Source organism: Sphaerodactylus townsendi, linkage group LG03 (assembly GCF_021028975.2).
Source record: "Sphaerodactylus townsendi isolate TG3544 linkage group LG03, MPM_Stown_v2.3, whole genome shotgun sequence".
Taxonomy (NCBI): Eukaryota; Metazoa; Chordata; class Lepidosauria; order Squamata; family Sphaerodactylidae; genus Sphaerodactylus; species Sphaerodactylus townsendi.
The window spans coordinates 80,213,604-80,442,829 of NC_059427.1; the positions used below are offsets into that span (position 1 = coordinate 80,213,604).

The 229,226-nt window shown below is 42.0% G+C and overlaps 4 protein-coding genes across 5 annotated transcripts; 2 read left to right on the plus strand and 2 right to left on the minus strand.

The window, feature by feature from the left end:
- The first annotated feature begins 46,629 nt into the window (after positions 1 to 46,629).
- On the plus strand, positions 46,630 to 152,565 carry FAT2 (FAT atypical cadherin 2). The gene is made up of 24 exons (XM_048491112.1): positions 46,630 to 46,752; positions 74,283 to 77,552; positions 78,174 to 78,488; positions 93,413 to 93,474; positions 94,832 to 95,143; positions 96,083 to 96,293; positions 100,764 to 100,903; positions 110,277 to 110,552; positions 111,249 to 111,459; positions 113,122 to 117,177; positions 117,708 to 117,904; positions 119,205 to 119,358; positions 119,683 to 119,916; positions 120,826 to 121,215; positions 122,757 to 122,971; positions 123,830 to 123,967; positions 124,803 to 124,946; positions 125,414 to 125,611; positions 127,787 to 128,597; positions 129,703 to 129,848; positions 141,670 to 142,111; positions 145,538 to 145,694; positions 147,508 to 148,097; positions 149,941 to 152,565. Exons 2-24 carry the CDS (start codon positions 74,291 to 74,293, stop codon positions 150,459 to 150,461), a joined length of 13,182 nt encoding a protein of 4,393 aa, XP_048347069.1. The 5' UTR covers positions 46,630 to 46,752; positions 74,283 to 74,290; the 3' UTR covers positions 150,462 to 152,565.
- Positions 152,566 to 155,151: 2,586 nt separating this feature from the next.
- LOC125429153 (melatonin receptor type 1A-like) lies at positions 155,152 to 159,180 on the plus strand. 2 transcript variants are annotated; one of them, XM_048489995.1, is made up of 3 exons: positions 155,152 to 155,400; positions 155,594 to 155,904; positions 158,211 to 159,180. In XM_048489995.1, the coding sequence occupies exons 2-3, from the start codon at positions 155,721 to 155,723 to the stop codon at positions 158,990 to 158,992; spliced, it is 966 nt and encodes a 321-aa protein (XP_048345952.1). In that variant the 5' UTR covers positions 155,152 to 155,400; positions 155,594 to 155,720; the 3' UTR covers positions 158,993 to 159,180. The 2 variants fall into 2 exon arrangements, with proteins under 2 accessions (XP_048345952.1, XP_048345953.1); XM_048489996.1 differs by lacking the exon at positions 155,152 to 155,400 and having other exon boundaries at positions 155,583 to 155,904.
- A 7,582-nt stretch (positions 159,181 to 166,762) lies between these two features.
- LOC125427810 (proton-coupled amino acid transporter 1-like) lies at positions 166,763 to 185,421 on the minus strand. The gene is made up of 8 exons (XM_048487364.1): positions 185,332 to 185,421; positions 179,506 to 179,653; positions 178,267 to 178,357; positions 175,522 to 175,610; positions 174,249 to 174,344; positions 173,277 to 173,361; positions 169,169 to 169,328; positions 166,763 to 168,142 (listed from the first exon to the last, which is right to left on the minus strand). The coding sequence occupies exons 2-8, from the start codon at positions 179,646 to 179,648 to the stop codon at positions 167,883 to 167,885; spliced, it is 924 nt and encodes a 307-aa protein (XP_048343321.1). The 5' UTR covers positions 179,649 to 179,653; positions 185,332 to 185,421; the 3' UTR covers positions 166,763 to 167,882.
- Positions 185,422 to 192,654: 7,233 nt separating this feature from the next.
- Positions 192,655 to 210,230, minus strand: GM2A (ganglioside GM2 activator). The gene is made up of 4 exons (XM_048490842.1): positions 209,814 to 210,230; positions 203,731 to 203,880; positions 197,906 to 198,088; positions 192,655 to 194,918 (listed from the first exon to the last, which is right to left on the minus strand). Exons 1-4 carry the CDS (start codon positions 209,934 to 209,936, stop codon positions 194,745 to 194,747), a joined length of 630 nt encoding a protein of 209 aa, XP_048346799.1. The 5' UTR covers positions 209,937 to 210,230; the 3' UTR covers positions 192,655 to 194,744.
- Positions 210,231 to 229,226: the final 18,996 nt, after the last annotated feature.

The window sequence follows — 229,226 nt, forward strand, 5'->3', positions numbered from 1 at the left end:
TGCCTCTTACTTACACTAAAATTCCCCAAAATGATTTACTTGGTTGCAAACCACCTATTCGGGTAACAACACTCTCAGCATAGCCTACCTCAAAGGTTGGTGTGAGGACAGACATGAGGAGAGAAGAATGATATCAGCCACTTTGGAACCGGTTGAGCAAAAAGGTGGGATATAAATGATGTAAATATGTGGTGTGCCTCTGTATGTGTGTGCCCAAAAGAAGCAGGCTGCAACTGCTAGCCACAGTTTGGGTTGTGGGACAGTTTCCAAGGCTGCAAGAACTTTTCCTTTTCCAATTTGTGGGTTCTTCCTGCAGGGCTGGCTGATGCTCCATACAGGAAATCATAAACCAACAGATAAACTGACATATGTTTGTTTATTACATTTTTTATCCTCTCCATCTTTCAAGGAGCTCAGAGTAACAGAAGGGTTTCCTTCCATTCCTCATAAGAATGACCATGTGGTTTATCACCTACTTCAACTGAGTATTTGGAGTCTGTTGGATTACATTTTTCAAGGTAAAGTGTGTTTTCTTATGCATATGTCATTTTCCAAGTTGCTTTTAGTCCCCAAAAGAGGGAGAAAAGCAAGCCAAAACATTTTAAAAACTCCTAGAATGCTTCGTATAAGGTTTTCCCGCACAACATAAGGATCAGAAAAACTTGTGAGGAGGAGCAGGGAATGGCAGCAAGTTAGAGAAATCTGTCAATATCCAGTTATTCTGTAGTATCAGTGCCTGGGCAAATAGACAAGGCTGGCAGAAGGTGCTATTGCAACAATTTACACCAGAGGGAGGAGGGGGTTGAGTCAAATTGGGCTAAACGTCCTCCAGAAGGGGTTTTTTTTAGGCCCACAAAAATAATGGAAGCCTTTATAGATCTCATCTTCAAAAGGGCAGCTGCTAGTTTGCCAGGGGTACCTATCAAGTAGTTAATACCTGTCTTTCAGCAGTATTAACCTCTAAACTCTTATTTAAGGGTGCAAGAGATCCTTTTCTGTTTGCTTGGGCAAGCTAGAACTGGGGCTGCATTTCCCTGTATATTGCTCCTGGCTACACCTTTAACATGTGTGGGCATAGCCCAAAAGCCTGTGCCGAACTCAGTGGAGTTGCTTGGAGAAAGAGGTGGTGTGGCGCACATGATCTTATGGGACTGAAGTTGCAGTCCTATCCCCACTGATTTTCTTGGGAGCAAATTCCACTGAATACAGTAAGACAGAACTAGGCTGCACAGGGGGGGAAGGACCAGTGTGTGCCTCCTATCTGATCCACTTCTAAAAACAGTATGGAACGAAGCAAAAAAAAATTATATCTTTCTGGAAACTAAGCAAAAGATAAATCAGATGGAGGAAGAGGAGGAGGTGGAAAGATAACAGAGAGCCAGCAGGACAAAATGATTAGAGTGTCGAACCACCAAGGAGACCCCAGTTCAGATCTCTGCTTGGGATGAAACTCCGGATAGATCAGCCTAATCTATCTCTTGGGGCTGTCGTATGGACAAAAATGTAGGAGGGAAAGACCACGTATATTACCCTGAACTTCTTGGAGGAAAGGTAAGATTTAAAAAAATGTGCGAATAAGCAAAACATAGCAAAGAAAAAAATCCTACATTAATATCTAAGCAGCAGCTTGGCATTCATGAGTCAACATCAAATGTCATAAAGTTCTGAGACTGCATTTTCAAAATGTTTGTTCTTTTTTACTTCCTTTGAATATTACAGCAAACAGTTCTTCTCACTCCATAGTGACCCATCCCATCACAACAGCTTGCATCAGATATAGGTATTCATTCTTCCATGTTTGCTAACATGTTGCCTCTTGTTGATTTATTTCTTAAGCCTGCTGAAAATTTTCCCAGTTCTCCTGCCTTCTGATCTTCCAAGTTTCTGCTCCAGATTTCTCTCGGGTCCATTCCTGTGTCCCACAGCAGAGGTGTGCCACGTTCCCATGGTTGGACAGCTCTTATAGATATGACTCTTCGGCTGCAGATCTTTACTATTCCAGATGCTCCCGTGGTTAGAGACTGAAATCAAATAACATGTCTTCCTCCTCTACTACCCTCCCCCTAACAGGAGGCTGCAAGGAACGTCTATTGTGTATTCAACTTTCTAGGCATCTGACGAAAGAAGCTTTGACTCTCTAGAGCTCATGCCCTGAAAATCTTGTTTGTCTCTAAGGTGCTACTGTCCTCAAATCTAGCTGCTCTGTTTTGTAAAAACAGTGGGCAACCCCTCAATTCTAGTTATAAATGTACAGGAAGCTTTTGCTTGAATGTAAGATAACAAGACATAGTTCAATGCTTTGTGCTGTCTACCAACCCTAGAGGGAGCTCTTCACAAACAGCCACTCTAGCAACTGAATTTTTCAAACAAGCTTCTGTTACACATCTGCAGCCATGAGATTTCAAAGGTCGTTTCCCCACTTACCATCGACCACCCTTTGCTGCGCTACAATTTCTGGTGTGCTCCCGGCTTCGACCCAGCTAGCTCTGGCGAGAGTCATGGCGAAAAGCATACGTTTTGAAGAAGCGCCAGGAATGGCGTTATGCGCCGCCCTTGCTTGAGCAGGTGAAGGGATTGCGCGGAGACCCCACGCTACTTGGCGAGAGTAGTGCGCAGCAGATGGTAAGTGGGGAAACGACCAAAAATAAATGGAGGTGGGGAGGTGTTTATATTCTTCAGACACTTCAATCCAAATGGCCCATTGGAAGGAAGGTTCCCTGAAATCAAGAGGGTTTTCTTCCATACAAATGTACCCGGCCATGCGTTGCTGTGGCGTGTTTCCCGGCAGCGGGCAGGTCGGTTCCTCATCGCATCCCTTCACGTGCGGGTTCCTCAGGGGGTAGACGGCCGAGCTGTTAGTGCCCCCCGCCCCCCCGACCTGGCCCCAGTGTGCTTGGGGCCGGGATGGGTTGCAATCGGTTGGTTCCTGGCTTCTTCTGACGGCTGCCGGGCTGGCTCCCTCCTTCCGGGCCGTCGTGCGTGCGGAAGGGTTCTGTTTCTCCCCATCCTGGCCCCAGTGTGCTGAATGGGGTGTAATCGGCTGGTCCCGGCCTGGTTTCCTCTGTCCGAGCCATCGCTGGCGGCTAAGCTTTCAGTCCCCCCCGGCCCCAGTGTGCTCGGGGGTGGGATGAGGCGCAATCAGCTGGTTCAAGGCTTCTTTCGACGGCTGCTGGCCTGGCTTCCTCCTTCCGGGCCATCATTTGCGCCTGGTTCCGGTGCCGGCGTGCTGGCTGTCTTCAAGACTTTTGAGATGAGGCGCATGCGCACAGATCCAAACCCCTGGTGAGCATGTTTACCTGGCTCAGGTGTGTTACCTGAGCCGTTGGAGTAGTGGAAAACACACTCGCACGGATGAGCAGCGGTCCCTGAAAATTTCAGGGCGTTTGCTCCAGCGGTTCCTGAGTTAGAGCGTGAGTAACAAACTCACAGTTAGCTTTTTATATATAGGTTGGGGCAAACAATCTTATTCTTGGTGACTTTAAGAAGTACACGGGGAATAACTTGGAGTGGAAACTGTAGCAGAATATCAGCTGGCTATGCTTCTCCAATCCAAATTCTTTCCTCCCTAAATGACTTTTCTGCTTTTAAAATAAATTACTTTTCTGTTTTAAAACAAGGAAAACCATGCCTGTAAAATGTAGATGCAAACTAATTCCAGTTATAAATTCCAGCTTATTACTTTGAAGTGCTCATTTTTATGTTGCTTTATTCACACTTGTCCTTGTATCAGAAGCCTTGTGTACAACCTGTGGCCCTCATTTCTGGCTCCATAGGGGATGTTGTACTGCAGCCAGTTCACAAAATAGAGAGGTCCTGCACTGTCCCACCCCCCAGCTACACCATGCAACACCAACCTGGACAGGGGCACAGAGCAGAGGGGAGAATTGATTGAAGCTGAATCCTGACAAGACAGAGGTGCTGTTTGTGCCATGTTCTAAGGTCCAGTCATAGAGGGTCACCTTCGCCTGGACAGGAGGATGTTGCCCCAAAAGAATCAGGTGAAAGATTTGGGGGTCCTCCTAAATATGCAGCTGTCTATGGAGGTGCAGGTAGCAGCTGTGGCTGGGGAAGGGGGAGGCCTACCAATATATCTCGCTGGTTTGCCAACTCTGCCCATTTCTGGACCAAAATTACCTGGCCACAGTTGTCTAAGCTCTAGTAACCTCCAAGTTGGACTACTGCAATGTGCTTTACATGGGGCTACCCTTAAAGACAGTCTGGAAGCTGGAGTTGGTGTAACAGACTGCAGCTCAGCTTCTGGCTAACACCCCAGGCCGGACACATATTACGCCAGTACTGAAGGATCTATTCTGGCTCCCAGTTCACTCAATTTAAGGTGTTGGTTATGACCTGTAAAGCGCTAAATGATCTGGGACTAGACTATTTGCAAGAGCACCTTCTGCCATACAGAAAGGCCAGGTGCTGAGGTCACAGGAAGGGCCCTGCTGGTGGTTACACACACACACACACAGCTGAGAGGGTGGGGCTGCATGGAGGGCTTTCTCTGCAATAACCTCCGCTTTATAGGATGCCTTCCCATTAGAAGTCTGACAGGTGTTGATTATACACCTTTCAGTACCTGGTTAAGACCGTCATTTTCACCTTGGCATTTGACTGATTGATGCCACTTACCCTCAGACCATTGATACACTCCACCTGCACCTGGGGGAGGGCTTAGGGAGGGGATGGGTTTTTGGGTACTGGGCAATTGTTTTTAGGTATGTTTTGAGGTGTTTTTATCTGGTATATGATGTTTTTATTGTAATATGTATGTATTTTAGACTGTGTAGTCTGCCCTGAGATGTATTTGATTTAAGAGAGCAACATCACCAGCACATTTAGTAATAAAGAATAGGCACAAAATTTTGCAGACTAGGTAGCTTTTGTGAGTGTGAATGGAGCAAGACTGAGCTTGTGCTTCTTTGCATATTTACTCAGAAGTAAATCCACTGTGTTCTCTGGAACACACTGTCTCCCTTTGGAAAGAGTCCTTTGTGGCTTGGGGGAGGGCTGGGATTGATGTTCCTTTCTAAGTTCGCCCACTCCAACTTAATCAGCATCACTAGCAGCGATAAGTGAGCTCCTCCAGGCTTGATTTGGAATGGAACAGCCAGTCAGAGCAGTAGCAAGGGGGAACTGTGCCCAGGGCACATGTGTGCCCTGCGCTCCTGCCATGCCCCCGCCCGCCCGCCCCCAGAATGCCCTGGAACGCCCCCACACCGCCCCCGCACCAGCACGTGCGCAGGGCAAGATGCCCTGGGAGCTACACCACTGCTGCCAGTTACTACACCGAATACTTTCCAAACACTGAACAATGCTCAAAAAAGATCATTTCCCCTCTTCTAGAAAGCAGGGAGGGGACTTGTTTTCTGATTAAAAACCAAGCAGACAAGAATGTATAGGGTTTCCATGCTTAGCTCTACCTGAAGGAAAGCCTCTCGAATCTCCAAGATTCATAGCCAAGGCACTGTAAACTTCAGTGACATCACTAATTCTGGGTTATACCCCCCCCACTTTCCTCCCTGCTGCCAATTTTTGGGTGGAGCAGGTATGTCAGGAGGAGTAAATGAAGTTCGAAAGATTTCCATTGATCTGGATTACGTCTATGCATACCAAGTCTCTGTCTGTATGCCAAGTTAAAGAGTAGTGACAGAATTTAATCTTTCATCCAGGTAGATTAATTTTGATGCTGATTTGCTGGTCTCAGCTTTTCATTAACGTGTTCGATCCAAACATTTGAGGTCAACTGGATGCATTTTTGATGCTGTCTCTTTTTTCAACTGAAGAGTAGAACAGAGGCATTTGGCTCCTGGGCTTTTTCCACAGCTCCAGCCTATTTCTCTTCAGCTTTCACAGAAAACAAACAGTATGACATTTGATCCCTGTTACCTTACTGCTGTTGCTTGAGACAATTCACCCACTTTGAGCAATAAGCACAAAACAGGCAACCTTTTTTTTAAAAAAATAGCCTTGCTCTCATTCCTCTACAGCAGCCTGCCAGGTGAGTCCTTTATAACGGGGCTCTTATATTCCGGGCTAGGGAGAGATATTATCCCAACACTAGCCACCAATTGTAATGGGACGGGTGGCCTACAATCAAGGTTCCCACTAAACTGACCAGTGGAGTTTCCTTTGCCACCCAAAATATCCCAAGCTAGTGTTCAGGGATCTTCTTTTTACTCTGCTGCCACCATAAAAGAGAAGGAACTAGGAGTCCCAAAACTGGCCTCTGGCTGCCAAATATAATAAAGGACCCACCTCACATTTGCTCTTGGTTTGAGGGGAATGTCCTTCAGAGTCCCATATACAAAAATGGAGAGGGAACTCCAAAAGTTGGCTGGGATTCCCCTAGTCTCTCATACAGGCACTCTTCAACCTCTCACACACAAGCAAAGCGCCAGAGCTGTACGAGGGTAACTTAGCGAACACAGCAGAATGGAAATTTATTTTTAAAAACAAAGAAGGAAAAGGCTTCTTAAACTGGCTCAGAGAGGTACTAACGCTTGATGGTTTCAGAGAGGTTCTTTTCACTTAAAAGTTACAGAGCTTCAGTTGTTATTTAGGTTTCACACACATACACAGACGTCTCTTCAGAAACGACTTGGCTTTAATACACTTTGCTTTTCCTCACAGACAGACACCAGTCCTTTCTGATCCACAACCCACTAAATACACACAATCTATGCCCTGTGAGATTCTGGCTTACAAAGCCTCCCTCTCTCACACTACTCCCAAACTGGCCTCACTGCCACTGGATCGGGCCTTCCCAAGACTGGTGTTGTACAGGGTGGTTATGGATAGACTCCTAGGTCTGGTCAGTGTCTACTGACAAACCTCTGGCTGGCGCTTCACTTTGCACCAAAAAGCCAGTGACTTCCTTCCTCTCACAAGCTTCCTTCGCCTGAGGAGAGTCACTAGAATCCTAACAGCTATCTGAGCTGGACCAGAATTCCTTTGCACCAGAGACAGAGCGGAGAGACTTCACTCCACAGACTCTGCTCTCAACTGAACACAAGCTGTTCTCTTCAGAACTCCCAACGAAGAGAACTGACTGGCAGGCTCTCTCTGTCTTTCTGTTTATCTAGCAGCGTTTTAGCGCCCCCTTACATTGGCCAGGGGCAACAGTGCCTTCCATCGACCAATCACCTTGCTTTTATTTAAATTAGGGCCTTACCTTTTACTGTCACCCAGGCCTCTTTAAGCAGGCCTGCTTCACACCAGCCCTTAAGGGTGGGGCAAGTCCGTTACATCCTTCTTTGGCATGAAGATAAAGTGGCTGGAAGGACTTCACCCACTTGTTACATTGCTGAGAATATGTTCTGACCAAGCATTTAGAGAAAGGAACATGGTGTGTTTCCTTTTACTTCAGAAGAATACCACACTTATTTATGGCACATGCAAAGTTCCTGCTCCTGAAAAAATTGTGAAATATAGTAGATCTGAGCAGTGATGGGATTCAAATAATGCCCATCCCGCCAGCACGAGGGCCAAATGTGCTGGTGGAAGGGCCTGATACATGGGTTCACGGAAGCCACTGTAGCTCCGTGGTGTCCAATTATGGAAGTGGCTGACATGTCCCAGGCCCATTGGCTCAGGATGCTGTGCCGGCATGGCTAGAGGCATTCCAGGATGGTCCCAAGGGTAGGGCCTACTTAGGCCAGTTTTCACCTGGGGTTCGGGGCCAGGACTGTGGTGCCCCAACCTGACTGAGCCCAATGGAACGTTTCTGGAGGCAAGGGGGTATTTTTTCTCTTCCTTCCCATGCTTCCAGAAAGCCCTCTGGAGGCAATGGGGTGGAGCCACAGTGTGCTGTTCCTAGGGCTCTGGATTGGGCTGGCCATCTGAACAGGAGGCTCTTTAAAGTGACAAAAACGGATGGTTAAATTTCTGGAAGCTCTAAACCGGCATCATTCTACAAGACTTCGGCACTTTATGCCTGCAGTACTAACTCCAAGGCTGTTTGCTATGCAGTGAGGTCTCTCCACATTTTTTTAGTTTACACATGAGGAAGTGCCCTGCTGATTCCTCTGAGCCTAGCTGCCATTTTTCTTGCCCCCTGCTTCAGGTCAGGACATTGTTTGCCACCTTCCCCAGAAGACCCATGCCACTCCACCTGCGCTTGGCCTTCCAGGCCATTATGATGCTGTGCGGGGTGAAACCTGCCCTCCATCGGAGGGTTACTTTTCCTACCCCACCTGGCAGACTCACAAACAGGGCCCAGGTAAATCTGGGGGCTCTTCTGCCAGTCTACAGTTTGCTGCTATTATTGTCTTTTATCAGCAGGTGAAGACTTGTGTTTCATTTGGTATGCTGTTATTGACCTTTCTTCTTATTTATGTTTAATTGCTATTTTATATCTATATATTTTGAAAGTTGATTTTTAATGTCTTTTTGACCCCTTCCGCACATGCAGAATAATGCACTTTCAATTCACTTTCAATGCACTTTAATGCTGGATTTTACTGTGCAGAATAGCAAAATCCACTTTCAAACAATTGTGAAAGTGGATTGAAAGTGCATTATTCTGCATGTGCTGAAGGGTCCTTTGACTGTTCACTGCCTTCATGGGGAAAGGTGGGATAGAAATAAACACTGTAGGGGAAATAAAGAACAAATTCAGATTAAAATGAACAAACATAATTACCCTTAATCTTAGTTTTACTTAGTTCAACATAGTTTTACTGTATCAGCTCTGCATATTTCTGGTATACTGCAGGGTACTGTCACTGGATTTATGTATTTGCAGTGGAATCACTCTCACATATTTTTAAGTATAAGCAAAGATGTCATCAAGCTTTTCTTATCACCTCAGGTAGCTCATGATACAATTTCATACATGGAGATATGTAAAGTGGACAACCATGGGGCAAGTGTCAGTGTTGTAGTATGTGTGATGAAGAAATTTTTAGCTGGATGACAAAGGATATTTAGATGAGTGATGGAGGAAAAAGGAAAAAGGCTGATCTCAATGAAAAAGGTCATACATATACTCCAGGCCATTTTTGTACTGATTTCGCTGTGAGCAAAAAAGGCCTATGCCTCTTAACAGTGATGCTGAAGTATGGCAAATTAGGAATTTTCAGTGTAAAAAAACCCTGTAGAATTTTCAAGGCAAGAGCGTAGCTGAATTGGTTTGGCATTATCTTCCTCTCTGACACTGGAATTCCTTGGTGGTCTCCCATGCAACCATTAACCAGACCCAACCCTGTTTAGCTTTCGACTGGGCTAGTCTGGGCCACCCAGATTAGGGCACTGCATAATTAGTTCTGGTGTAATCAGTTTTTCAATAGAACTGCCAGTTTACTATTCCTGACTCAAGACGAGTTCTCTGTCTCACAAGGTGTTTATCCTTTCTGTCCTAGCAAGAAGCATCGCAGCTGCATCAAGTTGCAGCTCTACCTCTATTACGACTCTTCAGTTATCTGTTATTGCACAGAACTAAGCCTTCAGATTCGAATCTTTCCAATGTTAGCGTTTAACCTAAGTTGCTAATTTGAGTCACAATCTCAAGTTCAGCTATCCAGTATTTTTGCTGGGAATTCACATGTAAAAGCCTGTTTCAAGATAAAGATGCTCATATTTTCTTTTTCTGTGAAGGTTAGCCAAGGATGTGTTGTTGCAAACTGCTGAGGTTCCTCAGAATAGTTTGAATTAAACCCTACCCTGTGCCTACCTGTTATAGTATTCAAGTAGCTTCAGTAACTGTTGTGATGTTCATTCAAACCAGTCACATTCCCGCTGCATCATAAAAATGCATTTGGTCATAATCCTATTATAATATAGCTCATTAATGTATTGTTTTGTAATTCGAAAAGAAAATCCTTAGAACTGCTGACTCTGAAAAATAAAACCACATAATTTGCTGTTAATTCTGAGGTAACAGCATTCATGCTGCTGAATGAAAAGCCTGTAACTTCTTAAATGGATTTTTTTTAACCCCTTGCTACTTGGCATAATATTAGCACACAGATTACTTAATATTGTTGTGCTTCACTGTTTAGACTTCAGAAAATACATTACAAAATATAATACTTTAAACATACTCCATATTTTAGCAAGAAACAAGAAGTTTAAAGTCATATATTGATTAACTAAGGAATTTAATGAGTATTTAACTGTGATTAGTTTAAGGAAGATGTGCTGTCAAAGATGGTAACAGAAATATTGTGTAAGTTGCTTTTATAGTGCAATTCTTAATGGGGTTGTGCTATTAGTGTGGTATGTCTGACATCGAATCAAGCAATGTTCAGTGCTAGAAGCTATGTTCACATGTTACAGTGAATGCACATACATCCTGTAGTACATGTGTACATCTCGGTCAAAAAAACCCAAGCTGTGTTCAGTTTGCAATTGAAACCAAGGAGCAGTTCATGGATAACTGTGGGGTTTGTATCATGCATTCAGCTGTACCTCCTCTGAATGTACTATATGAATTACTTCAAACATATTTTTAGAAAAAATTAAGTGTACACTGCACAGATTATATTTGTATTCAATGTAATTCATGAACAGAACTAGACTTTTTTAGTTATTGGGAAATACAGACTTCTTCACTTCATCCCATTGTACCCTGTCTAAAAATTGCACTTCTACATTGCCAGAGTTGGTGTTTGCATTGGTAATTTGTGCATGGGACAAGCATATGCATTGTACTGATCTCCAGGTTTCTTCCATGGCCATGATGGAGGTTTAACACTGGCTGACTTCCATTATTGCTGTTTGTAACATGATGGAATTCGTTCCACTGTGTGGAAATGTCAATATAACAATAACCCTGCCACAGCATTTCTAACCTGGGTCTAAGTCAGAGCTGCATTACAACTTCCCATTTTGAAATCTGAATAAATATAAACTATGTTCCCCTGCTGCATCGCTACTCCCATATTTCATAGTACGATGCAAGAAAAAACCCTACAGGCCATTCTACCAGAGAGAGAATCCTACTGTATAGCATGGTTCAATTTTATATTCTTAAGTTCACCCTCCATACATATAGATATAAGAACACTTACAAACAGTTTAATGTTGCCCTCATCTTTTCCCTACCGCAACATATGTGACACAGGATCTGATTCATCATTTTTGAGGCCAATAAAATAAAGTTGTGAGCTATATGTGAGCTCCCAAAGGCATCTGGTGAGCCACTACGAGTAGCAGAGTGCTGGACTAGATGGGTTGTGGTCTGATCCAGCAAGGCTCTTTCTTATGTTCTTAAGGTTAGCGTACCTTAGAACCACGAAAACATTTTTCAAGGTTGGCACACTGTGATTAACTCTTCAAGCTAAGATGAATAGTCTAACACAGGGGTCCCCAAACTTTTTAAACAGGGGGCCAGTTCACTGTCCCTCAGACTGTTGGAGGGCCGGACTAAAAAAAACTATGAACAAATTCCTATGCACAAATGATTGTAAAATGTTTGATTTCACCTTTCAGCCTTTCTGTCATGGTCTATTTAGAACAGTGACCAAAGTATGTCAAGTACAGGGTGGGCTCCAAATATTGTTGGGGAGGCTGTGGAATACCTTCCCCTGTAAAAAAAAGCAGAACTTTCCCAATGAAGCATTCCATCTAACCCACGATCAGGTATCTTCCTGGGTTCTTTCCTCCCTAGCAGCCAGCGAGCAATTCGCCAGCCTGGCTGATGCCAATGGGAGTGGGGCGGAACAGAAAGCCTGAGAGCAACACATGGAGCAGCTGAGAGGGAAGGGTGGAGCAGGCGTTGCCACGTGTTAGGTTTCCAACTCTGGGTCAGAAAATTCGTGGAGATTTGGGGATGCCATCATGTAACTGCAATCAACAGCCGTTGGGGCCGGTTCCTCCTCTCCCTCGAGCCCACACTGCACATGAATGGAGCCATGGCCGCCATACCTGGCGGGCCGGATAAATGCCTTCAGGGGGCCACATTTGGCCCCCGGGCCGTAGTTTGGGGACCCCTGGTCTAACAGCATTTGAAAGGTAACAGTTATAACCTTTGGCTATGCAGTTCTTTTCATATTCTCACATACAAAACATTTGAATAACACTTGCCAGTTCTTAAGAACATAAGAACATAAGAAAGAGCCTGCTGGATCAGACCAGAGTCCATCTAGTTCAGCACTCTGCTACTCGCAGTGGCCCACGAGATGCTTTTGGGAGCTCACATGCAGGATGAGAAAGCAATGGCCTTCTGCTGCTGCTTCTCCTGAGCACCTGGTCTCCTAAGGCATTTGCACTTTCAGATCAAGGAGGATCAACATTGGTAGCCATAGATCGACTATCCAAGCCCCTTTAAAGATTGGTAGCCATAGATCGACTGTCCAAGCTCCTTTTAAAGCTATCCAGGGTTCAGGTGAAAGCCATCCCACCCACCTCCTGTGGCAGCATATTCCCAAGAAAAAAAGAAAAAAAAAAAAAAAAACACCAATCCGCGGCGTTGCATGAAGAAATGTTTCACTTTTATTTAGTCCTAATTCTTCCCCCAACATTTTCAATGCTTATGCCCCCTGGTTCCTAGTATAGCAGTGAGAAAGAGAGAAGAAATTTCTCTCTGTCAACATTTCTGTCCCATGCATAATTTTATAGACTTCCAATCATATCCCCTCTTAGACGTCTCCTCTCCAAACTAAAGAGTCCCAAACGCTGCAGCCTCTCCTCATAAGGAAGGTGCTCCAATCCCTCAATCATCCTCATTGTCCTTCTCTGCACTTTTTCTCTCTTCGATATCCTTTTTGAGATGTGGTGACCAGAACTGAACCACAGTTACTCCAAAGTGTGAAATTACGCACCACTGCTTTATAAAAGGGCATGACAATCTTTGCAGTTTTATTCTCAATTCCTTTCCTAACTATCCCCAGCATAGAGTTTGCCTTTTTCACAGCTGCCATGCATTGAGTTGACATTCCCATGGAACTATCAACTAAGACGCCCAAATCCCTTTCCTGGTCTGTGACAGATAGCACTGACCCCTGTAGCGTACATGTGAAGTTTGGATTTTTTGCCCCTATGTGCATCACTTTACATTTTGCTACATTGAACTGCATTTGCCATTTCTTAGCCCACTCACCTAATTTATCAAGGTCCGCTTGGAGCTCCTCGCAATCCTCTGTGGTTCTCACCACCCTACATAATTTCTTGCAGTACTGTCACCCTCCAGTATGAGAATTGTTGTCTGACAGCTTAGACTACATATTTCTATTTGATAGAGCCTTATTACCATCTACCCTGGGATGGACAAAACATGTTACTCTAACCCAGGGGTAGGGAACCTGCGGCTCTCCAGACGTTCAGGAACTACAATTCCCAGCAGGGGCTGCTGGGAATTGTAGTTCCTGAACATCTGGAGAGCCGCAGGTTCCCTACCCCTGCTCTAACCCTAGGTGACCTCAGTAATTAACAGGAAGTGAGAGCACTCTCACCTATCTAAATAGCCTTTTCAAATGTACATTTCCTCATCGTCCACAATGAAATATATATTTCTTTCTAGATGCCATAAACCTTTTCTCTTAAAGTTCAATAAAAATGTTTACAATCCCAAATATTTGCAGGCTGTTGTGCTGTTTGTTCCTGACAAAGAAGGACACCATGGTTCTGGAGTACAGTAAGTTTAAATACAGGGGACAAAAACAGTACCATGTATGTGGTGGAACTATCCAGCGAATACTGTTTCTTCACTGACAGTATGCAAGTGACACCTGCCTTCACCACCAGGAATATAGGTGTGATCCTGGATGCCACACTTTCCTTGGAGGCACAAGACACAAACATAGCCAAGATGGTGTTTCTCCACCTTTGCCAGGCCAGGTGTCCTGCCCTGACCTAGCCATAACAATTCATGCAACAGTCCTCTAGAAGCTGGACTACTGTAATTTGCTGCACACAGAGCAATCCTTGAAACTGTTTCAGAAATTTCAATTGGTCCAGAATGCTGTGGCGCAGGCCCTTACAGGGACCCCATGGGGAGCGGACACATGACCAGCACTCCACCCAGCTGCACTGGCTGCCAGTTGAGCACCAGATTCAGTTCAAGGTTTTGATATTAATCTTTAAAGCCGTAAAGCGACTGGGGCCATCCAACCTGCAGGTCCCACTCTCTCTTTGCTCAGCTGACAACAACTTATTGGTGGTCCCTTGCCCCAAAATTGTCCGACTGTCTCCAGCCTGGTGGAACTCCCTATCTAATGAGACCCAGGCTGTTTAGGCATTGGCTCAATTCTACAGGGCCTATAAGACTGAGACGTTCTACCAAGCCTATGGTTGAGGACAACAACAGTTCTATCCTTGTTGGCCTCCCTCTGCTGCCTTTCCCCCTTTCCTTTCCTTTCGTGTCATCCCTGATTGTTCTCCAGTGAAATTGTTTTGTGAGGGTGCTGTCTTTTATATTTGGTAAGATTTTAAATATTAGAGTATCTATAATTATGTATATTTTAACTTTGTTAGCCAGACCCCAGTCAAGAAAGCGAGGAATTGAAGATAGATTGTACAGAAGATAAAGGTTAGATCCAGGCTAAATTTTCCCTCAGAAGATAGAAACTTTACTGCCACGCTCCTCATCTCCCACTGATCTTCATTCTGTTCCTGGGGAAATATGGGACCTTGATGAATAGCATGAAGGGAGGGGTCTGCAACAGGAAGGGGGAATTGTTGGAAATAGCCAATTTAGGCTGGAGCAATCCCATTCTGTAATTGTCTGTTATCAAAGGGCCATGTTAGCATGACAACAGCAAACAAACAACAGCCTTGTATTAAAGTAAATTATAGCACAGTCATGCTGAACAATTTAGTAGTAAAACTATTTGGGCCAAAGTCCGTTAATGCATCATTTGGCCACTAGAACAGGCACACTTAATTGATGCAAAGATATTGTGCAACTGTAATCTGACTTGTGGAGGGCCACCTGTCCTCTTTACTCAGTACATGGCATAATTTCAGATAGGATGTTCATAAGGAATGTAATATTGCTGGCTTGGGAATCATACAGTCCAGTGGATCACTTGTTCACTCTGAACATCAGAACAGAAAAAGAACTTTGTGTATCTTTAGTTTATCTCCCCCGCCCCCCGCTATTCTTTCCCAATGTTAATTAAAAAATATATGGCAAATGCATAGGAGTGATTACTTGGGTTTGTAGGATGTGACCCTTAATCAGTTCATATGGGGAAAAGGTAAATCAGGGGTCTATATAAGAGACTTTTCAGCTTTGGGAGAGGGTCGGGGGAGGGGAAGCCAGCCAAAGCCACATGCTAGATGGCATAATCTATGTAGGTAATTATTATAAATTATGTAGGTAATTATTATAAATTAAAAATTATTATAAATTCCTGAGGCATATAAACCAAGATCTGAGTGTGTCTTCCACAGTCCCCTAAACTCCTCCTGAATTATGGCTGGAAATGTATTCCTCACATACTTTTTTATGGGCATGCTCACACAAACTATTAATGCATTTCTGGTTTTGTTAACTTCAGACAGAGAGGGTTAAATTTTTTGTGACATGCCCACCCTTCCAGTGCCATGTACCCATCACTCGCTCAAAAGAACCCCACTGAAATCATGTTTCTTGCTTCTTCCCACCTCTTAAACAAGTCCTGGTTTGTCTTGAGGTTTCTGCTGCTTGTCTTGTTGTGAGTATTAATTTTGAATATGATAAGGGCAGAGCATTGTAGCAACATGCCCAGGCTAATAGCACATTAAAAACACCTAATAGCACGCCATTTAATACTGAGGGCTTTAAAAATTATTTCTCAGTCTTTCAAGTGATCATGATGATGGAGGATGAAATCAAGCAAAGGAACAAAGCATTCTAATGTGGCATTGGGGTTGCCACCCAGCCAGATTTTTACAAACCTGACTAGCATTTTATTCCTTTGGCCTGTTGCCTAAACTTGGAGGATACAACCTGGAATAAATTAGAAGGTACCTGAATGGATGTAGCACAGACATGTACATAAAATCACCATTTAGGAACGGAGGCAAGGACGTAGATAAGGGGGGATTCTCGGGTTCAAAGCCCCCCCCCCATTGCATGTCCGAAGCTCCACACCCCCCCACACACCCCTGTTTGTGGGTTTTTGTATTTTAAAGTTTTTTTTGGTTTTCGACCTGCAGGGGGCACATTTTTAGACTAGTGCAGTGATGGTGAACCTTTTCGAGACCGAGTGCCCAAACTGCAACCCAAAACCCACTTATTTATCGCAAAGTGCCAACACAGCAATTTAACCTGAACACTGAGGTTTCAGTTTAGAAAAAATGGTTGACTCCAAGGCGTGCATTACTCGGGAGTAAGCTTGGTGGTAGTCGGTGGCTTTGCTTTGAAGCAACCATGCAACTTTTCCAATGGGTGAATCACAACCCTAGGAGAGTTTATTCAGAAGCAAACCCCATTGCCAGCAACCGAGCTTACTCCCAGGTAAAGGATCACACTTTAGTTCTTCACAAGACAATCAGTGGGGTTTAACAGCGCTTAACATGGTTACCTACACTGCTTCCCCAAAACTAGGTCTTAGGTTTAATGCTAATAATCGAGCCCAGAGGCCCAGGCCAACCTAGATGTGTGGGGGGGCGATCCCCCCCCCCACATGACAAACTCTATTTGCGAGTGCCCACAGAGAGGGCTCTGAGTGCCACTTCTGGCACCCGTGCCATAGGTTTGCCACCACTGGACTAGTGGCACCAAAATTTCAGGATATCGTCGGGTGACACTCCTGATGATACCAGCCAAGTTTGGTGAAGGTTGGCTCAGGGGGTCCAAAGTTATGAACTCCCAAAAGGGGTTCCCCATCCCCCATTATTTCCAATGAGAGCTAATAGAAGATGGGGGCTATACCTTTGAAGGTCCATAACTTTGGACCCCCTGAACCAAACTTCACCAAACCTGGGTGGTATCATCAGGAGAGTCTCCTAAAGATACCCTGAAAGTTTGGTGCTGCTAGCTTAACAATTGACCCCTGACAGCAGGCACCCCCCCAAATTTCCCCAGATTCTCCTTTTGAATCCCACCCCTTCGGCATAGATTTAAAGGGAGAATCTGAGGTCCCCAGTTTAAACATTGAAAGTGTTGCTGTTTCAGGGTGGGGGATAATCCACCCCAAAAGAGCATCACTTTCAATGTTGTTTTAACTGGGCACCCCAGACTCTCCCTTTAAGATTAATTTAAAAGGGGGATCTGGGTTCCCTAATTTAAACACCATTGAAAGTGATGCTGTTTGGGGGTGGATTTCAGCATCACATCAGCTGCCCATGGGGGGGTGCAAACCTCAGATTTTGCACTGGACTCCATTTTCCCTAGCTACCCCTCTGCCTGGAGGGGAGGGAGAAGGGACTGTCAGCTATCAGCTGACAGCCCAGCCGGTGGGGGTTGGGGTGGGGGCAGGGCAGGGCAGGGCAGGGCAGGGCAGGGCAGGGCAGGGCAGGGCAGGGCAGTCTGCCATCTCTGGCCTTGGAGAGCTGCTTTCATAAGCACTGAGGCCAGGGGCGTGGTCCTGAACTGCTGCCTGGTTGTTGTAGTAAACTGACTAAGAATCAATTCAACAAATTGAAACTAATCCCTGAAAAGACAGAAGTAATTCTGGTTGGGAAGAGGTCTTGCAGGACATTCTTCTCCCTATCTTGATGAGTTTGGCCAATCCCTGCTGACTCAAAAATCTTGAGGTTATAATCAGCCCAGCAATGTCACTGGAGAAGCAAGTTAATGAAGTTACAAAAAAGACTTTCTCTCAACTCACTTTTAACTAGAAAAATGCCCCCTTGCCTTGATATGGCTGATTTGGTCACCTGGATCCACATCACAGTAATATTGAGACTAGACTACTGTAATGCAATATACATTGGCCTCGCATCAAAATCAATTTGGAAACTCCAACTGGTCCAGAATGGCATGCTCCACCTAATATCAGGAGGTAGATGGAAGGTGCATGTTGCTCCCATTGTTACCGAAATGGTGTGAGTCTTTTTACACGGAAATCACTAGTGGATGATCTGCAAGCAGAGGAAATCTCTGTGAAAACCTTCACCGAATGGCAGAAGCACGGAGAATCTCTGCAGCAGCACAGAAAAGGGCAGACTCAACTTTGAAACTGACAAGAGCTCTGGAAAAAAGGTGGAAAAAAAGATCCATTTTGGCTGGCAACACTTGTGTTCTCTGCACTGTGGGAACACAAAATGCCAAAACAGATGTTTTTAAAACATCTACAGGACATTTTATTTCTGCTGGAGGAAATCATCTCTCTGAGAGGGAAGAGATTGAGAACCTTTTGGATTTGTGCATGTTAACATCATGTATCTTAGCTGTGTATGAAAATCTACCCTGAGAGAATTTCAGCCAGAGAGTGAATCTGATCCTGAATATGATGTGTAGTAGTGTATGCTGAGAGCAAAAATACACAGATAAAAGAACTGAAAGGTTTTTATTGGTCAAGACAGAGAGAGACTTTCCACAGTGACCATAAATAAAGGGTGAGGAGAATATATCTTCTGGAAGATAGAAGAATTCCTAAGCCAGTTAGGAAGAGAATTATACTCAAGGGAGGATTCCCTATCTGGTGTATTAGTGATCTGTTTAAGATACCTCAGGATAGAAATTTCTGTAGAGTGGGGTGTTTTAGTGAAGAGGCTGTGTGTACCAGCCCATCAGAACCCACAGACTTTTTGAATCTATAAGTTAGTAACAAATAAGACTAACTCGAGTCAAAACTGCCACCTTCATTAGAAATATAATATCTAAGAAATCTAGAAAGCTTGATAAAATTCTGTGCCTGTGACAGAAACCTAACATGGTACATAGTTTACCCCTGCCTGATTTTTATCTGATTATTTTCTTCATAATTCCAACTTTGTTGGATGCATTTTCCTTTTAATTTATTTGAACCTGCCTCAGGTTTCCAGTGCCATTTTTAAGGGAATTTGTTTGAAAAGAAAAATACATTCTACACCTTAGGGTGGGAAATAGTAGAACTGTAGCCTGAAACCATTGCATGCTACCAGAAAGGCTACTGACTCCCAAGGAACCCCAAAAGGCAAAAGGCTGGAAAAATCTGCCTTACAGTGACAAACAGGTATAGAGTGGGGGGCGCGGGGAGGGGTTACATTACAGTTTCTGTTCTTAGGTTTGTCATATTGGTTGTCCTGTACCATCTTCATACATATCCCTTCTTTAATTCCCAAGTACTTATTTTATTTTTTCCTCCTCCTTAACACACGTAACATTTGTACAATTTTACCCCTGAACCTCCTGGGCACAACAACAGGTTCAGGCACATTGGTGCAAAATGTAGCTGCCCGCCTGCTGGCAAGAATTCAGTGCTGTATCTGGCCAATTTTTAAATAGCTTCACTGACATCCAATTTTTTTCCCGACTTAATTCAAGTTTCTAGCTCTTACCAGCATGATCTGAGACCACATGCCTGAAGGACCGTCTCTCCTTGTGTGAGCCCACATTCCAGCTGAGGTCTTACTGCACCTTCCACCTAACAGAGTTTACAACTACTGTCTGGGCTCATCATGCTTTATCCATTGAGGCTCCTATCTTATGGAATGCTGTGCTGGAGAAACAGCTGAAGCTCCCATATAGGTGTCTTTTGTCAGTCTTTTGCCTGCAGAGTTTTTCAGTAAACTTGACATTAGATACCTCTGTTTTCAATTCTTGCCTCATTTTTAATTGAATGTTCATGCAGTTTTATTGTAATGTTTATTATTCACAGGGCCAGTTCAAGGTATTTTGTCACTCCCAAAAGTCACCATTTTACTGCTCCCTCCTTGATTATTTTCTGATTGGTGTAACAAGTTGGGGGTAGGATTTAGAAAGGCTTCTTCATCCTGGATGTTCCCCTTACCTCTATTTAATCACACCCAACAATGGGTTTGGCTGAAGAGATCTGAGTGTTGTCCAATTTAACATACAAGGAACAGGAAGGGGAGAGGAAGGAACAGGAACAACTAAGCAGGACCAGAAAAAGCTTTCAAAACTGTTAAAGGTGGGTTGGAATTTACCGAGGAGATCTTCTAATTATGACCCAAAAGGGGAGGGGGGGGAGCAGGACAGAAAGCAGGTTTGTATAAAGGTAGGTACAAATCACTAACAGAATATGGGAGATCAAACTGGTAATTCCTAACGGGAGGAGTAAGGCAGTCCAAGGACTTATTGCTGCCAATGCCGGCAGTGCTGCCTTCCTTGTTTTGGTCAAGAGTCCACTTATGGGTATAACATAATGAGAGCCTGATGAACCAGGCCAGTGGTCCATTTATTTCAGCACCTTGTCCCACACAATGGTCAACCAGTTCCTATGGTGGGCCATAGAGGCCAAGGCTTCCCCAGTGTTGGCTCCTAGCACTGGAATTCAGAGGTTTTCTGCCTCTGATTATGGAGATTCCCTTTAGTCACCATGGACTTGTCCTCCATGAGCATGTGTTACATGTTCAAAGAACCAGTCCTGATGATGAAAACTAGGGTGTGTTGCTTTGAGGTTTGGAAAGATGGGATACATGTTGTTAAATAAATAAAAACTTACCCTTGGTGTGTTTGGAAATAACTTGGAACTTTACCAGCGGATGGGAGCTTTGGACAGGCTGAAACTATTTTCTGAGGGTACTGTTGTTTCCTGGCTGCAGACACAGCCCTGCTACACTACACTTTCATGTTCTCCAGCCTAGTAGGTGGCAGAAATGGGGGAGATGCCCTAGACCAGCAAATCAGTCAGGTTTACTTTCAGGCAACTTTTCCTCCACCACTACCAAAGATCACTTTCAAAAAAAGTTGCTAGCTTAGATAAACTGCCCATGTGTACCATTTCAGAAGGCACAAAAGGGGGAAAAAGACTTAGTTTTCTCTCAGAAATTTTCTACTACACTATAGGAGCTGGTGCTCTGGCTTAACACATAGCAAGTTGCTGACAGCAGGGTGGTATAAGCGATTGTTTCTTCACTCAGAAGCCCCGATAGCTGATGCATGAGAGCTTTTCTTCTTTGGCCCTTCCCCTCCCATTCTCATATCCTTTTGCATTCGCAGTAGAGTTGATCTGCATGCAGAAATTCAGTTTTGCCTGCAGACTGGCGCCTCTGAATGGGGGAAATTATCTGGTCCACTGAATAAACATTAAGGAAATTTGTTGAATGAGTCAAACATGAATCCTAAATTCAGTTTCAGAACCTCTGAGCACCTCTGCAGGAGTTTTGTTTCCATGCCTAGAGCTCAGTTCTTGAGGTTCTCACCCAAGGAGGCCATTCAAATGATTAGGCTTGTATGTAACAAGAAAAAAGGTTCATCTAAGGTTGTGAAGTTTGAAACTAAACTGATGCCGCTGCTTTATGCAACAGCCAACATCTGGAGGCTATGTAATGTGTGGAACTTGTGCACAGAGTGTTCTTAATGAAGAAAGCTGCCAGTGCAGACAGCTGAACTTCTAAAGGGCCTTCCAAGATATGTAGATAACTGATAAACAAAACCAAACTGGTGAACAAATACTACTGAACAATGTCCAGGTGTTCTAGTAAGCCTCTGCCCTTTCTCTAGGAAGACCTCCTCCTCCTGACTCTCATGCCCCACAGCTGCACGTGGGATTTTCCAATCCAGCATAAATTCTTATTCTGTATCCGATTTCATTCCTTCTCTTCCCCAGTCCTTCACCTGATCATATCAGACAGGAACAGTTGCACCACTCCTGCATGATTCATTGCCTACTGGGCAGGATTTCTTTCTTAAATAAAAGCATCCAGGCATTGGAAGGTCTGAGATGTGGGATGATTCACTGAACCCTAGAAGAGTTTCTGCATGTTGGGACGAGGCTCAGGAAGAGATTGTAATGAAGTTTAGACTGCAACCTAGAGAATATAAAACAGAGGCAAGCAAACACTGAGAACATAGTTGTAATTATATTCTGGGAATTAAGAAGGGCACAAAACAAATTAACCAGTGACTGGCACTGTATACAAGAAATCTGTGCGAGCAAGTATTCCATACAGAACTGAAGGAGAACAAAAAGTAAACTGTGTTTGCAGATACTGTTATTACAAAAGAATGAGCTAGTGTCTTTTACACTTGACATCTGATCGTACATTATCTGATAATGTATTAGTATAAAATTTCTAAAATAAAACCTATTTCCTCAAAACTATAAAGTCCTCAAAACTATTTCCTCAAAACTATAAGGTCCTTCATTGTTTATGGCCCTTTCTGCATGGGAGAGCAAGTGGAGGTGCACTGACATAGTTCCAGTTGGTGCACCCCCCAGGGCCATTCGCATGCTGTTCTGCGAACAGCCCCGGTACCCCAGTGACCCACTTCACATGGGGCCCACTGCTTTTTTTCCTGTTCTTTGTTCCTCTCAGCTGCCATTGCTGTAGAGAGGCCAGGGGACATGCCCCTGTGGCCATGGCAACACCTCCAGGGATGGAGGCCAGGAGGCATGCCCCCTTGCCTCTCTACAGCAACGGCAGCCAAGAGGAGGTAAGAGCAGGAAAAAAGCGGCGTGGAGAAAACAGCACCTTCCACCTGCTGCTGTTCGCTCAGCAGCAGGTGGAAGACGCTGCTTTTCAAAAACTTCACTCATTGAGCGAGTTTTGAAAGCAATGTTTTCATGCCACTTGAGGGGGGTGAGCACAGTGCTGCTGCGATACAGCAGTGCTAGCTCTGCGAACAGCGCCCCAGGGACGGTGTTTTTACCATCCCTAGGGCATTGTTTTCCACCCGTGCGGAAACAGCCTATGTTGTACTGATTCAGTAATTAGTGAGGTAAGCCTAAGCCCCCTTGAACTTGACCATATGTAGTTATGTGCCCATTCCAGCTTTTATTGACTTTAACCATCTTTCAGTGTGACTTATGCAACCTTTAGGGTTAAAGAACACCAAAAATATTTTTTATTTTTTAAAAATTAAATCAAAATGACATCAAGTAATTTAGAGGTTGACACTTGGAACTTTTGTTCTGATGTATCGCCACATGTGTTATCCTGAGAACATAAAGACTGTGCACATACCACAGATATTGTGTAAGTAAATTGCAACAAATATACTCTCAGAAAAAAACAGGACTGCAACAGGAATGTAACAGGACATGTCAAATGGATGGCAATGTTACTGGAACCCCAGTTATAACTGTAGGCAAATGCCAGTATCTGTGCTACATGTGACTAATGTGGAACCACCCTTGGTAAACAGAAAATATCTTCAGTGGGACAACTGTGAAGCACCTAGCAGCCATAACTATAAAACTGCTGTCAGATTGCTTAAATACTATTTGCCCCAGTCCAGATAAGAGTCAAATGAATATGAAGCAAGTTGCATACATTTTCCTTATCCAGACAATGAGCCAAACATATAAACAGGCATTACATGTGTGGTTTCCCTTTCCTTTCCCTCAATTAACTGCTGGGGTTGCATAGATAGACAGCCCATGTGGAGTAGTATGCTTGGATCTGGGAGACTGTTCTGCTGAGCAAGCTGGCTGGGTGATCTTGTTGAGCCAATCTCTCTCTCTCTCTCTCAGCCTAATATACCTCACTTGTGGGGACACAAAGGAGAAGAGAAGAATAAAGTTAGCTGCTTAGGTGATGAGAAAGTTGGGACAATAATACAAAAATAATAAAATACATGGATTCTTATTTTAAAAAATCAGCTATTCTCAAGGGATAGTGGGAGAGTCAGATATTTGCTGAATGATGTGACTGCTACCAAGTCTCTCCTGGAAGATCCAACAATTTGAGACCAATTCCTTCCATGAAAATTAAGCAGTCTAGCAGGGGATTGCAATGTGACCCATTTGAAGAGGGCAGAGAAGTGTCTGAAGATATAATTGGTGCAACTCACTGTCAGCATGTAGTTCAGGTAAGTTTGCACTGAAACAGTTACAAAGTTGGGCAGTTCCTCTCTTTTCTTTTGAGATCTCAAACAGAAATTCTACCTGCTGTCAATTCCAGATGAGATGCCGGGTTAGATTCAGACAGCAAACACAAAAAAGAATCTTGTGGCACCTTAAAGACCAACATATTTATTATGTTGTGAAGTTTTGTGGGCTGGAGCCCAATTCATTAGACACATGATGAGAAAGGAGATATACATAGAGAGAGAGAGGACAAAATATGAATAGTTATGATAAAAAGCCCATGAAATGGGTACTCGAAGCTGCCTTATATGGACTCAGACCATCAATCCATCAAGGTTAGCATCATCTATCCACACTGGTGGCTCTCCAGGCTGAGGTCTTTCATATCTCCTATTTCCTGATCCTCCTAACTGGAGATGCTGGGGATTGAACTTGGGATCCTCAACATGCCGAATACATGTTCTACCACTGAACTGCAGCCTGTCCCCTAAATCCAGAAACATAGCCTGACATAGTCATACGAAAGACTCAAAAGGTGACGTGGCAACTTAAAAACCAGCAAGTTTTATTCTAGCATAAACTTTTGTGAAGTAGAATGCACTTTCTCAGGGGCATGAACTGTGACAGTTTGTAACAGCTGTGGTTGCTGATAACTCAGTTTCCCTGGTTGTGTAAATGCTGAAGTGGACGAGAAGAGTCTTCTCTATTAAAGGCCTGGTTAGTTAAACTGAGTATTTGACAGTGCTAGACTAAGCAGAGTGAGTGCCTTCATAACTCCAGGGAAGTTGGTGGGCTTAGAAGGGCGTAATTCTTCTTAGGATGGCACTGTGAATTCCATAAAATGCCAGCTCCGCATTTCTTTTTAACAAGCTGTCTCTCTAGGCCACAGCTGGAATACTTTTCTTTTACTCTGGTTTCCAACCCCTGGCGCTTAAACTCTATTTTATCATCTCTGGATGTAGCAAGAGACAATTAAGACAATTCTTGTTGTTGCTGAAAATGTAACTGTTATTAAGGAATTAATCTCAGTTGACCAGCAAAGGCTCTTGGAGCGCCGGCTGTCAGCTGTTGAACTAGGGATCTTAAAGTAACCTGTGGCAAACAAGCTGACTTTTCACAAACTGTGCACCAGTGAGCTATGTGTGAAGGAGCTGTAAATGAAATTTGGGTCACATTGCTTTTTAGTGTTTTCCGAAATGCTTGTGGTTGTATTTAAACAAAAACTAGCACGCAGAAGAAGTTTGGGGCCAGCAAGGAATCAGGGGACAGGAAATACTGTAGAAAGTCCATGCCACTGCCTAAATCCTTCCTTGCACTACTATCAGAGGCTCAAAACAGTCTGATTTCATCTCTTTTCTTTTTTCCTCTCATTAACTGAGGTCCCTTCTGCACAGCACATGTACAGCAGGTTGCAGTCAGGATAAAGTCACCCGCTTCCCTGTTTTTGCGTTCACCTGCCTCCATGCAGGCAGCGACCAGAGCCCGCGGAATCAATGTGGGTGGCTGTCGCACCTTTGCATGGAGACGTGTCTTAAATTTTTTTGTTTACCTCCCACCAATGTGTAGCTATGCAGGCATGCACAAGTGAACCCCCACAGCCGTGATGTCTCACAGTACGACCCTTTGCACCTGCGTGGCTACGCAGATGTCATCCAGAATTTTTTTTAAAAAAAGGAAAGCGCAGCCACATAAAGCACCTCCTGTCCGGCTGTTTGCTCACAAGCAGTTGCAATCTGGGTTTTTAAAACAAGACTCACAGATAGTGCAATTCTTGGAAAAACTGATTTGGGCGGGATCACGTGGGACTGTAGGGGCAGGATCCGTGCAAAGTCCCCCCCCCAATGTTTTTTTTCCACCATTAACCCATGTTTATTGGCCTATGCCAGTGATGGTGAACCTTTTTGAGACCGAGTGCCCAAACTGCAGCCCCAAACCCACTTATTTATCGCAAAGTGCCAACATGGCAATTTAACCTGAATACTGAGGTTTTAATTTAGAAAAAAACAGTTGACTCCAAGGCGCGCATTGCTCAGGAGTAAGTTTGGTGGTAGTTGGTGGCTTTGCTTTGAAGCAACCATGCAATGCTTCGAATGGGTGAATCACAACCCTAGGAGAGTTTAGAAGCAAGCCCCATTGCCAGCAACCAAGCTTACTTCCAAGTAAAGGATTGTGCTTTAGTTATTCCCATGAAAATCAGTGGGGTTTAACAGCACTTAACAGCATTACCTACACATCATGCCCAGCAATCCAGGCCAGCCTAGATGTGTGTGTGTGTGGGGGGCGATTTTAAGCCCCCCCCCCCACATGATGAACTCTGTGCACGTGTGCCCATAGAGAGGGCTCTGAGTGCCACCTCTGGCACCCGTGCCATAGGTTCGCCACCACTGGCCTATGCAGAAGGGCCCTGACTCTCACTTGCTCCCAAAGTTCTGTATTCCTGGAGCATATTCAGTCTTCATCATGGTAGTGTTTGGGGGGATCATTCTACCCTTTTGGTTAATTGCAAAATCATGTTTTTCTGCATATTTGGGAAATCCTCTAATGTTGTTGAAGCCTCCACCTTGTTTATGCATGTCTTGATTTTCCAGCTTTCATGACTGGCAGCTTTCATGACAAGACACTTTATTAGACATTCTACCTAATGTAGGCAGGTTTTTAAAGCTTGTTTTACCTTCCCTTTGTTCTATCCATGGCTGAGATTGACAGGCTCTGAGACTGAAAGCCCTTTTTCCCTGTTGCCAGAAGATGCTTATGTTCAATTTGTGCTTTCTGCTTTTTAGGCTTTAACTGGCTTTATTTATTTATTTAAAACATTTACTGGCTGCCATTATACCTTAGGGAGTTCAAGGTGGCTGATAAAACTGCCCAAATGTTTTTAAAAATCCCAATTTGATCTCTTTAAAATATAAAAAAGAGCTGTATTTTTATCACCCCCTTTTCAAATGCTGAGAGCAACAGAAAAACAAACCAATTTTTATATTTCAAAGTTGGGAAATAATTTTAAAGGGTGTGGTCAAAGTGAGCCAAGTTGGGGGTATTTCTGGTTGATGGAGGTAATGTAATTAGTCCAGTCTTTTTCAGGTACTCTAGTCTTTGAAAGTTGTGGAAATTGGAGGGAATTTGACATAGCTAAAAATCTAAATGGAAGCAATTGTCTTGAAATTATTTTCTTCATACAAAGACGAGGGGGGGGGGGGGTTTGACCAGAATGCCCTGAATGATTAATGTTGAGGTTCATATTAATTTTCCTGCACAGAGGTGTCTTTTGCTTCTAACTACAAATTAAAGAATGTGATTTCTAGTACTTGATGAACTTCCATATATATCTTCAATATATGGTTTTAAGAACATAAGAACATAAGAACTAGCCTTCTGGATCCATCTAGTCCAGCATTCTGCTACTCGCAGTGGCCCACCAGGTGCCTTTGGGAGCTCACATGCAGGAGGTGAAAGCAATGGCCTGCTGCTGCTGCTGCTCCTGAGCACTTGGTCTGCTAAGGCATTTGCAATCTGAGATCAAGGAGGATCAAGATTGGCAGCCATAGATTGACTTCTCCTCCATAAATCTGTCCAAGCCCCTTTTAAAGCTATCCAGGTTAGTGGCCATCACCACCTCCTGTGGCAGCATATTCCAAACACCAATCACACGTTGCGTGAAGAAGTGTTTCCTTTTATTAGTCCTAATTCTTCCCCCCAGCATTTTCAATGAATGCCCCCTGGTTCTAGTATAGTGAGAAAGAGAGAAAAATTTCTCTCTGTCAACATTTTCTGTCCCATGCATAATTTTATAGACTTCAATCATATCCCCCCTCAGACGTCTCCTCTCCAAACTAAAGAGTCCCAAACGCTGCAGCCTCTCCTCATAAGGAAGGTGCTCCAATCCTCCTTCAATCATCCTCGTTGCCCTTCTCTGCACTTTTTCTTTAATCTCTCTTCAATATCGCTTTTGAGATGTATTGCGACCAGAACTGGACACAGTTACTCCAAGTGCGATTACGCACCACTGTTTTATATATAAGGGCAAGACAATCCTTGCAGCTCTTTATTATCAACTCCTTTCCTAATGATCCCCGTGCTATAGAGTTTGCCTTTTCTCACAGCTGCCATGCATTGAGTTGACATTCCCATGGAACCCGCATCCACTAAGACTGCCCAAATCCCTTTCCTGGTCTCTGTGGACTGATAGCACTGACCCTGTAGCGTGTTAATGTGAAGTTTGGATTTTGCCCCTATGTGCATCACTTTACCTATTATCAGCTACATTGAACTGCATTTGCCATTTCTTAGCCCACTCACCCTGAATTTATCAAGGTCCGCTTGGAGCTCTTCTTAATCCTTTGTGGTTCTTACCACTCCCTACATAATTTGGTATCATCTGCAAACTTGGCCACCACACTCACCCACCCTCTACTTCCAGGTCATTTATGAATAAGTTTAAAGAGCACTGGTCCCAAACAGATCCTTGGGGGACGCCACTTACCCTGCATCTCTCCATTGTGAGAACTTCCCATTTATACCCACCTTTTGTTTCCCTCTGTTCCCTCAACCAGTTTTTAATCCATAGGAGGACTTCCTGCTTATTCCTTCACATTGCTGAGTTTTCTCAACAGTCTCTGGTGAAGAACTTTGTCAAAAGCAACTTTTGGAAATCCAAGTAGACCAAGGTCCACTGGTTCCCCTTATCCACATGTCTGTTTACACCCTCAAAGAACTCTAGTAAGTTTGTAAGACAGGACTTGCCTCTACAAAAGCCATGCTGACTCTTCCTCAGCAGGTCTTGCTTTTCTACATGTTTAATAATTTTATCTTTAATGATAGATTCTACTAATTTACCAGGAACAGATGTCAAACTGACTGGCCTGTAATTTCCTGGGTCCCCCCTAGACCCTTTCTTAAAGATTGGTGTGACATTGGCCATCTTCCAGTCTTCAGGGATGGAGCCTGATTTCAGGGATAAGTTGCACATTAATGTGAGAAGATCAGCAATTTCATGCTTGAGCTCTTTAAGAACTCTTGGATGAATGCAATCTGGGCCAGGGGATTTGGTAGCATTTAGTTTTATTAGATATGCCAATAAAAAGCATATTCAGAATTTGATAACTAGGGGGTAGAGCAGCACTATATCTGTTGATAAGGAATCTGACCACATCTTGGGCGCCTTTTAAATGGCTGAAATTATGGACTAGTATAAATCTTGAGTTTTGCAGTCAGAAACTAGGCTTAATATTGATGTATGATGTCTCCTGCAGAAAGTAACACCTTCCAGTTATAACTGGGTATCCCCCATTCCCATTTTAATAATGTTATGGTATTTTGGCAGTTTGGACTGCAAGGCTTGTATAGTACAATAGACATTTTGTACTGTTATTAGAAAAAATTCTTCTTAGAAAGCTGATATGAAAAACTTGGTTGAAATTGGAAGCTTACAATTAGAGCATGTGGACAATGGAATTGCCTGGCATATGGCAAACAAATCTGCATTCCAGAGGAAATTGAACAAAGGGTAAAAAGTAAGTAGGAGTTTGTTTATTCGTCCACACTATTAGGAATGTAGAATATGACTACACTAAGATTGCCGCCCTATGTGTGCCTTGGGGAAGGGCCATGGCTGAGTGTCAGTCAGAGCATCTGTTTGGTAGGTGGAAGTTCAATTGGGGGAATCTCCACCCCCAAATTTCCTAAGCAAGGATTAGCAACCTTAAGGGGCACCCACACTGTAGAATGCCCTCCCCAAAAGAAACTATTAGTAAAATTAAGCTTTTATTTTAAAAGTTTGGTGAAAAGCTTTTGATTTCAGCAGGACTTTGGTTTCATGGCCTTGTAGACTAATGAGCTGGTACATATCCTGAGGTGGTTTGTGTGTGTGTGTGTGTGTGTGTGTTCTGTTGGGCAGACTTTATAGTTTTAACTGCAGTTTAGACAGAGAATCTTTGTAATTTAAGTTTATTTTGCTTTTATTGGGATTTATTCTTAGTATTTTTCTAGTATCATCACTGGCCTTGAGTATTCTGTGGAGCCAGTTTGGTAAAGTAATTTAAAATGTATTTTTGCAAGAGTTTACTTCATCATGTGCTCAAAGGGGACACAACTTCTTTATGAATTCCACTGTGTCTGATTAATGGTTTGAAGGAACAGTGTCAAGAGTTTCCAAAAAAAAAGTTAGAACCACCCATATTACTTCGTTTTTCCCTTAGTCTTAGTTGTAATCCTTTAATGAATTAAACGGAGCAATTAAAGAGGATTTGTGAAATCCAAATTGGCATAAAAATCTAGTCTTTTTTTGTCATTCAAAAACCTAATGTGATAATTAATAGGAAGCCCCTCAGATTTGGAGATTCTACACTCCCCACCTCCTTTACCCTTCTTTTTATTGTTCTGACAGCATAACTACTGTTTCTTTTAGAAGGATTGAGCCATCTGTTTTAGTGAGTATCTAAATCTTAGTCTAGATACCATGTGAGGTGCTGTAGGCTGAATGATTCCTCTGTACAAGATGGCTCATTGAAGATGGCTGTTAATGACTTCTTAGGTGCATGCCTGAGTGTTTTGTCTTTTTTGCTGCAATGGGCTATTACTGTCTGCAACTTTGTTCTTCAAAAGGCAGCAGCCCCACCACAGGAACTGCACAGATGGCATCACCATACACTGAAATCATGTGAAGCATTTGATATTTAGAAACCACACTATAAACATTGCAGACCTCTACCGCTGTGCATATTCACTACTGGATTCTGCAGCGGATTGGATGTTTTTGTCCTCTTCCCCTTGCCCAGGCTAGGCCAATCTTGTCAGATCTCAGAAGCTAAGCAGGGTCAGCCTCACTAGGCTGGTTAGTATTTAGACAGGAGATCACCAAGGAATATAAGAGTCACTCCTTCCTTCTTTTAAAGGAAAGGAAAGATGTTTAAAACATTTGCAGTGCAGTTCAAAACTGGACTTGGCCTGCCTTTAAACTGCAGGCTCCACCTCCAAAAAGGATTTAAAACCCATCATTTATAGAATGTTCACATTTATATAGTTACATTGCAAGAAAGGATTTTGTGGCATTCAATTGTCACAAATAAATGAAAAGGCTTTAGCTTTATTGCTGAATTCAGCAAAGAAGAACCGCTTTGCCCTTTGGGTGGTTTTTCAAGAATCTGCACAATGTTCAGCAAAGTTGAGAAATTTCTCAGCCACTCCATCCACCTGTGCAAAGAGAATGCAGCGAAACAATAGCAAGGATGCTCTGCCATGTCTATACATGCCCAGAAAACCTGCTTATTACAGCTGGTGTAAACAAAGGATGTTTCTTTGTAAATGTTATGCGTGTATTAGATATTGCCTATAGTTTAATTTGCTAAGATCAGATATTTATGCATACTTGTGATTATCAGTAAGGTAATTTGTTTTCTCTGCATTGACCTTCTTAAAATAACACACACACACACACATATATATAGTACTTAGTTAATATGCATAATTATATGAGCACACTTATATCATGTACATATTGCATAATTAATAGCATTTATTAACAGTTCTTCTCAGAATGTGTTTGAGTACATTCTGTGTGTAGCATAATGACTAACTGGTGGAGAGTTGAGTAATCAAAATGACAACACATGACTAAACAACAGATGATAAACATCCCCAAATAGTAAGAAAAAAGAAATTCATATGTGGTGCCTTCAAATATGTTTGCCTGTGAAAAAGTGTTACTTTACCCCATAAAATTCCACTGATGTCAACCCTAGAACCATGTCCTCGAATACATTTCCATACTCAAATGAATCATAAGGTGATGTGCCGAACTGCTTTTGAGACCATGAAAAAGAGACCAGAAGCAGGTTTGTTTTTCTGCGAGTTCACGGAATATAAAAAAGGCCCCCTATATTGTAAACAAAGCAGGATCTTTGTTCCACCATTTTAGTTATATTAGGAATGTTAGCAAAAAGACCTGGAATAAGTTTCCAAAATATGTCTTATTTTGTAATTTCATTTGGAGCACGTTGAGTCCTAGTATGGTAATTTGTTCCAAATTTTATTCTGGTAGTATTTTCAACCTCCTCACAATAGACTCAGGTTCACTGAAATTGATTTATTGCTTCAGAATAATAAACAGGTACACTCTTAAAAGTTTTTCGCTGAATCTAACAGTTTCATACTAAGCAACAGCCTATATTTCCCCCATGCACCCCCCTCCCTCTAGCTGGTTTTCCTCAAAGCGAAAGCGTTCTCAGGCCGTGCAGTTCATCCAAGATCAGGATTCTGATAAGGGTCCAGGTGCTGTCTGGCTAGGAAAAGAAATGGTTACTATCAATCTCTAATCAAGGCAAGTACTGATTGGTGCCACAGTCTCCTGAACTCCCCTGGGTGCCCATGGCAAGACCAAGAGGATGGAGTCTTGGCAGACACCAGGCAGAACACTCATGTCACTTCCATTCTGATTATCAGCTTGTTACCAGGATCAGTTCAAGGTGCTAGTTATCACCTATAAAGGCTTTCATGGCCTTGGAGTTATGTACCTGCAGGACCACCTCTCTTGCTCTGCCCCTCTGCAATAGGTTCATTCATCTCGACAAAGCCTTCTGAAGGTGTCACCTGACAAAAAGGGCAAGATTGGCAACTGCCCTTTGGCATGCGTTCTCTGTGGTTGCTCCCACTTTTGGAACACTCTTCAGAGTCAGGAAAATCCCCAAGTTTCTATCATTCCACTAAATGTGCAAAACAGGAATGTTCAGGAGGGTGCCTTCATGAAGGGATTAGAATGGAAAAGTCCAAGAGGGTGCCATCATAAAAGAATAGGACTGTAGTCTACTGTAATGATTATTCTAGGCATTTTACTTCATTGCTCTCTACCTATGTAACTCAGCCTTAGGGAAAAAAATTGTTCATTCTGTACTATAACACTGGCCGATTCCCCACGGTCAATTAATCGTGTGATACTCATGCAAAATATCAAGGATTCAACTACCCACTGCCTGATCGATGAACAAGGATTCGTCCCAGTTCTGGTGCTCATTCTCCCCCTTATCCCACATCTTTGCTGAACCTGCTTGAAAGTACTTTTTAAAAACACATCTTTGATGCAGTTTGGAAGGGAGGATCAGGGGTCTAATGACTTACAACCAATCAGTGCACGCAGTGGTATTCTCACGAGAGCACGTGAGAATGTGAACCAACCAGAAACTTGGGTGGGGGAGAAGTGATGATGTGATGACATTCTGACGTCATAACATCAGCACGTTTTTGCAGGAGAACAAAAAAAGGTCCAGCCCCAACACGGCACAACAATCAATCAGAAGAGACCCACCAAGCCGATTGTGTGGTAGTGGGGATTTTTACATTTCTTGATTCCAAGATAGGCCTAGATGTCTTCACTGGAAACATGCTGCGGTGGGGAGGTTGAAACCTCGATGAAAAGGTGCAGTTTATTTTCAAACTTGGTTTGATCTAGATTAAATTTCTCTGTGGGGATTCGGCCACTATTCACTTAATGCCATTCCCTAAATGAGGACTTGTTTTCATTCTGTAACCTGCCTTGATTCTCAGTGGGAAAGGTAGGCAGTAAATAAATAAACATTTCATTTTTGTGTAGTCCACAAGTCCTTTTGTGTAGTCCACAAGACCTTTTCTTCATGCACAGCTTACTACAAATTTTCCCAGTGGTCAATACTTCTGTCTTGGAAACGTTTTCTGTGAAATCATTCTGCATACCTCCTTTCTCTCTATTGTTTTGGGTGTCCTGTCCTGCTGCCCCCCCCCGCCCCCCCCGGTCTCTTCAGTTGCATTTATTCCACACAACTACCGAAAACATATTATTTCTAATGGTCATGTGATTTCATCTGTGGCCGAGAAGAACAATCCTCCCCCTTTCCCCCCTCTTTTCTGCAGGCATTCTGACGTTTCTGCAGAGTTACATTTTGAAGCAGCAATTCAAAAATATCTCAGCCTCCATTTCTACTATTGAGAACTACCAACCAAAATGTAAGCCAAAACAACTCCTGGAACAGTCACAATTACCTGAAGGAATAGAATCATGTAGCCCGCCCACGCACACACACACAAAGAACCACATTTTCAGCTAAATTTGATCTTCAGTAATGCACAACACTTTCTGCAGCAATCTACAATTATCTTCTCATGAGAAAGGGAATAGTATTTTCAATCACCGCAGTGTTTCACCATTATGTCATTGGTGCAATTGTCCCCAACTTCAAAATCGATCTCTGCCCTAAAGTTACGTTGGTAGTGTGAAATGAAATTGACAAAGCTGATTCAATTGCCCTTGCTTCTTTGTCTCTTTGTCTGAACATTAACATGGCAAGTTCTATGTGAAATTGACAAGTATGACTACTTTTAATGCCTTCCAGCCAATGCACAGCTTATTTAGTGTTAGCAGTTTCAACATTTCAGGCCAGACTTTGAGTGCTATTGGATAACCAGAACTAGATCACAACATTTGTTTGAGGCTGAAATGAATGATGGTGATTGTTCACAAACTTAGAATTACAGATATGTCAGTAATCAGGGCTGAAAAGGAATGTCGTCACTTTTGAGCTGCCATGCAGTTTCTATCATCCTTGAAACATACAGGTGATAATGATCTCATTCTCAGGATGCTGACAAAAGGACATTTGTGAAACATCATCTTTCCCTGTTTCCGTCTCTGTTGATCCTTTGGCACCCCTCACATAGACTGCGGGGATGAAATACAGCTTCTAGTGCCAAAAGAGAGAAATGACATAAGAGTTTCAAGAACAGATGGAGACTGATTGGCTGCAGGTGAAGTAACGGTTTAGAAATAAAGGCTGAGAGTGGGTAATATACAAACTGGTAGCCAAGTCATCTCTCAATGACATCTATGGTTGGGTTGTGTCCCACCTACCCCATTCTGAGAGAACAGCAGTTGTGGTCCGTCATGCTGTCACATCTCAGTTTTAAATAGAAGACAAACTATGATTCACCTTGTTGTTCAGTGCCAGCACATTCACTATGTGCATGACTTCATCCCCCAATCAAGCCCATTGTTCCACCAGGCTGTGGTAGTATCTCTTTTTCTCTCATCAGGACCCCATCTGTTTAGAGGAGTGACGATATCCCCCTCTCAGCATGACGTTGGCATCCCACTTTGCACTAAACCTTCTGTTGCACCAGGTTCCTGAAGTAATCAGGGTGGCAGATGGCCTTGTATACAGCTGACTTCATCTCCTTTAAACACAAACTATTTTTGCAGTGCTTTTGGGGAATCTAGGGCAACATTCATGAGGCAACTGCACACAAATACCAGTTGCCGGATCAAGTGCTCCCATGAAGGCCTTTTGAAAGACAGTATTTCAATTTCCAAAGGGGTCAAACAGGGCTGTGTCCTGGCCCCCACTCTTTTCAATATTTTTTAAAGTGACCTCCCTCTGCTCTTTCAGCAGTGAACAGCCATGCCCCAAAACTGGGTACATCCCATGTATCAATTCTGCTCTACGCAGATGTCGCTGTCGTTCTTCGATCCAGAGTTGGCCTCAGATGCTTAATGAAGCGCTGTGTGGACTACTGTGAATCCAATAGACTGACAATTGATTATGAAAAAATCAAGATTTGGGTCTTCTCTAGGCACTTTAAGAAGCTCACATGGGCAATGAATAGCACCCAAATTGAACAGGTTAAGTGCTATAAGTACCTCGGCCTTTCATTCTCCTATAACCTTTCATTGGCAACCCATAGGAAGGCCGCCCTCCTAGCCACATTCAACAGTATTTCAACATTACTATGCTTCTTCTACAGCTGTGGCCATTCGTTTATTCCTCCTGCCCTCAAATTTTTCAATGCCAAAGTCACCTCAAGATTGCTTTACGGAGTCCCAATTTGGATTCAAGCTGTTAACTTCTCTTTGAATTCCCTTCAACCTATTTTTTTTTTCATAACATAACTGGACTCCAAAATTGCATGCCTTATGCAGCCCTTTGCCTGGAGTTATGTCAAAACTCCTTGGAATCAGCCGCTTTGCTGAGGGCTTTTAGACTCTGGCTGCAAATTCGTTTTCTTTTGGACTGTAATTCCCTGGTCCACCGCCTGCTCTCCGACACCCATTCCAACCCCCGGTTTTCCATAATCGAAGGAAAAAATGGCTTCTATTGGACTGTCAGTGGATTCACTCTGCCTTTTGTCCTATTCAGAAGCTTATACAAAATTAAAATGTCAACTATTGGATAGAGAGTTCTCTACCCTAATCACTGCAGCCAAGGAAACTTGCTCCCCCCTGTATTTTTCTCTCCCATTTGAACAGGGCAACTTGGCACACCACCTGTATTGCTTAAGAAACCCTGTTCAAAGGAGAGTCACAAAGCTCACCAGGTTTAATGTTGTGCCTTCTGCCTTGTTACATGGCAGATTTAACAAGCAAGAAAAGTCTAAAAGATTGTGCCCGTGTAATGCTGGCTCAGTTGAATTTCTGGCCCACCAATTATTACACTGTTTCAGATTTAAGGAAATCAGATCCAAGTAGGTGAATCTTACTCCTTCACACTTACCCGATCTCCCCAATTTATTTAGGTTACACTACTTGCTGTACATTCCTGATCCTTCTCTCTGTATGATAGTGGCAGACATTCTCCTGGAAATTACTAAATGCCAGTAGATTTCCTTTCACTTAACATTTATTTCCTGTATTGTATATTTATGTTTTTTAATCAGTTTTTACTATTGTTGTATTGTTGTCTATGCCAGTAAAGGCTTGCTGAATTTATTTATTTAAGGCAGCATTTATGCAGAACTCATTATAAAGCTATGACCAATAAAGGAAGGATCAATATTTAGAACTATTTCACAAGATATATTTGCAAATGGAAATTCCTTGAGTGTAATTGGTACATTACCGCAATGTATCAAACATCAATCTATTTTTGATGTGGGAATGCATGGTTCCTTACTGTGTGTACATATGGCAGGATGGGCATGTGCTTGCTGTCCTCACACATGAAAGTGCACATGTGGCTAATACCCTATTTCGTACATAGAAGTGATATATAAATGAGGAAATTGTCTTCCTTAGTGCAGTTTACATTTTCGAAAATTGAGAAAAAAGAAAAAAATTAATATGGGTAACTAAGAGCAACTACCTTTCCATTTTCAAAATATTGGCTGGTTTATATTTCCTATAAATAAGAAAACATCTGGACAGATTTTCCTGTCATTAAGCAGTGTCATTAGCATACATTGAAATTAATTGGATCCATTCATATACATTGGTGATTTAATTTATTTGGAAAGCTGTTCAAGTTAGAGGTCAATGGTCCAATCTTTGGACAAGAGATTGAGACTAATGACCTTTGATTCCTTCAGCTCTTGAATTTTATTATTCTGTTGTCAGATATTCTTGAAAAAATGTTTCTTTACCCCAGTGGCGTAGTGCCAATGGGGAAAGGTGGGGCGTGAACCCCCAGGCAGAGCAGTGAAGGGGGCATGGCGGAGGTGTTCCAGGGCATTCCAGGGTGGGGGCGGAATGGCGCAGCAGCAGGGGGCAGGACATGTGCACGCCCCGGATGCAGTTCCCCCTTGCTCCGCCTCTACTTTACTCCTTGGTTGAGTGGATACAGGTGCTAAACTGAATTGGGACACATTTCAAGAAAATTTTTGCTTCCCATCAAACACGTACCTGTTTTTAGCAATTTCATTCATAACTTTTCATAAAGTGGTATGAAACTGTTCAAAAGGAGCCAATTGTCAGAAGGAAGAAGAATGTCCCCAGTGCCCAGGCAGCCAGGAAAATGTTTTCCTTCCTCTGATTGTCATACATAGTTGATTAGTTCAGTAAGATATGGATAACGTGCATCTAAATGTGGAATACAGATGACATGCATCCCAGGACGCCAATGTGTCCAATTGTGTGGGATCCCTTCAGCTTGTCTAATGTGGACCAGTGGCATAGCACCAATGCGGCTGGGTGGGGCATGATGCTCTGGGTGGATCAGTGGAGGGGGCATGGCCAAGCTGTGGAGGGGTGGGGCATTCTGGGGTGGGGCAGGGGCAGACGGTGCCGCAGCATGACTTTTGCCCTTCCTGGCTTCTAAAACCTGCCAGTGGGGGGAGCAGTGGGGGCTGGCAGACTGGGCCAGAGAGACAGTAATTACTTTCCTGAGAGAAGAGATGGTCACTTGTGCCTTGAAGCAGGCAGTGGTGCATTCACTCCTAAAAAAACTTACTCTGGACTCAGGAGAGTTGAGTAACTACCATCCAGTTCCAAATGTGCCATTCATGAACAAGGTAAATGGACAAGTGGTAACTGGGCAGCTGTAAACACCAGGTCATGCTCTGGCCCAGCAAGGGCAGGGGAAGCATCTAGAGTGGGTTTTTTTTTAACAAATTGGAAAGGGGATAACCTCCCCAGATGTCACATTCAATTCAGTAAGTCTTCGAATATTGTATTATTTCCTTGAGAAGGCTCTGCCAAAGGCTTCCTGGCAGGGGAGTTCCTTCACTCCCTGCAGCCAGCCACCTGGTTCCCTCACCTAGCTTCATGCCACTGAGTTAGAAGAATCCTTCAGTTCTCTAGTTCATCTTACTGCTCCTTCCAGCTTCTAACTGTGGCCATCCTTTAATCCACTCCTAAGAGCTGCTCCCCACCCGGAAGCTGGTGGATGGCTTTAACTCACTGCCTGTCCACCAACCCAAGGGATCATCTTCCTTAGATAGAGCTATCTCTGAGCCTAACAGCCAAGCCCCACTGAGTCAGTGGCTTTAAAGCCAGACTCGTACAACTGGCTTGGCCCAGCCTTCTGCAGTAACTAACCACACCCTCCCGGGGTTGAGCCACTCTAGCTGACTCCCTGTGCTGCAGCAACTTTAGGGTTTCCTGAATGAAGCAGATCATTTGAATCCATTCCAGTTTGGTTTCAGGCCTGGCTATAGGACCGGAATGGCCTTGATCAACCTGGTCGATGATGTGCACTGTGGGATGGACAAGGGGAGTGTGACCCTGTGAATTCTCCTGGGCCTCTTAGTAGCTTTTGATATAATCAATTGTGGTAGTCTTCTGAACTGCCTTCAGGGGCATACTTTATAAAACGGTCCCTGGAGCAAGCCTTGGGTGTCACATCCCACCCCCAGAGAGGCAAGCAGGCAGCTGGGGGGTGAGTTGGCAGGAGAATAGCTGGTCCAGAGGCATAGCAAGGGGGGAAAGCGCCTGGTGCACCGGTGCGTCCTCTGCCCCCATCCAGCCCCAGAACACCCCCACCCTACCCCGGAACATCCCCGCCCCACGCACAGAACGCCCCCACCCCGCCCTCACCACAACCCCACAGAGGAGCACCCCCCGGTGCATTCCCCCCATCCCCTTGGCGCTACACCTCTGTGGCCACTCATTCTCACTCACTAGCTGTAGATCCAAGGTGCAGACGATTAGGACCAGCCGTAGCCCTGCAAATCTCCGCTGAAGCTCTACAGCTTGCAAACACACACACTTTACCAGACTACGACCACACAGCCTGGAAAACCCACAACAACTAGTTGAATGCAGCCGTGAAAGCCTTCAACAATACAACAGACTCTTTTGTTTTGTTTGATATACTTACAGTAACTGTTTTTGGTCCTTTTCTCTGGTTGTGTTGTATGTGTATATGTGTCTATATATTTTTATGGTATAATCTATCTATATATATAAAAAGCAAACAGTGACTTTGTTAGTCACTCCCTAACGCCGAAACGGCTGGACAGATCGCCCCCAAATTTTCACATGATGTTCCTCCCTGTTGCAGGCAGGTAATGGGACCTTCAAATCGCTGAAAGTCCATACCTGAGCCAGGTAAAACATCTTTTTCCTGGCGCACCAGGCCCTGAAGCTGGCAGTGTTTAACTGTCACCCTTAGAATGTCCGTGCAGCCTGTCTGTCTGTGGCCTGAGGGCTTAGAATGTTCGTGCAGATGGGCAGAGATGAGCAGTGAAAACAGTAAATAGGTAATACTGTTAGGTAATACGAGTGGAAGTGAAACACATACACACTTTGCCGTGTGAGACGTCAGGTGGGGTCCCCCCCTCACACGCAGGTAACTTTCACTCTCTGTGCCTCACCCACTGCTACCACACAATACACATCCAGCTCATCCTCACACACCTCACTCTGCCCTCCCTCACATCCAAACACCACTTACCCACTTCCTCACCCATATTCACCACAGCTCTCTTTTACTAAACGCGAGCTGGAGTTTGCCTTTTTCTTCTAAGAAAATCCACGGGGTGGGGGCAAACCAACACTTCTGGCTCCGCTTCTTTTGCACATGGCCATTTGAGAACCCAGGTAGCTGGCCTCGATCTGAGCGCCTCACCACCCTGCCTCTGCTGCCTGACTGGAATAGCCTCCTTGCCCCAGTTCTGCCTTACCCAAGCCAGGACTGTGCGTGTCAACCAGCCTCATGGACAGCAGGATTCACACTCTGGACAGTTCCATTGTGGAATGGAAGGGGTTACATTATACTAAAAAAAAAACAGGACACCACCATATAACAATGTGAATTGAAAAGGGAAAGAGGGATTCCATTTGACCACCCCAAAAGGCTATGCTTGGACCTGCATGGACATCTGTGTGGGTTGCGGACTGTGATGAGAAGGACAATTGCCACAGCAACGGGTGGCTGGGCCCCACTAGTTTTAAATATACTTCATTTTAAATACTATTTAAATGGTGAAATGCTTCAATGTTTTGATGTTCACTGGAAAGCCTTTCCTCAGGTGGAAAGGCTGCATAGAAATGTTTTGAGTAAATAGATCAAATATAATAGAACATAATGAGATGGGTGACATCCACATCCAGATGTGCATCCAAAGTTTCAATAGTATGTAGGCTTGACTTTACATTTGAATATGCATTTTTGACCCACATTCTACCCAATGATCAAAAGTTAACTGTGCAAGACTAGAGATTGGAAGGAAAGTTTTGCTATTTAATAGTGGCAAGCAATACATCTGTTTGCGTAATGCAATAAGGCAAGAATAATCTGATTACTGTTTTCCTTATCTGTATTCACCAGTATGGTATACCAGTGTGAATTCCCATACTTCGATGAAAGAGTTCTGGGAGACCTTGAGCCAGTTACTCTTAGCCTAATTTACCTCAAAAGGATGCTGTGAGGATAAAACAGAGCAAGAAAAGAATGATGTAAACCATTTTGGGTCCCCATTATAAAGAAAAACAAATTATCAATTAAGTTAATCTATTATAGGGGCTCACTGTACCGTACATCTGAAGCTACCAGCCATAGATGTGGGTGAAATGTTAGAAGCAGAAACTTCCAGACCATAGCCACGCAGCCTGGAAAACCCACAATAGTCAGGGTTAGCTTCATTTGTTCTCAGTGAGGTCATCACATAGCCAAATCTGATTGGTTGTATTACATTAGCCATTTATTTTATTTAAAATATATCATCCTACTTTCCCACCAAATTAGGCTCTCCAGGTAAGGAACAGTTAAAAGACATTATATTAAATTTTAAAATAAATAAATACATACACACACACATATACATTTACACAAGTTAAAACATAAACAGAAAGGAGAGTCAGCAAATGAAACAAATTGTCTTCACCCACTAGCAAAACAATGGGGATGATGAATCTCCTTAAAGAAGGAATTCCACAGCTTTGGTGCCATGATCAAGAAATCAAGTTACCACCTATAACAAGGCACCCCCTAGTCTCCTCAGCAAGAGAGAGAGAGGGTGTCTTTCTCACACACACATGTGTCTGCCAACTGCCTGTGCCCTGAGGGAAATTTTTGCTCCAAAATCTCTGACAGAACAGCTCTGACTGAGCAACTTTTTATTGTCAGAACAATAATTTTTAGTAATGTGGAGAGTTCATATTTTAGAGCTCATATTTCTCTTTCAGTTTTCCCACATATATTTTTTCTAAGAAGCTGCCTAAATAGTGTTTAGCTGCTCTTCCAGGGCAGGGCAGTATCTCTTAATGAAAGCTAAAATAACCTGTTGTCTTTCTGTCACAAACTAAAAGAAATGGCACTAGAGGCTTATAAAGTTCAAACAAGAAATTGAAATATTTTATCTACAGGAATGAGATTAAAAAAGCTAAGCTAGCAAAGGATTAAGGAGAAAAATATAGGTACAAAGGAAGCTGGTTTTAGAGAGACTATTATGTACAGAATTTTGTTTATTAACTTTTTCTGTTGATACAAATTACGGACAGGAATCTTTGTGCCTTCTTGATGATACTTTGACACTTGACAAAATAAATCTGTTACTTCAATATAGTTGTTACAGAGTTCTGTTTGGCTATCTAGCCCTTTCCCCAAGAATTTTACTTTTTACCCTCAGGTAAGTACTACACACAGTTCTTTGGACACTAACGCTAAGACAAACTCTTCCTTAGAGTGTCTCTCTCACATGGTACTTAACTTAGAAGGATGGGTGCTCTCCTTGAGGAAGCTCCAATTCTCTTTATATAACTTCCCTACTATCAGAAGCTTCACTGCCTCATATCTGCCTGGGGTTCTTCTTAGAGAAAAAAAATAATCAAGCCACCAATGTGATTAATCAGTGTAACTGTGGCCCTTTTCGCACAGACCAATAAATGTGGGTGAAAGGTGGGTTACATGAACCCGTCCTCATCCTGACCCATTTGCATGGTGGCACATCTTTTGTTGGGGTTCTTACCTCCCCCTGACACATAGCTTCACAGGCAGCCACGACTGACCCCCAGGGCCATGATACAACCCTTTGTCCCTGCGTGGATCCACAGATGTGAGCCAGGGACTAAGATCCAACTAGAGAATGACACCCACTTAACATGCCTCCTGCCCGGCCATTCAGTTGGCCATGGCTGTGAGGCGAGTTAAAACAAAAGATGCACAAAAATGGCAATTCTTGAAAAAACTGGGTTGAGAGGAGGGAATACAGAGTGGATCCATGTTAGAAGCAGGATCCATTAGAAGTTCCCCCCAACCCTGGTTTTATCCCACATTTAACATGCATTTATTGGCCCTTGCAGAAAGGGCCTGTGTTATGTTTAACTCCAGGAACTCTGGTACAGATTGCTTTATTGAACTCTGCTCTTCCTGGCACTTTATTCAGAGAAGGCCAGCCTACTCTGAACTGGCCCTCTGCTTCCAGAGAATTGAGCTAGTCCTGTGGAGTTGTAAATTAACCATCAGACTCTGAACAATCCATTGACTGTAAAAGTCCAAATGCTTGTATACGTTACACCACCTATCTCACCTGACTTATGGGGGGCACCCAAAGCAGGGCCTCAGAAGATGATGATAAGGATTGGGTAAGTTCATATGAAAGTAGTCTTCAAGGCATGCTGGTCCCAAGTTGTATGGGGTTTGAAGATCAATACTAGCATTTTGAATTGGGTCTGGAAGCTAATTAGAGGCCAGTATAAATTGAAAAGGTGAAAAGACTGGAGTGATATCGTCATGATCAGCATTCTTACCACAGCATTCTGTACCAACTTTATTTACTGGACACTCTGCAAGAGCAGTCGCACTTACAGATCACTGTAGTGATCTAATCTAGATATCACCAGGTCATGCACAACAGTGGTAAAATCAGAAAAGGCTGCAGCAGCTCCACCAACCAAAGATGGTGAAAAGCACACCAGGATACTGCTGCTACCTCCTTACCCAACAGGTGGCCCAGGTTCAGAAGCACACCAAAACTATAAACCTACAACACCATCCAGAACAAATTGCACCTCTGTTTCCCTCCCCTGGCTGTCTCTCCCTGGGAAAACTCCTCATGATTCCAGCTGGTGGACTGCACTGGGATTAGCTGCACGGGGCCAAGCAACAAAGTGGACACAGTTATGCAGTGAAAGTCTGCAAATACTCTCAGCAAGACCCAAAGCAGCTTATATAATTCTCCTTTTCTCCATTTTATCTTCACAACAACCCTGTGAGGTAGGTTAGGCTAAGAGTGTGTGACTGACCCAAGCAAGCTTTCATGGAAGAGTTGGGGTTCAAGCTCGGGTCTCTCAACCACAGGTCACCCACCAGGACTATGTATGATTCTTGTTCACTAATTGATTGCCAATAGCTGTGTTATAACAAAAATCTTTTGACTTTTTTAAAGGTGCTGAAGTAACATCAGATGGGGAACTGATGGTTGAGAATAAGCACAAAAAAAGTACAAAGTGTGGAAAATAATGTCTTTTCACTGTCATTTTCCCTTCTCCCTAACGACAATTAGCACCAAAAATAAAGTCTCAGAAAAATATGATGCAGTACTAGAGAATACTCTTTGTCAGATATTATCATACTCATGAACATCAGAATCTTATGCCTTGAAAATTGTGAAATACACATACTGCACTTGGCCAAATATGCAATGGTTTAGAGGTTGTGGGAACTTTTTCCCTGACTCCTGTGTCAGTCTGCTAATGCCCTGCAGTAAAAGATTTGATCCTTCTTGCCTTAACATGTCTAAACATAATGCCATTGTTGTTTGAAGTCAACCATGTAGTCTTCATTGTATGATTCCCTTCCACTTAGTTGGGAGTGTGACAGCTGTATTAAGACAGTTCCTTTTCATTTAAATAATCTTCATCTCTTCTCTAGAGAAAATATTTTTAAAAGAAAACAACAAAAGAATGAGAAAGGGAGAGAGAATACATTTCTGAAATAAATTTCCGTGCAGATTTAAAATCAGTTCTACTGAAAGTTTTCATGTGAACCTTACTGAAATACCAATTAAAAGCCACAATGCCTCCTTTGGATATGTTATTAAAAAAAGTTTTGAATTTGCAGCAATGGGCCTGGTTGGTTGGTAGAGACCTCTCTGTGTTTGCCATATTGCAGCTTCTGTGGCACACATCAGGTCCTCCCTGACATTCTAGTGAGAACAAGATTGGAGGCAGTAGGAAGGGTTTATGTGTGTTTTTTTTGCTTGGGGTCACCTGGGCAAAGTTCTGCCCAGAGTTCTAATACTGGGTTTGGGGTAAGAAGATCTCTAATTCCTAAACAAACTTGGAGAGAGTTTGAGTTTAGGTATATCAGCTTCTTTCTCTATTTATTTATTTATTTTATTGTTGTATTTATAAACCGCCCTCCCCCGAAGGGCTCAGGGCGGTGTACAGATAAATAGGTAGAGCACATTAAAATCGGTAAAACCAGATTCAAATAAACATTAAATAATGGCTCTATGTTATTAAAACCAACCCCATTAAAATGCAGCATTCTGACAACAAAATATATCAATGGCGTCCATCTACTAAATCCCCTTGGAGGAAGAAGAAAGGGGAAGGGACGGCATGGTCCATAGATGACATAGAAAGGAAGGGGAGGGGGAACCATCAGCGGCCGGCCTCCCCGAAAGCCCGGCAGAACAGCTCTGTCTTGCAGGCCCTGCGGAAATCATTAACATCCCGCAGGGCCCGCGTAGCTGGAGGTAGAGCGTTCCACCAGGCAGGGGCCAGAGCTGTAAAGGCTCTGGCCCGGGTGGAGGCCAACCGCATCATAGAGGGGCCAGGGATCACCAGTAAGTTGGCCTCTGCTGAACGCAGAGGCCGATTTGGGACGTATGGGACAAGGCGGTCCCGCAGGTACGGAGGTCCCAGACCGCGCAAGGCCTTAAAGGTCAATACCTTTAAGTTAAAGTGACCCCTAGAATACAATACTTGGTAGAATGGTTTCTTGCTATGGAAACTCAGAATTCTGAATAGTTGGTCATTCATTTTGGAGATAGGTCTCAAAATGCATACTCTCGTATGCTGTGTCATCTTTTCTCTTACCTGGGAATCTTTTGATTAAATTATACCCATAAAAGTCACCATGGAATGTCCTTTTAAAGATAAACCGGTGGACAATGAGGAACCCTGACAGTGTCATGGATGGATGTAAATGATGTTCTGGTGCAGAACAGAGGGGTTCAAATATGTACACAGGCATGAAGCTACTTGAGTGGTCTTAGAAAAGTTTCTACCATGAAGTTCATTAGCTTGACTTTAGGCAAGTCGCTTTCTCTCATCCAGAGTCCTCATAAGGATAAAACAGAATGTGTGTAAGTAAAATTGTCTGTTTTTATTTATACTCTGGTTGTATATTTTATATTCATCGCCCGGAGCCCTTTGGGGGAGGGCGGTATATAAACGCAATAAATAAATAAATAAATAAAAATAAATAAATAAAAGCGGCCCTATAGCATTACAAACTGATTGGGTGGAAATGTACTTTGGGAGAGCCCCCTACCAGTGACCAGCTCCCTATTCTAGTCTTCCCCCATTCAAGCACACTTGCCTTTTTTAGTTAGGACCCGCCATTATCTTAGTGATAAACCCGCTGTTAGGCTAAGCTCTCAGCCAAGCTCAAGCCCAGCCATGAAGCTCCCCTTGGGCCAGACACTCTCGCTCCTCACAACGTACGTCGCAAGGTCATTGCGAGGACAGAATAAACGCGGGGAGGACCACCAAAGTTGCCTTGAGATCCTCACAGGAAGGCCGGAAATCATGTAGATAGATGTGATTGATAATATTTGCATGTCCATACACACAGTGCATTTTTCAGTCCCTAGAAAGATCTTTCCCAGAGATGCAGCAGGCGCAGTTCGTTCCTCCAAGTCCCTGTTCGCCTCTTTTTCGCGCCCACACCCGAACACGAATATCTCCCACCCGCCAATTTATCTGCCCGCACATCACACACGCATAAACACAACCACACACTGACAGCACCAGGCAAGCCGTTCTCTCGAGTGCCCTGCGTGTTCAGCCACACACCTACACCTGCCTGCCTCCACCAGCCGGGGGAGGGCTCGGAGCGGGACTGCCCGCCGCCTCGGCTCCTCCTGCCACTTTCGGGTTGCCTGCAAGCGAGCAAGCGTGCTCCGTCTTCCTTGAACTTCTGGGAAGCCGCCTCGCCGGTGAAGGGGCAAGAGCAGCCATGCATCCCCCCCAGCCGGGCCGGCGCTGCGCACTGGCGGAAAGCAAAGCAGCCGGACAAAGGGAATGCCGATAAACGCCACGCGAGAGACTCTCCCGCAGCACCAGGTAAAGGTAGGCAAGGCGGCTTCGTCTTTGTACGGCGGATTGTAAGAAGCAGGCGTGGAGGATATGTTGGAAGGAACTTGGAGAAGGACTGCAGGGAAGCCGATGGGCCAAACCCAAATGCAAGACTGTTGTTGAGGGCGGGTCATGATTGCTACTGAACTTTTTTATGCATTGAAAAGGCAATGGGTGCAGGGACACGAGTCAGTTCTCCGCTTCAAACTTTAGGGAGTCTCCAGGACAGGCATTCTTGCTTCTTCCTGTCTCTCTGTGCGTATGCGCTGTCTAATTTGAACCAAGAGGTGAAACAAGTTTGTTTTTCCTTTTTTTAAAATGTTGTGGATCACACTTTCAAAGTATCTGGATTGGGTCCTTGAAACCCCCCCCCCCCCCCCCCCCCGCTTCCCTTTTAAAAATGGATTCTGGGCTTGTTGGTAAAGGTAAATGTTTACCTTTTTTAAAAAAAATGTTTACATTTTTTAAAAATCCAATGTAAATTTCCTATTGGGAAATGACAAAAGGATAACAAAATAATGGCCTTTATATTCCTGATTTTTTTTTTATGGTCTGCCTGAATCAAACTGGGATAAAGGGCCGAAGTCAGTCTTGGTGGCTTTGTGTTGTAAAGTCTTCTTTATTTGCAGTAAATTAGCTGGTTGCTTACTTATTCAGTCATTAAATAAGAAGCAGGTAGAGAAGGAGTACAGAACAGGGAGTGGGGGGGAGTAACAGTAGTGCATCACTGGGGCCAAGGCTGCAATTTGATGCATGTTCATTTGAGCGAAAACACCTTCAACTTCTAGGCACCTGAATTCTGAGTAAAAATATTTTGGGTCATATTGCAAGACTGTGAATGGTGAAATGCTGTGAGAATAGGCAATTTATATTTTCTTTCAGCCTTCTGCCTGCAATATTGAAATAGCAACACTGGCCTACTTTACAGGACAGTTATTAGGATTATGCATAGATGTATGGCTCAAGCTAGCCTGATCCTATGAGATCCCAGAAACTAAGCTGGTTAGTATTTGAATGAAAGACCACCAAGGAATACCAGGTTCATTGTGTCAAGGAAGGCAATGGCAAATCACCTCTGAACATTTGTCGCCTGGAAAATCCTAAGGGTTACCATAAGTGAATTGTGACTTGACAACACATTATTTATTTATTTATTTGTTGTTTCAATTTTTATATTGTTTCAATTTTTATACCGCCCGATCCCCGAAGGGATCACATTATGCACAGAGAGGTGTACTGATAAAGCTACCTGGAGTATATCAGTGCAAAGTACTAATATCAGCATTGGCTCTTCAGAATGCTATTCTGTATTGTTATTCTTCAGATTTTCCCTGCTTGAAAATTTCAGTTATCCAGAAAAATATGTCATGTGGTCAAAGGATGTGAGTTCTAGTCACAGTGTGTTTAAGGTTATAAACTGTAGCCCAAATCGAGTCACTTGGATTTAAGCCATCAGCCTGTATCCTACCATTCCACTAAGCCTACTCTTCCTCCTGCCTAAGGTGCCTCTCTCCAACTTAAGTGTCTCTTCCTCCAGTGGAAGAGTGATTAAAATTAGTGGCAAACTTTTTAAATTGGAGGAACTTCCTGCAGGCCAAGATAGAATACCGCCCATTGATTCTGACAGTGTAAAACCTGATTAATTCAGCTGCTTACTGAATTAAGTAACAAGGGTGTACCTGCCTAAATGCATATTCTTTTGAGAGGGAAAAGTTCAAGACATCTACAGAAATCTATTAATGATGGTGAACATAGTTTTTCACTGGAGCAGATCGAACTGTAGCGAAGACGAATAGTTGAATGTGGTAATTAAATCTTGCATGAAGTATGTAAAACAGTTTGTGACTGTATTTGTCTTTTAGTACACAGTTGCTAATAATATTCCATGATACAAGAATGAGATGGCAGGAGAAGTTGCATTACAGATTGTCTCTTTTTCAGATACGGATGTCTGTATTGACAAAGAGTGTGTATGTTTGTTAAAATATATGTTTATCCATCTTTGTGTAGCTTCAGATGCAGGATAGATTTTCATCTCTAAGTAAACTAGCCCTGTGTGGTTTAGATGTTGTTTGTCTTAGCACCCACAAGCAAGAAGAGGGAGGGGAAACGTGGAGGGTGGGGAGAGGTGGACAGTCATTTACTGCACAAAGGTAATAAACCTGAATCCACAGCAGCAGGACTTATCAGATAATCAACCTCCTCAGGGAATTTAAAGTGGATTTAGTGAAATGCAAGAGTCCATAAGGACAAAGATCAATTGCTCAATAGCATCTGCTGCCTTTTGGACAATGGCTATTTCAGAAGGGAACAGTGGTGCATACTGGACTTAACTTTGGTGGAGGGCAAACATGTTTAAACCCAGATATTCTGGTTTATTCTGTATGGTAATGACATTAAGGTTTTGATAATATAGTGAACTGTAGGAGTGTTAAATGAAAGCATGAATTCTGAATGACACCAGTTGTTTCTGCTGAAGGGTTGCTTCTTTGTAAGGGTGTTCCTTATTTTGAAAGATTATCTCCTGCTTTTGAAAATTACAATCCGCTATAGCATAATGGATATTTTTACACCACTTGCTGTCTTTAATAGTTTATTATCCACCCTTCCTCTAGCACAGGATTTCTCAACCTGTGGGTCGGGACCCCTTTGGGGGTCGAACAACCATTTCACATGGGTCACCTAAGACTCTCTGCATCAGTGTTCTCCATCTGTAAAATGGATAAATGTTAGGGTTGGGGGTCACCACAACATGAGGAACTGTATTAAAGGATCGCGGCATTAGGAAGGTTGAGAACCACTGCTCTAGCAGTTTAGAGTCCAGCATATTTAGCCTCACTGAAGCCAGTATGATAATTTGGGCTGAGAGAACAAGAGTTTGAGGTTTGCCCAAGGTTCTCCAGTGGGTTTCATAGCTGAGCAGGGATTTGAACAGGGCTTCCTACTTATAAATTCTCTAGCTTCTTTAACTATTGTACTGTATGGACTCACACTTGTTGCAATGTGCTCGTAAAACTTAGATCAAGTTTTGTTGCAAGTGTTTAATGTACACTTTGCACGTGATGGATTTTTTCATGTATACGTTTACAAATATAGGCCATAATCCATATTACCAGACCTAAACACATTGATTTCCTTGGGTTTAAGTACATTTAGCTCTCTCCTGAATGCCTGTGACATATTTACATACTGTAACATGCACTAAGGATCTGGGACTGTCTTGCGGCTTCCCACTATATGTGCATACATTTGCAAGCACATCACTGTCATAGAGAATGAAAAACTGGAGAAAGATAACAATATAGATTATTCAGATACTCATAAGGAACATAATATGCCATGCTGCCTTTTTAACGTGCTAAAAAACCCAATCACTTTAGTTTTAGTCATGTTGAAATCATTTGGCTAGCTTTCAGCACCATCGGTCTCCTCTTATTTGCGGGGCATTAGATAAAAGTGTTGAAATTGGGAGCTGTTTGGAAAGATGTTCATGAACCAACTGAGACCTGCTTTTGCACACATCCCTCAGGTTTATGCACAACAAGGGGAGGGGGTGAGATCCAAAGAGCAACTTGAGCATGTGCAGTGAGATTTCTGTTTTGTATTTCCCCTTTTGAAATCATTTCTTGTTACAAACTTGTTTTCATGTGCCGTGTGACATCTGAAAGGGTCCCTGTCTTGGAAATACATATACTGTGCCTTCTTGGGCAGGCAGAACTAGTGGCACTTTTCTTTGGATTTCATTCACCGAATATGCTTTAGTCACAGAGGAGTAGCTATGGCTCATTCCGCACACGCAAAATAATGCACTTTCAAGCTGCTTTCACAACTGTTTTTGCCATTCCGCACAGCTTCAAAGAGCCCTGAAAGCAGCTTGAAAGTGCATTATTCTGCGTGTGTGGAATGAGCCTATGTTAAAGCAAAAACACTAAACAGGACCAGATCCGTCATCTGATGCATGGTCTTTAGTTGGAAGATATATGTTAGGTAGGCCGACAGGAAAAAAAAAATTTAATCAGTAGGTCCAAAAGGTTCTGGAATCTGGACTGAACATAATGCATTTCATGGCCATTCAGTTCCATGGTTTACATATTTTAATATATAGCTGCGTGTATAATGCCAGCAAAGTTGCAGGTTAATGCATGGGTCCAAAGCAAAATCCCAAATCAAAAGCTACTTAGGCTCGATTTAAATAACAAAAAATAGTGTACAAGTTTTTGAGTTCTCTGGAACTTTCTTAAGACTGGTTGTTAAAAAGTAGAACAAGAAAGATGATGAGAATCTCTGATATTAATGCCTCGTTTCTAAAGCTTTGTTCACAAGTTATGGTGAGTATATGTAATCTTTGTATGGTGTATGCTTGGTTTAAAACAATAAGCAGCTTGAGTAATTTCCACGTTACACTCAACACAAGCACAGCATTGGCTCTTTCTTACAAACAGATGTACACAAATATTAGCTGTTTCAGATCAGATCCTCTGAAGATGCCAGCCACAGATGCAGGCGAAACGTCAGGAGAGAATGCTGCTAGAACACGGCCATACAGCCCGGAAACCACACAGCACCCAAATTAGCTGTTTGTGCCTGCATTCACACTAACACACGAACAGGGCTTTACAATATTCTCTTCCCCAGATAGACTTCACACATGTGGCAAAAACAGATCTCTTTGTCCACAAAAGTTTATGCAATAATACATGTTTTAGTAATCAAATTCTCATAAGACATTGTTATTGCTCATCCAGTAGTGTGTTTGGACACACAAAATGGCTGATGTGTACAGTATTTGGAAGTTTTCTATGAGAGCGGTTGTGTTTTCCTTACTTTAAAACTTTTCCTACAAACTGATACTTTTGTTCTGATAAGAGATTTATGCAGAAGCTGATTGGATGAGTCAGCCAAGTAAATAAATAAACATTGCCCTTATAAAGGGGGAATAAGGAATAATTAAGACACACCTTGAATTCAACAACTGCTGCAGGCAATGCATACATTTTACATTACACTCTATTGCCAACAGCTGTTGGCTGTAATACAAACAATACAGGACCATTCATGTCAGACCTTGGCTATAGACATGGCAATTGTTTTTTGTTTACTTGTATCTCTTTATGTGCATATAAATTGTATGTGTGTGAACACATGATATGTGCTTGTATGCACAGCAGCAGGTACACTTTAGCCTCCACTGAAACATGAATGTAACAAGATTATGAAGTAACCAACCTTTCTTGAAAGACTGGTGCTATTGTGTTATTAGAAAGAAACCCAATTTGGCTGAATAAGCAGACTTTGTTTTGGTCCCCTCCCCTCCTATACTCTTGTGGTTTTTCATAAGAGTAGGAGGGTAAATTACATGCAACAAAGAAGCTTCCCTCTTCTTGTTACTACAAGCTGTATGAATATAGAATGTTTCTGCTTATGTTTATTGAATTTTTAGACCGCTCTTTGCTGTTATACAGGCACAGGGCGGTTTAATACAATAAAAACAATATAATCGTCGAAGGCTTTCACGGCTGGATTCAACTGGTTGTGGTGGGCGTTCTGGGCTATGTGGCCGTGGTCTGGTAGATCTTGTTCCTAACGTTTCGCCTGCATCTGTGGCTGGCATCTTCAGAGGTATATCACAGAGAAAAATCTGAAGATGCCAGCCACAGATGCAGGCGAAACGTTAGGAACAAGATCTACCAGACCACGCCCACACAGCTCGGAAAACCCACCACAACCAACATAATATCAATCATGGCGCCCAAAAATATAAACCCAGTGAAGGATGGAATTAATAACATCTTAATAACAATACAAAAAAAGAAAAGGGAAAAAAAGAGGGGGAAAGAGGAAGGAAAGGAAAAAGGAATAAGATAAAGGGAAAGGGCGAAAGGGAGGTCAATTAAGATGGACAATTAGCATTGTGGACCTTAACCATAGGCCTAGTGGAACAACTCCATTTTTGCAGGCCCTGATAGATCCCCCAGGACCCTGTTCTCTTTAGATACAGTGTTCCACCAGGCCAGGGCCAGAATTGAAAAGGCTGTGGCTCTAGTTGAGGAAAATCAGACACTCTTTAGGTCAGGGACCACCAGTAAGTTATTATTTGCAGTATGTAATGCTCTTGGGGGGAGTGTATTGGGAGAGGTGGCCATGTGTGTACAGTGGTTCCAGACTTTGAATGTTAGTACCAAAACCTTGAACCTAATCTGGTACTCCCCCTGGAGCCAGCGCAGAAAGTATGGGGATAGGGAACAAAAAAGGGGTGAGAGAGAGGGGGCAGAGGCTGCCAGGGAGAGAAACGAAAAATGGTAATGGGGAGGAGAAAATATAGTAATCAGGAACAGCCAGGGGAAGACAAAGAGAAACAAAGAATGAGAGAGGGAATGGGGAAATGAAATTCTCCTAACAAGTCTTCACAGGTCCGCCACATGTAACATACTAATATTTTAAAATAGGCAAATTTTGTGATTCATTCCTATAGGTTCAATCAAATTAAATGCATTGTCAGTTATATTTAATATGCTTATTTGTGGCACTCAGAAAAGGCTTACTATGCCGTTAATAAAAGCTTTAATAAAGGCTTTAAAAGCTTCTAATGCTTTTCTTCAAAGTTGTTCTGAAATATCTGGAGAGGCTTTCTTCAACAATAGCAAAATAAATGAAACAGTTTGCATTATAAATCTTGCTTGTAGTTTTGTGGGAGGGGGGTTCTTTGTACCGGGTCACCAGACGGACTTAGATCAGGATGCCTTCAATCCCCTTATCATTCCAGAAGTGTGATTTTCAAATAACTTCACTGGTGTACAAGACTGTATCTCTAGAAGATTGTTTCCCCCCATCCATGCAATCATTTGGATAACCCACCACAATTTTGTTTGCAACGCTTCCTCCCCCACCTTTCCTCTTCCCCAGCAAATCTTCCTCATCAAAAACTTTTATCACTTCCCCCAAAATTTTGGTGAATTTAACACTGCCATCTTTTCCAAGTCAGTAGCCCCAATATTTATGCCTGGGATAAAAGTAATAGAAATTAGCAGAAAGGACTCATTAATTAAAGAACAGTGTGAGAGAAGACTGTGACTGAACGTCAGGATTTTCTCAATCTCCTAGAGCAGTGGTGGCGAACCTATGGCACGGGTGCCAGAGGTGGCACTCAGAGCCCTTTCTGTAAGCACATGTGCACAGAGTTCGTCATGTGGGGGGGTGGAAAATCACCCCCCCCCCCACATACACACACATCTAGGCTGGCCTGGGCATGATCCTTTATCTGGGAGTAAGCTTGGCTGCTGGCAATGGGGCTTGCTGCTGAGTAAACCTTCCTAGGGTTTGCCCATTCAAAGCATTGCACGGCTGCTTCACCAAGCTTACTCCTGAGTAACGTGCGCCTCGGAGCCAACCATTTTTTCTAAACTAAAACCTCAGTATTCAAGTTAAATGGCACTTTGCGATAAATAAGTGGGTTTTGGGTTGCAATTTGGGCACTCGGTCACAAAAAGGTTCGCCATCACTGTCCTAGAGGGCCAAGAACAACAAAGCCTCTGGAAGCCAAAGGCAGCATTCAGTTTCTACTTTGTGCTTTGCTTGCCATGTTTTCACATGTTTGTGCCTACAATTTTCAATTTGTTCATTTAAAAACATGTCATGAATATGACCAACATATGCTTGTAAACATACATATCATATAAACACATGCCACTTTAAAGATCTAAGTGCATTTCCTGAAAGCATATGGGACAAGTATCACCCCTCATCAGTGTGCATTCAACAGAAGATCATAGTCTACATGCATGCAGATGAATGCACACAGGGTTTCTCTCTCTGCAGCTGAGAACCCTGACAACCCCTGAACCCTGACATACCTGAGCCCTACATGCACATAGCTGAATGTACATGGGCTGATCTTATCAACCATGAGATATGGACAGGTCAGAGATGGGGCCAGAGACTGCTGCCATAGGCCAACTTTAAGGACTATACTTGCCAGGGAGATAGGCTGAACACACTTGGTGGCAACCCTGAGTTATCTAATGTGTAAAACATGCCTTTAGCCTAGTTATGAAAAATGTAAGGTTAGTTTTCCTAGCTTGTTCTTCATCTGTACATTTCCATAATGAATTAGGAAATCAAGGGTGGGTCAAAATGCATAGTCAGGAAGTTGTAATAGTTTTCATTCCATATCCCTGTGTTAATTTGTTATGTGAATCAAATTGAGAAAATATTATGTGGGTCATAAGTGGAAAAGGAAATGTAAAATAGTCCAGTCTTCCCTACTGATTTTCAGTGGAACACAGTGCAGAGTTAAACAGAAGGAATAAAACCGAAATTAACATGGGTACTAATCCAGCCAAAGTTAAGTACCTGTAATCACACAGTTAAATTGGAGTGGGGGAGAGAGAGTTCCAATCTATTTTTTAAAAACACAAATGGTTGTTGTAGGGAGAGGATCAATTTTTGATAGGAGTCAAAGTGCTGAACAAGAATTGAGCATGGGATTGACTCGTTCATTGAAATTAGTGGAAACGTAAAAAGTGCTTACCGGTAACTTGTCTGAATTGTGGCCACAATCTTAGTTTTAAAAGCCACCAAATCAAATGCAAATCCTTTTGATGGATGTTTAGGAGAATGTTGACCAAAACTGAGTTAGCCATAATAATGTGAATAGATGTAAATAATATGAACAATGTTATTGTAAATCACTATTTTTGCCTTAGCATTTTGCAATATTTATAATTTTATTTTATTATTTATAGTTCGCCTTTCTCACTATGTAAGGTAGATTATACAGTGTAGATCAAAACAATAAACAGAGTGGACATCAAACAAACTGCAATAAAGTTTGAATTGCAGAAATCTGAAACAGAATAAGGGGAATATCACCATGAGGAAAAGACGGGCAGCCCAATCCAAAGCTCCCAGCCCTCCATTGGGCTCTATAGGTCAACAGGGTGGCATAATACCAGACATCCAGCACCAGTGTTCCAGTGGGCAAAGGCCAGGTGGAAGCTAATGTCAGCTCCACCCCCAGCCACACCCCCAGCTATACTCCAGTAATGCTGGTGGAAGTGGCCAGGGTTCAGGAACGCTGATGTGGCACTCTGCACTGTGTCCACTCCCTGTGGAGGATGTCCTCTGGCAGATTGCCTGTCCGCCGGGGAAAGTGCCCTGAGAAAGGCAAATCTCAGGGCAGCCCTGCACCACCTCCATTGGTGGACCCACACACTTTTGGCCATCAAGTTGCAGCCAATTTACGGGAGCCCTGTAGGGTTTTCGAGGCAAGAGAGTTCAGTAGTGGTTAGTCATAGCCCGCTTCTGTGTAGCGACTCTGGTATTTTTTGATGTTCTTTCATCCAAATGCTGACCTGCTTAGCTTCTGAGATGTGGCAAGATTGGGTTGGCATGAGCTATCCATGTTAGCGCATTCTTAGCCATGTAGGAATGTCTTCCTGATTAATTAAGTTTTACGTAGTTCACAGAAGATGTCAGAAGAGTAGGCCATTCCATAGAATGCAACAGAAAATACCGGTTGTTGTGGATGAATACAGGCTTTTCAGATTAAAAGAAACCTACCATATTTATTTATATACTGTAAAATATGCATTGATCCAGATATTATCTCAGTGGGCATTTTGTCTGGTAGATTCTCTGGCATTTATTCAGTAGTTTGGACTAAAAATCGAAGCAGACAGGAGTCTGGGAGTTCCTGTACAGGGAACTACAAAGCATTTTGAATTTTCAGTGTCTGGTACACAGGATTCAAATTTTATTATTTTTTTGGTGAGGAATGAGATTTCTAAACTATGTCCCCCATAGAAAGCCATTATGATGACTGCCAGAACACATCCCTTAAAGTGAAATGAACTTATGTTTCTAGAAAATTATTTGCAATTAGGATTTTTAAAAGTTATTCTTTAATGTGCTTCATTTATACCCTGCCTTTCTCCAACGGGGACCCAAACAGCTTATATCACTCTCCTTTTCTAGCTTCAATGGGGACCCAAACAGCTTATATTCTCATGACAGTCCTGTGAGATAAGATAGACTAAAAATTGCCCATCATCAGGGATTGCCCATCATCAGAAAGGACATAGAAATGTAGGTCACTTATTTGAGGCCATTGTGTATGGTTTGATGGTGCTAAGATCTACCCCCCAGCTACCCCCCCCCCCAAAAAAAACCCTTCCTGTATTAGCTAAAGGAAAGCTATTTGAATCCACCAGCAGCTCAAGGCTGTTTCAACAGGTCATAGGTCGAGAAGCTGTTTGTGAGAAACAGGGTCTCCACAGGGATCTGTTCTGTCTATACTTATAATTTACACAATTGTATCAGCTCAAAAAAGGACCATCACAGTTGTGCAAATTGTAGTGACGACGTATATACAAAACTTCCAAATGAGTGCCTCTTGGCTACGATCCCACAGATCTTGAAGCACTTCTGAGGCACTGGTGCTATTGCTGTATCTGAACTGGCTTGAGTAACAATTCTGCACTCTCTGGGCAATACAACCCCAGGCAAGAACATTCCTAAAATGCTAAAGCTTCTCTCATTCTGAACATGCGCAGTCAAGGCATGCATGCACAAGTGGAGCAGTAACATTTTTGCAGGCAGTCATCTATCATTTACATCTTTTTGTTGCCATTGGGTCAAGTTCTTCTGATGGCAATGTGAATATCTGAATTTTTGTTTTCTTTCTCAGAAGTAGCTGCTGTTGCTGCTACTCCCCTTCTGTTACACTTCCTAGATAAAGACAATGGCATCAGAGCAGGGGCCCTTCCCGGTCTCATCAAGAGAAGCAAACAAAGATGTCTGGAGGAGGCTTAATGAACCAGAATACTGAAGGTCTACTCCATACTTCTTGTAGCAAATGTGCACTGTTGTTTTACTGGCAGAAAATAGAGAAGACTTGAAACAACTACTCCTGAAAGTTAAAGGAGAAAGTGCTAAACATCAAGGATACAAAATTATAACTACTGGAAAATTACTCAATTCTAGGGTGGACAATGAGGAAATTTCTATTTCTATTCCTTGCCTCCATCATCAATCAAAAGGGAAACTGCAACCAAGAAATCAGAAGGAGATTGAGACGAGGAAGGGCAGCTGATAAGGAGCTAGAAAAGACCCTTAAGTGTAAGGATGTGTCACTGGCAGAGGCAGAGGCAGAGGAGCGAGAGGGAAACTGTGCCCGGGGCACATGCATGCCTTGTGCCCCTGCCGTGGCGTTGCCCGCCCCCACCACACCCCCTTGACAGCCCGGCTATGCCTCCTCCCAGGGCATCGTGCCCCCTCATCCCATGGGCACTACACCACTGGTCACTGGCAACCAAGATCCAGGGCGGAGCGAGGGGAACTGCACACTTGTGCCCTGTACCCCTGCCATGGTGCCGCCCGCCCCATAATGCCCCCATAATGCTCCGCACAAGGGCGTGCTAGGGGCATCATGACCTCCTGTCCCATGGGTGCTACACCAAGATCAAGTAATTCATGCCATAGTGTTCCCTATTACTATAATGGTGTGGAAGCTGGGTAATGAAGAAAGCTGAAAGAAAGAAAGTAGATTCCTTTGAAAGTGGTTAAATAATGAGAAGTTTGGAGACACTAGAAAATACAGTAATGCTAGGAAAAGTTGAAAGCAGCAGGAAACGAGGAAGGCCCAAGATGAGATGGACTATATAAAGGAAGCCACGGCCCTCAGTTTGAACGCTCTGAACAAGGCTGTTAATGATAGGATGTTTTGGAGGAGATTGATTCATAGGGTTGCCATTTAACACAACATACACATGGTTGTTTCCTATAGTAAACCTTTAAAATAAAAAAAATATATAGTTGCTGAAGTAGGTTTTCCGGGCTGTGTGAAGTTGTGGTCTGAAGATCTCTTAGTTCCTGAACGTTGCTTGTAGGTATCTCTGTGGCTGGCATCTTCAGAGGTGTATCACAAGATGATACAGAGGTGATACACCTCTGAAGATGCCAGCCACAGATGCAGGCGAAACATTAGGAACAAGATCTACCAGACCATAGCCACATAGCCTGGAAAACCCACCACAACCAGTTGAATCCAGCCGTGAAAGCCTTCAACAATACTTTAAAATATGGATAACACATCTTATATATAACTGTACTCTCATCTGATGGGAAATTCCTGAATAATTGGGGGTGAAGTCTGCAGAGGACGGGGTTTGGAGAAGGGAGGGACCTCATCAGGGTACATAGAATTGTGCCATAGAATTGCCCCTCCAAAGCAGCAATTGTATCCAGAGGAACTGATCTCTGGCACCTGGAGATCAGCAGTAATTCCAGGAAATCTCCATCCCCCACCTGGAGGTTGGCAAGACTATGTTATATGTGTGTCCTCCTTTGGTCCTGTAAACTGGACTTCCTCTGGAAAATCTGTGTCCAAAATGTAGTTCCCAAGCACATGAAAAAGCAATTTGGATTAGTACCAGAGGTGGGATCCAACCAGTTCTCACCACTTCTCTAGAAGTGGTTACTAATTTTTTCTGAGTGCCGAGAAGGGGTTACTAAAGCAACCTCCCTGCCCAATAGGGACTTGAGGTGCGGGTGTGCAGCTGCGCCACTGTTTGAATCCCACAACCATCAGAACCTGTTATTAAAATTTTTGGATCCCACTACTGATTAGTACAGTGGTACACGAGGAAAGGTGGTGTAAGGCTTCCCCAATACAACGTTTTCCTTTTGTGAAATGGGCCAGAGGAACCACTAATTGCTTGGCTGGGAAAACTATATTGTCGGGCTACAAGTATACTAATGAGCTACATACGATAGAGCAAATAGGATTTCCCAGGTGCCATTTCCAGTCAGGAAAATAATACAACAAAAGGAAAAAAACCCAAAATAAATTGAATTAAGAACCAAAGGCAGTGATTAAGACGGTGATTAAGACAATAGGAACATATGGGTTCAATATTTGTAAGTTAAATGTAAACAAATATTGGAATATAACAATATATTTTTTTAAAAGCATATCTTGGCCCAAATAGTAGCCTCACAAATGTACATAAATACAAAAGATCATTACTGACCCTGACCAGTTGCATTCAGCTCTGTGGCCTTTCTAAGTGGTCAAATTATATGGTAATCATACAGAAGAGCTGCAGACATTACAATGATACAGTCATCATCTCAAATCTGGAAAAAGATAAAATGTTATGGAAATAAAATAAAAAGTAGAACAATGATTGATCATTGAAATTGAAGTATTTTGGAACAATAAGCCAAATGTAATTAATTTTACATTTAAAGGAGCAGCAGTGGCGTAGGAGGTAAAGAGCTCATGTATCTAATCTGGAGGAACCAGGTTTGATTCCCAGCTCTTCCGCCTGAGCTGTGGAGGTTTATCTGGGGAATTCAGATTAGCCTGTGCACTCCCACACACGCCAGCTGGGTGACCTTGGGCGAGTCACAGCTTCTCGGAGCTCTCTCAGCCCCACCTACCTCACAGGGTGTTTGTTGTGAGGGGGGAAGGGCAAGGAGATTGTAAGCCCCTTTGAGTCTCCTGCAGGAGAGAAAGGGGGGATATAAATCCGAACTCCTCCTCCTCCTCTTCTTCTTCTTCTTCTTCTTCTTCTTCTAATAATAATAATAATAATAATAATAATAATAATAATAATTTACTGCCACTAGTTTGCATTTAGTAAATTACTAGTACTACTAATTGACATTAATATTTTGCTACTACTAATTTACATTCACCTCAGCTAATTTTACACTTGCTCCAACTACTAATGCTCAAGGATCAAAGGCAGAGGTATTGATATCAATATCAGTATCAGTATCAACTAGATCTTACCTTGGTAATCTTAGTGTAATTCACCACTTTTACAAAGGCCAATCAGAATCTAGAACACTATATTCTTATAGCACCTCACATTTCTATTTTCTCTTTCCCATCCCTAAAAGGCCTCATAGTCTCTTCCCTTTCCCTGCTTCCTTCTCTCCTTTGCACCATTAGCCAACTTATCTTTATTTGTCCCCCCTGTCTTCAGCAGTTCCTCCTTCCTCCCCAAGGTAGCCTCTTCCCAGGAAGACTCTGGTCCACTCCACATGGGCCATTAAACATGGGTTTAGAATGGGGGAAAATCCGTTTGGAGGGGCATTTTGCACAGATCCCGCCCCTAAAGCGAGTCTACCCCATGTTATTTTCCCCAAACTGGGTTTTTTGAGAATCGCATTATTCGTCTTTTGAAAAATCCCGAGTTGCAGCCACTTGCAAGCAAACAGCCAGGCAGGAGGCTCTTTATTCAGCTGGTTTTTCCTTTTTTTTATTTTGTGGCTTACATCTTGTTGTACAAATTTAGCAGAGTAGCAGAAGAGAAGACCAACACACAGTTACTGGTTATATAAATGAGTTTACTAACTATTTAGGGAGGGTTACATGGAAAGAAAATAAGAATACTTTTCTATACTAGCACTATACTTAGTCACATAGTGACTACCTCATGTGGTCACATCATGGTGTCTAAGAGAGCATGGTTTCTAACAAAGAAACATACTTTACTTTATAACTTTTGCCTATGTGACCAGTGGCACGATGCCAACCAATGCTGACCAATAGCTAATCAATAGACTGGTCATAAAACCATGACTTTAGTAACTAATTAACATACACACAATTAACTCTTTCATGTCTGAGTTGTAACAGACACTTAAAAATTCCAACACATCTGCCTGTGGTGGAATGGTACCATCTGCAGGTGCAGATGGTAGTATTGTGGTATCATAAGATGTCAGCATGGCTGTGGGGGTTCATTTGTGCATGCCTGCATAGCTAAGCATCAGTGGGAGGTAAATGGGTGATTCCCCAGTACTGGGGTGTAGACGTACACCTTACTAGCCACCTCTCAACGTGGGTCAGAATTTTGGGGTCACACACGACTCAGAGGCAAAAAGTTGCTTAAAATATTTTTTAAAGATTTATTGAGTACAGAATTTCTTCAACAAACAAGAGTACATTGGCATAGCCCACATACAGTCAATTGCATGAGAGCCAGCAGGATCAAAATAATTGAACCAAAAAAATCAGCAAATAAAACATATCCATAGTAGCATAACTTTTAGTTCCAAAGCAAGCAGGAAAAAAAATTATACTTGATAAGCTGTACCTGGCAAAATTGACAGTGTGGTCATATTTATAGCTGAAGGTGGGAAAAAAGGTTAAATGATATAATATTGAAAGACAGTTATAGAGAAGCTAAAGATCAGGTGACTCAAGCAGACCAATCATGCGTAAGTGCCAATTAGCAAGAACGGTTGGTAAAATTCATCATTGTTATCAGGTGCAGGACTTGAAAGGGCTTGTTGAAGTATCAACTGTTAGGAAAACTTCCCACAGTTGGGCTGTGACCTTCAACCAACTGCTACTCAGTATCAGGTCAAGAGAGCTGGGAGGAAGCCAAAAGATATGTAATAATTTTGAGAACCACTTCATCAACAACCTGTTTCAAAATGGCTTCAGTCAGGCTAATACAGACAATTTCTCCACAGGGGACATCTGATTTTTAAAGCTACAGGTGCTACTGTAACTTTATTTTGATGTTTTCATCCCCCCCCCCCCCGGTGCAATTTTTAAAAGAAGATTTAAGATTTTTCTGAAAACCTGGGGCTTTTGGTAAAAAGGTCTGTCTTGTCTGTCCAGTGTCTTCTTTATTATCCACATTCCACATTGATCCCTTGACCATGCTGATACATATTTTGGTTCCAGTATCTTGGCCATTCTGTCATTTAAAAACTTTTGTCCACATCTGGAGAACTAGAAATGTGTTTTCCAAGCAAGTTGTCCATTGAGTTTCATGGTCAAGTGAACATTGGCCTTGGTCTCTCTAACCTTAAGTATTATACCACAAAGACTTCTCATAATATGCTGATGACACCCAGCTCATGTTCACGATGGAGGGCAGCCCGTCTTCGGCTCGTGGAACTCTCCAGCGTTGTTTGGAGGCCATCGCTGGTTGGTTGAGAGTGAGTTGGCTGAAGTTAAATCCTACAAAGACGGAGGTTCTGTGGCTGGGTTGGTGGGAGCGACTGGTAGATTTTGCCCACCTTTGCTAGATGGCAAGGCTCTACATTTGGCCTCGTCTGGACCCGGCACTATCGCTGGAGATCCAGGTCACTCAGACAGCTCAGACAGCATTTTACCATCTGTAACAGGCGTGGCAACTGGCCCCATATCTCTTCCGCTCTGACCTGGCCACGGTGATCCATGCAACAGTCACCTCCAGGCTTGATTATTGTAACGCGCTTTACGTTGGCCTGCCTTTGACTGTGATCCGGAAACTTAAACTCATACAGCATGTGGCAGCCAGGCTCCTTTCAGGTACATCTAGTTGGGACAGGATAACACCAGTCCTGTACCAACTTCACTGGCTGCCCATTTCTCTTCTCTGGGTAGCTTGGTGGGGTGAGGGTGATTTTCCACCCCCCACGTGATGCATTGGGGGCCCGCCCAGGCAAATGTTCCCACATGTCCTCGTTGCAGCTATACTACTGTATGTGTCCCATCAGGGAGGACTAAGAAGAAAACAGTGACTGGGAGAAATACAAAGTCAGGAAACAAGCAAAGGGTAAATGACTGTCCCAGCGAGGTGCCCCATTTCACAGGGACTGGAGAAAGTGGATCCAGCTCTTTGCTCCCAGATGTGTTCTGCCCCATACTCACACCTGCTGGTTTGCCTTTCATGTGGTCCCTGCTCTCATCCCTGTATCCTTGCTTCACCTCTCACATGCACACCCTCCCCTCGCCCGTGCACCCTCATCTCACTCGTCTCACCTCTCTGCCTCTCTCACACATTCTACCCAGTCTCACTTGTTTTGTTTCTCCGCCTCTCTTCCGTGTGCTTCCCAGTCTCACTAATCTCATCTCTCTGCCTCTCTTGCACGTCCTCCTCAAGCCAAACCTGTAAAATATTTACCCACAACAATGTACTAATGTGCTATGGTGCATCATTTAAGAACCACTGGTCTCTCAATAAGAGTTCTCTAACACAAAATATTAGGCAGTTAGTCTGTTGAATACAGTGAACTCTTGGGATAGCAAATACTCCAAGAGGGCAGGGTCAGAATTCAACATGACTTTGACTGTTTAGAGAGCTGGGTCCAAACTAACAAAATTAATTTCAACAGAGAGATATGTAAGGTATTACACTTAGGCAGAAAAAATCAAATGCACAAATATGGGCGACACCTGGCTTGACAACAGAACATATGAAAGGCATCTGGGAGTCTCAGTAGACCACAACCTGAATACGAGTCAACAGTGTGATGTGGCAGCTAAGAAAGCCAATGCTGTTCTGGGCTACATCAATATGAATATAGTGTCTAAATCAAGGAAAGTAATAGTACCAATCTAATCTGCATTGGTTAGATTTCACCTGGTATACCGTTTTCATTTCTGGGCACCATAATTCCATAAGGATATTGACAAGCTGGAACTGGTCCAGAGGAGGGTAACCAAAATGGAAAAAAGGTCTGGAATCCATGTCCTGTGAGGAGATACTTAGAAAGCTGGGTAAGTTTAGTCTGGAGAAGAGAAGGTTAAGGGATGGCATGAATATTTGTTAAAATATTTAAAGGGATGGCATGCTGAAGAGGGAGCAAGCTTGTTTTCTGCTGCTCCAGAGACTAGGACAAGTAATGGATTCAAACTATGAGTAAAGAATTTCCATGTAAACATTAGGAAAAACTTTCTGACAATAAGGGCTGTGTGACAATGGAATATGCTACCTCAGAAGATGGTGGAATCTCCTTCTTTGGAGGTTTTTAAACAGAGGCTGAATGGCCATCTGTCAGGAGTGCTTTGACTGTGTGTTCCTGCACAGCAGAGGGTTGGACTGGATGGCCCTTGTGGTCTCTTCCAATTTTTTGATTTTATGATTCTAATATCTGGTCACAAATAAATTACTATTTTACAGAATGCAGAAGCAGTAACAACAACTGACGGGCAGTAGATTATATTTTTTCCCTTAGAAACATCTCTTCATATGAGCACAACTTGTTGAGCTATCTCAGTTCATTTCAGTGGAACATGCAGAAAACAACTTTCTATAGGATTTTGTTCCTTGGACCATATTAGCATTTACACCACAACTCTTAGCACAACTAGTAGTTACATCACAATTAGAGTCCATCAAATAAAATGGAGCATACTCCCAAGAAAATGGGGATAGGATTGCAGTCTTAGAGAGATATTCTGCACTGACAATGTCAATTTCTACACTGTCATTTATACAGCATATTTCTGTGTGCGCTTTGTTGCTGATCTCACAGAGAATCAAAGAAAAACATATTTTTATGTAAGCCTTACAGAAAATGTTGCATATGTGTGCTCTCCATACTCTAAATGGGGTAATTAGCCCCGCAGGATAGCATATAATTACTTATAATCAGAAATATTTTTCATATTTCAAAGACATTTCCCTCTAGAACCTCACCCTTCTGGTAGTCTGTACATTTCAGGAATCTCAAATGGGAATTTAATTTAGGTTCACCAAGATGGCTAAGTTAAAATACTGAACTAATTAAAAATGTGTGGAGACTCTTGTGAAGTCTTTAAGAGAAAATTATGAGAAAGGCCTGATTCATCAGGTAATGATCTTTTGATATTTACCTAGCAGCACTTGATGCTGATCTCTCTAGCTAGTTTTTCTCAACATGTCTTACAAGGAGGATTCCAAAACCACCAGAGCTAATGGAAAGGACAAAGTGGCGAGATTAGTAATGTCAATGCTACTGTAGTTACAAAGCAAAACCACACCTACTTCTCCGTACACCTAGTCATAACAAGACACAACAGGTGCCATTGCCCCAGGGTTCTGTGTCTTTCTCTAACTCCACTGCTTTTCTCATTGGGTGCCCTGTTCCATCAAAAAGCATCACCCAGGGTAACCCCAACTTCTGCCTAGGCCTAATAGCCGCGTTCACGCTAGTTGTTTCACTTCCACAGAAGTCGTGCCTTCTACCCAATTCATTGGCACCAGGCCTCAGGCAGTTCTTACTAAATTTGCTGCTGAAACTCTCAAAATACTGGAAGTCAGCTCAAATATTAGGATTCTGATAATTCCCAAAGCTGCTCTGAACATTCTTGAGACAAACTGAACAGAATCAGGCAGTGGTGAGCATTTAGGACTAGGATCTGTGGGGTATGCATTCATATCCCTACTGTAGCATAAAGCTCAGTGAGTGACCTGGGACCAGTTATATAGCCTAACCTACTGTGAGAGTAAAATGGCAGGAGAGCGGGTCTGATAAATGTAATCTTCTCAGAGGAAGGGCAGGATAAAAATGTACCAAACAAATAAAATAAAGGAACCTTTTGTTTTGTTTTAAAAAAGTATATTCCACCTTATACCACAACCCTAGCCAATTTGCAACATAATTAAAACATAGTGTGGCATTCAAATAACAGTATCTTCCTTGTAATCCATGAGAAGAAAAACTAGCTAGGCAGCATCAGAAAAGAAACCTCAAATCCCTTTTATAACCTGATGAAATAAAAATGCCTTGCTCTTTGGGCACCTCTGAATAAAACCCTTCCCACAAGGTCATTGCAGCAAACTTCCTTCTCTTCCTCCGGATAGTTCATATATCTTTTAATGAAGCCTGCTGGGTGACCATGAGCCCGTTACAGTTCTCTCAGAACTCTCTCAGTCCACATGGAGGCAGGCAATGGCAAACCACCTCTAAATGTCTTTTGCATTGAAAACCCTGCAGGGACACCTCTCAGCTGTGACTTGATGGCACATGCTCTCTCTCTCTCAATCTCTCTCTCTCTCTCATACTCACACACACATACACACTAGTTGAAGTACATGATCAGAATAATAATTTAACAAATCTTTTGCTGAACTTCACCATTTCAGACTAAATGCTTCCCATATTTTAAAAAGCTGCACACAGTACACTAACGTGTCACAGAGAAAGAAGTCTACCTTCCACAATGTACCGGTTTTCTATTTGAAAAGAAGATGTTATACAAAATACCTGTGATGACCATGTGACTCCTTGTGTTGCACCCTGTCACAGAGCTTCAGTTTATGTCTTTATGTACTTACATTGTCCTGTTGTCAAATATTCCACGATTGCCTAAAGCCAAATGAGAGGTGTTGGGTCCATCTGTGACTCTATTTTTTGGTATCCATTTTGAATTGATGTGTTATAATTACTTTTTAAAAGGCTCTAAGAAAACAAATGCATTATTCACAAGGCTGCAGCTAATATTGATTGGAGAAATGAAGACAAGTTTGACATGTTATGTTTACACTCTTTTTTTGGATTGTTGTTAAAGACTATGATTAGGCAGATACGAATAAATAATAGGCATAGGCATTTTTCAGCTGTTACAATGACTATTTTCTAGGCCAGACATGATGAATTTTTATACACATTGGGGGCACTCGTTCGAGACTGTAATCTGAGGACTGAAGTGTGATGTGCTACATGGGCTGACCTCCTCATGGTTAGTCAGGCTGTATAATAAAGTTGACACCATCCAGCAGCATCAGTGTCACAGATATGGAGCCTATGTGCTCAGTCATGGCTGCAGCATGCCAGACAGAATCGAACTTTTGAAACAAATTTCTCTTTCCTTATAAATAGACAAACTTTTCACCTCATATTGATTAAAATTTGGTGATGCAACCAGGGACCCGACAAAATTGTTTTGAGGTTTGATCCATCAGACACCTAGTTGGTCATCCATTGTCTAGGCAATCAGACTCTATGTATTGTAACACTGACATGTTGATAGAGAGTTTTGTTTCTTAAAAAATATAATGGTACATAGTAAGAAAAAAGATCCTACCATTATGCTGCATTACAGCAAGATTAGATTTCATCTATATAACTCTACTGGTCTTTTTAAAGCTCATTGTTTTGTACTACCAGGGACTTGTGTATCTGTTGATCTGAACCTCCAGTCAATTGAACTATTTAGATCCTCATTGGATTCTTAGTTGTACCCCTGGTTTGGTTTAAAACATTACATCACTTGAGAATCTATGCTACGTGTGGATGCTGTCCTGCTCAGCTGATGTGCGCAAAGTGGCCTGCAAAGAAGCTCAGCAGCAGTGAACTGAATCTTCTTAGCCCTCTGCACTTGGCTGTCACTACTCTGTTAGGGAGGCACTTCTGCACTTAACCTACAAACATCCACAATCTCATGTTCTCCAGGCGTCAACTTTTCCAACTTGTATCTTGTATCTGCTGTATGAGACCCAGCCAACCACACTGTGCAGCAGACTTAGAAAGCCTCTTTCATGTTTTTGGACCAATTATTGAGATTAGGCTTCAAATTGCTCATTAATTAGATTACATTTACTTCTAAATTCATTAAGTCCCTATTGTATGTACATTGGAATGACATTAATTATTTTTATTCCGCCCTTCCCTCCAGAATTTCAGAATGATGTACATAATTTTATTCAATTTTATCCTATATCATGCTCCGAACATGGCACCACCTTAGTAGCTTGTAGTGTAAAATTAATAACGTGTTCGTGTGGCTCCTAGATAAAGTCTAAGTCTCTTTTTTCCAAAGCCCTTTGGAAGTCTCCAAGATGAGAGTATAAGGTGTGTGTGTGTGTGTGTGTCTGTGTCTGTGTGTGTGTATTTGTTTCCCAAATAACCGCTAGGATGCCTTTTGGGCATTTGCTGCTCCTTTTGAGGCTGAGTGCTAAATGGACCACACCCTTAAGCATCCCTTCCCCACCTTAAAACTATGTTATGGAATCTGGATTTAAAAAGAAATTAATTGCATCTAATGATTTGCAGCACATCATAGCTTAATCATTAAATTTTCCATTCCCACCTACTACTGAAACTCAGCAGGCATTCCAACATCAGTTTTTTTGTCTTGAATTGTAGATGTTAACCATAATTTAATCAGAAGCAGGAAAAGAAATATGATATTTAGAATGGTACTTAAAAATCTTGTGCCCATTCTCTTACTGACTGTAGAATTCCTTTGTGTCCTGTGTCTCACTCATAAATATATAATCCATTTTATTATTTAGACCCTACTTTTTCCTCAATAGAACTCAAAACAGTTTACTATATTATTCTTCCATCTTCTTTTTATCCTCACAACAACAACCGTGATCCAAAGTGATCCAGCAAACTTCATAGTAGAATGGAATTCAAATATGGGTCTCCTAGGTCCTAGTCCAACACTAACTACTATGCAACACTAGCTCTGATGCATACTGAAAAGTAGATTATTTTGAGGTATAAATAAAGCACACCAAAGTAGCTAATCTCCCACTTATGCTGTAAAGCTGTGAGAGTCACACCCCAGGGACATTATTTATTATTTATTAGCTTTAAAAGGGGCTTGCATCTGGTGTGTTTAGAATCCACTTTCCCCTGTCTGTATATCAGTCTTGCCAGGGCTTGGTATCAGCCTGCCAGGTAGATTTGACTTGGGATTCTGTGCTTTGAAATTGGTTCTGTTCTTGCAAGTTGCAATATTGTGTTCCTTACTTAAGTTAATTTGCATTGGATTCTCTGGCTCAACATTGGCTTGAATTCTCTGTTTGGGTTGCAACATTGCTCCATGTTAAATTGTTTGCATTGGTATGGATTATCTAGTTTGACATTGGTTGTAGTGGGCTTGCCATATTGTCTAGTTCTTCTGAAGGAATCCCCTGGTTCAGCATTGATTCTGGGCTCTTCTAATTGCATTGGGAGGCTTCTGGTCTGTGGTTGCTTTGCTTGCTATTGTATATTTGGCTGTATTTGACCTGAAGAAAGCATGGCATATTTTCCCAGGAAGTAACAGAGAATGGGAGGGCACTTTTTGTTCAGGGTCCCATAGAATTAGACTTCTCACTCCATTCTACTTGAACCTTGGAGGCTATCTAGTGAACACACACCACCAGCTCCATGGCAATTTTGGTACCATTTTGGTAATAGCCCTTCTAGCACCCTCAAAATATTCCCAATAGGAAATAATGGAGTCAAATAATATTGGAATTCTGGGGCGGGAGTGAGGGGGGGGGGACCAGATCCAAATATCAAATGAGTATTTTGAACATGAATAACCAAGAAAAACCAACATGTTTCAGCTCCCTGTTATATAGATTTGAAATGTACCATTTTTCCAGGGTGTACATTCTTATTCTTCTAAACACATTGACTGCAACAGATTTAGAAGGCTGCAATTCTGCTTAAGATTGCATTGTTATACCAACACCCTAGTTACTAGTTCACACTCATAATGGATGCCACAAAGCTAAAGATTTCACTAACATTTGTGAATAAATTAAACAGTGACCCTTCTTTTGGCTAAAAATGATTTTCAGCTTGAATAAGATTTACTGCCCAATCCATGGGGGAAGGAGGTAGTTTTGTGGTGGCCAGGGATGGCGCAGCCCTGCTGCCTCCCAAGAGGTTTCCAGTGGTATATACTGCAAAAAGAGAGAGAGAGATTTCCAGCAGCTCTGAAACTTTCCTATGCATCCCAATAGGCTGTGCCACATTTTTAGCAGGTGTAAACTGACTCTAGCCAAAGGAGGCATTCCAGGCCAAAAGCCCTTAGGAAGTCAACTCAAGTTGGCTCCACCGCTGGGAACACCCCTATCAGTGCTGGTAAAGTTATTTCTAGGAGAAACTGAGCCAAAAATATACCCCAAAATACCTTATCTGTATTTTTTTTTATAGATATATTCTGATCTCTCAAATATTTCCAGGGTTTTTCAGGAACCACCACCCCAAAAGTTCGGAAAAATACCAGAAATATTTAGCATTTTCTGGATGATCAGTAGCCAGTGTTTGTAGGCTCCTGGGGACTGTTCCCCCTTTTTTTCTTGTCCTGCCTTTGGATTTATGACTCAGGGGTTTTCAGTGAGCTGCATCAGTCAGTTTCAGGTTTATTTGTCAGGTTTCTTTCAGGTTTTCTCTTGATTATACAGTCCGGGCAAATGATCACAGGAAACTGCTTTATATTGTGTCAGGCCATCTATGTAGTTGCTGTGCATCCTGCCTAGCAGCAACTTTCCGAAGTCATAGACCCTATTTCCAGATTCTGCCTAGCCCCTGCCTCCTGAGAACCTATTTAACTGGAGATGTGAGAGACTGAACAAGGCCCCTTCTTGAGAGCCAGCATGGTATAGTGGTTAGTAGTAATGGACTATCATTTGGTGAACTTGGTATTATGCCTGCTTAGTGACCTTGGACTAGTCACAATTCTCTCTGAACCCTCTCAGCCCCACCTATCTCACAAGGAGTGGGGAAGGGAAGGTGATTGTAAGCTTCTTTGAGACTCCTTAAAAGTAGAGAAAAGCAGGGCATAAAACAAGTTCTTTTTTCTATATGGAAGGGACATAATCTGCATGGAGTTTTGTTTTCTCCCCAATGATTTATTATGGAAAAGTAGGTGGGGAGATTCTTATTTCAACTTTTCAGTACCAGGTTCCTTTAGTAAGGATATAAAGCACCTGCTAAACTTTCTGTTGATAAATATGTGGGAATAAAATTTGTTCACAGATTGTGTTTTAAAATAGAATATGTTTCTGGACCTTTTAAGGTCAAATTCACATCAGCCAAGTAGGTGGAAATTTGGGGGTTATTTAAAACCAATTGATTTGAGATAATCTCAGCATGTGAGTATTAGTGTAGTGTTGAGAGGGCTTCTTTGCCAAAAACACAATGACTGGCTAGCTAATATATGCATCACCTCCTATTGTACTGTAGGTTAGAGAAAAATAACACAACATCCATCCATCCATCCATCCATCCATCCATCCATCCATCCATCCATCCATCCATCCATCCATCCATCCATCCATCCATCCATCCATCCATCCATCCATCCATCCATCCATCCATCCATCCATCCATCCATCCATCTATCTATCTATCTATCTATCTATCTATCTATCTATCTATCTATCTATCTATCTATCTATCTATCTATCTATCTATCTATCTATCTATCTATCTATCTATCTATCTATCTATCTATCTATCTATCTATCTATCTATCTATCTATCTATCTGTCTATCTATCTATCTATCTATCTATCTATCTATCTAAAAATAATTATCAACATGGCCAAATCTGAGGATACTTAAATCTGGAGACTGAAGCCATGAACAGACAAGAAAGTGGTCAGAATGAGATATGTGATCAATCTTTTTCATAACTTACAAAATTCCCATTCGTTTGTTTTTACCACATGGGACAAGAAAGCCTTCTTGCTATACAGGACTAATGGATGCCAGCATGTTTTATTTCAAAGTTCAACAAATGAAACACTGAGAAAGAACAGCTTCCGACAAGTTCCTTCTTGCTGCTTGACATTTTAACCCTGTTAAAGTCATAACAAGAGATGTACTTTTCTTGTGAACGTGGCTTTCTGGCTGAGAATAGGCTGTGTGCCTCTTATGACCCTAATCTTGCAGATTTTCTGAAGCACCTGTTCAGTGAATTGTTTGCTTAGCATGTGGGTGGGCTGTTAGGAAGCTAATATTTTTTCCCAGTAGTAGCCTTCTTAAAACTCTGTTACTTGTTCATCACTGTGTTTGTGGCATGCTCATCATAAGGCACCGTTGTAGAAACTGTTCAGGGAGTGACAGTTATGAATACCAGCAGAACATTATAGGATTTTATCCAGATTAATCACAGATTATAATGAACAATGTGTGTGATCATAGTATGTTTGTCATGTGAAGTTCATCAGTACTGTACTACAGTTTCCCAGTTCAAAGCTCAGTGCTTTTAATCATTGTATAAAACCCAATGGCTTGGAAACATAAGGTTGTTTCCTATGACTGCCTTCTGCGAAGTATACCTGCAAAAGAAGAAGGCTTTTTTCAGTGGAAAATGACTTTTTCTGGTGGGAAAAATCTTTGTTTAAGAAAATCTGCTGGAGGAAGACTCAGTGAATGGATGTAATAGAATCCATCTCGTAGAGATGAAGGGAAAGATGTGTCTATGAAGTAAACATAAAAGGCACAAGGGCTACATGACAAATTTCACCTACCACCCTGTTTAAACATCATGTGCATTACATGCTACCTCAGACGGCAAATATTAGTGCCACATGCAGTCTGACTCAGTGGTGGGATTCAAATAATTTAACAACTGGTTGTATACAAGCACCATTTTAACAACTGGTTCTGCCGAAGAGGTGTGAACCTGCTGGATCCCATCACTGGTCTGACTGTAATAAATATTCCACTACTCATCAAAGTGTAAATATGAGTATGGGAATCCCCAAATTCTGGAATAATCACTTACTACCAACCTACTCATACAAATGAAGTAGGAAAAGCCAATTCAATTCAGCCCTCAAGGCAGACGTCAAACATTTCATTCAAAGAGAAAATGAAATGCCAGCTGACTCCGTGCCTGGATTGGAAAAGTGCTATTTAGCAACAAAAGTCAGGTGTGAGTGATAGTATCTGGTTTATTTATATACCAAAAAGTTTTGATTGTATACACACAGACACGCACACACACTCACACACACACTGAGCTATGAACTGGGAAAATGTGGTAGTGATGAACTGATAACTTCACATGACAAACATACTATGATCGCACACATTGTTCATTATAATCTGTGATTAACATGGATGAAATCCTATCATGTTCTGATGGTACATATATACATGCATGCGCCCACACATACATACACATATATAATGTAAAGACTCTTTGCTATATTTTATATACGTATGTGTGGCATTAGCTTTTGGGCACCAGAGCTTAATTAGATGTCAGTTAATTGTCTTGACAGTTTATGCCTTAATCAATGTGTTAGTTTTTAGGGTGCCACAAGGCTATTCTGGGCTTTTAGATCATGAACGGTTCTTGGGGAAACAAGTGTGTCTTAATTAAGAAAAAAAAGAGAATGTGAAACAGCAGGAAGATATTTGATCATCAAATTTAATTTAAAGGAAAGAGAAATATCTGGGATATACCATCAAAATATAGACATCTAAAGTTAACCTAAATAATGTGCAGATATTATCTCTATTCATCCCCGAAAACAATTGAAAAGTTGTTCACTTTTCCTTATATAAATACCGTGTGGATTATTATAAACAGTATATCCAGCTTCCCCAGCCTTGCCACAGTTATATCACTGATACATCAGTAAAAACACAAGGTGAGGACTTAAGGGACCAGCCATAAAGTACAACCACACTGAAGAAGAGAAGAGGCAGTAAAGCAGTGATAAAAGACTGGTTGGGTAAAATAGGACTAAATGTGAGAAAGGGTGAGAAGAGAGGAGGCTGTTAAAAGTGTGCCATCCTGTATGAAGCTCTGTAAGGTTCACTGTGTACCCATAACTTTTTACATTTTTGCTACGCTGTGTTGCCATTTTATTTTTATTTAGGCAGAGTAGCAGGTACTGGGGTGATGAAAGATGATAAACTCCAAGAAGTCTAGATCCATTTGTGGTCAATGGAGTTTTAATTCTGCTTGCTAAATTTGTGTCATAAATGATTCCAGATACCTAGTTTCTATACCAGCTATCATACTATTCACTAACTGTTTGTCTTCCTCCATTTAGGATCTGCAATGGACATAAATACAAGATCTTTGATGAAGTTTGCATTGTGCCTAACGGCCTTTTTGGCATGTGAAGGAAGTTCAGAAAAAGGCAATGCATCTCTTTTGCACTTTACTTATCCTCTATACAACACCACAGTCTATGAAAATGCAGCCCCCAAAACCTACATGGAGAGCTATGTCAAAATGGGCATTTATATCACTGACCCAGCATGGAACATCAAATACAAAATAGCTTCTGGGGACACTAGTAGTCTGTTTAAAGCTGAGGAACATATTGTTGGAAATTTCTGCTTTTTGAGGATTAGAACCAAAAGTGGTAATACAGCCCAGCTGAACAGGGAAGTCAAGGACAAGTACATGCTAATAATCCAAGCTGTGGACAAAACCTTTGCTTATGAGGCTTGGGCCAAAGTAATGGTCTACATCCTTGACAAAAATGATTTGAAGCCACTGTTCTCACCCCCCTCTTATCAAGTAACCATCCAAGAAGACATGCCCCTAAAAACCATGATCACTGTGGTCAGTGCCACAGATGCCGATGTTGGTCAGAATGCATTGTTCTATTATGCATTGAATACAAAGTCACAGTGGTTTACCATCCATCCCACCAATGGGGTAGTCATGACGGCAGCTAAACTGAATGCTACCCACAGAGGGAAGCACCAATTACAGGTCCTGGCTGTGGACAGAATGAGGAAAATCACAGAGGGAAAAGGTTTTGGAAACTTGGCTGATCTTACAATCCAGGTAGAGCCATCTGTCAGGAAGCCCCCTGTTATTACATCAGTGATGGTGAGGGCATCTCATTCTTCTGAAGATCTTCTATATGCTACTTTGAGTGTGGAAATGGATGGGTCAGGAGCTGGGATAGATTCTGTTTCTATTGTGGATGGAGACCCAAAGAAGAATTTCAAATGCATCAGATCATATGTGGGGAACAAGGAGTTCATGATTGTGTCAGCCAAAGAGATCAATTGGTATGACTACCCACATGGTTTCAATCTCAGCCTGAAAGCTATGGACAAAAACAAACCACCTCTTTTTTCTCAAACTGCAGTTGTTCAAATACCACCTTTAAAGTACACCTCTGTCAGATTTGAAAAAAGTGCATATCAAGTCCAACTCAGTGAATTTTCTCCTCCTGGAAGCCATGTTGTTATGGTTAAAACCATTCCAATTATCCCAAATCTAAAGTACATTTTAAAACCTACTTCTGACACCAAATACTTTAAAATCAACCCTCAATCAGGTCTGATAACTACAACTAGACAAATAGATTTCCAAGAAAAGCCCCATTTCGATCTTGAGGTTACTACTAGTCACAACTCAATCTCTGTCTCGATTGCTGTTGACATTATTGACTGCAACAACCATGCTCCAAGGTTTATCCAACCTTCCTACCATGGCAGCTTTGATGAAAATCTGCCTGTTGGCACCAGTGTCCTATCAGTGAAGGCTACAGATGGTGACTCTGGGGAAAATGGTTTTGTCACATATAGCATAGCCAACATGAGAGCTGCTCCATTTGTCATTGACCCATTTTCAGGAGTCATCTCCACCTCCAAATTAATGGATTATGAGCTGATGCAAAGGTGGTACCATCTACGTGTCTGGGCATCAGACTGGGGATCTCCTTTTCGCCATCAGACTGAGGTCTATGTTTCCCTCATTCTGAGTAATGTGAATGATAACATGCCAGAGTTTGAAAAGATAAACTGCAATGGAAGTATTCCCTGGGATTTACCTGTGGGGCACTCTGTGGCCACCATGTCAGCCATTGATATAGATGAGCTACAGCACATAACCTATGAAATCATGTCTGGTAACGAAGGAGAAGTTTTTGAATTGGACCCTATCTCTGGAGTGATTTCTCTAAGAGCTTTCCTCAGAGATCTCCATGCTGGACTACCAACTTCTTATTCTCTCAAAATTACTGCTACTGATGGAGATAACTATGCTTTCCCAACACATGTAAATATCACTGTAGTCAACCAGGACATCCCAGCCCATATCCAGTGTGAGGAAACTGGGGTGCTGAAAAAACTGGCTGAGACCATAATCCATTCTATGGATTCTCAGTCTCCAGAACAAAACTTCAATGATGACACCTCCTTGAATGTACACCTCATAAACCATCATGCGCCAAAGTTTGACAATACTTTTCCAAGATCTATTGATATTGTAGAAACAATAACAGTCAACTCAAACATTGCTCACTTGACAGCCATAGACAGTGATACTGGCTTTAATGGAAAGATGGTCTATGTAATATCTGATGGAAATGATGATAGCTGTTTTTACATTGACACAGAAACAGGTCTCCTCCAAGTGTCCTCTCCTTTAGACCATGAAACGACAAGATTCTATGTACTTAACATTACCGTGTATGACCTTGGTATACCACAGAAGTCATCATGGAAGCTGCTAGCTGTGAATGTTCTGGATACCAATGATAATGCTCCTAAATTTTCACAAGGTACTTACTTGGTTACAGTACCAGAAGATATAAAAACAGGTACAACAGTAGCAGTGGTGAAAGCTGATGATGCAGATGCAAATGACAACGGAAAGATAAAATATTCCTTTCTAGCTCCCAGTGATAAATTTGTCATCAATAGTGTCACTGGAGAAGTGGTAGTCACTGCACCCCTTGACAGAGAATTGTGGCCTCGCTATGTGTTAAAAATTGAGGCCAAAGACCAGCCCCCAAAAGGTCACCAGCTGTATGCAATTGCTGATTTAGTTATTTCTTTAGACGACATAAATGACAATTCTCCACGCTGCATCCCAACCTTGAACAAAGTAAAGGTCCCTGAGGATTTGCCTCTTGGGACTACTCTTCTGTTCCTGGAAGGCTTTGATCCAGACATTGGCTCAGGGGGAGAACTGAAGTACAGTCTGTTCAGTGATAATGAGAATGCATTTCATCTAAATGAATTAACAGGGGCTCTGAGCTTGGAAAAAGAGCTTGACTATGAGAAGCGTGACTCTTACAACCTGTCTGTGAAGATCAGTGATACTGGGAAACCGCTTTCTCTCTTTTCTCTTTGCTACATCGAGATTGAAGTTTTGGATGTCAACGAAAATATACATCCTCCTCGTTTTGATTCTTTTGTGTATGAAGGGTGGGTCAAAGAAAACAGCCCAGAGGGGACCTTTGTGATGAGAGTAACCGCTCAAGATGGTGATAAAGGGAAAGATGGACAAATCCAGTATTCCATCAGAGATGGAACAGACTTGGCTCTCTTCGAGATTGAAAGGGACACAGGTAATGATGGGGCACTGGAGATCATGGGTTGAATGATACTGATGGATTGGTCTGAAATTTTGATTTGATTTCTCGTTTGGCATCTATTTCTAAATAATTCACAGTGGATCTAGTTTCTCTGTGGTGAATTTTGTCCTAATAGAGAATTAGCACAGTTTGAATGCATGTCTGTAGTATCAAACAAGCAAAAAAAATTTTTTTCATGCCAATGCTATTCAACAGTCTCAAAGGATTTTCATTATTTCCCAGTATTGTGGAATGGATGTTTCTGTTTCGTTCAGAACTTAAAATAACTAGAAAGAGAAACAGTCTGTTTTATTTTGCAAATTAGTCATTTTAAATGCTTCAAACTCATATTCTTCATCTAACACAGAAGGAACTTAAAATTTAAAGACTCTGTTATATGGTTAGGTTGATAAGAGGTGAATGAAAATTATATGACTTGCACAGAAAAGGTTTCTTCAAGATGTTCAGGGATGATGAAAATGAAGGGCATGTTTTCATTGTTTCAGAAAAGTTTCAAAATAAGAAAATAACTTACTTTTTAAAGGGAAGTATTAGTTGTTGAATATCTCTGTTTTTATTTTTTGGAATCTAATGAACTTTTTGTGTTTTTCTTAGGTACCATCTTTACCACTGGGCCACTGGACAGAGAATTCAGCTGTCATTACTGGCTTACAGTGCTAGCTGTTGATCTAGGATCTGTCCCTCTGTCCTCTGTGGCTGAAATTTACATAGAAGTCAATGACATAAATGACAACCCACCCCAGATGTCCAGTCCTATCTTCTATTCCTCTGTCATGGAGAATTCACTGCCCAGCACCTCCATACTTCAGGTTAAAGCTATTGACCCAGATTTTAGTTCCCAAGAGAAACTAACCTTCCACATCATCAATGGAAACCATCAAGGATTGTTTGCCATTAATCCTGTCACAGGTAAGAAACAATTTTTACTAATTTACTTAGGCCATTTTCATGCCTGTTTCTCCAGTCTTGCTCAAGGTATGTAGTTCTCCTTGCAAATTGTTTGTTTGTTATCTGAACCTTTCCCAGTTCACATGTTTAAGCTGCTTCAGGTCCCCGCTGAGGAAAAAGATGAGGTATAAATTAAGTAAATCAATTTTTAAAAGCAGTGCTATTTGGCCTCTGCTGCCACCATTTATGAAGTCTGAATTTTAAAAGGTGCATATTGTTTTTTATTTTGACATTACAGATTCTGACATAAGAAAGAGAAAATGGCAGGAAAGCATACAATGAATAAGGTGCTATGCTATAGAAATGCCTCATAGACACGAGAAGTCATAATATAAATACAGACTTCAGGATATTAGAAAGGAATGGGGGAGAGAAAGCTGTGAGACCAAGTTCAGTGCTATTTTGCCCTGTTCTATCACAGTTTTCTCCTTTGCTCTTTCTTGCTTTGTTTCATTTCTGTCCTCTCTAGTGTCTCCAGTGTAACAAGAGAACAGAGGGGAAAATATGGAGTCATATCTGTTCTAAATTTTGTTGCTTTTTCTGCCTGAGGCTGTGAGCGAGGGGGCAGGAAGTCTCACTCAGCCTGGTACCTTTTTAATAATTGAAAATGGCGATTCACTAAGCGAGGACGTACAGATTCCAACAGAAGCTTCTCCATGGCTAGAGCCAGCATTAGGCATGACTGGGCACCTACCAAGTCAGAAGGAACTTATGTTGCCTGCAAACTGGTCATGTAATGTGCTTCTAATTACTTGTGTTGCCTGCAAACTGGACATGTGAATGTGCTTCTAATTACTCTGGAATGCACTCAGGTCGTGTGTTCCACTTACTTTCTACAGGGATGGGGTTATATTAGATTGATGATTATGCTTGGTATAAAGGAGTGATGATAGCATTTGCCAAGAACTTGACAACTAATAAGAGACCGGGGGGCACCTAGGGTTGCCAGCCTCCAGGTGGTAGCTGGAGATCTCCTGCTATTGCAACTGATCTCTCAGAGACAGATTACTTCAGCTGGAGAAAATGGCCACTTTGAAAGGTCCATTGTACACCTCGCCCTTATTGGGCTGCACCCCCAAAACCTCCAGGTATTTCCCAACACTGACGGTGTAATGCCACTTCTAGGGAAAACTGAAATGACCCAGTCATTTACCCTTCAGCTTGTTAGGCCTGTTCCCCTGAAATTTTCCAAAAGCTCCAGTTGTTTGGCTGTAATTTTAAGTGTTAAGTGAATGGTTATGAGGAGAGTAGATCAGCCTTGCTGAGAACTATGACACTAATGCAATTGCCAGCTGAACTTGCTGATATTTCCTCAGCTACATGCCAGGTTAGCTCCTTATTGGATTCCCTTGATGTTTCCTTGTGAAGTATGTCTCCTGCATAGCACCATGCCAAAGCAGTTTTGGACCTGCAGGTGCTACAGGGCCAGGCCATTTGCTCAGTCCAGGAATTAAATACCCCCACGTGTAGGAGAAGGGGTAGTATTCACCAGAGGCATTATTGGGCCACTAAATTGACCTGCTTGTATTGCAAAGCATGGAATTGTTTGCATTTTATCATGTTTCTGTACTGGGACATCTGGATTAAATCTTTAATTGACCCTCATGAGATAGAATATAATGCCTGCTTTTTACACATGCATATGTTAATATTGTGTGACTGGCCAAGCGTCACCCATTAAGTAAGTAAGTTAGTAAGCAAGTTTATTACAGTCATTGACCAGCCATCATAAAAATAAAATTGGCAAACATACAAATAGAAAATGCATAGCTAAGTAAAAAAATTATACTGAATAAGTGTCACACATTAAGCTTCTACATCAGAGTGAGGATTCAAACCCTTGTCTCTCGGATCCTAGCCAGAAATGCTAACCATTGCATCTCACTATTGTCACTGCTATCAAACACAGAGGGATTTTTAAAAATTGAACTAGCCACTGGAACCCCAAGATCTTTTTACTGGTTTATTTAAACTCAATTTTTGTATATTTAGTTAATATTTTTTTTTGCCCTCCCTTATGCAGTTGGAGAGGTGGGGCCTCTTCAGCCAATTCTATGCCTACATTATATAAAGAAATAACAACTATGGATGTCTCCTGCGGTTGCAGCACTGGGGGTTATTTGTTTGGGTGGGTATTTTCCCCAAATGGATAGATTGCAGATTTTGGTTTTGAGACCTAGCCAGCTGAATGAGTTTGTCAGCCACCAGCTTGCTGTTTGACATGAACTATGGTTAGCACTATGAGAAATGTGTTGCAAGCTTATGCTGGGAACCCTGTTCTCACATGTGCATGGACCAGAGTTGGATTAGGACTACTGTGCATGGGAAAGGGGGCTTCAGCATTCCCCCAAGCTGTTTTCTGACCTGGAAAAGTCCTTTGGAGAGTTATTTGCCTTGTTGGGGTACCACATATACTAATGGGACAAACAGTATCTCCTTGGGACTATTTCAGGTCAGGGAAACATTGTGGAGCAGAAGACTGAAGGCCCTCCTCCTTGAGCACCAGAATCCTGATACAAGTTAGGCTAGCATGGAATCCCATGTGCACATACAATCATGTGGACCTGGGGAAGACCCAGAGGAAACGTAATGTAGTTTGGCCCTGCCTGCCACAAATGGTTCAGGTTGATGGGTCAGGAGTAGTGCAGGACTGCAAAGCCCTTAATTTATTGTCTTAACTTATTAACTATAGACTGAGGCCAAGCGACTTGCCAACTCCACCTAACAAGTCCATGACAGAGTTAGAATTTGAAATAGGGACATGTTGATTCATTATTTAGTGTCTTACTGTGCAGTTGTGAGAACAGTTTCCTAAGAATAAGCCCCACTAGATAGACTTCAGTAGGGGTCGTAGTAGACCTGCTTAGGATTGCAATGTTAGGCTCATTCTGCACATGCAGAATAATGCACTTTCAAACTGCTTTCAATGCTCTTTGAAGCTGTGCGGAACGGCAAAATCCACTTGCAAACAGTTGTGAAAGTGGTTTGAAAACGCATTATTTTGCGTGTACGGAAGGGCCTTAGTTACTAAGCTATATCTTTCTTTGATTGTTGCTGCTGTTCCATGTAAAGTAAGCAGTAATTAAAACACCATTAGAACTGATACAAATACCTTTTGGAGGGTCTGCATACTGAGTATGGCCCTCCTTAACCCTTCAAAAATGACTGAGAGGAGGGGAAGAATAAGTGTAGGAGGAAAATGTGGCTGCATAATAGAGATTAAAACTTTGGCTTTTTCCACACAAAACAAATAAAACATCTTGCAGATGTTTTAAAAAGAATTGTTAGTCCACATAGCATGGAAAATAAAGTGTTTCAGGTGAAAATTGTTCTTTTTTTCCCATCCTCCCCCCCCCCCAACTTTAAAGCTGTCAGTTTCATTTTGCTGCACCTGCCATTTTGTGCTGCTTGTGATTCTCTGCGCTGCCTGCCATTTGTGGAGTTTTTCCCAGGGATGTTTCCTCTACTCGATGACATTTAACTGATATAAATACATGAATCGACTGAGCTTTGCCGGCTGATTTCTGCAACATGTCGCTTTCCTTTTTTTAAAAAAAATCAGTGAGGCATCTTGGAAACTATGGAGAGTCGATATTGAGTCTTCATGGCTTCAAAGATACCTCATTAAAAATAAAGGGCGGGGGAAGCAACATGTTGCCAAAATCGGTAGGCAAAGCTGATTTGATTCATGTACTTAAATCAATGAAATGTCACCCAGCAACAATGCCAGCAGAGGAAACGTCCCTGGAAAAAACTCTGCAAATGGTGGGTGATACAGAGAATTACAAGCAGTACATAATGGCATGCTCAACAAAATGAAACTGACATCTTTAAAGTTGGGCAGGAGGATTACAATGTTTCCTGTCACTGTGCAGTGAGCAGGAAATGGTTTCAAAATGTCAAGGGAAAAGATTACTAGTGTAGTGTTTTCAGAATAAAACGTTTTGAGGAAAAATAAACTGTTTCCCAAACTGAGGTGTTGTGTGGTTTCCTGGCTGTATGGCCGTGTTCTAGTAGCAAACGTTTTAATCAAAATCTGTGCGGAATTCCTGCAGGAACCTTTTTTATTTTGCAACCTCAAAACATTTTATTTTTTGTTGTGCGGAATGTGCCCCTCAACCATTGGCGAGAGATGGCCCTGCTAACCTTTTGCTGAGTGGTTTTGTTTTTACCGTAGGAAGTTTTATAATAATCAGAGGCCACAGACCAAAGAAGCCACTAGGCACTGTGTGGAGAACCAGGGCTTGCTTTGTACTTTCTCTGCTGCAGTGCAGATTGACAGTTGAGAAAACCAGCCATTTCTTAAAACTAATTAGCAACTTGGTTTCTGTGGGTGTTGCAGTGCCAAAAAGTGTACTTTGCTCTGGCTGTTGATACTTCTTTGGAACATGGCATATAACAATCTGAACTCAGTACTTGAATAACTCTAAAGTAAATAGTTATTTGTTTGTGTCACAGAACAGACTGAAATTCAGTGGCCCTTTTTATACATGTCCATGAAAATGTTTTGCAAATGTTTTCAAAACTCCCTGTTTGTCTGCACTCTTTTGGAAGTGCTTCCTGGCTGTCATTTTGTGGTCATTCCGTTATTTTTTTAATGTCTTCTTAGATTCGTTGCTACGAAGTTTCAGGGCCTCATGCTGCAATTCTCTAGGGGTTGTGTCTATGTAGCTATGTAGCTATGTAGCTACATAGACCTGACCTGACCTCCTGAAATTAAAAAAAAAACTTGATGGAAATACAGTGTGAGACACCTGGGGCCCGCTCAGAAAATGGGACCAACGAGGGAGTCCAGGGACTGCAAAAGAGGCATGTGAAACATTTTAAAGAAAGAATTGCCAGGAAACAGCATACAAAACATTTTGGGCTGAAAACCATGCTGAACTCCATGCAGAAAACATGTTATTTGCTGCCTCAAAATGTTTTATTTGGTTTGTGCAGAAAGGGTCAGTGTTAAAGAGGGTTTGGAACACAGTTCTAACATTGGTTACTGCAAACATTACAAAATTGCACGCAGAGAACAATGTGAATGACTGTTGCCAAATATCTCTGTAAACTGAAGCTTGACAACACATCACTTTTACTAATTAAGCACCAGGCCTTTCCCTCTTGACAAAGTTCTTATGACAGATTAAGAGATTAAGTTTGCTTGTCTGTAGTGTCAATGAAAGAAAAAGAACAAGATTGTCAATTAATTTCAGATTCATGTTTTCAAAAATGAGGCACTTTCTGTATTGTTCTTTACTTCCTCTGCATCTTTATACAGTTTGATTAAAGACCACAATCTTGACTTATCATGAAATAGCTCAGCTTTTATCTGTTATGCTCTCACTGATTTGGTTGGTGAAATTGCTCAGCATTTTTCTTTTCTTTAGGCATCTAATACTCTGTGGCTTAACAATGAACTGCCTTTTCGTCTTTTTCTTTCCTCCAACCAAGTATTGCCCATTTAAAGCCACAGGCATCTCCAGTGCTAATAGTAAAGAATAGTTAAAACACCAGTTTTTAATTGGCAGAGTGTGACCCAAAATTGGGTTTTAATTTGAATTTAAAGACAGGTCACACCAGGACAGTGACTTAGTGTTCTTCTACAATTTTATTTTTCAACAGGAAAGAGTAGCAGAAGGGGAAATGGGGGCGGGGGGCGGGGGTAGTTTAAAATGGGTATGGCTTTGTGTGGTTAAACATGTAGTTTTGCAAAGATTGAAGACTGTGATGTTATTTGTTATCTGATGGCAAATAACTTGATCTTAAAAAAATTTAAAACAGGCAAATGGAGAATAGGAGGTGAATGTGGATTGAATGCTTTGAGAAGCTAAAAATTCTTGGGTTTCTAACTCATACAACAAGTATCTACATGCTTGGGTTGTTCCCAAATTTAATCCTTTGTCTTTTGTTACCAAGTTTGCATTCTTGGATTTGTAGTATTAAGAATTAGAGACATGAACCAAACATGTATAGAAACCACCCTTGCTGCAGAGCATCACTTTTCCATTTTCCCACTTTCTTTATGTGGGAGGTATCCCTGTCTCTAGTCAAATAGTTCTTTAAAATGTCCTATTTTTCATATTTAAATTCCTTTGGGAGAAGTCCATGCCCTTCCTAACCTTTCAGGAAAAGAGAAAGATGAAATTTTTGTGGTAGCTTCAAAGAGTTCTTCATAGGTTTGCCAACTGGCCTGGGGAAAAAATGTCCAGTCCTTTTAATAAATAGCATCCCATTAAACCTCTACCAGATGATATCATTTTCCCATGCTATGAAAAGTTTCAGCTACCCATTTTCACACATTAATCCTTTATTAAAAAGGGATAGGGCATTTTTATCCAGGTTTTTTGGGAAGCCTAGTCCTTAACATGGTGTATAAATTTAGACACGTTTATAAAAATAATAGCTAAAACTGCGCACAGGATTTTAAGAGAGGAGATGTATTAGTGGAGTCATGAATGTTACCCAATAACTATTCCCTACAGCCAGCATTTTCCTGATTCAAATGGAAACATGCTGCACCCTTGGAAAACCAGTTTGCCTGGGATAGGGGGGAAAGTATGTATGGAACATGATGGAGGTGCTTTTAACCCAGCCCTACCACTCTTATAATGTCAGTCTGTCTTTACCTATAGAATTTAAAATCAGCAGCACATATTTTGTTCCCTATTCTTATAACTTGTTATATCACTGTTTGAGTGTATGTAGTTGGTGTATTCGGTACCAATTCCACACTTTTGTGCTGCAAGAGCACCAGTTAGAGGAGAGTGAAACAAAGAATATAACCACTTCAGACTGTAAACAATATAAACAAGGTACTGTCAGAAGGTTAATCTGATGTCATGGCCAGTTATATAGCTCCAAAGTAGGGTTGTCAGGTCCCCCCTGGCCACTGGTGGGGAATGGGGGTGGGGTAGGGCAGCCAGATCCTGGGGAGGTTAGGGATCTCACTGGGATAAAATGTCATAGAGTCCACCCTCCAAAGCATCCATTTGCTCCAGGGGAACTGATCTATGTAGTCTAGAGATATGCTGTAGTTTCAGGAAATCCCAGGGTCCTGGAGGCTGGCATCCCTTCTCCAAAGTGTGCTGTACTATCAGTCAGGGTAACTTGTTGTTAGGAGGTGCTACTTCTTTGTACGTCCTTTCCTGATGGATTGTCTTCCTGTTTACCACCCTTGCTGCTTTATGTTCCACCTACTGGCACTGTCTCTCTAATTGCTGAGAGTATGACCTTGCCAGCACTCAGATTCCTTTTCTCCCTTACATAAAAGTGGAACAGAAATAAAGAGGCCCTTAAAGAATAATAAAATTTATTCCAGCATAAACTTCTGTGAGTCATACCTCACTTCTTCATAGACATGTATTTACAGAGAGACTTTTATAACCAAAATCATAGAAGAGTTGTATCCAAAAGAGGTCTGTTGCAAACCCTGTTTAAATGTATTCAGGTGTGAGTCCCTTAAACTAGTCCTTTTAACACCAGTCTAATCACCCACTTACAATAGTAATTTGAAATCTAAACATGTATCAACAATGAATATGTGAAACATTCTGTCCCGGATGCAGGGGAGGGGATCTGTTTCTTTTTTCACCTACAACCTGATTTCACCTACAAATTACTATTTGTGCAGTTACACATACCACCACCAAGGACGTAGGTAAGGGGTTTTTTTTCTCAGGTTCAAACCCCCCATTGCATGTCCGAAGCTCTGCTCGTGGGTTTTTTGTATTTTAAAGTGTTGTTTAGTTTTTGGCCTGCAGGGGGCGCATTTTTAGGCTGTGAATCACCACGGGCTGCGGTTGCTGCTCGGGGTGGGTAGGCGAAGCTAAACTGGCCATTTCTGCCCAAGTAAGGATGGAAGCAGAGCCCTGGCCATGTTAAGCCAGGGCAGACATAACTGGAAGTGGGAGGGCTGGCCTGAGCCTTTAAAGGACCAAGCCCTCTTTTGTGCCGGCCATGTGCTTCGACCAGCTGATGATTTGATCACACGCCATTTTCGGTTGTGAGTATTTTCCCTGCTGGATACTTGGCCTTCCTGGAAATAAAGATTGGGGGACTTGGGTCATTTTGGGGACTTTGTTGCCCCCCCCCTTCTTACAGGAGAGAAATGGGGGTTTAAAGCCAAACTTCCCCTCTCCTTCTGACCAACAATTCCTCAAGATCTCCAGGTAGGATTGCTAGGGTAAGGGGGAGTTTGGATTTTTAAGGAGACAACACAAGCAGAATTCTTAATATCAAATTTTATTCTTTGCCCTTTTCCCTTCAATCTAAAGAACCCTAGGTCCATTCCATACAGCTTAAATAAGACAACCTCGGGGTGCTAGAAAAAAGTATCCTGGGAAGGCTCTTCACACAGCTTTCTTCCCAAGACGTCCTTAGGACGCCTTATTTTAGCTCAAGGCATCTTGTTTTGGAGAACGCTTCAAACTGCACTTTTCCCCCTTAAGCTGTCTGCAAGACAACTCCTGCCTGGCTGTGCAGAATGCATAGCTCAGGAGGTGCCTTATTTTTCCCACCTGACTGTTTTGCTCTCTGGTCAGTTTCACCTACAGCTTGCATCCAATATTTTATGTGCAGCTGAAGGGATTCTCCCTGCTGCAATGTTGCCCCAGGACATTTGCTCTGCAGGCTCCGATCCTGAGTCCTGTTTCAGCCCCAAAAATGCATAGTTGTACTCAGTTGATCCTGCTGATTCCAGTAATATATAGTTTTTCTTTTTAAAAAAGTTCAATGAGCTATCTCCAGGGTCAACCCAGTGCTTCTCAATGGGAGGTAAACAGGTCTTCCAAACTGCTAAGATTCTCGTATTTGTGTCTGCATAGCTATGGAGACAGCTAATTGAAAATGTAAAATAGGAAAACTATATATTGCTGGAATCAGCAGGACCAGCTGAGTACAGCTATGTACTTTTGGGGCTGAAAAGATTCAGCAAAGGGAGGCAGGGAAAACCACTTCAGCTGCACACAAAATGTCGGGCACAAACTGAGATTGAAACTGACCAGGGAGCAAAACTTTCAGGCAGGGAACAGCCTCTTTTTCCCTCTGATGCCTTTCCTGTCTGGAAAGCACATCGGAAACTGCCTTTTTAAAAGACATCCCCTGGATTCCTTATTTTAGGTGTGCAGAGTGAGAAAGTGCAGCTGCCTCTTTTTAAGACGTCCCACAGATGTCTTCTTCATGCTACAGCCTCTGAGACAAATGTCTAAACTTCAACAGTGAAATCTTCCAAAACAGTTATTAAAATTCAGCAGATCGCATATTTCTAAGCTCTACTGGATGTCACACAGATTCCAATTTGCCACAGTTTAAGAACACCTCAACTTGATAGTCACCCCATTTCTCAGCCATGTATTAGTAGGAAGGACCATGAAAAGTCAAAGACTTCCTGGCTTGTTCATGATGGCTGCGTGGACCCTAAAACTAATCATGATCAGTTAGGATTGCCAGCCACCAGGTGGGGCCTGGAGATCTCCTGGAATTTCAACTGAACTCCAGACAACAGAAATCAATTCCTTCTGGAGAAAATGGTTACTTCGGAAGGTGGATTGTATGGCATTCTATCTCACTGAGGTCCCACCTCTCCCCAAACCCTGCCTCCCCCAAGGTGCGCCCCCAAACTCCAGGAAATTCCCAACCTAGGGCTTACAATCGTAAGAACAGCTCATTGCTGCTATAAAGTTGCACAGATATTACATATTTACAGGGAAACTGCACCTCTATAAACAGTCTGTACTTCCTGCTCCTCTGCTTTTGATAGTGCAATCATAATTTGTAGTTGATTCTTCTAGGCTTCTCCTTAATTCCAGCACTATTCTAATCTCTGCAAGTTCTAACACTACTGCTGGAACCAATATAAGCACATCTCATATTTGGCAGGAGCAAAAAGGCCACAGCTGTATTCGGGAATTAGCTTAATTAACCATTAACCACTATTGCTTTCAGATCTAATTATAGACCTTATAAGGAAATCAGTAGTTGCTGTGAATTTGAGGCCTGTGACCGACACGGGACAGTTAAACAAGACTGTTTCCTCCTTGAACAGGCTACAGAATATCAGGAGAATAAACTGTTTAAAGTAGAAGTCCAATAATTCAGAGTGTGGTAAATGTCTCTTCACTCCACAGTAACCCAACGTCAAATTCAGTTTGCACAGAAAAATATCTCGTTAATAGTGAGAGGTTAGCCTAAACCTGTCCTTTGTGTAGGATGAAAGCTCTAATACTAATAACAAAACCCAGGTAATACTTTTCATTGAGACCAAACAAAATAGCTCAATACAGTGGATGAGCTTTTGAGTTCTCCAGAGCTCTTAATCAGGCAGGATTTAAACAAAAACAAAAAAAGGAGGAGGAGGATCAGACTATGAGTCCCCCATTTTTTTTAACATCTAGCTATTTCAAACCTGAAAGGATAACAGTACAGTTCAATTGAAGCTAAATAAATTGTAATTAATCTGTAAATACACAAACATATTTTTTTAAAAAAATTGACCTGCAGTACTTTTGGAGGAACATTGTCAGGGTCCTTGGGCATAAAGTGAACAAATGACTCAAAAATTAAGGAAAAGCCACAACTGAAGTAGAGCACTGGTGAGATCGCAGTTTACATGGGAGGTGGTTAGATGCTTATTACCATGACAAAACTAACATCTGAATCTGTGCACCCCAACTCTCCTGCATTTAGATCAGCAAGACATAACTCTTAAAAAAGAATGTAGGTAACGTTATCACTTTCTCTAATTTTGGTATCAGATTTTGTTGCACCTATGCAATATGTTTAATTTTATTGGATAGCTGTACTGCATGAGTCATGATTCAGTATTTAGGATCCAATTTAGTAAATACCATTTAGGCTGTACTTTGGAGACTGCGTGCTTAAATGTTTTGCTTGAGGCCTTCTTCATTGCCATGAATGCAAACATTCCTTTTGAGTTTTGTTGTTGCCTTTGGGAATTGCTGTTTATGCTTGGATGTAGGTTGAAAAAAAAACACTCTACATATTCATATATAGTCCATTCATGTAATCTTGTTATAACACATTGTGTTCTTTCATTTTAAATGTAATTTCTAATATAAATTAAATCCAAATATACATAATTCCTGAGAGCAAAAAAGGGAATGAACAAGTAGTAACTGCTAACCATAGCTGTGTTCCAAGTGCTTACACCATCATCCCTGAAGCTATGCAGACCAAGCTGTTTCTCATGAAATTTACTTGTCCCTCTGGGATCAGATCTTTTATTAACATCCTTAAGTTCTTTCTCACGAAAGCTGTTTCATGCAAAAATGCTTGTTCAACTTTTATATGGCTCTTTTTAAAGTCCAGCTTCTTCTTGCTTTGCTTCTCTTGAGCAGGTACAGAGTTTTTGAGTCCTGAACACAAAGTGCAAGTTCTGAAATGTGGGTCAAATTTGATGTTTAGATTGGCCAAATGAGAGTGGAGGCAAGGGTTGCCCCTTTTATCTCTGTTTGTATATCTTCAGCTGAATGTTATACTCTGTGGCCTCCTCCCATTAATTTTGAATGATAATTATTTACCAAATTGGCTTAAGGCTGTCAAAGACAAAAGTGAATGGCTTGGATTTTCACCACAAACCCTGTTGTCATTAGGATTAGACATGGCCAAGCAAGCAATAAAACAAAGAATTTTAGATATATTTGGACAGTCTCTGATTTTGGGTTGCCTATTAGTATCGAATACATTGCTCATCCTGCTTCCTATCTCATGGCCCTGGAAATATATGTTTTCAGAAAGCCTTAACTTTAGTACGTTGTTCAGCTTTGCCTTCTGCCTTTTTAAAAGGGAAATTCAGGAGGATTCCTTGTCCCCAAAGTCTTAGTTCATATGGGGGCAGAGAATTAGAAACTACATAACATGTCCTTTTTAGATGCAGTTTTTGTAGTGAAGGCCGAGCCAAGATTTTCGGACTCTTATTGGACAAGAGTTCTGGTTATCCTAAGTCAACTAGAACTAATATTCTCCTCACTGATGAACCGTTGCAAACCACAAAGGAATCTATTATGGAGAAATGAAGTGAAGTAAATAAATATAATTGAAGATGGGGACATATAAAACTATATTGGTTTATGGGTGGAAGGAAAGAAGGAATCAGGGAAAGAGGAGAATATGGTGCTTGAAAGGAGGGGAAAGGATACCAGGGTGGAAATGAGGTTCCCTCCACAACTCTTTGTGGGTTCCCCACCACACAACTGGACCTGGCCTGGCTTTTGGCACTCAGAACTGGGCTCATTTCAGCAGTCAGCTCTGTACAACTGGGTCATAGAAATTCTGGGGGAAGGCTGCCGGGGGAGGGAAGAGGAAAAGAAGGAAAAGCTGAAGATGATTGGCTGGTAGGTGGGAAGGAGAGAAGGAAACCGGAAAAGGGAAGAGCTATGGGTCTTCCAGGGAGGGCAAAGAAAAAAGTATGGGAGAAGAAAATGAGATACCCCCACAAGTCCCAGCTGGTTACCCACTTGTGGGATATTATTTACCACCATGCCATTAAGAGCTTCAGCTGCTCATTTCCACACATTAAGCTTCTACTAAAGGGAGAGGACATTTTTCAACAATTAGTTGGCAGCACTGTCATCCTCCCACTTTTGGCTGCCATTTTGTGGGAGGGGATAAAGAGAGAGGGGGGATCTTTGTCTTTGTTCACTCTTGTGAACAGAAGTACCTAGTGAGATTGGAAGGTAAATGTCATGGATGGAAAGCTTAAGATCCTTGCCACTGCTGCCAGCAAGGATGACTGATAGTTGAAGAAAATGGTGCTTGTTGGATTTTTGCAGTCTCAGTCAGTAAAGCCTGGAATAATTTATAAAGCCTTGGGTGGTACACTGTTTTGGCACATCTATTAATGTTTTTAATTGGATAGCCCAGTGAGGGCAAATCTTTTCGAGACTGAGTGTCCAAATTGCAACCCCAAACCCGCTTATTTATCACAAAGTGCCAACATGGCAATTTAACCTGAATACTGAGGTTTTAGTTTAGAAAAAACGGTTGGCTCAGAGGCCTGCATTACTCGGGAGTAAGCTTGGTGGTAGTCGGTGGCTTGGCTTTAAAGCAACCGTGCAACTCTTCCAACGGGTGAATCACGACCCTAGGAGGGTTTACTCAGAATCAAACCCCATTGCCAGCAACCGAGCTTACTCCCAGATAAAGGATTGCGCTTTAGTTCTTCGCATGAAAATCAGTGGGGTTTAACAACGCTTAACAGAGTTACCTACACTGCTTCCCCAAAACTAGGTCTTAGGTTTAATGCTGATAATCAAGTCCAGTGGCCCAGGCCAGCCTAGATGTTGGGGGGGGGGGACTCTGCACGTGCCCACAGAGAGGACTCTGATTGCCACCTCTGGCACCCGTGCCATAATTTCGCCACCACTGGAATAGCCCCATCAGTCAGGAAAGAGGTAATCCTTTTCTTATTTAGTCAAAAAGGTATCTCCCCCATTTTTTTCTGGAAATTTCATTTAAACCTTCAGGAATCTCTGTTTGTATGAAACATCAACAAAGATATTCCACCCATCATATGGCTATGCTGTACAATTCAGATAAGGCAGAACAACAATACTGAACAGACAACCTGGAAATAGTTTGCTTTATTGAAAAGACTGTGGGGGTTTTTTTAAGCCAGTAGTTCATGAACTTTGATCTCACCTTGTAGAGAATAGTTGTTCAAATACAGGGGCAAAAGAAAAACAACCCCAGAACAAAAGCATCCTCATTTGTAAAGTCAGGCAAAAGAACAGTTGTTTATTTCATCAAATGACTAGGCTGTAAAATTATCTTCTGTTCTGCTGATTATGGCATTGAATTTCTTTTTAAAGTCTCCATTTTCCTGGTAGTAAATGTCTCCAATTTCTTGGTAATAAATGTTCCTTCACTGAGATGAAAAGGCTTGCAGCTCAATCCTATGCATGCTTATTTGGAAGCAATGCCCACTGAATTCAGTGGTGCTTACTATCAAGAAAAAAGGCATATTACTGCAGTCTTGGTTAAAGAGTACTTGTGAAAATCAAAAATAGACACTAATATGAAAACTGTTTGGGAAGTAGACAGTAGTATCAAAACCTATTCTAGTCTTTAGCATTCTTTTCAACATGGGGATTTCTCAAGGATACACCACAGAAAGACAATTTCAGTCATATGCTGGGTTACTGAGGCTAAAAAAAACGTGAAGCAGATGGAATGATGAACATGTGATGGAGTAGCTGGGTTTCAGTTCAAAGTATCAGTTCTGTACCCTGAATGACAATTGGTATAAATAATGAGATGTGCCTGTGCACTAGACATACATGCTGGAGGCATAACCACCACACCACCCTTTTAAAAAAAGGTGTGTATGAGGTAACTAACATATGTTTATAGTATTACAATAGTTGTTGTACAGTGTAAAGTAGTCATTACAAACCCTCTTAAAATGCTAGAGGGAAAGGCAAATGTTTAACAATTTCAAACATATTTTTAAAATGTTGTGCAATTGATGAATCTGTCTGAAAGAAGACATTTAAACCTGCAGGTTTAAATGGCTTTACCACGAGGAAACTCTATCAACCCCCACCTCGATTCTGAAATGCTGAAACTGCCATCCTGTGGGGAGAAGGACACATGTGTTTGATCAGTTAGAATGAAGTACAGTGAATGAAGAATGAAGTTGAAACATTTTTTTAAAGCTGGGAGGGGAGAAAGCCACTTCATCTAAGAAGTATAGCATATTTCCATGGTTGGCAGAAGGAAATGTTTTAACTATAAACCTCTTTTGTTCTTGGCATTGATTTGCTTTGGGGTAGCATCACCTTTGAGATTGGCTCAGTTTAGCATACCAGGTGAGCACTGCATGGCACTGCTGAGGCTACAATGATGCTGGGAACTGGCAGTGATATTTTCTCTGTTGGCAGGTGTGATTTATACCACTTCTCAGCAGTTAGATCGGGAATACAAGGCTGAACACATCTTGGAGGTAAGTGATGACGAAGTTGCAGCTAGTGTTATTTACTTGAGGGTGGTTTTTTTCAAGATGTGAAAAACATTTCCTTACATGTTGGAGCACACAGAAAAGGAGAAGGAGAACTTACTCCATTGGTTCCAAATTGTTCAGGAAGTTAATTGCCTGTTCTGCATTTTTGTGTAATTGCTTCAAGTGCTATCTTCAGGATTTTTTTAAAAAAAATTCTCATGGCTTCCTGACTGAAGATGGAAACAAAAAATCCTGCTGCTAAACCATACAGCATAAAGGGTGGGAAATTATTTTCTATCTTTTTAAGAAAATTGACTCTTCATTTGAACTTGTCACCACTGCATGAAGCTAAATGAAACATCCAAATGGAAAAGTTGCTTCTGAATAACAGGTTCAGGGAAGAATTACTAGGGATCATTATGCACAGCCTAGTAAATGCATGGCTGGTTATTAATGAAAATAGTGGATCGGATAACTTTTGCTTTCAATTAGCAAGGTGGATCTCACATTTTGAATTTCTAACAAGCCAAAGTTAAGAAATAATTGATTTCTGCCTAACCATAATCACTTGACAATTATGAGGTATTGGAACTTCAGTCAGAGCTGAATTGTAGTAGGTAGGGATCTGATGTTAGAGCCTTCTGGATCAGGGCTTGGTGCCCACAGGTCTTGGGTGGGACCCTGGTGGTCCTTGATAGATCTATGGGTGGAGCATATCAGATTTATGTAGATCCAGTGGGTCCAGCCCAGCACACAAGTCATATATCTGTGGGAAAGACTGACCTGTCTCTTTTTTGGCTTTTTTGCTAAATGACCCAGAAGAGAAAGAAATGAAAAGAAAACCCCACAGCCAGGCTATTTTTCTGACCTTTTTGTAATCCTAACCTATATTGTTAAAACTTGTATAAAAATCAAAGAAAAAATCTGCTTTTAGCTTGATAAAGTCCATTCCATTTCAGAGGTCAGCTTTTGTAAACATGAGACCTTTCAGGTAAACTAGAAGTTTGCTTTAAGACCTACTAGTGGTAGGACCAAACTTTATAAGTACAAAGCACACAGGACTGTTACAGCAGGATCCATGAATTTTTCCACCTTCATTGGAGATCCGGTTTTTTTAGTTGATCACTAATATCTAATCTTTCTGGTAAAGTTCCTCCATCTTATCATCACTAAAACTCCCATCTTTTAGGGTAAACAGCTGCTGTCATAACTTTTCATAATGTGTCATGAATTCAATTACTGTTTAATTGTTAACATGTAGCCATATGACTGCCTGTGTCTGAATGGCTTATACTATAATCTTCAACTGATAAGGTTGTGATGAGGTACTCCATTTTCTTTCATCCCACTTTCCTTGTAGGTCTCTGTTTCTGACAATGGAGAACCACCTTTGAAGTCCACCAGCAGAGTGGTACTGGAAGTCATGGATGTCAATGATAACGCTCCCAGCTTCCCTCACAAATTATTTGTGGTTAACCTCCCAGAGAAAGTGGCATCTGAAACTCCTTTGCCAGTTTACCGAATGATTGCCATAGACCATGATGAAGGCCTGAATGGTCAGATCACTTATAGCCTTGAAGAAAATGATGAAGGTTTCTTCAGCATCCATCCTGAGACAGGCATGGTGTTCACCAAAAAGGCTTTTTCTGCTCAGGAATACAGCATACTAACGGTGCGTGAAATATCAGAAATTGAGAGGACTTTTAAGTAGATTATGTTTTTTCAGTGTTGAAACTGGACTTATTTCTATTGCTGCCCATGATGAACATATTTTCCTTCTGCTGTCTACAACAGGAATTGCAAGTTTTTGTTCCATTTAAAAAGCGAGCAAAAACCCCTTGACTAAAGGAGGAGAGTCTGGATTTATATTCCCCCCCTTTCTCTCCTGTAAGGAGACTCAAAGGGACTTACAATCTCCTTTCCCTTCCCCCCCCCCTCCACAACAAACACCCTGTGAGGTGGGGGGAGGGCTGAGAGAGCTCCGAAGAGGTGTGACCAGCCCAAGGTCACCCAGCTGGCATGTGTTGGAGTGCACAGGCTAATCTAGTTCCCTAGATAAACCTCCCCAGTTCAAGTGGCAGAGCGGGAAATCAAACCCGGTTCTCCAGATTATAGTGCACCTGCTCTTAACTATTATGCCACTGCTGCTAAAAACAGGATAAAATAAACGTGTGCACCACAGGCAACAATTGTTCTTGGAACTTTCTTGTGGATGTGGTATTCTAGGAGAATCCTAAATCCATGTTATGGCCTGCTTAAATGGGTGGGGTGGGAGAGAGCCTGTTGTAGAATTTATCAAGTTCTTAGGTCATGCCCACTGCAAAGAGGGGCTGATGGTGTATAGATTCTGGGCAAACTAGAAGGAGTGATTTAAGAGCTGTCCTTGGTTCCCATTAAAGAGTCTTCACATTTATACCATTCAGAAATGTGTAGCAGTATTTGATGCTTGTTAAATTCATAGCTTCAAACAAACAGTTTAAATATACATTTGTCTCAGGATTTTGAGATACATTTGGAAGCTTTGCAAGCAACTTGACTGTGTGATTCCATGATAATTCAGATCAGCAGTCTTTGTTAGCAGCTCCTTTTCTCTCTTGGGATTTGTTGGTAGGTCAAGGCAACAGATGGTGGCAGCCCCCCACTTTCCTCCAGTGTGAGGCTTCACATTGATTGGATCCCTAAGCCCATCCTTTCTTCAGATCCACTGGCTTTTGATGAACTGCATTTCAACTTTGCTGTCATGGAAACAGACCTTGTGAATCACATGGTTGGTGTGATCAATGTTGAAGCTGGACTTAGCCAACTCTGGTTTAACATCACAGGTAAGTGGTGTGTGAGTCCAAGGTGGCTGCAGTTTGATCTGATTTTGCCCCAGTTCTCTAGGCACTTGGCACGTAGATGACCTGAGCCAGTGGTGGCAAACCTTTGGCACTCCAGATGTTATGGACTACAATTCCCATCAGCCCCTGCCATCAGGGGCTGATGGGAATTGTAGTCCATAACATCTGGAGTGCCAAAGGTTCGCCACCACAGCTAACAAAAGCTGTTTATTTAGATGGTGAATGTACTGTAGTCAAAATCTCAGCTTAGGCATTGAGTAGCATTCATGCTGACACAAGCAGCTGCCCCTCAAAAAGCCTTTTGCAGTGCTGGTATGATCCGTCACAATTTGCAAAATGGTATTTCTGGCACTTGGCCCATCTTAATGAAGACTCAAGTATTACAAACGGGCAAAAACACATCTTTGTGGCTCACAGGAAGTATGTGGCAATCATAACTATTCCCTGCAGCAATTTTTAAAAACTCAAGAGAAAAAAATAAAGGAGTTTTTGGAACTCCTTACAGGTTATGCTGGAAGATATCTAAAGTCAGTGCTTGGCTATTTCCTTACTAAAATCTTCCCCATTGTTTTGCCTCAATAACCTGAAAAGTTCTATAGTATTGATGTGTATAAACATGTCGCAGAGGGGGCCATATTAGCTCCTGCAGCATATATATTAACATATTTGAAATAGATTTCCTGGTGGCCAGTATATTCTTGGTTTGGAGAGGGATGCAGCTGGGTACTGTTACCTGGAAAACTGGGCAGATGCCTGTAAACATTCCATCATGAATGTACTTCCAGATTCCCCAGGCAACGGACCTTTGATCTTTGCTTGAACAAGCAAAAGCTTGGGCAGTATTGTATATGAACATGCTGGCATGCTTTATCTATTATGCTTTCCCTTCTGATTATTGAGAAATCTTGCCCCAGGTTAGTTTGCCTGCAAGGGTTCCATGAATAGGAAGAAGAGTTGGATAATTAGTCATCAGTGAGGGCCACTTCATATATTAGTTTTCTACCTGTGCTACAGCCCTTGCACTCCTGAACCTTTTGCAATTTCCTCTACCAGAACGAACCACCAGTAGTCTGGAACTGTAGTATTGGCCTGTATAACCAGTTCCCTCATATGGGATTGGGAAATTGGATTCAGGAGGACATGATTGGGCAAAGGAACCGGCATGCCCAGAGGGTTGTGCTAGTAGTACTGCATTCAGACTGCATGAATAAAATAAACCTCCCTGGATGATGTGGGATAGGTATGGAATCCTGGAGCTGACCCCTGGATAGGAGACTGCCCTTCCTATTTCTTTGGAAGCCCAGAGGTAGAGACCTGAGGAAAAGAACAGTTTAGCTGAGAGTTGTATGCCCCAGGAAGGGCAATGGAGATACCCAAACTTTAATGGCCAGAGGATGTCTTACACTCACATCTGGATGCCTAAACTTTTTGACTCAGCACCTAACCATCACACACAGATCAATTTCTGTAGATGTGTATTTGTGTTTGTGTTTATAATTGGTTCCACTTACTGGGCAGTCAGTACTGTGTGGTGGCTGCTCCATCTGATTATTTGTTGTGCGGTGCAGGGAACTGCACCCAGCTCCACAGTATATGGAGTCTTCCTATATGAAGTTGGTTCTCTGTAAGGAAATAGTAAGTTATGAAATAGCTTACAGGGGCCATTCAGCAAAAACTGAACTAGCTGATGACTGGATTACATGAGTGAAAGTGGCAACCTTGTGTTTTGTTAGAATGGAGTATTCCAGGCACGTTTTTCACACAGCAAGGCTTATATGTTCATATCCTTGGATTAAAAGACGTTGGTAGCAAGGTCGTTCCATGAGTTTCTCACGTCTCTCTATACTGTTATGACCATCTGGTTGGAGCAAGCTGCTTAGCACCTGCTGGGACCATGCTCTGTTTCTATAACTGCTCAGTTTTGCAAGGTCTGTCTACAAAGCATGGAGCTACCCTGGCATTCTAGTAGAGGACGTTACAGTCTCGAGCTCAGAGTCACCTTCATTTCCAAGCCAATAGCTTCTACCAGTGCTAATACTGGTCCCTTCTCCTTGGCTGCTCAAGCAGTTCATAATGCAATTGAGTTAATGTCCTTATATGTTTGCTCAAATAGCTCAATTGCACAGATTTGTTGTCTCTCCTGTTTTGTGTTGTCCGTTCTTCATCTCTTTCCTTTAGGTCCATTTTCTATCACTGTCCCATTCTGTTTCTTCTCCTACTTTACTCTTTGGCTGTGGTTTGATTGTGGTTAACAGAATAATTGAATCCAGACCAACAAAGGTGATTGTGTTGGGGACTCTCAGGAGCTAGTAGATCTGCCTATGATAGATAAGGTCTGTCAACTACCCTCCCTAATTAGATAACAATTTTAGGTGTACTTTGGGACCAAGCTGTTACTAGGAATGAAGGAGAGCCAGCGGGGTACAGTGGACTCTAATCTGGATGACCAGGTTTGATACTCCGCTCCACATCACTTGGTGGGCTGGTGCTGGGCTAGGTGAGAGGTGAACTGGCAGTGGTGACAGAGTGCCCTCCTGCCTGGCCTGGCACTGACCCGCCCAGTTCCCCACCCACGCTTCTCCCACCCCAAAGAAGAAGCAGGGCCTGATTCCAGCCTATTCAGTTTCCCCACCCTCACATCCCCTGCTCTTTCTAGAGCCCGCTGCATTCCTTACAACAACGGGCTTTACTGCTTACAATAATAGGTCTGTAGAAGAGGAACTGTTGGATTTATACCCTGCTTTGCTCTACTGTAATTTTTCTCAGAATGGCTTACAAGTTCCCCACCTCACTTTGTGAGATAGGTGGGGATGAGAGAATTCTGAGAGAACTGAGACTAACCCAAGGTCACCCAGCAGATTTCATGTGTAGGAGTGGGGAAACAGATCCAGTTCATTGGATCAGACCACTTCACCATTTATGTGGAGGAGTAGGGATTCAAACCTGATTATCCAGATCAGTGGCATATGGCCCTTGGGTACCCCATGTCCCTGGGTGCATGCCTTTTGGTCATGTGGGGGGCATGTGACCAGATGAAGCGGCAGTCAGCTCAGCTTCTTCCCTCCGGTGGAGGCACAAAACTGAGCAGGCTGCCAGGTCTCCCAGTTCTGCCTTTCCTGGCTCCTCCTCCCTGCCCAGTTCTGCCACGGCACCTCCTCCCTGCCCAGAAGCCAGGACACAAGGGAAACTTGCTCCCTGGCTTCTAGGTAACAAAAGGGCTGCTCAGCTCCTCATCCCTGCCAAGAAGCCAGGCCGCAAGGGAAACTCGCTTCCCAGCTTCTAGGCAGCGAAGAGGGGCTGGAGTCTAACTTGCAAGTAAGCGGGGCTCCACATTCGGCGGGGGTGGGGAGCCCGGCGGGGTTTTTGCCTCTGGGAGCCATTTGGCCCTGGTACGCCTCTGATCCAGATTAGGTCCACTTCTCTTGACCACTAAACCCTGCTAGCGCTGTATAAATTGTAACTCATTAAAGCAGCCTACCAGCAGGATATTGTGACTGCCACAGATAGCGATGAATTGGATTTGCATGCTGAGTGACAAGAACCCTGGTCACGTGCACATGTTTGTACGAAAGTGTTTGTTAAAGTTCTGTTTGTAAAAAAAAAGTGCCAATAAGCATTCTCTTTGCAAATTAAACTGTGGCCAAGAATCTGGAGTTTTGCTCACATTCTCAGCTGCTCATGTACCTACTGTAATAGGAGAATTTACTCAGCATACATATAAAGAAAAGTCAAGTGTACATTGCACCTAGATTTTAAATTGTGCCAGCTCCTAGTGGTATGACAGACTAATTATGGCTGTACATTCACCATGTGGCCTTATCCTTTCTTTGTGAATGAATTTAGCATTATTGGATAATCAGGATATTTCTGGTTTCAGTCGTAAGATCCAAAGTATTGATAATCCTCATTGCTGGGAGAAGAGCTCTCAAGTCATTAGAAACATGTTGGCCAGTCTCTTGTGCAGCTCCATGGTAAAAGTGTCACAGGAAATGACATGAGCAGGAGACAGGAATGCAGGAATGCAGGACTCACCCAGAGAAAAAGGGCCTACTTTAAGCATCATGTTCTGAAGTCAGAACATTCACATTCCACAATTTGCCTTTATAGTCACTCTCTTTGGCAGAATGTGCCTCTGTGCCTCCCACCACCACTAATTTCACATCTTTCCCTTCACATTGATAGACACAACAGCAAAAAAAGGTACAACACACTTAAGCCAATGCAAAATTTAAGAAAAATGAAACAAAGAGAAACAGTGATGACAGTCTTGTTTGCACCACCCACCTCCTGATGATACGCTTCTACTGACCTGTGCATCTTTCCTGTTTTTTTTCTGGGAGTGGGTTTGTTGCAAATGTTACTGGATGCAATAATTGTTTTTCACCTGGGAAATCAAACATGTGGCTTTCTTCATCATAGCCTCCTACTTATGAAATTTATCCTCCTTCAAAGGTGGCGATGATGATATGGATTTTTATATTGAGACAAATACTGGCAGTATTGTTATAGCAAGAGTCTTGGATGCAAGTAAAAAATCAAACTACAACCTCACAATAGAAGTCACCAATGGGACAAGCATTATCAGGACACAAGTAAGTATACAGACAGCCTGATCTAAACCTTTCTGAAATCATTGGGAAGCTTCAAGGAGAATTTGCTTGGGCTACGGATGCTCTGGATGAGTCTCATAATCATATATTGCAAAGTGCTGAAAACTATCAGTTGAACTGAACATCTCATCACATTATGAGATTAGGTGCTAATGGGGTTCCACATCTTCTTAATTCATCTGCTCTAAATTAACTGCAACAAAACTACATCACCTTACTACAAGTATATTTGGAAGACCAGCTGGCCATAAAATATCCACAGTTTTCATTCATGGTCAGTAAGGGTTCAATGTCTTGTTTGGGGCAGATCAGTAAAGCACAAGTGAGACAGCAACTCTCTAACCTTGATGAGTTTTCCCTCCCTAAATTCCTTCCCCTGTATCTCTCATAACCAGCGTTTCTAAAACTGTCCAGATTCAATATTATTTCACACTTAAAACAGATATGTGCACTATGTACTTGGCAGAATTTATGAAGGCCCATTGGCTTGTAAGGTCTGCAAAAGGTAAGGAACAGAAATGGTCCCTTTTCTTTCATCTCTTGCTCATGATCAAATAAGATTCTATGAAACCTCAAACAATAAATGCCCTTGAAACTACTTCATCTGCCAAAGAAACCTGGGAATTTTAGTTAGAGATCTTTACTCACATCAAATAACTGTAATATTCTTGGCCGGGAATCATGAACAGTTTTTGTTAACATTTGGCAAGTGTCTGCCACACAGTTCAGACATGAAAGAGTTAAATGTTCATGCTAATTAGTTAGTGAGGTCAGAGTGTTTGTAACCAGTCTATTGACTAGCTATTGGAGAGGTAATCTAATATTTTGTTGAGCTAGCAGTAGGAGCAGCAGCAGCAGCATATAGCTGTAGCAGTAGTGATAATTGTAGTCATTAATGTGAGATTAGAGTAAGCTAGCTCACAGTTATCATAGATAGAAAGCAGTTTCTTGTTTTTCCTCCCAAAGTAACCCTTTTCTCCCTTTACACTGAGTAAAAAATTTTCTGATAACAGCAACTGACTCTGCATTCTTTTTTGCAACTCTGCTAATCTACATCAGTTTTGAAAGTTGGGGAGGAGCTGAGGATGGAGGGATTGAAGTTCAGTGGCAGAGCCTCTGCTTTGAAGCAGATTCCATCTCTGGCACCTCCAGTAATAAGGATCAGATATTAGGTGATGTGAAAGACCTGAGACCCTGCCTGTCAAAGCAGATAATGCTGACCTTGATACGCTAGAGATCTGACTCAGTATAAGGGAGCTTCATTTGTACATATGCATATGCCTTTTGTCCCTGGCTTCCTCATCTTTTGTTGCTGTTTTACTGACCTGCCCCAAACAACACAGTGGAGCCTCACTGACCATGAATGAAAACTCTGGATATTTTATTGCCAGTTGGTCTTCCAAATGTCCTTGCAAGAATGGCGGTGTAGTTTTGTTGCCGTTAACTTCATCTGTTGACTTCATCTGGAAAGACGGGGATCTGAACTAATCACAGCTTTATTCTTTTTTTTTGCATTTATTAAGTTTATTCACAAAGTACAACAAAAATGAACAAAATATACCAAAAAAATACACTTTCAAATTGAGTTCACATATTAAGAGTCATTTCAAGGAATATATACAATACCTACTAAAACAAACAAAACAACAACCACAGCCACAACAACAGAGAAAACCCTTACAAAAAAATAGTAACAAAAGAACAACAAAAAAACAAACAAAAAAGGGTGGACTTCCGGCTAGTATAACATACGATACACAATCTAACATCTGAAGTATATTTATATAACTTTACTTTCTGCTTATAAATCATTTTAAACCATGATTTCATTACTTTCATATTGTTAATTACATCAGAAATTAATTAAACATATATGTTCAATACTTAATCCAGTGTTGCATCAAGAAAATTATCTTCTTTGTTATCTAATTATAATTTAACCATTCTGATCTACAGGAAAAACAAAGGGGAAAAATATGTATTAAGAAATCTGTATATATAATCAAAATTCATATTTTATACAATTCAATTTTAGTTATCTACTTATCAAAAATCAAAAATCATATTTCATATATTTATATTCTAATTGTAGGTAGTTAATTAAGGGTTTCCAACTTTTTTCAAATATCTCTAGATTTTTTTGTTTCATGATTGTCGATAGTTTATCTATATTCAAAAAATTTAACATTTTGGAAAGCCAGTCCTTCCCACTTGGTATAACTGGTGCTTTCCATACCTTAGCATATACCATTCTGGCCGCAGTTATCATGTATAGCAAGATTCTTTCATGTTCTTTACGCACATTTTTTGGTAAGATATTTAATAGAAAGCATTGCGGGTAAAAACTCACTTTGTATCCCAAAATAATATTAATTATACCAGATATCTCTGTCCAATATTCCTTTGCTCTTCCGCAGTCCCACCATAAATGTAAAAAAGTGCCAGTCGATTTTTTACACTTCCAACATAATTCTGATGTGCCTTTATATATTTTTGCTAATTTACTAGGATACAAGTACCAGCGGTATAGCATCTTTAAATAATTTTCTTTCAAATCTGCACATAAGGTGAACTTTCTATTTCTTTCCCATGTACTAGTCCATGTATCTAAATTTATCGTTTCTCTTAAATCTTGGGACAAACAATCATGAGATGTCTTTAGCGATTTCATCTTCTGTCTCTCTGTCCAGAAGAGTTGTATGCATTTTCTTAATTAAGAAGCGATTTTCACCATGTAGGTTTATGTATAAGTCCTGAATCTTTCTTTTCAAAGCAACTTTTTTCATGTCCAGAAGAAATTTTTCTTTCAATTGGTAATATGAAATACCAATGGCATTGCTTTCCCTGTATTACCATGGCATGTCTTTCTGTAAGTCTACATGCGTCATTGTCCCACTGCAAAACTCATCTAATTCATGTATACATTTTATCTTAGTCTACTTGTTTCATTAATAACGCCCCTGGTGAAGAGATCCAGTTGAACTTTTATGATGTTTTTCTTCGCGTAGTCCAACCAGATTTTTATTCAAATATCCTAATATAATGGTTGGTGAATTGTTTAAATGGTTTACCTTTGGCGTACTATATATAAAAGTGCCACCCGAAGTGTAAATTCATATCCTTCTATATTTAATATTTCCCTGTCTTGCAGCAGCATCCATTCTCTAAACCAGGCGAAACCTGCTGCCTGGTAATATAGTTTCAGGTTTGGTAAACCAAATCCACCTCTTGCCACATTATCAGTTAGATGTTTGTATTGAATTCTCGCTTTTTTCCCTCCCCATATAAAACGTAAAATATCTGTTATCCATTCTTTGAAGTATTTATTTGTTATAATTACAGGAATGGTCTGAAATAAATAGAGTATCTTGGGCAAAATACTCATTTTTACCACTGCAATTCTTCCCAACAACGATAATTTTAAACTTTCCCATTTTAATAAGCTTTCTTTCACCTTTTTCCAGAGTGGTAAATAGTTGTTTGAAAATAATAAGATATTTTGATTCGTTAAGACAATTCCTAAGTATTTTATTTTTTTTTGTTATTTCTAGTTGAGTCATTTCTAGTAGCGGTTTCTGTTGATGCAGGTGGATATATTAAAGATCATCATTTTAGTTTTCAACTTGTTTACTATCAAACCAGAGATGGTACTGAATTCACTAGTTACACTGTTCAACGTAGTCCAATTTTTCAACGGATCTTTCATCATTACCACAATAATGATGAAGCCAAATGTGCTTTGATTTTATATTCCATTCCATTTATTGCATCCCCTCAATTTTTTTGTTACATTTATTATTTTGTAATAATAGCTCTGTATTGAAGATAAAAAGAAGGGAAGCGAGAACGGGCAACCTTGCCTGAATTGCCCTGATTTATCTCTGGAATCTGGGGTGTTACAAAGTATTATTAATTTTTAATTTTTGGTAAAGGCTTGTTTGTTGTAAATAGCTGTGGTCCAATCTAAGAAATTACCTGGACCTATTGTGTACTCCAATAATAGTTTTAAGTAATTCAAACTGTAAAATTATCAAACGCCTTTTCTAGGTCATAGAATAAGCATTGCTGCTTTCTTTTGTTAATTTGTTATATGCAAATATTCAATCATATTAGTTACAATTCTAATATTAGTTTTTAATTAAACCTGTGTTGGGTAGGAAGCCGCTTTTGATCCTCTTTCCTATATTTTCTTTCATTATTTCTCTAATTCTTCTACTCCAAAGAACTCCTGCATAAATCTTTATAATCAGTATGTTCAGGTAATGAGATGGGCAGAAAGTTTTTAACATCTGTAGTTTCTAAAAGCCTTCTTTTAGGATATGGGAAATAATAGCTTCGGTATTCCATGTTGGTAGGCATTTCTCTTTGTATTTCTAATACTGTTCATATAGTATCTGCTAGAAGGGGTACCATTTCATCTTCTTCTGGAATATCTTCTTGTAAAATAATCCTGTGAAGCCATCAGGTCCAGGTGTTTTACCAGGCTTTAATTTCTTTAGGTATTTGTGTCCTCTTAATTTCACTCAGTTGATTTTATTCCTCCTTGTTCTAATAAGGCTAAATTCTCCTCTGAAAATGCCCTTTAGACACCTCACATAATTTTTCTCTATGTTGCTCTTTTTGCTTTGCAATATCCAATCTTTAGGATTTATACAGAGTAGAATAGAAACTCAAGAAATTTTTCAATAATCTCTTTTGGGTTTGTGATAGTCCTTGCCTTATCTATTACTGTTTGTAACTAAACTCTTTTGTTTTGTTTCCTTAATTTGTAAGCCAGCCATTTTCCCTGGCTTAATATTAGCCTGTTCAAAATAAATTAACTTATGGCATACACATCAATTCTTTTTTTTCCCATTTCATTTTGTGTAAAATTCAGTAGCAAGTTGATTAATCAAAATCATCTGATTCTTCTTACCAGAGTTTTGTTTTTAGGATCATTTTACAGTTGAGCTTCTTTTAGTTTTCTCATAATTTTCTTAAGGTTTTAATTCATGTTTCATTCTCTCCCTTCTTAAAATGCTATTTTCCTTGATGGCTTAAAAAAAGCCACTACCACATATAAGTTTCTTTTAAAGTTTCCCATAACGATACTTTCCTTGACTTCCCCTGCGATTATTAATTTGAAATGAAATTTTTAAAGTTCTTTTTTTTCCCTTTTAGAATAATATCAATTCTTTTTTTAACAGATAATCATTCAACTTCCAAATCTTTGGACCACTTGCCCAGTTCTTATGGAGTTCCCATATTATAGGATTTCTCTCTCATGGTCTGAAAAAGACCTAGGTTCTATAGAAATATTTTTTGCTTTATAATGTTAAGTCTTTGGTACACAAACACATATACGAATTCTAGAATGTGAAGAAAAAAAATATTTGGAATAATACGTGATCATTCACGCTGTAGTTGCCATATTTCATTCTCCAAACATCCTCTAACAAAAAATAATCACAGAAACGTAAAAAAAATGATTTGGGAAGTTTCCTTGTAACTTTTTTTCTTTTCTTTTCTATTGGCTTTATCTATAAAAGGCTGTATAACCCCCATTCCAAGTCCCTAGACAAGCAAACACTTTATAGCTCAAGGCATGCATCTTGCGCAAAGAAGTTCTAAAGAAATCACTTTTCCGCAGTATTTGGAGTACATAAATTTCCACCATTAATGTCTTAGGAACCAAAATAATTTATTTCTACTCCAACAAATCTTTCCTTTGGAGTCATTTAATTATTAACTTAGGATCATATACTTTTCTTTAGCATATATTATTATACCTTTCTTTTTTTTGCTATTGCATGAACTAAAACATATAATCCCAACTTTTCCATTGGTAAGTAGATCTTTTAACATCTTTTCAGGCATACATGGGTTTCTTAGAAGACACGATAAATCAGTAAAGTATATTTTTGCAAATAATGGAAAGTTTTTCTCCTTTTCTGTGGAGAATTCAAAGCTGTTAATGTGTTCCACGACAATATTTTTCATATTCCGTGTGATTTTTTCGTTCGCTACTAGCAACCTTGCTTCTGGCTGGGATTTCTTTTTAAGTTCTTTTGAGTTTTTCAAGGAAGTCTTGGGCTTGTGGTACTGTGGTCCAATCCTATAAGATTTAAAATTGTATGTTGACCTAAGTCCTCATCTAGATCTTCACACTTATACCTGATATTATTTTCTCTAAGGAAGTCTCTCAAAGAGAAATAATATATTCTTTCCCTTTTCTGTAAAATCTGGGTTGGGAATGTCTTTCAATATCAATATTTCTTGTCTTGTATGTTGGAGACTGGTTTTGATACTTTGGAGCCAGTATATCCTCCCTTTGTTCTTTTCCTGGAGAAGAAAATCAAGATATCCCTTTCCCTTTTCAAGATCGTCTCCTCTTGCTGTAGTTAGCTTTCAGGACTACTTTATGCTTATATATCCTCACATCAAATTCATCTTCTTCCATATTTGCTTATATTTACAGAGAGATGGTGGGTCATTTTCTTCTTAATATTCTCTCCTTCCTCTTCGGGCACTCCTCTGAATCTTAACACATCTGCTTTAAGTTTAATCTCAAGAAGGGCCATTTGGTTTCTCATCTTTTCCAACTCTATTTCTGTCTCTTTAGATTTCTCATTCATCTCTTTTTGATTTTCTTGGATTAGGTTAACTGTCAGGGTTAGCTTCTGAACTTTCTCATCGGTTACTTTCAGCTTTGTTAAATCTGATTTGATCTCTCTGATTTCACTTTCCAGTTTTTGGAAGCTTCTTTCGAAGCCTTTCTCCAGTTTTTGAAAGTGTTCCATGTTATCTTTCTGCATATTAGTTATCATCTCCAATACTTGATCTAATTTGGTGTCTGTTTCAGGAATGCTATTTTTCCGCCTGGCAGCCATGGCAAGAACTGTCTCTTTAAATGAATTATCTTGGTTGGAGATTACAGCTCCGTATTATATTGGGCGGAGGGAGCAAGAAAAAAAGAGTCTTTTTACTTCAGTTCTCCCACACTCTGGCTTCCCTTTATTCCACCACACACACCAAAGAGTTGTTTTAACAGTCCAAAAATCAAAACAGGGCGAGAGAGTTCTGGCTGGGACAGTTCTCTTATAGCGCAACGGCTTCCCCCACTCCTTCCGTCTGCACTCGCATTGCAAAGCTTGCTCTTTTCCCCTTTTGTATGCTCTCGGTCTCAGTTAGAATACAGACCGATGCAAGTATCAAAATTCCAACCTCTCCTCTTCCTCTCTTCCTCTCTTTCTGCCCGCAAGAAACAGTTACACTGGAATTGTGTCTTTCAAAAATAAATCTGTACTAGCCTTCTTGGTGTTGTTGAAGGTTGCACGTGCCTCCCGCTCTGTATTCTGCCTCGGCATGAAACGCCTTGCAGTCGGAGGCTCGGATCACCCCTCTGGCCGGGCCGCCATTGAAGACTCCAGCACCTCCGAACAGCGCGCGTTTTGGGGCTCCAATTCCGCCCCCAGACTTCTCTCCTTTCTCCGGAGAGGTTAGTTGTCCCCCTCGACCTGACGGAGGTTGAAACGGAGGGAAATTTTCCTTCTAGGCGGAGTCGGTCTCAGAGCTCACGCTCCGAGTTGCTTCGAGGGCAGTAACGCAACCGGAAGTGGTCTAATCACAGCTTTATTGGTGGCCACTAATGCGATCATAAGATCAGAAATTGATTAGAGTAGTCTGTGGGAACCAGTTTCTGAGGGTTCTGTTCCATAGCTGACAGAAACTATTCTGAATCTCTTAAAATAATGTTCTGCCAATGAGAACCATACTCTGATACCTTAGCTGACAAGTAATCAGCAGCCTCTAGGAACTTCTTTCTCTGTTTACTTTGGCATTGGCAGCCATTGCTGGATATGTCACTGAACCTGCTATTGCAAAACCACGGTAAGTTTGATTTCACTGAAGAAAGAAGGTGATTGCATCAGACTGTGTCTTTCCAAGATGTGATTATGTGATGAAAAACAATCAGATCAAATAGTAGGAAACTGTCAAGTTATCTTCACAGCTTTTGCCAGTAAGCTTAGGGAAGGGTTTATTTTTCCTGTCACAAGGGCAAGCTCTTGCACATATATTTTTACATTGTTCCTGAGATACAGGCGCCTTTTCCAATTCCCTTTATCCTCTACCCTTGCCAGTAATTTCCTAGAGGATATCAACAAGAAGCAGGGCTGTGTCAAATAATCTGTAATTTTGATATTTACTTCAAAAGTAGTTTATTCAATGCAGCCGAAAAATATTTTTTTACTGTCGCACATCCATGCGATTTTGCGCTTCTGTTGCCCTACCATCAACTTCTTGGCATTGTTTCCCCTTTTTTCTGTCTTCACTTGCTCAAGCCACCATTGAACATAATGTACTGGGATGAATCATGTGATTTTGTTACTAAATACCTGTGATGTCATCACACCTGATGTAGCACTATAGCATCATCACCAGAATCACGTGGGTCACCTCTGCAATAGGACTAAATGGCAAGGTAGGCCCATGTGTATGATGATGGGCAGCCCAATCCAGATGGGGTGTGTGAATGGCCACGGGAGTCAGCACTGGCTCATGCCAACACATTTACCCCTCCACCCCCCGTTGATGTAAGTGACACTTATACCAGCTGGGAAATCAAATAGGAAGCTGTGCTGGCCTAACGTGGAGACTGACACAGCTGGGGGCATTGCAGGAGCATTCCTGGATCCCACTGGGTTTTAGCTCCAGGTGTGCTGGCAGTGAGAGAATCAGACTTACACCGCCCAAAAGAGCGTCATTCGTCCATTTAGCCTTATGGAGGGCTTTTGGGAGGCTGGGGAATTTTGAGATGGCAGGGCAGCAGTGACACTGTCCCTGGCCACCTCGCCATCTGGATTGAGCTCTAAGAGGGCTCGGAAGAAAGCAAATAACTCCAAGAAGAACAACATAATGCAGAAAAGCGTTCTCAGGAATATATATTTAACACTAAAAAAAATAAGCACCAATCAAGCCATGTAGTTTTAGCTCCGCACTAGTAAAAAGCAGAAAAGCTAAAAAAGCTAAAGGCAGCTAGATCAAAACACTTTATTTCTCATGTGGTTGCTGAATGCTGAGTGTTTAAAGAAGAAGGTTACCTGCAGGTTCCTGATATGGACTGGTATCTTGAGGACCTGAAAAGGTGTGCTTGGGACATGCATATGTATACATGGTGGTGAATACAAATGAAACATAAAAAATAACCCTGCTGAATCTGATTACATATCTGAACCATCCTAACTTGACAATCTGTGAAAAGATTTTTCAGTGAATGCTGCTAACTTGTCTAGGAGTTACTTTTCTTCCAGACTTGTCTAGGAGTTACTTTTCTACACCTCCTCTGATGCATACTTTCTACCTGTATACCCCACAGGCCTATATCCGCGTAATTGACATTAACCAGTACAGACCCCAGTTCTTGGAGCGCAATTATGAGGCACACATTCCAGAAGACACACCTCCTGGGACTGAAATCATTTGGGTCCATGCAACAGACAGTGACCACAGGAAAGGACTGATTTATACCCTTGATAGCAGTGTGGATCCTAGAAGCATGAAGCTCTTTCAGATGGACCCAAGTCATGGCACACTCATAACAATGATGAGGCTCAGTTCTCAGTCCATGTTGCTGCACACATTGACCGTGATGGTATGTGAGATGCAAATTTTCATATCTCTTCTGCTATAATTCAGCAGAATTCAGACGGCTCCCCTCCCTCCCCTGAATGGCTGGTAATTTATACCATAGATCTCAATGAAAACATCTAGTACAATCTAATGTGGGAAGATCTTGGTGTGGGCCAAACTACTGGAAGTGCAAGAATTTGCCATGAAGGCAGTTGTTTTAAAGGAGCAGTCTACAAATTATCAAGATTTGAGTCAAGATAGAGGCATGTCATAGTTTTTCTATGATCAACACCTTTTGCTGTTGCACTCTAATGCACTTGGTTTTTTAAATGGAAAGGATTGAGTCACAGGTCATAGCCCCAGCTGCCAATGGATAACTAAAAAAAATGAATGAATGCAGTGACCAAAATACAAGAAATCAAGATTAATATTTTAAAGTAGGGATTATCTCATTTCCTACTATTGTCCCTGAAGGGTGGAAGTAAAGGGACAGAATTCCAGCCCTGGTCACCTGGGGTGCATGGAGTTGATCAAGTCACATGATTTGGCTTCATACAGTGTTGGGGTTTGATCTGGGTGGGATCAATGGGACTCAGAAAGGATATTTTTGTGGTTGCCAAGGATGGTTCTTTGCAGTTCCCACTTGTATAAAGTGATGCTTACAGTCACCTCTCTTCCCTAACATTGACAATCCCTTCTGTATTTTTCCACCACTCAGGTACGAGACCAAGGAGTCCCAGTCAAGCGAGACTTTGCCAGAGTTGCCATCCATGTAGAGAGCTGTAACAACCATCCTCCACAGTTCACTAGCCTTCATTATAAAACAGACATTTTAGATGCAGCTCCATCAGATACAGAAGTTGTGCAAGTCCGAGCTCTGGATCGAGACCAAGGAATGAATGCTGATATCCATTACTTCCTCCAGGCAGGTAAGCAGTGTGAGCAGATACTGTTTGACATAAATATGGGTGCATATGTAACTGACAGATTCAATGCTATCCTATTATATTATCTGTACAAGATTAGCTAAAATAGGAGAGCTGTATGAATTGTACCAGACCAACCAAGGGAAATAATATTCCCTTCCCCGTACCACTTTGTGTATGGCAGCTATGAAGTATAGTTAATAATCATCTTATAGCGTCCATGCTGTTAACATGCAGATCTTTGGAGCACATGATTATTTAGCATTCAGTCTATAGAAACACTACCCCTTATGTTTACTTGTAGCAGCTTTCATCTTGAGAGGCGATTACTGAAGATTTCCCCTTCCTGGATAAGACAACAGTTGAAGAGGCAATTAATTTGTTATTAGAAATTTCAGGGACTTTTCTTGAGCATTGCTTTGTTTATCAATACCACCTGGGATCATTCTATACTGGGTTTATTTTTATCCTATTGCAACATATGGGTAGGCCCACATAAGATGTTGCATGAATCACTGGTTCTGCCATGAATGCACATGATGCATAAATTTCACATTTCTATTTCCCTTTAAACAAAAACCAGCCAGGGAAAGAACTGTTGTTACGTATTGTATTCTACTTAGTAGAATTCTTTGCCTTGAATCCTGTGAACTGCCAGCAGAAACCATTGAAGGTTTGGGGTCTTCCTTCCCCTCCCCTCCCCTCCCCTCCCTTTTAGAGCCATTTCTGATCCAACAACTCTGTATACAGAAGAGAAAGAAAGGAGCAATTCCAAACCCTTCCCTCTTCCCAGGGCAGCTGTGTGTACACCCAAGTCCCTCAACCTGAATGACCTTCTGCTGAATACTTCATGTTCCAAAGAAGAAGTACAGCATTACTCTAATTCCCTATCATTGCAGCCAAGACTGTTATTAAGGGAATTGTTTGATTCATACATGTTTTGTGTATTTTTGGTACGTTGGAAGGTTTTGTACATTTATACTGTTATAGATTATTAAGGCACCTTTATTACTTTTTCACTTCACTAAGTAAATGATGTAGCTGTTGTATGTGGCTCATTCCGCACACGCAGAATAATGCACTTTCAAGCTGCTTTCAGGGCTCTTTGAAGCTGTGCGGAATGGCAAAAACAGTTGTGAAAGCAGCTTGAAAGTGCATTATTTTGCGTGTGCGGAATGAGCCTGTGTGTCGATGATAGTAGCAGTAGGACTGGCAGTGGTTTCAATATTAATTGCTTTATATTCTCCCCCTTCCCACACTACTTCCCATTGTCAGAAGCTATTTTGAGTTTCTGTACTAACCAAAACTGCCACCTAAAACTAGTCCCCATTGAGATCTGAAAATGTCTGCTTTGGGAGATATATTTCTAAATGATCAGACTTTTCTGCAAACCTGGGAAATCTCTTAGATCTGCAGAAACATCTATCCTAGTTCTGAGTGGTAACTTTCTGCAGATTTTTTTACCTACATCTTTGGGCCACACTTATGAATTAAATAGACAATGGTATAATTCTTAAGCTTAAACTCCATAGAATAAAATGGAATTTCCCAGAGAATAAAGATGGCAAATTTCAGATTTAGATAGAACCCAACCGCAGTCAATTAAAAAGTCTTTAAAGTTATTTAAAGAGTTCATTTATTCATTTTAATTTGTCCTTGTTTCAGGGAATATGGGAGAATTCTTCTCTATCAACATGCTCTCTGGGATTATTACAGTTTCTCAGAAACTAAATCGATCCAAGCAAGAAAGATTTGATCTAACTGTAAAAGCAGAAGATCAAGGATTTCCTCAGCTGACAGATACTGCTACTGTGCACATTTACATTAAGCCCTCTGATAGCACACCTCCCCAATTTACAGCAGTGGAATATGTTACAGAGATCAGTGAATCTGCAGTCATCGGCTCTTCTGTCATCATTGTTTTAGCCAAGAGTGCTTTGCCTGTGAGCTATGAAATAAAGGAAGGAAATAGGGATAGTTTATTCTCCATCAATTATCAGTCTGGCCTTATTTGTATTCAGAAGAACTTAGATTTTGAGCAGACTTCATCTTATCAGCTGAAAATCCGTGGCACCAACATGGCTGGAGCCTTTATGGATGTCCTAGTGTTTGTTTATGTCATAGATGAGAATGACAATGCACCTGTCTTTGACAATCCTTCTTTTGTTGGCTGGATCAGTGAGAACATTCCATGGGGCAGTATGGTTATGGATGAAAACAATGCCCCCCTAGTGATACGTGCTTCAGATGCTGATCAAAATTCGAACGCTTTGTTGTTCTATGAAACTTTGCAACCAGAGGCATTAGAGTTTTTCAAAATAGATCCAAGCATGGGCACTCTTACTACAAGTGCTAATATTGACTACGAACGTACTCCAGTTTTCCACTTTAGTGTCCACACCCATGACAGCGGCAGTCCCAGTTTATTTGCTTCCAAACCCACCGAAGTCACCATTTATGTCAGAGATATAAATGACTGTCCTCCAGTATTTTCAAAAGGCCTATATGAAATGTCTGCTGTGCTACCTGGGTACCAAGGTATAGATCTTCTCACAGTACATGCAGAAGACAAAGATTCAGAGGTAATCTACAGTATAGTGGATGGGAATCCTGAGAATGTTTTCCATATCCACCCGATGACCGGACTCATTTCTGTGCTGAACACTACCACACTGGGAAACTATCATGAGCTGACAGTTAGAGCTGGAGATGGTCTGTATAAGACTAATGCTTTGGTACGAATCAATTTTACTAAAGTGCAAGACAGTACTTTAAAATTTGATCAACATTTATATATGGCATCTGTGACAGAAAACTCCACTGATATTAAAACTCTGGTTGTGCTTGGAGTTACTGGGAATCAATTGAATGAGCCACTCCATTATTCCATCATGAATGAAAAAGAGAAGTTTCAAATAATCCAGTCTTCAGGTGTGCTACAGACAAACGGTGTGAAATTTGACCGTGAAACTGAGGACATGTATGAGATTGCAGTGGAGGTAAAGGACATTAAAAATCCACCAAGGGTGTCTCAAGCTATAGTGAAAATCTGCATAGATGATGTTAATGACAATCCACCCTATTTTGAGAATGTTCCTTATTATACGATGGTGCAGGACGGCACTGAGCCAGGTGATGTCATCTTTCAGGTGTCTGCAACTGACCAGGATGTGGGAAATAATGGAGTTATTTTTTACTCCTTTGTTGAAGATTATGAATATTTCTGGATTGATCCCTTCTTAGGGGACATTTCACTCAAGAAACCCCTTGATTATCAAACTTTAAATAAATATAGCCTGAAAGTCAAAGCCACAGATCGTGGTGAGCCCCCCTTATCTGCATTGGAAGAGGTTCTTGTCACAGTGAGGAACAAATCCAACCCTCTGTTCCAGTGCCTCTTCTACAGTGTCAAAGTGCCTGAAAACATTCCACTCTACACTTCTGTTCTCCATGTCCAGGCCCGGAGTCCTGAAGGCTTGCGCCTTATATACAACATTGTGGAAAAAGAGGTCCTTAAACTGTTCAATGTTGACTTCAAGACTGGTGTACTTACGGTCATCAGCCAACTGGATTATGAATCTGCAACAAAGCATGCCTTTACTGTCAGAGCAACAGACACTGCCCTGGGTGCTTTTTCAGAAGCAGTGGTAGAAGTAGAGGTGGAGGATGCTAATGACAATTTACCTGTATTTTCTCAAATGGCTTATAATGCATCAGTCACTGAAGGTATGCCAGCTCGGACTCCTGTTGTACAAGTCGTTGCTACTGATAAAGACTCAGGACGGAACAAACTCATTTCATATCATATCTTGGAAGAGAGTTCAAATATGGCAAAGTTATTTAATGTCGATGCCAGCACAGGTCAAATAACAACAACTCAGGCACTAGATTATGAAGCCAACCATGAGTTTCACTTTAAAGTGAGAGCCACAGACCATGGAATGCCTCCTCTAAGCAGTGAAGCCATTGTGAGTGTCAGTGTCTTGGACATCAATGATAACCCACCCAAGTTCAGTCAGCTTCAGTATGAAGCTAATGTCAGTGAAATGGCCACTTGTGGCCACATTGTAACAAAAGTCCAGGCTTTTGACTCTGACAGCAGGGATACCCCCAGGCTGGAGTATATGATACTTTCTGGGAATGACAACAGACATTTTACCATTAATAGCACTTCTGGAATTATTTCCACACTGAATCGTTGCAAAAGGAACCTGGAATCTTTTTATAACTTCAGAGTTTCTGCATCCGATGGAGTATTTAAGACTACAGTGCCAGTATATATCAATACCACAAATGTAAATAAATATAATCCATCATTTCAGCAAGATGTGTATGAAGCAGTATTGGCTGAAAATGCCAAGATAGGAACCAAGGTGATTGAATTGTTAGCCATTGATCCAGATGATGGCCCATATGGCACTGTTGATTATACCATCATAAACAAACTTGGCCAAGAGAAATTTGCAATAGATAACTACGGCCGCATAGAAACACTGCAGAAACTGGACAGGGAAAATTCCACAGAAAGGGTTGTTGCTATTAAAGTCATGGCCAAAGATGGGGGAGGGAAAGTGGCCTTTTGTACTGTCAAAATCATACTCACTGATGAAAATGACAATCCACCTCAGTTCAAAGCTTCTGAATATGTCTTGTCTGTCCAGTCAAACATGAGCAAAGGGTCCCCAGTCATCCAAATACTAGCATATGATGCTGATGAAGGAGTCAATGCTGATGTCATTTATTCTGTTGATTCACTGATGGACGTGGTTGCAGAGGATGTGATTGAGATTAACACTGCCACTGGACTTGTTAAGGTCAAGGAGAGTCTTAATATGCTAGAAAACAGAACAGTGAACTTCAAAGTGAAAGCTGAAGATGCCCAACCTCCTCACTGGAACTCTGTTGTCCCAGTGAATCTTCAAGTTGTTCCAAAGGAAGTGTCTTTGCCAAGGTTTTCTGAGCCACTGTATACCTTCTCAGCATCTGAGGATCTTCCAGAAGGGTCAGAAATAGGATCAGTCAGAGCAGTGGCAGAGGAACCAGTAATCTATAGTCTGGTGAAAGGAACCACTGCTGTAAGCAATAAAGATGGGATATTTGCTTTAGATAAACAAACAGGAGCCCTGACTGTCCAGAAAGCAATGGACCATGAGAAGATGAAATGGTACCAAGTCGATGTCTTGGCTCACTGCTCACACCAAGATAATGACTTAGTTTCTTTAGTATCCATAAACATCCATGTAAAAGATGTCAATGATAACAAACCTGTTTTTGATGCTGATCCTTACAGAGCCTTTGTCATGGAGAACATGCCAGCAGGAACCACTGTAATTCAGGTCACTGCTAGTGACCAGGATACTGGGAGTGAGGGGGAGGTAACCTATAGCCTAGCATTGGAACCTGCCAATATCAGAGAATACTTTACTATTGACATTGAGACTGGTTGGATTGTGACACTTAAAGAATTGGACAGTGAAGTCCAGGAAATATATCAGTTTTATGTTGTGGCATCAGACCATGGCAGGAAAATACAGCTTCATTCCCAAGCATTAGTGGAGGTCACTATCACTGATGAAAACGACAATGCTCCACAGTTTACCTCAAAAATCTACAAAGGGTCAGTGATTGAGAATGCTGAGTCTAGGCAAATGATTACAACTCTGAGAACTACAGATGCTGATATTTCAGAGCAAAATAAAGAAGTCACATGTTATATCACAGGTAAGAATTTACCTTTTTTAAATGTTAATTAGAATAAATTGAATATTACCATACACACCATTAAAGGGGAAAATGAAAGAGGTGGAGGAGGGGAAACTGTCTTGTTCAAGTCTTTGAAAGTATTTCACAGGAGAAGCTGGCATCAGGAGAATATTTCTCAGACTCCACTCCCTGATCCCTAAAGTCCTCCAGCTTGTATAACATATTTTTCTCAGTGTTGTGGCAATGGTGCAGATGTGAAAATACATGTCAGTTTTCCCAAGAAGGGCACCCCTTTGAAACAAAATTGAAGCATTGTTATTTCTACCCTCTTCTTATGATATAAGCTCTTGTGGGAAAATGTATTGTGTCTTTCAGCCAAATAATCAATAGTCAATATAGCAGTTCAATTCCATGAATAGGTCCAAGCATCAAACAGTCTATATGTAGTCAACAAGATACTTACTTGTCTCTTTTCCTTATCTCTATTACTGCAACTCTTAATTGTTTTGCATTGACTTTCAATACTTTTGTTTTCTCTGATTTATCAGAAGGCGATGTTCTGGGACAGTTCAGTGTTGACCACATTGATGGGGATTGGAGGATTTTTTCCAAGAGACCTCTGGACAGAGAAGATACAGAAAAATATCTACTCAAGGTCATGGCTTCTGATGGAAAGTTTCAAACATCAACAGAAGTGGAGGTTTTGGTCCTTGACGATAATGATAACAGCCCTGAATGCAAGGAGGTGATTATGTCCATAAGGCAGCCTCTGCTCACCCACAAACCACCAGACTGTTCATACTGTGTGGTAATTCTGAATCAAGGCTGATCAGAAGAAACCATAGTGAAATCAAAGTCAACTTTGATAGTGAAATCAATGAGCAACTGTCCTCATTACTGGGTCATCCCACACTTTTTGATTTAAGTAGACACTGGTTCTTTTAGCTTACTGTTGCATCAGAAATGCTTGCAAGGTCAAAGCAAAGCAGTCTGACAAGTGCAGAAAAAGAGAATAGCCATTAGAACCATTATCTTTACCAACTCTCTGTACAAGATATGATCTCCTTATGACCTGAATCACTTTGAATAAGTTTAATAAATAAATAGTACCTTTGAATAAACAATAATAGTTAGAAAGAGCTGACCAGGGACTCTTGGGTTTAACCCTCCCCCCCATTTTATGTCTGGCAGGGGCAGGCACTCCTGTGTACCCATGCAAGCACAGCCCGCATCGCACGCTTGCAAGCTGCACGTCAGCCAGAGCCCATGAAAGAAAGTCTCGCCTCTCGTGAAGCAGCCTCGCGAGAGGCAAGACTTTCTTTCCCAGGCACAAGCTGGCTTGCAGGCTAGAGGCGGGGCTTGGGGAGGCGGGTCATGCCCCCAGGGGTGAGTGGGGGTGGAGGCCTGCACCCTGAACCCCGCCCCCGAACCCACCCCATAAAAATTCTATACCTACGTCCCTGAGCTGGACACCAGATACATGTAACTTTGTATGGAGCACTATGCAGCTTTGGTCTATGAGGAAGCATAAGGCTGAATAGACCAAAATGCATATGGCATTTATATGATTGCATCATCAACAGTGTTTGAGACTTGTGTGACAGTTCATACTGATTTTTTAAGGTGTAACCTGTATTTCAGGCCCTTTGTTTTTAACAAACGTTGTGTACAGTATATAAGTACAATTATTTTGTTATAGATTTTACCATTTTTAGACTCCCTGTACAATTGTAATTGAGTTCTTCCCCCTCCCCCCCTTTTTGGTGTTTGCGAGTGAAGATTCAAACCTAGGTCTCTCAAATCCTAGTCCAGCACTGTAAACACCACTCACACTGACTCTCCCAACATAGCTAGCTGGTGGATGGATGGTTCTAGCTTTGGGAATCAGAATTACCCCCCAACATCCATGGTTGCTCTCAGTTTAACTTTTCTAATCTGTGACCTCTACTTGTAGTCATTTCTATTAATAGGCCTGGATTCAGGCATTGCATGTATCAAATGAAGCAAGTTGTTTTCACCAGTAAAATGCAGTCTCTTCTTTCCAGACACCATATGAAGGAAAAGTTCCAGAAGATGCAGCTCCAGGGTTTTCTGTTTTGAAAGTATTAGCCACTGATGCTGATGTTGTGAGCAACGGCCAGATTGCCTATAGTCTCCATGGACCTGGTGCTGAAGACTTCAGACTGGACTCACATATGGGTAAGAGTGAAAACTGTCTCCAAAGACATTTAGAAAGGAAATGCTTGAGTTCTGTACTCATTCGTTGTACAGTACTCTAAATCATCTTTCTGTATTCTACGGACCAGGCAGGTACTTTCTTTCCTGTGCAGTTCTTTTTTATTTTAATGACTTTCTTTCTTCTGATAGTGGACAACTGAAGTCTTAACACAGAGGGGATTTTTTTTCTTTGAGTTTGAAATACGACGGATAAATATTTTTAAATACCTATCCTGTTAACATAACCTATGCTGCATCATTCTTTGCCATCATGGCCATGTTTCTCTTTTTAACAAATCCATCCAGGTGAGCTAACTACTTCCATGTTACTCGATCGAGAGCTGAAGCCCAAATACCAGCTTGTAGCCAAGGCAACAGATGGAGGAGGACGTTTTTGCCAGGTGGACATACTTATAGATGTGGAAGATACGAATGACAACGCTCCAACGTTCTTTCCAAGCCATTGGGCTGTGTCTGTTTTTGATAACACAACAGTAAAGACACCCATTGCAGTTGTCTTTGCAAGGGATCCTGATGAAGGTGAGTAAGAATGTAGTATCTACAAATTCTACCATATTGCAATATCCACAGGTATTTTCAGCATGCAAAAACATCTTACAACCACAGGAACTTGTGAGTAGGACTGAATTTGGAAGTGTCTGGGTTGCTGACTGCATTCTGCTGACTAGTTTAATGTTTTTTAAAATGAATTCCAGATATTTAGGGAGAAAGTGTATGGCAAACATCTAACTGAAATAGAGATGAATAACTTTATATAAGTGTGTAAATACCCCTTGAGAGATAATACAACTGAAATTTTATTTTTCAACAAGTTTCAGTTGGGCTTGCTTAACTCTAACAAGCTTAACTCTAACAATATAGCATCTATGTGAAATGCTATAATTCCTTCCATAGTAATAAATTTCTAAAATCCAAGCAGACAGAAAACATTTAAACATTTTATCTTGCCTATCTCCCAAATGGAACAGAAATACTTATGTGGAATTGCCTGCTCCTGTTCTTTTGTCACATTTTATTATGTAACATTTATCCTTGGAGTGATATGAAATAATTAACACTATCTAGAAGATGTTGCCTTGCTTATTTAAATTATTTTAAAAATGTCTTAAAATATTTTTAGCCTTTTTTGGGCTGAGGTAAATTTTTTAATTTTGCAAATGCTGATAAAATTGAATATGATAACTTTTAATCTCAGTGTAATTTCATCTAGTATTACCAAAGCATTTCTATTACAGTGTCTGCATACTGATCTAATTTATACCATTCCTAGCAAGGTCAATTTCCTAGTTTTTGATGATGATAAAATCCTGGGTCTCTGTTCACTCCCTCAAGAGATGCACAAGTTTTCTCCTCAATTATTCCATGTATGAAGTAATGGTTCCAAAATATCTTTGCTGTAATTATGCTATTTATTGTGCTTTTTTCCAGGTCTTAATGCAGAGGTGGTGTATTCTCTTACTGAATCAGCTAATGGGCACTTTTCCATAGAGGAGGCAACTGGTGTAATTCGACTGGAGAAACCTCTAAAAGAATTGCAGGCATCTGCATTGAAGTTGACTGTGTGTGCCATGGATAAGGGTTTTCCTCACTCTCTGTCTTCTTTTGCCACTGTAACAGTCTCAATAGTAGATCTGAAGGAATATCTGCCAGTGTTCCTGGACAACGAATATGTGGTTGTGATACAGGAAGATGTGGCTGTTGGTACAGAGGTTTTGAATCTGTCTTCAGTGATGAGGGATGGTGCTCAGAACACAGAGATCAAGTATGAAATTGTGAATGGAAATGAACATGGGAAATTCAGATTACATCCTCACACAGGTAAATAGGCTATTTTCACATCAATCAGGATACTCCAATTTTATCCTCTTTGGTTCTCTTGTATCAGGTTTCCTCTGGTCTCTTCTGGATATTTCTCTTTTCCTCATTATCAATATATCTAATTCTTAACATGTGCCCATCTATGGATACTTGAATCCAGAGACTGTAGCCATGGATAGACATGACAAATGTTTCTACACACCTGAGAAAAGACTCAGGTTTGCAGAAACTTCTGAAATCTTAAAATACAACAGTTTCTATAGCTTTAACAAATGAATGCCCTCAAAGGTTGTTACTAGGCAGCCATAACAGTATTGCCAGTCTTCAAGCCTTGGTTTCTGTCAGTAAAAAGTGAGGAGCAGGGTCCTTTCCTGGGCTGTTTTGGCCTTTGAGGTAAGACTCATTGGGCCAGGGCCAGCAGCATCCACCAAGGAACTTGATACCCTATGTGACATGCATGACTCACCTTGGGCTGGTTGCTTGCAACTGTTCAACAGCAGCCACCCAAGAAAGCCAGTGTGATATAGTGGTTATTTTTTAGATGTGGATCTGCAAGACCTAGGTTTGAATCTACACTCTGTCCTGGATGCTCACTAGGTAATTTTGGGCTAGAGTTTTCCCAGGAAAGGCTGCCAGTGGGAGGGAAGGAGAGAAATTTGAAGACTTGGGGCAGGTAGAGGTAAGTGAGAGGGAATTGTGTTGTGAGAGGGAATGAGAAAAGGAAGCAGGAAGAGGGGAACTTTTAGGGATAGGAAAGAGGAAATAGTGGGGGAGTGGAAAATGACATGCCCTGTCACAAGTCCTTATGGGTTCCCCTAATGGCAATATACCTAATTCTGGAATTGGCCCAACTGTGGATACCAAAATCTGTATATCGTGGCCAGGTAGAGTGAAGGGAGATTTTTCCACTAACTTGGGAGAGACTTCAGGTTTGAAGAAAAACCTAAAAATGGTGGATACTGTGGTGGGAGATTGGGGTGGGTCCTACAGGGTTGGCTAACTTGGGAGAGAGGAGTAACCTCCCTTAGAGGAACCTCTCTGCACTTGCACAGAACCATTGCTGTCATTACCTGCCCCACCATTGCTGTCTCTCCTCAGCAGTCTCTGAGGCAATGAGGCACTGACTCCACAGGTGGTGGAGGCAGTTGCACTTTGGGTGCCGGAGGAGGAAGAACCACCAATTCTGCCAACCCCATCATCACTTTCTTACCTTATCAGCCTCTTGTGGAGGAAGAGGCATCACCTCCCACCATGCCAACAGAAGAGGAACCACCTCATGGGATCTGCCCCCACCTCCCATTTCAGTACCCACCGTGATGGGGGGAGTGGTACGGCTAGCAGGTGGAATTTTTGCTCCCACAAGTTTCTTGCAGCTCTTAACGGTATTAAGTTTCTACTGTTTCTAATTTCAAAAACCTTAAATATTGTTGGCCTTGTGGATAATTTGTGACTGGAAATGTTGCTTTAGTGGTACTCCCCTCAGTTCTTATGGATATGTGCTCAGAATGTTTCCTGTTTTTGTTGTACATGTGTGTATGCAGGGATATTATTTGTCAATGGGAGTCTGGATTTTGAAGTTAGCCATGAATATTACTTGTCTATTGAGGGTGCAAGAAAAGGCTCTGGTTCTCTCACCGACATCACCATGGTTGTGCTCAACATCACGGACATAAATGATCATGCGCCAGAATTCAGTCAAGATCTTTATACTGTGGACATCCGTGAGGACGTGGCCATTGGTGAAATGATCCTCATGGTAAGACATATCTGCAATTCCATTATTGCCGTGGCCACAATTTTGTCTCTGTGGCTGTAACTGTGTGTCTCAGTGGTGTCCAGAAGCCCTTCCAAATGCTAGGAGAATTGACATTATGCAGATATGAAGGCAAAGTCCATGATGCAGGAAAGGAGTGTTCCAGCTCAATGATAAAATACCACAAGCAGAAAAGCCTAGGTTCAGTACCTGACATCTCTACCTGAAAGTTCACAGGTGGCAGGTCATTGGAAAGATTTTTATTTTCTCTCAGTCCCCAGTATCTGCTATAAATCAGAGTAACTAACTATACTGAGCTAGATGGGCCAATGGTCTGACATAGGAACATGTGAAGCTGTCTTTTACTGAGGTCGGGCCAGGGAGTTTAGCAGGCTAATGTGGGACTACTAAAATGCTGACTCATGCAGCATACTGTTTTAGAATGCTTTAATTGTCAGCTCAATTCTAAATCATATATATTTGTGTTCATTACTATGTTACTTCTGATATGTATGTTCAAGGAGATAGAGGTAAGGGAGAGGTAAGGAAGTACCATGGGTTACTGGGTTCATGTGAATTCATTTTCACATATTTTAATGCATGTAAACAAAATACATTTTTGTTAACATTTTCTACATTTTCAGGGAAAGATGTGCACTCTTTCCTCTGGCATACTAGCTTTCCATAAGCAGGGAATTTCTTGGCACTCAGACTCATTTAATTATGTTGTCTCCCCTTCAACTACACAAAGTGAAACATTTTCTTTGGCTCTTTTAGCCAGTCTCCCAGACTGTCTAACATTTCCTTCCCATGAAAGGATGCTTGTGTTGATGATACAGCTAGCTCCCTTTACCTCAACAGGTTTTAGCTGATGACAAAGATGGTGTGATGAACAACCAAATCACATATTCTATTGTGAGTGGCAATTCACTAGCCTGTTTTGTCATTGACCCGAGAAGTGGAGAGATCTATGTTGCCCAGCTCCTGGACAGGGAAGAGGTGAGTGATAAGTTCAGCAAGGAATGGGAGAAGTTACTTGTATCTTAAAGGGTGGTTACTTGCACCAGGAAGTTATATTTCAGAGCAGAGGCGTACCGGCAGAAAATGGCATCTGGGGCAAGACCATAGTTTTCCGCCCCCCACCCAAAGGCATCCAGGGTTTTTCTGCCCCTTGCACCCCCCTGCCTGGTCCCACTTATGGCCTCCCTGTGCCCAAAGGAGAAGAGGGGGAGGCAAAGTAGGTGCCCTATCATGTTTTGAATTATGTCATACTATTACAGTCAAAAAGAATGGGCCACTTGTGGTTCATGAGACATAGAAAGCCCCCAGAGACTGTGAATACTATTCCAAGAGGGAGCACAGGCTCATCTGCAGATAGGAAGGAAGTGGTTGAGACCCACATTTAGTTGTGATAGCATTTGTAATACTTTAGAACAGCCATATATTAGGTACATAAACCTCAACATCTCACGCACTCCAATTACACTCTACCTTCTGAGAAACATAATTTCTACTTGTCAGATAATGCAAGTTTCTTAATTTATTATTCAATAATATTTATGTGAGTCAGATACAAAGAAGGAGAAATATCCAAAAATAATTTTATCTTCAACCTTCCAGTGATCTGTTCAATACATAACAGACCTGTGGAACATGCATCTTCTGTTTGGGTGGAGTTGCAGGACCAGTTAACAGCCAGTTGACTTTATAGTCTTAATCAGATCCATGAAGTATAAGGCATGAGCATCAAGGATGTCAAAACAGTGATTTAATTTAATCTTTACTATTTGGGCTAATGGAGATTGGAATAATGAACATGTGCTATGTTTTCTAGATATCCAGCTACGCTTTAAAAATCCAAGCCATGGACAATGGACAGATACCTCTTTTCAGTGACACCACTGTGCTCATTCGTGTGTCTGATGTCAATGATAACCCACCTAGGTTCTTTCAGCTCAATTACAGTGTGGCCGTACAGGTAAAATACCAACCGAAATCAGTCCATTTAAATGAGAATCCTGAAAGTTGCCATGTTGCAATCCTGAGGTCTGCCTGAAAGCTCAGAGATTACCAAAGTTTAGCCATAATAAGAAACCAATCTGGTGGGACCCAGAAATTTGATCTTTCAGAAGTTGCTTCATGGTACCAAAGTTAAGATAAATTTGGAGATTTAACCGTTCTGCAATATTTACATCTGGTCAGTGGATTTCATAACAGAAACGGATGGAATTATTGAAATAATTGATTTTTTTCCTGCAGTTTCATACCTTTAAAAACCTTTGACTTTTTGATGGCTTTGGCTAAAGCAATAAAACTATGAACCAACATCCAAATAGTTTTACCTCTTTAATCCAGTTTATTTTCTGTCCTGTCAACAAAATAAGCAGTTCTATACACAGTTATATGACCGGTGTCCTTTCCTCAACCTTTTCTTCAACGTTTCAGGAGAATTCCCCTGTGGGCACAAACATCCTAGAGCTCATCATGAGTGACAGAGACTCCCCAGAGAATGGGCCACCATACTCTTTCCAGATTACAGAGGGAAATGAAAAAAAGGTGTTCCAGATCAACCAGGATGGAGTGTTGGTGACATCATCTGTCCTGAATAGAAAAGTTAAAGAACAGTACCTATTACAAGTCCAGGTAGGTCACTTTCTTCCAGCCAGTTCAAATGTACAAAATCTGGTGTGCAGTGTAGAACTAATCTACAGAGATATCTCAAAGCAATTAAAATCTAACAGAGTCAATTGAAGCATGCTATTCCCATGTTGTCCTTTACAGATATGATACCAGTTCTGTTAGTAGGGCCCATTATAAGTATGATGCTGAATGTGTACACAAACGTGATCCATGAGGCATTCATGCATCCAGTGTCTCATTTAAACTCAGTCATCTTGCCTGTACATGCAGCATTAGCATGCCAGGATTTGTGTGACCTCGGCAGAGACCATGATATGTACTAAAAGCTGCATGCACAGGCACTTCAAACCAGGCATCAGATATATGGAATGCCACAGAGATGCTTTTTTTGTATTTACCAAGTGTCACATTGAATCTGGACCCAAGTTGTGTTTTTGAATGGTTAATGAAAACCCTTCAGTCTGCAACCCTTCATTCATTTTTTCTTTACCAAGAAAGACGTGCTTCAGTGAAAAAGAGTTATTTTCAACATAAAATGGCTTTTGGGAATGATGGGGAGCAGGACAAGTAACTGAATTTTCAATAAAAAATAAATCCATACCCATCACTTTTTCTCTGCTGAAACCCCACAGCTGTGAAAATCTTTAATGTGCATAAATGTGTGCCTATGTATCATTGGATTCCACCATAATCAGAAAAAGGGGTTGGTACAAAACCACACAGCCAACAAAAGACAAATTTGTACCAAATGGGCTACAGATGAAACTTGAAAAAAGCCACCCACTAGAGTGCAAATTTTACTTATAAAATAGCATAACAAGTAGCATAACGAAGTACCTTATATACTTGTGTATAAGTCTACTTTTTCAGCATATTTTTGTGCTGAAAAAGCCCCCCTCGACTTATACGCTAGTGAGGGTCCCACTTAATTCTTGTGTGGCATTCCCCCCTCCCATCTTCGCTCTCCTCTGCTTTCTTCTCTGCCTCCCCCCTGTCAGCCACTTTCTCTGCCTCTTCTTCGCTCTCCTCTTCCGCCTTCTCTGCCTCCCCCCTTTCAGCCGCTTTCTCATCCTCCTTCTCTGCTTCGCTCTCCTCTGCCTTCTTCTCTGCCTCCCCCCTTTCAGCCACTTTCTCTGCCTCTGCTACGTTCTCCTCTTCTGCCTTCTCTGCCTCCCCCCTTTCAGCCGCTTTCTCAGCCTCCTTATCTGCCTTCTTCTCTGCCTCCTCCCTCTCAGACGTTTTTTTTGCCTCTGCCTTCTTCTCAGCAGCGGTTGGCCCCTGGCTCTCGTCGGGTGACAGCCAGTCGACCTGGGTGAGCTAGACAAGCTGCAGGATGGAGAGGTCGGTGGCAGAGACGTTGGGATTGGTGAGATGGGGGGTCAGTGGCAGAGACCCCCAAATATTGCCTGACTGTATCTATTTTTATTTTTTAAATTTACCAGTAGCTGCTGCATTTCCCACCCTAGACTTATACTCGAGTCAATATGCTTTCCCAGTTTTTTGTGGTAAAATTAGGTGCCTCGACTTATATTCGGGTAACTTATACAAGAGTATATACGGTAAGTAAATTGGCATACACTTAAATACAGCCAAAAGCATCCATACATATAAGGATAAACAATAATACATGAAAGAATAAGCTAGTCGGACTTTAGATACTGTGCCGACCTTGTGAAAACAACTTCTAGGCTTATTCTGAAAAGGAATGCAAACAACATTTAACAACATAGATAAGGAGGTCCACTAGGAAACCACGGTCCCAAAAATAAAATAATTATACTTACAGATTGAATAGTACCTAAAAATCACAATTATGGTACTAATAAGGATAATCTACAAAAACAAGAATTATTTCATTACAATCAGTTACAATTAAGTCATTAATAAGAAAGTCACAGTCAAAAAAGAATATACAAAAAAGGAGACAAAATACCAAAGTAGGACTGCGCTCTACATTTGTAGCCCATCTGGTACACATTTGTCTTTTGTTGGCCATATGGATCCATTTGAAGCATCGTTTTGTGGAAAATGCATACAGATCAGCACAAGCAAATACTTTTTAATATTTTGAAGTCTGAATAAGAAAAAAAACAAATGCAGCCCAAAGACAAGATGAATGTAGAACCTGATGCAGATTTGTGTAGGTTTTTTAATGGTTTGTTGTGTTTTCTCTATCAGGTCACAGACAGTGGAATCCCTCCTCTCTCTTCATCTGCGTTTATAAGCATCCAGGTGACTCAGCAAAGCAGATATCCACCTTCAGCACTTCCTCTAGAGATTTTCATCACAACTAATGAAAACGCTTTCAGAGGTGGAGTTCTTGGCAAAATTCATGCCACAGATAGAGATCCCCAGGATACCCTGCAATATATGTTGGTATCTGAAGAGCTAGAGAAGCAACACTTTGCAGTGGGATCTACAGATGGCAAGATAATTGCCGTCAAAAGTCTTCCTCATGGCCACTATACTCTTAATGTGACTGTCAGTGATGGGACCTTTGCAGTTACTGCCCATGTCCACATACATGTGTGGTCCTTCAGCCAGAAAGCTCTGGATGAAGCTGTAGTGCTGCACTTCCGCCACCTCTCCCCTGAGGAATTTATAGGTGATCACTGGCGAAACCTGCAAAGGTTCCTGGGAAGTATTCTGGAAACCAGGCGGCAAAACATCCACATGGCGAGTTTACAACCTTCAGGTGTTTCAAATGGTGTGGACCTCCTGCTGGCTATTGGGGAACCTCATCATTCATTCTATAAGCCAACCTTACTGGCCAAGAGGATTTCTCAGTCCCTTGACGAGATAGGCCAGGCAGTAGGACTGCAGATAAAGAAAATGACTCATGTGCCATGCCATGAGACAGACTGTACTATTCAGCGGGCCTGCAGAGAGACAATTCAGCTTGACCCAGGCATGGTTTACACATATAGTACTGCCCGTCTCAGTGTTCTCACTCCTCGGCATAGCTTGGAACAAATATGTTCATGCAATGGTGAGAAATGTCATAATCATTTTCTGTGTTCTATGCACCCATGCACCCTATTGATGTTTTTCATCTCATGGTAGAATGTCCAGGATTCCCCTCACCCTGGATTTTTGCTTTCCATTAATTCTGTCCTGCCCTCCAAGAAGGCGCTGCAAAACCAGTTCAATTTTTTACATCTCATTAAAGAGAGTAGTTCTGTGCTGGTGTCAGAATGGTTGTGCTACTTGGGCACTTCAGTTGTGCCTGAGACATCATGGTATTCATTCCAGAAGACAGTTCACAGGAGCAATTATGTCAGCTATTTAGGAATATAAATAGTATGTCTTTTCAGATGTGCATAAAGGCATTCAGAGATACTTAATAGATTTTTCCAGTATTAATACAAAGTTTAATAGAAGGTTTTAATAGAAAGATCTGTGCTTTACTTCTGCATCCAGATGACATTAACTAGAGTCTGAAAATATTATATATTCAACTTCTGTCAAAGAAAGATTTTAAAAAACATCATGTGCAGATTCTTTTTTTTCTTATAGAAAGAGCAGAGAAACGTGTGTGTTGAATATGAGGCTGTCAAATTAAGACAGGGTAAATCAAGAAATTAAAAAAATAAGCCATAACTTGATTGGGGGGGGGGGGACACACACTGGCAGAGATCCAGAGTAGAAGTGGAGCGGCTAGCCATCAGGAAAAGGCTGAACTGCTGTATGTGTTGCAGTCCTACAATCTGTATAGCAGATTCTTAAGCTCAGTTAGGGTTCAGTGCCTTCAGTGCAACCAGGGTAGAACTTTAGCAGTAAAAAAAAAAGCATGGAAAGTGGCCAGGAAGAATCCCTTAAGAAGATATTCCTCCCCAGCCCCAGCATTCAGAAAGTTCAGGCTTCAAAGCCCTATGAATCTGTGATGTAAATTACAAGGGAGCCACAGGGAAGTAGGGCAGATCTGGCACCCCTTGTATGTACAGCCACATTTGAAGGCCATTGAAATCTCTGTTAAGTGAAGCAGTAGAACTTGTTCTCTGTAAGATTTTAGAAGTCTGAAGTGCATCATTGTGACGGCAGTAGATGTTGTTTGTTCTCCTTCAGAAGACAGCTTTCTCTGCTTGTATTGTCAGGCACAGCGTTAAGGTTCAATGGACACAGTTACATATGGCACCACCAACAAGGCAAAAGAGATTGGCAAATGCAGTTCCTCTTGCAAACCCACCAGCTCCAAGCCATACTTCTCATTACCAATGGAACCAACAGTGCTACTCTGCAGGTAAGAGTCCTTCCTGGTTTTTCTATTGCTCAGAATGCTTTGGTATGTAAAGCAAAATTCAACACAAAAAAGCAACTAGAACTGATCCTTGCCTCAAATATGGAGTGCCTATACAGCTGCAAAAAACAACAACTCTGCCTATCAACGTAAGCTTCTCTCAGCCTGGCCGCACAGGAATCAGCATTGGTCATCACTAATTGCCATCACTGATCTTGATACGTACTTGTATCTTAGGAGAGAAGATTTACTGGATCAAAGTATTGTGGGCCAGGGATTTGATTGAACAAATATTGTTCTCATTCCCACTAGTATGAACTTTAGCACACAAGATCTAAAATAGGTTAGCTAGATTACACCAGCTGCACCACCACTTTATACCACAGGGGACAAGGAATCCCAATGGCAGCAACCGACCATTCGCTGGCCGACCACCTTCCCCTCCACACTGGGTACCCTTCCTTTTCACTGGTGCTGCTTCTGGTACTGTTCCTGCCCAACTGCTTGCCCTGCACCTCTCCACTTTTTTACCCAACATGCTTCCTTCAGTTCCTTAGCCACCACTTCCAATGCCCCACATCACTGCTCCCCCTACTCCACTCTACTCAACTCACTTGGCTCAAGTGGCTGAGTAGTAGTTCCAGCAGCTCCTAGTCTTCCTTGTCACCCACCACTGTGGGTGGTAGTTGGGCTGGCTTCTCAACCCACTCATCCTCTCATGCACCCCTCTGGTTTGAAAGGGGGAGGGCTTTGAAGAAAAATCTGTACATGGCCCCAATCCACAAATTTACATAGCCACCAAAGGGGCATGTTGACTATTAGATGAATGATAATGATGACATCCCAGAAAGCAAAGATAACTGGTAAATGAAAACAGGATTCAAATAGACATGAAGTGGGGTAACCATTTCTCATTTGGTGGTGGAGTGTTCTATCCTCACTTTTTAAAACGTTTAAAATAGCATGGTTGGGACAAATTACTAATCTCTGAGACACAAGTCTAGAATATTTTTAAACTTTAAAAATTATTTTAAGAAATAGAACGTACACTCTCAAGTATATTAAGAAATTAAATAGAATGGATTGACAATAGTATGAAGGCTAAAAACACAGGTCTAGTAAATTAGGATGCATTCAGACATATTAATAAACCATGGCTGTTTCCGCACGGGCAATTAATGGCGGCCTGGAAACGGTAAAAACGCCGTCTCCAGGCCGCCATTCGCACAGGGGGCACAGCTGCATCGCAGCCGCACCGCCCTCGCGCCGCCCGCCCGTCGCGAAGCCGGCGTTTCCCCAGAGCGCTTGGAAGCGCTCTTTTTGGGGAAACACCGCCTCGAAGCCGCTGCCGAGCGAACGGCAGCGGCTTCAGCCACTTCCCCAATTCGGCATCTTCTGACTCTTAATCCCTGGGCCTCCGGCGCGTCGCCGAGGCCTGGGGACACGCCCCCCTGCCCTGCGCCGCTGGAGCAGGCGCGCAGGGCCAGAGGGCGTGTCCCCAGGCCTCGGCGACACGCCGGAGGCCCGGGGACATGCCGGGTTGGCCGGGCGCTGGCGCTCTGCGGCGCCGGCTGCCCGGCTGTTTCCAGGACCGTCCGTGCGGACAGTCCCAGCGTCGTCGGGTCGGCGTCGTGTGGAAACGGCCCATGGTTTGTTGTTACGGCCATGAGCTTTGGATATGTTTGGGGCCCTCAGTCTCTTTCTCCCCTTGCCTGCAGCTTTGAAGCTGAACTTTTCTGTATTCCCCACAAACAGTGGTGGGATTCAGCAGGTTCGCACCCCTTCAGCAGAACCAGTTGTTAAAATGGTGCTTATAAACAACCAGTTGTTAAATTATTTGAATCCCACCACTGCCCACAAACCACATTTTGTACTAATGTGTTAAACAACAAACTGTGTGTGGGGTTTTGTTTTTTTGTTTGTTTTTTGAGGGATTTTTGCATACTCTAGGCAGTGCAGAATCTTAAAACCAAGATGGGCACAAGTTAGTTAATATAATGGAAATTGAGCACAAACCTCTGAACTACCATTCCTGCTGTCATGGGCAAGAGCATTTATGAACCAGTATTTGTAGAGAGTTAGGCTAAGAAAACTTTATTTCTCCCAGAACTGTATGTTTTCACAGCCTGAGAGGAAGATAAGAAATTCCTCTAATGTGCATGCACCTGACTACTGGTCACTGCATTCCGGTAGGCTACTGCACTCAGAATCCCAAGCCCAGTTTGATCAGAGGGGGAAAGAGAAAGTAGAAAGGGAGCAACTCTTTCTGAAGCCTGTATACTCTCTAGATATGTTGACAGTGGAATAAAGCTTTGACTTTTTAAAAGGTAAAGAGTCTGAATGGTTGCCTACCTGCAAGTCTTCCTGAAATGCCAGCATTAGGCTGGTCATGTGATTTTAAAAAATGGAAGTTGGTGGTGGCAATGGCAGAAGAAGAATTGTTTTTTACCTTGCTTTTCTCTACCTTAAAGAGCTTACAATCACAATACCTTCCTCTCCCAACACCAGGCATCTTATAAGGTAGGTGGGACTGAGAGAGTTCTGAGAGAATTGTGACCAACAGGCTTAATGTGGAGGGGTGGAGAATCAAACCTATTCTCCAGATTAGAGTCTGCTGTTCTTAATCGCTACACTATGCTGCCTTCCCAAGCTCTTAAAAGAGAGAGTTGGGGAGCAGCAAGAGATCCCTACTGAAAATAATGGGTTTTCCTCAGGCAAAACATATCCTCCTCCCCTTCCCAGCTTCTGAACTGGGTTTGCCTCTCACTCACCAGCTTACTGCCTGCATGCAAAAGCCAAGAGAGAGTAATCTGACAGGCGCCAGGCTGGGAAACGTCACCCACACTAGTAAATATTCCCTTACTTTTGTTTGGGGCAGGAGAAACAAACACAATCATACTGTGGCAAGGATTTCAAGATGCTCCTGCTTCATAGTATCTCCATATCCTGTCCCAAACCTGTCAAAGCTAATGCCCTCATTGCTGTGTATTGTGCCCATGAAACTGGAATACATTTCTCCTGTACTATGTACTCTCCTGTGCTATGTTCAGTGAAAAGGAACATGCCATTACAAGCTTGTGTTTGGATACTGAATGTTCTATGATGACACAAAAGGGAGAAAACAGCCACAGACTTACCTTCTATCTAATGTATTGTCAATTTCGTTGTTCGCGCACAATCTTATCTTATCTATCTTATCTATCTAGTCATTAAGTATCTAGTTTTTCAGATTATTTTGAAAAGATAAATAACCACAGGACAGAACTAACTGAATGACAGTCTGGAATTAATGTGTTTATTAATTGCCTGCATTAAGCACTATAGATTGTTTGTGTAGTTGGGGAAGAACTTCATGTTGCATGATTTGTTGGGGGATTTGTTGCCCCTCTGACACAATGAAGTTGCTGAAGTCACAGCTTGAAGTGGAAGATTGATGTGAGGAGAGAGGGGCTTCTGCAACTGGGGGAGAGGCAAGTTGGGTAAATGGAAAATATTGTGAGAAAAAAGACTTATGAGTCCAAATGTTTTTTACAAATTCAGTGTATTTTTGGTGTTTAATGCTGGGACAGGTTAAAGGTTTACTGAATCAATACATAAACCATTTTTATAAATTATTCCATAATCAACATGAATACAGGCAGGAACATCAAAACTCTCTGGTAGCATTTGACTGGCTGCCTGTAACTCCTCAACATAAGGTGTTTGTCTACTCAGAACTGAATCATTCAAATGCATTTAATATGAAGTGTGTGCTAATCTCCAAACCACAGATTGATTCTAACTGATATAAATGGGGCTTTGAACAATCAGTGCTATTCTAGGCAAATTTACACCCTTTTAAACCCGCTGACTTCAATGAAATTAGAATTGTGTCATTTTGTGTCCTAATCAAGGGAAATGTCTAATTTTCTCCCAAAAGGATAAAGGCAAGATTCTGTCATTGTGGCAAGGTCCCTGGAGACTATGAGATACAATCCATTGGTGATCATATTTGTTTGAAAAATGTCATCTGCCAGGCAATAATATCAATAAAATGATCTGGGGCTTCATTGAGTTCAATTGTCTTTTTCATGGTCATTTCACAATACCGTGTCCCTCATGAGCAACCCATGTGCTGGTTACCAGATTGTGAAAAGGGAGCTGGAGACCTAGTCAAGCACAAACATGTGAGCCTGTATGTTGATGTTTCTCTTGATGAATTTCATCACTCGGTGCATTTTTGCCAGAAGCAGGAATATCTTAATCTGATATCTTCCTGTTTTTTGGCTGTACTTTTGGAATCTATGTGGAATTCAAAGGTGTGTGCCTCTACTGTCTTGGCAGCAGACGAAGAACATCACCTTCCAAACATGGTTTCCTTTTTTATTTGCTGGCCCTTTATTGATTTTAATGGGACTTGGTAGAGAAATGAGAGCTTGTAACTGGTTTAAGTATTTTCATATTGAGCTCAGCAGCTTGGTTTTGTGCCATAAATTAAATTCAGCATTATGGTCATTTATAAAAAATTTATTTTCCTCAAAGCTAAGTAGCAAGTAGATGAAGTACACTGAATACTGGTAGATTGCTTTTAAATTACCCTTAAATTCCTATTCACATTTCTTTTTGTTTGTTTGTTCAATAATGTAGTTTACCTGTTTAAATATTTTAGGACCCAACTGAATCAAAGTTATGTGCATTAAATTCCATTGACCTCAGTGCACTCTGTCACAGTGATTTAAAAATACTTAACTTTAGCTGGAATGTATCCTTAATATATCTTTTATTATTTTTCAACTTTTATTATACAAAAAAAGAAGAAAAGGAAAGGAAATAATAGAAAACAGTCATGATTACATTTTAAAAAATCTACCCCTCATTATTACATATTACATAATGTACATATTACATAATGGATTCAGATATAACATTTTCTAATTATTAGAGAGACTTTATAAGGTTTTAAAATATTTATCATTTATATACTTCTAGGTATTTTTACTAATCCATTTATTATATCTTAAACATTGTTAAATTCCAGACTTAAAGATATTTTGTTTTTACATGGTCAGGTCGGATTGATATAAAAAATAAGGACTCAATTTTTTCTTCAAATTCATCTTTTGAATATCGATTCATGAGATTAGTTCGTTTGGCAATGATAGCATATTCTCTGATTTTATCCTCCCAGCATTCTATTGTGAGGCCTTTATCAGATTTCCAGTTTGTTGTGATTATAATTCTTGCAGCAGTTATTAAGTGCCAACACAGTTCATTCAGTTTCTTAGGAAGCTTTTCTGGTAGTATACCCAGCAGCATTGTTTTTGCAGTGAGAGGAAATTTAAATTTGATTATCTGCTGTATCCTCTTATGTATTTCTATCCAGAACTTTTTGGGTTTTTTACAAGTTTACCACATTTGAAAAGAAAGTTCCAATCTCTTCATTACTCCAGCAGATACCATCATGTTGTTTAGTCATCTTCTTAATCATTTCAGTTGTCGTATACTATCTAAAAAAAATTTATACCAATTCTCCTTTAGTATCTGACTTGCAGTGAGTTTAATGTTTTTAGTCCATAATGATTCCCACTTTTCAAAAGTTATCTCTTCCTTGAAGTTTTGCATTCATTTTATCATGCATACTTTTACTTGTTCCATTTCTGTTTCCATTTGTATATTCTGCCCATCAGATGTTATTTCTGTGTTATGATCTCTTTTTCAAAATCTATTAAGTCCTGTTGTTTTCCATTCTGTGAACTTAATTCTATTTTAAGTCTAGATGAAATCTGAAAATATGTCAACCATTGTATTTTGCTTCCCACTGTTGCTATTGTTTGCCACGATTTAATTTCTCCTTGTATTGTCGAAGGCTTTCACAGCCAGACTCAATTGGTTGTTGTGGGCTTTCCGGGCTGTGTGGCTGTGTTCTGGTAGATCTTGTTCCTAACATTTCACCAGCATCTGTGGCTGGCATCTTCAGAGGTATATCACAGAGAGAAGTGTGTTACACACTGTGTCCAGTGAGAAGGGAATGTTTAGTGGAGTATGTATTGTCCATGTGCCAGGGTGGGGAACCAATTAGTAAGTGTTTGGGTGGAACTTGCTATGCAAAGGTGTGATTGACTGCATTGTATTGCAGGTGGGGTTTTCAGTCCATTTACACTCATATTCATATTTGCATTCCCTGCAGTAGCAACAGTATTAGTGAATACAAATCCTGTGTCTGGGTGGAGTTCATTGTCCATGAACCCAGCATGCCCTTGGTCTTTGAGTCTGGTGTTTTTAAGTATAGTAGCCAAGTTTTGTTAATTCTCAGGGTGTCTTCCATCTCGTTGAAGTTGTCTTGGTGTTTGTGGATTTCAATAGCCTCCCTGTGTAATCTGACATAGTAACCATCCGAGTTGTCCAGAATTTCAGTGTTTTCAAATAAAATGTTATGTACAGTTTTGTTAAAACATGTTCTGCTACTGCAGATTTTTTGGGATGGTTAAGCTGACAGTGTCTGTCATGCTCTTTAATATGAGTCTGAATGTTGCGTTTTGTAGTTCTTATGTAGACCTTTCCACAGCTGCAGGGTATGCAATAAACTCCAGTAGAACTGAGGGGGTCTCTCTTGTCCTTTGCTGAGCATAGCATCTGCTGTATTTTTCTGGTAGGTTTGAAGATTGCTTATAGGTTATTGTTTTTCATCAGTGTCCCTATTTGATCTGTGATTCCCTTGATGTACGGTAGAAATATTTTTCCTGTGGGGGGTTGCTTCTCCTCAGTCCTCTGAGTTTTTCTTGGTCTTAAAGCTCTTCTGATTTCTGTTGTGGAATAGCCATTTGCCTTCAGAGCCCAGTCTAGATTATTGATTTCATCAGGGAGGAGGTGAGATTCACAGATTCATTTTGCATGATCTGTCAAAGTTTTGATTATCCCCCCCCCCCCACTTTTTTTGGTTGTGGGTGGTGGTTGGAGTTTTTATGTAGATACCGGTCCGTGTGTGTTGGTTTTCTGCATACTGTGTGGCTCAACTGATGGTTGGGTTTGCAAAAGACCAAGACATCTAAAAAAGTCAGTTTTCCTTCTTTTTCAGTTTCCATGGTAAATTGGATGTTTAGGTGGATGCTGTTAAGATGGTCACTGAGTGGAATATATTTTTCCCCGTATTTTGAGTAATCCTTTTCTTATTACATGTGAATCTTTTTTGTCTGTTCTTTCTTTGAATCTGTTCTTTCTTGCCATAAGTAGCAATGTATACCTGAAGTAAGACCCACAGTTTCTATTTTCATTGAATTGTGAGCGGGGTTTAGTATCCAGTCAGCAAACCAAGTTAGTCCAGCTGCATAGTAATATAATTTAAAATTTGACAGCGCTATTCCTCCTCTCTTTTTTTCATCTTGTAATTCTTTAAATCTTACCCTGGGTCTTTTGTAGACCCAGATAAATTTTTTAATGTACGTTTGCCATGTATTAAGAATCTTCTCATTAATGTATATAGAGAACATTTGAAATAGAAAATTCACCTTAGGCAAAATATTCATTTTAACACTTGCTGTTCTTCCTAGCCAGGACAGTTTGAGTTTGGACCATCTTTGTAGATCTTTAATCTTCTTCCAAGTTACTCCATAATTATCTTGAAATAAATTATTCGGTTTACCATTTATGTTGATACCAAAGTACTTAAACTTGTTGGTAGAAACATCACAACCAGTTTTCTCTTCAATATCTTTTACTTCTTGTAAAGAAGTATGATTTATTTTAAATCCATGATTTATTTTAAATCCATGTTCTGCCCATATTTTTCTATTTGATCCATCAGATGTTTTATTAAAGAATTAGGATTAGATATTGTTAGTACCACATCATCTGCATAACTTTTCATCTTATATTCTTCACCATTTTATATTCTAATCTAACCTGTGATTTTAGGATCTTGTCTGATCCTTGTTGCAAGGAATTCTAAGGCTAGTATAAATAGTAATGGTGATAGTGGACATCCTTGTCTTGTTCCTTTTTCAATTAGCACCATTGATTAAAATCCTCACTTGCTTAACATATCTTCTGTATTGATTACAACAACAAAGTCAGCAACACCAGCATCTTGTCAAGCCATTTTCATCTACTGTTCTTTGGTAAATGAGGTTGCTGCACAGGATTGAATATGGACTTTTATGCTTTATCAGTTTGTATCTAATTCTCTTAGCAAAATGGTTTGAAATACCTCATGTAAAATATAAAAACAAAAATAAAATATGATCTAAAACAAAATACAAAGTAAACCATTAAAAGGGTAAAGCATCAAATAAAAAAAAAATCTAGAACGGTTCCCTGAAGCTTTATTCTGCTTTCCAAAGATCAACAAACTGGGTTTTTGAATCATGACTTGCTAGTAATACATTTTACAAGTCCAAATGTAAAGACCTGCAGGAATCCACCATAAACATGTTTGGATGGGAGAGGTCCTGTAACTATAGGAGTTCCCCAGGCCAGCATCTTCTTCTTCATTTTTTCCATTACCTTATTCATTTAAAATATTTGTATTCCACTACTCTTGCCAGAGGCACTCAAAGTGTCTTGCAGCAGCAAGACAGTACAATATAAATAATCCAACAATACTTTGTCTTACGTTGGCCCAGGACTCTCCTGTAAAGTTTAGCCTCCAAAGAAGAAATTTTCTACAAGGGAGCAGCTCTTTTTCATCAGGGAATCAGCTGTAATTCCAATAGATTGGCAACATTATTTTCCACAGCACTATGCTGCATTTATGCACCCCCTGGGGTGTTCCTGGTTTTTCACCAGTCTTTCCCAAACCTGCTTGCTTTGCTCCAAAGTTTTGGAAGAGTTTGCAGCAAAGCCTGAATGGCTGCTGTGTGGGTAGTAAAGTTCAGCTTTCCCTGGTGCTGTCCACATGACAGTCATTTCTACCCTTGACACTGAGGATCTTTTAAAAAAATATTCAGCATCTGGATGTCAAGGTACTGATATAAGGTTATAACAATATGTGCAAAAGATTATAAAACATTATCCTTTCTTTATAAAGGAGTAACTGCATGCTCTGTTTTAACAAAAATTAAAAAGGGGGTTTATTCTTCCTAATTTACATGTAATTTTCCTCATAATTCTCTGTATGTTCATCATCTAATAGCTTTTCTAAAATATCTAATTTACCACGCCTCCAGACATTAAAAATATTTAATGAAAAAATGTCATTGATCATTAAACACAGTGGAAGTAAAAGGTGAAACACCAGAACTTTTAAACATGATTTAACTTTATATCACTTTGATAGGTAGTCCTTATAACTAAATTATTCACGGGTCAAATGTCACAACTTCAGGTCTTTTCCTATGAGGATTCTAAGATAAATACAACTTTGTTCTCCACAAACCACTCCTTCGTATCTGTCAATTTAACTGTAATATAATTTATATTATGTACCCTCAAACTACATCTATTAATAGTGTACACCAGAGTTTTCAAAACTACCCATAGGCATTTGTTGCCCCAAATACATTTTTAATTAATTTTTCCCAGAATGCAGCTTGTATTATTTGAAAATGTAGATTCATAAACAAAAACAATAGTTTAGGTAGCACCTTTATTTTTACCACAGAGGTTCTTCCCAATCAAGAGATTAGTGATGTTTGGCAATACATGCTTTGAATAATTTATTATGATTATATTCAACCAAAAGATCAAGAGCTTGTAACATCCAAGTATCCATTTATTTAACTGGCTGATCACTCCATGACATAGAACAGATTTTAACTTGTTCTTCACTGGCATGAAGATATTAAATCCAATCCATTCAGATTTAGATAATTTCATTTCATGACTTTGTATCACCCCAAATGTATGTATCCGGTTGACCACTTCTATAACTGAGACTTGTAGTCTTCTTAAGGTTGGAACTACATCATCTGCATAAAGACAGATTTTAGAAACATAATTACCGAAATGTATTCCATAGATTTTTTAAATTATTTCAGGTAACAGGAGCCAAATGCTCAGTGTCAGAATCAAACAACAAAAGTGAAAGAGGTCAACCTTGGCAAGTTCTTCTGTGAATAAGATTTTTTTTCTGAAATATTACCATTTATCAAAAACCTTACTGAAATAAGTGTCATATATCAGAATTAATCTAGTCTTTAAATCTGCCTCACAAGAACTTTATTTTAAATATTTATGTTCCATCCTGTTAAAAGCAAAACTCCCTTACCCTTTGAAGGGTGTAGATGAGTGGTTCCCAACCTTTTTTCCACTAGTGTACCCCTTGACAATTTATTTCTCTAAAATTGTGCCCCCATATTTGCAAACCCCTTCGTTATTTTTTCTGTACCCCCAAACTCTCTGGCACGTACCATAGATTGGGAACCACTAGTATAGATGTTGGAGTTTCATTGGTGATCCAGATTTGTTTCTCCACTCCTGTATTCCTGCTGGATGACCTTGGAATAGTCAGAGTTTGTCCAGAACTCTCTCAGTCCCACCTCTCTCACCTGCCTTACAAAGTGTCTGTTGTAGGGAGAGGAAGGGAAATGAGTTTGTAAGCTCCTTTGAGTCTCCTTACACTTACAGGAATGAAAGATGGGGTATAAATCCAAAATCCTCTTCTTCATTAATAAATGTTTTGCTTTATATAGTGCCCAGTTCATGAAAAGACAGACTTGGTCCTTATTCACAGGTGCCTGTTAAGGAAAAGGAAAGACATAGAAGTTTGTCTTAGGCCGGGTCTACCTGAAGCTGCAATTGCCCAGTTTCTCCTAACCTACCCTCAACCTGTCACTAAACCACAACATTTGGCAAAATCAGTCTCAGAACAACCAACTTCTTACTGCTCCTTCCCTGACACAATGAGGTCTGTGAGTTCCTCAGTGATCCTATTGTTTTTCTCACAATGCTTTACCCTGCAGGCATTGGATTAAGCTTAAGGCTACATGAACCAGCTTGGCTGTGTTTCTATCCTGCTGCTAAATAGCTGGTTGTAACAATGGAGCTCTTCCTCAGCCTCCTCTCCCCCTTCTGTATTGCTTCTTCCCATGTAAAACAGCCAGCTGCCATTCCCAGCCTGGATTCTGTCAGCACTTCTTCCTAATGCCAACAAAAGAGTAAATAGACAACATCTGTAGCATTAATAAAATAGTAAGAACAAATCCATGGCTAAGACTACACAGAACATTTTGGCAGACAAGCATTCACTTGCATCCAGCTGTCAAAAGATGTCCTGGATTTCAATGGAATAGCCTAAGATCTGTGAATCAGAGGGCCGATAATACACTTCCAGTTCACTTTAATGCACTTTGCAACTGCATTTTAGTGTGTGAATTGGCAAAATTCATCTTCAAACCACTGAAGTGCTGTGAAAGTGCCATCAGGCCACAAGGCAGCCCATAAGATGTCATGACACCACATTTCTAGCTGGAAAAGCCAAGTCATATCTGGCAAGTGTCACAGAGGAGATGTGTGTATGAGGGCACTTCCCATTCCTTTTTCCCCCTTCCCACTGGGTATTTTGTGTTGTCGCCACCCAAGTAGATTTGCCCTTCCCCCAATTATTAGTGACTAGGGACTCCTCTGGCCCTCCAGATGTTCATGAAATATAATTCCCATCAGCCCCTGCCAGCTGGGGAATCATAGTCCATGAACATCTGGAGGGTCTGTTTGACATGCTTGGTTGCATTATTTGTCATAGACTCTACACTCCATGCTAATGAAGATTTTAACAAGACCTCTGTTTCTTGGCCAATTGAAAAATCTGCTGAGAGTCTAAAAATCACATGGTTAATGTTTCTTTTCTTCTTTTTAAGAGAATGAAAGTTGGAGGCAGATTTTCTTATTTTGGCTTTTTCACTATCTTTTGCAGCTCATTAATGGAATTCCTCACCTTGGGTACAGATGTCGGAATGGCTTCACTGGGAACTTTTCATCCAACCATTTTGTGAGTGACCGGGGTTGGCACTCAATCCTTTTGGAAGTGAAAGGCAATTCCATCCGCTTGCTGGTCGACAGCTTGGGAAATGCATCGCTACAGCTGCCAGAGGCCTGCAGCAGTTCCCATTCCAGGAGAGATCTGCTCATTGGGGGGTTTGTTCAGCATCATCAGGCCCAGAAGGTCACCAGCGGATTCAGAGGCTGCCTGGATGCCATCATGCTTGACGGAAGAGAGCTGGTCATTCTGCCTAAGGAAAAGAGGTCCAGAGGGGTTGTTGAAGAGGCAGGGGTTAGGCAGTGCTGCTCCCAAACTGGTGCCTGTAGCAACAACCCCTGCCTCAATGATGGATTGTGCACTGAGAACCAAAGTGGAGGTAGATGCTGTTTTCACAAAAACTAAGGGGAAGGGTTGCAATAGCCAGCTGTACAGTGCAGCAGGGTGGGTGGGGGTGCTGAGGAGGTGTCATGAACCTAGCTCTGGTACAAAAGCCACTTACGCCAGCCACACTCTCTCAAGTTGTCTGAGCTCTCGTTTCCTCGAACACAGCTCCTCTGTATACCAGGGAGCACACTGGGGACAAGAGCACAGAGGACAGCAGGGAGCAGTTAACTCGATGGCATCCGACAACCAGTTATTGACTTGCTCATTGAGGATGTCAATGGGCGTAGGATCTCGCAGAGCATTCTGGAAACCAAGCGGATCCATAAGTCTCCGTGGGCAAGCTAAAACCTGCTCATTGCTTAGACTGGGGTAGGACGGTAACTCCACCCAAACCCTCAGGGCGAAATGGTCAGACCATGGCATTCTACTAGTGTGACCTGCCTGATATGTGGAGCCAGTATTGAGAAGAGAGAGGCCTAGTGCCACCATGGATGACACTACATCCACCGCTGCATGGCACGAGGCTGCATCTGCATGGACATTGGTTCCCCAGGACAATAAGCCTGGGGAACCCAACGCCCATCCCGAGATGGCCTCCAGCAACTGGGACAGGCTGCCTACCAGTGTGCCAGGCGACTAGAAGTACATCAGAAGGACAGCCAGCCTCTCCAAGCCTGCCCTTCCCATCAGACTAACGCACTCTATCCCGGAGATTGACAGCGCAGGAATTGTCCGAAAGGAAATAGAATCAGAGATGAAGACTGGCCCCCACCCCATGTTCAGCATTGGTGGAGGCATGAAACTTGGGGTGGTGGGGGGTGGCAAGCACACTCAGAGCAGCTATTTTGCCCTCCTTAACCCAGGTTTCCGTGGTGCACACCAAGTCCACCTGCTGGTCCTTGAGATAATCCCTGAGGACACTGATCTTATTGTTGATGGACCTGGTGTTCATCAGCAGCAATGATGAAGCAGGGAAAATCCCTTGCCCGCAACCCTCAAATCTGGAAATAGGAATGAGGTCAGAACGTGGATGAGTCATATATTGTCTCAACCCCCTTCTCATTCAGCCTCATCCTATCAGCATACTTCCCTGCCACAAAAGAACTGGGATCTCTGATAGCGGCCAGTCTCTCTCCAGGAAACAGGTTCAGGTTGTATTGCTTGGAGTGGGCGTCTTAGCCCTGCTCTGTTGCCCATCATTTTCGACCCCCCAGCCCATCCCCCAACCAGCCCCTAAACTGGCAGCACCCTTGTGCTGCGGTCCTTTGGCCGCTGCCTTGGGCTGCTGCTGCAGTGTCTTATATAGCTGCCAGGCCGCACTCTCCACAGGTGTTCCAAATGGGGTGGGTGAGGAAGGACTCTCTCTCCCTCCCTCTGGCCACAGGTGTAGGCCACAGCTCACCAGGTCTTGTTCTGCTGGCAGGTAAGCAGGCTCTCTTGCAGGCAGGACTAACAGGCTGGCATATATGAGAGGAGGCAGCAAAGCAGAGGTGGGATCCAGCAGGTTCTCACAGGTTCCCGAGAGTAGGTTACTAATTATTTGTGTGTGCCGAGAGGGGGTTACTAATTGGTGATTTTGCCACGTGATTTTTGCCTTAGTTATGCCCCTCCTCTCAACAGTATCGCGCAGAACTTGAAGCAGTCTAGCAGGAGGTGCATCGGTTTGCGTGGCAGCCTGCGCGCATTCGTTTCCCGCCCAAGGACTGGCGCAGCAGCTGTGTCCTTGCCACAGCCCCTCCCAGGAATGCCCCGCCCCCGAAATGCCCAGCCACACCCCTGTTGTGCCCCACCCAGCCCCATTGGTGCTATGCCAGTTTGAATCCCACCACCATGGGATCAGGGCCCTGCGGGATTTACAAAGTTTCCGCAGGGCCTGTAAAACGGACCTGTTCCGCCAGGCGTTTGGCCAGCCGGGATGATATCAACCACAATAATAAGTAAACATCTGGCCTCCCGTGGGTTCATAAAAGGGGGAATAGAATAGAATAGTTGAAGCCATCTCTAGTTTAATATTTTATGTATTTTAATTAACTTATATTTATGATGTTTTAAATTTTTATGTTGTTGGAAACCACCCTGAGCCTTCGGGGAGGGCGGTATACAAATATAATTAATAAATGAATGAATGAATGAATGAATGAATGAATGAATGAATGAATGAATGAATGAATGAATGAATGAATGAATGAATGAATGAATGAATGAATGAATGAATGAATGAATGAATGAATGGGAACCGGTTACTAAAACTTTTGGATCCCACCACTGCAGCAAAGTCTTTATGAGATGCTTCACAGCTTGCAGAGACTGTCTCTTTCCTGAAGGTGGGGATGAAACTGAGGGATGCATGAAGGTAGATTTGATGCCACTGTATGATAATGGGAGATAAGCAACCCTTTGAGCCTCTTTTTATTAGCATGTGAGCCTTTGTTATTTCTGCCTGGGGCCTGGGTTGCATGCTCTGACAGGAAGAGAGCCACTATCCAAAAGCAGAATACGCATGTTCTGCTTTCCTACAATTCATAACAGAAGGAGTAGAAGTAGAATTCCAATCAGAGCAGCCGACCTCCTAATACAAGATAACTTGCTCAAATATAAAATTAACAGGGACAGGAAGCATAGATGCATGACCTTTAAGACTGTGTGCATGTATGCAACACATAGTGTATCTGGGATTTATGTGTGCTTATGCAAAATGCCCATTTACTGTCAGTTGTGTTAGTGTGGAGGGCACACTCAGATGTCCTAGACGGCTAGTGACTGACAAGATCAGCCACAGGGCTAACATCTGAACATACTCTGGGCATTTTAAGACTTCAGTACAGGAATTTTTTTTGTATTCCTATAACTGGTGAAATCCACCACCACCCCTTCACATTGACCGCTGTGTTGGGATAGGGTACCTGGGATGGGCTTCACTTCTCTTTCAGAGGCAGCTGCAGGCGGAGGTCTTAGAATTCTGCACACAGAACTACGTTGCCTTTCATCTCTTGCGCTGTACATTTCCCCAGCAGGACTGAAAGCAGTTTGGAATTTTCAGAGGGAAACCAGGACTGGTAGCAGAAAGGGTCTTTCCCATGTGCTAGCCCTTCTCTTAAAATTGCAGGTCGCACTGGCCCATCTAGGGTCTGCATGGTAAAATCAGTTTACTTAGTGCTAGTTCTCAATGGCTTTGGTTAGTGGGAGAGCGGGAATAGCATTTTCCCTGTAACTGTATTAGTTTGATTGTGACAAAAATGTGATTAACAGAAACATATTGTTCTAGCTTGAGAAGAGGGTGCTGTTTGTATTTATTACAATGAACAGGTATCAGCTGGGCATTGCATGCATAAAAGCGTCATCACCTGAAGCATGTTCTGGTTGCGTACTTGGGTGGCTGTTGTGGTTTTCTAAACATTCCTCTCTTTTTTGCTATTAGGTTATTCTTGCATCTGCCCTATCCAGTTTTCAGGGAAGCTCTGTGAAGTTGCTGACAGCCTTTGCGAAGCCATGCCCTGTTTACATGGAGGGACCTGCATCATTTCTGAGACAGGCAGCTATAAATGCCACTGCCCAGATAGGCGCTGGGGAGAAAGGTAAAAATGTCCCTTAAAACACACACACACACACACACACACACACACACACACACACACACACACACACACACACACACATAGACACACACACCATGCTTTTAGCTTAAATGACATATGAAAAGTAGGATCATGCTTCCAATGAAAACCTGGAAATTATACTGCTTCAGATGTTACAAATAATCCATATATACCTGTTTGGTTCTCAATAACATCAGGTAATAATAATAGGAGCAGCAGTGGCGTAGGAGGTTAAGAGCTCGTGTATCTAATCTGGAGGAACTGGGTTTGATTCTCCGCTCTGCCGCCTGAGCTGTGGAGGCTTATCTGGGGAATTCAGATTAGCCTGTGCACTCCCACACACGCCAGCTGGGTGACCTTGGGCTAGTCACAGCTTCTCGGAGCTCTCTCATCCCCACCTACCTCACAGGGTGTGAGGGGGAAGGGCAAGGAGATTGTAAACCCCTTTGAGTCTCCTACAGGAGAGAAAGGGGGGATATAAATCCAAACTCTTCTTCTTCTTCTTCTTCTTCTTCTTCTTCTTCTTCTTCTTCTTCTTAATATGCTCGTATGAATGGGCTACATGTAGTGCCTTTTTGTAAAATTCAGTGACAATTTATTGTCGAAGGCTTTGTCGAAGTGAAACAGACTTTTCTCTGTGATACACCTCTGAAGATGCCAGCCACAGATGCAGGCGAAACGTTAGGAACAAAATCCACCAGACCACGGCCACACAGCCCATAAAAACCACCAGAATCAGTGACAGTTCCCAACAGCAATAACTGTTGCTGGCAGTTTCCCTAATTTTTTAGATTGTGCTAAAGATTTTAGCCTTTCCTGAGAGATGGGGACATTTGAATGATAGTTCCCTGCCTTATAGGCGATTTTCATGCAGTACAATCATTTGTTTAGTTATTCTGGAGTATCTGAATGGTAAAGAACAGTTCCTACAAACCACACAGCACTGAAATAGTTAACCTTAGCATGGTCGTATAAACTAGGAGCATTACTGCAGTAAGTACATGTATGGAAAATGCTGAAATACCATCTTTTACAATCTGTAATAATCTCTCATGCAGAACAATTCAGGTATTGGTGATAAACATGCCTTTGTAATCCACTCTAAATGTACTTTATTCAAGGACAGGGAAATCCAAGTGTTGTGTGCACACTTATGTGAACAGCCCGACCCTTGATGACTTAGTAACAATACTGTAAGAGTCATTTCAGGATTAATTGCTTTGCTGAATGAGTGCCTTTTTTAGTAGCACTGGGAAACAGTGAATGGACTTTGCTTTAGTCCTCCCAGTCTTTATACTAGCTCAGTGAGTAGATGGAGAAGTTTTGACCCCTTCCAAAGGCTGTGGTGAGGGCCATGACAGCTTCTTCAGCAAACAGTCTTGCCAGATGAGGCTGCAGGGAGAAGAGGAATGGTGTGAGCTGGGCACAAATGATCACTAGAGGGCGCTGCTATATTATCATGCCACCTTTTTACAGGCCTTCCTTCAGATGCCAAAACTATGAAGAGAAATTATGTGTTGCTTAATGAAAGGAAATACTTTTTCACTTATTTTTATCCATGATTCTACTGTTTATATAAACATATTTTATACTGCTTCATCTGAATCAGTTTCCTGATCAGCTACAGTTATTTGGTTAGAAGTCCACTTAAAAGGAATGAGAGTAGGGTCAGGGATTTCAGTGGGATCAGCTCAATTAACTCTAGCTGGTTTAGTGCCTGACTGCTTTTACAGACAGAATCTCTGGTTTGTCTTCTCTGAGGTCTCACTGTTCTCCATTACCTCTTCCACAGATGTGAAATGATTGCTGGGGAATGCCTGGAGAACCCATGCCTGAACTCTGGCCGCTGTGTGAATTCTGATGGCTCCATTCACTGCATCTGCATGGGTGATTTCCAGGGGGAGTTCTGCTCACAGAGGATTGTGACCTCAACAACTGGACCACCCGGCTGGATCCTGGGCTCTGATAAGATTGCTGTGATTTCAGCTGGGGTGTTAGGTTTAATCATCCTGGTGGCAGCATTCGTATTAATCCGCAAACGCTATTGTCGCAGAGTCAAAGCTCACAAGCCAGTGGCCAAAGAAGACCCAGACCTGCTCTCCAAAAGTGAATTCTCCAAAAGTGTGGGGGTTGGCACTCAAGGACTTCCTCCCATTGAACTGAACATCCTCAGGAATGGCCACCACAACCCCCGGAACAGTGATGCACTAGATCCAGGCAAGCCTACCATCTCACCAGAGTTGGTCACCTTCGCTGCCAACAATGTCCAGAAACAGCGAGGGGCCATTGTGTGTAGTGTGGCTCCCAATCTCCCACTTGCCCCACCGTCTTCCAATCCCAACGAGTCCATCGTGAAGAGCACCTGGGCTGGAGAAAAGATGGGTTTGTTTGACCTTCTTTCTCTTTCCCTTCCCTCTGCTGTATAAGGATCTTTCCCGATAATGATTTGTTTTGTGCAAGTGCACATAGTTGCCATTAATTTGTTGGGGGAGATTCAGAAATCTTTCCTCAAAGGGTGTTCCCGTTGTAAGGTTATCACAGTTTATCAAAGTGCAAATCATAATATTCTGCCACTGGGCAACACCTTTTAGTGCACTCATTTGGAGTGCAAACGTACAGACAAAGGGAGGGAGCTGTAGCTCAGTGGAAAAGCCTCTGTTTTGCATGCAGAAGGTTTCAGGTTCAATCCCCAGCATCTCCAGATAAAAGGATCTGGTAGGAGGTGATGTGAAAGACCTCCGTCTGAGACCCTGGACAGCAGCTTCCAATTTAAGTAGACAATACTGATATTTGTGTATTCATGGTCTGATTCAGTATAAGGCAGCTTCATCTGTGCTCATGTGGACTCAAAATTATAAACTCCCTCCATGAGCCACTCCCACTGTGCTGTGATCTTTCATGAAGTTCATTTCCTTTTTCTGAAGAGGCTTTTTTACTCAACCACTCAAATACAAGAGCACTAACAAGAGTACATCTTCCTCCTACATCAGTCCACCACTGTTTCATGAAACTTGTTTACAAGAGGAGAAAAGTAGTTCTTTGATGACTGTATTCCCCCTCACACATTCACACAATGGTGCATAAATCTCCCCTGGTAAATGTAACTATTGCTATAGTAGGATTCACCACAGACATTACATGAACAAAGGATGTTGCGCGTAAAGAACTCCATTAGAGGAAGTGTTAAAAAGCCTTGAGAGGGTTTGTTGTTACCTGGAAAGACCCTAAAAGGTCTGGACATACTGGGCTGGTAGAAAAGGACCAGTCATGCAGGCAACTGTGTAGAATAGTGTGAGCAGATACTCTTCCTTTGAGCTCCACCAATGGATCCCCAGATAGAATCATAGAGTTGGAAGAGACCACAAGGGCCATCAAGTCCAACCCCCTGCAATGCAGGAACACACAATCAAAGCACTCCCGACATTATGCTCATCCAGCCTCTGTTTAAAACCTCCAAAGAAGGAGATTCCATAACTCTGAGGCAGTGAATTCCACTGTTGAACAGCCCTGATGGTCAGGAAGTTCTTCTGAATGTTTACGTGGAATCTCTTTTTCTTCACCTTGAATCCATTAATTCGTGTCCTGGTCTCTGAGGCAGCAGAAAACAAGTTTGCTCCCTCTTCGACATGACATCCCTTCAAATATTTAAACATGACTATCATGTCATCCCTTAACCTACGTTTCTCCAGACTAAACATCCCCAGATCTCCCAGATCCTTAGCTTTCCTGCAACACAAACATCCTTGTCATGAATCTTGGTGCTCTTTCAGTTAGACATCTTCACACACTACACTCCAGTACACTATATTTTCAAAACTGCAAATAATTTTATCCAACTGTTCCTTCAAATCCCACATCCATGATGCCATTACATTGTTTGGTATTCAGAGCTATAGCAGCATGCCTGTGCTAAAAGGCCATTCAGCCCTGTGAGGATTTTTTTTTTCCCCTTGAGTGCATGCTTTTCTGAGCTATAATAAACCAGTATGCTGCCATGTCTATATAAATTAGCAGATGCAAAAGGAAAGAAGTACATTGTTGAGGGTATGAGATATTTCTACATATCCTTGAAAGATTATGAGGTGCTATAGTATAAGTTATCCTAGTTTTTATTATCATTCAGTATATCATTGTACAGAGGAAGACATAGAGCTGGCTAAACATGAGCAATTACCAGTTACACAATCCATTGTAAAATATTGATAACTTTGTGATTTTATTTCAGTGTATCCAGGAGAGACGATCTACTGGCCACCCAGGTACCAACCAGGAGATGTCCAAGAGTACCATCAGTATGAGGTTATTCAAGGTCCCCTTCCACCCTCTCCATGCCTTCGCCACTGTCCTTCCATAGAGTCGGATCCTGCTGCCCTTTATGGTGGATTTCCTTTTCCACTTGACCAAAACAACAAGCGAGCGCCTATCCCACCACGCTATAGCAACCAGAACCTGGAAGACTTTTTACCCCCTGTCCCTGCTGAGATACCTGCTTCCCAATGTCAGAATGAATACACGGCTATTAGCTACTACCCTTCTCAGTTGCTGGAGCACGAGGGGGCACCTTACTCCCAAGATATTGGGTACAAGAGGGTAAACATGAGACTCAGTGTGGCCCAGCCATCCTATGCAGACTGTGAGGCAAGGCCTACGTCCAATGTGAGAACTCAGCCAGGACTGCCTCCAAATTATGAGGGCTCTGACATGGTGGAGAGTGACTACGGGAGCTGTGAAGAGGTGATGTTTTAGTGAGGACTTCCACTTGACATGAGAAGGAATGCAATGCAGCAGTTTTCAGTGGCATCCACAGTAAATCTGAAGGAGAGAACTTCCTTTGAGCACAGATTTCTTGATATTTTTAATAGCAACACTGCCACACATGACATTGAAAACAAGCAGTGCTGTTCAAGTCCTCAGCCCTGTCACCTTTCGTTGCCTCGGACTGAATCTCAGATGGATCTTGTTGCTGTTTTTTTAGTTGGGCGACATCTGGAGAAAACAAAGGGTGCCTATCAAGAAATGTAACAGCATTTCTGTTCAGCACTAAGTGCAATTTCTTCTCACTGATATTGGTTCCCTTAAAAACACTGGCAATTGCATTGCCAGTTCCCTGTCAACTGTGCAGAACAGTTTGCTGTCAGGGAAAAAGAAAAGCTAGAGTGCATCGTAACCAAGCAATGGCAGACATTGGTGGTTGCCAGGAGAGTAGAAAATCAGGGATGAACACCACAGGGAAACTTTAACAAAGGCAGAGTAACAATGAGAAATTTCTCTGTTGCGCCTTTGGTTCCGGTACCAGCACCACAAATTTTGGACTGGATTGAAAATAAGAGCATTTCACATTTGATCATTCCTTAGCTCATTCATCCTGCAGGAAAGGGACAGGGAGAGGGATAGAGAGAACCGCTACATTTTTCTAGCAATAAATGATGCTATGCAGAATGTATTATCTGATATCACAGTGGTGGTTGTAGGTCAGATAAAGGCTTTGGCAGTAACAAGCATAAAGGTATTAAAGTAGGTTCCATTTTTCACCTGGAAATCTGCCTCTTGCCTCATTTGTACCATAAGCATAGCTTGGTGTCCTTTCTATTAAGAACAGCACAAGAGCTCTGTAGGAATCCAATCTAGAAGCTCATGGGTGGAGACAGAGTCCATTCTGTGATTCTTGTAATTAACCATAGCCTGTCTCATCAAGTGTCTCCATGTACCTGCCCAAAGAGACAAGGAACAAAGAGAACATGCACCTCTATCAGCTTTCGCACATGCCATGAACCACAGACATCTAACAAAGATGTCCTGCTGATGTACATGCACAACACTGTGCAAGGTTGTGTGAAAAAGGGTGAGTGAGAGAGTGTCTGTTTACGGGCAAGCGTGCCTGGGGGGAAAGAGAGCAATCTCATCCCAAAATTGAATGTGGAGTGAATTATTTAATACAAGGCTGGCCTGTATATCTTTAATGCTTCCTTATGCACTATTTCTCTGTGAGAGTTTATTGTGTACATTTGTTTATATAAAAAGCAATAAAAGAACCTTTTAAAAATGTTTTACTTAACGGATTAATTTTGGTTTTGTGCTGACAATCATGTTCCAGTTTACATCTCCCAGAATAAAGACAGGAGGGGCTGGGAGTGGAATTTTGATTCAGACTTCAGTCACCCTGACAATAGGACAGCATTTAGATCTTACATGCTGATTCAGCACATTATGAAGACTTTGCCTAGATCCAGCTGTATTTGCAGTTATGGAGTCACACCAAATTTTGTATCCATCAAGTTCACATGTGGCTGTTTGTGATACAGATGTGCACCCAAATGCACATCCAAAATGGCCAAAAACATGGCAGGTTTCTTACGTACATGGATATTCCTTGCTGGGTAAAGGACACTGTGCTCAGTTTACAGTTTTCAGAGGCCTGAAATACCAGCGGGTGCTTGTTAGTGGATTTGGGGTTTCAGTACCAGAACATGTATAGCACCTTGGTGATAAAATGTCAGCTTTACTGTGCCTCCAAAAAATTATCCTGTCTTCTGGAAAAGGATTTCAGAATATCTCAACATGTCTTTGTACATTTCATTTTCCATGCATAGCGTTATTCTGTCACTGTGTGTGTTCCTGTACTGTGCACTTACTACTATAATGGATTAACAAAAAAGATTAAACGTTGCATGTCTTTGCTGTCATGAGGTCCTGGACAAGGGCCAGCAATGCATAACATTTATGCTACATGTCAGAAATTACTGTAAAATGTTTTTTCTATGTGGGGGTGGCCTCAGTCTCTGGGGGACTGCACTATTATTCCGGAGCCCTCAGAAATAAAAAGAAAATTATGCCAACCACAGATCTAAAATGAGTTGTTGGTGAACTTGTAATCATTGGTTGGACTAAAGAAGGAATGCCGGGGGGGAGGGGGGGTAGCTACATGCATGCTCTTCTAATTTGCAGCCAGATGTGCAGAGGCTACTTTGTAATAACTACAGACACAGCTTGGATTGAATTATTAATTATTATACCGAAGCTGGGCGAGCAAGAGGAGTGCATCTTATCTGCCGGTCAGCATCCATGGCTGATCCCGGCTTCAACCCCAAACTTAACGGGGAGGACTGAGAGGTACTGGGCCTTCTTTGTGGCGCCACCCTGCTGGGGTGTCAGGCTCAGCAGCAGAGGCCTCTGCGGCATGCGCCCCGAGCCCGCCCCGCCCCCAGCCTCTTATGGAGGCCCCCTTAGGCAGGGAGGACTGGCATGCAAGCTCGCCCCCCCCCAAAAAAGATGTGCTCCTCTGCCCCAACCACCCCACAAGGGCTGCGACAATAAAGCTAAAATCCCATCCCTTGCTTCAGGGAGGGTGGGTGGGTCAGTTTGCTTCCAGGCGTCGAAAAAGGGGGCAGAGCAACCGCGTGCTGCCTTATATAGGGCGCATGCTTCACCCTAATGCCCACGTGCACCAGCACGGTCATTGCCGGGTGGTCAGGCGCAGCCGCCCAGCCGGCCCACAGTCACACATGCCCCTCCTCTGGAGCTCTTACCATGTGCTCTGCCCCCTAGTTGATTTTAGTGCCATGATTTCTTCCAAAATGATTAGAACCAAGAAATATGAGCTAATAGAAAAGTTATAAGTCACTGTGATAGAACTTAAGGTAACTATTTAAGAGGCCCCATAATATTAACAAAATGTATATTGTTCTAATATTTAAATGTAGCAATTGCTTTTGTATTTATAGGCCCTTCATAATTTGAGGCCCCAAGGTATAGGTCTGTGTATCAATCTGGCTCTTGAAAGAGAAATTGTTAAGAAATGTGATGGCACTATTTTTATTGAAGGACTTTCAAGAGGTAAAATAGCTGAAAAAGAAACAGAAGGGTGCATAAGGCAACTTCTGTCAGGTTTTGTCCTACCCTCATTCCCATATAAGAATTGTGAGCAAAACCAGAGAATTTGTGGAATCAGAGATAGAACTGGTATTATCTGGCAACACTGTTTTGAGCTCAGATTTCAGTATAGCTGCTATACTATGTCCAAATGGTTCCTCAAGAGATAACCAAAGCTAGAAAGAAGGGCTAGATGTGATATTATTGTATGTAGGATTCCAACTTGCATGAGTAAGGCACAGTGTGGGATGAAAGGCACCCTATAACCTGTGAGATGGCAACTTTTAAGGCAATGGCTGGGTGAGAGAAAACAACTTAAAAGCAAGTAACACCCCACACCCACTTTCCTCTCACCCTGGTATGCTGCAAATGGGTTCCAGGGAACAAGCTTATTGTGTGAAGGAGTGTGCATTGAACAGAGCTGTCATTGTTCATCCTTGCCTGTTGGTTGAAATGTGAAAATTAAATTGTTCTTTTAAAATAGCATCTTTCAAAGAAGAGGTTTTTTTTCTGACTGCAAAACTCCTATCAGCTCTCTTTGATCTGCTCTCTTTCATGTAAAGAAACTGGGTTACTCTGTGGAGGGACTGGGAAAGGCTGTCTTTTACATAACAAAATTCTCAGCAGGTGTTTTAGATCATAAAAGTTGGAGCCAGGTAGCAAACTAAGTTGAGAAATTAAGATCACGCCAAATGGTTCCTGCTTTTCTTTCTCAAAATGCAGTTGTATGCAGTTAATCTAACCTAAATTAACTGATGAACTCTGCATACATTTGCACAGTCAATTTCCTATCACTAAAGCAAGGAAGTCTTCTATCTATATCCATTTGTTCTGGTATCTCCCCAGCTCAGGGTACCTAAAGCCTCCAGGCAACAGGAGTCCTTGGGAGATTAGAGAACATGGTACACATATTTGTTATAAAATTATATTGATATGAGAATCCCTGACTGGAGAGTGTTTTCTGATTTTGCTGGACATTTTTTTTTTTGCAGTTCCTTATTGCAATCTGCAGAGTGTGAATCCCAAGTTAAATGTGTCGGATAGATTCTATCCTTTAAGAATTTCGTCCCTTTTTCCAAACAGTTTTTGACTGAATGAACAAATATTGTGCTATTCATAGTATCCGGAAGCCAAGAGATTTGCTTTGTGAAGCTGTTCGATTTGAATGGAGACGGGACTGGGACAGCAGGGGCAAGATTTCTCCACGCTGCAAACTTATTTATTCAGTTCCCTACGCGCTGCTGAAGAGAAATTTTCCCCAGTGTTGTATTTCCAGCCTGCCCGTGACCGAGGAGAGCAACTGCGGGATAACAGAGAAGCAGAAACAGCCGAAAAGTCAAGAGAGTGGCAAATGCACGGCGTGGATGGCGGCCCTGCCTCGCACCTTAGTGAACGTGCGCCTTTGAAGCAATGGCTACGAATAGGGTTGCCAACTCATGGTTTTAAACACTTTGAGATTTGGGAGTTGGAGCCTGTGGGGACGGGAAGGAACCTCAACAGGAAATAATGCCACAGAGTCCAGCCTTCACAGCAGCCCTTATCTCCAGAGAAATTGAGCTTAGTCGCTTGGAGAACTGCAAAACCGGGAGATCTTCAGGTTGCAACCTTAGCTAAGAAGCACTCTGCAATCAACTGCAGCGGCTCCTGGCGGGAAAAAGCCTGGCCACGCGCCCCTTCGGCGCCGAAAGAGCAAAGCTGGAAGGAGAAAGGGCGGCGGGAAGTGGGATCTCCCGGGCTGGAGAGGGACGCGAGCCGGCCGGCACAATGCCTTCGTGCGCCTGGCTGCACTTTGAGCGGCAGCAACAGCTACGAAAAGGTTGGTTGCATATTCCTTGAGAGGCGGCTGGACGAACTCCTGGAATGTTTCGCTCTGCGGAGGGTAGAGCCAAGACCCCCGGGGGTGGAGCTGGCGAAGCCACGCGGCTCTCGCCCGGCGCAAACGACTTCGAAGCCTGCCAGCTTTGGTGAGAGGACGTTTTGCGTGAGTTCGTGTTTCTCTTTTGGTCCAGGGACTGGTGAGCAGAGTTGGCTTTGGATCGGCTGTCGCGAGAGGCTGGGGCTGGTTGTCTGGCTTGGCCGCGCTTGGCCCGCGTTATCCTCCCACCTACTTCTGGAGAGGGGACCAGCAGAGGGAGAATGACAGAGGCGGGGCTATTACCGAGGAATGGGTCTGCGGGCTCAGGAAGGAAAGAGGACCTCTATCCAGCTTGGGTGGCGAGCCTTCTCGCAGCCATCCTCATCCTCACCATTGCTGTGGACATCCTGGGCAACCTCCTAGTGATACTGTCAGTCTACCAGAACAAGAAGTTGAGGAAAGCAGGTAATAGGGTTGCTGGCCCATTCCCACTTTTTACATCATCTCATATACCTAATCCTGTAACCTTTAGGAAATAGCTGTGTCCACTTCTGCAGCCAAAATTAAAGACAACGTGAATCAACACCATGAGAATTCTGTGGCAGGATTTCATCTTGTGCATGCCACTAGGTGCAAAAGAGAGAGGGGGAGAAAATGAATGTAAATAATTACTATTATTATAGTAAATAATTACTATTATTATTATGTATCTGCCTGAGTTTTGTAGTTCACTTCCAGTTTATGACAGTAAAATATTTGAGGACACTTCTGAACCAAGAATATATATCCAGATTATATTGGCTAATAACTGTTGATGGATCTTTCCTATGGAACATCTGTGATATTTATTATTCAAACCACTATATCAGGGTTGCCAGATGATAATTACATTTTGCCTAATGCTATCTTTTTTCAATTTAGACTCATCTGCAGCGAGGTAGGTATAGATTTTTTATGGGGGGGTTCAGGGGTAGGGCCACACCCCCACACCCCCCTAGGGCATGGCCATGCCTTCCCAAGCCCCCCCCCCCCCCGCCTAACGCTCATAAAAGCAGCTCTCCAAGGCTGGGGATGGCAGACTTCCCTGCCCTCCCCTGCCCCCCACTAGCTGGGCTCCCAGCCGTCAGCTGGCAGTTCCTTCTGCCCTCCCCTCTGGGCAGATGCATAGAGGGAAAATGGAACCCAGTGCAAAAACTGAGTTTTGCCTCCCCCGGCAGCTGCTGTGATGCTGGAATCCACCCCCAAACAGCATCACTTTCAATGGTGTTTAAACTAGAGAGCCCAAATTCTCCTTTTAAATCCACCTTAAAGGGAGAATCTGGGGTCCCCAGTTAAACAACATTGAAAGTGATGCTGTTTTGGGGTGGATTATCCCCCACCGTGAAACAGGATCACTTTCAATGTGGCGTAGTGGTTAAAAGCAGGTGCATTCTAATCTGGAGGAACCAGGTTTGATTCCCTGCTCTGCTGCTTGAACTGTGGAGGCTTATCTGGAGAATTCACAGGCCAGCTGGGTTACCTTGAGCTAGTCACAGCTTTTCGGAGCTCTCTCAGCCCCACCCACCTCACAGGGTGTTTGTTGTGAGGGGGGAAGGTCAAGGAGATTGCAAGCTCCTTTGAGTTTCCTACAGGAGAGAAAGGGAGGATATAAATACCAACTCTTCTAAACTGAGGACCTCATATTCTCCCTTTAAATCCATGCTGAAAGGGGTGGATTTAAAAGGAGAATATGGGGAAATTTGGGGGGTCCTGCTGTCAGGGGTGCAATTGTTAAGCAAGCAGCACCAAACTTTTAGGGTATCTTTAGGAGACTCTCCTAATGATACCACCTAGGTTTGGTGAAGTTTGGTTCAGAGGGTCCAAAGTTATGGACCCTCAAAGGTCCCCATCTCCAGTTCTTCTTCATAGTTTTGTCACACAAACAGCTGTAAGTTCATTCTCTGTAGCCTCTTCTCCCATATTTCTTCATTGACTCAAGCTTCTTTCATCCAGTCCACATATATTATCTATATCTTCAAATTTTCATTCTGTTTATCTTGCCACATCTTATTTTTGGTTAATATATCGAAAATATCAAGTGTCACTTGTTCCCAGATATATTCTAACTATTTCTGAAGTGTCCATTTTTTCTTTTCTTTCCAGCCCAGGGCTATTGTTGCATGGGCTGCTTTAATCATTATTTTATACATATAGCTATATTGTTTATCCACCCTTCTGTCTTCCATTACACCCATGAAAATTAAGTCGTTATTTAAATCAATATTAATCTTCACCAGTTTGTCGATATATAACATGAATTCCTTATCATCTACCATTTATTTGTATATATCACGGCCGGATTCAACTGGTTGTGGTGGGTTTTCTGGGCTGTGTGGCCGTGGTCTGGTGGATCTTGTTCCTAACGTTTCACCTGCATCTATGGCTGGCATCTTCAGAGGTGTATCACAGAGGGAAGTCTGTTACACACCGAAGATGCCAGTCACAGATGCAGGCGAAATGTTAGGAACAAGATCCACCAGACCACGGCCACACAGCCCGGAAAACCCACCACAACCAGTTGTATCTTGGAGGTTTCTTATAAAATGGATCTCTCCTTTATATATGGCGGAACAGATCAATCTCAGGTATAAATTGGCGAGTGCCCCATTCACTTATGTGAAGTGATTTGAGACACAGGCAGGTATAATTATATTGAAGAAATAAGCCCCACTAAATCCTCATCATGTTTATAACTCACATTATCTTTGAAGCTCCTCTCTTTTTAATTCCAGGGAATGCCTTTGTGGTCAGCCTGGCGATTGCAGACTTGCTGGCTGCTTTGTACCCCTTCCCATTGGCTCTGATAGCCATTTTCCATGACGACTGGGTGATGGGAGGCTTACACTGCCAGGTGAGCGGTTTTCTGATGGGCATGAGCGTCATAAGCTCCGTCTTCAACATTACCGGCATTGCCATTAACCGCTATTGCTACATTTGCCATAGCCTGAAATTCGACAGGCTTTTCTCCTGCCCCAACACACTCTTCTACGTGGGGCTAGTTTGGGCCCTTACCTTGCTGGCAATCATGCCGAACCTCTTTGTGGAATCCCTAAAGTATGATCCTCGAGTCTATTCTTGTACTTTTTCCCAATCCGTCAGCTCCCTTTACACTATAGCAGTGGTAGTCATTCATTTCTTCTTGCCTATCACCATTGTCAGCTATTGCTACCTAAGAATCTGGATCCTCGTGCTCCAGGTACGGCGGAGAGTCAAGCCAGATGTCCAACCCAGAATAAAGCCTCATGACTTCTGGAACTTTCTGACCATGTTTATTGTCTTTGTTCTCTTTGCTATCTGCTGGGCTCCACTGAACCTCATTGGCTTTGCAGTTGCCCTGAAACCAACACTGGATTCCTCCATGCCCAAATGGCTCTTCACAGCAAGCTATTTCATGGCCTACTTTAACAGCTGCCTGAATGCTGTGATTTACGGGGCACTGAACCACAGTTTCAGAAAGGAGTACAAGAGGATCATGCTCACTCTTTGCCAACCACCAGCCTTTAGAGCTGGCTAAAAAATCAAAATGGGGTGAGAAGGCTGATTTTGAGGTCATATAGTAGGATAAAGTTTGCAGAAATATTTGGTGCATCTCAAAGGAATCTATAATTCTGCATACATTTGCTCAAGCAGGATCTGAAAGGGCCAGCTGTGGTTAATCCTCTGTGAATTCAATGAGGTTGGCATAGCCTTAGAAGGCTTAACTCTTAGAACACTCTGTCTTGTTGGCAAAATGATATTGTTAATGTCTAAATGAAACCTCAGAGCTAAAATACTTGTGAATGCCAGTGACTGGGGAGGGCAACAACTGGGGTGGCTTTGGGCTTCCAAAGCTGTTCTTTTATGGCTTATAGAAGCATCTGTTTGGCCACTGGGAAACAGGATGCTGGACTAGCTAGATCACTAGTCTGATCCAACAGGGCTTTTATGTTTGTTAATAGAGTTAAATTAAGCAACTGTTTAGCAACAAAGTTATGTTATGAATTAAGTGGATTGTTGAAACCTCTCAGAGTTCTCTTATTCCCATTGAGCTTGACATGGTTTAGTAGCAGTCATCTGACTGAATGAAGAACCTTTTGTTAATGAACTTTGGTTGGGAGAAATCTCCCTGCAGGGTCTTCTGTCTGAAAGCCAGCATGATATAATGGTTAAGAGCAGTGGACTCTAATCTGGAGAACTGGATTTGTTTTCCCGTTCCTATACATGGAGCCTACTGCATGACTATAAGCTAGTCACAGTTCATTCAAACTCTCTCAGTCTCAGTTACCTCACAACGTGTCTGTTGCATGGAGAGGAAGAGAAAAGGAGTTCATAAGCTACTTTGAGAAGCCTTACAAGTGTGCATTTATTACCCTGGAAACTGATAGTCTGCAAAGCCCATGTTTAAGATACACTCCTAGCAATGTTATGGTGAAATTCCTTGTCAATGACATATAGCTTTCACTGAGTGAAGTGACCCCTAGTGGGTACAAAGCAAATCTTTACTGAAGCTCCTGGAGAAGATGCAGGCAAAACGTCAGGAGAGAATGCTGCTAGAACAAGGCCATACAGCCCGGAAAACCAATGTTATTCTGATGGTTATTGATTGGATGCCAAGATTACCTTTCAGATTCCCAAAGCAGAATTTTTTCCTACCTTTGCATGCATTCCTTATGTCCAGTTTGCAGAACCATCCCAATCCAGCTTGGAGGGCGAGTGTGCAAAAATACAGGTATGTACATTAAAAATATGCCTATTAGGAAGAAGAGGAAGGAGGAGGAGGAGTAGTTTGGATTTATATCCCCCCTTTCTCTCCTGCAGGAGACTCAAAGGGGTTTACAATCGCCTTGCCCTTCCCCCCTTACAACAAACACCCTGTGAGGTGGGTGGGGCTGAGAGAGCTCCGAAAAGCTGACTAGCCCAAGGTCACCCAGCTGGCGTGTGTGGGAGTGTACAGGCTAATCTGAATTCCCCAGATAAGCCTCTACAGCTCAGGCGGCAGAGCTGGGAATCAAACCCGGTTCCTCCAGATTAGATACACAAGCTTTTAACCTCCTACGCCACTGCTGCTCCTCTCCACTTTGGACAATCCTCATTCCTCAAACCCTCACTCTAATTCCATTTATCTATCCATTGAACTCTGTAATAAAGGTCACTTAGAAGTCCTATACCTCATGTATTCGGGTTGTTTACCTTAAAGTATTTGGAGGGAAGTGTGCTCTTGTGCAAATCTTCATGAAGAAGACAAGGGCTGGGATATACCTGTGGATTCTGACTGATGTTAATTGTATTCTTATATTGGACAGGGGACCAAGATAGATTAGTGGGAGCCCATTTAGGGTTCCTCCTATGCATGTGGCTAAAAAAAAAAAGAGAAGGTAGACTGCCAGGGGCTGCTCCATCATGTCAGAGCAGGCTTGGTAAGGCCGGCAGCAGCAGTAGGAGGAGATGAAGTAGAGGAGCTAGCCAGACTGTATCTAGGAACTGACCCAAAGGACAGGTTGTAAACAGGTCCTTCCAGATGTTCTGCAGAATTGCTGTTCTTGCCTGGAGTTACTAACATGAACCAAACAAAATATGCAGTACACAGTTGAGGCAGCAGCTATGGCATGTAGGGAACATTTGAGAAAGAAAAAAAATTGTTGCAGAGGGAATGGATACTGTTTCTTCAGCAGCTGGAAATTGCTCTGCTCTAGATGAAAAATAGTCAAATACCAGCTTAGAAATCTGGTCCCGAACAAAGCAAACGTAGGCCTGGTTTTCACAAATGGCAAATCAGGCCATGGAACAGGATGGAAATAATACTTCAGATTGGGATAAACTTATCACATTTTTATGCAAAATATAAGTGGAATGAGTAATCCACTGATGAGACTTTTAAAGCCACATAAAAGCAACACAATATGTTTAAAATAAACCATTATAGAATCCTTGTCAAAGTAAAAAACAGACTTTATTGAGTAAACACCAATAAAAGAACATGATCTAGGTACAAGCACCATCATACATCAAGACAGTTCTTCCCCACTCGATAGGTGCGGAAGCAAAAGTGCATGCTCACAATATATACAGATTGAGGTACAAATAAACGTACATTGACTGATTCAAGATAAATACACACACCTTTTTTTGTCCAAAACCATCTCATCCAGAAAAATTATTTTGATGGGCTAATTTTATGCATTTCTTTTTTCAACTCACTAAAATTTATTTGAATTCATTTGATTCTGCAATATTAAAAAAATGCTGAATTTTTTTGTAATTGAGTTGACAATTCTGTCTTCTAGTTAACCACATAGAAAGCCCCAGTGCTCCCAATCCAGAGTACCAGGGCTTAAAATCAACCCTAAAAACTGGATTTGCACAAGGAACAGACTTTTTCCTCTTCATGATCATCTATGGAAAGAGCAGCAAATGTGTGCCTCAGACTACAAAGGTTTGGTTCATGCTGGAGCCACTGCTGGAAGGCTGGTTAACAAGTTTCTTCCCCCAAAATTCTGAGGAAGGCCCTAGCTGCAATGTGAATTTTATAAACAGGCTGCAAAACTGCAGCCATTTTTAATAAATAAATAAATATCCAAGCACATATTTGGTTGAAATTCCCTTTTATCTACTGTCAAAGTAAAAATAAAATGCCCAACTACATAGTCTGCACTTGTAAAAACGGATTAACATTCAACTAGAGAGAGGGTAGTTTTTAAATTATCTGGTGACAATTCCCTAGAAAACAGTAAAGGGACTCTTGTCTTATTTTTCTCCTGCAAAAAGGTGCAGACAGTGAACATATAGGGCAATTTTTTGGGATTCAGTTCTATAAAGCTGAACTACTATTAGTGTTCCGTGCTGCTAAGGTATAGTTTATTTCTACAGTATTTTATTTTAGATGGAAGTAAGCGGGACAGTTCGTATCTCACATACCTCCCAAAGACTGATGCATTCCTGGAAACATACAAAACTGCACAATCACCCCTATCACCAACAGTAGATGTTAAAGTAGAAATAAACCTGTTACTATGTACATAACTTTTCCCCATTAGGAAAGGATGTTAAAGCAGTTAATTGTTTAGGAATCCAGAATCATTGCCATGTTTGCTGAAAGGAATACTCACAGAGTTCAATCAGAATAAATATTTTACAGAACTGTTAACAATGACAGATTAAGACAATTACAGACTTGTAGCCAAACGTTTGTTTCTAAATTCTATGGCAGCAAATGCATAATATTAATGGCATGGATGCAATGTGAAGGGCTAGACTATTGACACCAATACCTTCCGCTAATACAAGGCAGCATTACCTAACTTCTACGTGGTGGAAGTTCTATGAAACTCAGGGGAATAGTGTCCCAACCCAAATTGTCATGACTGCTGTTCTCCAGTAGTTTATATGCATGCTTGTTTCTCCCTCCCCTGCCATAGCACTGAGATGAGCTCTACAGCAACATGAAGGCAAAGCAAGTTCTACAAGAACTGTTTCACCATCTCACCATTCTTGCTTCTTACATACATCTCTTTTTAAAAACTCAATACTCTCCTACAATACACAGGTGCAAGGTTTTTTTTTTACTCCTCCTCAATATATAATGGTTGTCTTCAGTTTCTCTTCCATAAAACAACAGAAAATATTCATGACCACGGATTATACTTGCATTCCTACATTGCCCTGAGAGAGACTTCAGAAATTTAAACCTGTTGGCTGTGGCAGAACTATTCTAACAGGCTGATTCAAAGATCTATAAAAGAAGGTTCAACCTAAATGCCAGTTCATAAATTATTAATGTGGAAACTTCTTGTGTGAATATACCACTGAGTCAGTATCATGGTAACGTCACTTAAAATTTGTGCAAATATTTGATCTACTTGTGTTGGCACCACAGGACCTAATTTCTACCTATTTATATAGCAGGATTATGCTTTGGTAACATCTGTACAGGTGTTCTGGAATGAGCAAAATGGTAATAGGTTGAATCCAGACTGAACCGTCAGTTTCCATTGATTCTCCATTCCCACTGCAGAGTCCCCTGCATGCTGTTAGTCTATCCTGCAAGAACAGGATTTGATGGAGATCACTGACCTGCAGTTGGAGTGGGGAAGCAGGCAGTTCCATTCCAGTAATTGAATATTTAGTCTCAATCCAATCCAATGTTACAGCAAGAACAACCAGAGCATGTGATGAATTTGCTTGGCTTTACACCTGGGTGCCTGGAACCTCCTGTCTCCCTCCCTGTGTAAGAAGAGGCATTTCTTGTGACTAGTTCCCTTATTTACAATCTCTGGGAGATTTAAATTAGATAAAACACTATGGTTTTGAAAATACCAAGACTGAATTTGAAATGGAATTATGTACCAATGATGAACATATTATTTAAAAAATGTACAAATTACTGTTGAGATGAAATGGAAGAAGTGAAAGGATGCATGAGAACATGGGCCACTAATTTTGGGTGTGATATACAAATAGAGCAATGAGAGAATATGTGGTCAAGGGATCTTAAATTTACATTGAGCTCTCATCTACAAGAGAATTTTTATAAAAGGATGTATTGATGGTATGTGACACCAAGAAAATTAGTGAAGATGTACAAAAACATTTCTAATAAGTGTCAGAAATAGGAACACCAAGAAGGAACATTTTACTATTCATGGTGGACTTTTGAAAAAGCTAAGGAGTATTGGAGGTCAATACATTCAATAGTACAAAAGACTTTTAAAATGAATATAGAATTGAAGTCAGAAGCTTCCTTGTTGGGACTTATGGACAGATCTCTCAAGAAAAAAAATGGAACCTTGTTTTTATGCATGACATCAGCTGCAAGAATACTTTATGCACAAAAATGGAACTCTTCAGAGATACCTGCAATGGAAGAATGGTGGGTGAAGGTTTTGGAGTTGGGGGAGATGCCAAACTCACTTCATTACTTTTAAAAAATTGGTTTAGTAAAATTTTTGGATAATTGGAACTTGTTGATGGATTACTTTGGTAAAACAGAAAAAAGTAAAATGATTAGTGATTTTGAAGATTAATGGATTATTATTGTAAACCTTAACAGAGAAAAGTCTTACTCATCAGTAGTGGTTGTTAGGTTGGAACTTTAAGTATGTGCATTAAAGAGCAACTGATTATTTTTTTTCTTCTCACACATGATGACTGGGAATCCTTATGTTAAGTGCACTTTCTATAGTTTCTGATCTTTTTTCCTTTCCTTTTTGCAAGCATTTTAAGCACTAATAAAATTTGACATAAACCATATAGGAAGAGATGTGCTCTTAAAAGTGTAAAATGCACTGAATGAGCACTTTGGAGGATGAGAAGAGGGATGGTGATCATTTCTTTAATAACAGTATTAACAGATAGACATATTCATCAGGTTTCTTATTTGAAGCCAGAGTATACTAAATTCTTAAAAGGGAAACTGGCTTCTAAATAACACTATCCTGTATCAAGTTACCCATACTTGAATGAAGCTATTTCGTTCGGGAACTATGAACATTGAAGCACTATGTTTGGCTGTTTTGCTCCAACCTATAAGAAGTCCAAACTTCTCTGTCACAGGTGTATGAAGCAGCCATATTGCTTGACTGCTCCAACAAAGAAGCTCTACCTCCTACAGAGGCATATTGGGGTGAAATGGTGCCCGGGGACAACACCTGCTCCGAGCGCCTGTGCTCATGGGTGGGGGCGGCTCAGATGGGCACTGTAGCAGCAGGCCGGCTGCTGGAAGGAGTTGGCTTGGATGGGCACTGCAGCAGCAGGCCGGCTCTGTCCTTAGGCGCCTCCCCCGCACTGATCCAGCTTTTTTGAACCAGGTAAGTGTGGGAAAGGAGGGGGGGCGATTTATTGTGCCCAGGGTCATTTGATCCCACCTGTCCTCTTGGACAATACACCACTGACCTTATGCTCTTTTTTTTAAAACTGGGAAGCCAAGCTCAGAAGCTTTTGGCTTACTGAATAAAAGATAGGCATCTCAGTTCAGTCTATATGCATGTTAGAACTTTAGAAGCTGGACTATGGTAGGTTCAACAAATAAATGAATGCCATAGCTCACACAATGAAACAAAATTAAGTTTAAAACTTGATCTGTTTGTGCTCTGAAGCTTAACATGTTAACATGCAAATTATTATTTCATGATTATATATCTAGCACAAGGTAAGACCTATATTTTTGACAACATTATTTGGGCCTTGTCAAAGCAAATTGGCACTTAAAATTGTATTCTTTTGCCCCAGGCTATAAATAGGAGCCATTTGTAATGGCTTACAGCAGCAAAATAGTGAAGAAATAATACGTTCCAGTATCTACCAAAATTAAAAGGGGCAGAGTTTTCTGCCCCCGTAAACTAGATTTTGTGTGATCACTGTTTCCACTTTGCCCGGCATTTTTTTTTTTTAGCAAGCGAGCAGGAGAATTCTACTGCAAACTTCACCAAAAAGATGGAAGATTGCATCCTGCAACTGACCATCCCCAGCTGTGAATACACAACTGCAAATAAATTTACTTCTTTTTAAAAATCGCTTTCTATAGTGCATTCCCAACTCCAACATGCATCGTTCTGCTAACTTGATGACCTTTGCACTGGGAAGTCTCATTCAGAATCATAGAGTTGGAAGAGACCCAAAGGCCATCAAGTCCAATCCTCTGCAATGCAGGAACACACAATCAAAGCCCTCCTGACAGCCTCTCTTTAGAAACCTCCAAAGGAGGAGACTCCACCACTCTCTGAGGCAGTGAATTCCACTGTTGAACAGCCCTTAATGTCAGGACGTTTTTCCTGATGTTTAGGTGGAATCTCTTTTCCTTCACCTTGAATCCATTACTTCTGGTCCTAGTCTCTGGAGCAGCAGAAAACAAGCTTGCTCCCTCACCAACATGACATCCCTTCAAATATCTAAACATGGCTATCATGTCACCTCTTAACCTTTTCTCCACCAAACTAAACATACCCAGCTCCCTAAGTCTCTCCTTGTAGGGCATGGAGTCCAGAACTTTTACCATTTTGGCTGCCCTCCTCTGGACCCGTTCTAGCTTGTCAATATCCTTCTTTAATTGCAGTGCCCAGAACTGTACACAATATTCCAGGTGAGGTCTAAGCAATGCAGAATAGAGAGGTACAATTACATCCCTTGATCTAGACACTATACTCCTATTGATACAGCCCAGAATCGCATTGGATTTCTTGGTTGCCGTATCACACTGCTGACTCATGTTCAGTTTGTGATCTACTAATACACCCAGATCCCTTTCACATGTAGTGTTGTCAAGCCAGGTGGCACCCATCCTATATTTGTGTGTTTCATTTTTTCTGCCTAAGTGTAGTATTTTACATTTATCTCTGTTAAAATTCATTTTGTTTGTTTTGGTCCAGCTCTCTAATCTGTCCAGGTCATTTTGAATTCTGACTCTGTCCTCTGGGGTATTAGCTATTTAATCAAGAATATTAGATTTACTTCTCTTCTGACCATCTTCTGCACACAGTCTGACTGACGTTGCCTCCATTTTATGGGGCATATAACTCATTAACCATTTCCAGACAGTTAATATAGGGACCACAATGGACGAGATAGAAACATACACTTGAGAGTATACAGCATCTGCATAAATGTTCACAATTGATCTTCTCCTGGCCTCTTTCTCTCTCACAAATATTAAAAATGCCTGTGCAAAAGAAGTCCAACTCCTTTAAGTGCTGCTACCTGTCTGTCTTTCCTCAGCACTGGCCACTACTTCTGAATGCCATTTCCGGATCACACTGTTTGCTAAGATAGACATGGAGATGTGTACCCAGTAAGAGCTTCATGTAATCAGGTGGAAGTGCTTTGGAACAGAATCCAAAGGGGAATGGGGGGGGGTCTTTCCTCTCAAGGCTTGGTAATATGCTTAAAGGTTTTTATAAGGGTGACCAGAACACTGTACCTTTGCATTCTTTACAACACGCCTCCTACCTTCTGATTGGAACAAAAAGACTCAGATTTCAATTCTGACTTGTTTTTGACAAAGATTTGACTCTTGAAAATTTATCCCTTGAAAATCTTGTTGGTCTCTAAGGTGCTACAGGACTCAAATCCACCTGTTCAGAATTATGAGATTCTTAATTCCCACACATTAATTTCTCTAAATCCAGAAATCTAGTAACTAAGAATCAATCCTTGCAGACTATTTAGTGTCTGTTCCCAGATGAACAGAAAGCGGTATTTCCATTACAACCAGAGGCCAATCCCCACATCATGAGGGTTCTCAGGCCTTATCAAGCCAGAGAAATAAAAAGCCTGTGCTCCCTTTTCCCACAGTAGCCTGGTCCTTAAGGCTGCAGAACACAGATGCTCGGAAAGCAGAATGGGACAAAAATCAGTTGAGCTGCTAGAGGAAGAACCAAGAATCTGACCAAATGGCTGGGGAAATATTCAATGGCAATGAAGAACTGAAAGTGATGTCACAGTAAGGCACTTGTGGCATTGGGGGCTGCTGGTGCAATGAGTTCCAAGAGAGACTCATAGGTCCCCACCACAAATCCAATGAAACCCAGGAGACTGATCACCACATCTTTGGCCAAGGTAGCGGGATGCATGCCTTCGGAGTAGTATGTGGAAATCTCCAGAAGGGGCGGAATGATCAGGGCTAGTGCACTGCTGCTCACAGAGCCCACCAGAGAGATGACGATGTCCAGCCGAGGAATCAGAATCGCTAGCAGACCTGAGAGATAAAAGGGACACATTTGTTACTACCAGCAGCTAACCCAGAACATAGATTCCTAGCTAAACAACCAGTCATCACAAACTTGATTAGAGCAGTCATCCCTGATGTGGCTCCCATGGGCAACATGCTATGCACTGATGTGTTTCCCGGCACCAACTTCTCCCGAACAAAGAGCCATTCATGGCTTATCTGTACTTTACTGAAGCATGATACTTTAGGAAGATCCCAAGAGGCATCACCTTTGGTTGTGTGATGAGCACCAATTCCAAAATAGCTGCCTCAGTTATAAAAGGGTATCTGTAATGGCTTGGGACCTCTCTAGCTTTTGTAACTGCTCCCAACGACAGTCGTTTTGTGGTTTTGCTCACTAGCCTGTCTCAAATCTCTAGAAATAGGCACAAGGTCAAGAAGGTAGGGAACCCTTGCAATACGGCAACAGCATTTTTAAAGTTCAGTGCTTTATTTCTGCAGCAGGTTCAGGCTGCTGAAGTGGGAGTAGAAGCAGTAGATTTTTCGGGAAGATATATCTATGGTAGGACACATACCGGAAAAGACTCTGCTTACAGTCTTGAAGAGCTACTGCTAGTCAGAATAGACCATTTCCAGCTGGATGAATCAATGACATGGCATAATGCAGCTTCACATGTTTGTGTAAAGCTGGACCCACACATTATGATGGATCAAAAGCTATTTGATTATAGCTAATGAAAAATTAGAGTTCAAGGTGGAATTATTGAAGTGTATGAAGATTCAAGTGGAGGCGTAAAGCTGTCATGAACTACCATTAGCACTTGGTATTTCTCTGGGAAAGTGGAGGCAGGTTGATGCCTTCTACAGGAACAGACAAATTTCTCTCTGCACATCTCAGTCGAAGAGAACCATAAGTGGTGGAGGAGATGTCAAACATTCATATGCCCATTCAAAGAAAATGCCCTGTAGAAACTGACTACTTTACTCTCTGGTAACATTAAGTCATTTAATGGGTGGGTGGCCTCTTTGCAGAATGCTATTTGAATTCCTTACCTATGGCAGACCACCCTTGGAAGACCTCCACTTCCTTCCCATTACTCAATCCAGAAGAAGCCTCTTTATTGAATGAATGAGTTCCCTTTCTCCCTATGTTAGAAGGAAGGAAAAGCACCTCCTTGTTCTGCAGGATGATGATGAGATCCTCCAAGTTTATCTGGGGCAAATGCAAACATTAAAATGGGGCATACAACAGCTGGCTTTAAAAGAAGTTATTTATAAAAGCCATGGTGAATGTACAGAGAAAATCTCAAGGGTCAAACAAATCTCTTGCCTCCCCTGGCTATGCCTCTGAGTAGCAAAGGCAATGCAGTCCATGCAAGAGGGAAGAATCAGCAGGAAAGAAGGAACAGCACCCACTGATTTCAGTGGGTAAATGCTGAGGTGATAACAAGCAGCAGGAGGAAAACATCCAGGTGATACTGTCCAAAACACTAGCACATGTCCTCACTGCAGTTTGAATGAATACCTTCACTGCTTTCAAGACACATCCAACCCACGTGAAAAGTCACAGGAAAAAAACCAGAGCTAAATGCCAAGGCAGAAATGCTGAGAGTTATGTATTTGAATTCACTAGCCTGGTGTTAACTGTGCTGTGTACAGACTTACTGTCTGTACAGTACAAGAATGAGATGTTTGGGGCATTACTGATCAGCTGAATGAAAGATGTGCATCAGAAAAGCAAATCATGCAACAACAACAAAAGGAATTTGTGATTCAGACAATAACTGAGTGTTGAATGAAAGAGGGAAAATTACCTTGTGCAATTCTACCCCACCCCATTTCATTCGGAATTCTGATGCAATTCCAAACTGAAAGCTCCCTTCCCACATATTTTGTGCCTCCCTGAGAGTGACACAGTTAAAATGGCTATCTTACAGTCCCATCCAAAGGGCTGGGTGCCCAGACCTGGCTCCGCAGCTGCTCTGCTCCATCATTTCCAAGCGGGCTTTTTGGAGGTGCGAGGAGGCAAAATTGACCCCCCCAAAAAGAGCCTCCTGACTGCCAGAAAGTGCCCATTGGACTTCATGGACATACATCACCAAAAAGGTGTCATAAATCCAAAGCCCCAGGCCCCAACGTAGCAGAGACAACAGCAGGTAGAAGTCAACTAGTGCTGGCCCCTCCCCTGGCTATGCCTCTGGACTGCCCCTGCTACACCAGTGACGGCAGTGGCACGGGAATGCTTACACAGCATTCTGCACTGCATTCAAGCATCGCAGATCCACCCCTCTGCCCGGTCATGTGCCCCGGAAAGGGTAAATCCGCTGATGTAGTCTCACATGGCATCCAGCAGTGTGGATCTCTCCCCCCACCCCCAGCCAGCTTTGAATGTGGCTAAAAACTTCAACTGTGTAGTTTTCTTTTAAAAAAAAAAAGTAAAAACCCCCAGAATAACAGTTCATTCAAAGCCCCTTGGTTACTCTGCTGAAATCAAAAAGGCCATAACAAGTTATGGATGGGAACAGCAAGCATTACATTAGAGGCAATCCTTGGAAAGAGGTGGGTGGAAAAGAATAATGACCACTTCCCAAATGTTCATCTTCAGCCAAGGAGCTGAGAAAAGCACCAGTAACAAGCACACAACATTGAAAGTTGGATGCAAAAGTAACTCGAGACATACATTTATTGCCAAAGATATGCATATCAGGAGAATCCCAGAAAATGATGGCTACACAGTGCAGCATCTGTTTTAAGCAATGTGGGTACATACTTTATGTCAATGATCTTTAATCCCCACATTTGCTTCCCTTTGCCATATCTGTCAAAAAGCCGAAGAAATTCCACATTCTACCAGAACTCCACATTTACTGTGTGTGGATGTTGGCTGGACTAGACTGTAAGGACCGCATCACTCAAGCCTTGTTCCATTGACACTGGCTCCCAGATTGCTTCTGGGCTCAATTCAAGATGCTGATATTGACCTTCAAAGCCCTATATGGTCTGCGGCCAACATACCTGAAGGACTGACTGTTTCCTTATGAGCCCAGACAAACACTGCAGTCATCCTCAGAGGGCCTTCTTGGTAGTAGGACCAAAACTCTAACACTCTATCCTCAGGGATATTCACCTATCTCCTGTTGCCATCTTCTGCTAGAGTGTGAACACTTTGTTTCATCTAGTGCTCCTTTACTGGTCCTCCCTTTTCGCCCATTTTTAAAATAGTTTTTAAAGGTCTGTTTTGTTTACTCATTTTGCTTTGGTTGGTTTGGATGGTTTTTAAGATGTGGTTTTATTTTTTGTAAATTTTATGATTTTAAGATTGCAATCAACTTTTCACTTATAATTTATTTTATAAATTTATGATCAATTTTAGTTTATTTTTATTAATTTCATAATTACAGGTATAATTGTTCGTATTGTATTATTTTGTGGCCATTTGGTACTATTGTTGTTTGTTATTATTGGATATTGACTCTAAATAAACTATGTGATTTGATTATGTATGTTTTAATTTGTTAGCCACCTTGGGGCAGAAAGGAAGGTCATATATTTTGTAAAATAAGATTTTAAAACAAGTATATATGCCTTTCCCCCATTCACCTTGGCTTACACGACTGACCCTAAATCCCCTTGCCAGGTATTTCATAGCCAAGAGGGAGGCTACATCCTCTCTGACTAAGACAGCAGTTCTGCAAACCAATCTATCTGTGGTATTTAGTGGCTTAGATAACATTTAATAGAAAGGAAGTAGTAAATAAAAGAAAGAGGAATTCTGCACAATGATGCCAGCTTTGTCAACAAGGAAAGTAGGGCACTTTAAAAAAATAACAATGATTACTGAAAAGAGAAAACTGGTTTATATCCTTTAAAAATATCTGGCTTTTGTACATGTGCTTTTATCAACAGGGTACTTATTTTGCAATCTGTACTGATTTCATATTTTGAAGAAGCCTGGCCAATTAGAACAAACAAAACAGATTTGTACAGCCACGTACACTATCACAAGTTCTTGCATGAGGGTCTTTGCTTCCTACCTCTCAAACATCAAAGCAAAAATGAAATATTTGAAATACAAAACCCAGATTTCACTCGGGAGATAACCTAACCCTTGTTCTGACTGCATGGGAAACAACTACTAATTCTCTATGAAGCCCAGGAAAATTAATGAAACTACTTTTTGCTCTATAGTGGAAGAGTTCCAGTCTGACAATACTCAGAAATCTTGCAACACTTTCTAGAAAACTCAATTCAGAACAAAGATTCTTGGCAGGCAAATTACAGAGCCGCAGGTTGCAGACCCCTGCCCTAGAGAAACCAGGGCCCTGTAAAATGGACCTATTCCACCAGGCATTTGGCCAGCCGGGTTGAATGTGACGCGATCGTACCTGGCCTCCAGTGGGCTCAGTTGCAGGAGGGAGGGGGTTGGGTTTTCTCTCGCCATCTGCCTATGTTTTAAATGGTTCCTGAAGGTTTTATTACTTAGTATTATGGGTATTAAAAATTAAATTATATATTACATTATTTTATTTTTGTTGTCCACCTTTTGGGTGAGGGCGGCCTATATATTTGATGAATAAATGAATGAATGTAAATGCATATAAATGCAAATTTAAAACCACATTTATGCAATTAAAATAATTCCTAATAAACAGTTTCCTACATTTTGTGCCTAACTGCTATGATGTCATCTTGGGAAGATGCTCTAATCCGGCAGCTGTGCAATAGCACAAGAGGAGGGACCAACCTCCAGAAGAAGAGAAGGAAGACAGGTCAGGTTAAAACTATTGCCATTGCCATACGACTGGCAGAATATCTCTCCCTTGCCTGCCCTACTGAGTTTCCACAGTCTAAACTAATTGAAATCAATGGAATAATGCTGTAAGCAACATACTTTTTGCAGCTATGAATTGTAAGGAATTTTGCAGGTAGTAGAAACATACATGGGCACAACCTCAGAACAAAGTAATCACCATGACATGAAGGCTAGCTCCAGTCCCATACAAAAAGGAAGCAAATGACCAAGAGAAACATATCCCCTTTTCCCCCCAACTCTGGATGCTTTGTATTTTACTGAATTATAGGAGGTTTAAGAATAATCCAGAATTACAGCTGGACATAAAACAGAGAATTAACAAAGAATAAAATTGTATTTAAATCTTACCTGTTTCAGATTGTCAGCTAAGAATACAAAATACACACAGCAAAACCCCAGCTGAGTGAGAATCAAGAAAAAACCCACTACATGCCTGAAAAGAACAAAAAAGATATGCCATTTGCAGACTGAAGTTATTGTAACAATTCAGCATATTTGAAATAATCTAACATATTTCAGTAGCTTTGCCTGTTAGCATTACAACTCACATAACATATCTAGCTCTCATGGTTCCAGAAATGTGTAACAGTACCAGTGGCACTGCTAAAGGATCAGAAACAAGGGGACAATTCCACAAGCCTAAAAATACTGCTTTTCTAGAACACTACAGCTATCAAGTTGGCATACTAATGCTTTCTAAGGCTCTGGTGAAGTTTTTCACACAGCAAGAACTTGCAATAAACACAGTATCCCTAAGCAACTGTAACTAGTTGTCCATCAGATGCATACAAGTGATAAGCTGATTCCCGGTTAACTCCACGCTAAACATGCCAGTTTGAAAGTAGGTATTCCCCATTCACGAAATGAGAGAGAGTCTTGTGATTATCTAAAGATCTCTGACTTTTGTAGTCAAATTTGACAAGATGGTGGAGATACAGGATCTGGTTCTTTTTTTTTTGTTTTGTTTAAAGCAGCCACAAGGAATCTTAAACCATATCAGGGAAGATGCTCTGGAGATTTAACCCTCTTCTAGTTTACATGCCTTCTCTCTTGGAAAAAAACCCTGATAAACCTGGGCCTTTGAGCCCCCCCCCCCCCCCCACTGCTTTGAATTGTTATACAAAGATCTCCTGCCACCTTGACTAGGATAACCCTCCAATAAAATCTGTTTCTTCCACTGCTATTTGAAACAATCCAAATCAGTCCTCTTATTTTATAAAAGCTACATCCCACTTTTCCATTTAAAATTCTCTTCCTCATACATGCTACTGGCACTACTCAGCCTGACCATACATCACCATCTGGAAACAGGACACATACCTTCCCCAGATGGAATGATCCCTGAGCCAAGCACTGGGGCTGGCTTCCAGTCCATGCATCACAGCATCTCCATAATCCACAAACGGCTTTTGGTGTCTGGAGAGGAAGGGAAAAAGCACATCTGAATATGCTGATCCACTTGCTATAGATTTATTTGTTGGGGGAGAAAGCATATTGCATTGCAACAAAGGCCCCACTGAATAGGCACATTTCTGTCACTTTTCTGCATCATGTTAAATCTGCGCTGTTTTCCTGTTTAACCTAAGCAAGACATTCAAGAGTCACAAGAAAAATGCACCAGTCATTTCTTATGCATGTACTCCAGGTGGAGTTGAAAGACTCTGTACCTTTGTTAGAATCTGAGCTAGCCAAATTTGCCACACATTGTGTGCCTACAGCTATTGTAACAGCATTACTGTTTGAAAGCTTCTCATGCACCCCCTGCAGCACTTCCACTTCTCCACAGTACAATCCCACACGTGAGACAGAGAAAAGCAGATCTAAGTCAGATAAGCTTCTGTTTGGCTGAGATGTTTACATCTATGTAGGCCTGTGCTTAGATGTCAAAACACTGAATTAAGTGGAGGCAGACAGGATAGAACAGGCACACAGTGCACACACAAGTGTGTCTAACAGACATGAATGGTTGTGATCATGTGTGTGTGTGGGGGGGGGGGTTGAAGCACTCGTTCTAAAAAGGAAAGTATCTTCAACATTGCTGCTGCACAAGGCATTCCGTTGTCTTGAGCAAGGGAACAGGGTGGAATTGGCATTACCCTGGCTTTTTCCTTTCCAGGCAATGAAGATTTCCTTCTCACACAGAAAAGTGGATGGGTTTTCTACCTTCTGTCCTAGAAGATCAGAACAGTACCAGTAACCATTCTGGTGACTGTTGCAGGTAATCACAGCATAGTCCAGTTTACAGAGCAGTAGATGTATTTGGCTTCAATAAGAGCTTAGCTAGGATTCTGTGGATGTGCTTGGGCAAGCTGCCATTTGTAAACGGCAATGTCCCTAATAAATAAGTAATTTTTCAGTCCTAACTCACTGGTTTGATGCAAGTTGCCATCTGTCGACCTCAGTTCCCCCTAAATACAATTTTTTTTTCATCACTATCTCACAGGTTTGGTGCAGGAGAAAATGAAAGAACAATGTTCTAGAAATATAGGACTAGCTACGTAGTTTGACATCTGTTCAAGGGCTAGAGGTGGAAAACAGAAAGGAGGACGATGCTGCCAGGGAAAACAGAAAGAGTTGGGTATTTTTGTCTTACTTGTTGCAGAAATGATGGGCACACTTCACCAGGATATGCATACAGTGAACAGCAATTATTCCGATCACAAGCAAACTGATGGGGCCCATCTAAACATTGCAAAAAGGGGAAGATTATGAAGAGTGCCCTCTTGCGGCCAACATGAGAAATGCAACATTTCTTTCAAACATTTTAAGAAGATCTAGAAACACACATCCTGCAAAACATCAACGATCCTCTTTTTAATCTCTGCCTCCTCTTTGCAATCTCCTTTTGTTGCCATTTTGGCATCTTCTGTTGCCCACTCTGTGGTTTGAGCCTTCTTTTACTTTAGATAATACTTCATTTCCCTCTACCTTTTCCCAAAATACAGAACCTTGAGTCTCCCAACTCACTCTTTTCCTCCTTTTAGACAAGCTTTCATGAATCTCTGGCCGTTTGCGCACGGCCACAGTGGGGGTTGGGTCAGCGTACATGACGCCGACCCAACACCCCTGGGACCATTTGCACAAACGGTCCCAGAAACTACTGGGACGACGGTGCCGCGCTGCGCCGTCGCCTGATTGACTTACCTTCCCTGCGACTGTCCAGTGCGTCGCCAAGGCCAGGGGACCGCTCCGGAGTCACAGGGCAGCGGGAGCGTGTCCCCAGGCCTCAGCGATGCACCGGATGGTCGAAGGAAGGTAAGTCGATTGGGACAGGGGGGAGTGATGGCGCATTCCAGCCGCTGCCATTTGCACGGCAGTGGTTGGAAGCCGCTGTTTCCCAAAAACCTCGCTTGGGGAGCAAGGTTGGGAAACAGCGGCCTCGCGCTGCTTGGGAGGCGTGAGGCCGGTGCGGCTGCGAAGCAGCTGTATTAGGCCCGTGTGGAAAGGGCCTCTGTAATCCCAACTTTTAGACACCACTGCAAGTTACTCTTTGAAGTTTCACTCTACTGCAAAGGCTTTGGTTTAGACTCTTTGTTACACTCACTCTAATTAATTTTGTTCTTCTGCACCAGATCCTTCAATACACGTCTTTCCTCACTGGATCCAATTTCAGTTCCTTTGGTTTTTATCTCTCCTTCTTCCTCAGTCCCTTATCTTTCTTCTCAAATCCTCTTCCACAGTATTCTCTTTTCAAAATTAGTTTGAGCACCTCTAACTGGGTGAAAATTGGGGGCATATGTTATAAAATGTTTGTGAAGAGCATTTCAGAGGCACCAACATCCACCTCTTATAAGCAAGTGTTTAAACCACATGTGAGTACATGGGTTATGAACCAAGATAAGTGCCATTTAGTCTCACCGATCCTGTTGGGAGAGTTTAGCACATGCTTTCCTCTGTATTAACACCAATCAAATGCCAAAAAGCTTAAGTTTGGCAGGACCATGCCCAAACCTTTCCTTCTAACCATCTAAACTGTGGTTGCTGCCTCTTTTTATTGTTTTCATTTTTGAGTCACCTGGTTTGCCAGCTTGAGAGCCTGTGGCCAAGGATTATTTATTATAACTCTGCTTACAGCATCTAGCACTAAAAGGCCCTGACCTGGATAGACCAGGCTAGTCCATTCTTGTCATCTGCTAAGCAGGGTTGGCCCTGGTTTAGATTTGGATGGGAGACCACCAAGGATTATCAGGGTTGCAGATGAAGGAAATGGCAAATCGCTTCATTTAGTTTCTTGCCTTGAAGTCTGTAACTAAATACTTTTGTTTTGATTTAACATTACTCAATTGTAACTTATATGATCTTGAGTACATGTCTCAAGGAACCTAATATAGTGGAAAGAGTTTTAACATCCACGCTAGAAAATTAAGACATTGTATACTGCTAACTTCAGAAAGTGCACTTAAGTTTTGACCTACAAACCTCTGACCTATGAAATAATTACACAGATGATAGACACAGTGTTTAATAAACTTAGCTGTTACGTAAAGTACAAACAACTTCCCTGTAGTTAGAGGCTACACAGGTTTTGGTTGGAACTTCCATAGCAAAGAAAGAAGAGGATACTGAAACTATCTTTAGCTTGGGTGTTTTTAATCAATGTAGTGCTTAGAAACTGCTCTGCAACTGCTGCCTTCTTTTTGTTTAAACAGCACTTAGCACATGCTTTCTAACTTTTTGCTCTTAATGTTGCTTGCATCCTAGATTGAAACAGAATACTGCAATAGCTTTCAAAGCAAGCCAGGCAACCAGACTGCCTTGCAATGAAATGTGTTTAGTTCAATGCATAAATTCTCACCACATGCTTACTATTTCCCCAAGATACACCAGGGCTTTTATATAAGAAATGGTGGGACTGCTGTAGGTTTTTATCATGGAAGAAAGACCATTTCACTACAGAGTAGGCACAGGGATTTCTGGAAGTGGAGCTAGCAAATTCCAACAAAGCCCAAGAATGGCACCCCCGCCCCTATGTATCCTCATGTATGCCCACAAACTTCATTGCTATCTGCCTGGTTTGCAGAAGCAGATCCCTTGGAGGAACGCAGAAATGGACACAAACAGCCCATAGCTTAATTTAGGACTCTTGGTCACTCAGCAATGGTTTTGTGCTAACCAAGAGTACAAATAGTAGCCTAGTAGATGCCAATCATTTTGTAATTACTCAGGTAAGTTGGAATGGTAAACTCTTCTTCCCTGAACCATCAGGACAAGTATCATAGAGAAATACACCAGCTTAATGAAACAAGAAAACAAGACCAGCTTCTATAAAAAGCAACCAAGACTTACTGCCTTATCCCCAACATTTCTAATACATTAAATTCAGCAGCAGACAACTTACCACAATGCCAGCATTTTTCACAGCTAAGGGGAGCCCCAGTAAGCCTGTGCCGATGTTCCCTTTCAAGAGGTGTATTAAAGTTTGAAACCATCTGAGAAAAGAAGTCAAATAAAAAAAATATCAAGACCATCAAGCTCTGTTGGCACTTTCAGATTTGTCAGCCCTGGGAGCACTTTCCAAATTTCAAGGGTGGGTTGTGCAAACAGCTGTCTTGGAGCATTGGAGCCAAACACAGAATTTAGGGATGTTACAAGCCCTCCTCTACAGGAGAGGCAGCTGCTCTGCATGAGCATTCCCTGCAGACACAAAGATGATGCCTCCTGAGTTCTTTGGAAACACCTGCTCTTCAAGCAAGGTGGAAGAAAGCCAGGGCCAGGTCTCTGCTTTGGGGGAAAAGAAGCTTTGCCAAGAAAAAGCAAAAAAGATGCCAAGATGCTTATTGCTAGGCACCATGTTGGGGATCACTGATCAAGCCCCTTGCAGGATGCATCCTTACATCTATTTTCAAGTCAGCTGAGTCCTAGAAAGTAGTATCCAGCTTCTTCCCAGGCAGAGGATGCAGCCCGCAGCTTCTTAAAAGTACAGTGAAAGAGATTTCAGAAGGGTGCAGGTGTTCAATACAATGAGAACTTATTAATCTAACATCAAAAATTCATTTTCAAAAAGGAGATAGAAATGCTTTCATTTAAAGGAAGGATTAAGAACCATTACTGATCAGGAACTGAATTCGAGGCTCCAGGTGACCCAACACATAAAGTGAGAGTGTACAAACTGATTATTTGGGTATGATAATCTTTCAATATACCAAGTGCAGGCAAAGAATAGGTTTTCCATGTCCAGAGCAGCCTGGAGAGAATAATGTGAAGGGATAACACATATTTTAACAGTGCACACTTGGCAAGCCATTGTTTTCCTGAGGGAATAAGGAACCAGAAGAAGATCCAGTTCTGTACCTAGATGATCTGAAACTACCTCCTGACTGGCTCAGTGCACGCTCCCTAAAGGTCTGTCTGGTACAGGAACTTGTCCATGAGCAAAATGGTTTCCAGATTAAAGAATCAGGGCACTGTTGTGCTTACCCCCCCAATTAACACCAGTGAGTTCAATCATACACAAACAGACATCAGTTCTTTTATAAATATATCCTGAAATGTATTTACATGATGTAGGCAGTCTGCCCACGCTAGCAGCAAACAGCTTATGTGCCAACATACATGAACTCTGAACAAAAATGCTTACGTTGTCCCATCCGGTTCTCCAAACCGCTGGTAGGATGATGGGGAGGAAAAGCCGCTCAAGCCTTCTTGGGGGCTGCTGTCTGGAGAAACTTCTGTCGAACTGTAGTCATCGTAGTCGTCACTGCGTAACCTCCGGGCAGACATTGTTTCTGCATGGGAAGCAACAGGAGAAACTACGGTCCCTGTTAACTCAAGGTTAACTCCTTGGGCTCCTGCTGCTGCATTCTCTGCCTGAGGTTTTGTCGGACACGACATTGCTGCTGTATGACTGCCCTGCTTCTAATACTTGAGCAGGTTGTGCCTGGGAGCATTATATAGTGACACACCCCTTGACCTGCATTGTGAGTTGCATCAGAGGCACAATCAGAGGAAAACTCAAAATCAATGAAGAGCTTTGAGATCAGCACTTAACTATAATTACAATGAGTGTCAAAGTGTAACCATGTCAAAGTCCAACACCCACACTATCCCCATCCACAAGGCAAAAGGGGCGGGGGGGGGGGAGAGAGATCTACTTTTATTTTGTTTATCTGTTACCATTACCTTGAACATGAATTCAAAGTTAGCAAACCGTACCACACACATTAGCTTTCTCCCACCAAGATAAGTAGTACACTCTGGACTCCAAAAAGAGTGTGGGCAGATGGCATCTGTTTCCAAGGTCTACGATGTGCCTCTGAAGATGAAAAATAAAGGCCTATCTCTCCATCATTTAGTTTAGGGCAGTGATACTTAGCCTTTAGAAGCCAGTCCAAATCTAGCAAAGGCCTTACTGTTCTCCCCTTCACAGTTTCCAGCCATTTTTAAAACCACATAATTCTGCTATCACCAGGACCCCCTTCCCAGATGTGTGTGGTCTGCTCTGACTCCTTCTTGGCTAATTTAGCTTCAGCAGCCATTTTAGGAGCTAGCTATGCCACACTTTAGAGAAGGCTAAGACCCACCTCAGGCTATGCTAACAAGAGGCCAAAACTTTGGGCAGGAGACTGGTTCACTGATGGGACACCCATTGCCACAGGGGCTTGCAAAGCCAGGCATCTATCTATGTCAATTTCATCAGCAAGGACAAGTCTTCCTGAGTACAAAATCCAATTACCAGGTGGGCTTGATTACTTTTACTGACCTTGCCTGAATGTCTCCTCCCAACCTGACTCAGACATGGGTGAAGCCTCCGTCCTGCCTAGATGCAATCACCTTGTGTGACCTTTCTGGAAAGACCCCCTTCTGCTAGCTCAGAAGCTGGAAACTCCACTTTTCTCTTCTGGAACTGACCGGTCTTCTTACTATTTCTTTGGGATCCTTGGAAGTTCTGCCTAAAGGTCACCTGCACTGAACTCCTGAATAACCTAAATAGACTATTTATTTATTTACTCAATTTTTTAAATTGCCACTCCCAGAACTGGCTCAGGGCAATTTACAGAATGAACAGCAATACCATAAAACTATCTTGGTATGCTGAAAAACCCGTAACACTAAAAACTGAGAAGATATCTAATTATAATTAATATAATTAAAATCAATTTAATAATTTAATAAATAAATGTACTGTACCCAACTCAGAATACTGGAGATACGTGAACTCTGTTCGCTCCCCCCTCCCCCAACACTCTCCTTTCCTTGTCTTTAAATCACCCACTTCCCTTTGCAGCCATCTTCTGGTGCAGAATTCTTACTCAGCCACAGGCCTGGCTCTGTTTCACTTGCTCTTTCCTCTCATATGCATGTCATTCTGAACACAACGACTGCACCATCTTTATGCTTTTCAGTTCCTGTACCCCTATATATTTCCTTCAATACATTCAAAAACTTGGTTTGCAAAAGCTCTGAAAGTTTTGTGATTACTAATAGCATATTGGAGGCACTTTGAACTTGCTTGATGAAAATTCAAGCCAAGATCCCTAACTCATGAGTTCTGCTGCCGCCAATTGGCAAGTGGGTCTATTTTCCAACGTACCTAGGCTGTGGAAGTGGGAAGAGATTTCCCCCTGCCACTGAGCTTAATTCCCCCAAACTGGTTCTGGGTAAATGTCCTAAACTCAAATTAGAGTCCGAATGTGTCAATACACGTGAAAGTTAGCACAGCAACACTGCTCTCATATTAACTTTTACATTAAACCCAGTTGTACTTGCAGCTAGATAATGTCCTAACTGTTCCTTTTGTTGATGTCATCTGTCCCAAAATAACATCCCATGTTTCCAAAACATATTTTTTGTGTGTGTGGAAGGATAAGAACAGATTCCACTCCAAATTTTTCCCCAGAATGACAGAATTACTTCCTGGTACAGAAAAATACTGTAGAAGAGAACTTTATAAAGTAGTGTTCGTTAGCGAGGACTAATAAAGAGAGGACTTCTGTTTGTTTGTTTGTTTTAAGTAACAGTTTTAGCAAGTTTGGTGATAATTTCTCATGTCTTCAGGAACTATAAAAATGTTAAGGTTTATACCGAACAAACTGAGTAGTAGATGCCCACACTTGGACTCTTTACATGGTTCCAAATGGTAGCCTTAGGACCTATGAATCCAAAGGGTCCTCTTTCATAGGATCCTCTTGAGTCAGTTACAGGCCTCAAGCTGCCACCTACTGGCAGTTCTCTCACCTATGGTAGCCCAACTGGCTTTAGCCAGAGCCTGTGCCTTTCCCACTGCAGCCCCCACTTTGTAAAACAGGCTCCCTGGGAAAGTCTGATAAATGAGGACATGACTCTTCTATTCTCCTTTCCCTTGAGGAATAACAATTGCCCACCAATAAGTTTCAGTGCCATTTTCTGTTGAAAAGCAGCAAATTCATCCGCTCTATCAATGATACAACTTCTGCATTTCTAGCTTAGAGACTGCAGAGAAATAGGAAGCATAAGACCAATTCCACTGCAATCAGCGAGAAAAACCACTAGAGAAGGTAGAATCTGGAAAAGTACTAGACGAAGGATTACAATCTGAGATAGGAGAAAAATTTGCAAAACAGAGGGGTCACCTGGAGATGAAAGAATTACGTATGTACAGGTCCCAGTTTGGCCACAAGCCTGCGCATGCTTACGCAAATGTCTCACTTCATACTCAAGGTTGCTGAACAAGCTGTCTGGAACTACCCTTAGGAACGGCCTAATAAACTGGCAGCTGATACTTCAGAGCACAAGAGAGGCTTTATTTTATTTGCACTCCAGGCTCCTTGTAGTTCTCACATGCTTATATCAGCATAAGTAATGTATTATTAGATGATGCTCCTGAGGAATGCAGGGGAAGGACACAGGAACAGTATGAGGGGAGAACTGGAGAGCTGCAGCAGAGAGAGATTGTGAGCTTCTTTGTGTGCACAGATTTTTTTGAAGATATCCAACCAATATACCTTCACGCTGTCACATATAATAGTCATACAAGTTTCGTCACAGTTTCAGAGGGTAGAATGTAAAATGTTGGTACAGAACAGTGGTTCTCAACCTTCCTAATGCCGCAATGCTTTAATACAGTTCCTCATGTTGTGGTAATCCCCAACCCGAACATTTATCCATTTTACAGATGGAGAACACGGATGCAGAGAGTCTTAAGCGACCCCTGTGAAAGGGTCGTTCGACCCCTGAGGGGTTGCGACCCACAGGTTGAGAACCGCTGGTCTAGAATCAAGTGCAGTTGCACCTTAGAGACCAGTAAGATTTTCAGGATATAAGATTTCAAGAATCACAGTTTTGACAAAGAAAACATTGACTCTCAGAAGCTTATAGCTAAAAATCTTGTCAGACTCTAAGGGTTATTCTGGACTTCAGCCTTTTTTGGCACATTGAAGTCAAAGTACATTATTGTTTCCATATGTGTTACTGTATCAAATGGAAAACAAACTGTTGAATTTTGTAGCTCACCTTTCTCCCAATGGGGACCTAAAGTGGCTTATATCATTCTGCTCTCTTCCATTTTCTCCTCACACCAATCCTGTGAGGCATGAGTTGGCTGAGAGTGCACATGACTGGTTCAAGGTTACCCAGTAAGTGGGGATTTCAACATGAGTCTCCCAGATTTTAGCCCAACTCTCTAACCATTATACCATACTCACCCCCTTCCTGTATTTTAGCAGCTTTTTGTTGATGTTTGTTGCATTTTACTGTGCTGTACACTACCGTGAGGACTTTTTAATTAAAAGGCAGTGAGCTGTAATGGTTAAGAGGGTTGGACAAGTATCTGGAAAACCAAGGTTCAAATGCCTATTTGTGCCATGGAAGCTTCCTGGGGGATCTTGAGCCGGTCACACTCTTTCAGCCTAACCTACCTCACAGGGCTACTGTGAGAATAAAACAGAGCAGAAGAGGATGCTGTAAGCTGTTTTAAATACTCGTTGGAGAAAGGTGCAGTGTAAATGAATTAAAAATAGGTAACTCGATCAACTATTTTTGTTTTTTATTCTATTCCAAATGAATCATTCTTCTATCACTCAGTTATTTTCTACTATAGTCTACTCATTTTTTTCTTGTTCATTCTCTCCTAACATATCAATTGCAGCAAATGGGTTCTTCCTCACATTGATATAATGTTTCTCCTTTTGTAATTATTTATAAAACAAAATGCAGGCTCACTACCTAGGGTTACTGCTCAATCACAATGCACTATTACAATGCACTATTACTCATCTTAAGACAGCATCATTAATTTCCTGATAATATCTTACCTTTTTCTTATTCTTTCTAGAACCTAACACATTTGACAATTTAAAAAAATTAACAACTGTCTTGTGAATGGACTGGAAAAGATAATAAATGGAAACTGAACTATTTGTGTTGGGTAAGGACCAAAGAGTTTCCAGTGATGTAGCCCAGTTTTGTGTTTTAGTAAATAAATATAGGAGAGCAGGTGGATAGGAGATCCTTAGTTCTTATAGAGGAATGTCAAAATAAGTTCTATTTTATATTTTAATTTTCTTATTTCTTTGTTTGTAGATAATTTGGAATTTGGCTTTTTATGAATTATTGTTTTACTGGTTGTTAACCATAAATAAATGACTGACTACCATCTTGTGTGCTAAGCAAGCTGCATCTTCCTCTTTTGATAGATAACCTAGTAACCATCCCCCATCAAAAACAATCTTTCTCAATAGTTTTAATTTGCACATCCCAAAATACATACAGCTTTCATTCTCTCTTTTGTAGTACAAGTTATGCACAAGTGTCATGCTTTCCAGTGGATCACAGAACACTCTTCACAGGAGAACAAAATAATTTATTGTACTCATATATAATGAAAGTCATATGTATGTGCACCTCCTACCCCACCCCCCTTCATTCCATCACAAATATAGCTCATGTTAGTTTCAAACCATGCTTTTTTGGTTTCTGAAGTAGACAAACATTTCTCTTCTCTTTGAAACATAACATTATGCATACACATGCAACCACAGCACATGCAAGCACCCCCATTCCAATGATACCCCTCAACTGTCAGCCTCCATCACCACACAACCTGGAAAGTTCCTATACCTTTAATAACAGTGACTGGGGAAACTTCGGCTGGCACATCATTTGCCACCAATTCACCTACACGACACAAATCTGCACTTTAAAAACCTGCCACTTATTCAGCAGTTACACACACACAGGGACCTTATGAGAGGGTAGCACAGCACATCACCCACCTGGTGGCTCTTTCCCTGTCCCAGCTGTCAGTGCCTAGGTCAGGCATTCACACAACCCTAACCATGTCCCAGTGCTTCTCCTTAGGATCCCTCCTTAGGACTCCCCACCGACCCACCCAAACTACAACATCCCTCCACCACTTAGCAGCCCCGCTCCTCTCCTGCCAATCTCTCGCACCCCTCCTCCATCCGGGTACCATGAACCATCCACGTACCAGCCTCCACCTCCTTACCACCGGCCTGGTTTCTTTTCCGCTTTCACCGACTCTCTCTTTCCATCGTGGCCCCTTCCTGCGACGGGTCATGTGACACAACAGCTTTCCCTGCCCACGTGATGATGCCGGCTCAGCCATTGCCAAAAAGAGAGTCAGCTGACCTCTTTCTGAGCGCCTCTAGCTGTACTTCCGCCCGAACAGGGAAGACTTCTGAGGGGGCGGGGACCAAACGTCAGAAGAGCTAGAGTCGTTTTGTTTCTAAAGCGCCATCTGGATGACCATGTACGCCTTGCACCTGGCAAAACCCGCTGAAAACGACATTAATGCTGGGAGAGGCTGCAGGCAGCATTAAGGAAAGAGGAAGATCCAATATGAGATGGAATGACTCAGTCGAGCAAGCCCCTTATTTTGGCAGACCTGAGCAAGACTGTTAATGGCAGGACATTTTGGAGATGGTGGCGGGAGTACACATATCAATAAATAAAAATAGGGTCTGCATAAGTCGGAAGCCACTTGGCGGCATTCACACACACAACAGACAACCTTGTGTGCAGCAAGAAGTTATTCTGAAGCTGCAACTAACAGCGTTTCTGCAATCAAGGAATTTAGGTTGACGAAGTTTTGTCCTACAGGAGTGAGGAAAGCTGAACCTTAGCTGAGATGCCCTTTTCTAATACTGCTCGTTTCCCTTCAGGAGCTCTGTTTCTCTCTCTCTAGACCAAGAACTCATTTCCCAGCACAATTTCACACCCTTCTTGATTCTGATCTGTCACACACTGACACACCATCCTTGTTAAGGCACTTCACACCAGATTTCTGTTCTTAGAATTTATATCAAGCATCTATTTAAAAAATTAAGCTGAAATGTGGTGCAACATATCCTAACCACTATAAAAGTCTGAATTCTGGAAAGTCTGGAAAGATGGGAAGTGAAGCCTGCCTCAAAACTGAATCCTGCCCTTCCAACACAAGAACAATGTTTGTAGCGAAAGATAATCTAGAAATATTTTACATAAACAAGAACAAACTGGCAGGTTAACTGATTAGGACTATGGGTGCTGCAGCCAGTTATCTAAAAGTAACTGAGATGTTTCTGATTCCTTTGGTCTATCCCTATCAAGCACCTTAACATGTGCTGATACAGAGATCAGAATTGCTGGTGTGATTCATCACAGTTCAAATTCTTGGACTCAGTGCATAACTGTTCCTGGGAAGAAAAGCCGGCTTTTCCCCACCACATTTTCCATGATTTCAATGGTGTACTACAGCTTCCCCCCACCCCCTTGTTCCCTTGGCAAGCCCTCCAATTCACAAGGCAGAGAAGTTTATTCACTGACCACTACCACATCATTCATCTCTACCTCAATGACTCATTTGTTCTAATGTAACAATGTTGCATCTGTTTCTGGTGATCTAACATAGCAGTGTTTATTTCTTCCCCTGATCTCCTTTGGCCTTCTCCCTCTGAGACAACTGCCATCTAATATAGAAGGACTATATGAGCTATGCATTTGCTTTAAGAAATCTAGATAAACAAAAGGCAAACACCTTTTGTTTCTTTTGTTTCTTTTTGTATCTTTCAATTTACAGCCTTCAGGACAACAAATTCCACCTCTTCCCTGTCATGATGCTTAATGATAAAAAGGGAAGAAAACATTTACAACAGCTTCCTATGTGTAATGTGGAGTCTGTCGAAATAGTGCTATGTCAGGCAGGCCTTACAAGAACTTTTGTATATGATGGAGGCACCTGTGTAAAAGTCAACCAGGTTTAGGAGATGCTGGCAAAATAGTGATAACTTTCCAAGGAATATCCTTGTTGACTGGAGGAATTATGGAACCAAGAGAAGAGTCCTAGCCACACCATTTTTGAACACATCAATCCATATGGATGTGTTCAACACTACACGTTCTGTTGTGGTACACACATTCCTCCCAGCTATGCCAGTGGCGTAGTGGTTAAGAGCAGGTGCACTCTAATTTGGAGGAACCGGGTTTGATTCCTGGCTCTGCTGCTTGAGCTGTGGAGACTTATCTGGGGAATTCAGATTGGTGTGTGCATTCCAACACACACCAGCTGGGTGACCTTGGCCCAGTCACAGTTCTTCTGAGCTCTCTCAGCCCCACCTACCTCACAGGGTGTTTGTTGTGGGGGGGGGGGAAGGGAAAGGAGATTGTAAGCCCCTTTGAGTCTCCTTACAGGAGAGAAAGAGGGGTATAAATCCAACTCTGCTTCTTCAGTGCTGACCACAGCTCTGGATTAATTCTTAAGCAAAATAAGTACATGCTTAGGACCGCAAGTAAAGAGGATCCAAAGAGTTTTTCTCTCTTTATCTCTGCTAAGAATTGAAGCAGATTTGTTATGTCAAATTAATTTTGAGGATATGATAAAAAATGTTGCAATTTAACAATGCAGAAAAAACCCTTCTGTAGTATAGTTATAAGTAAGCAACAGTAAACATTGTTTTGCATCCTTGATTTGTGTAAGTTAAAGTGTTATGTAACTTCAAGGCAAGAAAGCAGTGGAATAATAGGTATTTCGTTTCATACAAATAATTATATTTATTCATTAGAATATATTATGTGTTTACAGTTTACTATTGTTTTCATTGGGAATGACATATACAGCATATGGGGTTACCATAGTATTTTCAGTACTTAGGGCAGAGGTGGGATCCAACTAGTTCTCACCACTTCCCTAGAAGTGGTTACTAATTTTTTCTGAGTGCCGAGAAGGGGTTTCTAAAGCAACCTCCCTGCCCAATAGGGACCGGAGGTGCATGTGTGTGGCGGCACCACTGTTTGAATCCCATCACCATCGGAACCTGTTATTAAAATTTTTGGATCCCACCACTGACTTAGGGCCTTTAAAGCCCTGGCTGAAATTTGAAATGAACCATGGAATGATCAGTTGTCAGGCACCCCAGTTGACCTAAAAGATAAGCACTATTGTATTCAATGGAGCTTATTCCCAGGTACAGAGGCAACGGCAGGCTTGTAAACCAACTCAAGAATATTGCTTGCTTCTCAACCATAATGAAAATGACAGAGATACATTCTGCCTTCCTACACAGTGTAACATTTAAAAAAAAAACCCCAAACCTACCGCAGGATTATGTTGTAAAATATAATTAGGTTAAAAGTTGGTTATAATGTGTAGTCCAAGCCTATGTTGCTTACTTAACAAATAAACTCCCAATAGGTCTTATGCCCAAAGTAAACGCGGAGAGGACTGCAGCTTTATTTCATCAATCAAGAGTTCACCTGAGCACAGGAAGAGTGGTAACAATCCTTTAGAGCAGCTTCTGAAATTTTTTAACATCCATGGTGGAAGGTTTATTCCAGCAGCACTGAAGGTGTTTAATGCCAAGGTGGTCCAGTACCTATTGTATGGTATCCCTGTTTGGATCCAAGCCTGGCACAAGAACCTGGAGCGTATCCAATCAAACTTCCTGTATAAGATATTTGGCACCCCCCATTGTGTCCCTTATGGTGTGCTCTGTCTGGAATCAGGGCAACATTTATTAGAAACTAGGGCATGGGCTGTAACATTTAAGTTTTGGTTGCGTCTATGCTTCTGCACAGATCCAAAAAGTTTATCTTTGCTAGAAATGAGGGAACTTCAGCTTTCGAAGTGATGGCTCCATATTGGAAAAAAAAATCTTCTCCTTGGGTTTCTCATGGGAGTATCTTCATATGCTTACCGCCACGGAAATTCTACTCATCATCTGTAAAGATCAGGGCTGTACGACCTAATTACAGGAATACCCAATCCTCTCCTGAGTGCTGCACAAAGCTCCTGTTCCCCTCTATACCCTTTGGGGATCACACCCCTGTAAAATCTAGCCCCCCGCTGTATAATTTAGAACAGCTTGTTAATTATAAGTGCAGATGGGTCATGTGACAAGAGCAAGATGCAACTCATTCCCCCTCTGTTCATCTATCTTCTCAAGGATTCGTTTCCTTAACATCCCACAAAGTGAGCGTTGCTGCTGTCGGTACTGTCCCAATGATATAGACTCAATCCCTCATATCCTGCTTTACTGTTCGAGGTATAATGATATTAGAACCGATCTGGGAGCTTTACTACCTCTAGAATTTATGTTTCTCTCAGACAAACTAAAAAAGTCTGAGCTATTGAACAGCCCTAATGTAGAAATTTCTGAAGCAGTTGCTACATTTTTAATCCTTGTTCTACATGATATATAACAATGAACCTGTTTTTGTATTTGGAATATATGGTACTTCTGGTTTATGCCTAATAAAGGTTTTTGGATTGGATTGGATTGGTTATAATGTGTAGTCCAGGGGTTGGGAACCCGCGGCTCGCGAGCCGCAAGCGGCTCTTCGCTGCTTCTCATGAGGCTCCCGGCATGGCTGCCCCTTCCCGGGCAAGCCCAGGCAGAAATTAAAGGCAGCGAGGTAAGTGGGCGGGCAGGTGGGCAAGTGAGCGGGGGGGGGGGGGAGCAAGCGAACAGGGGACGGGCGAGCGAGCGAGGCAAGCAGGTAAGCGGGCGAGCGGAGCGGGGCCGGGGCGAGCGAGTGGGCAGGGGAGGGAGCGAGCGAGCGGGGCAAGCAAGCGGCGGGCGGGCAAGTGAGCAGGGGGCGGGCGAGCAAGCGAGGCAAGCAAGTAAGCGGGTGAGCGAGTGGGCGGGGGAGTGAGTGGGGGGGCAAGCAAGCGGGCAAGCAAGCGGGCGGCAAGCGAGCAGGGGGCGAGCGAGCGAGGCAAGCAGGTAAGCGGCCGAGCAAGTGGGCGGGGGAGCGGGCGGGCGGGCAAGTGAGCGGGGGGCAAGCAAGTGAGCAGGCAGGCGAGCAGGCGGGCGAGTGAGCGGGGCAAGCAAGCGGGCGGCGGGCAAGTGAGCGGGGCAGGCGAGCGAGGCAAGCAGGTAAGCGGGAGAGCGAGTGGGCGGGGGAGAGGGCAGGCGGGCAAGTGAGCGGGGGCGAGCAAGTGAGCGGGCAAACAAGCAGCGGGCGCGGGGCAAGCAAGCGGGCACGAGTGGGCGGGCGGGAAAGCGGGCGGGGGAGTGGGGGCGGGCGAGCGAGCAAGCCAAATGGCTCTTTAAGTGCAAAAGGTTCCCAACCCCTGGTGTAGCCCAAGCCTATGTTGCTTACTTAACAAACAAACTCCCAATAGGTCTTATGCCCAAAGTAAACGCGGAGAGGACTGCAGCTTTATTTCATCAATCAAGAGTTCACCTGAGCACAGGAAGAGTGGTAACAATCCTTTAGAGCAGCTTGATGAATTGTGGTTGTACGTTGATGGTAAGAACAGTAAAACTGCTCTAAGCATTACTTTAAGAATGGCAATAGTTACGTGAACTCTTATTGCAAAGGGAAAGTATCAGAAGGTAAACATTAGCAGCAACTCACTGTACAGAGGCTACAGAACATCTATAAACAATAGTTAGTCAGAGTTAAACTAGCACCAAATTCATAACAACATCTTCTGAACACAAGAATTTCTTTCTGTGTGATTATTTTTGCCATCTAAATGCTGTTGTATGTGTCATGTAACCTTCAGAAAGATTTTCCGGCAAACAAAAAACAAACAATGAAGAAACTACTAACACAGAAGTATCCATAAAAAGATTTATTCAGAATTTCCCTATATCACCAGCACTTAAGGCCATTCATCTTTTAAAATCATGAAACTGAACCCTCCCCCGCAACAACAACAAAATCAACTAGTTTCTCATAATAATTTTGGGTTAAAAAACTGACTGATTAGAGAGCAAATGAAAGCAACATAAATCAATAGTCCACTATTAAATGTAGTAGATTATGGAAATTGAACAGTCTGCTTCATTCCATAAATACATATGTGCTAATCCTCACACCCCATATATTAGAATAATCATATGAGATGAATCATTGTCAGGACACCATTAGTGGTAAAATCAAACAAGTTTTTTGTGATGCTTTAGAACAGTCCCATAAATGCATTATATAGTATTCAAAAGTTGCCAAGCAACTATTTAGAATGGAGTACACAATGCCAGTGGCACAATTAGCAGTCAAGTAATGGTGCCTTGAACACACACCTCATTTACAGTGCCACATGATGAGTATGGGGAACTTGGAAGCTCTTCAACACATGCCCTGGAAGTAATTCTGGATCCAGCAAGAGACCTATGAATAAGGCAGGTGTATGGTCTGACATTAACTAGTTCAAGGCATTTTTTTATCATGTGCTACTTCCTGCCTTGACTCACACATATTAAAAGCATTTTACAAGTTAGGGACCCAAAGAAAACAAAGCAGACCTGCATGGTATATATGGGATATCAGTAGGATCAAGTCTCCAGACAGACCCCTCACACTCTTTCCCTGGAACTAACAGGCATGAAGCAGCTTTCCCTAGAAAGCAGCAGTTGCACAGTGGTTAAGAGCAGGTGTACTCTAATCTGGAGGAACTGGGTTTGATTCCCTGCTCTGCCACTTGAGCTGTGGAGGCTTATCTGGGGAATTCAGATTAGCCTTGTGCACTCCAACACATGTCAGCTGGGTGACCTTGGGCTAGTCACAGCTCTTCTGAGCTCTCTCAGTCCCACCTAACTCACCGGGTGTTTGTTGTGAGGGGGGGGGGAAGAGAAAGGAGTTTGAAAGCCCCTTTGAGTCTCCTTACAGGAGAGAAAGGGGGGCTATAAATCCAACTCTACTTCTTCTAGAGCCCTTGGACTAAGCAATTTAACAATTTAATAATTTAACCATAATTTAGCCATAATAATAACCTGGATTACAGCAGACCACAGAGTACACAGTAAGTAGTTGAGAATTTAAGACATGATGCATGTCAAGTATGCAGAAGGAACAGAATGGGGATGTCTGATACACAGAGGGAAGAAGGATGCACAATCATGATAGCCTATTTGGTCATATTAAATGCAATGGCACAAAATCAAGAATGTTAGGATAGCATAATACCTGCAACTTCCAGAAAAGATAACCCTAGAGAAAGAGGTTCTGTTTAGGTCATTAATATAAAGGGTAATGAATACAGGACAAAGTATGTGGTTACTCTAATTCTACAGATCACAGCTCCAAATTCACTAGGAGTTGTAGAACCAATGATAACTGTTCAAAAGTGTAAGGTTTTATTGAGAGGAAGAGAGAATGGGAGGAATATAGTGAAATTACAGTGGTTAGTGGAAGAATTCCTGTGAAAGTCAATCAAGCATGCTAACACCATAAGAATTAATCTTCAGTCAGAAAACATATCTGTCATGATCAGCCCCTGTCTGATCCTGCCATATCTCCTGTCTCCTGCCCGGGATGTGAGAGCCTTTCTCTTCTCATTTCCCCTCCCTCCCTCCCTGCGTGCTTATGTTTTTTGTTGTTGTTTTTTGCTTTCCTCCTCAGGCACCTGCTGTTGTAGCTCTGTCAGTAGTATGGAATGTAGGTTGTTTTGACCCCGGGGAGAAAGGTTTCTTCTTCTCTAGACTGTGGGAGTGGAGGGGTGCCATTCCCCTTTGGGAACTGGTAGTCACGGGTGGGGTGATATGACATGAGGGGTGACGCGGGGTATAATGGTGGCTGTATTGCTGGTTATGCTTAGTTCTGGCACTAGAAGTATAAATTCTTATTCCTGATGCTGTTTTATAATAAAGAAATCAACAGAATACAGAATCTTGCTATTGAACAGTCCAGGGGCACAACAATATCAAATTGACTGTTAAATTGTTAACCTTAAACTAGAAAAGAGTGACAACCATAACAGAGAGCAATCAGCAAATACAACAGCTTTTTGCCAGTGCAGCATATGTAATACATACCAAATTTGATCACAAAACTGAGTGGTTAACAAGAACCACCTCTGCCCCCCACAAAAAACCACAGTCTAACTATATGTAACAGAATGCAGTAAATAAACAACATCTTCAAATTGCTCAGTGGATCCCAGGGTTACTTGGGCTCAAAAATAATAAAGCTTGGACTGGTCACAGGCCATTCTGGCCATGAACATGCCTCTTTGAATCTAAGAGACACCCATCAGAGTGTGAAATCAGTCATCTGCCTTCCTAAGCAGAGTTATGCCCTTCTAAGACCCATGACTTCAATGGATTAAGCAAGCTGGAACTCTGCCTAGGTTAGCAGTACTATCTTGAGAAATCAAAGATCAATAGCCATCTATCCTTCTTTAGCAAAAAGAAAATGTCCATAAAAATGGAAATCCAGCAATATCCAAACACCTGGCAAAAGATCTACAACTACTTGATCCTTTCCAGGAATGTTAATAGAGTCTTTCACATGATATTGTAAAAGAACTCAGAATTACCTGAAGAGATCTTCATGTTGCCCACTTTCTTCCAGATGTTGCCAGAGGCTGACTTGAAAGGCAAGTACCACCTCCATAAGGGCACCAACATAACTAAAACCTTTGTGCATAATAAACTAAATTAAAAATGCACATGAGGGCTACTTCACACATGATTTTCCTCTCTCGGGGAGAAAAAGGCAATATATTTCTCAAATCTTTTGAATCTCCCTGAAATCCCAGCTTCCTTTACCTTTTGGACCACTGTTCCAAATCAAGCATCAACTGTGTGTTTAAAAGATAAAAGATGTAGATGATCTCTATGCCTAATTACATACAAAAAGCACATAAGAGCTACACATGGAGTGAACAGACTTTTAAAAAGAATCAGCTTTCTGTTTTCCCTCCGTTTCCACTCTCATAGCTTTGTTCTAGACTCCTTCACTCACTCATGAAGTCCAGCAGTGAGCAAAGGAATGAAGTCCAATGAAGTAGGTATGGCTACCGCAATGATTACAATCTTTCTTGGATGCTAGGGAGGGCGAAGAAACCACAGCCCGGGGGGGGGGGAGGGGGCAGAGGCTCAGCAGAGGGGGAAAGGGGGAAACCAAGCTTGCTCATAGATGAAAGGATCTGGAACTGAGCGTCTATCCTTCCAATCCATGTTTGCTCAGAGTACACATTCTCTTAGTGCCTCTCTAGATCCTTTCTTATCAACGGAGAACTTGGGATGTAGAATGAACCCATATATAATGATATGCATTGCATGCCTACTTTGATGCACATGCATACGCTTGGATGTGCATTCTAAACACACAGAGATGCATTCCCATGATCTACACACATGACAGTTATACCTTTCCTTGCAATTACCAGGTGGGACAAACGCCTTGTGTGAAGCACCCCTTATCTTAATCAATAATCAATACTGACTGATCAGAAACCTCAATTCCTTGTTAAAAATACTTATGAACACATTTTCACTGCGTTAGGCTGCATCTCCAAGAGATTTAACATTCAATCAATCTCTTGGAGAGATTTACAAGCAATCATAAAAGCAGAACTTATTTCCTTTAAGGCTGAAAAGTGAGTCTCAGTACTAGAATGTCTATGGGACAGGAAGCGCAGGAAGGTAACAGGACAGTTGGCAACAGCTGCAGTCACCACCAGAACCACCAACTCGCCGAATGCAGCGAGAATCTCACTTTCAAACAGGCGATCTCTTGATCACAATTGCTCAGCACAGCTGTTAGCCTGTAGTCCCCATTGGTGAGGAAAGAAGGTAAGTCCAAGTTGGGTATGTAGATGTCAGAAGGAGGCAAGTTGTAAGTGCCCTGAGAAAAGGAAACACAAAAGAAAAATCAACCCCCCTTTCAATGCTTGCTTATCTATCACAGCATACAGGCAGCACTCAGATGCACTGGTTACTGATCGAGTACCGGATCATGTTCACAGTGTTGGTACCGACGCTGAGCAGTCTGGAGCCCTCTTACCTTTGCAGTTGCATCTCTCTGTATTGCCCATAAAGGACGCTTTGGTCCTCAAATGGTAATCCACTGGTTGTCCCCAGCCCAAAGGCTTTTTCGGCCCTAGCTCCAGCCTTGTGGAACTCTCTGTCAGCTAACATCAGGGCCCTGCGGGACCATAAACAGTTCCGCAGGCCCTGAAAGACAGAGATGTTCCACTGGGCCTTTGGTTTAGGCCACTCCATGAGTCAACTGTCTACTTGAATTAGCTGGCCTCCCACACCTAGACTACATCTGATGCCAGGTTATCAGATGCACCATCATGCACACTGGCCATCTGTTGCATTTGCCCTCTCCCCACCCCACTGTTCGGGACTTCACTTTTTCCTTTTGGAAATTGAGAGTTTATAAGGGTAAGTAGTTTTTAGGCTTAAGATTTATAAGGCAGCCATCTATATTAGATTTGTAAGTTTTACTGATATTGTTGGTTGATGTTTTACTGATGTTGAGATTATTTAACTGTGTTTTAATCACTGCATGTTGTTCCAAGCCCCAGCCCCAGTCCAGGGGGAGGACAGAATTCAATCAATCAATCAATCAATCAATCAATCAATCAATCAATCAATCAATCAATCAATCAATCAATCAATCAATCAATCAATCAATGTGCAGTCTTAAAGGCAGACATATACAACCTCCAATTTCTTATTCTTAGGTCAGATTACTGAAAGAATCAACCTCCTCACTGAAGTCACAGCAGAAGGCCAATCCAATCTGAATGGTCAAAGCAATGCAACCCCCCCCCCCACACACACACACACTTTTCCCAATCCTGTTTCCAAGAGCTACAGAAAAAAATTCAAGTCCAATAGTACAGTATAAACTTCATGAGTTAAGGTTAACTTTGTTAAACTCAAGAAAGAAAGAACATCTATCAGTCCGCATAACCAGGCCAGAATGTGGGAGGAGTGCTACCAAGATTAGCCAGTTGGAGTCAGGATGCAGAGGCACAATGCAAACGGGAATCAGCTTGATTACAGCAAGAAAGTATTCAAAGAGGTGGGAAGTGCAGCAGATGCAAATATAACTCTTCATTCTTTCTTGCAGCTGACAAAGTGAGCTTTCACTCTCAAAAGCTTAAAATGTTATTAGTTTTACTATTGGACTTGAATTTTGTTCTACTGAAACTGATCTTGTGGAGCAGAATGGTAAACTGCAGTACTGCCAGCCAAGCTCTGCTCACAGCCTGAATTCGATCCAGGAGGAAGTCAGTTTCAGATGGCCAGTTAAAAGTTGACTCAGCTTTCCAAGTTCAGTAAAATGAATACTCAGCTTGCTGGGGGTAAAGTGTAGAAGACTGGGAAGGTAATGGCAAACCACTCCATAAACATAGTCTGTCTAGTAAACATGTGACATCACCGCATGGGTCAGTAATGACCTGGCGCTTGCGCAGGGGCTTACTTTTACCTTTAAAACAGACCAACATTACTACACAGCTGAAACTAAAAGCAACAGTAGCCAGGTAAGGATGAAAAGCTTCAAGCTTCCAAATATGATAAGGGTGGTGACTTTACAGGCTGCCTGAACAAGACCCTGTTGGCAGGCTGCCTTTAATGATGGGGACGAGTGGCAGGGCCTGAATAGAGTTCTGCAAAAACTGCATAAGAAAAACCCCATGTTGATACCCATCTTTCTGGTCCCAAGAAGTAGATTCTTCATAAAACATATCCCATTGGAATCATGGCCAGTTTTCTATGCTGTTGTCCCTTTAAGGCAGGGGTCCCCAAACTTTTTAAACAGGGGGCCAGTTCACTGTCCCTCAGACTGTTGGAGGGCCGGACTAAAAAAAACTATGAACAAATTCCTATGCACAAATGATTGTAAAATGTTTGATTTCACCTTTCAGCCTTTCTGTCATGGTCTATTTTTTTAGAGACAGAACCCAAAAGTATGCTGTCAAGTACAGGGTGGGCTCCAAATATTGTTGGGGAGGCTGTGGAATACCTTCCCCTGTAAAAAAAAAAAAAGCAGAACTTTCCCAATGAAACATTCCATCTATCCCAGGATCAGGTATCTTCCTGGGTTCTTTCCTCCCTAGCAGCCAGCGAGCGATTTGCCAGCCTGGCTGATGCCAATGGGAGTGAGGCGGAACAGAAAGCCTGAGAGCAACACATGGAGTAGCTGACAGGGAAGGGTGGAGCAGGTGTTGCCACATGTAACGTTTCCAACTCTGGGTGCACCAGAAAATTCATGGAGATTTGGGGGGTGCCACTCATGTAACTTCCGCAAATCAACAGCCGTTGGGGCCGGTTCCTCCTCTCCCTCGAGCCCCCCACTGCACATGAATGAAGCCATCGCCGCCATGCCTGGCGGGCCGGATAAATGCCTTCAGGGGGCCACATTTGGCCCCCGGGCCGTAGTTTGGGGACCCCTGCTTTAAGGTGATTGAGTATTCACTTCTTCTAAATACCCAGCACAGTTTGTTCATAGATACACTGCATGATGGGCTTTGTAAAATTCTAAGGGTCACAAAGAAATGATCTCACAAAAGTACAAAAACAGTTAAATTTGAAAGATGTACCATGTAAAGATGTAAATTTAAAAGATGTACCTAGATAAACGAAGCTGTAGCAGATAAAACTGAAGATTTTGGTAAGCTGACTGGCTGTTATAAAGTATTATTCTGCTTTAATGGAGCTGCACATTCCAAGCCAAATTCTGCTTTTGGTGAAATGTGATAGTACCTTTAGCCCAATATCCCATTTATATCTTCTCACAGATGCTGCAACTAGCCTACAATCTCAAGTGTATTTGGTTTGGGTTTCTAAACACAGAAGACTGAGGACTGGACTTACCGCTTTAAAGGGGCAGTGGCAAGGAATGCCATAAGAAATTATGGGTTCTGGACATTTCGTGCCTGGAGGAATCAGGGTATCCAGTTCAGCACAAAGATCATCATATGTACAGCTCCCAAGTTCGTCCACACAGGGGATTCTCATCCACATATTACCAAACTTCTTCTCTAAAGTAACATTTCCCTGAAAGGAAATACCACACCAATGATCAGAATAAAATCTGTGTGCAGTTTACCACTTTCCAAAATTCTCCAGTAGCCCTTCCACAGACAAACATTCAATACAGACAGAACAACTGGGCAAGTCCTAGACAGGGCTTGTTCAATACTCTGTGTAACTTGGGTGAGCAATAGATGCTTCTGATCTTCATTATTCTCAGTCAGGTCACTGTAGTAGAAAGCCTGTGACTCAGAGGTAGAACATCTGCTAATGACCTTCATCAACTGATTTGGAACAAGGCAGCTTCATATGTGTCGCTATATGTAACACCATCATACCAAACATTTTACAACTTATTTAAAAAGATGCAAGGAAATATCCTATCTTTAAACTGTCATTCCAGAACATAGTAAAAACCACTTTCCCACAAATTTATCTACATGAAAGTTAGAATTTGTCTGCTGTTTTATATGTTAATATTGATTTGAAAACCTATATTCTGGAAACGGATAAACCAATTCATGTTACTAGGAGGAATCTTCTATTTGTGCAGTCGGTTATAGTGCAGAATCTAGCAGACTATAGCATATTCAATATTAATTCTAAATCTGTGCTCCCAATCTTATTTTTCAACTTGCAAAAAAGTTATATTGTTTGATGGTAAATGATATTCCATCAAGAATTAAATCCAGTACAGACACTGATCAGATCTTTTGTTGGAAGGAATGCTAATAAATTCTTTTTTTTTTTTTGCTTAACTAATATATAAGCTATGGAGATGATGATACAACATGTAATAAACGTCTGGAATTCACCATTACAAGGCATTTTTATTTTTTGGTAAAGCAACATGCAATAGAGGACAGGTCTATCAAAAGTACTCAAAAGATACACAAAATGACAACCTACATAGTCAGAAGCAATAAGACTCAGGCTACGAAAGGCATGGGACCTACAACCAAGTTTCTGCTCTCATGCCTTTCTTGCTACGCAGAGAACCATGATGGAAACAGAATCTTAGCCATTGGTCTATTTCAGTAAGGCAGCTCTCTCCACAAAAGGGCAGTAAAGAGCAATGAAGAGTCACACCACAACAAACTGAGGTGAACATTTCAGGGCTTCTGGATTGAGAATGTTTAATCTAAGCATTGGTATAGTTCTCAGACTCCTCCTCCCCCACAAATACACAGGTCTTTCTTCAACATATAAAACATCCGCAGGTGGTTGTGAGAAGCTGTTTTTTTTTTACTTTGCAACCATCTAGCTATTAAAAATCTCCCTCCTCCCAACTTCCAAGATGTAAAAGATATGGGAGGCTTTCAAGGAAGGAAAAAGGCATGCACACAGCTTTGGGCAGACAGCTGGCTAAGAAGCATGGATGTGACTAGGAGGAGAAAGGACAGTCACAAAGGACTGTCATATGACTGACTGTCTTCTGCCTTTCAATATATGCTGACACTGAAAAAAGTAATAAAAGTTTATTCATAAAAGCTGAGTCTAAACACATAGGTTAGCTAGCAATACCCTGATAAAGCCTGATTCTTCCAGTTTCTTCAAAACCAGGTTTTCCCCCTCTCCCTTAAACCATCATGACAAGATCTTGAACAGAAACAGCTCATACAGCCAGCCAGTGATATCAAAGTTTCCAGTAAGCGCTTCCGCTTTTGCTGATGCATCAGTCAAGGAGGATTTTTTTCCTCCCATTTGAACTGTGTAGACTCTATAGATCATATTCTACTTTATTGTCCACTTTACACAGGACCTAGAGTCAAACACCTGTCACCTCTGCTACTCAAAAAAGAGTATGCATCTGACTTGCAAAAGATCACCTTTCTGTTGGACAGCTCCAGTAGTGATGTAAACGATGCAGTCACCAAATTTTTGGACCTGTATATAAAACAACGCTTTAGGAGCAGATCCTGAACATCAGCCTTCTCTACCTGTCCATTTATTTTAGCTTCCCTCTATTGGGTTAAGTGGATCTATGTATATAATGTTGTAATGCCATTAAAGGTTCTTTGTTTGTTTGTTTGTTCCTCCCATTTCTCATGCTTACTTGCAACCAAGTATGAAAGGACTGACTGAAAAGCACTCACTGAGAGTGCTCATGAGAGTCTCAGCTGTCTATTGTGGTGAAAGACTTTGCCTGAGGGAGCAGTTATCAACTGAAGTAGCCATGGATCTCATCAAGATTAGAAAGGACTTTACACAATTAGTACTGGTTCTCTGGGTCTCTCCAGTAGCAAGCTCTCTAACTAGTTTTGTAACTGATGTAGTTTTAAGGCTATTAGTGGTCAGTTGGCCATACCATACAGTGTAGACACTTAGAAGAAATACTAGCCCTAGCTTGAAGAAGATGATGATTCTGGGACAAATGTAGTATTGAACCTTCCAAAGCAGTGGTTGGACATCATGCTTAAGAGAGCTATGCTTCCTCCTACCACGCTTCTAAGAAGAACTACCAAAAAAGGAACTTGAATGGAGAAAATGCAGTTCCAAATGTGAAACCAGCCTACAGGTTCTTCTTCAGACATTACCACAGAAACACTGTAAGAGGAAATGAACCCACGTACTTCTTCTATTAAGACTGAATTATATAAAGATCTGAAACTCCTCTTATTTTTATTCTGATACTGTTGTCATAGAAAAGAATACTGTTGTCGTGAAGAAGAAGAAGAAGAAGAAGAAGAAGAAGAAGAAGAAGAAGAAGAAGAAGAAGAAGAAGAAGAAGAAGAAGAAGAAGAAGAAAAAGAAAAAGAAGAGGAGGAGGAGGAGGAGGAGGAGAAGGAGGAGGAGGAGTAGTTTGGATTTATATCCCCCTTTCTCTCCTGCAGGAGACTCAAAGGGGCTTACAATCTCCTTGACCTTCCCCCCTCACAACAAACACCCTGTGAGGTAGGTGGGGCTGAGAGAGCTCCGAGAAGCTGTGACTAGCACAAGGCCACCCAGCTGCCGTGTGTGGGAGTGCACAGGCTAATCTGAATTCCCCAGATAAGCCTCCACAGCTCAGGCAGCAGAGCTGGGAATCAAACCCGGTTCCTCCAGATTAGATACATGAGATCTTAACCTCCTATGCCACTACTGAATACTGTTGTCGTAGAAAAGAATACTGTTGTCACAGAAAAGAATTGATTTTCACTGTGGTAAATGCTGGGGAATAGAGGCAGAAAAAGTCCCCAAGAACACTACACTACAGAAGGAATCTGTTGTTAGCGACTGGATAATATATAGGGCTATCCTAGTACCCATCACAAACCCCTTTACAATCCACAAAGTAGGAATTATCTCAGCAGTCCCCAAAGTGAAAATAATGTTGTGAAATTACCAGCAGAAGGGTAATGAAATCACCAAGACAGAACAGCTGGTTTTCATACCCCACTTTTCTCAACCAAAAGAAGTCTCAAAGTGGTTACAATAACCTTTCCTCCCCCAGCCCACAGCAGACACCTTATGAGGTAGGTGAGTTCAGCCAAAACTATGACTAGCTCAAGTCACCCAGTAAGCTTCAAGTACAGAAATGGGGAAACAGGCCTGGTTTACCAGATTAGTGTCTACCACTCATGTGGAGGAGTGCAAAATCACTCTAGGTTTTCCAGATTAGAATCCGCTTATAGACCTGAAATTAAAGAAGTTTACAGCATAGCCATTCTCTAATTTTCTGAGACCTCAGCCATGAACTATACATCTAGACAGATAATAATCTTCAAACTACCTAGGCCCTGAATCTGTAGATACAGCCTTTCAAAGTGAATCCATCTCACTTTTAATGCTCCCTTTTCCCACATATTTTCCAGGTATTTTCTACCCAGATTTCGTTCAGACAGACACATTAAGCCAATTAAACAACATGTAGTTGTTTAATAAGACACACTGGACACATACTCCTGCTTGGCCATAGGTTTCAACCACACCATTTAGAGAAGGAAGGGGGCACAAAAGCCCTTGTGTTTCAGACCACATGTGAATATTCTTCAAAGCTGCATCTGTTTCTAATCAGTTCACTGGTATAACACACAGGTAGCAACTGCTGTACTATGTATAGGTATACATGCCAAAGGCTTAAATATCTTTTTGCTTAAAACAAACAATATGGGTCCCACTGATGTGAATATTAAAGAACAAAAAGGGTAACCTGAGGGATGAATAAAAATGATTTTGTTTTAATATGATTTTAGGTAGACATCTAATGTTAGTAGAATTTAGATTTTTTTCTGGTTTTCTGTAAAGGTTTTCCTTCCTGCTGTAAAATGTATTATTCTCTGAATGTACTGTCTAAGTTGCAAGCTGGCTGAAACATAAGAATTGATTATGCTAAAGATGGACCCAGAGAAACAGGATGCAGATAGTTAATGAGTCAGATAAACCTCTTTGCATTTTGACACAGCTCCCAAGTGATTGTCACACACACCAAGGAAAGCCAGCATCTGATAACAGAAATTATGTTAAAGAATTTCCTGCTAGTTTGGGTAAAACCGCCCAGCCATACTAAAGTCTCTCCCAAAGTAGTAGCTTCGAAATACTCTACTGACAGCCAGATACAGAGTGGATTGTCAAGGTGAATATGCATAAGGGCCAGCAGGCAAATATCTGCATTATCAAGAAGACGGCTATACAGAGGTGTTCCTGACCAAAGATGAGACCCAGATGTCTCGGAAGAAGAAGCTTAACAGACTTTAATGATCCTTGATGGATACGTATTTTATTGTATGACTCAATCTACGATGTAACCTCTAAAAATTACTAGAAGAACTCTGTATTTTCTTGTGTTCAGTGTGCATTAAGCCTTCATGCATTGTGCCATCGTGCCTTTTGCTGCCTTCTCTCCCTGCTGAACGAAACTCTGTTCGACCGCAATAAATCTTTTTTTTATTACAGTTTTATATCAATTTCTGATTGCTGCCCAGGCTGCGGTAACAGAAGTAACCACAACTATAATTTTAGATTTTTGTTTTGTTTTGCAGTTTTTCTTAAGTTTACCTAGGAGATTCTGGCTATGTGCTTGACAGCTGATGTCAAACAGGCAACCTGGGCAGGCAGTTATGGTCCATCTACTAAAAAGATGGTATTTGGGAGCTGCCAGGTGCTCAATACCACTTTCCTTTCTGCTTAACTGCTTGGAGCTAACCATCCTGTGGCAGAATAGTAGAAGAAGAAAAATCACATTGATCCCTATCTACTAATTTAGCCACACTTTCCTTATGACTCCTAAGCTACTGCCAAAGGTTCTGAAGAGGTCCCTGAATTTTCCAGTTGTCCTCCAGAGTTATGCCCTCCCATTCTTCATTCATAAAACATCCAGCAGAGAAGAATCAAGAAAAATTAGGCCCATCTATTGATAGAACTCAGGTTTTAGTGTCATTATTAGTTTTACAGTACAGTTATGATTTTACATGTAATGTTTTTTATGTTTGTAACCTACCCAGAGCCTGACCATGGTCAGAACGGGTGGGGTACAAATGAAATAAATTTTGCATCTTCAGACAATCAAAGCATCATATAGCATGAAAACATTTATACGACTTGATTAGCTAGGACCACTAGTCAAATTTGGTCAGCAATTCTAAGAGCACTAAACATACCCAGTATGTTTTGCTTACCCAGTTACTACACTTGGAAACATGAGGGAGCCATTTCAGCTTGGCTTGGCTTCCTTGTCTCTTACATACCTTCAGAGGTGCTTCTATAGCTGTAGTGGTGGTGCCTGAGGCACTGACCGTGACATCTCCTGGGATGCAAATAGGATCTGGAATAATATTCATGCTCTTCATCCGAGCAGGGTCCGAAGGACCACAATTACTCCATTCAAAGTTGTATACCTGGTGGATTTAAAGGAGCAAAGTATTACAAAGATAGCATTAATTTGTTAAACAAACCAAGATGAGCTAAGAACACTTAACAGACCAAGTAGGAAGTTTTGTTCTTGACATGATGTCTACCAGATACAGAAGACAAGTTGACTGTGTAGAAGATGCCAAGACAAATGTCATTGGGTCTTCATTGAGAGCAACTAAATGAAGGAGGAGCTAACCAATTTTAAGCAACATGCTAGGGATCTTATGCTTCCATCAATATACACAGGCTGCTTGCTTTCCACACATGCCACATTTGAAATTGTTCCCAGGAGAGTACAGTATTTCCTCTTTCCATATTTAAGCAGGTAATTTTTCCTTGGGACAAGTGCTTGTCTTTGTCTATGCTACTTCATAAAGCATCAGGATGATACAACAGGAGCAATTATCTCCTGAGGAAAATAGCCATTTCATATAATACGTAAATATGCTGAGCAATTTTTTTTAAAAGACAGGCCTGGTGTAGACAACTATATGAGCACACACTACAGGTAAATTAAATCACAGGTAACTACCAGAACAAATCTTCCATTTAGCTTGCCTCAATGAGCTTAGATATTATGTGGCAACAGTGGCACCCCATCTTTTGTAAACTGAATCAAAGTGTTACAACAACTACAATAAAGTGGATATATGGAGCGTGTAAAATTGTGAGGTCATGGCAAAAAGACCAGGGCTTACAAAGAGCTGCCAAAGGACCCCAGATAAAGATGCCCTCTGGACTTCACTCCTCATGCCAAGCAGAAATCACATAAACAAAAATCAAACTACTTGCCCAATTCACGGACACCTCCAAAAGACCAGGGCCCCTAGAATTAAACTGCTAGCCGCCACTGCCCCCCTAACTACCACCACCACAGAAGCTCTGAAGAAGACCAAGGTTCAGAAGGACGGCATTCAGGAATATAGACCCTAAAGAGGCTAAAGGAGGTTGACTAGAGCAATATTAGCATCTTTTTAAAAAAAAAAACTGAACCACTCCTGTTTCTTTAAAAACAGCCAAATACTTTAAGTGGCTGTTGTAGGTTTCCCAGGGTGTGTGGTTGTGGTCTGGTAGTTCTTGCTCCTAATGTTTCGCCCACATCTATTGTGAAACATTAGAAACAAAAACTATTAGACCATGGCCACCCAGCCCAGAAAACCCTCAAACAGCCAATTGATTCCAGTTGTGAACGTCTTCAACCACACATATCATTTTCAGTGTTTTACATAACACATTCATGTATCAGGATGTGGATCAATATTACAATGGCAACCCTAGGCTGGACGAGGGAGACACAGCAGGCAGAAGACTGAAAGTCAAGTGTCTACACACAGTGAATGCCTTCCAACAATTCACAGATGAAAACAGGGACAAGTTCTTCTGTACTTTCCCTTTGTGCGCGTGTGTATGTGAAATGTCATCAAGCCAGAGCCGACTTATGGCAACCCCACAGGATTTTCAAGCAAGAGACTTACAGAGGTGGTTTGCCATTGACTTCCTCTGCATAGCAACCCTGGTATTACTTAGTGGTCTCCCATCACAATACTAAAAAGGGCTGGCCCAGCTTAGCTTCTGAGATCTAACGAGCTCAGGCAAGCCACATCAGAGATTACTGCTAGATTCGCCTCTGATGGTTTACACATTTCAAACATTAAGAATATTTTTACAGAAAAAATAGGATTTAACAGCAGATCTGGATGTAATTACATGATAGCAATTAAACACATTCTGCATCATTTATCATAGGCAGCTATGGAAAATGGTGAAGGAAAGTTTTGACATCCTACTTTTTAAAATAAAAAGCACATCCAAAAGGACAAAAATAGAGATAGTTGTAGCACCTAGAAAGAGGAAGAGAAGGGGAAAGAGGTTGGAGGAAAAGAAGGGCAGGAAACTGAGACAACTTAGAAGACAGAGTTGTAACTATGGTAAAATAGAACACAGCCTTAAGGTCAGGAGGCTGCATGACAGTAATAGAGGGGTAGGTAGAGAGGTAGGAGTGATGAGCAGACAAATACTTGGCTGATGGTCAGGTGAGCCACAAAAGCACACATAGAAGATGAATGGAAAGCTTAAAAAGACAAGGAAGGGCCTGAGGAAACAGTGTGAGCTGGTAGGGCCTATGGCATATGTAGGCTATGAGACATCACATACATTCTACATATTTGTTTCTGAGGCTTAGTTCCCACTGACATGTTTGACCTGTGTCTGTATTTTCACTTTAAGTGATTCCTGGGCTTAAATGAGTTGATGTTCTTCTGTGCAAAAAAACAAAAACAAAAAAACCCCACACCTAGAAAACTAGGTGTCAGGGAGTTCCAGCTTCACAAAGCTAGTTTTCTATCTGTAGTAATTTTCTTTATGAAGTAACAGCAACACATACATCCAGATGCAGACTTACCATGTCAGTAAGATCCAGGCCTAAGTTTCCCTTCAGGTCATAATAAGAAGTGACTTTAGGTCAGCAACCAAATGTAATTAATTTGTAAGCCCTTGCAAAGGAAGACAGTGATCAACTAGCTGTGGCTCAGGCAAAACTTTGCAAGAGGCTCAGAGACGGAAAGAAAGGATCAATGCAGACAGGCAAAGGAAGCTGTAGTTTTGTAGGGCTATTCCATTTGAAATACACTGCCATGGTGCTCTTTGAGGTTTCATTGTTTCCCAGCACTTCTGAAGGTTGTTGTCCATAACTGTGCTAAGCACATTAATTTCAGCCCCTCCCATGGCATATTTAAGGCCACCTCAGATGTCACAAGATACCTATGCAGAAAGCACTTACAGCAAAGCAGTTAGTGGGCACTTGGCAATCCCATATGCAGGCCGCCCTATAATTCCTACACAAAAGTAACTGCTATGTAGGAGTTTTCTAACATCTGATATAAATCTGAGACAGACTCATTAAACAGGGCAACTCCCCTTAGCTACTAGAGAAGTCTCTGCCAAGTCACAGGAATTACTTGTACTTTACTAAGAACCATTTTTGACCTACAAGCTCAGAACTGAAATCTACAATAAGTTTCATAATAAGGTTCTCCAGGCCTCTACATGCTGAAGTGGTTGCATAAATATAGTGCCACTCCTAAGGCACTTTATAGGCCTCTGTATTAATCAAACTGCTAAATTCCGAGGATAGTCAAGGTTGACATACCATACATAAGAAAGGCACTTATTCTTGAGGATCAGGTACCTAGTGCTTAGTTAAATAGCCATTTACTGAACATTAATAGTGTAACAACTAACTTCATTGGACAGAAGGGGTAACTGTTTTGGGTTAAACTGCAAGTGTCATTACAAACAGGAAAAAATTGCAAAAAAATTGCAAAAATTTTGGCAATAAGCATCCTTTCTGACAGGTACAATGGAGATCAGGTGAACATTTAGAAAGCTAACAGTTAGGAGACTATAAGAGATACAGATTCTGTCCAGAGATGCTGGCCCAGCATTTGGTAAGAGTGAGGCTTTCTGAATAATTACTTTCCACAACGGACGATAACTGGCTAACAGTACAGGAAATCCCCAGGTGTCAACAGTTTCGGCAAATCAGGAGGGCTCCAAACAAGATTTCAATATTTACACACACAAGAAATATTGAAGAATGTCAAAACATTTGTGTATGGAAATGAGCTTGACAGAAGAAACCCCATGTATCTCTTTCAAAAGCTAGGCCTGTTAAGCAGAACCTAAACATGAAAATGTTTTTATTAGAATGAAGTATCAAGAGGGATTTGGCCAAGGAAGTCCAAGTATCACAAAAGCAGCCCTAGGCTAATCCAGTGCAAAGACTCTGGGTTTTCAGGTTTAATCCAACAGATAAAGTAGTTGGGTATCATGTAGGTAGCAGAGTTCACTTGAGATTTCTCTCAAAACAATCTGTATACCTTCTAGGAATGGAACAGAAGGTATTAATTTCTGCTTCCAAGGATCCATTTCTATCTTGCTTTCTGAATGCGAAGGGAATGAAGAAACTCACTCACAGGAAGCTCTCTCCCTTCACCTTCCTTGCAGTAAGAAATCAATATATACGAGAATATATATACCATGTTATTCTTTTTTTTAGATTTTACAAGGCTATTCCAATGTTTATTTTGACTTATATTTATCTACCATTGGTTCCAGTTCAATACTCTTAATATTTCACTGGCTCTCCAATTATACAGTTGCACAACCAACCAATTTAATTTTGTAACTAGCATAAATATTAAATCTGTTGATCACTAAAGTATCTTTGTTTGTTCTGTGGATTTCGTTAATGCTTTAAAAATACCTTAAGAGGTCAGTTGGCCAAATCCTGTTTGATCAGTCAAATACCCAATTCTATTCAGGAATCACTCAAAGGAAACATCTGGCCTCAAATAAGACTTTGTGAGATGTGTTTAATACAGACCTAGCATTCAGTGGAACAGAAAAAAGGAAATGACACATATGGATACTCCACAAGAAAAATATTTTCTCATGGTACACTCTCAACACAATCTCTTTCCTCACTCAAATATCTGTTATTACACAAGTTATTCATATTTTACTACCCAAACATTGTTTTGAAAAACAAAAACAAAAGGACTCCCATGCCTTGGATACACAGGAAGGGAAAGCCTGTTTAGGCACTTATGCCAACAGGTTACAATGCACATGTATCATGCTTCAGCTTCAAATGAATCAAGAGAAAACAATGTTTAAGAAAACTGTATTTTACAAATATGGTAAAGCAACTAGAGAGTTAGACTTGGTTCAGACGTTTAAAAATAACTTTAATGAAAGCACCTCTGGTTAGTATGATTATCTGAATGCTTGCTAAGTATTGATGGTGAGTTAGGATCCATCAAACCAGGATGATATGAATTCACTTAATTTACCTCAATTAGTCTTAACGATGGTTTTGCATGATGTAGGAATCCTAGCCTAGCCTTACTTTGTTCCCTGATACTGCTGACATGCACAGAGATGTTTAAGCAGAAAAAGGCAACGAGACACATATTTGCTGAGGAAAATCAGTGATTCCCTACAATCCCGAATCAGCTGAATCCTGATTTTGTACAATATTCATAATTAAACTACACCATTTTCATGCTGTGCCTGAAGACAGTTTTGTGCTTGCAGAAATTTCAGTCCAAGACCCCCATTATCTGCAAGTGTCTCTCTCTCTCAGGCTGAACAAACTCAACCTTTAGACTTTACAAATGCATGTGACTATAACAGCATGTTCATAAAGCAGTCTCTCTTTTGACATTTCAGCCTGCATCAAACTGATTTTGGAGACTGCCATGGGAAGCCTTGACATAATGTTTTTTCACTGCCATTCAAAATGCATTAAATGAATTATTAAAACACTTCCAATACAGTGACTGATCTACTCCATGTCAGCCACATTACAATCCTATGTGACCCACACAACACTGGAACAGATTCTTTCTGCAAGTCTGCACAGTGCCTAATTAATTCTAGACTACATTCTACATTTTCACTATATTTTTCATTTTACACTATAATTACACCACCAGTCTTACTAAGTTGCAAAGACAAGTTCTGGCTCAAAGGAATACCACTTTTCATTAATGGTTACAGTTAACTGTAACATTCAATTCTACAAGCTCAGATTCTTGACTGAGGGAAGAAATGCTGCTAAGAGCCATCGATTATTTTGACACTACTGGAAAGGGGGGGGGGGGAGAGAATGTTATCTTAAAGAATTCTAGTGGATCATTTTAGAAGTGTGCAATAATGTACTTTCCAGGTTCCCCACAACTATGGATAACCAAAGCTCTGTTTCCGAACAATCCTCAAATAAGGATTGTTGTTTGAGTGTCGTGAGTCTCCCTGAGTCTGGCCTTGAACCGGGATACGAAGTCCAATAAATAATCCCCTTCCTTCCCAGGCACTTGGCACTCTGGACTGGAGAGGTCGAACAGCTGGGACTTACCCTGTTCAACCTGATGGGCCAGCCGCTGCCTGGCCCGAACCGCTGGTGCTGCGGGCCGGCGAGAACAGCTGGACACAGCTGCAGGGCGCACAGGGCCAGCGCGAGGAGCAAAGGAGCCGGCATGGCTTGCGCTGCTCCGAAGTGCTTCGGCTGCAAGAGGAGAATGAATCCAAACGGAGGAAGCGATATACAACTCCAGCAAGAGGTGACCGTTCAGACTGGTTTTATAGTCGCGGCCGGCCGGGGATAAGGAAGTGCTTTTCGCTGCAGAAAGCTACAAGAGGCTGCAGAGGCACCAAGCCAAGCAGCAGGAATGTCGAGTCGTTTGCTCAGTTCAGGCGCCAGCTTGTCCCCTCCCCTGGAAACATTAACCACGCCGCTTTCTCTTACTCCGCTGCTGCAGCAGCAGCTATTCTGTTCGGCTTGGCCAGTCACGTGACATGAGCGAGGGGCTCGCCCAGGAAGGCCTAGTGGAGGGGAAGCGGCGCTGCCCTCTGGTGGCCTGGGAGATGCACTCGGCAAGCCGCTCCCAGTCCCTTCCCTGTGGTTGCCTGACTGCAATTGCTGATGTGGGATCCGTGATTCATTTCCGACGCAGTGGATATCTTGTGTCCAGGACGACACATTCTCCTATGATCGGACATGTGAGGGTGCTGGAAAATCAGACCATTCTCAAGGACCCATTGTGGCAGCCGATTCAGAATTGTCAACTAATTACGACTCTCAGATCTCTTCCAGCTCTTGCACCAGAGATCCTTGAGTTTAATCTGGGACCGTCAGAAGGCAAACTGTTTGCTCTGCCATCTGGTCATACCCCTTTCAGTGTTCCAATGGGAGTGTGCTCAGTGAACATATGTGCACCAGGAGTTCAGAACAACCACAGCATAAATATTCCACGTTGCCTGATGAAGCTGCAGGCCTTTTGAAAATTCTGTTTTACAACCTGTTAACAGTTTGTTCTGTTGTGCTACTATCTGGTACCAGTACAGGACAACTGTAGGCAGGCAAATTCAGTCTCCTGCAAGAGCTGTTCTGATGCAAGCAGAGGTTTTCATTTTAAGAGCAGATGCTAAAATAAAGTCTACAGGTCAGGATTTTCCAGCGTCAGCTCCATTAGCTATTAAAAATGCAGGGCTAGCCCAGTCATTTAAGCAAACTTGGATGTATATGGGATGCTAAAATTCCAGTGATCCCTGCCTCAGCCATAATAGTCTGGAAACACAGCCAACGTCTACACGCTGGAATAGGCAATGCTTTCCATCCACTTTCAATGCACAATGTTTTGCAAATGGATTTTGCTGTTTCTCATAGTAAAATCCAGCTGTAAAGGGGATTGAAAGTGGACTGAACATGCATTATTTGGCCTGTGGGAAAGCACACAAAAACTCTCTCTCTCACTGAACCAGTCAATTGTGACTCCTAGAGTGCAGCTACCATCCAACAATTAACAAATTTTATTTATCCATCCAATACCCCCACCTTTCTTAATCTGGACGCCTACTTTTAACATACAGCAACATATATCATAGAAATAAACACACAGAGAACATTTATATAGCAAAACATCACATCTGGGCTTTTTGCTAAGTAGGGGCATCACAGGGTAAAAGCCAGTGAGTGATCACAGTACTACCTCAGCCACATTTTTCACAGAGAAGTGCCTCTAGTAATCACACTTCTGTCAGTTAAAAAACAACAACCAGTTACTAGTCTTATCAGTAAGAACAGTACTTCCCAGGGAGTCACCTGGCTGGTTCTGTGATCTCTTCCTGGGAAAACGACTGCATTAGGAAAAGCCCGGACTTCAAGAGTTCCTATATTATACCACACCCTTTTCAGTGATTCAGCCAGTTTCTCAGCAAACTGATCTTCAGACCACAAAGGTCAGTTCCTCTAAAGAAAATAGCTGCTTTGGAGGGTGGGCTCTAAGGTATTATATGCTACTGAGGTCCCTCCTTCCCCCAAACCCCACCCTCCCCATGCTCCACCACTTAAATCTCAAGGAATTTCCCAACTAGGAGTTGGCAAACCTACCTGGAATTATTTATTTTATTAATCTGTACCCCACCTTTTCCCCCAATGGAGACCTAAAGTGGTTAACGTTATTCTCCTCTCCTCCTTTTTATCCTCACAACAACCCTCTGAGGTAGTATAGGCTGAGAGAGTGTGAATGGTCACCCAGTGAGCTGTCTAGGGTATGAGTGGGGATACAACTGATCTCCAGAAGACAGAAATCAGTTCCTCTGCAAAAGCAGCTGCTTTGAAAAATGAACTAATGAAAAATGACATTATACTCTGCTGAAATATCCAGGAATTTCCCAACCTGGAGCTGGCAGCCCTAAATTCCTTGAGGCAAATTACATATGATGAGCCTGCCACGTATCCATGGAGTGAGATTATGATCTTTGTCTCATCTGAGATTTAAATGTGTTGCAAAATCCCAGCAATCCGAACCAAAAAATTATAGGGTAAGGTATGATGATGGTCAGTGGGTAGGGCTTGGTAGTGTCAAACTTTCACAGATATGGCCTACTTCCTTTCAGTCAAGTCTGATTTTGCCCCTTTTATCTTAAACCTTTTTCATGTGCACAAAATCTGAAGTTAGCCGAGTGTACAACTATTATGCGCATCAAAGCCCATCTGATCTGTGCATGCTAAGAACAAAATTTCACAGAGCATCTTTTATCTATTCAGACCAATATAATTCATGTATTGTAGGAACTCCAGTTCAGATAGGATAGCATAAATATAGTTTCCTAATCTATTCTAACTAGGAGGATTTGCATCCTGCCTTCATGCGGGCAAGTTGGAGAAGAATGCTTGCGTGCGAAGGAGCTGGGAAAGCAGGAAGAAGGGAAGCTTCCCAGAGAGATGCCGGAAGCATAGATGGTCAGTCCTCTGCCAGCTGCACTGGTTGCCAGTGAAGTACTGAGTCCGGTTCAAAGTTTTGGTTCTAACCTTTAAATCTCTGAGCGGTCTGGGGCCCTCATATCTGTGAGACCATCTCACCAAATACACCCCCAAGAGAGCACTCTGCTCTACGGACAACTTGCTGGTGGTCCCTGGCCTGAAAAATGCCCAGCTGTTCTCAGTCAGGGCCAGTGCATTTGCAGTTCTGCCCCTGGCCTAGTGGAATGCTCTGTCAATTGAGCCCAGGCGTGTGGTACAGTTCCAGAGGATCTGTAAGACAGAGCTATTTTGCCACGCCTAGGGTTGAAGGCAGCAATAGTATTTCCAACTGAGCTAGCCTCCCTGTCCTTTCCCCTATTCCCTTCCTTCCATCCCTTCATTTTCCCCATCCCCCTCAAACAGTTGGCTTTAGTCCCATTAGGGTGACACACCAAGCACTGATGTTTTTAATCTGTGGCTGATGACCAGAGGCATTTCTAGGGAAAAGGCAGCCCGGCGCAAAATCTGAGTTTTCCACCACCACCACCACCCCGGTACGGGCAGCAGCCCGCCCCCACCACAACCAAACAATGTTTGTCTTGAAGTCAGTGTATGGACCCGGGGGAAGGAGAATGGGTTTGGGGGGCAATTTTCCATCCTCCCCCCCCCATGTGACTAAATGATGGCAAGAAATCTTGTCCTGACACACTTGATTTGACCCCATATGTCCCCCTGGGCAGTATGTCCCTGTTGATGATCCACAGAGCAGCCGCCATGCCCTGGCAGGAGGAGCATGTCGGGGCAAGAAATCTTGTCCTGTGGTGCACTGACAGAAGAACTGTGTCTTGTTCCAACATGCTTCCTCTTGCTCCTCCTGTGCTTCTTGCTTTCCCCACAGAAAGTGAGAGCACTTCTGGAGCACTTCCGGCACAACCAGCAGAGCCAGCTGTGGGTAATCTGTCTATGTATTCATCGTAAACTGCTCTGAGTCCGCCTTAGGGAAGGGTGGCCTAAAAATCAATGAATCACATCAGTAATCTAGACATCAAAGGGATAGCGCTGGAGCAGTAGAGAAAGAATGGCAGGTGCCTTGACCCCTCTATCTCTCTGGTTCTTTGGTCAAATCCTCTGAAATCTGAGGTAAGGGACAGTGCAAACTCCTTCACTTCTAACAGTAACATGAGTTGTGCAGTCCTGTTCTGCACCTTGAATCCAGCGATCCAGGTATCTCCAGTCAAGGAGACACTCAGCAGGATCTTCCTAGCAAATCAAAGGAACAAAGGTGACTACTAGAAGGAGATACTCCTTCCAGTACCCAGGTTACGAACTGTTTAGGGTTTAGAAGGTTAAGACCAGCATTTTGATCTCAGCTCAACAACAAGCTGATAGCAAGGGCAGCTCTTTCAGTACAGGCATCATGATTCCTGTGGGCAGCTCTCTAAAGCAGGTATCTTTAACAAATAGCTTGTGAGATATTGTTAGCTCATGTAACATCTAGAACAGTGGTTCTCAATCTTCCTAATGCCGCGACCCTTTAATACAGTTCCTCATGTTGTGGTGACCCCCAACCATAAAATTGGTATATATAAAATATAAAAAGACCATTTTCCGATGGTCTGAGGTGACCCCTGTGAAAGGGTCATTCGACCCCCAAACAGGTCGCAACCCCCAGGTTGAGAACCACTGATCTAGAAGGTACAAGAAAAAAATCACACAAAGATCTGTTCCAGTTTTTTTAAAAAACCAAACACTTTTATTTCAAAGGATTTTTCTTCGTGCCACTTATCTGATCTCTTTGTTTCTGACATTCTTCCTAGTCCAAATTCTGTTTCTTGTACAGAATAAAATTTGGTAACATGTCAGGGGAAGGGGGAGTAGCTCAGAATAGTTTTCATTATTCAGTAGTTGTCATTAAAACAAAAATAGTTGGGAACTCCTACTGTAAGGGAATCCAGTCACTGTATTCTTAGCCAATTGTAGTTTCCAAACATTTTTCAAAAGTAGCCCCAAGCAATTACATTATAGTAATCCCAACAAGAAATTATCAGGGCATGTATCACAATGCTGAGAACTTTCTTACTCAAGAGAGCTCATAAGAAGAATACCTAGTAGCCCAGTAAATGAAAGACACTCCTTGCTACCACAGAAGCCTGAAACAAGCAGCAGCTATAGATCATGAAGCACCCCAAGCAGCCAAATCCAATTCTTCAGGGAGTGTGTGGCATCACTGTCTAATGAGTGGAAGTCTAACCTTCAAAAAAAATTCTTGTGGCAGTAATTGGTTTATTTTAAATTCAGCCCTCAACTCTGAGCTCTTCTTCAACAGCACATGTACACCTGATGAGGGGCTCTCCTATGTACAACCCCTAGCAATGACCACCATCAGGAAATAATGCAGATCACTCTGAGGAAATACAAAGCCTGCTGGACATTTCACTATCCCATTCCTAAGAGTACAAAGTCCTTCCTGCTGATAGTTCCTTCTTTATAGCCCTGTTCACTCAATCCAAATCATGTACACTCTTCATGCACAGACAGGAATTAGATTAAATCTGCTATCCCTTCCTAGAGACATGTGCAGTAAGCCTCTAAACATACAAACAAGACATACACATAAGAATTAGTCCTCCTTAAAAAGTTACTGTATGTGGGTTTTTTGAAGGGGTTGCTGTGTGGGTTTCCACCATATTTCATTAGAAGTATCAGCAACTCCTAGATATGTGAAAGATGACTCCTTGACAAAGGGAGCTTTGCTTCTTGCAAGTTTATACCCAACTCTTTTTGGTCTTTAAGGTGCTACTTAGTTCAAATCTAACTCTAAACATGGGAAGCATCTCATGGGTAAGAGAAGAGAGACTGATTTTCCACAGCAGACTACTCCTATGGGACTGAACAAGACATAAACATTGCCACTGTGCTGTGTCAAAAGGGAGAGTGCAGCAAAGCAGCAGAGTGAGGGAGTATACTCTTTCAGGAACATGGACCTAGAAAAGTTGTCTGACCAGCTATTCTTTTCCTTATTAAAACCACATGCACTGACTGCACAAGAGAAATGCCCAGAAGGTCAAAAGGGCCAACAGAACTCTATCCTATTTTTAGCAGGCCTGTGTTTGCGACATCCTTATTTAGCAATCCCACACAACAAGATATTTCACTATGCATATGTGAGTATGGAGGAGCTTGTGACAGGAGATGGATGCAGGGAACACAGTATGATGGGTTGTACCAGCCAGGCAATGACAACTGCTTCCCTTATCCTCTACAGAGGCTTAAGGGGAGCAATAAATAGTCTGTCTCCCTCAGGCCCGTCCATTCCTCCTTCTGGTTAGCCACGGTCTTCTCATGCTCTTGGCAGCAGCAGCAGCAGCGAGAAAGTGTAAATTACGCAGCATGGATTGATTTTCACTGTCAAGGATCCACTTCCTGCTGGGCCTGAGGAATACCAGGGAAGCCTCTTGTAAAGAAGAGGTGGGCTGGTCCAATCTTGTCTTCAAATTTGTCATAACAGGGCACACCCTGTACATTAAGTATATTCAGCCACTGAATATCTGCTTTCAAGTATCACAACTCTCTATCAGGCTCAGCCAGTGTTGGCTACCTAGATATGGCCCCTAATCACACAGATTCAAGGGACAGGACAAAAACATTGCATCAAAATCTGTTATCTATGCCCCCACAATAGGTAGAAAGCATTCCTGTTTTCATGAACATTGGGAAAAAATGTTGCTCTTCTGACCAAGTCTAGCATTCGTCACCCTTCTGGCTTCTTGAGATTTTATATATTATTAACTGTTTGAGAGAGATGTAATTAAGGCCAGTTTCTCCAGTGATGAAATTGAACAACTCAAATATACCGGTAGGCCGTGTTATTTGGTCAATAGCATCTAAGATTCAGATTTTTTTTACCTTATAGGATCTTCACTATCTATACTCCCCCAGGCACAGCATACTAGCCCCTGGCTTCTTAGGAATCTGGCACCATTCCTCAACTGCTGACATAATTGATGACTCAAGTTTGACCTAGGAACCAGATGGGCTTTCATAACCACCTCAAGTGTCACATGGCAATTTGATTCCAAAGCACTGGAAAGAGTATTTTCCCGCACTTGATACCAAGTATGACATCCAAAAGTATTAATAGTCCATTTAACATTTCCCTCTACAACAATAGAAACAGACCTGCAAATTCTGATTTGATGCTGAGCAAGGTAGTTTTGTATATACATTTGTCCATTTACTTGACTTCCAAGCTTATTCACTTTGTTTCTGTGCAGGTTGACAGATGTTTAGGATTTTGCAATGCCCTTGCACATTCTTGCACAAACTCTCCTGACTGCTTATTCAGTATGGGAACAAACAGTTCATGTAATTGGAAAAGTTGTTCATTGCAGAGCCTCATTTGTATTATTAGCGTCTGTCCAAGGCTGGTGTGCATTTTCCACTGTGATTAAAATGTTCAAGGACAATGGCTATTGATGAACCTAAAAGCCATAAGTCAGCCTCCACCATCCAAAGTAATATGTAACCAAATATCAGTTGTTTGGGGTAAAAAACAAGGTTAAGGGTATTGCCTTCTTGTCTAGCTTGTGGTGTCTGGACATCTAGGTTTCTTGTTAAGTTCTATGGACTTAAACACTCTAGGCTGCAAAAGTCTCTACAGGTGTTTCTTTCCAAGCTTCTCTCAATTCTGTGAAAAAGTAGGCTACGAAGAAGACAATGCAAGTGATCTCCACAGGACAGGAAAAGCAAGAACCTACAAATGACCGTACCTAAATTCCTAACAGGCAGCTCTGCAGAAAAACTGTGCCTTCACACAGTTGGTTCATCTGACTTATGCAGAAATTTGGGAGTGAAAAAATGTGAATTCAAAAATGGCATCACAGCAACTTTTCCATTTACTCACCAATTTACGAAATGAACTTTTGTATGTTCTGTGTCTGCTGCAAAGAGAAAATTCTCAAGAAAGACCCAAGATTCCATTTCTGAAAAATGATTTCTAGTCTTCCCTTCAGTTTCAATACATAAGTATAAGGTACACAACATAATATAAAACCAACAGTGTACACAAATGATATACCAGCTATTATAAAAAGAATGATGCTTAAATTAAACACCAATGAACTTCCAGAATTTTAGCAATTGGGATAGGCAGGCCTTACTATTTAAAGGTGAGAGACCAGAATGATTGCATCTAAGTAGATGTCCTTTAATAGGTCATTCCAGGCTGAAGTGTGTGGCCGCAAGCCAAAGGCACTCATTCTGATCATCCATTGCTGTTTCAAACAGCAAGGGGATATGGAGATCACCTCTAAGTTGTCCTCCATGTCTAAACAAGACTGTGTTTGTATCTCGTCATTTCTTCAAAGAACTGAGAGTAACTTCCCATGCTCTTCCACAGTTGCCTCACATTCATACAACACTCAGAACCATATCTTCTTGGTGTCAGTACACCATGTTTGTTCAAATCCTCAAGCATTATGAGGCAGGAAAAATGACCCAATATTGCCAAGCATTACCTTGCTACAAAAGCTTCTTCTGCTTGTGAATGACATGGCATTATCCAGTTCTCTGGCTAGTGCGTGTAACAGCTTAACTCAATTCCACTGAGTCTGTGGTACTGCTTGAAAACTGTTTTGAAAGCAGCACCATTCCATCCAATGATCTTCAAGTTATGGTCAGGTATCACAGGTGGGTTGAGGACCCTCACAGGGTTGTACTTTCTCCCTTTTTTGGCAGCCCTTTGCAAGGACCTATGACAGTGAGCAAGAGTGCCATCTCTCCTGCCTCTCTTTGCAAACATCTTGGGATGAGCAGAAGAACAGTGAGGCAAGTCAGAGGGTGTTAGAGAGAATTCTTTCATAGCTGTGACCCTTGGCTTCTTCTTCACTATTGTGCACCTCCTGGGGCTTGATTTGTGTTGCTTGTTTGGACTGTTTCTGATAGTCCTGGCCTTGACATCAGAACACCTGCTCTTCCTGAACTTTTCTGTAGGGGTTATTTGCCCTGTGTTCAATGTTATTAGCAAGCTGGTTACCTCGTGCGTTTTTCTCAGTTTTTTTCTCTTCTCTTTCCCAAACCTGCTTTGCTGCAAAATTTTGTGAAAGATTCACAGCAAAGTGGATGGCTGTCAGGTGGACTGAATGTGGACAAGCAAGACTGAAGTGCACTTCAACAGGTTCACTAACGGACAACACAAGAAAACAAATAGCACACTCAATATTATTATGTTGGAGACTAAACAGCAAACCTTGAAAAATTAAAAAAAAAACATATGGTGACAAGAACTTCTGACTAAAAAAAAATTCTGATAATTTTTACCAGATTTTAGCACTTTGCAGAGGCAGATACTTGGAGTGCCATTTGTGAGTATCTAGGCTCTAGTCAAATCAGTCAGCATGGTGTAGTCATTAAAGTGTTAGACTAGGATCTGGGAAGCCCAAGTTCAAATCCACACTCTGCCACGGAAACCTGCTGGGTGACCTTGGACCAATCACATACTCCCAGACCTGACCCTGATTAGTATTTGGATGGGAGGCCTCCAAGGAATACTAGGAGTGTGACAGAAGCGTAACCCAGCAGCAGAACCCTGGCTGCACAGATCTCGATTGGAGAGTTGGGGGAATTTAAAATCAGTAAAATGACAGCACCCTTGTGGCTTGGTAAACAAATGTGAAATTGCTTCAAACAGGAACCACAACATTCAAAATAACAAACATTTGCTATAAACACAACTTTACAAATAGAATTAAAACTAAATCATAGTGGCTATGAACATAGCACAACTGAGGTCAACAGGATTCAAGAAGAGCACCCAGGACAGTGCCCAGTAATACAAACAAAAAAGAAAGTCCCAAAATGTTAACTAGAAGTGAAGAGCTGCTTCTTCCCCATCTGTTCTTTTGTGGCTTTTGCAGCTGCTGCAGATTTTCCTCTGTCTTGGGCCTATAGGAAAATTATTAGTTCCATGACAATTCGGGGTTAGGGGGTGGGGTGCAGAATAACCCTGTTGCCTACAGTCTTTGTCCCTGAAGATAAACAAACACTTCAGTGAGGTGTGTTATGTACACATCTTTAGAATATTAATGCAACATGTGTTATTTTCACCTACAGCTTTATCAATTATCCTTCATAGGCTGTCTCATGTAGCTTGCTAGGGTGTTCTCATAATGTTAAAAACAGGTTTATTTAAGTTATTAAAAGATAATAGGTACTCAAAGCAAGGCTTATCTTTACTCAGTAACTTCACAAGTGTATCTTATTGGAGTTATGAGATAAGAGATATACATAAAGGTAGTAGGGCATGATGGAAAGTTAAGTATTCTCAAGACCAGGGGTCGGCAACCTTTTACACCCAAAGAGCCATTTGGACCCATTTTCTATGGAAAAGAAAACACTTGGAGCCGCAAATACGTTTTGACATTTAAAATGAAGATAAGACTGTATATATAGGTTTTTCACCTTTATGATTTGTATAAACAATTATAGTGTGTTGCTTATGAAATCCATGAAGTGCTACAGAGAAAATTATATTTTATTGATGTAAAGAACACATGTTGAACTCTTAAAAAATAATAATAGACCTCCATGTCTGCCATGGAGGGTGAACTCGACAGCTATATTCCTCACTGAGCATGGCCCCCGCCCTGGTCCCAAAAGCCACAGCTTCTGAGAATCTACCCCCAAATGTCCTGGGATTTGCCAGTCGGGAGTTGGCAACCCGTGACAACCTTCCACAATCTACAATCTTACCCTCCACTGGCTTACTCTGAAGTAAACCTTCCAAGATCCACATACAAGGCTTTCCCCATGTGCTCCCGCCCTCCTTGGCAATGCAGAAGCAAAGAATTCCACCACCCTCGCCTCCCCATCAAACAGCCCCAACGAGTGCAACCTTGCAGGGCTGCAGGTAATAACTCTTTTAAAACCTGACATCGTCTTTCTCACCTGGACTCAGCTAGGTTGCCATCTGCCAGGAAAGCCCCTGGAGCTCAGCAGGGCTGCTGGGGGGGGGGGGTCTGCAACCCAAGGTGGCGCTGCTGGGGTCCCCCATGTGGTCCCGCCCCCCAAGAAGGACCCAGGGGAGGGGGAATGAGGCCACCCAAAGTAGGGTTGACTCCTGACCCCCCCCCATTCAAGGGGGGGCGGACTGAGGTTAAGATTGCACTGAAAAACTGCGCTCCTGCAACTCCCTCCTGTTTCTGCCCTTCACTGCTCACCCGTTGAAGAGGATCCACCAGCGGCACTCCACCCCTGCCCCGCGCCGTCATCACTGGCATCAGCCAACCAGCAAGCTGGGGCAGGGAAGCCAGAAGTGGCTTGGGATAGCCATCTCGGGCTGTGCCTCTCTAGGAACTGGGACTCTTTCCCATTAACCCTTAGGGCGACTCTCCAAAGGAGGCTGAGAGGACCCAAGCCACGCAGAGCCGCAGTATAAGGTCGAAAGAGCCGCCTGCAGCTCCGGAGCCGCGGGTTGCAGACCCCTGCTCAAGACCTATTGATTTCAGCAGGGGCTCTAGACATGTACTTTAACCCCTCCAATTGAATCTAATGGGACTTAAGCGCTTCACTTTCACTGGGTTCTACATACAGCGCTTTTCAGCTCATATTCTTTCTCTGAAGCATTTTGGAGAGAGCACAATACTGTTGGCAAATACTTCTATGTAATCTACTTCTGTGCAACAGCTGGCTAACTCTATCCTCCAACCTACATAGGTGCTGGACTGGTTTTTGGAGATTTCATGGGATATAAGGTACGTTTATTCAGTCAGTCAACCTTTATTATGGTCATAGATTAGCATAAGATAGATAAAATGCAACCAATTAAAAGATAAAGATTAAAAGGTGGTGGAAGGGGAAAATGTGGACCAATTCCCCTTCCCCCACCTTCCTGACCTTGTCCCCTCCTTTGGTCTCCTCCTGCCCCAGGGACGTAGGTATAGATTTTTATGGAGGGGGGTTGAGGCATGGCCCCACCCACCCCTGGGGGTGTGACCACGCCTCCCCAAGCCCTGCCCCAGTGCTTATAAAACCAGCTTTCCGAGGCCGGGGATGTTTAAACTGGGGACCTCAGATTCTCCCTTTAAATCCATGCTGAAGGGGGTGGATTTAAAAGGAGAATTTGAGGGTGTGTGCCTGCTGTCAGGGGTGCAATTGTTAAGCTAGCAGCACCAAACTTTCAGGGTGTCTTTAGGAGACTCTCCTAATGATGCCACCCAGCTTTGGTGAAGTTTGGTTCAGGGGGTCCAAAGTTATGAACCCTCAAAGGTGTAGCCCCATCTCCTATTAGCTCCCATTGGAAACAATGGGGGATGGGGTTGCCCCTTTGGGGGTCCAGATCAGACCTGACCAAACTTCACATAACCTGGGTGGCATCAGTATAAGACTCTCCTGATGATACCTCCCAGGTTTGGTGAAGTTTGGTTCAGGGGGTCCAAAGTTATGAACCCTCAAAAGTGTAGCCCCCATCTTCTATTAGCTCCCATTGGAAACAATGGGGGATGGGGGCACCCCCTTTGGGAGTCCATAACCAAACCTGGACAGAATCATCAGGAGAGTCTCCCAAACCCCCCTCCCTGAAATTTTGGTGCTGCTAGCTTAAAAAAAGCGCCCCCTGCAGGCCAAAAACACTAAAAACACTAAAAATACCAAAAAACCCGCAAATGAGGGCGGCACTTCAGACATGTAATGGGGTTTTTTTGAACCTGAGAACCCACCCTTACCTACGTCCTTGTCCCGCCCCCCCACCCTGACTTTGCCAAGCTGGGATCCAACTTTGCAAATGGGGGGGGGGGGGAAGTGCCTATGGAGATGGGAAGAACTCTTCCCATCATCACAGGCACCTGCTGGCTCTCCCCACCTTTGCAAAGCCAGGGTGTTGGGGGCAGGGGTGCAATTTCAGTGTTTGCCTCAGGCACTATTTTTTGTAGATATACCCCTGCCCAAACCCACCCTCCCGTGGTTCCACCTGCAAATCTTCAGGAATTTCCCAACCTATTCTTTATGAGAACCTGGGCTGAATTCCACAGAAAAATCTTCAGCTGATAAACCAAAAGCATTAAGAAATGCTCAGTGCCATTCATTATCATATCATTGATCTCTGTCTAGCCAGCACCAGCTGTCTTTCCTCTTCCATAGCCAAGTTTTACTTGCATGAACAGGTGTCTGCATTTTTGCAGAAGATTGCAACAGGCAACTTCCCGTTCCTATCTGATTTAGTATTCACTGAGGTGGCTTCTTACTGAGCAAAGTCTTGGCGGTTTGAATGGCTGGGCTTCCTGCTTCACTCTAGAAAGCTTACAATGCATTTTCCTGATAGTTTACTGTCAGCTCTGTCAGAAAGCTGACAGAGTTTGGTGACGCCCCTCTTTCCCCCCCCCCCCCCCCCGAAACTGGAAAAGGTAGGACTTATTCTAATGGCATCCTTTGATGCTGCAATGTAATTTCCAGCTGCATAACTGGAAGTTACATCAGTGCATCACATGGCATTATGATACACTGAAGGCTCTATGGTAAAAACCATAGGGTTTCAAGTAAATCTAACAGTATCCCATGGCATGCTGATATCCCTTTTGGTTACACACCCAGAGGTAAAATTACAATATTGATGGATGCCATTTATCTTCCCGCATTCTTCTCCCACCATCTTATAGAATGGTGATGAGAAACTGGCAGGAGATTGCTCACCAGAGCAGGCAACCTGGCTGGCCTATTCCCATCAGCAGTGAAATTGGGGAAAATAACCCATGCGGACATGGCCTTAGACAATCTGACACTCTATTCACTTACCTGTAAGTCCAAGGAGGCTCATCTTCTTGTGTGTTAGCTCCAAAGAAGGGTAGGCTTCTAGTCAGCTTTTAATACGATGGTGTGGGTCACACCACACAGAAAATAGAGAAAGTGAAGCAAAGAGGTTCAAAAGGTTTTCCAAATTCATTTTGTTCCAACTGAGTTGTTAGATGTTTAGATTACTTTTATTTTTTTAAATGCAAGAAAATCCCCAGTTCTCATCTGATTTGGTCCTCAGTCTCTAGTAAAGCTACTGTTGAAAATATCATTTTTAACACCTGCTTTTTATCCAAAACTGACATTTTTTCTCCCTTGGCAATCTGATTCTAGATAAACTGTTAGACCCTCCTTGGAATCTTGCTCCCTATCCCCAGAATTAGTACACAAACCTAGAGCTGTGTACCTACAGGACATGCTCACCCACTGCTGCCCTAGCTTGTTTGTCTGATTCTAATGTCAGCCTTGGAACTATGCTTGATAATACTACAAATTAACACATGTGTTCAAAAAACAGTTCCCTCCCCCCCCTCCCCTTCAGGAATGGTAACAACCATATCTTTCCCACCAAAAGATCTAAGTAGAATTATAAATTCATCCACCACCACTTCTTCCCCCTCCAACCCTCCTCCCACCCCAAGCACCAACCCAGGCCCAGTAGGGCCTCAGAAGCAAACTACCCACTGCCCTGCCAGGCCTGCCAGAAGCCCTCCCAAGCCCCCTCCAACCGCACCAAATACCAACGGACTATTTTCAATGGCGAAGCACACTACTCTCTCTCTTCTCTGAAACACTACCAACTACATTTAGATCGTTCAGTGGGCCAATAAGTGGGAAATTGCAAATGTGGAGGGGGGGGGGGTGTCAGATCAAAGCTAGCTGCACAATACAGAGTCTAAGCCCAGTGTCTGCATAAAACCAGTATAGCCTGTCCTTGAGTGCAAAAGAAATACACTTCCACTTTCTAGCCAGCAGATGGGGAAATGAAATTCTAAGTGCAGCTATTTCATCCAGCTGTGGTTCTTCCACTCTCCAGTGTAGCATGACAATATTAAAGTCCTATGCCAGTGGTGGCGAACCTATGGCACTCCAGATGTTCATGGACTACAACTCCCATCAGCTCCTGCCAGCATGGTCAATTGGCCATGCTGGCAGGGGCTGATGGGAATTGTAGTCCTTGAACATCTGGAGTGCCATAGGTTCGCCACCACTGTCCTATGCAGATATATGATTCACAGATAAAATCCCTTCATAGCTCACTACTGCTCAACAGCTAGGTTAATGCGGCTACAGCACAGCAACCCTCAGGGATCTGAAAGATGCCTCTGTACTCTTGAACTTTTTCTTGTTTTACAGCATTTAAGTATTGAATTCACTGCCATAACCTGAAGCAACAGCCACAAAAATCCCCTAAACTTAGACAGATGTTGCCAGACAGACCATGTTGGGTGGAGGAGGTCTGTTTTTAGGACAATAGTGTCCTAAAATCAGTCTGGACAAGTCTCCTGCCAGCATTAGCTTGAAAATAACCAGCATCACCTTTCCTAAAGTAATGTGGAAAAGCCAGTTCCCAGCCCGACTACAGTAAACTGTTTACCTCTGGGAAACAAAGAGTGTGCAGATCTAACACAATCAAAACTTCAATTCACCCATTCTTCTACATGCTAAACCCATGTTTTCATTTCTTGACTAACCTCTCCAAAAGACCGTCTCCATTTGCACTGGTGTTATCCTGGAACTGTAATGGTATCAGTTCCACTCTAGAATCTAATAATCTTCGGGCGCTCCCTAAGTTTAGACCATTAAGCCAAGTGCCCATCTTTTCTCCCCCTTCCGAAGGTCAAGAGCCACCTTTGTCCTAAGAAGATTAGGTCTCTTAGCATGCCTAGAGGGCCCGATTTTCCCTATAAATTAGCTGTCCACCCGACAGTCAGTGCCCAGTGCATCTACTGCACTGTGTGCTAGCTGCTTTCACCCTGTCTCTCTTTGGATGCAGGAATTCAACTCTGCTTTTCTGGATCTTTCTTCACTATAAGGTAATTATCGTCTCATTCCCCAAAGCCCTGACCTATTCCAAACTTGTACCCTCACCTCGTTCTGAATCCTGGGACTGCATGAATACTCCATATGCTTGTTTTATTGTGTGCTTATATGTTCATTATTTTACTTTTTCTAATAACATTGTTAAACTTTATTCTTGATTCCTGTGGATTTCTTGCAGAAACCCACTTCCATAAACTCTGGTGGAAAAGATGTTGTATTATACTTTCCCACCTCTTGTTAAATAAGGCTACCCTTGCTAATGTCCACTCTAAATGGGGCAGGCCCCAACCACAACGAACACAGCAATATACACTGACTACCAGATGCTGGTGAATCACTGCTATGCCCTGTTCCGGATAACGATGAGACCTTGATTGTAGAACAATCCACCGCTTCTTCCTGGAACAACTTCTTAGCTGAATGCTCCACAGTGGTCCTAGTGCCTACAATTTCTGACCCCCCACCCCTTTAGAACTGTCATGTAATACCCATCATTTTCTGCAAGCTTTAGGATGTTTTGTGCTGCTGCCGCCACCACTTTTCTTATGTTTGCAGGAGTTTCCTCTTCTTTCAACTCGCCTAATGCCCACTGTAATGTAAAAAAAACCCCAGATGAATAAAGTTTGTTGTTCCTTGCGATCCTGCACTTCTGTGTGTGGGGTTTTTTTTTGTTTTAAAGGAGAAATCTATTAAGATATCTATGAAGAGATATCTATGAAGCTTTGCAGAGCTGATGTAAGAGAATAGCAGGTGCTCAAAGGATTGGTCTACCTCTCATTAAGAAGGATTTGGTAGACCAATCCTCCAAGCACCTGCAATTCTTTTCTAGATGTTTGGAGCAGGAAAATTTAGAAATGCTTGTGTAAATGCATTAAATGCATTGGATTGAACGCTTGCAAATATTTAGGCTGGGTGGCCTTGGCCAGTAATACACTCTCATTCTAGCCTAACTTGCAAGGTTGTTGAAAAACTACACTGGAGGAAAAGAGGTGACATTCTCTCTCTCAGGAACATACTGCAGGGAAACCTCATTCAGTGGTTTCAATGAGTGTGCAGTGCGTTCACAGGTGATGTTACACTCTCACCCTAACCTAACTCACAGGATTGTTATGAGACTACACTGGAGAAGAGGAGAATGATGTGAGCAAGTTTGGTTCCTGACCAGGCAGAAGGTAGTATATAAATAAATTGTAGAAATAACAACACTTTCCTGTTCAAAACAGTAACAGGTTTACTCTAGCTTCTGCCTCATCGACCATTTTCACCACCATTTCTCCAGCTGATGTTCCATCCACCATTTTCTATATGGATGGCAGTGTCCCGAGTTAAATGAGGCAGGTTTTCACCAGTGCTTGTTTATGGTTATAAAAATCCTCTTTAAAAGAAACTCCAAGTTTAATGGCATCAAAGGATATTTTTAAGGAAAGAACCACATAGAAATGACTCTTTAATGCTTATTTAGATTTGCCCTACTTTCTCCAGCGGAAGCAGCCTCCTTTTACTTCCTGTGCACAATGCAGGACTGCACTCTCAACTTTATCCTGAACACTGTATAAAGAACACCATTTCTTTTAAGTCACCCTGAAGAGTTTCTGTTGGGGGCATCTATCCTTGAAGACAAAGCACTCAACCAGGTAGACCTTCAATCTAATCCTGCAAATTATCCCACGAGGAAGAATTTGGCCTAATCCTGGAAAATAGGCTTAATATCATGTTCCCCTACATACATAAAGCACAATTAGTACCTTATTATTTTACAAACAACATCCTGGAAACATTTCTGAAGTTGTAACTTGGTAGGGCTTACACATTTGCAAGACCACATATTGGTCTATGCAGTTTGCATAGCAAATAATTTGCAGCTGCTTTTCCCAATTAGTTTGCTTATGTTTGTTTGTTTTTCTGTTTTACTGTACAAGCAAACACCAAATCAGGAAGGGCCATGGGAAAGCTGCCAAAAGGGCATGCCTTGAAAACATACTTCAACAGCCAGAGCAGTATACTAGAAGAAATAATGGTGTTGTAAACCATTTCTGGTACTCAGGATTGGAGCATAAATGGCATATAAATATCTAAATAGGGCAAAAATGGGGCGTAAATATCTAAATAAAGTTAAGTAAAGAGATATTTGAAGACAATAAATTAACTTGTTCAACATACATTTATTTAGAACCCCCCCCCCCCCCCCGGCAACCTTTCATCCTTCTCATTGTTTGGGGAAGGGGCTTGACTAGATGTAATCTAATCTGGCCAAGGGCCCCCTGATTTAAATGGCAACATGTTACAAACAAACATGAGTAGTAACTGAAGTCTGTAACCACAACACTCCCTGCCACACTGCAGCCCAGAAAGCAGGAAGCCTGCCCTATCAACATATCCGACACAGTTATCGTATTACAGCTAATACTAGATGCTCCAGGGTAAGAAAACCACAGTACTGGGAAACAACAGCCAAAACGGGAGGCTTTAGAAACACAGCCAAACCCATACATGCCACAAAACCAGTTGCTGAGCTGCTCTTGAAAGTATCACAAGGGTCTCAGTCAGATCAGAATGAACAGGGACAGAGGCAAGCAAGAATTTACATGCCATGCTGGGTGGGTATCTCACATCGCATTTAAAAAGACCTTTCATATACAATGCTTGTGCATCAACACAGCATCTGCTCAAGCTGCATGATAACACTACATGAAAAGTAGCTGGGGCCCCAGTTAAAATACTGCACCAGCATACTGCTGCATATTTAAGTTTTTGTCTATCTGCACCATGTTTAAAGCCAGACATATGTAACAAAGGAATGGCAATCAGAGCAACAAGCACAAGCCAGCAATGGTCCAATAATACTCTTCTCCTGCCCAAGATATGCTTCACACAGCCTATGCAGCAGTGGCATAGTGGTTAAGAGCAGGTGAACTCTAATCTGGAGGAACCGGGTTTGATTCCCTACTCTGCCACTTGAACTGTGGAGGCTTATCTGGGGAATTCAGATTAGCCTGTGCAACACACACCAGCTGGGTGACCTTGGGCTAGTCACAGTTCTTCGGAGCTCTCTCAGCCCCACCGCTCTCTCAGCCCCACCTACCTCATCGGGTGTTTGTTGTGAGGGCCAGAGAAGGGAAAGCAGTTTGTAAACCCCTTTGAGTCTCCTTACAGGAGAGAAAGGGGGATATAAACTCTTCTTCTTCGCTCTCAATAAAGGGCAGAAGCCCACAAACAGCCACTCTGGACATCAAGGCAAAGCTCATCCAATCTAAGCAGTGCAGTGGTAATTGGATATTCTTTGTCAAGCCACCTCAGGGTGTGCATCTGGGAGGCAACATCAGAGGAAGGTTTTTTGTTTTGTATTGACCCTCTTAGAGCAACTGCTTGGCCACTGTATGAGACAGGATGCTAGATCAGATTGACCACTGGTCTAATCCAGCAGTGCTCTTTTTATGAGAATTTATGGCTATGGATTTATGGCTATGTTTTTAAAAGAGAAACCCTGGTTAGCCACTTTATAGGACCAGGTAATCATTAATAGGGAGTAAAGTTTATCTTGATACTATGTGAATAGCTTCACCTGTTGATTTCTGAACACTAATCTTGTATTACAGACCAAAAGCCAAGACACGTTGCAACTTTCCCCTGACCCCGTGAATTGGCCATTCTAAACTGGATTTCACCCAAGCCTTGCTCAAACGAACTCCGGATTTACAA

Excerpts from the sequence above, each read along its gene's own strand:
- LOC125429153 (XM_048489995.1), top strand. The coding sequence starts at position 155,721 with ATGACAGAGGCGGGGCTATTACCGAGGAATGGGTCTGCGGGCTCAGGA. Across the intron at positions 155,905-158,210 it reads CAAGAAGTTGAGGAAAGCAG|GGAATGCCTTTGTGGTCAGC; the intron begins GTAATAGGGTTG and ends TTTTAATTCCAG.
- LOC125427810 (XM_048487364.1), bottom strand. The coding sequence starts at position 179,648 with ATGTCTGCCCGGAGGTTACGCAGTGACGACTACGATGACTACAGTTCG. Across the intron at positions 178,358-179,505 it reads GGAGAACCGGATGGGACAAC|ATGGTTTCAAACTTTAATAC; the intron begins GTAAGCATTTTT and ends TTCTTTTCTCAG. Across the intron at positions 175,611-178,266 it reads TGAAAAATGCTGGCATTGTG|ATGGGCCCCATCAGTTTGCT; the intron begins GTAAGTTGTCTG and ends TGCAATGTTTAG.
- FAT2 (XM_048491112.1), top strand. The coding sequence starts at position 74,291 with ATGGACATAAATACAAGATCTTTGATGAAGTTTGCATTGTGCCTAACG. Across the intron at positions 117,178-117,707 it reads AGTCACATGTTATATCACAG|AAGGCGATGTTCTGGGACAG; the intron begins GTAAGAATTTAC and ends CTGATTTATCAG. Across the intron at positions 145,695-147,507 it reads GATAGGCGCTGGGGAGAAAG|ATGTGAAATGATTGCTGGGG; the intron begins GTAAAAATGTCC and ends CCTCTTCCACAG.
- GM2A (XM_048490842.1), bottom strand. The coding sequence starts at position 209,936 with ATGCCGGCTCCTTTGCTCCTCGCGCTGGCCCTGTGCGCCCTGCAGCTG. Across the intron at positions 203,881-209,813 it reads GGCCCATCAGGTTGAACAGG|GTATACAACTTTGAATGGAG; the intron begins GTAAGTCCCAGC and ends TAAATCCACCAG. Across the intron at positions 198,089-203,730 it reads CTATAGAAGCACCTCTGAAG|GGAAATGTTACTTTAGAGAA; the intron begins GTATGTAAGAGA and ends ATTTCCTTTCAG.